General features: G+C 37.3%; 1 protein-coding gene across 1 annotated transcript; it reads right to left on the bottom strand.

The window, feature by feature from the left end:
- Positions 1-49534: 49534 nt before the first annotated feature.
- prr16.L (proline rich 16 L homeolog) lies at positions 49535-233850 on the bottom strand. Its single transcript, XM_041568270.1, has 3 exons — positions 233333-233850; positions 104927-105813; positions 49535-51284 (listed from the first exon to the last, which is right to left on the bottom strand). The coding sequence occupies exons 1-2, from the start codon at positions 233474-233476 to the stop codon at positions 105061-105063; spliced, it is 897 nt and encodes a 298-aa protein (XP_041424204.1). The 5' UTR covers positions 233477-233850; the 3' UTR covers positions 49535-51284; positions 104927-105060.
- Positions 233851-257611: the final 23761 nt, after the last annotated feature.

Consider the following 257611-nt stretch of genomic DNA (forward strand, 5'->3'; position numbering starts at 1 on the left):
TTTAGGTTAGGTAGCTTTGCTGGCTAGTAATCTACCTTCTACTGCAGTGCTCTGTATGTAGCTGCTGTGGGCACTGCTTCTGATCTCATCTGCTGACTGCTGTAATAACCCAATAGTCCTTGTAAGGACTGCTTTTATTTTCTTTTTTGTTTTTTTACTTTGCTACTATAAGAGCCCAGTGCTATTAGTCTAGCTGTGTTGGGGAGTGGGACTGGTGTGCTGCTCCTAGTAGTTCAGCACCAACCAGAGTAATTTTCTTTTTTTAATATACATATATATATTTTTTTATTTTACTTATCTTACTGTTCTTTAACGTGTCCAGTGCTGTTTGCTGTTCTTCATAGTAGTGCACCAATAGTAGTGCACTTGCAGGCATTGTTTGCCCAGTGTGTTCTTCAAACAACTGCCACCTAGCTGTGTGAGCTTGTTCACATTCTGTCTAAATATCAATAATAATACCGTCTCCAGAAACACCACCTGAGTGACGTTTTCCAAGCAGCAATAATATATTCCGTATCCACTGCTGTAGTGTATACGTTGACCTTGCAGACATTGTTTGCCCAGTGTGTTCTTCAAACAACTGCCACCTAGCTGTGTGAGCTTGTTCACATTCTGTCTAAATATCAATAATAATACCGTCTCCAGAAACACCACCTGAGTGACGTTTTTCAAGCAGCAATAATATATTCCGTATCCACTGCTGTAGTGTATACGTTGACCTTGCAGACATTGTTTGCCCAGTGTGTTCTTCAAACAACTGCCACCTAGCTGTGTGAGCTTGTTCACATTCTGTCTAAATATCAATAATAATACCGTCTCCAGAAACACCACCTGAGTGACGTTTTCCAAGCAGCAATAATATATTCCGTATCCACTGCTGTAGTGTATACGTTGCCCTTGCAGGCATTGTTTGCCCAGTCTTTAACCAAGTGCCACCTAGCTGTGTGAGCTTTTTCACATTCCGTGTCCAGAAACATCACCTGAGTGACGTAGTGTGATTTCTGCCCTTTACAGCACAAAACGCAGCGCTGTGTCAACAATGTATTTTCCAGATACATTTTTGCCCTTGATCCCCCTCTGGCATGCCACTGTCCAGGTCGTCGCACCCTTTAAACAACTTTAAAATCATTTTTCTGGCCAGAAATGTCTTTTCTAGCTTTTAAAATTCGCCTTCCCATTGAAGTCTATGGGGTTCGCGAACCGTTCGCATTTTTGACGCAAGTTCGCGAATATGTTCGCGAAAATTTTTTCCGACGTTCGCTACATCCCTACTTATAAGTCATTCTCCATCTACAGACCATACATTTATTAGATATTTGTTTTAGTATAATCTCAGTGCTCTACTTCATATCAGGCATCATGCTCTTTTCCATGATGGCTTTGACTTATTTCCTCAGTGAACATTCTGATGACAACTCAAATTCTGAATGAAAAATTGGACTATAAGAATTTAGATTCTTCTTTAATTAGTGTTGAGTCTTAGCTGTATTCTTCTTACTGAAAATGCATAAATCACTATCTGAAGCTTATGGAAGATTTATTATCTGTGAATAGATTCAATAACCTGTGACCTGCTCTCCTACCACTTTTTAGATGTACCTGCTGATATTAAAGATACAATACACATTCTAATTATATGGATGAATGATTATATCTGATATGTGATAGATGTATTATTGTTTTACTACATAGTCATGAATATCTTGTAAAATGATGTTGTACCTGGGAAAAATATTTTGTATATGTCATAGATATATAGACAGAATGAGAGATGCCTTTTTGAAACCTGTCTATTTCTCATTTCCACATTCTTCAATTTTTCAGTCTAATCATCTGCTTACAAGTAATAAGTATGGCTATGATTAATGATGAACTGGCCTGTTTCGCTTCAACAAAAATTAAAAAGGGTTCTGACAGTACACTTGGTCAATGAAGCAGGTTGTGGCAGTAGCTTATGGAATTATAAAAGCATTATTATGGTACTAGTACAGTATTATTACAGTAACTTATGAGTACTATAGCAAAGGCTCTAACATGTGTTTGAGCAATTAAAATATACAGTATATCCTATGTGAAACAATAAAGTATTGAATGATGGATGCCATCCAATGGGCACATTTATCTAGTTGCGATTTTGGAAAACTCTCAATCACATTATTTTCCCCAAAAACTTTTTTTTTTTTAAACACAAAAATGGTAATTTGCAGCTAAATTGTAACTCGAAATTTCATACATTTGTGCCATGATGCATGTAATATTACATAATGATATAATGATATTAAAACTAATATGCAAGACCACAAACATATATTACCAGCAAAATATTAGACACTTAGGGGCCCATTTACTAACAATCAAATTTAGTTTTTTTCCACCAATCTCTGAAAATTCATATTTTTTTGGAAATCTCTAAAAATCTGAGCTTTATTAAGTGTAAAAACCATGAAAGCCACTAATACAAAAATTTGTCAGGTAAATGTAAACGTTATCAAAGGGGGCTGCACTGATCTTATTGAACCAATTTAAATTCAGACTTTTAAAAGTTTTTGGATTTTTTTTCATTAGTAAAACTCACAATTTTTAGAGGTTTTCAAAGTATTGTATTTTTTAGTGCATTATTTTCCATTCATTCCATAATAAATAGGCCTCCACATACTTCCAGTGATTATTTAAATAGGTGCAATGACACCAAAGCACACAGAATATATGTTTGTTCGCTCTACCATATTTTATTCCTGGACCAACAAGTGTGTTTCTTTCAGAAAGAGCCAGTGCTTCACTATAGAACTGCTTTCAGATTAACTATTGTTTCTCCTACTCAATGTTACTGGAGGTGTCACAGTGGGACTTGGATTTTTACTATCGACTATTCTCATATCTACCAGGGAGTTGCTATTTAGTTGCCTTACCATTTTCTGCTGATAGGCTACTGGGGTGAACGGGAGAGGGTAATATCACTCCAACTTGCAGTGCAGTAGTAAATAGTGACTGAAGTTTGTCAGAGCACAAGTCACATGACTGAGGGTTCCGGGAAACTGTCAATATGTCTAGCCCCATGTAAAATTTTAAAATTAAACATAAACAATTCTGTTCTGCTGGAACAGCACTATTAACTGCATTTGCATTTTGCAAAAAAACATGTTTTCCCATTACAGAATCCTTTTAAAGGTGTTCTGATGCCAAAACCTCTGTTGATTATGTCATGGCATGTACCAGTGTGTTCAGTGTCACGTCACTGGCATCGTCTTGGGGCAAAATTGTGCGCTGATGAAATTGCTGTACTGAAAGGTGTGCTCAAGACCAAGAGACCAGCAAGTTTTCACCTGTAGTAAATTATTAATTTCAATTTGAGTTGAATTATTTTGCTTCTCTCTAGCTGTGAAATCTGTGGGTTTCCTCTTGGTACTATGTGCATGAAATAGGGACCTTTATAAACTCTATTGGTGAAGGGAGTGCACATAAGTGCTATTTAAATAAAGCATAATAATCGTAGACTAGAATGGATGAACATTCGGAAAAAATGCTGGTCTTGAAGTTGGTGGGATACAAACAGTCCCTAGGTTAGCACTGCTGCCTTACTGCACTGGGGTCCTTGATTTAATTCCTGCCAGTGCACTATATGATCTCTTTGTCCTTGCATGGGTTTTCTCACACAGACAGGTTAAGTGACTCCTTATAAAATTGACCTTAGAGTGTGGAAATGTGATAGGGACCCTAAACTCTAAACTCCACTGGGGCAGGCATTGAAGTGAATGATGTAAATTACTTTCAAACTGCTGCAAAATATGTTGGCTTAATATAAATAAAGGATAATAATACATGCCATTAAAGCAGTAGCTCCTTTCTCTATGTGCCTAAATCAAAATATTCATTGAAAATATCGTATAAGACAAAGCTTCAATTTTCATTGATATTTAATAAATAAACCCGCCACAGTATTCAGCATAAATGTGCTTTGAAAGGTGACAAATGATGCTTGACATTGGGCATTGCTTTTAATAACTCCTTTTCTAGTGACTGTAGAAACTTGATTTTGATGACATTAACAGATGAAGATAAAATGAATACAGTAGTGTGTGTTACAGTTATAGAAACAGTCAATTTATGCAGTATGAGGGTAAAATGTATTACGGTAGAATCACAAAAAATCGGTGTAAAATCCTGAAAAATGTAAAATCCAGGAAATAAAGAATGCCGCTTACATCATATGCCCTGCCAAGCTTTAGTCAATATACGTTTCTCATAACATTTTCAATTAAGTTTCTATTTTTTCAAATATCATTATGCAATTTCAAAGAAATTCCAACGTACAATATTTTATTTTAAAGACATTCTCACTAAAAGAAGAAAACTTTTCTAAATTTCTATGGAAATGTCTTAAATTACATTTCCATGCTTAATCATTTGCCAAAATCTATAGCTAGTGAGTTCTCATACATTAGTGGCAGTAGACCTCAATGGTGGTTAGCCTTCAAAACCTGCCAGATTCTCTTCTTATCTTTACAGTTGAAATGAAAATAATGGATTCCCAGTCACATTCATTTATCTTTTACCGTTGAAATTAAAATAATGGATTCCCAGTGACATTCATTTAAGTAATACTGTTGTTCATAGGTGATGTACAAGCAATGTAGAAATCTGGTATTGTGCCCACCAATTAGTAAAATATAAATGATGCCCTCTCACACACCCTTGCACACTTTTAAATGCATATTTTAAATGGACACATATTTGGAGTACAAATTTGACAAACTATAACTTTAAAGGGATTATTCATTAAAGTCCATATGCCAAAAACACGAAGAAAATATCTATTTTTTTACTATAAAATTCAATTTTTTTTAGAGGAAAAAAAATACTCCGATTTTTTTAAATTTATTATACCCCGTGGATGGAAAAAGTCCAAATCAAAAAATCTGGCATGTCAGACCTACCGAGAGGTCCCTATCCTATTTGGAAGGTTCTGCAATCTGCTCTGGAATTAGCCCAAAAATCCAACTATTTTGGAATTTTCAGGCAAAAATCCCAAAAATGTTTTCGTATTTGTCCCTGATTAAATCATGATATTTTTATAATAAATAAGGTCCAATCGTGGATTCTAGTTTGGTTGGACTTTTTTAATTAAAATAATTAGATTTTTTTTATTTTGATAAATAAGGCTCCCCATATTAGTTTGTCACTTTGGTTGCTTATAAATAAAATTTGCCTTGACAATATGGTAATTTTGAATCCTCTATGGAGATATATTTAAAAGTCCCATTTCCATTAATCTAGTGCAGGCATTTTATGCAATAAAAATTTCTTACGGGTGATGTTTAAAAGTGGGCAATGCGCAATTAAAATTCACAATCCACAATTAAAATTTGCAATGTAATAACAGTTTAAGGAAGAGTATTACATTGCAAAATGCTACTTTTAATTCTTATTTGTGCAAATTGTTTTGCTCTTTGGGACTTTTAATACATTCCCCCATATGAAAAGTATTAATTTTTTTATATGAAATGGTACCTTGTGTTTTAAAGCCAGGAATTGTTGTTGGTCAAGTATATCCTCTAAATGTTTGACACAAATGTATTCTTGCTTTATTGAAGGAACCAGCACACCCAGTTCATACATACTTCATATTTATTATTTGTTTAGCAAAGTGGAGTTCCTATTTGACTATGTGGGACACAATGTTTTCTTTGTGTATACAATTACCATTACTTATGAAGAGGTAGAACTATGTATGCAATATTAAGCTACAGGGCTGGTTATAACATGGTATTATTGTATTCAAACAGACTCTTTCCATCATGTATTACATACTGAAAATTAATACACACCAGAAAGTATTGAACCTTAGGCACAGTAATGGCAACATTGACTTAGTTCTGTAACCCATAGCAGCCAATCAGAAGTTAGGGTTTTCTGGTCATAGTTGCATAGTTAAGTTGGGTTGAAAAAAGACCAAAGTCCATCAACTTCAAGCCCTCCAAATGAAACCCAGCGAACATTCATTCACACTCACACTGACCCCTCCATACTCTGAAACTGTATATACCAATATCTATAATCAATGTAGATTTTAGTATCACAATAGCCTATTATATTATGTTTTTCCAAGAAATCATCCAAGCCATTCTTAAAGGCATTAACTGAATCAGCCATCACAACATCACCCGGCAGTTCATTCCACAACCTCACTGTCCTGACTGTGAAGAACCACCTACGTTGCTTCAAATGAAAGTTCTTTTCTAGTCTAAAGGGGTGGCCTCTAGTGAGTTGAAGCTTTTAATGGGGAAAAAAAGAATCTAACGATTTTTCTTTAACCACAAAATACTTAGGAAGCCTATGGGGACCTTCCCCATAGGCTAACATTGACTTCGGTAGCTTTTAGGTGGCGAACTAGGGTGTCAAAGTTTTTTCTTAAAGAGACAGTACTTCGACTATCGAAAGGTCGAATAGTCAAACGATTGAGTTCGAATCGTTCGATTTCAAAGGTCGAAGTAGCCCATTAGATGGTCGAAGTAGCCAAAAAAAACATTCGAAATTCGAATTGTTTTCTTCTTCTATTCCTTCACTTGAACTAAGTAAATGGGCCCCGAAGTCTTCCATCCCATTAAAGGAAAACTATACCCCCAAAATGAATACTTAAGCAACAGATAGTTTATATCAAATTGAATGACATATTAAAGAATCTTACCAAACTGGAATATATATTTACATAAATATTGCCCTTTTACATCTCTTGCCTTGAACCACCATTTCGTGACTCTATCTGTGCTGCCTCAGAGATCACCTGACCAGAAATACTACAACACTAACTGTAACAGGAAGAAGTGAGGAAGCAAAAGGCAGAACTCTGTCTGTTAATTGGCTCATGTGACCTTACATGTGGTTTGTATGTGTGCACAGTGAATCTTACGATCTCAGGGGGCGGCCCTTATTTTTTAAAATGGCAATTTTCTATTTATGATTACCCAATGGCACATACTACTAAAAAAGTATATTATTATGATAATGGTTCATTTACATGAAGCAGGGTTTTACACATGAGCTGTTTTATTCAGTATCTTTTAATAGAGACCTACATTGTTTGGGGGGTATAGTTTTCCTTTAACCAGTCTAGTTGCACATCTCTGCACTCTCTCCAGCTCATTTATATCCTTGTGGACTTGTGGAGTTAAACTACAGCAAGCAAACATGATTAATTGCCACGAGTTAAAGGACAATATTCCCATTTTTTGTAAATAATCCAAAGAATCTCTCTATTGCTGATCAGCTATAAATATCTAGTATGTTAAAACAAAAGCTGATCATGGCACAAGATTATGATGTTTAAAATAATCAAAGGACAGACCTGATGTAATACTCAGTGATCAGTATCTTAAAAGATAAGACACAAAAGAGAACATTTAGTTTTTCTCTTAAAACCTGATGTCTAACAGAGATAAATGGTAATCAATACTCACACTGAGAATTACAATTTCAACCTATTGAATTTCTCTGGCACAATAGGTAGGTGTCTATTACTGTCTTACATACAGCATTTGATATATATTTATTGATACGCAGTATTAAACATTCAACACTGTTATTCCAAAATTTCAAAAAAAAACATTGTACCCATGTATAATCATTTTCATATATATATATATATATATATATATATATATATATATATATATATATATATTTATATATATATATATATATATATTACTTCTAACTGCACGGCCTTCAATGGATTTCGTAGGGTTAAATGCAAAATTGAAAATCTATGGCTGCTCCTACTGCTCCTATGGCTATCCTATAAATTTATTTTGAGGAACATTGCAGTCTCCGTTGAGATGATTTTCCATTAACCCATTTATACTCTAGCAAAGAGACTAACTGAGGCATGATATAATGATCACTGAAGCATGATAAAATGATCACTGCAGCATTTAGATCCGAACAAATGTCTGAGGATTAAACATCATCTGGAAAGTCTCAACAGTGACGTTAAACATATGTTCTGAGTATATTCTTTGGGGAACAAATGAAATAGAAGCAAATTCCAACTCCTGACATTGACTAAATAAAATAGAAAAATATTTACAGCAATAGGCAGAATAAAAAGACATTTACTCCCATATGTAATAAAAGGCACTAAGTTTGCCCAAGAGCAGTAACCCTTAGCAACCAATAAGATGTTTGCTTTTAAACAGGTGACCAGTAAATGCTACCTGCTGATTGTTTGCTATGGGTTTAGTGTTCCCAGGCAAACATAGGTGGGCTCATTTATCAAGACTGGGCAAATTTGCCCATGAGCAGTTATCTATAGCAACCAATCAGCAATTAGCTTTTTAAAGCCATCTGCAAGTAGAACAATGAATGCAGCAATCTGATTGGTTGCCATTGGTTACTGCCCATGGGCAAATTTGCCCAGTGTTGATAAATGACCCACAGTGACTTTTATTACATAACCCCGTTAAAGAGAACACAATGGGGCAAATTTATCAAGGGGCAAATTTTGAGGGTTAAAAAACCCTCAAATTCAACCCTCAAAGTAAAATCTAAGGATTTTAGTGCAAAAGGTTCGATCGAATAAAAATCATTTGATCGAACGATGGAATCATTTGAATCGGACAATTCGAACGATTTTAAGCGATCGATCGAACATCTACAATGTCCCCATAGGCTAACATTCAATTCGGTAGTTTTTATTTGGCGAAGTATTGAGTCGAAGGATTTTTTAAAAAGATAGTACTTCGATTATCGAATGGTCGAACGATTTTTATTTCGAATTGTTCAAATCACTCGATTCGATCAAATTTGACCAATTAGATGGTCGAAGTACCCAAAAAATTACTTTGAAATTCTAATATTTTTGGATTCGAACTATTCACTGGAGCTTAGTAAATCTGCCCCTATGTGGCCTTTAATTACACAAAAGAAAATGATTCTGGTGATTGACAAAAGCATTCTAACATAGATACCATTCCAGTCCAATTTTAAAAAAGAACCCAAAAAATTACTTTGAAATTCTAACATTTTTGGATTCGAACTATTCACTCGAGCCTAGTAAATCTGCCCCTATGTGTCCTTTAATTACACAAAAGAAAATGATTCTGGTGAATAACAAAATCATTCTACCATAGATACCATTCCAGTCCCATTTTAAAAAAAGAATGTAAATGCAGATAACGACTACAAAAAATCCTGCAAAAATATATTTTCAAACAGGGCATACCAAAAATGACTAAATTCCTAACACGTAAACCAGTTGTAATCACTTAGAAATGTTCAAGTTTTTGGTTGAAACTGATACTTGTTCACTAAGGTAGCGTATTGGATCAGATATAGTTGGAGAATTCTCCATTTGCAGCATTTTCAACTTTACATTCTGTAAGTTTTAAAGATTTTCAGATCAAATATCAATCCACACCTTCTATAGCTCTTCCCAGAGGTACAACTGGCTTTCATGATACATATTTTTTTCTGTTACAGTAAAGCTCTTCCCACAAGATCTCTATAGGATTTATTTCTGATGACGATCCATTAAAGATAGTCCTGCAGCCTTCTTTTTCTTCCCCAAATAGGGTTTTGCATAGCTTAGAATTATGGTTTAGCTGCTTTTCCTGCTTTTCCTGCTGCATGATGAAATTTGCTCCAGTCAAGAGCTGGCTAAAAGCTTTGGTTATACATATCTTGCTCTCTCTAGTACATATCACAGGATAGCTTGCAACACCATCTGAAGATGATGCTGTTCAAAACCTACATGTTTCTTATTGTTTTTCAAGCCTTTGAACTCTAGTAAAGACTCATTCTCAATTGTTTGAATATTGAGAATGCAAGACCTCATAAATTTATGGGGGAAAAAAGTTGCTATGAAAAAACGCCCATAGAATCAAATGTATTCTGTGTGGGAAAAAAAGTCACAGAGAAAAAGACCCATAGATTCCAATATATTGTGCGCAGAAAAAGTTGCAGCAGAAAAAGTCATGTCAAAAAACATTCATTGACTTCAATGCACTTTGTGAATTTTCCTGGGATGGATTCGTTCATCGCTTCTCTTATTGTTTAAGAAGGTCATAGCAAGAGGGGCACCAACAGAAAAGCTCTAAAATAAATATTGCAGCAAAAAGAATTTGCTCATTCAGGTCCCTGAGTAATTCTCTGTACTTTCCAACCTGTGGCTTAGGAGTTTCATCATTGTCTGGGTTTAAACAAACTTGCCTTGTTCCATAGTATGTATTATTTTAAACTTGTGATTATTTTATTCTTCTGAAATTTCCCTAGAGTATTTTGTACAGAATTCAATTCTTAAATAAAGCAATGCATATTTAAAAGTCAGAAGCATGAAATTAATTTCATACAGAGGTGTGTTTGGCATGTTTATTTTATTTCTGTATCCAACACATCGGTCAGGACTCACCGCCCTGGTGGTCTAGTGGGCAGCGGGGTCCACCGTCGCTCCTTTGGCATGGACACCCGCTGCACTGCTCCTTCCTCCTCTGTGTATGGGGAATCTATGGCGTGCGCGCCAGCGCGCTTCCTAGCTTATGCAACGGCGTGATGACTTCATCACGCATGGTGCGAAATTTAAAATGTATATAAGGGGAATTCAGATATCTGCACACTGCCCATTGTTAGGTTCAATTAGCTTGTTCCTGGGTGTTATATTCCTTGTGAATCCTACTGATCTTTAGTGTATTGACCTTTGCCTGCCTGATTAACTACTCTGACCTCTCCAATCCTGATCCTGCCTGTCTGTGACTATTCTGACCTCTCCAATCCTGATCCTTTGCCTGTCCACTGACTATTCTACATTCTCCAATCCTGATTCCGGCCTGTCTGACGATTATCTCCTTGTGCTGGCCCGGCCTGCCTGTTCCTGGTGGTGTTCTTTCTTCCAGTATCCTGGTGAGACGATCGTGCCCCTTTGCTCGTCCCGAACCGTTAGCTTTGCTCCTCTCTCTGTTAAGACCTGGCGGCATCTCATTAGCCGAGGGCTCCTCCCGAGGTGAAAGGCGGCAGTTAAAGGCAGACGTGAGACCCGAGACCAGGGAGCTTATCTTGGGTTGTTGATATAGGGTGCCGAACGTGACAACATCTGGCAATTGACTCTCCTAACCTGTGTCTTGAATGTGTCGGAATATTTTAAGGTTTGTTCTGTAAATATAAAGTGATGGTAAATTCAATCCTTGAGGTGTCTCTAGCTGACCTTAATCATGGTCCCCACCAGGTTGTAGTTTTAAATAAAAATCAAGGTCAAGCAAGAAGGGGAAAACGTGATATAAATGCTAAATTACAAAGCAAGTCATGTGTGAATGTAATTTTCAAATGCAAATCACCATGTTTCTTTACTCACAATGCAGCTTTTCTCCAAGAATTCCAGCACAATAACAATTGTCTGCTAAGGTGCATCCACCACCACAATGTGCTTATACAGGTGAGTAGTTGGGCAAGTAGATAACATAATAACATTAGCACCAGAATCCTAGGAGAGCCCCGGAACTACCGCCCGTCTGGGACAGTTTCATGCAATATATCAGATAAAGAAGAACAGTGTAAGTTCATAGGATCTTGTATGGGTACAATAAGTCAATGCTAGCTCAGTTTTACATTCAAGCTAATACTTTGCAATTCTAAAATGCACAAGTAATAAACACAACTAAATAATACTAAATAATAGATTTTCAGGGTTCCAACAGTTTAATGAATGCCCAAAAAACTCAAATGTTTTTCAACAAGATCTTCCCATGTTTTGTTTTGTATTGTTTTTTTATAATCTTTTTTTTATTATTTTTAACGAACATATCAAAAACGAAAAACAAAAGAATTAAAATAAAGTTACAAATTAACAATTTGTGGGCATTCTTAATATAGCAGTTTTGCCTAACATCTTTGCAAAATTAACAGTCCATAGTGCAGTTACTTCAATCAGATGTAGTCTTCTAAGATCATGATGCATATTGGCAAAGTTAGGGGGTACAGTCCTTGTGAGTCCAGCCAGGGTTGCCATATAAGTTCACATTTGCCCGGATTGTCCCTTTGTATGTACACCAGTTGGGCTATGATAAGATGTTCCCGTAATACAGTACTACAGTAGTAGTCCCCTGCAAGCCATTTCAGATCAAAACATTTTTGTGCAAGGAACAATGTTTCCCTGATTAGTGTAAGCATATAATTTTTTTTTGATTTAGTAAGGTGTGATACAACCCCTCCCATGTTTTGTTTTTAAACATGGACACTTCTGTTACGTCTGTAGATCCCCAGTATATTTGAAAACAAATATTTCAGATGTACGGAAAATCTCTATTATAAATGTTACCCTATATTGGCCACCACCGGTATTATAGGATATATCTTCAATATCTTACCATCCACAGGTCCTGAATCCTCTTTATTAAATGAAAATGTACTGGGAATGTCTCTCCATGGCAGTGCCTCCACCTAGTCATGGGATCAGTGGGTACACCTACAGGTGGCCCCACTAGGAAACAATAATTACACACACAAGTACTGCAAACAAATATTGAACTTTATTAAGAAATAACAAAAAGGCAATAACAACCCTGCCCTGGGGAACATGTGTGGTAAGTCCAACCCTGCCACAGTCCTTACCAGGCAAAGTCCCATTCTTGCTGCACAAACACAGTCCCAGTCTCAAAAGCTCTTTACCCCAGGCAGTGCTACCTGCCCCCTATACCTCTCCTTTAAATAAGCACCCATGTAGTAGGTTTTGAACACAACCAGTCCTCACACAGGGAAAACATGCTGGGATCCTTCAGCACCCTTTCTTAGGGTTCACGGCTCACACAGAACTGGTACAGGCATCCACAGCACCTCACAGAAATCGTCAGGCCAGCTCCAACACTACTCCAAAGTGTGCCTCTTTCACAGGAATCCTTTTCCAGGCAGCACCTGTCACATTCTCTCCACTGCCTCCAAGCTCTAAACCTTCCATGGGCTTGTGGGCTCCACACCCCAAGCCCTCCATGTGCCTCTCAATTCATCAGGCCCCTACATCTTTGCTACAGTCCCTGCTCTCCTGACTGGAGTGAAACCAGGAAGTATACTGAGCACATTAAAGCTCAGCTATTTGAAGAAATGGCTTAACAGTGACACCTTCTGGTCAAATCAGGAATTTGCCAGGGCACACTACACAGGGACAAAGGACTCACCCCCTCCCTTATCCAATTTAGGTCCAACACTTAGCTGACCACAGCAGGAGATTTCCAACCATGTGGGATTTTCAGACCATAGGGGAAATTAACCCTATGAATCCCTACATAAATGTAGGGGATCAGACAAGTCTTTTCCCTGTTTTTTGTCTGTGACATCATCCTGCCAAGTTACAGGCTGGAGAGCCATCTGGTTGGCTTTGCACAACAGTGCATTCCTGGGAGAGAAGGAGGTCCCAGGGGAGTGCCTTCGTTTGGAGCCAAATGCACAGTGTTACAGATCTCATAAAGGAACCCATGCTGCTGCACCCAACCAGAGCCAGATCTGTGGAGTATGACAGTTCAGCTTGTGAGAAAAGGAGCTGCATTAACAGTGAGATACTGTTTGAGTGGTACTCAGCTGGACAGCTTTGAGTTTCCAGTCTAGAGTTAGAAGTTACCCTGCATCCAGTTCAGCTGCTGGATGTCTTTTAAAACCATAGTGTGTCCCCGGTGTGAGGACAGGTCTTGCTTGTGTACCTGCCACATGGGACCGGCTACCAAATCCAAAAGAAAAAGGTGCCTTGGGGGGGGTATCTCTACCTGGTGATATAAGAGCTCTTGGGGAAGGGAAATTTAACTTTGTTAGTCTCATTTATCCACCTGGAGAGGAGCATGGTCTTGCTTGTGTACCTGCCACATGGGAGCGGCTACCAAATCCAAAAGAAAAAGGTGCCTTGGGGGGGTATCTCTACCTGGTGATATAAGAGCTCTTGGGGAAGGGAAATTTAACTTTATTAGTCTCATTTATCCACCTGGAGAGGAGCATGGGTCTGGTTCATTGAAAGACTGTGCCACGGGTTTTATAGTCCATGCTGAATCCCCAGGGCAGAGTTAATTGTGTGATTTATATTTACAGTTACTACATTCATTTTTTTATATAAAGTTATATTGTTACTGCAAACTGTTTGATTTATTTTTCCTTGTGGGATCCTCCTGAGGTGTGCTCCTCATTGCCTACTAAGTGGAGGCACTGCACTGTTAATCCAAGTTCTCCCAGTATCTTTCATACACAAATAGAATTCAGGACCCTGGATTGCAAAGTATTAATCACTATTTAAAAGTGTGTAACCAAAATAGCGTTATGTAGGGACTGTAGGGACCCATAGTTAACGCTCCCCTATGGCTTTAAATGCCTATACTTCCTTGTTCTATAGTTGTTGGGCAAAAGCCCATGAGGCAAATTCACTAACCTGCGGAGTTTCGCTAGCGCAGCCTTCGCTTTGCCGTTGCGCTCAAGAAGACAAAGGGTAGCGAAGTTGTGCTAACGTTAATTTGTCAAGCAAAGAGAAGTTACACTAGTGATGCCTAATTTGCATACGGCGCCAGGTTAAAGTTGAATGGACGTATATGTAGCAGCTAATACATTACACTACACAAGCCTGGGAAAGCTTCATAAAATAAAATAGAGTTGTTATTTTGCCCTATACATGTGCCCACTGTATAGTTTAGGTGTCATATGTTAGGAAATATAGGGGGGAAAGAGGGTACCCCCAAAAAAATTTACTATCTTTTTCAGCCTATCACCCTTAAAAAAGGAAAAGACGCCAACTTTTTTTGAAGCAAGCCCTATCTACTCTATTGCACTTCGCCTGGTCTGAGGTGGCGAAGGCAAGTCTGGCGCAAGAGGTAACGTTCAGTAAAATCCGCAAATTAGTGAATTAGCATAGTTACGTCCCTTTGCCATATCGCAACTTCATCTGGCGTAAGGGTGCGAAGTAGTGCTAGAGTAGGTCCACTTCGCTAGTGAATTTACGCTAGCATTAGGCGCTTCGCTCAGGCAAGACTGGCCTGTAGTGGAGGGATCACAGCCTAATAGGGATTTAGGGTTAGTAATTTCCCTGATCCAATGTGTGGGAGTCACGATACAGAGATCCTGAGTGTACAACTATCCATGTGGTATGCTATCTCTACAGGGGTGTCACAAGGTGCTGACTCTGAAATACTGTGATGTTGCCTGACATATACTGTATGTGATGAACCTCAAACGATTGTGAGTATAAAATCCTGATTTGAATAAAGCCTGTTGCTATTTGCTGTTCTGGCTTCCAATTCTTTTATTTAGTCATGCAGCATAAGTAAGATGTAGTTGTACAACACCTTTCCTTCACCTTTTCATGTAGCAAAGACCCATCCTGTAAAGAGGGGGTCAAATGTAACCGGTGCTCTGCCAGTTAGCTAGCCGGACACGGTCAAGCGTAGCATAGATGGGGTTACAGTTATATAAATATAATTTTTAATCCTATTACTCTTTCTTGAAAAACTATTACATTAGATCAGACTGGAGCTTGGACTGAATTCACCAGCTGAGATGGTGTCTCTTTGCCATTCAATGTAGAATATGAGGATTCGACTTCGAGTATATTTTCTAAGTATTTGTGCCCATTCATGTAGGCTATTTAAGCCCATGTCCCTCTTTATGTATTGATGTATTCTATATTGTTGCTGCCATTATATTTACCATTACAATAAGCTGTTTCTGCTATGTTATCCTTAAACATAAGGTGAGTGTGGAGCATCTTAGATACTGTATATCCTGTTGAATAGTTTGTATTTTGTTCAGCTTTTATCCAACTGTATTTTCCTCTAAGTGCAAAGAACTTACTGTTTCCTTTGCTTCTTCTCAAAATCGCTATGCACTTATTGGTCCTTCCAGTGTGTAACTGAGGGATTTTCCTTATTACATTCTACACACTGCCTTCCTATTGAACTACTGTACTTTCCAGAATGTTTTAAGGATCTCATCAATTGTACTGTGGGGGAGCCTTTTTAGTCCCTATATCTTGATATCAGTAGTGTTGAGTAGTTATTTTCAAATTGCCAATAATTCCCTTACATAGGCATTTATCAGTTAAGGCAAAATAAATTAGTTAATGGGAAAATCTAATCTATTAACTGGCAAACCACAATTTAATGTATATGTATACACATCCAAATATCCATCTTTCTGTGCTTATATATTTATTCTAAGAATAAAACCTGTAAATGCTCTTATCATGTCTCTTGGCTGAAAAATTAGCACATAGTCAAACTCCTGTTTAGGACAATTTGCAATACATTTTCCAACCAAGCTTTTTTTCTGCACAGCCTTGGCATTCTTCTGTTTATGTGAAATCAGTGTAATTATTGCGAAACCACAAGCTCTGTAAGGTTTTAATGTAGCCTCAATATCCAACATTGCACAAGATACCTGTTAATTTTGCTTTTTCCCCCTAATAAGTCTTGAATGTTTGATTTATATACAAAGGACTCTGCTCCCAACTTGCATGAGATGCAATCTGTGGCTATCCAGCTGATCCTAGACTTCACATGCCAGCAGGCTGTCATGGCATGCTGAGAGTTCTAGTTCAGTAACAGTTGGTGTTTCACTGTTTTTACGTTCTGCTTTACTAAACCTCTTGGAAAAACCTGAAGCTGAAAGTTTTGACATGTGAGACTGTGTCAGTTTCTGACGATGAGTATATTATGTATGAGTTAAACAAGGAAGGTGCTGTTTATATGTTCTCTGTCGGCATTTTACGAAACAGTACAGCATACCTCCCAACATTTTGGAAATAAAAAGATAAAAACTTGGCAGGTTATAAAAGTTTGAACATATTTCTTTTTTTTTAATTACAGTTTTTCTAATGAAGGAGAATTGCCCTTTAAGCTGTGAGTCTAACTTTTCCCAAGGGACCTCCTTATCTAAATTGTTACAATTACTTATTATTATTATTTGCTTATCTCAAAATGGTTACAAAGTGTCTTAGCCAATTAAGTTAGAAATTGTGTTTCTTTTTCTGGTTGTCCAGTTGGGACTTTTCAGTACAAACTGAACTGTCCCACTGAAAACAGGACAGTTGGGAGGTATGGTACAGTTCAGTTTTATTTTTACCAACCACTGTAGAACCATCACATAATTTTTGGGCATGAAATCCCTATAATAATACCTCCCCACAAAAAAATAGTATTGATAATTTTGGATGCCAAGCCCCTAATCTTCAGCTAGATGGGTGACAGCCATGACACGCTGCGACAAAATGTGAAATCTCAATGGCTTCATCTGTATATAGAGAAGAGTAGGCACAAAGAAAACATAAGAGTATACTTGCATACTGATTGTCTGTAACCACTGGAGGGTTGGGAAGCAGTACAGGACATGATGGACCAATTCTTCTGAGCCATGATGAGCAAACAGAAAATCGCTTCAAGCACTCCAATCATTATACTGCAAACCTATCATAAATGTTACGTGCAAGGAAACAGTTTTACAGGGACCTGAACAATCACACTGTAATTAGTATCGCAAAGAATCAATACAGCATGAAATTTCTTTCTATAAACATACATACAGTAAACACAGCTACAGTTTTTTTGTATATGGCAAGTGCCATTTAAAGGAGAACTAAACCCTAAAAATGAATATGGCTAAAAATGCCATATTTCATATACTGCATTAGCCTAAAGTTTCAGCTTCTCAATAGCAGCAATGATCCAGGATTTCAAACTTTTAACAGGGTGTCACCATCTTCTGTGTCTGCAAGTTAGCCTGTAAAGAGGATCACCGTACCAGAGGCCACCCCTTCAGACTAGAAGAAAAGAACTTTCATTTGAAGCAACGTAGGGGGTTCTTCACAGTCAGGACAGTGAGGTTGTGGAATGCACTGCCGGGTGATGTTGTGATGCTGATTCAGTTAATGCCTTTAAGAATGGCTTGGATGATTTTTTGGACAGACATAATATCAAAGGCTATTGTGATACTAAACTCTATAGTTAATATAGGTATGGGTATATATAATATGAGTGAAAGTAGGGAGGGGTGTGTGTATGGATGCTGGGTTTTCATTTGGAGGGGTTTAACTTGATGGACTTTGTCTTTTTTCAACCCGATTTAACTATGTAACTATGTAACTATGTAACTTTGTAACTATGTAATATAAGCTGATGCTTCAAAGCTGATTATTAAACTCTTATACTAATTGCACTGGTTTCTGTACTGCAGTGTATTTCAATAATTGCACACACACACACCCGTGGCCTCTCCAAATGTTCAGTATACAGTGCTTAGGGTATAACAGGACAGCACCTCCATCACGAATCCAAAACTAATTACTTTAGCACATGTATAATGCAAAAAGGGGTAAACCAGTGTCAAACCAAAAAAATACAACATTTTGGGGGCTAGTCATTACAACCCACAATACACCTTAAATAGGTTAACCCATGAACCAGAGAATTCAATAATAAATTCATGAAAAGTCAAGGAAAGTGACCCAAGCATATCTTACCATTGGAAATAATAAAGGCTTCACATAATGTTTTTTCAAATTCAACTGAACGTCATGCAGAGCTCTACAGTTTAACCAAAGCTTAATGATTTTTAATAACGTAAAGCATATTTGTGCTGTGCAGTAGTTTGAACATAGAATACATTTTTTAGCAATATCTTTTCCCTTGCTTTAATATAGAAAAAGGGTTTTTTTTACCTTTCCCTAGAGCATTCAATAGTTTGGAGAATCTGTAATGAAATGGAACAGTAATTAGCAATTATTAACAAATAAATGTTATAAATAGCAAGCTAGACTGAATTCCTCATTTAACCCTCATGGTGTTTGGGTCTGTAAAAGCCAGTAACTTTCTCTCTGAGCCAATTTCAACCTGAGCTCATATCCAGAGGTTTGTCCCCTTTCAAGCACTTGCCATCGTAGTGGAAATTCTGTGCCCTTTCTCAAAAAAAATGTCTATATAAAATGTTTTTATGTTTCTTGGCTGTCTTCACTTCCTCCTTTTCTTGTTCTTTTGAAGGTGGTTTATAATTTCGAATGCTCGTTTTATGGTCATTAAGTCGTACCTTAACCTTCCTGCTGGTTTGTCCAATATAAGCAAGACCACATGGGCACTTAAGGCAGTAAACTACCCCTGTGAAGGAAATGTTTTGTGCCTTTTTGAGATTCCCCTTTAAAGTGTACCTGTCACCCAGACATAAAAACCTTTATAAGTAAAGTCATTATCAAATTAAACATGAAATCCAAATTTTTTGTTTATTAAAACATCCATACCTGTTGTAAACTCATTTAAAAAGCTCAGCTGTCAATTATATATTGCCTTCCCCTCCTCTATGCCTTAGGCATAGAGGTGGGGCAGGAAATTACTTTCACTTTCCATTCAGCACTTCCTAAATGTCACTGCTCTCCACATTGACTTCAATGGCCGATGTCGTCAACTTTGACGCCGGCTTAAGAATCGCTGTTTCACTAATTTTTCGCCAGTTTTGAGAATTTTGCAGGAAATTCGCAAAATTCATGGCAAAGCGAAATGGGACAAATGCGCCCATCACTAATATTTACTGCTAAAGACTGTGGTTGCCTTGGGAGTGTGTTTAGGGTCATTGTCTTGTTGGAATATCCAACCCCTGTGTAACTTCAACTTTGTGACTGATGCTTGAACATTATCCTGAAGAATTTGTTGATATTGGGTTGAATTCAACTGACCCTCGACTTTAACAAGGTCCCCAGTCCCTGAACTAGCGACACAGCCCCACAGCATGATGGAACCTCCACCAAATTTGACAGTAGGTAGCAGGTGTTTTTCTTGGAATGCGGTGTTCTTCTTCCGCCATGCAAAGTGCTTCTTGTTATGACCAAACTGTGTGAAGTGTTCTGAATCCTCCAGGGTGCAGATGTGAGAACAGGATTGTTTGTAGCAGACAGAACACTTCACACATCCATTCATGAAACTCTCATAATTAACACCTGATTGTAGGAGTTGCAGGACACATTGGATAATCCTATCACAGTAACTACACAGAATCTACACCTCTGTGAATTTTCAAATGTCACTTCTTTGAAGAGTTACAATGTGCCATTGTGATTGGATTAGTGGAAGAGTTTATATGCCTGAGAACTTCCCACACCAGTCAGTTGAACTGAAGAAGCTGCTCGGATGAGTAGTGAAATGTCTTCATTGATTACTCAGCAAGTCCAGTTGTTTTTAGATTTACCTATACTAGATATACCATGACCTGGATTAATAAAAATTTTCATACTCACAAAAGGTAAAACTTATTTTAATCAGCTTCTTTAACATAACTCTTGAAAAATTCAAACAAAGCAGTAATTCCCTTTAAAAAAAAAAAAAAAAAACAGTCTGTCAAGCTCTGGGTAATGACAGAATGAAAACATATTTTAAGAGATTGAGTAGTGAGGCACAACAAATTACAAATCCTACTCTGAAATTTTGCTCCCTGTGATATTTTTGTTTAAAATCATTGAAACTGTTAAAGAATAAAAACTGAATTATATTGTTTGCATCATCCTTCAACCCCACACTTTACCTCTGATGCAAAAGATTTGCAATTACAGACACATTATGCTTTTACAATGTAACATCTGGATTTAAGCCTTTTTAAGAGGTTTTCTATAACCAAAAATAATGAATAAAAACAAGGCAAAGGTAAACAATTAATCAGCATTATTGAATAAAAACATGTTCTATTGAATAAAAACATGTTCTATTGAATAAAAACATGTTCTATAATGAATAAAAATATAATTGATGTACAATGATGAATAAAGATGAAGCACTTGATGTAGACAGCAGTTCCAATCAGTGAGTCACATGCTGGATCAAGCACAGAAATAGAAGAATAAAGACTGGAACATTCTTACACATGAACCGGACAGTAGTGTAGGGGTAAATATTTTCAGCAAAATTCAGGCAAAGGAGGTAAAGTGTAAAATGTCAAATTTGCCTTTTGTGTAACCGATTTTTAGCTTTTGATTAAAAATGTAGTACGTTTGAAATACAGTAGAAATTGTTTGTATTTTTTTTTTACTAGTAAAATTCATTTTTGGAAAAAATACTGGGGTCCCTAAACATATTCAAGTGACTGGTGAGGAGCTGAGTGTAGACTTATATATCTCCTTTGAGAAAAGGCTGTATGGTAGAAGAAGTAAGGGGAAAGTTATAACTCGCTTGATCAGTGCTTTCCAACTGGTGGCCCCCTTGTGTGGCCCCCACATGAAAGTCTGTCTGCTGTAACTGCTTAGATTTGTGTAAGCTTTAACAGGTATCAGTACAGGGAGTCCTGGAGTTACATACACCTGACTTACATACAACTCGTACTTACAGACAGAGGCTATTACAATAACATACTGTGGCCTTTATTAGCATTTAGTTTTAATAAACCACCTGTACCAATCCCCTCTGGCATTTGTTGTCTATTGCAGAGCACAGAAATGTAAAAATAAATATGCACAGAAAGGTAAAAATAAATACTATGTCTTTTTGCATATAATATGTAAATCTATATGTTTAAACTTCCATACAAATTCAACTTAAGCACAAACCTACAGGTCCTATCTCGTAAGTATCCCCGGGACTGCGTGTACTGGCCCTGCATTGTTTACACCTCAAATTCAGACAGTAAGGTTCACACCTGTCAGGTACACATGTCATAATCTGACTGCCCTATGCTCCCTGTGCGTGCCATTCTCTGCTGTCCTATGCTCCCAGTGTGTGCTATACTCTGCCTGCCTTATGCTCCATGTGTGTGCCATACTCTGCTGTCCTATGCTCCCAGTGTGTGCCATACTGTGCCCTATGCTCCCTGTATGTGCCATACTCTGCTGTCCTATGCTCCCAGTGTGTGCCATACTCTGCCTTTCCTATGCTCCTTGTGTGTGCTATACTCTGCCTGCCTTATGCTCCATGTGTGTGCCATACTCTGCTGTCCTATGCTCCCAGTGTGTGCTATACTCTGCCTGCCTTATGCTCCATGTGTGTGCCATACTCTGCTGTCCTATGCTCACAGTGTGTGCCATACTGTGCCCTATGCTCCCTGTATGTGCCATATTCTGCTGTCCTATGCTCCCAGTGTGTGCCATACTCTGCCTTTCCTATGCTCCTTGTGTGTGCTATACTCTGCCTGCCTTATGCTCCATGTGTGTGCCATACTCTGCTGTCCTATGCTCCCAGTGTGTGCTATACTCTGCCTGCCTTATGCTCCATGTGTGTGCCATACTATGCTGTCCTATGCTCCCAGTGTGTGCCATACTCTGCCCTATGCTCCATGTGTGTGCCATCCTCTGCTGTCCTATGCTCCCAGTGTGTGCCATACTCTGCCTTTCCTATGCTCCTTGTGTGTGCCATACTCTGCCTGCCCTATGCTCCCTGTGTGTGCCATACTCTGCCTGCCCTATGCTCATTGTGTGTGCCATACTCTGCCTGCCCTATGCTCCTTGTATGTGCCATACTCTGCCTGCCATATGCTCCCTCTGTGTGCCATACAGTGCCTGTTCTATGTACCAATGTGTGCCATACTCTGCCCTATGCTCCCTGTGTGTGCCATACTCTGCCTTCCTTATGCTCCTTGTGTGTGCCATATTCTGCCTGCCCTATGCTCCCTGTGTGTGCCATACTCTGCCCCAGTTTAGTGTGAATGCAACAGGAAAGCAGGTTCTTTCTTGTTAACAGCCAGGAATCTCACTTCCCTCCCTATTTTTGCCATGTTCCTGCCTTCCCCTTGCACATTGACTGAAAACGCACCTGAATGCCCACATGCAAATCTTGTATCTCCCCAAAACACGGCCTTTAGGTTTAATATAGGGGCAGATGCCATGGACCCTGTATGTTTGCAGGGCTGCACTTATAGTAAAAAAGAAAATGAAGTGCAACAGTATTGCCAAACTAGACCCAATCACGACTGAAGATATCCCTGTTCTTATGCGTTGGTCTCTTAACCGTGAAGCTTTGGTCAGGAGCCTTTGGTGTCATGCACCTTGGGAAGGTGTACATATGCATTTCATTTATTACATAAATCTCCTTTTGGATTTCAGAAAGAGATCTGTATGCTCAGCAATTGCTTAAGTTTAACATGGTTTTCTATTTCACATATTAGATCATAGGTCAAATGTGTCACCAGTCCTTACTATTGGTACATGTTTTGTCCAAAAATCTCAAAGCTGTATCAGTGGATCTATCTATTTCTGCTTCTGGGGGAATATCTTTTAAATGATGTCTGTTGTGAGGCTTGAGGACAGGTGTGAAAGCCTTTGGGACTAGTGTCCACATTGTGTTTACTATTAGAATACAGTTTAGCTCAGTACATTTTTTTGGCATTATAAGAATCACAGGAAAGACAACAATGCTAAAACCACAGTTTTACCTTTAGCACATCTTGCTTTGTCCTATAATTAGGACTCCTGTATAGTTTTTCAGTTTCCCACAAAGACAAAAAAACATCTCATTATCTGAGATTTAGAATGTAAAAATGGTCTGTAAAAATGTGCTTTACTCCAACTAATGTGAAGCTGAATTCATTCAAAGTAGGAGAGGACTTAGACATAAATTGTGTGATATATTTATAGAATATTATGTTTTGAACTTGTTTATTATGCTTCTCAAGGATCTCTAGACATTTGCATTTCTGAATGTATTTATTTTATATAAATACATTTGTTTGATACAATATTTGTCAGTATTTTGCAACTTTGAGAAGGTTTGTATTACAAGGATCATGACAGTATATACTAATCTAGGCTGTATGTTTTTGACTACATGTTTACGGAATTTCATTGCTGGGCAGAGTTCATCAACACCTCAAGATTTAAAGAGGTACATTATGATAATATACCACTTATTGTGTGTCTATATGCTTTACTGTTATATGTTGTTATTATTGTAATCCTGTAAGATCCAGTAGAAGTCATATGCTATTCAATAGTTGTTTACACTTTCAAAGACCGTAAACAACTTTGACCATGTTCTTTTAAAAAAAATTGGAGAGATGGATTATGAATGGAAAAAATATGAAGCTAAGTGAAAGCAAGAGACTAGAGCATGGTTAATCAGGTGTGATCGGGCTGCCACTCCACTTCTTTTATACAAAAGTATTCTATAATGTACTGCCCAGGTCGGATCATTTTAAGGCTGTTTGGGGTGGCTAGAGAAGTCTAATATAAAGGAAGTCACAGTTTAGCATTTTAGATGCATTTGATCCAGGGTCGGACTGGAGGGCCCGGGGCCCACCAGGACCGATGTCCAGGGCGCCCTTCTGGCCTCCCTGCCCAGTGTCGGACTGGGCCGGCGGGACACCGGGAAAAACCCCGGTGGGCCCCGGGCTCTTGTGGGCCCCGCCGGCCCAGTTCCGCTACTTAGTGGGGCGGCGCGACCCCACTTTGTTTGGGGTCGCGGTAGACTAGAAGGGCTGCGCATGCGCACAAACGCGGCGCCGCGCGCATGCGCACAAACGCGGCGCTGCGCGCATGCGCACTAGCCGCCTGCAGCACTCCGGAGCGGCAGTGGCGGCTGGAGGGGGCCCTGGGGCAGTAGCCCCGGTGGGCCCCATGCCTCCCAGTCCGACCCTGTCCCTGCCTGCCCCCTACTGTGATGCGGCGCTCTGCTCTTACACTTGTTGGAGCGCTTGGCATGCACGCATGAAGGTGCGCTTTTTTTTGTTTTTTGGTGGAATCCCAATTTGGGGGAGGGGGCCTGGCCCGGCGGGGGCCCATGAGGGTTGGGGCCCACCGGGTTTTTTCCCGGGCCAGTCCAACACTGATTTCATCACATTATGCACAAACATTCATAACAATTTACAGAAAGCTGTAGAAATCCTTCCAACATTGAGTATAGGTAGGATTTATTATGACTCTCTATTTTTAGTCTTAGGTGTAATCAAAATAAAGAATGTTTATTTTCAGGGCTTAGCACAAAATTATTATATTTTTCAAATAAGATCTATGGTAGGCCTCTCATTTTCCATCTGCAAAAACCACATGTCTAAAAACTGTCTTAGGAAGACCAAGAGATATAGGGATGGAGTTGGGAAGGTTATTCTGCCTGATCTTTATTTCTTTCTGCCACACACAATACAAGTTCCTTATATGCACTCAAAAGAATTTTCAGCATATGGTTGTCAGCTTCTTTAAGTTTATGTGATAAAGGAGTCATACATTTTGGTGTTCATGCATGTCTTCATTTGAATGTGTGTTCCCATTTATTAAAAACTGGAAGAATTATCGGAGATCTTGGAAATCCAAATGAATGATTTTGAGCTGCCCTTATATTGGAGAAAGCATCTGGGAGTAAGCATGTCTGTAGCACATTGGGTTGCAGCTATTTAGAAGTTAAAAGCTCTCCAAATTACCTGCACACATTCAAGCTTGCAGATCCCAAAGTGTCTCTTAATGAAATAATCTTTTTAAAAGCATCTCCTTCAAGGACATAATAGTGCTCTCTTAACAGAGAAACAAACCCCTTATTAAAAAAACCCTACCCCCTACCCCACATAGACCCCCTCCTTCCTCCCCCAGGCCTAGCTGCTACCCTGAGCAAATGCCCCTAATCCATTTCCACTAGAATGCTAATGTTTCTCTCTTTAATGTTTGCAGAGAAATTTCACAGAGCTTTGGTAAAGAGTTTTCTAGCTTTTGAAGCTAGAAAGAATATCAAGGAAGCTCAAGTGTTACCATATAGATAATGGAATATGCCTTTCAGAGAAGTGAGAGAAATGAGAGTGTTTCAGTAGCACAACAGATGTATGGGGTTATTTATTGTAGCTTTGAGAACCACTTTACATCTAAGTACATTCCAGGAGAATCACACACTACTAAGGTTATCACTTTTACAATCCAAACGACCCATACTTTTGCTGAGAATGATAATTATTTTTTAGATTGGATTCAATTTTCAACAGAAAAAAAGTTCAATAAAGTGGAGACACATCACAAACTATGTTTGTGGCATAACAGAAAGTGCTAACATTTCTAAAATACATAAGACATTCTTTTGGAATTAGACAAACAATTGCATTTATTAAGGTAAAAATATAAATGCGTATTTCATACCAGGCACAGTTTGCACAGGACAGTTTTTGATGCAGCTGACCATGTTTTGTCTCACAATGCTGTTATTGTCCCATTATTCCTGTGTCATTACAGCCATGCACAGCGCATCCACTGAAACTGTATATGATGAACCAAAACAAACTCTACGGCGCATGAATATATTTGGAAATTGTTTACAGCATTTTTAGAGTGAGAATTTGGGAAGTGGAAATCAAACATTTCAGTAGTCCCCTGGCATTAATTCATGTTCAGGTTGTTTGATCTTGGTACATATGGATTTGTGGGAGATAAGATACTGTAAATTTGAAGCTTTTGGCAATTTTTACAGATTTCACCAAAACTGCTAACTCTAGGAAAGCTTTGCCCTTTGGGAGTTTGGAGTAGAATCCCATTTTGGATTTGTCAGAATGTGTACTTTTCTAAAAATATTTGGCTGCCTGGGGTGGACTTATTTTTTGAAGCTTCATCATTCATAAAATACTGTAAGTGTGTTGATTTTACAGAAATGATATACAGTATAATATGGGGTATTTTCATTTTGGGCCCCTACATGTCACATACTTAGAGGCCTATTTATTAAAGGTGGTTTTGAAACTATCACTAAATTCACTTTCTCTAAATGAAATCTTGAATGGCTTGAAATTTTTTACAAAATTCGAATTGAAAAAGCACAGAGTGGTTGGAAAAATGTCACATTTTTTGTATTGTTGCACAAAAGCCTGCGTCAGAAATACCTGAAAAAACACTAAAATCATGAATCAAAGAAAGATTTTCGAGTTGTAAAAGTGACATCTGCCACTATATTTTACATGATGTTGTAAGGCTTATGCACATTTGGCATCACACTGTCCAGTAGACCCTTGGCTTTCATATTTTGGATGTGTTATTTTGGTACCCAATGACCTGTAGGATAGAAGATGCTGTAAAGTGGAAGTTTTGAGATGATTTTTGAAATTTCATCAACATTAACACATTTATGAAAGCTTTGCCACTTGGTACTTTGGAGTTGATGTTGAAATAAGATATTGGATTCATCAGAAGTGGTAATTTCCAAAAATACATGGCTTTTTAGGGTGAACTTACATTTTGTAGCTTTATTCCACATAATATGCTGTGTTTTGTCAATGTCAGGTACTGCAAAGTCAACAATGATAAATCATATGGGGCATTTCTTTAATTTTGCCCTCCTACATGTCTCATAATTGGTAAACCTATGTGCACTGGGCATCAAACTGTTCAGTGGACCCCTGACTTTCAAAATGAGGATGTTTTATCTTGGATACCTAATGATCTGTTGAAGATAGGATGCTGCAGCTTGGAAGCTTTGGGTGGTTTTTGTGAATTTCATCACAATTAACACTAAGGGGGTTATTTATCAAGGTCCGAATTTATCTCAATATTGGCTGCAACAAACTCCAATCTAAGCCGCTCGGGTTTTTAACGCTTATTTATTACATTTTCCTGAAAATTACCTTTGTGGGAACAGCTCAGATTTTCACGATTTTTTCGTGAATTTTCCCTGAAAACTTGGAAATTGCTGGAAACCCCCAACACAACCAAAAATCAATGGGACTGTTCCTGTTACTTTTTTGTGGCCTTACTCCACATAAAATGCAATGTGAATGAAGTGTGTTTATTTTGCAGTAACTGAAATTCTAAAAATGATAGATCATATGGGGTATTTTTAATTTTGGGCCCCTAAATGCCACATACTTAGCCTACACAAAGGGATCATTGCACTGTTCATCGGACCCCCTGGCAATTATCATCTGATTCTTAGCATGCAGGTCAGATTCAAAAGCAAACTAAATGAACAGTTATGTCCTATATGTATATATTATTTACTTATGTCCTATATGTATCCTCGTGCCTGACAGTGGTCAGTACATTAATAAAGTGATGATCAACATGATGATATTTGCTGTTAATTTCCCCTTTGTTATATCTGAATGCTGTAGTCTAAGGGGCAGATTTATCAAGGGTCAAATTTCAATGTAATGGGAGTTTTTTCAAAATTCGAATAAAAAAATACTAACCTAAATTTATTTAAAAAATCTACGTTTTTTTTGCGGGTGAATAGGCTATATTTGATCATTTGAATCGGAGTATGATCAAATTCGTTCAAATTCAATCAATTGACTCCAAATAGGTTCTAGGAGGGCCCCCATAGGCTAAAACAGCAATTCGTCAGGTTTTAGATGGCGAATGGTCGAAGTCGAAGTTTTAAAGAGACAGTACATCGAATTTGGACTGTTTCCTAGTCAAAGTATACAAAATAGCTCGAAATTCTAATTTTTTTAATTCTAATTTTCAAATAGACCCTTGATAAATCTGCCCCATACTCGTGGGTCCATTCATAAAATGACTATTTTGGTTAATGAGTCAGTATATATATAAAAAGTCAAAATTTAAAGCTTTGATATATGCATCGATATTTTACTTTACGTTTTCATACGACAATTTAATAAAATGTATTAAGTAGCATTTATTATATAGAAAAGTATACTAGGGCACATATCCCCCCTTTTCACGCGTCATTCTCTTGCAGATTGCTATCGACAAATCCCCTCTAGAACAGAAACAGTTTGGCATGTAGATGTTATCCATCACGCACCAGGGCCCGCGCCCCTCTAGTTACGGTACTGATAAACAGGGAAGAGGGGAGATATAAACTGCTTTTCAAGTACAGGCAGGAAATGAAGATGTACATAGCTGTATATCATCCTTTAGGAAGGAGCCCTCTCATGTAATGAAAAAGATAAAAACACAGTGCAAGTTTCACAATTGTTTACCCTTTTTGGGGTTTGGTGCAGATAAAATAATTTGGTCAGGCAGGGATAAAATGTTGCACAATTTGGTAAATCATTTGATTTGCAATCGAGAAAAAAAACGGAATATCTAAGGGACTATGGAAGGGTCTGACAACTTCCTTTAATCAGAGAACTAATCAGTATTGCAGGTTCAGTTGACGTATATTTACACCATAATCTTGTGGTTGTGTGTATAACAATATCTGTAGTACACAATGCCACTGTATTGAGGATTTATCTTTACATTGCCATCACATTAAGGCCGATATTGAACACTTTTATAAAATGCATACGATCACAACGGAACAGATTGCACCAGACCTAATGTACATTCATTACTAATACACTTTGAGTAAAGTTCAGTTGCAGAGACAAGATCTTTGTAATATAAATGGAGATGCGGCTCCCTTGCTGTGTGGCTCCAAAACCAATTAGGTTGTTGCAGCCAGCATGTATAATTACTTCTGACAGCTTGTCAGCCTCAAGATTTAATGGAGCATGTATTTCTGATCAATATATGTCTAGCATCTCTGCATTGACCATTTCTACATATTTTACAGCTTTATATTTCTTTATTTGTCTGCAGATTGTGTTAGAGTGTTAGTTGTTTTGGTAGGAAGAAATGGAGAATCAAGTATAACCTAAACCCAGGACATAAACTGAACCACATGGGATCAAAGCTACAGTAAAAGAACAGATAATAGGAGCCACTGAGCAATCAGTAAGTTGTAGGTTATAGGTACACAACTCTATAGCATTTATATAGCATTTTAGTAATATATTTTAAATAATAAAAATACACATCAAAAGTACATTGCTTATGATATGGGTAAGAACAGCACAGAAAATTGAATATGAAATGTTTATTCAATTTCATTTGTCAAGTTTTTATTGTGGCTAATAATGGGACCCATAAGGCAATTCACAAGAGTATCTCAACCCGCAGTCCCTCATTTGTACTGGATTTGTCCCTCTTTTCTCTGCACTGAACAGCCAGAAAAAGAAACAAAGTTTCTCACTTAATTGGCTTTTAGCAGAGAGCCCAGAACAGCTAACAGGTTTAGATAAGGAGAAATATTTTCAAACTTTCATAACCTGCCAAATTTTGTAAAACAAACATGGTAATTAGGGTGTGTGGCCACAGAAAGGGGTGTGGTCAAAATTGCTGCGCTACATGCGGAAAAAATTTTTTTGTCCCTCTTTTTACTTCCAAAATGTTGGGAGGTATGCATTTGTAGCTCCATGGATTTCGGGGTTTCCATATACTGTAATATATCCTATACCTTTATTTGCCATATTTTAAAAAGAATGATTTCTGAAATGATCAATAGACTGCAGAGCAACAGTGATTTATGTACTGCCTGGGCTGGGGCACTATCGATCATTTATAAAGTTGTTTATGGGGCACATTTACTATTGGTCGAATATCGAGGGTTAATTAACCCTCAATATTCGAACTATCGATCATTTATAAAGTTGTTTATGGGGCACATTTACTATTGGTCGAATATCGAGGGTTAATTAACCCTCAATATTCGAACTATCGATCATTTATAAAGTTGTTTATGGGGCACATTTACTATTGGTCGAATATCGAGGGTTAATTAACCCTCAATATTCGAACTATCGATCATTTATAAAGTTGTTTATGGGGCACATTTACTATTGGTCGAATATCGAGGGTTAATTAACCCTCAATATTCGAACCTCGAAGTAAAATCCTTCGACTTCGAATATCGAAGTCGAAGGATTTACCGCATTTCGTTCAATCGAACAAGCGAACGAAAAATCATTCTATCGAGCGATTACATCCTTTCGAATCGTTCGATTCGAAGGATTTTAATCCAACGATCGAACGATTTTTCTTCGACCACAAAATACTTAGGAAAGCTTATGGGGACCTTCCCCATAGGCTAACATTGGTGCTCGGTAGGTTTTAGGTGGCGAAGTAGGTAGTCAAAGTTTTTTTTAAAGAGACAGTACTTCGACTATCGAATAGTCAAACGATTTTTAGTTTTAATCGTTCGATTCAAAGTTGTAGTCGAAGGTCGAAGTATCCAATTCGATGGTCGAAGTAAACTTCGAAAATTTGAAGTATTTTTCATTCTAATCCTTCTTTCGAGCTAAGTAAATGTGCCCCTAAATGTTATTGAAGTAAATCAATTTCAGTATCATTTAAACAAAGTCTCCACTCCGGAAATAAGTCTTTATCAACGTGAATTTTGAACACTAACAAAAACTGGCATTATTTCTCAAACAAATAAATATTTTGTCTCTCTCTCTCTCTCTCTCTCTCTCTCTCTCTCTCTCTCTCTCTCTCTCTCTCTCTCTCTCTCTCTCTCTCTCTCTCTCTCTCGTGTAAAATAAAAAGATGTGAGATTTCTTTTAATTACCACATAAAAGGCTCAAGAGGTAATATACAATTTCCCTGGACAGAAATGGAAGAGCACTAAGGGGCACAAGACAACAGCCTTCTGCTTAGTGCTGCTTCAGATAGCAGGGGAATGGCTGCACTGTGCAATGATCTGGCATGAGGGGTGCACAGTGCAGAATCAGAGGTGCAGGCATTATGGACAGGAATCCATTGCAGCCCTAACTTGCACATCCAAATGAAGTTAAGGGGTGGGAGAGGGGACACCACTGCATTACAACCTTTTTTGCACTTTCCACACTGCCAAGAAGGTCATAAATGACCCATATAGTCTGTATAATTTTATAATTAATGCTAAGCTACAGATTACAACTCATGTATTAAATATTAATATTAATGCATGCCATGTATTATTACCTAGTATAATGTTAAAGTAAAATTTATAAATGGAAAATTGAGTTGAAATTACTGATGTACAAGAAGCCTAATATAAAGAATGATTGTAACTTAGCAACAGGCGATTCTGCCTATGTTAATTAATATTCCATTCCACCAAAAGTGTATAAAATGTAACACCTTCTCTCCAATTTCTCTCATTAATGAATAAGAGGATCTGAATCTGAATGTTTTTGTTTGCCTACTAGTTATAGTTTATTTACAGCATTTAACATATTTGAGACTTGCCTGCCATCTCTTTACATGTGCGTTACATTTAATACCCCTGAATTGAAAGGATACAATTGTGCCAAGGTTTATTTTAAGTGCTTATTTTGTTACAATTAGTTTATCATATAATTAAAAAATCATTTCAAAAGATATGCATTTATTCAGCCCTCTTCCATATGACCAAGACCCTGGCATATAGTGGAGGGTGTGTGCACTAATGGTGTGGTGTTGATTTATTGAGACTCTTGACTCTTTCATGATTTATGGAATAGTTTTTATTACTAAATCATACAGTGTAAATTGCACATAATTCATTTTACCATATAAAATGTTACTCTTGAACTAATAAATTTATTTTTTAGTTGTAATATTGGTGTGCAGGCAGCCATGTCAGTTCATTTTGCCTGGGCATGTGCTTTCAGAAAGAGCTAGCATTTCATGATAAAAAGCTATTGCTTCTCCTACTTATGTAACTGAAAGAGTCGTGACTTGGATCAGCTGGACATGGAATTTTACTATTGACTGCTATTCTTATATTTACCACAAGGTGGGGCATGGGAGTGTTTTTAGCTGCATGACTGAGGGCACCTGAAAAACTAACAACATGTCCAGTCCCATGTCAGGTTTCAAAATGAAATCAATAAAAAAATCTGTTTCCTGTTTTGAAAAATGGATTTCACTGCAGATAGATTCTAATGGAGGAGTGCTATTAACTGATAGATTTTGTAAAAAAAATTGTTCTCCCATGGCAGAATCCCTTTAAATAGACTGTAATTAAATGGAATTGGGAAATACAGCATCATACTATAACTACTATATCGAAAGCAGCTCAATAACATTTGTCTGCTCTGATCAAAATTAAGTGATGATGAATTTCCCACACTACTGTGATTGGTCATTGCTTTAGTCTTCTAATTGATTTTATATTGTGAGTAGATAGTGGCATAAAAGCAAATTATTTAATAAAATCTTTATATTTTAGTCACCTTTTAGGGCCCCTAGCAGCAACGCTATATATTTGCCTTATCACTACAGGAAAAATAGATAAAATGTGATGTCAAAAACCACAATAATTGAAGTTGAAAGTTTGATGTTTTACAAGAAAAACATAAAAAGTAATGTTAGTGATATTACAGTACATGCCAAAATGTATTGCTCAAATCATTTTTATTCGGATATTTCTGACCAATATTATACTTTTTTTATTACTTGCCTAACTCTTTTGTGAATTTGTTGAACCAAATCAAATAGCAGATGTTCCTCAACACCTTGTATGCTATTTCATACTGTTAATAGCTGAGTAACACATCTCTAGGCTTCACTCTTGATAGAAAGGAATCTGTGCTAATAAGCCTAACCAATCACTGCATGTCAGGGCTTTATCATACACGTATGGGATCCATTATCTGGAAACCGATTATCCTGAAAACTCTGAATTAAGGAAAGGCTGTTTACCATAGACTCAATTTTATCCAAATAATCCAAAAATTTTCAAAACAATTTCCTTTTAAAATGATTTACTGTGTACTTGATCCAAACTAAGATATAATTAATACTTATTGGTATAGTTAATTATCCTTACGGTATAGAGATCCAAATTATGAAAATATCCCTTATCCAGAAAACCCCAGGTCCTGAGCATTCTGGATAACAGGTCTCTACAATGATGGAAGGAGCGCCATAGCTAATAACCGCAATAGAACAAGTATAGAACTAAATATTAAAAATTACTATTGTGATTACAGTGCTTAAAGGTAATTAAGGTGCTTAAATGAATAATGAAATGTATTTTATTATGGGTCCTAGTTAGGCATAGAACTATGAAAATTCTGATAAGTACAGAACTAGCTGAGTTGTTGGAATATTCATTTTTTCATAGTTGTGTCCCTACATTACATTACAATCAGTAGTTTTGTGATCTCTGCTTCCCTTTTACTGAGATATTCAATAGCCTGCAAATTAAAAACATTATGGGTAAGACAAATGTAAACACATTTACATTTCAACATAAGGGGGAGGTGTAATAAAATTCATCCATATAAAAATATTGACAATGGGAAAAATTATTCCTTAGCAGAATTTTGTTTTTCTTTGCGCAGATTTAATATTGTTTTAGTGATCCTGGTAGCTATTTAGCGACCTTATTGCAACTTTTTTAGTTTGCATCCGTGCACAATGTATGTAGTTAAACTTCATTAAAAGCCATTGGGCTTTTGCGTAATAGATCTTGCCAGACTAATGTAATTTGTTTTATGAGAAGGTGAGCAGGGACCTCAATTCTGGAATGGCAGTGAATGTGATCTACTTAGACTTTGTTAAAGCATTTGATACAGTGCCACAGAGAAGGTTGGATTCAACTGAGGAATGTTGGCCTGGGACATTTGTATTTGTACCTGGATAGGGAACTGGTTAAATTATAGATCAAAAAGAGTGGTGGTAATTGTGAAAAAAAAATTGTGAATCAACTGGACGGCTACATTTTTACATCAGTCTAGTAGCCTGAATATCATTACTATGTAAAAGTATATTTTTTAAACAAGTTTATTATTACCACCATGGTGGTGCAGTTTTTAACCCTACTGCCTTGCAGCACTGGGGTCCTAAGTAGTGATGGGCGAATTTGCGCTGTTTTGCGTAAAAATTTGCGAATTTCCCACGAAATTCGCAAAATGGTGAAAAATTTGCAAAACTGCGCCGGCGTCTCGATTTTTTTGACGCCGGCGAATTTTTACGAGCGAATTTTCGCAGCCGTTTTGCGAATTTATTAGCCAGCGGCGAAACGCGCAAATTCGCGCCTGGCGAATAAATGCGCCCATCACTAGTCCTGAGCTTTGATTCCAGCCAGGGCACTGTACATGGACTTTAAATGGTGGGGTATGGGACGTGTTATCCAGAATGCTCAGGACCTGGAGTTTTCCAGATAAGGGATGCTTCCATAATTTGGATCTCTGTACTTTGTCTACTAAATTCTTTTTAAACATTAAATAAACCCAATAGGCTGGTTTAGCCTCCAATAAGTAATAATTCTATCTAATTTAGGATGCAGTACACAAAACTGTTCTTATTACAAAGACAAAGGTAATATTTGTTCAAAATGTGGAATTATTTAAAAAAAAATGACAGATGGACTTCCCATAATTCAAACTTTTATGGATGAGTTTTTAGATAATAGATCCTATGCCTGTATAAAGAAAAGTCATCCTTTTTTTTCTGCATAGAGGGGTCATGAGCTCTTACAGAATAAATGACGAAACACACTGAAGACAAAATAAACTGTAGACAACAGAATATTAAGTTCCCTCATTAAAGTCACTAAATCATTTCTACTTGAAAGTGCTGTTAAATCTGTATTCTGTATGTTCCTATAGTTTATGTGCAGCAAAGACTAATACATTTATATTATCCACAGGACATATAACTGCCAGCTATAATATGAAGGTAATCAGTAAAACAGTTTACTTATATTCCATATGGTAATTGTTAGTTTGTTTATAGTCTATGGGGCAGATTCACTAACTTCGAGTGAAGGATTCGAATGAAAAAAATTCGAATTTCGAAGTATTTTTTGGGTACTTCGACCATCGAATTGGTTAAATTCGTTCGAATTCGAACGAAATCGAACGAATCGAAGTAAAAATCGTTTGACTATTCGACCATTCGATAGTCGAAGTACTTTCCCTTTAAAAAAAACTTCGACCCCCTACTTCGGCAGATAAAACCTACCGAAGTCAATGTTAGCCTATGGGGAAGGATTTTCCTTCGATCGTTGGATTAAAATCGTTCGAATCGTTCGATTCGAAGGATTTAATCGTTCGATCGAACGAAAAATCCTTCGATCGATCGATCGCAGGATTAGCGCTAAATCCTTCGACTTCGATATTCGAAGTCGAAGGATTTCAATTCGAGGGTCGAATTTCGAAGTATTTTTAACTTCGAAATTCGACCCTTAATGAATCTGCCCCTTTATATTAGGGATGCACCAAATCCACTATTTTGGATTCATCCGAACCCCCGAATCCTTCGTAAAAGATTCGGCCGAATATCGAACTGAATCCAAACCCTAATTTGCATATGCAAATTAGGGGTGGGAAGGGGAAAACATTTTTACTTCCTTGTTTTCTGACAAAAAGTCACGTGATTTCCCTCCCCACCCCTAATTTGCATATGCTAAATAGGGTTTGGAATTGGTTCGGCCTGGCAGAAGGATTCGGCCGAATCCTGCTGAAAAAGGCTGAATCCTGGCCGAATCCTGGATTCGGTGCTACTATATATAATTCAATTAAAGGGATACTGTCATGGGAAAAAAACATTTTTTCAAAATGAATCAGTTAATAGTGCTGCTCCAGCAGAATTCTCAAAAGAGCAAACAGATTTATATTCAATTTTGAAATCTGACATGGGGCTAGACATTTTGTCAATTTCCAAGCTGCTCCTGGTCATGTGACTTGTGCCTGCACTTTAGGAGAGAAATGCTTTCTGGCAGGCTGCTGTTTTTCCTTCTCAATGTAACTGAATGTGTCTCAGTGGGACATGGGTTTTTACTATTGAGTGCTGTTCTTAGATCTACCAGGCAGCTGTTATCTTGTATTAGGGAGCTGTTATCTGGTTACCTCCCCATTGTTCTTTTGTTTGGCTGCTGGGGGAAAAAGGAAGGGGCTGATATCACTCCAACTTGCAGTACAGCTGTAAAGAGTGATTGAAGTTTATCAGAGCACAAGTCACATGACTTGGGGCAGCTGGGAAATTGACAATATGTCTAGCCCCATGTCAGATTTCAAAATTGAATATAGAAAAATCTGTTTGCTCTTTTGAGAAATTGATTTCAATGCAGAATTTTGCTGGAGCAGCACTATTAACTGATTCATTCTGAAAAATTTTTTTTTCCCCATGACAGTATCCCTTTAATACAGGTATAGAATCAATTACAGGAAAGTTATCTCCCATAGACTACATTCTAATCAAATATTTAAAAATTTTAGAACACATTTTTTTTTTTCGCTGTAATAAAAAACAGTACCGTGTACTTGATCCCAACTAAGATATAATGAATCCTTATTGGACGCAAAACATTCTACTGTGTTTAATGAATGTTTAATTTATTTTTTAGACTTAATGGCAATCCAAATTACATGCAGACCCCTTATTCAGAAAGATCCAGGTCCGAAACATTCTGGATAACAGGTCCTATATACTGTATACTGTATTATGGAGAAATACTAGAATCAAATAGGAAACTGTAATCTGCAAAAACTTCATTTAACCTTTATATATGGAAACAGTGCATTTTCCGAATTCTGTTATAGGATATATTTATGCTGATTTCTATTGCTGCAGCAGATTACCTCTACAAATGCTCCCCTGTAGCAACCATTTAATCTTCTGATCAGTCTCACAGACCACCAACTGCTGCTAAATCCTTCACTTGCTGACTGTCAGTGTGAGAGAATGATGGGTTGGCAGAGACTCAATAAGGGGGCAATTCAACACTTGTAACTCATCAATCATGATACAACTCTACTTATCGTTCCCCCTCAGTTAAAGGAAAAAAAATATAGCACCAATCTAATGATAGCACACCTTTAATTTCAATTACAATCCCTACTAGGCTCAGCCAACACATCTCTACTTATTCATATTTACTGTGAATGAAATCCAAGGTCTGTCATATTAACTAGTCCATTAGTTCTTGTGAATTTATTACAAAAAAATTGTAATTTATTTCGGTTCCATTAAACATTAAAAAAGCTTTTTTTTACTGTGTTTTCATGCCCTTCTAAAAAGATATTGTCAGAAACCTAAAAGTATGAAGATTTCTTTAATTAACAAAACAATGTCAATGTGAACTGAATTGCAGAAATCGTGCCAGAGATAGACCTTTTCATCAGTAGCTCAAGCGTATTCATTAGAGACTGTACTTTATAGAAATTATGATCCATTTAAATGAGTTTAGGGATTTTTTTTCAGTTTTTGAAAAAGGCATTTGGCCTATTGAAGGAAATGTTCAAAGCAAACTCTTTGACTATTTTCGCGTTATTACTAAAGGTAAAGTATGTTGTTAATAATCACCTCATATACCCAACTTTCTACTGCACTTCCTGATTTAGTATCAATCCGGCCTGTCCCTGACCATGATCCTATTCTCGTTTCCTGTTTGTATGTACGGTTCCCTTGCTCACTCAGTACTCTCTCCTAGGTCCTCTCACATTAAGACCTGGCGTTATCCGAGTAGCGGAGGGCTCCTCCCGAAGTAAAAGCAGTTGTGAGAACAGTGAGCCGTGACCGGGACCTTGGGGTCTGTTCTGGGTTTGGGATACACTACCATTAGGTCCAGAGTGGCAGTAGGTCCAAGATGTATTAATATGGATGCTCCACTGTGTCCATTTTGAAACACCTGGGGGCATATTTATCAAGGGTCGAATTTCGAATTGAAAAAACTTCGAAATTCAAATTCAAAAATACCAACTGAAATTAAGTCAAAGTTTTTTTGGGTCAAATAGGTCCATTTTTGATCGAATAGGTCTGTATTCGGCCCAATTTAAATTGTTCTAATCGAAGGAATATCGAATTTGATTCGAAGTTTTTCTCCAAAAAAACTTTTTCAACATGATAGTACATGATCATTTTTTTCTTTATTTTTTTTTGCAAATTCAATTTGAATTTGGACTATTCCCTAGTCGCAGTACACAAAAATAGAAATTTTAATTTTTTCAATTAAAAAATTCACCTCAACCTTTGATTCGTTTGTACATAACCTTAAGGTTACAAAAAGCAGTGTGACTTTTATCAAATTTATATTTAAAGTTGATATCCCAAAATAAAGATGTGGGCATGTAAACTGTGTTTCCTAAATCCCATCTTCCAGGTGCTAAAAGTCTTCCCTTTTTTGTGCTCACATCTGCACAGATCTTTTGCCTATATTTAAAATGACATCATCTCAGGAACTGCTCCACAGGGATGGCCTAGTTAAGTTGACCCAGATGGATGCAAGATGCTAATAACTGAAAAATTGCTGCTGTCGATTTTCTGAATATCTCCATGTGTAACTCATCACTTTCTTGAGAGATAAGTAGTTCTAGAATGGTTTCTGGTTCACAGCTCCAGGTGTGTGTCAATTTCTAATTAAACAAAAGATTGATGTCTGACACTCCATGTTTCAGAAAGTGATCCATATACTATGTCCAACACACACTACACCCATGGCCTATATATGTAGAGGGGGTGGAGGCTGCAGTAGGATCCAAGACCCTAATAAATGGAGACACCTCTGTGGAAGTCAACAAAAGCAAATAGGAGCTTTAGGTATTGGCAGGATAGCTACTGTCAGCTAAAGAGCAGTGTAGGTGTTTCCCAATTAGGGGCTCAGGGTACAGATTATTCCCTTAGAGACATTACTGGAACTAAACACCTGTGTAGAGATAACTTGCAAAAAGCAACTGCAGTGATGTGATTTAGGGCAATGGTAGATGACACTGCACTCAACAGAAATACTTGTATTGATTCATTTTTTTTTTAGATTTTGAAAAAGTTTTGTAGTTTAGCCTGTAGCTAGACTCTTTACTCAGCTTCTTTTAAGGATACTGGTAATTGTTTTGGCCATTCAATCTGTCATATGACTCACTGAAACTTGTGTATTATAATAAATAAAGTACCCCCAGTTGAAAAATATGAGAATATTAGAAGTTACCTCGGAGTTCCATGACCTGTATAAAAACACTCGGCCTTCGGCTTTGTGTTTTTATATGTCATGAAACTCCTCGGTAACTTATAATATCCTTATCATTTACAAGAGGGGGTACTTTATTCACTATATCTCCTAGGTTGTTCCTTTGATTCCTACTTCTGCTTCCCCGCTCCTGTTCTCAGTGTGACTTCCTGGTTCTGACCCTGGCTTGTTCCTGACCTAGAACTTTTTTTCATGACTATGTCAAAAAGTATCTCATAATCTGCACTTGGTAATTTGACTTCAATTCATTGGTTTTACTCAATTACAATTGATCTCAAAGCCATCCCATTCATTAATTAGTGACACATAAATGAATACAAAATGTTCACCTTTAATTCTATAAGTAATGAATAAAGTTATAACAAGTTAATTAAACCACATAGATGATAGAGTTAAAAATTGCAAAGTTATACACACAACATTTCATTACAGTTAATCAGAATTTTATGAAATTCGCTGTTAGTTCGTATTTGATTAGTATGAACCAATGTTAATAAAATAAGCATTATTTGGATAATTCATTAATTTTTTCGGGACAATAATTTTTACATTAATTCATGAACTGACAATCAACTAACAGTGGTCCATACTAATCAAAGAACTAAACCAAGTACCCACTGCCCCCCCCTTCTATGTCCCCCCTCCCTGCCTCCCCCCTGCACAGTCTTACCCCTAAATTCTGTCACCTTTAGAAATAGTGACCACACATGCAGAGTGAGCGCATCTTCTTCTGTAATCTTTGTTTCTTCTTCCTCCCCTTCAGCAATTTCCATCACTCTTACAGCACATGCGCAATTGTCGCGAACTGTTAGAGTGCTCCAACTGCGCATGCCAAAAAAAAATAGGCAGAAGTATGTAGTACATTATACTATACTATATTAACTACTTAGCACTCTAGCAAATGATAATATAAGTTTAAATTGATGTTAACCAATAAATATTCTACTTGTTTATTCACTAATTTTACTAATTATCATGCTGTTAATTAGTGAATTGTATGTGATCAAGTATTGGTAATAGCCTCAGTAATATTTCTCTGTATTTTCCAATGTAATATAAAGATTTATTCAACATACTGCATTGATTAGATTTACCCTAAAACTATATTTTAATTAACATCTTGTGATCTTTCTATAGTGTTTTAGCATTTGTACAAGTAGTTTCTGTTCTTCAGTCCTGCCATCAATCCCAATGGCAGGACTGAAGTGCAGTTTTTGATGAGGATGAGCTATAGAAGTTCTCATTCAATGTTGTGGTAATTTTTAAAGGCATCATTTTGTGGTGTTTAGCGCCTGTACTATTTAAAGTGTGTTGATCCCTGTCAGTGAGCTTTAATTTTACCCACTAATTGCTGTTGGAGTATATTTGTGTTTGCGATATACTGTCATGATTTTCTAGACTACACTCCTTGACCCTGGTGGGGGATTTGTGATTCATATGCAGTGGGTATAAAACCTCATAAGTGAAGTGTGAAAAACTGTGGAATGTAAACATGCTGGGCCACTGACCAAAGTTTTGCCATCGAAGAGTTGCAAAGACCCTGATTCATTGGTGTCTCAAGAATCTGGTATATTGGCCTTATGATTTATATACAGTCAATAGAGATGCTTGAGTTGCTCTAAGTAATTTTGCTTATTGCAGTGCTGGAACTAGGGCTAGACAGAAAAGTCACATGCCTATGATGCAACAGTGGAGGGCACTAGGAACATACCTCTTCTACCTGCCTCCCTCTAGTCTGGGCCCATATCCCACCTCCAGCACTCGTCATACATGGGTCGATAAAAGCTGCCGACAGACCAAGTCGGCAGCTTATTGGCCCGTGTATGGGGCCTCCGACGGGCTTCCCCGATTGAGATCTGGCAGAAAGTCGGCCAGATCACGATCGGATGGGACAAAAAATCCCGTCGGAACGTGGCCGCATCTGTTCGTTGAAGCGGTCCCGCGATCCGACCCCCGTTTCCCATGTGTTAGGATCCAATCGTTGGGCCCTAGGGCCCATGATCGGATCGCCCCGATATTGCCCACCTCAAAGTGGGCATATCGGAGAGAGATCTGCTCGTTTGGCGACATCGCTAAACGATCGGATCCCTCCGTGTATGGCCACCTTTAGCTCCACAATCATGTCTTCACGGCATCTTGTTCTCATGGGGGCAGAGCGGTTGGTGCAAGCTGTCCGGCTGGGTTGCCGAGGGCCCAGCACTGGTTCATTGCAATAACAATTGCTATCAATATCCTCTGCAAGGATATTGCCTGTCTATTCAACTGCACCCTCTAATTGGGACAGGCAGAAGACACTCATACCTATGGTACAACAGTAGGGGGGATTGGCTAAAAACATAGCGCTTCTGTCTGCTTCCCCCTAACTGGGCCCTTGCCCCCCCTCCCAACAGACCACTCACCACTTAGCTCCACAAGCACAGCCACCACTGCTCATGATTTAAGTCAGATGATGTACTTTGGTATGATGTCCAACTCTGCTAATGTAAATGGCAGGGAGCTCTTTTTAGAGAATGCTAAATGTTTCCATAAAAATAAATGTCAACTTTGCATTCTTAGCCAGTGTGCTTTGGTGAGTTAAAGACATTATTTTACATTTCAAGAAGTTAAATTATGTTTTTTTCCCAAAATAATTTAATGTATTTTAGGATTTCATGTGTAAAACGATATCTTCCCTTTTCTATATTTTTACTTCACCTGATCCTCACTTTCTGTTTCTGACATAATTTTAATATTGATTGCAGTAAAACTGTCTCCAGACTTAATTTGTGATACAATGCACCTTATGACACTGGACAGATTGATCATGTTCTTGTTGCTTGTGACCTTGGGCAAATCACTTTAATTTCCTAAGGCTTAGGGCTGATGGCATATCTAATGTGAAAAATGTAGGAAAAGAAATTGGATAAGATGCTACAGTGTCACTTCTTGTAAAAGATGGCACATCCACTGCTGTCAGAGATTCCATTGTACAAAAATGTCGCCACTGAAATGTTCAAGTCTATAAATAACGTTTTGTCGGGAATTTTAGGTGACACAATAAAACAGACAAATGCTTATTGTGTATTATTCATTATCATAACTGTGATATCAAAAACAGCAGTTTGTTTGCAGTCCTTGCAAGATACCTTTGTATATAATCAGTCCTTGCAAGATACCTTTGTATATAATCAGTCCTTGCAAGATACCTTTGTATATAATCTTACCAATATAAATGATCGTATGTTATGTTTTCAAGTTGCATCATTGAGCCCTATTCCAGAAGTTGAAAAGTCATAATTATGAGTCCTAATTACCTAAGTATTGTCAGTATGAATCTGCAAAAAATTTGTAACAAATTTTTAATTGGAACCAAAGGTACTCTTTTTAAATCCATGGACTGGGTTGAATCTAAAGATTTATTTATTAGCTGAAATTGAATAATGTAATATTATCTATCTATCTATTTATCTGTCTATCTATCTCTCTATCTATCTCTCTATCTATCTATCTATCTCTCTATCTATCTCTCTCTCTATCTATCTATCTATCTATCTATCTATCTATCTATCTATCTATCTATCTATCTATCTATCTATCTATCTATCTAATAGGTTCAGCTGCCATTGTATGCCACTGTATTACAGGATGCCTCCCAAAGTCCTTCTGCAATGAAGGAGGTATAGCTCAGCACTCAGCAGTCCAACAGATATGGCTCCTCAACATTATTGGTGTGGTCATATGAACAGCACTGTAAATGGAAATCTCAATAGCAAGTGATGCCTCTATAAAATGAATGTCTAACAGAGCAATAGCTATTTTCTTGCTGAGCTCAATGACCCCCATTTGAGAGCTGGAAAAATCAGAAGCAAAAATCCAAACAATTTAATAAAAAAATAAGTAAAACCAATTGCTGAACCAAAATCTCCTGAGAACTGGCCACTGTATAACTTACTAAAAGTTAATTTATAGGTGAACTACTCCTTTAAGTCAGCATATGTATCCTTAATTTTTCAGAATCAAATTGTCTTCCTTTATGAACAACGTTGTTTTTCCCCCCGAATTCCAGCTTAAAGGGATACTGTCATGGGAAAAATTTTTCAAAATGAATCAGTTAATAGTGCTGCTCCAGCAGAATTCTGCACTGAAATCCAATTCCCAAAAGAGCAAACAGATTTTTTTATATTCAATTTTGAAATCTGACATGGGGCTAGACATTTTGTCAATTTGCCAGCTGCCCAATTCATGTGACTTGTGCTCTGATAAACTTCAATCACTCTTTACTGCTGTACTGCAAGTTGGAGTGATATCACCCCCTCCCTTTTCCCCTCAGCAGCCAAACAAAAGAACAATGGGAAGGTAACCAGATAACAGCTCCCTAACACAAGATAACAGCTGCCTGGTAGATCTAAGAACAGCACTCAATAGTAAAAACCCATGTCTCACTGAGACACATTCAGTTACATTGAGAAGGAAAAACAGCAGCCTGCCAGAAAGCATTTCTCTCCTAAAGTGCAGGCACAAGTCACATGACCAGGGGCAGCTGGCAAATTGACAAAATGTCTAGTCCCATGTCAGATTTCAAAATTGAATATAAAAAAATCTGTTTGCTCTTTTGAGAAATGGATTTCAGTGCAGAATTCTGCTGGAGTAGCGCTATTAACTGATGCGTTTTGAAAAAAACATGTTTTCCGATGACTTGGATGCAAGGAAACTTAGCACAGCTATACAAAAGAACAAGGAGTATGTTTGGATGCAGGTACCTATAATGAATACTTTAATATTTGTGCAACATTTTAAACTGTTTTACCATAATTTTACTTGCAGCTGAATTTATAAATGACCCTTATAAACTCAGGGCAAAAGCACATGGGACAAATCTGAGAGACCTAAAGATTCCCCTAGTGATTTCCAGAATTATTACAAAATCCCTGTATTATGAATGGCTGGTGATTCCAATTTTTTTTTATCACCCACACATTAAACTGGAAACTGTTTGGGTGAGATAATGTTGTGTCATTATCTTTACAACTAGAGATACTATTCTACCAAGCTACAGATTAATTAGTCTTTATCTGAAAAATTCATTAACTTTCACTAAAAATGCTGCTTGGAGATACCTGATTTAACAATGAGACTGAAAGGATAAATAAGAAAGCTTTGCAAAGGCAAAGTAAACATATGCATTTCACGAAATACATAACTATTCAAACTGTGGACCAACTGGTGTAATTAATAGTGGGATGACAGCATCTCTTTAATTTGCAAATGTTTGGTTTAAATAGCATATTGAGCAAACAATTTGCATTCTTGTATTGGTGAAACGTCGGCCAGTTTTTGCTGTCAAATTGTGCGATGAACAAACAGCAATCAGTGAGCATAAGAAAGTGCTCTAGCACAAAATGCAGTTAAATGGAAAATAGAATGGCTGACAAACTTAATGGAAAACAGAAGAAAACCAGTTTGCTTTATATATGAATGTTCCTTGATTACCATCTACCACCCTAAGTCAAACTTTCATTAAATTAAGCCAGCTTCTGACAGAGGAGATATCAGTAACATTGAATTAGGTAAAACTTGAATTGGATGACAGCATTCAGACATTATACAGAAAGGGAGTACAGCTTGATTTCCAAGGATTAATTGAGCAATACGTTTAGACTATGGAGAAGACTAGGAAAACTGAGGGGTAAAGAAAGTGTATTTTAATTACAAAAGAGATATTGACTTTTTTTTTTATTCAGAAGGATAAGGCAGGTTTGGTTACAAAAGAAAAACAAGGAGTTTCTATGGGGCTATCAAAATACTGTTACACTCTATGGTAATTGTAAAGCAATCATCACATTCAAGGACTGGTGAAAATAATGTTCTTCATCTTTACATTCAACGTTACATTCAAAAGTCTCTCTCTAGTCCTTGGGAAACAGTTGTAGTTTGAATCATGAGATTGTCAATAGCCCCTCAAGAGCTGTCAAAGTGCCACAAGAAGTAGGATGTTGGATCTCAGATGGAGTGCAAAGAAAAAGTGCAATTTAAAAGAATAAGCAAAGGTGCAAAAGGGCACACAGGTCTGGAGCAGCAGTGTAGCACACTGGGATAGGTTAGAGGCACTGTAATATAGTAACAAGGAACAAGCTGAGTATAAGAACAGCACCAAATATGAACATGAACCAACAAATAGTTAGAACTATGCTAGGCAGAGCCCATGAGACCAACAAGGAGAGAAACAAAACTTTGTAATAATGCCTTCAATTCAGTTATGAACAAAATACTATTTTGGCAAGACATTGTGGGTACCTCACCTTCATGTATTTTTTTCCAGAAGTTGTGCAAGGACCTTGTATAAACAAAGATAAAACTAAATAAAGACCCTCACGTATGATGTACTTAGATATGTACTCTACTGGCTCCAAGGGCAATCTACCCATTCCTGTTTTCTTTCTTCCTGTTCTTGTTTATTTTATAAAGTTAATACATAATGCACAAATGCTAACTGCCTATGTAAAGAACTCCCAGAGAGTCTGGGGTGCCATCTGCCACTGACAGTGACTGAACAATGAATTTGTGAAGTGAAGTGAGTACAGGGGTGACCCTTGGCAAGTGTCTGTGTTTTTACTGGTGGTCCACAAGGGGCCCAGTGGGAATGCTTCAAATGTATATATGTATCATGAAAGGATTCATCTCAATGATTTGTTCTAAATTGATCACCCCAGCTTACCAATAAACGGGATCTGTCTGTTGTAGATCCTGTAAGCTTACATATACCGTATATACTCGAGTATAAGCCGAGTTTTTCAGCCTCCAAAATATGCTGAAAATCTCTACCTCGGCTTATACTCGGGTCAAGCGCAAAAACGGTCTAAGAATAGTCGCCGGCGTCCAAGAATTGTCGCCGGAGTCCAAGAATAGTCGTCGCCGGCGTCCAAGAATAGTCACCGGCGTCCAAGAATAGTCTCCAAGAATATTCGCCGGCATCCAAAAACGAGACGCCGGCACCTCCAATGGGAGCAGAAACCCTCAATTTTTTGATTGAAACTTACCAGAAGCTGCTGCATTTCTCACCCTAGGCTTATACTCGAGTCAATAAGCTTTCCTAGTTTTTGGAGGTAAAATTAGGTACCTCGGCTTATACTCGAGTATATACGGTAGAAATTTTTGGCTGATACTTCAGTAGTCTCTCATATGTGTACAGTAGACTACTATACATTACCCCAGTGTGTTTCTCACACTCCTCATGGGGATGGTTCACTTGCACAACATTCCTTTGGTCTTACCTTTAAGAAGTCTGTGGTAGCAATCTACTCCAAGTTAGAGGTGATTGAAAAGGCTGCTGTGAGGACTTTCAGTGATGTATGGAGCCATTTTAAGAATGCCATCATCCAATGATTTTAATCCTGTTTGCCCTTTCCGTAACAAAGTATAGCCAAATATATATATATATCCTTCATTAAGATGAGTAGAAGTGTAAATTCCCAAATTTATATAAGGAAATGAGTAATAACACATTTTGTGAGGTTTAACTACAAATGTTCCATTTTCTATCACTCTTATCATTTGAATGATTAGGTTTATGTCCAGATATTTAATGGAAGGCTGGAAGGTCAAATAAGCTACTGATGTGGAATGCACATTTTATATAATTATAGAAACAATTTCAAACATTTCACATTGCTCCAAGGGGCATGTTTACTAACATTGGAGATAAATATATCCTGAGATCTCCAGAGATATTGCCCATGGCAACCAATCAGCAATTAGATTTAAAGAGTCACCTACAAGTTAGAAAACAAATGCAAAGCTCTATTATTATCAGTGTCGGACTGGGACACCAGGGGCCCACAATAAAACCTTAGACCAGGGGCCCACTCTCAGTACTTATATTCTTCATCTCCTCAATCAACCTCTATTCTCCTAGTTTGTTTTCTTTACATACTATAATATATTATTCCATCTATTTAGCCTCTTTGTTCTCATATAATAGGGAATGGCCATGAAATAGGCCAAAAGTTTAGCAGCATGAGGGCCCACTGACACTTTGGCCCACCGGGAGTTTTCCTAGTATTCCGGTGGGCCAGTCCGACACTGATTATTATTATTATTATTATTATTATATACATCTCTGGAGATCTCTGGAGATATCTATCTACAATGTTAGTAAACATACCTCTCCTAGGGGGGGGGGCCTTTTCACAGGAGGGTAAATGTTTTTTGCTTTGTTCTCAGGATCCAGATATGGATATAGGGTTACACTGTGTCTGAGAAGACAAATTCTTTAACAACAACATTAGAAAACAGATCTCCTAATATAAAACAATAGCACTTGTTTTTTATCACAAAGTTAAAATTCCATTTTATTGAAAAATAACTGCAAAATTATACATTTATTTATGTACCAGCATTTCATTTCATCATACATTAACTCTTTATAAAATGTCTGTGTTTGTGGAGATTTTGATCCTAAAGTCACACTTGGTGCATGGCTATTAAACCCGGCACGTCAACCATAGTGTCTAATATATTCAAAATCAACAGGCCCATCCCTTCAACAATATCATTATCTCTATATCGATGAACATGGGAAATAAACATCGAGGGGCCTATTTTCTAAAAGTTGAGAAGGATTGAAAAGACATATCAACAAGGCCAGGACGATGCAGAGAATGGGGGTAGTTTCTCATATGGGGATGATGAAAAATATATAACACAGAGGGTAGAAGCAGTAGAAAATTACCAAAACCTGGATTTACACCATTTTGACACTGTTCCTGGGAAATGTAATGTCAGGGTTCTACTGTAATCCTAATCAGAAATTAAGAATGCCAGGTATGGGGGGAGTACCTACAAGGTTTGCCTGGCACTGCCAAATTTTCAAAACTATTTTAAAAGCATTTATAAGTTTTTTATCAGTATGGCTTGAATGATGACATAGGCATGTTAATTTATGGCACAAAAGAAGAATTGATCAGTCATAAGTATTGTTTAAAGGGATTCTGTCATCGGAAAACATGTTTTTTTCAAAATGAATCAGTTAATAGTGCTACTCCAGCAGAATTCTGTACTGAAATCCATTTCTCAAAAGAGCAAACAGATTTTTTATATTCAATTTTGAAATCTGACATGGGGCTAGACATTTTGTCAATTTCCCAGCTGCCCCTGATCATGTGACTTGTGCCTGCACTTTAGGAGAGAAATGCTTTCTGGCAGGCTGCTGTTTTTCCTTCTCAATGTAACTGAATGTGCATACCTCCCAACATTTTGGAAGTAAAAAGAGGGACAAAAAATTTTTTCCGCACATAGCGCAGCAATTTTTGTGACCACATCCCTTTCTGTGGCCACAACCCCTAATTACCATGTTTGATTTACAAAATTTGGCAGGTTATGAAAGTTTGAAAATATTTCTCCTTATTCTCCTTATCTAAACTGTGTTTTTGTGTCTCAAAATTGTTACAAAGTATCTTATTTGCACCTGTTAGCTGTTCTGGGCTCTCTGCTAAAAGCCAATTAAGTGAGAAACTTTGTTTCTTTTTCTGGCTGTTCAGTGCAGAGAAAAGAGGGACTTTCCAGTACAAATGAGGGACTGCGGGTTGAGCTGTCAAAAGAGGGACTGTCCCTCCAAAAAAGGGACAGTTGGGAGGTATGGAATGTGTCTCAGTGGGACATGGGTTTTTACTATTGAGTTTTGTTCTTAGATCTACCAGGCAGCTGTTATCTTGTGTTAGGGAGCTGTTATCTGGTTACCTTCCCATTGTTCTTTTGTTTGGCTGCTGGGGGGAAAAGGGAGGGGGGTGATATCACTCCAACTTGCAGTACAGCAGTAAAGAGTGATTGAAGTTTATCGGAGCACAAGTCACATGACTTGGGGCAGCTGGGAAATTGACAAAATGTCTAGCCCATGTCAGATTTCAAAATTGAATATAAAAAAATCTGTTTGCTCTTTTGAGAAACGGATTTCAGTGCAGAATTCTGCTGGAGCAGCACTATTAACTGATTCATTTTGAAAAAAAAAAAAAATTTCTCATGACAGTATCCCTTTAAGCTACAGTTACAATACCTTTGCTACCAGAGAATGAAACTGTTTGTAGTTCCACTTAAAATTAATGAAATACTTTCTTTAGCTACACCTTTATGGAAATGTCCTATTCAGGGGGATTTTTTATTTAAAGAAATAAAAGGGTAAAGAAAACTAGAGAAAAACACCAACTATACAATGTGTTAAATGCAACATACATTTCAGTAACTTGTAAGTAAGACATTGAAGCTTTGTCCATTATCTCTTTACCTAAGTCAATAGATACAGTATTCTTTCATTCTTTAATTACCAGCAAACTTTCACCCATCATATTAAATTATCAAAATATTTTTTACTGAAGTTTATGTGAAAAATATTTATTTTCAATGTTTACATGTAGGCAAGTAGAAATATATTTTATAATTATACAATTTTATATAGTATTTATATTAAAGCTTTTAGCCTGAAAATTTAAATGACCTGACATGATTGGCTTTTTTTGCAATTTGAAAAAAAAAAAAAGCTCCTGAATTCATAGTAAAACATAAACTAAATGGGAAAAAAACTCAAAAAAGAACTTTTGTAGGAAAATAAAGATAAGTGCTACAGGAAACAAACATAAAATTCAATAAGTCACTTTTCCAACATATACTTTGATTGGTGTTGGATAAAGACTATAATATATTTTGCTGGTACTAATTTCTATCCAACTTTTCACTTCCCTCCTTGGCAATAACTGTTAAAATAACAATAATAATAATGTTAATTAAAACAAGCTCCTTGGGAGAATTTAATTAAGCCTGAAAGTGCCTAATGAACACTAACAAAAGGAGACATACGTTAAAATGAGATCCTGTAATTATAAGGCAGTATCAGACTTTATCAAATAAATATATTTCTGGAATCTGTTGATGACCTGTGTGTGTATATACATACAAGATTATTTTTTCCATAGTAACATGAAAAGAGGCAGGTTTCATACTACGATGAAGGGGGTGAGGCGTCCATGTTAGAACATTCTCAGATGTCTTGCAAGCCCCTAAATGATGCACTCTATGTAATTTTTCTTTTCCGACTTTGCAAACAATGGCACATAGCATTACCCTGAATGGAACTGACAGTGCAAATATTTTTTGACATGCATTGAAAGCAGTCTGCAACATTTGATCTTAAGCTGATAATGAATTTAAAGAAAGTGATAGAGATACGGCACTTTTCATTGTCAGCTCTACATCTTCCTCGATTCATCTATGGCTTTATATGGCACAGCAGAGACTTTCTCAACTGTTATCTCAGTCATTGACCATCCCGGCACCAATATCCTTTATACCAGGATTGTCTGGGTTATTCTCCAAACTGATAGGCTCAGTGATGTTTGAGAAGTTTGAATTATATCCATTTCATTGATTCCATCCACAAAGTGCTCCAGAACATTCCCCAATACTTGTGTAGTTGCTACTAACAGTTCTACATTGCTTTCTAGAGGTGATTTAAGGCTGTGATTCTAGATTCTAGGTCTTCCTAGTGGATCTGAGAGAAATCAAGCAGAGTACTTCATATCATTGTGCTGAAACTTCAATGACATATAAGGATGTCTCTTGTGGCTTTTCCTCCCATTTGTCACCCTGCTCAAGTCATCATGAAATATGTAAACTTAAAATGCATATAAATGAAAGAGCCACTTTTTGAAGATACTTCCCCGCCTCAATGATCTGAAATGAAAGAAAGTATACATTAAATTAGTATTTTTCATGTACTATTCATGTAGTATTTTTCATCTTCTGCCATCTTGATCCCTACTTCCCCTAAAACACAATCAGAAACAGCCTGCTGAAGGAAGTGGCGTGAATGACAAATTATCCAATCTTGAGAATGGATGGGAATGTTGAGAGGCTGGATTTTTTTTAAATTTACTTATATTAGATGCAGTTTAGACAGTTTCTATGCATTTTTTTTATCACCATGTCAAAATGGGTAGTATATTTTACTGAGACAGCTTAATTAGCGGAGTGACTGGGAAATCATGAAAACGCAAAGAAATGTATTTATTATAATAAAATATGTATATATTTGGTAACAAAAAAATCCCAAAACTAAGGGCCCGATTTAAGAATGTTCAAGCCTTCGGTCTCGGCCTTCAATTCCCAAAACTGCGCAATAGTGCCTAAACTCTTGAGTGATTTATTCCTTTGACTACCTAGGCTTCCTGATGAGCGGGGTTTTTTTTCCCCAAGCTGACATTCCAAAAATATAAAAAACTAGGCACCTAAAAACTGCTGAGCTGTTTGGCTGGGGGGAAGAATGCTCACAGGAAGACGAGGTTTTCAAAGGAAGAAACCACACGAGAGTTTAGAAACTCTTGCATGGTTTTGGGACCTGAAGGCTCAAGAATTCAGTCTGGCCCTTAGAGGCAAAACATGAGTGACTTTTCACATTTTTTTTTTCACAAGAAAAAGTTGCACGCTGGTGACAATCACATTATTCAATTCGTTTTCAGCGAGGCAAATAAAGTTGTTAGAGAATATTCCCACTGACTTTTTTGTCAATTTTTCATTTTATTCCCTTAATACAGTTCAGCTATTTGAGATTTCAGAAAATACTTGATCTTCATTCAGATTTTTTTTTTGCCACATTTTTCCCGATCTATAAAAAAAGTGCCAGCTTATTTGTAGGGCATAAACATTGAACACAAATATTGAAAAAGAGACATTTTGAGATGACAGCATTACTTTATACAGAACACTGTAACTGCAACATTTACGGTAACAAGTTTGAATAAATATTGTGGCTCTCCTGTCTAAGGAGTTAATAAAAGGGTTTTATCTAGATTTCCTATTTGACCAAGAAATGGTGAACTTATTAGTAGTGAATCTTTCATTATGAGCATATATTGACTGTAAACCAAAAATCTGCAATATATTTCTGCCATATATTGCCAAGGATAGGTATGGAACTTGTTATCCAGATTGCTCAGAACCTGGGGGTTTTCCCAGATATGACAGGTTTTTTCGTAATTTGGATCACTATATCTGAAGTCTACAAAAAATCCTTTAAACATTCAATAAACCCAAAAGGGTTGTTCTGACTCAAATAAGGATTAATTATATCTTAGATACGATCAAGTACAAGGTACTGTTTTATTATTACTAAAAAGAAAAGCATTTATAAAAATTTTATTTATTTTACAATTGAGTCTATAGGAGATGGCTTGTCACATATGGTTTGATCATGGCTCAGGCTTCCAACTATAACAGCCGCCTTTCACTTCGGAAGGAGCCCTCACTACTCTGATGGCACCAGGTCTTAAAGTGAGGGAACAGAGTTAGAGCAAAGTGTAGTAGTAGAACAGGCCAGGGCCAAAACAAAGCAGTCAGTGCAGTACAGTCAGGATCGGGAAGTCAGTAACAGGCAAAGGTCAGTTCAGGCAGTGATACAGTGGTGGTCAAGGACAGGCAAGGGTCAAGGAACAGAGAAACCAGACAAGAAGCACACACAGGAACTATAGACCTATGGTGGGTGATGGGAAGGAGGATGTGGCACTTTTAAATATTTGAATTTCACTCAAATCACGATGACGGCACACGTGTGCCAAAAAGTAAGGAAGCGTGTGTCAAACCCAAAAGTACTGCATGCACGACTATTAAAAATGCTGGGGCCGTCTACGATGCCTCCCAGGTACTCTAACATGGCCTTCCCATAATTTGGAGCTTTCTGAATGGGTTTGTGGATAACAGACCCCATACATGTATATGAAAAGTATAAGTATAATTTACATAATCCAGGAATTATTTAGAAAATCACTGCTAAAGTAGATCCATCCCTTTCCATAGGTTCTAGTACATGTAATCCCAACTATGTTAAACTTTCACCTTGAAAGCAATCATCTTCTTATTTGTAATCCTATTTGTAAACACCAGTTCACCCTACTGGTTCTTTTTTTTAACTTTAAAAAGATTTTTGGCTTTAACCATCCTCCTGTGATTTGTTTGCTGGTTAAACATCTCAGCGATTATTGTCTGATCCATCTAATTCAGGAAGCCAGTTCACACAATTTTAGATGTTGGTGTAAAATGGATATAATCTTCCTGTACTTCTGCCTTCAATTGGATTAACTGCAAAGCCAGTAAAGTGTGGATATATTTACATGTAGGCTTTCTAATTTAAAGAGCAAAAGTTAGTTTAGGGGCTGGAAACTTGAATAAACCTAGAACAAACAATACTGCATACAAATTGTTATTATTTCTACCCACAAGCCTGCCTTGTTAAAATTCTAAATGGAATTCATTGACATGCCCTGCACTTATTTTACAAGATTTACAAACTGGATGATTTAGTAGCTTGGCTATAGCATCAGTAGATACAAAAATGAAAGATTTAGAAGGTGATTTATGAGGAAATATAGGGATTTGCCTTCCCAAACTACAGCAGCCTTCAGTATTTCATAAGCAGACAAAGCAGATTAGAATTCTATGAAGCTGCCCATAAGTGGGACAATAATAGCTGCCGACTCTGCAAATGATTGATCCATGTATGAAGCCCACCAATATCTGGCCAAAAATTAGCCAGATTAATTGGGCAGATTTGAAAATTCTGTCGGCCAAGGAACATCGGCTCATTATGCATCCCTTGACAGGCCAATAGGCCCCACTGGATGACCTGATTGGCCAATGAACGGATCAGCCTGATACGGTGCAGCATATGGGTGGCCCAATAAGACCTAGATCCACTTATTTGATGACCTCACCAGACAAGCAGATCAAGTCAGAAAGGCTGAAAGAGCACAGAAATACAAACAAGTAATTAATTCATGGATAGAGAAAGTGTGCTCAGGAGAGCCCTTAGGATGCATACACAAAATCATTTTAGAGGTGTCATTTAACTCTCCAGCAGAATATATGAGTACTTTATAAATAGATGATAATCATCTTGTTTATTGGTCTGAGATTTCTGAAGCCCCTGCAGTGTTATACCCATATTTAGCAATGACCTTTATACTAAGCAATTTAAATTAACATTTTCCGTAGCTGAATTAAAGGCTTTTGAACTGCAGTGCATGTATTGCAACGTTTGCCTGAACAATCTTTTAAGAAATATTTATGTTGGCAACATTTCATTTTCTATTAGTTTCATAAATACTTAGTTGCATGTGTTATATAACAGCCCAGTAACATAATAATGCATAATTTCAATCTTCCAGTCACTACACACAGCACTACAGGGGAACTAAAATGATGCTTTAGGAAGAATTGGGTCCCTAAGGTCAAATTACGAAAACATTTTCTCTGTTAGTTGACATTGAGCCTCTTTAAGATGCTGATACATATCCATATAAAACCATAAGCAGCACGTTTGTATTCAATAAGCAGGTCTTGATGTTTTGTACCACAAGTCATTTCAAGTACATCAGTACCTTAATGTGGCAGTGATATACAGTTTGGATTATTCCTAGTATTTTGCAGCAAAATCCAGAAAACTAGAGATTTATTTTTTATTTTAAATGTGCCAGCCTTTATGCAAAAAATCTTAATACTTATTAAGAACCAGTGTCAACTGAACTATTAGACAAGGGAGCTGCTGCTCTAGGATTCATTACTTCAGTAGGCTGGGTCCTCCTGCAATGTAGTGGGGCAAAATTCAATTTGCTCTTTTCCTTTTTGTTGCTAAGCACTGCAATCAGAGAGCACTCTGTGAAATAGAAACAAAACCAACACCCAGCAGCTTGGTTTATGCCGTTATCAGTTCAAGCTGGAAAATAGGTCTAGGGACTATTAGGGCAATTCAGGGAGATTTAGTCACCTGGCAACTAATCGCCTCGTCTTTGCGGTGACCAATCTCCCCGAACGCCTTCCCTCTCTCTTGCGCTGGTTAAAATGAAAAATTGCCTGCGATTAAGCACACGCGGCGATTCGTTTTTAAAAGTGGCAGGCGATTTTTCATTCATCGGGGAGATTGGTCGCCGCAAAGACGCAAAAGAAGAGGCGATTAGTCGCCAGTCGACTAAATCTCCCCGAATCACCCAGTGTGCCCCTACCCTTAAAGCAGGGATCTCCAACCTTTTGAACCCATGAGCAACATTCAGAAGCAAAAGGAGTTGGGGAGCAACACAAGCATGAAAAATGTTCTTGGGGTGCCAAATAAGTATGGTGAGTGGCCATTTTTAGCCCCTATGTGGATTGTCAATCTACATTGAGGCTCTGGTTGGCAGTACACCTGGTTTTTATACAACCAAAACTTGCCTCCAAGCCTGAGATTAAAAAATAATCTCCTGCTTTGAGACCACTGGAAGCAACATCCAAGGGGTTGGAGAGCAATATGTTGCCCACGAGCTACTGGTTGGGGATCACTGCCTTAAAGTAACAGTAACACCAAGAAGATGGAAGAGTTTTAAACAAATGACAATATAATGTACTGTTATCCTGCATTGGTACAACCTTTGTCAGAAAACAACTACAGTTTATATAAACAAATTGCTCTGTAGCCATTGGGGCAGCTATTCAAGCTCAGGATAAACAGTAGATAGCAGATAAATTCTGAGGAATCCCATTGTACAGAACTTATCTGTTATCTGCTGTGTAACCTGTGCCCTTTCTCCTTTTTTGGCTTTGAATGGACACCCCCATGGCTAACAGCAGCTTGATAAGGAGTTGTTTACAATTGCAAGTGCAGTGAGTAAATTCTGAGTGTTTTTTTCCCATAATGCAATATTTCCCCCCTAGAATTCCAGCACCAATGCAGGTGCAATAGGGCATTGCACTGGATGCAGTTGCAGCAGAGGCACAAATATTAATGCAATTGCACTTATTGGATGCAATGACATTTTTCCAAGTCCACTTGATGTCATTACAAATGTTCAATGCCAATTCTTGAGATGCAAGTGCACTGCACCCACTGACACACAGTGCTGAGGGAACCTGGAGCTACCACCAGGTCTGGAGGTAGTCATAGCTCCAAGGTTCCTCTGTGTCAATAGATGCAACGTATTTGATTTGGAACGGGAGGCAGAAAAGAAAAGCAGCACCAAGCACAGCTATGCAGGAGTTCATTTTGCCACAAGTACCTTTATTGAATAGGGTTTAACGTGCAGCTGATTGTGGAGAAAATTACACAAGTGCAACTGTGCTTGCAGATATAAATGGTTCCTATCCTCCCTTAACAGTACTTGCTCTAAACTTTAGGGTACTGCATAGGTTCCCAGTGCTTTAGGTATGGACATTCTATTAGAATTATATCTTAAACCATGTAATGATCCGTTGAACATCATAAGGTGGCCATAGACGCAAAGATCTGCTCGTTTGTCAACGACCCTATCTTTCCCCGATATGCCATTAACAAGCATGGCTATATCGGGGGTAATCTGATTACGATGCGCAATGGGCTCCGGCGGGATTGGTCGGGTCAAAATCAAACCTGACTGATCGACCAAACGACCGATCTCCACCGGACAAAAGATGTCGGCACACGTCACACACGATCCGAAAATCGTACGAATCCTCGATTCGTACAATAGAATCTGTGTGTCTATGGCCACCTTTAGGGGCAAATTTACTAAAGGGCGAAGTGACCAACGTTATCGTAAATTCGCCAGTGAAAGAGATATACTCTAGCGCTACTTCGCACTCTTACGCCAGGCAAAGTTTTGCACTAGCAAAAGAGCGTTACTTCGCAAATTCACTAAGATGCACATTTTACTGAACGTTTCCTGTTCCGCCAGACTTGCCTTCGCCAGCTCAGACCAGGCGAAGTGCAATGGAATGTATAGGGCTTCTTCAATTTTTAGTTGAAAAATTTTCTAAGTCCCAAAAAATGCTAGTGTCTTAGCTTTTTCAGGATAATAGGCTGCATAATTCTGTAAAAAAAAATTTGGTTACCCGGGCTCCCCCATACATTTCATCACATAAACTATACACTGGGCACATGTGCAGGGCAATATAACAACTCTATTTTATTTTATTAAGGTTTCCCGGGCTTGTGTAGTGTAATGTATTTGCTGCAACATATTCGTCAATTCAACTTTAACTTCCCGCCGTATGCAAATTAGCCAACGCTAGCACAACTTCGCTTCACTTGGAGCAGTAACACTAGCGAAACTTTGCCAGAGTTTGGTGCCCTGGACGCAACTTCTGATTGCGTTGTCCTGGCGAATCTACACCTAAGTGTTGTGATGTGAGCAAAGCCGTCGCATTTATGGAGGTTAGTGAATTTCAAAGGTCTGCAGTTACTTACCTTTCAAATAAAAGGAGTAAACTCTGCCTATGGCAGATGTTGGCACTGTCTGGTTGGGATTTAACTGGAATACTGAAGTAAGCCTTCCTGACTTGATCCCTGTATGCCATTGCCAATGCCTGCCATAAGCAGTGCCCCCCATTCATTTGAAAGGCAAATCACAGCAGAGATTGAAGAGTGGGCAAATTTGTGCCATTTTGCTTCGCCAAAAAAATGCGTGAATTTACCGAAAGATTCGGGAAGCGGCAACATTTTTTCAAAGCGCATTGAAGTCAATGTGCAGCAAAATAATTTTGGCACACATCATTTTTGACACAAGCCACAATTTTTATACGTGCGCCTATTTTGTCAAAATGCATTAGTAAATGGGTGTCAGAATAATTTTCATGTGCGACAATTTTTGTGCACGTGACAATTTTGTCATGTGCCAATTTTTTCTTAACACGCCAGAATTTTCGCCACAGTTTTGCGAATTTATTTGCTGGTGGCGACAGGCAGAAATTTGCCGTAAACTCATACCTAGTGAATTTATGAGTTCCTAAGACTGTAGCAGATATATGTGTATGTCATATATCAAACAAGTTTTGCCCAAAGGCATTCAAATACAATGCAGTGCGTTAACCAGTCAGGTAATTTAATACAATAAATATATTATACTATTGGCTAAAAAGTGCCTGAATGTTTTTTTTTTCCTGCTTGTGTATGCTAAAGTGAAAAAACACATTAACTAGCTCAGCAGGAACTTTATGTTAAGTAATTTAAAAATCCTACTGCATGGTATTTCTTTTAGTTACCGCATTTACTTAATGGCCAGACATATATTTAATAATACTGCAATACTAATACAACAGAGGGAAATTTAGCAAATAAGTATTTGAGTGCTAAATATCAATTTCATTTGTGCAATATGTGGAAAATATAATAGAATCAGAATTGGGCAGATACTAGTTAATGTCTCAGTCAAGATACAATAAGGCTAGGTAACACTTGACCAAAATAACAGTTCTGATAATATATGAGTGGATGTGGAAGCGGGGGGGGGGGCGCCAGGCACGTTTGTTGCCTACCCCTACTCTGGGCCCTTGTTCCCCCTCCACCCACTAACAATGGCTGTCCCCCACTGCATTGTGTTCATGCATGCCATGCTCCCCCCCACTGTGCCATTACTGTGCTTGTTCACGTGGTGCAGAAGGGAGGGGAGAGGTGGCCCGGCACTGAGTGGAAAAACCCTATAACTAAAAATTTCATGAAATGAGGATGCAGCTCCCATGTGTTTTCAGTATTTGAAACAAAATAATACTGTCAGTATCATTTAGGAAGTGGCCAGCAGTATGTGTCACATGCATAGCATTTGTATTTCCAAATCTCATACAAAGGCACTGAAAAAAAGGTTGATATTTAAAGTCACTTGGCATAGCTGTTTTCCAAAATATTTGTTAATATTCTCTTATTGGTGAGATTAGTTGCAGTTTTATACTAGTGATGGGTAAATAAATTCGCCAGACACAAATCTATATCGAATTTCCGTGTTTCGCGCAAGCGAAACTGTGGCAACAATTCACCGGCGAAAAAACACAGCGTCAAAATAAAAGTTGTTGTGCATCAAAATTGTCGTGCACATAAAAATTGTTGCATGTCAAAATAATTTTGACGCCCATTGACTATTGACCAATCACTATTAATACTTATTTTAAGACTCAGATCCACTTTCCCTTAATATTGTTTATTTATTAGTGTTATGTCCTAGACTGGTAATTTTTCCAAATGCATCTGATAGCTCAAAGCTAATTGCTGTGAAGTATTTATCCAAACTTTTGCATCATTACTTCCAATCTCTGTAGCATTACTTGTGTTAAAATTTTCAACTTTTACGACAAAGAAATATAATTACTAAATCACATACTGTATATGCATTTTTCCCTTCATTCTCTCTAGTGCAAGCATTTAATTATTACTTACTGAGATTTGCATATACATGAGAAATGTAGGTTGCGCATTAAATAGGGATTATCTTTAATCTTACGAAATTGAAGGTTTATAAAATCACATTATTGTAGACATGAAATGGAAAATTTCAGCTGGCTCATTTGTCATTTAATCACTGAAACTTCATTAGATGCGCAAATCATGGTACCCCTCCTCCTCAGCCCTCTGCTTCAAGATTTAGCCACAAGTTTCCAGTGGCAAGCTGGGAGAATTTTCTTTCTTTAAATTGAATTATTCTATCTAGGCACCTTAGAGCTGCCGGTCCCCAAAGCTGTCACCATAGGCTCAGGCCCTCTGGAGTCTATATAGACAATACAGCCTTAAATATATAAATATGTTGGATTGCTGGATGTTATTGATATGGACATTGCATAGCTATTGTATGTGGAGCACCCAAATTATTTCATTGTTCTATGTTTAAAGATACATAAGGACCCTGTTAAACCCCCAAGAGGACCCATTGTCTCTCGCTTGTGTTCAGCATTCTACTCCATGGCAGAAATGCTTGAGAGAGCTCTTAATCCTCTTGTCCAGGAAGTCTTATCTAAGGGATACTAGTAATGTCCTAGAATGTCTTCAGACTGACCCCTTTAAAAAGAATGTTATACTGGCCATGCTAGACGTGTCCAGTTTGTATACTTCGATCCCCCATCAGGAAGGGGTGGGACATCTATTGAAGAAGCCAAAGAGTTTTTTTTTCTGTGAATTACTCATGTTCATTTTACCAATAATTATTTCCATATTGGGTCTGAGTTTTTTCTCCGTTAACAGGGTAGTGTGATGGGCTCGAACAACACCCCTCCATATGCCTATGCCTTTACGGATTGGTTTGAGAAAACCTTTCTCTACAAAACATATTATATACATATTGTGAGATGTGGATGAGGTACATTGACAATGTATTTCTCCTGTAAGGACAGAAAAAAAGCCATACAGGGAAGTGATTACCAATAGTGAGTTCAATGATTCAGTAGTCTGCATTGTAAAAAAACACTGGTGGATTAAGAAGTTTGCATTGTGTTTTTTCAAGAATCATATCAAGGAATGATTAATTCCAATGAAGAATATCACGTTAATAGTAAATTACATTTACATCTTTACAATTAAAGAGTGATATGCCTAAAGAGAACATTGGGTAAAATACAAACTTCCTTATTAATCCAGAAAAGAACATTTATTGTTTTGGGGTGCATAAAACATCTTTTGGGTTTTAATTTAACCAAAACACAGCTTTTTTACATGATGCAACATCACAGATGAAGTATTTCATGAGAGACACTATGGGAGGAATTTACAAAAGTGGTGATAAAAGTGGAGACAGAATTGTCTGATTTTCCACCCTATTCACATATCTCCACTTCTGTGAATTTGTCTTTAACAGTTTCCCGAGTTTGTCTTTTGCACAACATTTCAAACAACATTTTTCAGTTTGTCATTAGGTGACTCTCAGCCAGGGCTGGGCCAGGTTTGCCAGGCACCCCAGGCAATCTTGCTAGCCACTCCACCCCTCTCCCCTGCCGGTGTGCTCAAACCCAACTGGCACGATGGAAAGAGAGCAGATGGAGGGGAGAGAGGAAACAGAGGGGTGAGCAACAGAGAGGTGGGAGGGGACAGCGATAGAGGGGAGGGGTGAGTGAAGAAGGGGAGAGGAGGGAGGGGACAGTAGTGGAGGGGAGGGTAACAAGAGGGAGGGGAGAGCGACAGAGGGGTGGGTGACAGAAGGAAGGAAGGGGAGTAAGATTGAGGGGTGCGGAATAGGGGTAGGCAGAAGACAATTTTAGAGGTAGCTGCCCAGTGCCCCCCTATCATTGTGCCCTAGACAGCTGCCTCTTCTGCCTACCCCTAGTTCCGGGCCTGCTCTCAGCTGTACATTTGCCTCATACTAATGAATGTGCCCTTTAGAGAAAAAATTCCCTGCCACTTTAAAAGACCTCTGTAGTTCTGGGCATGATGGGGATGGGCTGTGTACTGGTACAAAAACTTAAATTTGACAGGATGGCTTTACTTCACCTTTAAATAAAGATCTATAAGATATATTCACTTAAAATGCATTGCCTCATTAATTTAGCAAAAATAAAATATTGCAATTGTAAGTTATAAACATGTTTTTGTAGATGGTTACAGCTTTGAGGAGCGGCAGCTCTAAAGTGCCTAGATATAATAATTCAATTTAAAGAAAGAAAATTCTCCCAGCTTGCCACTGGAAACTTGTGGCTAAATCTTGAAGCAGAGGGCTGAGGAGGAGGGGTACCCTATTCAACCATGATTTGCGCATCTAATGAAGTTTCAGTGATTAAATGACAAATGAGCCAGCTGAAATTTTCCATTTCATGTCTACAATAGTTTTTTGTCTACTTTTATTTATAAAATGTTAAAACACATACTGTTATTCTTGTTTATAAACGTATTGTTAAAGAAAGATGGATGGTTTACAGCAGGGATCCCCAACCTTTTGAACCCGTGAGCAACATTCTGAAGTAAAAGCAGTTTGGGAACAACACTAGCATGAAAAATGTTCCAGGGGTGCCAAATAAGTACTGTGATTGGCCATTTAGTTGCCCCTATGTGGATTGTCAACCTACATTGAGGCTCTGTTTGGCAGTGCACCTGTTTTTCATACAACCAAAACTTGCCTAGCCTGGAATTGAAAAATAATCAACTGCTTTGAGGCCACTGGGCAACATCCAAGGGGTTGGAGAGCAACATGTTGCTCATGAGCTACTGGTTGGGGATCACTAAACTGTCAAAGCATTGGCTCCCAAATATACCACCAACAGGAATCTGCACCTTTGTAACCCTAGGGGATAAACAAAACTCTTTTCTCTTACAAAGCAGCTGTTTGTTTTTTGGGTTCACTTTTTGTTTTTACACAAAAAACAACTGATCTAAAGTTCCTGTTTATACCCCTCAGGATTTTTAATCTGCATGGTTGCAATGTTATAATTATATATATGATACTATACTAGGAGGCCATGCATTTTTCTACTTACATGTTTATCTTTGTTCCATCACTAGACTATCTAGAAGCATGTACAGCAGTCACTGGACAATCCCTTAATGGGATAATTTAAATAACAAGAGCAAAGAAAAGTAAGAGATTAGTTATACCATATTGTATTCATTTATCAGAAGTAATAAGCCTGTCTCCTCCCCATAAACATCTCTAAACATAAAATACATATTGCAACCAGTCTCATTCTAGAAAGAAAATCTGTAGACAGTCAAGGAAATTCTGATCCCAAGAGAGTCAACAGAATAAGACAACTGGTGCTATGGAATGATTCATTCATTTAGTGTGTCAATGATCCCTGGCTAAATGCAAAGTGAGAATAAGTACAATACTTGTATAACTAATTACAGTGACACCTCGATTTTAAGTCCCCTGATTTTCAGTTTTCCCACATTTTACATTTTTTATTTGTGGTCCCACCAATTTATAATGCATTTCAATGGGTGCAGTTCCCTGATGTTAAGTAATTCTTCCTGGATTTTACATTTTGTTCCCAAAAATGGCTTTTTTTCCTCTATGAATGTTTTTATTTGTGAAATAAAGAGGTTTAAAATACTAATCAGATGTATATTTTGCCATGGTTCTGCCTGTAAATGATCAATTCCAATTCCCCATATACAGTCCTGCACCAATCACTTATTATTTTAGGTTGTACATGTGACTGACAGAGAGGCCTTGCATGCCCCCCATAGTGTAACAATTACGCTGCAAAGCTTAACCCTTGTTATTAACACAGTAAATATTGTATCTCAAAGTAAAACTGACTGTGCTTATATCCTTTCAGTACTTGAATAAAAAGTTACTTTAACACATTTCCTTGATTTTACATTTTCTCTGTTTTTATATAATTTTTTCCTGGTCCCCTGAAAAACGGAAATTCGGGGTTCTACTGTATATTCTTCAGCAAGCATGGTTTTGTTGATATGTTTACATACACATTAACTTAAGAACTATCTTCTCTACATGAGACTTTGTATCTAAAAGAAGTTCCTAATCAAGGAAAATATGTCTTCATGAATGTCTTTTTCTAACAATTGAGGGAAAAAACAAACATATTTTCTAATCTATCTTTAAGAATACTGCTTTTATGATCTTCACAGCTAATAAGCCGTGAATGTGGGAAGAGGTTTGGAGGTGATAAAGTCACAATGCCAGAAGGAATCACTTTTCTTTTCTTAAGAAAGGGCTCTATCAGTGATATTGTTTCAATCCAAACAGAACTAATACAAAGTCTGTACAGACAACAAATTTAAAAAGTCCAATTTAGAGACCTTAGGATTGTGAGGCCGGGGTCTTCATACTAAACCCAACAACATCTCATTTATAAAAGGAGAAAATTGCAAACTATCACAAGTAAATAACAATGTGGCAGACACTGTCATTAGCAAGAAATTGAATGTTTACAAGAAACCAACACTCACTGGAGATTAAGACAGCTAAAAATGTAGGGCAACAAAATGTCTAAAATGACCCAATTGAGTCTTTGCTGATGGAAGATCTAGGAGTATTTGTACATAGTTAACACTTATTAGAATAAAAATGGCACAGTGCTATTTCTCTAACATTTTCTATATTCAGATGGAATCTAAGTTCACAAAGATAATATACAGTAAAAACAGTTACTCAGAATATTGGATGTTCTAACCTCAGAAAATTTGCCAGGGACGGGTTCACTCACAGTGCAACACTTCGCCAGGCGTAGATTCGCCAGGACAACGCTAATTCACTCAAATCTGAAGTTGCGGCGAAGTTGCTGGCGAAGTTGCACTAATGTTACTGCGCCAAGCGAAGTGAAGTTGCGCTAGCGTTGCCTAATTTGCATACAGCGGGAAGTTAAAGTTGAATGGACGTATATGTTGCAGAAAAAACATTACACTACACAAGCCCAGGGAACCTTAATAAAATGAAAGAGTTGTTATATTTCCCTACACATGAGCCCAGTGTATAGTTTATGTGCCATATATTAGGAAATGTAGGGGGGAAGGCAGTTACTCCCAAAAAAATTGACGCTCATTTGCAACATATCACCCTAAAAAATGGAAAAGACGCTAGCGTTTTTTGGGACTCAGAACATTTTTCAACTATTTTGTTTAGGAACTCCTATCTACTCTATTGCACTTTGCCTGGTGTGGGGTGGCAAAGGCAAGTCTGGCGCAAGAGGTAATGTTCTGTAAAGTCCACATCTTAGTGAATTTGCATAGTTACGTCCATTCGCCAGATCGCAAAATCGGCTGACGTTAGGGAGCGAAGTACCGCTACAGTCTATCTCCTTCGCTAGTGAAGTTACGCCAGCGACCGTTAGTAAATTGGCGAAGTTCCAAAATGATGTCACACTGACGAATTTACGCCAGGGTTAGTCACTTCACCCTTTAGTGAGTTTGCCCCTTTGGAGGAAACCATTGTCTATGATTCAACTTAAGTGAAGACTTAATGGATATACTGTATCAGTATTAAAGCATTGTAAATGTCAGGGCACAGTCTGCTTGCATACAAGGAACTACTGTATGTATGAAAGTAAACAAAGGTCACAAAGATATTTTACAGTAAATGTGCTAATGACTATGGAGGAAGCCACTTTCTATGCTTAAACTTTAGTGAAGACTTAATGGATATATCATTATTAAAGCATTGTAAATGTCAGGGTACAGGGCACAGTCTGCTTGTCTAACTTTATCTAAAACACTGTAGTTTATAGATGGGAGTTATAATGAAATCTACAAATGTGTTTATTTACTCTGGTACAATATGCAAACACAGTAAATGGAAAATGTTGGTTCACTGGGATCTGATCCAGAGTTCAAAGCTTTCCATACAAAATGCTTTTAACTACCTGAGTTAAAACGGTTAGCTTTTCTAAAAGCAGTGCCTGAATGATTTTGCCAGCTTACTCAGCATTCGTATGATTCTTTATATAAACACAAAGGTGAACAAATATATAAAAGCCCTTAATCTTTTTTTGAAACTGTACTTCTATGAAGGGTACACTATAATTATTGAGGTAAAACAACAGACTGCTTGCTTCAGCCATACCAGTTTAGTGAAGTGATACTTCTGTATAACTAAAAAGTAGGGAAATAAATGATAGTATCCCTAAAATGTACTTCTGTTGTAGCCCCCAACAGCTCCACATCTTTGTGATTCTCCATCTGTGTCCATTTGATCAGTTAGTGAGAAAGAAAATCAACAATAAATCAAAGTCCTCTGAAATAAAACCACACCCCCATAACCCATGTAAACTGGCACTGCAGGGAATGGTGTTATATAAGATAGTACGAAATTCATGTTATTCATGTTTTAGTGGTGGTTCACTGTGTGCAAGTGTTTCATTCACCCTACTTTTCTTTTCTTTCAGTGACAATGATAATAGAAATTAAAGTTTTGCTTTAGCAGCCCCCCCCTTATTCTTTGGGCTGAAATAAATTCATAGTAGTAACTTCTGTAAAGGACAAAGTAGAAATTGTATGCACTCCCAGGCCTTCTCGTATTCAATAATCTGGTGCTCAGGTTATCACCTGACGAAGGGGCCTGCCCCCGAAACGTTGTGCTGTTTGACACAATAAATCCATAGGGGTATATCCCCTTTTGCATTTAATTCTGTGTGCCGTTTCCTCAATTCTTCGTAACTTCTGTAAAGGAACCATTGTTGTAATTATAATATTTATATGGGCATTATGGACTGTCACATCAGTACAAGCAACCCCCACTAGTAAGTGGCCAGAGTGGCAATAAGAAGATTCCCTCTCCTCCATCAGACAGTCAAAAATGTGGAACAAATCTGAATACTAATATGAAAACATCAAAATCCTTGGATTTCTCAAGCAAATACAAATGAAAAAAAAAAAAACCCGAAAACCTCTAATAGCTTAAATTAAATATAGGTTTTTACAATTGGAAATTTTAAATTCCATTGACTTCTACATGACCCCAACAGCTTTTAGATGGTGAAATGCTGTATTAGTGTTTTTGTGGGTTTTTTCTCATTTGTATTTCTCATAGCTTAGAGTAATAAGTGTAATCCATGATTTTTAGTGCTAAAAAATATTTGTGATTTGTGAAATGAACAAAATAAGAACAATAGTAAGTTGGCCCTGTAAAGTTTGGGGGTTCAGATCCCAAATAACTCTCTTCTACAAAATCAACACAACAGGTGCCTTGGTGTAAACATCCATCCCAGCAATGGTATTTGACTGCTATACCTCACTCATGCACAATTTTGTTGGAGGGGGTCTGTTAAGACGTTTGTTAACCCTCTACCCCAACCAGCAACATATTGCTCTCCACTCCCACTGATGTTGCTCCAAGCCTGCTAGCAGGCCACATGGGGCTATTTATTAGCCTATCACAGCCATTATTTGGCAACCCCAGAAGATGTTTTTCCTGCTTGTATGGCTCCCAAACAGTTTTTACATTTGAGTGTGGCCCATGGGTAAAAACATTTGGGAACCCTTGCTTTACTCCATTTGCATATTGTGGAGGGAATAATTCAAGCATTTGATCCAGCATTTAAGTTTCTCAGCACACGGTAGGAATGTCAGGTCTATATACAGTAACATAAGTGTTTTATTAACCGTTTCTCACATGAATGCTTCATCTAGCCCATCTTTTATCATCTAATGGGCCACTGAATTCTTAAAGTTGATATTGGCACCAAAACAGATGAATGAAGGCATCTGACATCTAAATGGAAATCTACAACCTTGTTTTTATATGAATTTCTAAGATTAACAGGTCATTGTTGCTTGACTCTGTTGCAACAGACTGGGCTACCTAATGTAATGGCAATACTAATACGGAGCTACATGGAGAGAGAAATCAAGAAAGAGAGAGAAGGGATTGAATGTATGCAGAAGTCCTGGTACATCTCTTGCTCAAGTGTCTGCCTACTGTGATGATTAATTATATGAACAGAGTGAATTCTGTAAAATTGCAAACATCACTTAACCTTTTACAAAGCCATCAAAGCCATCCATGTTTCATTATAATAGTTATTTATTAAGAATCTAGAAATATTCATCTTTGTCTGCTGAGTAATGCTTGACATTGTTCCAGTTATGTGCCATTTTATAAATGAAATATAATTGTAGAAATCTAACATTATAATCATTTTTGTAATGGTGAGAATTTCAAGCTATAATGTACTTGGGTAGTTAACAAATAGTTAACAATAGTATATATATATATATATATATATATATATATATATATATATATATATATATATATATATATATAAAAAGTCCATAAGGCTGCTGCACACACTTAAAAAAGAGATAATGCCCTAGTGCTAACAGAAGTATTATATATAGTTTACAAGGAATGCTGTTGCACTCTAGGGACTTTTGCAGTAAAAAAAACGTTATTAGAATCGACGTTTCGACCCTCAATGGGGTCTTCACAAAGACCATATTGAGGGTTGAAACGTATATATATATATATATATATATATATATATATGTATACTTTTTAGTTATACAGCTCAACAAAGTATCACTTCACTAAACTGGTATGGCTGAAGCAAGCAGTCAGTTGTTTTACCTAAAAACAAGAGAATGTCTACCTCAATGATTATAGTGTATCCTTCATAGAAGTACAGTTTCACAAAAAGATTAAAGGGTTTTATATATATAACTATAGCCATTAGTATTAATTGTTATGTATACTTTATAGTAATAGTAACAGTCATTTAGGTTAAAAAAAGACACACATCTATTAGGTTCAACCTAGGGATGCACCGAATCCACTATTTTGGATTCGGCCGAACCCCCGAATCCTTCGTGAATACCGAACCGAATCCGAATCCTAATTTCCATATGCAAATTAGGGATGGGAAGGTGAAAACATTTTTTACTTCCTTGTTTTGTGACAAAAAGTCGCATGATTTCCCTCCCCTCTCCTAATTTGCATATGCAAATTAGGATTTGGATTCAGTTCGGTCGGGCAGAAGGATTGGGCAGAATCCGAATCCTGCTGAAAAAGGCCAAATCCTGGCCGAATCCCGAACCGAATCCTGGATTCGGTGCATCCCTAGTTCAACCTTTTAGTTTAAGTGAAACCTGCATAACTGCTAGCCGATCCAGAGGAAGGCAAAAAAAAAACCAACATGCAATTTGCCTCAGAGGGGGATTCATTGCCTTCATGGAAATGGTAGGAGTCGTTGGGCCAACTTTGTTCTGAAAGCTTATTTCAGTAAGCCTGTATTTTATCTTTTAGGTAAAATCCATTCAACAATTCTATCTAATGTAATTATCAGCATATAAGGAGAGAGTTCTGCATCTTTACAGCTCTGTAAAAAAACCCTTTTCGCATATTATAATGGAACCTTTCTTTTTCTTCATATCTCAACTGGTGTTCTCCTGGTCAATAAAGCATCAGATTATATAGTTATATACTGTATTACCCATTGTCCACTTATATATTTATACATAGCTATCATGTCCACCCCTTAAACGCCTCTTCTTCAGCAAACACATTCTCAAATTAGTTGCCCTTCTTTGGATTTTCTCTATTTTAATAATATCCTGCTTGAGCACTGGAAACCAACACAGCACAGCATATTTAAGAAGATAAAGCCTTACCAGTCCTTTGATAAAGGCATATAAATATATACTTCACCACTAAGACTAGTTCAGCACAAACCATGCTCACTCTTGCACGACTATGTAGGGGAAGGTAAAAAGGTCTCATCTCGACACCAGTGAAAGGCTTGTCCCCTAAGTATCCCGGCATCACATTTTTGCCAATTGGCTAAAGAGGTCTTTGAAGTCTCTTCTCCCCCTTTGATTTTTTAAGAAAAATCCCTTCCTTCTAGGTTGTACTTGAAGGACAAGAGTTGTATTCCTGCATGATGTGTTATGATTGATTTAATTCATGTTCAGTTTAAACACTATGACACATATGATTTCTCTCTTTGTTCCAAGGTAATTAATTCAGAAACAATTAAAATGATGAAAATATAATCGATTTATGTTTTACAGACAAAAGAAAAACTGTCATTATGATGAACCTGAAAAAGCCCATGACAATTGCTCAGAATTTAAAGAAGTGCAAGTGCAAGACAAAATGTATGAACTTTTGTATCAGTTGTTGTCCAGTTTCATCTGAGTGGGCATTACATGTACTATTATGAGAACAAGTATGATAATGGTTGTACTTAAAAGATATTTGATTATTATGTTTATTTAAATAGCACTGTCACATAATGCAGCACTTTACAGAAATTGTTCATTATTCACATCAGTCCTTGCTCCAGTGACACTTACAATTTAATATCATTAGGTAGGCTGAATAAACCTTTAAAGTTTATGACATTGTAAAAATTTTAAAAAAATGTAAGCCTTATGCAATTTCCAGCACATGGAAAATGGAGAAAATGGAGATTGACCCCTGACATCTTAAAAAGGACACAAAAATGTAAATCTTTTTTTATATTCCAAAAAATATGGTGGCCAAATGCCATGAAATCTTCCCCATCTCCCCTAGGACTTGCATTCAATATGAAACACAATTAAGTCTTTTGATATAGTTACATAATTAAATCGGGTTGAAAAAAGACAAAGTCCATCAAGTTCAACCCCTCCAAATGAAATCCCAGCATCCATACACACACCACTGCCTACTCTCAGATAAATTATAGATACCCATATCTATACTAACTATAGTTCTAGAAAGTATGGATCATTCTGAACATGATTTATTTCAATGTCTTCTAACATTTTTTTCTCCTGACAAAGAATTCCAGAACTTCTTTAGTTAACATTCTCCCTAGGCTTATCTCTGTGCTCTGACTCCCCCTCTCACTCCAACGGTAATGTTCTGGATCTCATATTTACCAGACTCTGTTCAACCACCAATTTTACTAACTCACCATTTCCCCTCTCTGATCACAATATGCTCACATTGCAACTCTCACTAACTCCCTCCTCACCCCCTGCTATACCCCAAACACCGCATCTCTCTTCTTCCTTTGACTCTCTTCACTCTAATATCTCGGTCATCTCTTGTCCTAATGTGGCTACCTCTGTCTACTACAGCACACTCACCACTGCCCTTAATGAGCTTGCTTTCAGAATAAAATTCAAATCAATGACCCTGACATTCAAAGCACTTCATAACTCTGCCCCACCCTACATCTCTGATCTCATCTCTATATACTCACCCAACCGCTTACTACGCTCCTCTACTGACCTGCTACTCAACTCTTCTCTCATTACCTCTTCACATGCTCGCATTCAAGACTTTGCAAGGGCTGCACCCCTCCTCTGGAATTCTGGTCTGTCCGACTTTCTCCCAACCTTTCTGCTTTCAAAAGATCTCTTAAAGCGCACTTCTTTAGAGAAGCCTACACTCACTCTGCTTAGCTACCAAATGCAATACCACATACAGTACTACATTTCTCAGTCACTTAATTCTGATCTTGCCCACTCCCACACCTTGTGTCTTATTCCCTTCCCTTTAGATTGTAAGCTCTTTTACACAGGGCCTTCCTTGCCTTTTGTACTGTATTGGTTGTGATGTATGTAGCTCCATATATTCTATGTATGTAATTAATGTGATTTAGTTGTATAAACACATTTACTTTACAGCGCTGCGAAATATGCTGGTGCTATATAAATACATGTTAATAATAATAATAATAATAATAATAATAATAACTATTCTGCTTTTGTGATGTTCTGTATAAGTTGTCTCTTTTTACTCACTGGGTGAGTCTTTTGTACTTTCCAAGTCTTTCCCACCATAATGTCTAGAATTAGGAAAATGAAGTGTGATAGAACTGTCATTGGCAGGTGGAAAGTGGAGTTACATGACCACCAGGTGTCCCTAATCTTTTTTAGCTGTGAGTCACATTCAAATATAAAAAGAGTTGGGGAGCAACACAAGCATGAATAATGTTCCTGAGCAATGCAAAATAAGTGCTGTGATTGGTCATTTGTAAGCCCCTGTGTGGATTGCCAGCATACAGTAGGCTCTCTTTGGCAGTACATTTGTTTTTTATGCTTCCAAAGTAAGAATTCCAAAATAAGCACATACTTTGTGGTCACTGGTAGCAACATCCAGGGGTTTGGTGAGCAACATGTTGCTCACGAGCCATTGGATGGGGATCAGTGCTCTAAACTGTTCTGTTTTTCTCACATAAAAAAAGTTCTTTGACTTGTAGTGCTTCTGGTCACTCTCTCAACTAATTTTGCTAACAAAATAAAAAAAGTCAGGCAGGATGCTGCTGTTGTGTTTATTACAATGTAAGTTTATTGGGAGCTCACCGCAACACAATGGGGGGGGTGTTACCTGTCTTCCTTCCTCAGGTGCGGAGCAAAGTTGTATTGTGCTCTACGTGTCCCAATAAACCTTACACACAACAGCAGAATGCTCTCTGACTTCTTTGATTTTGTTTTCTGCTTTGCACACCATTTATACTCATTTATGAAGGCAAGTACACAAAAACCGACACAAATTGCCATGTATTTACCCACAATGTATTGTTTTTTCCCCAAATTCCAGTATAATAGTCTAATAATAGCCCAGCTAATTAGCCTGCACCACAAACTGTGCAAAATGTACCGATGTGTATGCAAATTATCGGCCAAGTTGTGGTACAAGTTTTTCTTATCACAATTACTGTCAATACTGATATGACAATGCATGTAACATTATTTGGATGTTATTCACTTGGAGAGTCAGTTTTGTAAGTACAGGGTTCAGTTGGTGCCTGAATGGCTGAAAGTAAGGGGACGTGTAGGAGCAGGAGGGGGAACACCACATGCCTCTTGCCCCTCATCAATATAGTTCTGCAGAACATATACAGCACTTTATTCCTCTGGGAATTCACATCTCTGCACTCTTTTTTAGAGTGTAGAGATCTGCAGGGTGCAATGTACAGAAAACATGGCAGATTTTTCTCTCGCCAACCTGCCCTGCACGTTATATTAGGAATGCTCCAAACCATTTTGGGATTTGGCTGAATCATTCATGAATGATTTGGGTGAATTCCTGAATCTGGACACTAATTTGCATATACAAATGGCATGGAATAAGACATCTGTTATTATTTTGATGACGACATCCCTTTTAATTGTAACATTTCTAAGGCATGGCCTAATTCAGTATACTATCTTCCAGACATTTCGCCGGTAAGTTGCACTATAATACCGTTTGGGGCTGATACTAATGATCCTGCTTTACGTGGATCAAACAAGATGTATTATTAAAGATCCCCTCAAAGCCAACCCCATTTATACCGGTAATAAGGAAGTGACACTTCATTATAAACACAACTCTGTCTATTTCCCTAAATTATTCAATTCTCTATGAATATTAGATATTCCTTCCTATTCAATTCACATTATTAATGTGAATCCATGAAGCATCATACAAGCTGTTCTGTACAACATGGCGTGTAGGTGTTTGTAAAGAAGGAGCCTGTGATTCATATGCAGTGAGCTCATGTATAGAAAAGCATTGGTTCATTTAATCATCAATTGAGGGAGTATCTTTGTATCATGATGTTTTGTTCTTATATGGCATCTTTTCATCATACAGTTAACATCAATAACATTTGCAAAAAATACCATGGCATACTTTTTGTGCAGAGATAAATTCCAAGCCCACTAACTAATCCTCTTCAAAGTGGGAAAAACACAGAAAAAAAGAATGTGTATAGATAAACATGCCCTTCAAATTTTAAGGTGGTTATTTACTAAAATGTATCTCTTTGTCCCGATAAAAAAAAGCTCAACCAAATTCCCATGTCTGATTTTGCCTTATTTAATAATAAATGTACTCTATTTAATCGGATTGGTAAAAAACTCCAAAATATGGATCAAAAATCTAGATTTTTTTTGCAGTTTTTGCCCGAAAACCCTCAAAAAGTCAGATTTTTGGGCAAAATCCAGGGCAGACCAAAATAACGCCAAATTGGGATAGGTGCCTCTCTCATTGACTTATACAGGACCTCGACAGGTTTGAGATGATGAATTTTCGAATTCAGGTTTTTTGCAGCATCAGGATATAATAAATCTCGAAAAATTCAAGTTTTTTTCACTATAAATTCAAGATTTTGTTTATTAAAAATGCAAGTTTTTTTTCACGAAAAATTCAAGTTTTTTTGTCAACAAAAGCTTGATCAGAAAAATTTGAGGTTTATTAAATAATAATGATATTTTTTTTTGGCAATCATTATCATAACAGGTACAGCATCCATTATCCAGAAAGCTCTGAATGATGGGAAGGTTGTTTCCTATAGACTCCATTTTAATTAAGTAATTCAAAATATGAAAACATGTTTCTTTGTACTTGATCCCAGCTAATATATAGCTAATCCTTATTGGTTGGAAAACAACCCTATTGGATTTATTTAATGTTTAAATGATTCTTATCAGACTTAAGGAATGAAGTTCCAAATTAAGGAAAGACAAACCTCATGTCCCAAGCATTCTGGATAACAGATCCCATATGTACTTAGACACATTTTTCTCCCATACAACAATTTTTTGTTTGAGAGAATGTTTGAAAGAGCAGCAGGAAAGTCCCAACAAAATTTTTAAAATGTAATAAAACATTTATGAACAAAATATTGACTATATTAGATTTATGTCCCTTTGATCTGTGTGAAACATATCCCTTGTTATACCAATACAACCTAGGGTTCATTAATTTTGGGACAAGGTACAGAGTGTAAAAAAAGTCATGTTTTTTTAACATAATTCATCTGCCTGTCCAGGAGATGTGCATTTTCAGTACCTTCAGTAACTTTTCTTGCTCCAAAAAAGGAGGGGAAATACATGGGGAGGACCTGGGCATATTCAGGTGTTGCAAGGAATGAGCACCAGGAACACAGGGCCACCAGAGCCTGGTACTTAATCCCCCTGCAAAGAGCATTTTATAAGTACACAGAGAAAATATCTGCATAAATGCATTCTTAGAGACATTATATATATATATATATATAATGCTGTGTTTTTGCTGTGGATTGTACCAAGGTGCTAAATGATCATCTTTGATGTACTAATATATTGTTAATCCCTACTGTCTTTTGCTTACAGATCATTTCGATTGTAAACTCTTGTGAGAACGACACCAGGAAACATTTGAATAGTCCTGTGAGAAAGGCCCTGTGATCCTTTTTTTATCCTGCAACCCTCATTATATTGTAGCACCTATTTGGCTGTATTTAGACAAATACCCACTTTCATGATAAAGCATTGGCTACATGCAACTTACACAACAGGGTCAGGGCCTTTGCCAAGTGAAAGCTATAACTACATAACACAGGCTACTGCATATAAAAATGGATTAATTGGACACTAGGAGGTTCTTGATGGTGAAATAACAGATGGTTTACAAGTGACCACAGGTTTACTCACGCAGGAGTTGATGCAGGTGTAGCATATCACAGAGGATGGAGGATAGCAGAAGATGATACAGCACAATGAAGACTGTCACTACCATAAGGCATAGTAGTCAAGTGTACATCAATTCCCAGAAGACAGATATACCTCTGTGGGGATCGGGATCACCAGTGGAGTAGTTAGGGAGTCTTAAGCCTAACACCCTATCCACTGAGTCCCTGCACTAATGACAAACAAGAAGCCTTTGGGAAGCTACTCCCTACTACTATCCATGATGGAGCACACAGCTGCTCATGCTATATAAAGCTGACTATCTCACTGTCCTAGAGAGTCTATTAAAGATCTGCCCTAATGATAGCTAACCTCGTTCACAGGGGTTCCTGGTCCCTGACTTAATCACCAAAGGTACAGGTCCCTTTGGGGCGAATGGCTTTATTGGCACCTTGGTGATCGCAGGCTCAATGGGAAACACCTAGCAGCACAGACACCAGGAGCCAAAGAGGAAGAGGCCACTCCCTAGGCACACTATATAGCAGTGTGGCAGGAAATGGTATTACACCCTTTGACCAATAACTAATGGTGTACTAAATGAACTGTTACAGGGGCTTAATACAATAACAATAGATATAAGAAAAGGGTAGGGATTTAACTCTATAGGAGCCTAACAGTCCCTACAACATGACCCCAGTTTGTTATAAATTATTGTAAAGTGCTGCACAATATGCTTGTGTTATATAAACACATGATGATAATGATGATGCAGGCACCTCTGTGACTGCAGAGATATCTTCTTTGCCTCCCACCTCTTTATATTGTATTCAGACATTCTCTAGAAAGGAGAAATAAGAATCCCTAATCCCATAAGTCTTTATATATACAAAAAAGGGAAAAAGCCCCTAAACTGTTGTCTTCTTCACGTCTTCTTTAGTCCTTCCTTTTACCACTTTTGTGTTCCTACACAATTTCAAAATATTAATTTACATAAAGTGGACCATGTATTGAAAGATACAATGAAAGCCAATTGTGCTGACAAAAAACAAACATCCCAACTACCACCCTTGTGTCGCCCCAAGGCCCTTCTGCCTCTCCAGTCACCGGCATCTTACTCTGTCTACCCAACTGATGGGCAGGCTATTAGCAAATATTTAATAGGTCAAGTCTTTTAGGTAATTGAGATATCTACTAAATCTACAGAGCGTTAAATGAATATGGATTATTATAATTATTGATCTGTACCATAGTTAAGCATTTTATTATTACCGTAAAAACTCATTATTAGCTGAGGAATTAGTTAATGATTTTCAATTTCCTCAAAAGACATTTATAGCATTTTCAATCGAGTGGCAGCTTTGCATGCTGTGCCCCCAACCATAATATTTAAATAAAACTGGTTGAGTGGTTACTGTGTAATTGCATGTAGTATACATTGCATAATAATTTGCTATTTATATCTCAGGGATTTAGCTACCTAATATTAATCAGCTGGTGTTGGGCATATTTGTATGAAATAAACTGCCGAACAAAGGTGGTACTGTTGTAGAAGCCCCTCATCTGTATTAAACAGTAAACACCAAAAAATGTACTATTTCCCTGCATTGGTGTGTTTGCTTCAGAAAAACTATTATAGTTTATTTAAATGTTGTGCTGTGTAGCCATGGGGGCAGCCATTCAAAGCTCAGGTCACATAGCAGAAAACAAATGCAGTGTGTAGAACACCATTGTATTATATTACAGAGCTTATCTATCTGCTATGCAACCTGTGCCATTTCTCCTTTTTCAGATTAAATGGCTGCCCACCATGGCTACACAGCAGCCTATTTATATAAATGTAGCAAACACATGCATTTTACCAATGCAGGGCAACAGTACATTATATTTTAAATTACTTTAAAATGCTTTCATTTTTGCTGTTACTGATCCTTTCAATGATGCAGAAAGTGTATATTATGTATAACATTTTTAGTTACATACATTTTTAGTGGAAAGTGCATTAAAAAAGAAAAGAACATTGTCTGAATGGACCATAAATAGTGAGTGTCGTCTGTTTTTAAGGTTTAAGATAATGCCAGCTTGGTTTTTACCCTGCATCTAATACATGATGTTGGTTTCCAAGTGGTGGGTACTGCCATTTAGATAAACAGCTGGGGCATTTTCTATCACTTTTCTTCTGCTTAACACTCCAAAAGTATATGCATATTCTGTGATGTTCCCCCAAGTCATCTCCATTCCGATGTAGTTCTACTTTATGTTCCATAATGAAATCACTAGACACATTAATGGATCCTAATAAACACACAAAAACTGGCGTGTGGCTCTGTCCAAAATCAAAGTAGATAAATAAATAGTCCAAAAATGAAATAAATGAAAAATGAATGAGAAATAGTGAAGCTAATGAAATGGATTCTCACCAAGACAACCTCCAGTCCAAGGGTTGACAATCAATTTATTCAGTATATGAAATACAAGTGAGTTGAGGGCCGTTTCCAAGTAAAGTAGTAGCTCAAGTTATAAGTTAAAACGGCTTTATTAGGACATGCTGAGACCTAAGCATGTCCAAATAAAGCTTTTAACTTATCATAACTTGAGCTACTACTTTACTTGGAAACGGCCCTCATCTCACTTGAATTTCATATACAGCCATGGATCCTCCTTGATATTATCTCTTGCAAGGCATGAACTGCTCTTCCAGTGTAAACCTTTAATGAACTAGCAAACCCTAATTCACTGGTGGTGCCAAGGCACTCCATTGAATTATAATGATTTTTCCCCAGGTAAGTACTAAATTTTTGGGGAAAAAAAGCACTTTCTAAACCAGCTCCCTCATATTTGATGTCTCTTCCAGGCATCCCTTGCAAAGAATTATACTTACATCTGTATAGTAGTGAAAAACTTTACTCTACTGTGCATTCACAAGGCTAAAAGGCCCCATTTCCATGAGTCTCTTTGCCAGAAGTTATGCGGTTCTATAGAAGTGAAATTGATGTGGACGTTTGTCTTTTTTTCCGCTTAACTTACTATGAAATAATTATGTTCTACAGAGCTTATCTGCTATCTGCTGTGTAACCTGAGCCTTTTCTCCTTTGAATGGCTGCCCCCATTGCTACACAGCAGCTTATTTATACTAACAATAGTAGTGTTTCTGAAGCAGACACAGCAGTTTAACTAGTGCAAGGCAACACTGCATTATATTTTTATTACTTTAAAACACTTTAATTTTTTGATATTACTGTTCCTTTAATTAGTGTGTATTTTAAATAAAATCATCTAATTACTCACAGCTGCTAATATTAACAACTTAATCATCTTACTTCCAATAAATGCTTGCTTTGAATGCACTATACAAAATGGCACGTTTCTATGCTTTATAACATTAAACCCAACAAACCCAACATTCTCAAATGTGATAAGCAATGCAAAGCACCATGTTTTTTACACTTTTGTGGTCCATTGCTCATTGTGCCCTGAGGCCCACCTTTTAGTGTTCCTAGCATTGAGACTTGTGCCTTGCTCGGTATGTAACTCCTCTGTTTTGTGCTTCTTAGCACTCCAGTGCTTGCGCCTGTACTCGTAAATGAGCCAGTGTAACCACTGAAAACGGTCAGCTCCAGTACACCATGCACAGCTGCATTTTTAAAGGGGAATGTTGTATTGTAGATTTGGTTTCCTTTCTGATTTGTTCAATTAGAAGTATTACTGCTCATGGAAGAGTTGTATTACCCAACAAGTTATTCTTAGGTCACGGTCAACATCGATGGACCCTAGCACTGTCTATCACTCTAATCTGTAATGTTTTTGGCAGTCTGAACCTTTGATTTTGTACCAACCCACTCATCACTATAAAATTGACAACAATGACTCTACTCTTCATTCCTTGATGCCTGCAACTGTCACGAACAAAGCTGAAGCAAATTCTCCTCCATCTGTTTTGTTTTGATACAAAGTGTTCCCATAGTCCCACTGGGGCAGGCATAAACATTTGCAGGGACTGCATAGCGTATCCACCCAATGTATTCCACAATGCAGATAGAACATTTGATAAGAGGAAGAATAAATGTGTATGCATAACTGAATAAACAGAAGTTGTTTATTCCATCAGAGATACAAATTCTTATCTGCAAAAAGCAGAACGTTGTTTAATCGCTTGTATCTTTTCTCCTGTTAAATGGATTTCCATTCTCAAGAGACTGATAACTGAGAAAAATTAATTACAGTAGCATCAAATACATTTTCCAGTAGAACAGGCAGACAACTGTATAGAACAAAGAAAGGTCAGACAAACACAAGCATTTCTTTTAAGAAGTGGCATTGGAAACAGTTGTTCCCCAAATCAGATTTTACCTTTTGCCTGCTGTAAATGGTAAAATCTACAGTGCTGGGTGTCAAGGAGCACTTATTGATCTACGCCATGCAAATAAAAGGCACTGGGGCACTTCCTTCACTTGTCAAAATCAAACCATTAAACTGTTCACAAAAGAAATGCAAATGCATGATAAGGTGCCCAGGAGACCCTGTCTTTGAGTGCTGGAGCCGCACCTTAAAGTGATACTGACATGTACCATACCTATAGTATAACAGTGCTGTGGTTCAATGCAAGTAATAATGACATGTTCCTAACTGAAAGCTGTCTTCAGCCAAGTGCTATTTTCCTCTCACCGTATTAACACTGGCTCTCTGCCTCACCAGTTCTGTCGAAGGGATCCGTCAATAGGCAGGGCCCGGGGTACTTTCTATATTTGTTCTCCAACCTGTTGAAGGATTGTACCTTCTGTATCTACTTAGAGGCAGTTTGGCTTAAAAAAATAAAAATAACTTGATTGATATCCTTCCTGTAATAAGAATGTGTCATTGTCACTTTAATCTGCCGGTGACTGCATTCATCCACAGTCGTCATACACAGGGTCGGACTTGAGCATTGGGGGCTCACCAGGACTGCCAACGTGCCGTGGCAGACAATCTTTTTTTTTTAGGGGACAGCCGATCGTGGGACCAGTTCAGACAAGGGTATGGCAAATTCTGTCTGATCTTTTTCAGGAACTTTCTATATTAGTTCAATATCATCTATATAGCTCTGGACAGGTAGGCATCCAGATCAAGTGTCATGCAAATATGACTCTTTCTCAAGCATCCCATATGTAGGTTTCCAAAGCTGGGTGCAAGCCTAGTCCCCATTAGGTTCCATATACCTGAAGGTAATGCTTATCCTCATACCAGAAAAAAACATGTTCTAGCATGAATTCAATCCCTTTTAGAATGAATCCTTTCTGGAAGGGGGTAATGTTTCCTCAGTTTTTAGGTAATGGGCTATTGCTGTTAAGCCCTGACTGTGTCTAATTGATATATATAACAATTGTATATCCAGGGGCACATTTACTAATGGTCGAATATCGAGTAAAATCCTTCGACTTCGAATATCGAAGTGCAAGGATTTACCGCATTTCCTATGATCGAATGATCAAAGGAAAAATCGTTCGATCGAACGATTCGAAGGAGTTTAATCCATTGATCGAACGATTTTACCTTCAATCAGAAATTTGTTAGAAAGCCTACGAGGACCTTCCCCATAGGCTAACATTGGTGCTCGGTAGGTTTTAGGTGGCAAAGTAGTTGGTCGAAGTTTTTTTTAAAGAGACAGTACTTCGACTATCGAATGGTTGAATGGTTGAATAGTCGAACGATTTTTAGTTCGAATCGTTTGATTCGAAGTCGTAGTTGAAGGTCGAAGTAGCCAATTCGATGGTGAAGTAGCCAAAAAAATACTTTGAAATTCGAAGTATTTTTTGTTCTTTTCCTTCACTCGAGCTAAGTAAATGTGCCCCCAGTGTTGCCAGTATTGTTCCTGGTTCCCATTTGTAATTTGTTTTAATAACTGTATAAATTGAGTCAAATCTCTAAATATGTAGGGATGTTAAATATTTTTGTAACATTACGGCTATATATTGTGACAAATTGATTGTTGGAGATGCCTAAGATTTGTGGCCTCCCTGGAGGGTTTTCCAAATCTTTATGTATTTTTGGGAGCCCTCCATTTTTTTTTTCATTTAATATTTCATTCTCTTTGGCTCTGTCTAGCATCTGTGCCAATACTAGGTACTATAATCATTTAAAGATTTTGACACATCTCTAAATACTTTCTGCATAAGAATTATGCCTCCCTCTTCTGCTACTTTAATGATTAGAGTGTCATCTTTCCTCAGCTTTACTAGAGCCAAATTTTATTTTATTGTTAGATTGGATTTATGGGGTTTTTTTGCTTCAATTTCAATTTTTTTTGTTATTCTTTGAGGTCTTTTTATATTAATTCCTCACAAATTTTTATATAATTTCCTTTCTGCTGAGAGGGAATAAATGTAGACTTCTTGTTATTAGAGAAGTGTGAATATATTGTGGACCTTCTTTACATAGTAAGTAAGGTTGAAAAAAGACACACGTCCATCAAGTTCAACCTCTTTTTTTTTTAAATCTGCCTTACTGCCAATTGATCGAGAGGAAGGCAAAAAACCCATCTGAAGCCTCTCCAATTTGCCTCAGAGGGGGAAAATTCCTTCCAGACTCCAAAATGGCAATTGGACTAGTCCCTGGATCAACTTGTACTATGAGCTATTTCCCATAACCCTGTATTCCCTCACTTGCTAAAAAGCTATCCAACCCCTTCTTAAAGCTATCTAATGTATCAGCCTGTACAACTGATTCAGGGAGAGAATTCCACATCTTCACAGCTCTCACTGTAAAAAAAACCCTTCCGAATATTTAAGCAGAACCTCTTTTCTTCTAATCGAAATGGGTGACCTCGTGTCAGATGGAAAGACCTACTGGTAAATAAAGCTTTAGAGAGATTATTATACGATCCCCATATATATTTATACATAGTTATCACATCACCCCTTAAGCACATCTTCTCCAGCGTGAACATCCCCAATTTGGCCAGTCTTTCCTCATAGCTAAGATTTTCAATACCTTTTACCAGCTTAGTTGCCCTTCTCTGTACCCTCTCTAATACAATAATGTCCTGTTTGAGTGATGGAGACAAAAACTGTACGGCATATTCTAGATGGGGCCTTACAAGTGCTCTATACAGTGGAAGAATGACCCCCTCCTCCCGTGACTCTATGCCCCTTTTAATACATCTCAAGACCTTATTTGCCCTTGATGCTGCTGACTGGCATTGCTTGCTACAGCCAAGTTTATCATCTACAAGGACTCCAAGGTCCTTTTCCATAATGGATTTGCCTAGTGCAGTCCCATTAAGGGTATAAGTGGCTTGGATATTTTTACATCCCAGGTGCATGAATTTACATTTATCAACATTGAATCTCATTTGCCACTTAGCTGCCCAGATTGCCAGTTTGTCAAGATCGTGTTGCAAGGATGCCACATCCTGGATGGAATTAATTTGCAAACACTAATACATTACTTACAACACCCTCCCCTAAGTCATTAATGAACAAGTTAAATAAAAGTGGAACTAATACTGAGTGTACCATTAACAAATACCCTCTGTACCCGATCCTGTAGCCTGTTTCCTATCCATGTGCAAACAACTTCATTAAGCCCAACAGACCTTAGTTTAGAAAGCAGACGTTTGTGGGGCACAGTATCAAACGATTTGGCAAAATCCAAATAGATCACATCTACTGCCCCCCCCCACTGTCCAGCATCTTATTTACCTCATCATAAAAAGCAATCAAATTCGTCTGACACGACCTATCCTTCATAAAGCCATGTTGATTGCTGCTCATAATGCCATTCACTAGGACAAAATTTTGAATGTGATCCCTTAACAAGCCTTCAAATAATTTGCCCACCACAGATGTCAATCTTACTGGCCTATAATTGCCAGGCTGAGATCGTAATCCCTTTTTAAATATTGGAATAACATCAGCTTTTCTCCAATCCATAGGCACCATACCAGATGTAAGTGAATCTGAGAAAATCAGAAATAGGGGCAGGTCTAAAACTGAACTAAGCTCTCTTAGAACCAGGGGGTGTATGCCATCAGGCCCTGGAGCCTTGTTTACATTAATTTGTATTAAAGCTTTATAAATCATATCCTGAGTCATCCACTGACTAGATTGAGCTGAGCCATTAGTGCAGTTATGAAGTGAGCCTGTGAACCCAGACTCCTCTATTGTATACACTGAAGAAAAGAACTGATTTAGCACATTTGCCTTTTCTGTATCTGTTACAACCATACTGGTACCATTATTTAATGGAGCAACACTCTCAACCTGCATCTTTTTAGTGGTGCTTGCGAAGCAAAGCATCACTACTGTTATCTTGCAAACTTATTTTTTTAGTGGTGCTTGCGAAGCAAAGCATCACTACTGTTATCTTGCAAACTTATTTTTTTTTTTTAGTGGTGCTTGCGAAGCAAAGCATCACTACTGTTATCTTGCAAACTTATTTTTATTCTTCTTCCGTATGAAAGTTTGGCGCGTAACTAGTCCCGCACCGTTTGTCCTAGACCCATGAATGAGGTGTCAAATCGTGCGGCTTAATCGGGAATGGGGTGGTATGACTTTTCTAAGGGGTGGGTGGTTAATTGCCCCTTGCGGGGGCAATTAACCACCCCGAAAAGTCCCATAGATTAACATTGAGGCCAACTTTTGACGGATTCTAGCGCAGAGAGGGAATCTTGTAGAAACGTTAAATTTACCACATTTGAAGAGGTTTGCGACCTGTGTCAGATCGTACCCCACACGAGGGTATAAGTTTTACCCCCGGGGCAGGAGAGGTCCCCAAATTTGCTCCATTGACTTATAATGGGGAATTTATCGAATAATTAGTTTGTCGCAGACCCATGAATGAGGTGTCAAACCGTTCAGCTTATTCGGGAATGGGGTGTTGTGACTTTTCTGTCCTATTTTGGGGACCCAAAAAAGTGAGCGGAGCCGCAAACAACCAATCAGATTTTCCCTATTGACTTCAATGAGAAAATGTAAACAGCTGTAATTCTCACAGTAATAAAGCCAGAGCTCCCAAACTTGGCACCGTGGGTCACTGGGTGACTGCGGCCAAAATTTACAAAAAGTGGGCGGAGTCTACAACAGCCAATCAAATTTCAGCCATTCAATTAAATAGGAAAATTTTAAACTGCTGCCGCTCTTAGACGGTTAATGGCAGCCTCCTCAAAGTTGGCACAGTTGGTCACTGGGGGACTGGGATTAAAATTAAGAAAAGTGGGTGGAGCCAAAACCAACCAATCAGATTTCTTTGATTGGTTTTAATGGGAAAAATTAAGAAGGCTGCCATTCTCTCAGTATTGATGTCAGGGACCTTGAATATCACAAATGTGGTCGCTGGGGGTTTCCACTTCAAGTTTAGAAAAAGTGGGCGGAGCCACCAACAACCAATCAAATTTCATTCATTGATTTTCAATAGAAAAAAATAGAAATGCTGCCATTTTTACACATTAAATGACAGCATTCCCAAACTTTGGTATGTTAGTCACTGAGTGACTGTGGTTCACAATTAGGAAAAAAAGGGGCGGGGCAACAACAGCCAATCAGATTTGGGCCTGAGTTTTGCCACGGCAAGCACCACTCACATTTTCTTCAGGAAATGTACCTCTCTAGTTACTATTAATATATTTAAAAAACTTTTTAGGGTTAGTTTTCACCTCCATCGCAATGAACTCTTCAATTCCTTTCTTTGCTTTCCGGATTGCTGACAACATTTATTACAGTGTTTATAAACATTAAATGCAGCTTCTGTCCCAACAGATTTGTAGTTTTTAAATGCCTTTCTCTTCTTTCCTATTAACTTCTTTCCTTCTGTATTAAGCCACATAGGATGATTCTTAGAGGTTCTACATTTACTCCTTAAGGGAATAAATTGAGAACAGTAATGATTTAATATAATTTTAAATGACAACCATTTCTGTTCTGTGTTTTTAGCTGAAAACTTAATAGTTACATAGTTAGTTAGTTACATACTGTAGTTAAATTGGGTTGAAAAAAGACAAAGTCCATCAAATTCAACCCCTCCAAGATACAGAATGCCCCAATCAATTCTCTGTAGGGCAGCCCTCAAGGCACTCAAATTAGCTTTTCCAAAATTCATGGTTTTTGTTGCCCCAGTATATATTTGTTTTTTGCACCAGACATTAAATGATATAACATTATGGTCACTATTACCCAGGGGTTCAATGACTTGCACATTTGCTATAAGTTCTGGGACATTTGAGATCAGTAGATCCAGAATAGCATTTTTTCTGGTAGGCTCCTCAACAACCTGTGCCATAAAATTGTCATGCAACAAGTTTATAAATTTGTTCCCATTAACTGATCTGGCAGTTCTGTTGCTCCAGTCAATAGCTGGGTAATTAAAATCTCCCATTATCATTACTTTACCCAAACTAGCAGCCTTTTCTATTTGCATGAGGAGCTTTGTCTCTTCCTCCTCACTTACATTAGGGGGTCTATAACATACTCCTACAATTAATTTGCTGGACCCTTTATATAAGCTTTTAAATCCTGCCTAACAAACAGACATTACTTGTTAGTTGAGTTTTTTTCAATATGTTCAATATGTTGTTTTTTTAAAGCCTTTCTTTAGCATTATTTTCCAAATAAATTTCTTTGTGTTGACAAACATTTCAAACTTGTTCAGGTTAGGGTCAGGATTGCAGAGGTTAGAACAGTCAGGCAGGCAAGGGTCAATACCAATATAACAAGCAGGATTCACAAGGAATAAGCACCCAGGAACTAAACAAGTTAGACCTACAACGGGCAATCATTTTTTATTCAAAGCCCCTTTAAATACCTTTAAATTTCACACCAATGTGCAATGATGTCATCACGCCAGCGCGCGAGATTGTCAATTCTCCTGCCTGCCTTGTTCCAAGTGTTCTGGGAACAAAGTGGCTGGGCGTGTTGCACTAGGCCCAGGTCTTTGTGACCTTCCTACAAATCCGGGCAGACAGCAAAGTGGTGCACCAGCCCTTTGAGACCTAAACCAATACAATCGTACTCCTATCAGGAGGTGCAATTTGCTATTTTTGCATGTATTTTACTTCCTAACAGGACTTCCCTTTGAACCCATTAGATATATGCACTGTGCAGTTAAATACTGCCTTTCCCAGTCTCTTCCACCAATACCGCAGAGCAACAGGTAGGAACAGGTAAGTGCCCTATGAAAGGTGAAGTATAATTTTGCTTTATTAAATATGATGTGCCTGTAAAGAGTTTCATATATAAAAACATCAAAACCTGTATATAATTTGCCATGCAAAGTGTCAGTTATGCTAGACAGGGAAGAATATTTTTCTCCAAAATGGAATGGTGTACGTTAATTATATACACATAAAATTAACTTTGTGAAGCTCATACACTAGCACATCTCATACAACTTCAGCCAGTCAAAACCTAATTATACTCTAAATGCTTAGGGACTTTTGATCTTCATTAAGAAAAGTAATATTAAAATACCACGCTCTGAGAATTAGGCACTTCACGAACATTACCCATAAAAGCTGAAAATGTGAGCAATTAATACTTTGCTCTCGTGGATTTCAGTTTTATTTGCTGCAAAGAAAGGTCTTCTTACATTTTCTTTAAATGTTCTTATGGAGCTAATTAATGTAACTTTAGGTAAAGCACCTTGCAGACCTGTGAATCTTTAGTTTAAGCCATGCGGTTTCACCTAAAGTTGGATTTAGCACTCTTACATATTGTATGTCTGTGTCACTTGGTGGTACAAGGCTGGTCTTCCTCCACTTTATTCTGCTGGGATAACACAGAGAAGAATATGTAATCACCCAGAGCAATAAGATATTCCACTTTTGTAGACGGAGAAAAACATCTGTAGATATAGTAATTGGGGAAATGAAATAAAATTTGCAAAGAGAACAAATTTGCACACAAATAAGAATAAATATTTGCATGTCTCAATTTAATATTCTTCATTATACTTTTATTGCATTGCGAATCTAATGGCAACCTCTTAACACGTGCTTTAAGGCAGCGTAAACTTTTGGAGCAAATGGAAGAAGCTTTATTATATACACTGCGCACAATCTCAAACTATAACATTTGCAATCGCTTTATTACTGTCGCGTGAAGGGCAAAGGGTTGGCAAACACAATATTGTTCACAATGTAAACATTTGTTAGCATTGTGAACAATTTTTCGGTAAGCGACCTATATGACTTCCCCCAATTTTGTTTAAAAATGAGGATCTACAAGGGTAATATACAAAGTGAAGTTGCAGCTGTGCAAATTTGCCCATAGCCTTTGTGTGAAAAAATGCCATTCATTAAAGGGCTTCTTGCACTTCTGTATAGTTGTGCTCCATCCCTCCTTCTTCCTGTTCTGGAATAAGCACAGTGCTCCTATTGAGGCAGGGGATCCCTGGAGGTACCAACATCTCCAGAATTCCCTCTAGGGTTGCCACCTTTTTTCAATGCTAGGTCTGGGTAGGGGGTGGGGATTGCATCACAGAATTATGTCACATGGGCGGAGTGATTTCACGTGGCTGGGGATATTATGTGGCAACCCTAATTCCCACAGCTCCCTGCACCAATCACCACAGTACTAAAAGAACACTTGCACTAAAGATTTGAATGCACATGCCATTTTGACAAGTGCCAGAAGTGATGCCATTTGGAAAATCTTTAGCACAATTGCATTCGATTGACCTCTAACTGTGTCAGTGGCATCGTCCCCTTACAACTACAATTACGCTTGAATTATGATGAAAAATCTGCATTGTGGGAGAAAAAACTCTGCATTTTGCACTGAAAATTGCCCACTGCATTTGTGGTGCAAACAACCACTGTAGTCTTCCTTCATCTGCTTGGGGCTTATGAATGCAACCACATAATATCTGCTGCCAAGATTTATCCTATATCCTTTCCTATCATAGGAGTCACACCAAAGCATTTTTGAAATTTTATTTTTTCAAATTTCAAAAACAAACATTCAACAATTCTATTTTTGATTAATCTGCTTTCCTGTAAATTGCTTTCATGGACTATATGCAAATATCAAGCAGTACAGTACAGCACCAATTTACTTTACTTTTTTTTTTTTAATTTTAACTGCAATAGAGCTCAGTGAGATGAGGTCCAAAATAACAAGATCTAGGCTGGAAACCCCAAGTTTCCAACCCCATCAAAGCTCTCTCTTGCAGTAATGTGCGGGTAGAACACAATTCTCATCCCAGAGATTGTTTCATTTCTTTGTGACTGTGGCCAATTTTCCACTGAAATTGCTTTAATAATTTACAGTATTTGTCTCAACAAGTCCAGCTGAACATTTGCTCCAAGCATTCTAAGACCTTTGTAACATTACACATCAGCTTTCCACCTTCAAGCTCCAGGGCTTGGTCTCCTGTTCTACTTTTCCTCATACTCTGAAGTATATTTCCTACTGATCTTTAATAAGCCCTTTAAAGTATGAGAATCTCTCTTCTCTTTCTATGCACTGTTGCACTTTACATTGACTAATGTCAAATCCAGTTTATGTGACAGTCTGGGTATATGAATTATAACACTATTAAAGGCTAAACTATAACTACAGAAGTTATCTGCATACAGGTCAGACAATATTTACTTTACACAATGAATGCCACAGTATTTCATAACAGGACTGCAAATTATATATATGCACACCTAATAAATGATAGGTACAATTACACTTTAATATTCTCACATCTAAACATGAAGATCTTTGGGTAAGTGTCTAAACAATATCACTGGTTATGTGCATGATGTTCAGAATGTTGAAAAGTAATCTTTGCGTTAGTTTCAAACAATGTACATAACTAGGAAGCAGGAAAACACAAACCATATTTGCACTTTCATGTCTGTGTAACTCCAGCCAGATACATGAGCAGCAAATTGATGGCTATTATTATTCTTTTGTGAATATTATTATGCTTTATTTATATAGTGATTCTAGGCAGTAATTTCCCATCCATCACTGTTACCCACACTAGTAAACATGAAGGGCCTGGGAGTTGTAAAGAACCAAAAACATTTTATTACTCATTCACACAGTCCATTACTACTTCACATCAGGACACATCTTCACAGTTCACACAATTCTCAGAATAATTCCAGTCAGGTTGGATAATTTACACACAGGTAATTACACAGTACACATGCCAGTCCCTCCCGTGTCCTCCCCAGTGGGACTCCAACACCTTTCGCCAGTTTCCTTCTTGTGCACTAACTATCCACTCCAACCCTAACCGGGTCCTGCCACCCACATACTACTACAGCAACAGCTACAGCTGTTCATTCTAACTATCCTATCTCAACTCACACTATTATAGAATGCTATTACACAAGCTCGGCCAGTCAGTAGCTAATGTCCTACCTCTTCCTGTTTGGGTTGCCTCTACAGGTCAGATGATCTCCTGCAGGAACCTTCTTCCCATGATGCATTTTACATTTCCTCCAAAAATGTACTTTTTATACCCTTTCTATTCTCCACCCCTGGGACTCTATGAAACTATTTCTACTCTCTATACTGCAATTACACCTATTAACTTTCGACATAACCTGGCGCTATTTAGTCACCCAAATTAACAGCCCCCTTACACTCTGACACATTACACAACACTGTAGAGCTATTGTTTATCATTCACATCAGTCCCTGCCCCAGTTAGGATTACAGTCTAAAGTCTCTATCGCATTCACACAACATACAAAATTGTGTAATCCAGAGCCAATTAAACTTTCAATATATGCAGACACGAGGAGAAAATACAAACTTATTACAGGTTGGAACTGATTTCAGGAACCTCATCCCTTTAAGGCAGCTGTGCTAACTATGCTGCTAGACAGACATGCAGATGCTTGTTAGAACAAGGGTCAAACCCCTTCTGATAGGCCCATCTTCTGGCATCCATGAAAACTAATGATTTTTCATGGTATTGTAGAAAAACAATGGTACTAATTCAGTACGCGTCTCAGTTGGGCCCACTAGAAGTATAGATGTGATTATTCTCTTGACTATACTATATTATAACTTGACTGGTCTGTCCAATTCGATACATACAGTGCTTTTGGCCAATCTTACCACTTCAAAATCCAGAGTCCAGGTTACATTCAATGTTTCAGTTACCATAAATGTTGTATAAGCATATACATTTGTATTTGTATAAGTTTAGGTCAGGCAAAAAAAATAGCACGGCCCTCATGTTTTGTAACAGCTGAGAAGCCCTATGGTTTCTAAAGTATGAGCTAAACTATAATGCCAATATTGACCTGTTGTATACTTAATCAGCTATTAGACATTTAACAGCACTTTGTCCCACCCATAAACAACTTCCTAACTTCTCCTAAATACATACTCTTACTGACTACTGTAAAGAATATCCAGGTAGCTATTATAGGAGAGACAAAAGCTGGCCCTACCATGCCCTTGCTCACATGGGATAATTACACAATATTGCTTTCTTTCAGACCTCCCCAGTGGCCTAGGTCCTTTCTTTTCTTTTTTTTGAATATTAAGCGTTTTCCATTTCCCATTTCAACTATAAAGTCATTATTACATAATTTGCCTTTTCAAAATTAAATAAAATTCTTGTTGTGATTTCATTCTCTCTGATTTCCAATTCTGTTAATCATACCACTGATTTTCTTATAACCATAGTAAATTGCATATTGCCTTAGGTGGCAATGCAACTGAGACATTTCCTTTCAGTCAGATACACAAGAATGTCTAAAAAATATACACTATCAGTTCTGCAGCTGGAGGTTGTCGAATGGATTATTACAAACAATGATATCTTCTGACTGCAAAGTGCAGACTGCTGTGTATTGCTGTCACAGATTTCAACAATTTAAAACACTGTATATATTTATTAAATGCAAAGCTTACGTTTATATACTGGTTTAGAGCACCCTGTAAGCAAAATGCCTGCAGTATAGAGCAACCTGCTGGATTTAAAAGCATTGGACTTCAGTAATAAATTGTGATAAAAATGTCAGCACAATCTGCCCAACATCATCAGACCAATGAAGCCAACTAATGGATTATTGGCTCTGTATTTTATTCAAGCAATGTAGCTTCAAGAAATAATGTGAAATTCTGTTAGTACTTTGGTAACTGAAAATAACAAAGCTCTTAAATTTGCAAAAAGAATCTCAAGCACAAATGATAGACAATTAACTGTCTAGTACACCAATAACCACAAGCATGTGTTATGTAATGGCTCATAATTGAACCCATGGGAGTGCCCTACACTGGTGCTTATGGAACATTGCACGCAGCACAGCGGGGCTGTAAGAATACCTGTGCGGTGGGGTCGTCCGCCGCGCCATCGGCAGGGACGCCCGCGGCACCGTTCTTCTCTCTAGCCACGCCATCGTGTTTTTGCTGGCGCCGGCTCCCCTCTAGAGCGCTAGTGGCACGCCTCCTTGTCATTTAAAGGCGCAGTCGCGCTGGCGTCAGCGCGCAAGGGCGCGAAATTCAAATACTATTTAAAGCCCAATCTGTCTGTTTGAAATTGCCCGTGATAGAACCTAGTTTCTAGTGGTTTCCTGAGCCTTATGCATCTGATCCTGAATCTGTTTGTCCTGATTATCTGGTTTTGACTCCTGCCTGTTTCCTGACTATTCTGCATTCTGTATCCTGACCCTTGCCTGCCTACGACAACTTTTCTAGCTTAACTCCTTGATTGACGATCCTTTGACCCTTGCCTGCCTGACGTTTCTGATATCCGCCTGCCTTGACCCAGCCTGTATGACCATCCGCCTGCCTAATCCTTTGTACCGTGACCTTTGGTCCAAAAGACTCTGCTAACAGCCGTGCACCCCTCGTTAAGTCCAGGTGGCACCCAAGTAAGCTGAGGGCTCCTCCCGAAGCCCAACGGTGGTCACACTACTGGTGAAGCCGAGCCGAGACCAGGGTACTTGCCACTTGTTCTGGTATTGGGTGCCGGTCGTGACAGGGGCCCTACAGTTAATGCATGCTGTGAGCATATGCACCTTGCATTCACAGAAACAGCACCTTGTGAATACAAACTAACACAATAAAGGGGTGTCCATTGTGACTGCTACACCCCACCCCTTGCATCATGGGTTGTCAACCTTTTTATTGCACAGTTCACCATTAGATGCCTAGCATTGCCAGGCCCTCCAGTCCATTTCACGCTTACAGACATTTACTATCCCTTTCCATTGCATAATATTGAGGGGGTTATTTATTAAAGTCTGAATGCCAAAAAACTCAAAAAATGTGAGTTTTATTTACTATCAAATCTGAATTTTAAGTGTAAAAAAACCTAAAATTTTTCGAGATTTATTAAATGCCGAGGATTCAAAAAGTCCAAATCCAAAAATCCGCCATCTCAGACCTGCTGAGGTTGTATTAAAGTCAATGGGAAAGGTCCCCATCCTATTTGGACGTTTCCTTTTGTCTGGAATTAGCCCGAAAAGCCAGAAATCGTTGGATTTTTGGGCTAATTCCAGACTAAAATCAAAAAATGTGGGCTTTTTCCTGAAAAAATATCAAGCGATTCGGGGGAAAAAAAATTATATGAATCAGGTTTTCGCTTGATTTCATCGAGTTTTCCACCAATTAGATTTAATTCTGCTTTTTTTAATAATAAATAAGGTCAAATAGTGGATTCTAGTTTGGTCAGACTTTTTTATTTTAAAAAATCAGAAAATGATGGTGAGAGAATATACCTGTATATGAAATAATGTGGGGTAATACAGAATAAGTAGGATTTGTGCTGCATTACAGAACACAATACACAGGCAAGCTCCTGTATTTGAAAAAGTCATATGCACAGTTTTCATTTGGGGTCCCAACAGGCCACAAACATAGGTACGTCTATGTATACTGGGCATCAAACTGTTCATTAGAAGGAAATACCAAACTGGAAATAACAAAATGGCTTTGTTAAATTGGGTGAAACCAGAAAGTATTGGGGGGTGAGACTTATTATAACAGTGGGCATGGCTTAATATTATGGGAGAGTCTTGTTGCCTGAATTGTACAACCTTCATTGGAACAATGGCATTTTCCCTTACATTATAGCTGTGAGCAACCTTTCTCCTGGGGTATTTCTGGAAGTTTCAACTACTGCTCTGTTTATGTAACAATTAAAACTACTGGAAACTACTGATTCATGAGTGATTTTTTGATTTATTACCATTTTATATTTAGAAAACCAGAAAAGATTCAAACTTTATATTTTACATGGCACATGCACGTAAACACAAATATTATACTCTTTTTATTCTTTTTTTTATTGCCATGTGATTATATTATCTGTTGAGGTCTCTGAGCAGTGCAGGTCAGCTCTGTGACAGCACTGACTAGATTATGTATTTAATGGTTCTGACTCAGTCAGTGTCCAGCTTAACAGACAACATAATGGTGCTCTGTGCTGTCAGTCATGTAGCCGACTTTGCGAAAGCTCAGGGGCAGTGCTGTATTTATGTCTGACTCTACCCTTGGCACTGGACCTAAGTGCACCCCCCATTTGCGTGCCAATGCACAAGCTCCTGGACGATACATGACGTCACATGCAATTGTGTGTGACATCACTTCCACCAGCTATGAGGCGCATGTACCTCTCACCCCCCCCCCCAGCTTTGCTGCCGGATTTGGACAATAAGCTTCTGGCGGCCACTGGTTAGGTTCATTTGTTTTCTAAAAAAAAATCGACTTCAGTATATAGGCACCTGAGGACCACCCCCTTAAAACTGCCGCCCTAGGCACAGGCCCTCTATATATATTGCGAGCTTCAGGTAGAGAAGATCATAGCCACGGCACAGTTTTCAGCACAGAGTATGGAGACTGACACCGCCTTTAAGTTTAAATGCAGCTTTGCTGACTTTTCTTTGGCACAAACACAAATCGTCAGCCCACTGGCTTCACATAAAGGATAACATTAGCTTCACATAAGCATTAACAGTCCCAATTCACACCCTCACTGGTCTCACATTTCCCTTAGCCCTCACTGGCTTTTGGCAGACCACAATTCCCAGAATCTTCTCTGGGGCACCCTCGAGACACACTTGTCTGCTGGGAAGGGTTTCTATTTTCCTCTCCAGTCCTTTGGCACTCTCTCTCCAACTCAGCGGGGAGTCACTCTCCTTCCCAGCTACACACAGGCACCTTCCTTCACTCAAGAAGGTCCTCACATGGCCCCTCACCCTCCTCCAGGAGATATCCAGGGGAAGAAGCCTTTGAGGTGTAGTCCCACACCTCCTTTTAACTCCTGCTCACCTATAGCTTAATTAATTAACTGCCTCTAGCTTGGCAGCTCAAAACCACCCAATGAAGCAAGGAATGAAAGCCCATCCTGCTCTCTTCCATTCACTCCAGGGACCCACTATCCAGCTTTTCCTAAGCCAGAATAGAACTAAACAGTATTACTTGCTGCAGCCACACAGACTTATCCCTGGCATTTACACTTCAACAGCCTAATTCTGGTGAAATACACACAATATTGGGCCCTTTTGACACACATATCTTACAATATATTAATACGACCCTGCTTGGAGCACTAAAAGTATAGCACATAATCATGCTGCTCTGCATTGCCACTGATCCACACTTAGGGACCAATTTAAAGTAGCTTGTGCTTTTTGCCATGAGCAAACTTTGAGGAAAGCCTCTATGAGTTTACTAATCACTCTGGGTTTCATGCAGAAAAAACTCAGCAATCTTCGTAACTTTACCCGAATGGACTTATGTAGCGAAGAAAACCTTCAGCAACTTGTTCCCACTTTCATTGCTGAAATAGCCTTTTTGTCTAGTTTCCATTTTTGACGGGCCACTCAGTGGATCACTTGAAAGAAGAGCAGGCCAGTGTTATTCTATTCCAGCCAATACCTCTGCATGTGCTTCATCAGGTCTTCTACTGAAACTGTGTTTTTCTTTGACTACCAAATCTCCAAAATGACATAAAAAGGGTAAGGTGCAACATAGCGGTATTAATGATAATACAAATCTCTAGAACAACGGAATCCAGCTAAACTCAAGGAAAGATCCACTAAAGCATTCATCATGATTACAGCATGTCCTGAAGAGTAATCGTCTTGTGTGCTGTTGCATAATGTGAATTACTTCATAAAATTCAATGCAGCTTTCCCACTGCAGCATATTATTTCCAGATTAAATAAAGTAGAACGAGTTCCTTGTGCTGTAATTACAAAAGACGCTCCTCTGCATGCTGATGCATGCTTGTGTGAAAAGCCTTACTGCTTGTAAATGACTCCCTTGCAGAGCCTGCTCCATTCATTCTTCCTTTAATGCTACAGCTGTATATGTTTTATTGAAATGAGCTTCCCAGTAGATTATATGAGATATGCTGGAAATAGACCGGTTACTAAAAACAGCAGGACTTTTAGCAGAAACCTCATTAACACATTAGACTGTGCAGATGTTATTTCCCATTGCGGCAGTTTTGCTGGGTTATGAATCTTGCAACCAACAGGAGAATACAATGTGATTTTGGAAATTAAATATTGATTTGATGCTAATCCAAAAAAGAAAAGTTATACCATCTTCATAAGTAGAGTTTGTCTTTCATTTAATTACATTTCAACAGAGTAACATCAGGCTATTGCTTATTGTGCACACCTGTCTACTTAACCCATGTTAGCACAAAACCTAAGACAACATATAAATACACAATTTAGAATCAGGCACACTTCTGACACGTTTTACATTTTCAGTCCCTCCCTAAATTGGCTGGATGGTTCCCATTATACTACAGGTACTGTATGGGATCCTTTATTTGCAAACCGGTTATCCAGAAAGCTCAGACTTAAGGAAAGGCCATCTCCCATGGACTCCATTTTATCCAAATAATCCAAATCTTTAAAAATGATTTCCTTTTTCTCTGTAATAATAAAACTGTACCTTGTACTTGATCCAAACTAAGATAGAATTAATCCTTTTTGATACAAAATCAGCTTATTGGGTTTTATTTAATGTTTACATGATTTTCAAGTAGACTTAAGGTATGCAGATCGACATTACAGAAAGATCTGTTATCTGGAAAACTCCAGGTCACGAGTATTCTGCATAATAGGCCTCATACCTGTACAGTATTTTTGTCATAATGCAGACATTTGCTATTTGTATACAGGTATAGGATCCCTCATCCGGAAACCAGATATCCAGAAAGCTCCGAATTACGGAATGGTTGTCTCCCATAGACTCCATTTTATCCAAATAATCCAAATTTTTTAAAATGATTTTGTTTTTCTCTGTAATAATAAAACAGTAGCTTGGACTTGATCCCAACTAAGATATAATTAATCCTTATTGGAAGGAAAACCAGCCTATTGGATTTATTTAATATTTAAATGAATTTCTAGTAGACTTAAGGCATGAAGACCCAAATTACGGAAAGATCCATTATCCGGAAAACCCCAGGTCCCGAGCATTCTGGATAACAGGTCCTATACCTGTATAACCATAAGTAGGATCCTCAGTACAACCAAACACAGCCCTTTTATGAGGCTAGACATTTCAATCACGCCCTTGCTCAAGCTGCTATACATTGTTTATCCTTCCACTAAATTGCCCACTTCCCAATTCACATTCATAGTCTTCCTTTGGAGCCCAGATAAGCACATTGTTAACACAAGTGTTTTCTATGTCACACAGACTGACTGATATGCCAGTTGCAGTGAACTAAAATCAGCTAGCATTGCCTTTTATAGGGCAAGTAGTTTATTATGCAATATCAGCATCTCCTGCTATTGCATAAACTGAACATATTTTGACATTTCAGCAATGGTTGGGAACTAGGGGTTATAGTATAGAGTTATTGTCGCTATAGATATAAATTCTTCCCAAGATAAAAACATGCGGGGGGGGTTTACTAAAAATCCAAATTTATCTCATTATTTAAAAAAAAAACTACAACCAAACTCTGACCATAACTGATTTTACCTTATTTATTATAAAAAAAAAAAGCAAAAACCAAATCAGAGAAACACAGACCACAGAAACTTCCAAATAGAATATGGACCTCTGTCATTGATTTATACAAAACCTCGGCATGTCTGAGATGGAGGATTTTCAGATTCTGTTTTTTTGCAGACGGGCTTTAATAAAATTCGAAAAATTTGAGTTTTGTTTTTAAAAAATTAAAAATTCAAGTTTTTCCCCAAAAGCCAATCAGATAAATTCAAAGTTTAGTAAATAACCCCCTAAATGTGGGTAATTAGTGATGAGTGAATTTTTTCATGGGTTTGTGGTGAAATTCAGCATTTCGTCATCTGCCAATTTTTTCACAAAACTGCGGAAAAAATTTGCCGAGGAAAAATTCACTGAGACAGAAAAGTCTTCAGAACAAAAATGTCGCAGAGACAAAAAAGTCGCCATAAGAATAAACGCCCATTCACTTTAATGCATTTGGACAAAAAAAGTCACAGAGAAATAAAAAAGTTGCCACAAGAAAAAACGTCCATTGACTTTAATGCATCTGGAGCGAGAAAAATTGTTGCGCACGTAAAAAATTGTTGTATGTAAAAAATTGTTACGGCTATTTTTCGGGACAGTTTCAGTCATCACTATTGCTGATTCATATTATGGAAGCAAGATGGATTTGAAAGCTGACACCATGAATTTGTCAATAATGACAAATTCATGGTAATTCTTATCAACAATCCTTTTTTTAAACATAGCGTCAAATTTAGAATGTGGGCTTTGCAAATGAAATATGTATCAGTGCAAGCCATTTAACATGACATTTCCTCAGTTGGAACACTAACTTCTGAGTTCCAAACTATCTCTGAAAGAAATAGCAAACTTAACATTGCGACCTGCAATGCCAAGTATCAGCTGGAGTGGTGAGAAAGGTCACCATTATTGGATTATGAAAATGTGATAAATGACATTTCCCAACCTAGGAGAAAAAGGCTGGGTCTGTTTAACAGATAAGTCTGGTTTTGGCAGATTCCAGCAGAACACAACCTGTCTGAATGCATAATTGCCATGACAACATTTGGTGGAGGAGACATAATGGTCTGGAGTTTTATTCCATGGTCTGAGCTAGCAGTGGTTCATTTAAAAGCAATCATTGAGGCTTAGGCATACAATTATATTGCTGACAATTTTGAGCCTCCTGGTATTCATTTGGGATGAGGTCAGGGCTCTTTGCAGTAAACATCTCAGTTTACTATACAGTTTGGACAAGTTTGCACAAAAATTCCCTTATGCACAAAGCAAGGTCGGTACAGAATGTGTTAACTGAGATGTTTACTTCACAGAGCCCTGACTTCATTCTAAATGAATACCTGCAGGATGAATTGGAATGTCAGCTGTCAGCCAGGCCTGATCTACAACATCAGTGCCACCAAGGCTAAAGGGAAGCAAATCCCAACAAAGTGAAGAATAAAGCTTAAACAGAAGGCTAGAGTTTGTTAAAGCAGCAAAGGGAGTACCAACTTCACATTAATGCCCTTTGTTTGGTAATGAGATGTTAAATTGATGGGTATCCCCATACCTTTGGCTATATAGTATATATTACTGTATTACTGTTTATTACTGTATGGCTCAGGTGCAAAGTTTGGCAATGATGTCTGGATATAGTCACTTTTTATCAAATATATTTTTCACATTGATCGATTCTTTTGTTCAGAAATACTATCTTTAATGGGAAAAGGTCCTTGAAAATGTATATATTTTCAATTACATTTATTTTATCTAGTTGTAGAATATCAATTACACCAGAGGTTATTTACATAATGACTGCAGAGTCTGGTCAGGGCCGTTCAAGTGAGAACCTTGCCACAACTTTAATAGCTGAATTTCCGTGTTTTATCCCGAAAATTGACTCCTCTATTGCACTCAATGCACTAGCGATGCGGCTACCCTTTGTCCCGCTCCGACGCTGCTCATTAAACGCAGATCGGAAGAGGTGGAGCTCCATCTGGGCTGTTCCCTCAGGCAGCAGCAGCCCCAAAAATCACCCCTGAGTCTGGTCAATATACAGTGACATCCATTGTGAGAGAGCAATTTATGATTGCTAATTAATGGATTAATAAATATTTTTGGTAAGCAAGAAATGCCCAAACTCCGTATAGCTCCCAAATGAGGCAGCTGCAGCTTGATTGCCCTTTGTGTTGGTTTTTACATCACCTATATATATTGTTAACTTTCAGTATGTTATAAAATGGACAATTCTAAGCATTATTTTTTAATAGTTTTTGTATTATTTGCCTTTTTCTTTTGAATGCTGAGCTTTCAAACAGGGGTGACTGACCCCATCTAAAAACAAATCCTCTGTAAGGCTACACATGTATTGTTATTGCTACTTTTTATTACTCATCTTTCGATCAAGGCTTCTCCTATTCATATTCCAGTCTCTTATTAATATTAGAGTATGGTTGTTAGGGTAGTTTGTATCATAGCAACCAAATTGCTGAAATTACAAACTGGAAAGCTGCTGAATAAGAAGCTAAATAGTTCAATACGTACAAATAATTAAAAATGAAAACTAATTGCAAATTGTCTCAGATTTTCACTCTCTACATCATACTAAAAGTTAATTTAAAGGTGAACCACCCTTTAAATACAACATAGACATGTTGAAAGGGGAACTCCAGCTTCCAAACCAAAATTTGCTAAAGAGGCCCACATAACACAGAAACCCCTAATATATCCATCACAGTTACCAGTTGAATAAATGCCATTTTCTATGCTGAAATCCAGCTATTTAACAGTTCTTCTCTTTCTGCATCATTTGAAATCCTGGCAGGGAAGGAGGGACTAAAACATTGATGTTACAAATTGTAACAACTTCTCCACAGTTTACAGACAGCATGCAGGAACTACATAACCCACAATGCACTGCACTATGATGTTCCGTTAGTTATTAAAATCAAGTGTGCAGCGAATTGTGGGGTTTGGAGAATGCAATCTAAGGACAGCTGGCTGTTGATACAAAGTAACAGTAGTCAGACAGCTCAACAAAGTAGTCAGACAGATTAGCAGAAGAGCAGGGGGCTAGGCTTAGGGAACTGTCGGAAACCATTCAAAATCATGAGAAGTCTGCATATTTTTAACTGATGTATATTGCAAAGTTGCTTAAAATTATGTTTACTTTTCAAAAAAGCTTAAGTTATGGTTTTTTTTGGAGTTCCCCTTTAAATAAAATGGGAAATGTAATACAAGATATATGGGGAAAAAAGTCATGTTTTGCAACATACTATTTTTCATTTGAATAGGGAATTTCATTACTACAACATTCTTAAAAATGCTTAAAAAATGTGTTTGATGCAAATATAGTGCCTTTTTCAGTTTTTTTACTTTTTATTGCACATACTGTGCACTGGTGGGAACTATGAAATGTGCAATCTCAGACAGGTCACTGAATACTTTCACGGGTCACAAAATGTATATTTAATAGGCACAGAGAAAAAAATTGTTCAAGGAAAGGAAAAAAAATGATTTGTGTTACACATATATTTTCCATTTCCATTACATTCCCCAAAAGTGTTTTGCTTGTTAACGGCATGCAAAGGCATTTTAACAATGAAATCTACTTAGATACTTAATTATCAACAACATATAGTGAATGCTATTTAAAGCTTTTTGATGAAACGTCAGTAAGAAAGTATGTGTTTGATTTGCAAAATTCTGGCATTTACATTGATGACACTTTTACATACAGATGCAGCCACTTTGGTTTGTCTGTTTGACACAGAATAACTAAACACAGATATCCCATTTATCTCATTTAACACAGAAAACTGTGACAACATCCCATCTAATTAAAGCATTCACCATTGTGAACAATGGTGCTTTTGTATGCTAATGAAAAGGTTAAATGCATTAAATGAGTTAAGATAACTTTATATAACACAGTTTCTTCAATTAACTCTGAGTCATGACGCATTTAACTCACAAATCCAAGTGGCTTCATCTGTACATGAAAGAGCACAACATAATTGTACACTACAAACAGCAGATACTAAAGAAAATCATTGGTTTTGGCAGGTATCACCACATGCTTTACCAACAGTAAAATCGAGAGAAATTTGCTACAATGGAAGCAAGCTGTGTCAGAAAAAGATCACCCTTGTGATTCAGCCACTAGTTACTTCTATAGTTCTTCTGAATACAAACTATAAGTGATTGATGCCTCCAAATAGATTGTTTCCATGGTTATTGTAATTGCCTACCACTGTTTCTGTGTGCTAGAATAGAATGGCAAGAACACTATAAAAGTGTATGAATTATGAAGAAAATAGGAGCTTCAGAAAATAGTTGTTTTTACTTGGAAGTCTGCATAAACATGATAAAAAACAGTGGGGTTTTATAACTTGTATAACTGATAAGAGATCAACCCACCTACAACTGTATTCTTGGGTTTCTTGGTATTAGGTTCCAAACCACCACCCTAGACCCTTATTTTTCAAACTCTCATTTGCTCTGATTTTCCAAAACAACAAGAATGCAAAATTTCAATCTACCAAGTTATTTTTCATTATTTAATACCAAGGCCAAATAGAATATTAGCCTAATTGAAGACCAGTACAGTTCGCAATTTTAATGCATACACTTAAAGGGGACTTGTCACCCAAAAAACGTATTCCAAATCCTATTTTATTACGTTAGTCATGCAAAATTAACTTTACTTACACTATATAAATTATTTGAATCTTGTTTCCTTCGGGCTGGGAATTAATTGTTATAACAAGCAGGCAGGAGCCATTTTGTGTTATTAAGGCAAGTCTTGCATCATCTCAGAATCTTGTTTTTGCACCAGAATGGGAGACCCAATGTCCATCCCCATGCACTGGCTACACAATTAAATGGGAAACTGCGGGAATGTGGGGAGTGTAATGACATCTAGGAAGTGCTGATTATAAAGTAAAAGTAATTGCCTGCCCTGCCTCTATGCCTAAAGGTGGCTATAGACACACAGATCCTATCGTACGAATTGAGGATTCGTACGATTTTCGGATCGTGTGTGGCATCTTTCGTCCGGCGGAGATCGGTCGTTTGGTCAATTGGTCAGGTGTGATTTTGACCCGACCGATCCCGCCGGAGCCCATGGCACATCGTAATCAGATCGTTCGGCCATACGGCCCCCCCCCGATATAGCCATGCTTGTTAATGGCATATCGGGGAAAGATCCGCTCGTATGGCGATGTTGCCAAACGAGCAGATCTTTGAGTCTATGGCCACCTTAAGGCATAGAGAATGGGCAGGTAATATTTGATTGACAACTGAGATTTTTAAATGAGTTTACAACTTTGAATGCTTTAATAAAAATAAGAATTTGGATTTCCTGTTAATTTGAAAATGACTTTTATTATATAGATTTTTATGTCTGGGTGACAGGTTAATTTTATCTGAATAATTGCAACATGCTCTCTAATTTAGCTTACCATACTTGCACTTGTGGGCGCAAATGTGGTCTTAAATAAGCCAGCATTCTTCTGAATTTGCCTCCATCATCTTCTAACTGTAAGATGGATGTACAGTATAAGTCAATGTTTAATACACATTTAATTCCAGAATATATATATGTTATAAATTGTTACTTATGGTTTTAAATGCAAATGCTCTGATGTAGAGCAGATTTTTGTTTTAACTTAAAATTTGAGACGTTACTTTACAGACTTGCATTCCAGGTTAATGTATTTTTTTGCAGGCTTCCCAAAACTAAAACAATGCAAAAAATTTTGTTTTGTTTTTTAAAACTGACTTTTGAGCAGAGAAGGGAAGAACTGCAGGCTGCTGAGTTTCTAAAGTTGGGTTTGGATTTTGAAAGAGAAACTGCAGGTATATTATTTGCAGGAAAATCAGACCTTTTTCATAGGTGAAGAGTGAAATTGTCAAGGCGTTTCCAAACATAAAAGCTGCATCAAAGAGAAACACCTCCATTATAAATCCTCACCAAAACCTCAGATTAATTTTTCTGAGGATGTACTTTTAAAATACAATAAAGCATAAGCAAATCACTTGTAGCTGTAGCAACGCAAACCCGCCCTTTTAATGATGGCCTTATGTTTTCATAAATTAGTTATTTGCCTACAAAAAGCTACAGAAATGCAATAAAGGAGGTAAGTGGAAGATATGAAAAATAGGGCCAGAACTGGATAGGTCCATAATTTGGGGGTTATGTTCACATGTAGTGGTGGCTTGGCAACTTTATCCTAAACATGTAACTTAAAAGTCCTGCATTTGAAAATGAATACACTTGTAAAAATTCAATAATAACATGCCTATTGGATTTGTATAGACACCATGTAGGAATCAAATGTATTACTACAGCCCAGATGCAGATTTCTCAAACCATTAATAGGGTGACAACAGTGTTGGGGGCTATAGGAAGGGTGGAGAGGAGTAAAAGGTAAAACAGTGAAATAATGTATATTGTAGATGTGGAATAAAGGAAAAAGAAAGAATTATTGCCAAACTATCTTATGCATGTTTGCATGTACCTTTGTGCTTTACTAAGAGCTTTCCCCTTCCAGATGTCCATTCTACCATTCTGCCAATCTAGGGCACGGTACAGATAAATGACAGAAAGCATGGCTATTCAATGGTCAGTATTGCAGCCTTTTGCCCCTCAAGCAGTTCATGAGGTCCAAAGTTGCAGCCCTCCCTCTATTCAATTACCTGCACCAATAGTGTTCATGAATATACATAAACTCCCAGAAATCTTGGACAGGATTTTAAATGAACTCTCTCTAATTACTACAGTATTTTATTTGCCCCCTATCCTAGTTTTATTTTCAAAGATGCCAAATTATGGAGCAAAAGTGCCTGAAGAAAATGTACTTTCCAACTGCATACTTTTCACAAATTAATATAAATGTATTTGAACTTGATGAACTTATGTATTTTTTCGACTGACTAACTCTGTTGTTACTATCTATCCATCTGCAGAAGGCAATACAATTTAAATGCAAATTTCTATGCATATTAATATACATACATACACTCAGGGTGTCTGATTCACATGGGATTTTATCTTGCTCCGCAACATCTCCATCCGATGAAAACTTAACTGACACACTGACAATCACAGCAAGGTGCCCCTAGTTTGTGTTCAGCAAAATGCCAAAGATAGATTTCAAATTCATCTTGCTAGGAAGAACAAGACTTTAAATATCAAAATAGATTGAATCATGCATAGTAATATATTCCCAATTGCCATGGCTTTTAGGTAAATCAAAGTCAATGTATGTAAACCCATTGTCTATTAATAATGTTAAGTATGAATATTTGTCTTATTTAGGCACTTACTCTCGAAGGTATCCCCTTTGCATTATTTAAGCAGCGCGCAAAAAGATATGATAATTTATAAACCTTAAATTAGTGATTTCTTATATTTTTACAACTCTCCATAACCTTCAGAAGATTGCATGAGACAAATAAAATGCTTCCAATTTTTGTTTCAATGTAAACCTTCAGACTATTCCCCAAAAATGCCATGTAAAGCTTGCCACACACTGCCAGATCTGCTCATTTGGCAACCACAGATCTGGGCTTGACTTGGCCACCTACAAACAGTGCCAATTGGGTTAGCTCTTGGATCATACACTGTGGTGTACAAAATGCCTGTCACACAAGGACTGAATCAATCCACTCAAGCACTCTTTGTCCAGGGGAATTTTCAAACCTGTTCGATTGATATTTAGGCAAGATATGAACTTTAGGCAAGATATGGGTCAGGCAGGAATCCATGCACAGGCCAGTAAGCTGCCAATCTGGTCTTGAGGGACCGATATTCACCGATATACTGATATTTATATGCTACTAAGAAGACAGAACAATTATTTCAATCAGAGGGTTAATAATGAAACCATGGTGAATGTATTTCTAATCATTGAAATAATGCAACTTACCAAATGATTGTTTTGACACTTGTTTAAGGATATCAGGATTCATTTGGACTTCTTATTGCTTTAAAGTGCTCATTGTCTAATTTTCTTTATATTCATATCAATAAAAAAAAAATGAAGATAAAAAAATAAAAATATCACACAGTCGTAGTGGTTGATTTCCTCAGTATAGTCTTTTGAGGTTTTGGCGCAGTCTGCGGAGGCTGAGTTCCTGTTTTTTGAAAATGATGGCTACTACTGCTGTTTTTTCCTAGTCCTCCATTTTCAATGGGAAAGGGAGCAAGAGAGGGCGATTGTAAAGTAGAACAATTATGTGGAAGTTTTCCTGCTATATGCACCGGCTCACTGTGTAGATGTAAATCTCTATTTTTTATATCCGATTGCACGTCACAGTCAGGACAGTAGCCATGATAGAGAACATTTTCACTAAAACGTACACGTTCCCTAGTTGAAGATTGTGCGCACCGTTCTTTCTCTGTCCTATGTGTCATGAGTGTATCTGGACTTTTTTCCACTTTAAAATTGTGAATGGCACATCTGTCCCCATTGGGAATGCTGACTGGCCCTCCAGGAAATCCACCATTGCGAAGTAAAATCCCATTATTCCTCCCATTGTTTGTTGAAGAATCTACCTTAAGAGTATCTTCAAATTTCACTGGTGTCAGCCGTGGTGGCGGTGGTGGTGGGTTGGGTTTTCGTAAAACTGTAAGAACAGCAGATGGATGGGCAGGGGGACTTATAAGTGGTGCATTGGCACGAACCTTGATCTTATCTAAACTGGAAGCTGTTGTGCTACTTGAGCTACTGTTCAGTGTGTCTGTTTTTGAGCTGTCTGTCATCTCATCCTCCAGCTGTAGATCTGATGTTAGTGTATCAATTTGATCAACCACCTGCATGCAAAAAAAACACTGCATTAGAGCTGAATACTTTTTCAGTTATAAAATACTGTACATATTTCTACTGCATTAGAAATACTACATTCGGTTAATTACCTTTTTAAGGGTAGTACAGTATAAGTCAGCTAAGACAATTTTTAAGTGTATAATGAAGAGTGTTCTTTTTGAAGCTGTTTAACAAGGGTGCACTTTCTAGTTCTCATTAAATATTAATAATATAATGCTCAGGACATGCATAATACAGTTTGTACTTTAATGTTGCCTGAGGAACTTCCAGACTAATTTAGTCTATAAACTGTTTGGTCTTTAGCTACACAAGTTGTTGATTATGATGAGGTTACAGGAATAACTATAAAAGAGAGAGGAAGCTGTGGAAGAGAGTTTAGACTGGAAAAGAAACATATTAAAATATAAGGCGTATAAAAAAACTGTGCCCTTCTGCCACTGCTAGCACAGAACTTAAATACAATACACATACTTATAATAAATGCTGTAAAATAAATTAAAAGTACAAACTATGGAGAAATTAAAGGAAAATGCTATTAAGCTCGCAGTTCTGGATGCCTATTTGGTTCCAGGGAAATAAAGATGTACTTTTCATGTCTCTGCCTATAATTCCCTTAGTGATTGGTAAAATATTTTTTATCATCTTTATGCAAAATAAGTACATGTGCATCTGGGCATACTCCATATTATAATGATTTTAAGATGATTGCATGTTAATATATATAGTATTACTTGTTAATTGAAAAGCAAAAAACTATACAATCCTCCTCGTACCAGTCCATGCAGTGAAACCTTACTACTAAACTGATCGTTCTCAGTTTCCTGAATTAAATGTATTAGGTCTCAATAAACTTGACGAATTAGTATTCTTTGTTGCATAATATAAGTTTACAGCATGCCTTTGATATGTTTAATACAAATGCTTCCTATCTTGTTTCTATAAATGTACACGTATAGAAAGAATTATACAAATCAATGTAAGATGAATGAATTCCAAAAATGTAAAGGAACCAATGATGCAAACCTCAGTAAAGCATGAATGATGTATAATAATACCTAGGAAATTATAAAACCCACTTATATGCCCAATGTTTGTCATATTATAATAATGGAATACATACAGTATATGGAATATAAATTCTGATCTACTTTTTTATTTGTAGCTGCAATATTATTACAGACTTTTTCCCATACACCCTAATAGGGAAATATAATTAAAATAGTAAAAGTCAACATAAGTATTTCTCATTAAACCTGTATGAAACTGTGCATGTGAATTGTGCAAAGGACATATTTTAAAACTTGCTTAAAGGTGGCATATTTTTTCAACAAAAATAACTTATTCAGTTTGTTAGTTCCATTACTTGGCCTTATATGTTCTTGAAAGACTCTAGGGAAGTGATTGTTTTGTACTTTTTTTTTAATTACCCTAACAACTAGGGAGAAGTTTGGAAATAAATGTCAAAGATGAACAGTAGAGGGCCTGAAAACCAAAATAGGCAATCAGAAGAGTTAAGGGTACTAAAGTATACTAAAATATACAGTTAAAGGAACAGTAACACCAAAAAATTTAAGTCATTAACATGTAATTAGCACATAATATACTGTTAGCATGCACTGGGAAAAGCTGTGTGTTGGCTTTAGAAAGAATACTATAAATAAGCTGCTGGGTAGCCATGGGGGCAGCCATTCAAACTGGAAAAAAAGGGAGAAAAGGCACAGGTTACATAGCAGATAACAGAAAAGCTCTGTCCAATACAATGGTGTTTTATCTGTTATCTGCTAAGTAACCTGTGTCTTTCCTTCTTTTTTCCAGCTTGAATGGCTGCCCCCATGGCTATAGTAGTCTTTTTTTTAATTACTTTGATACAATTTCTGTTTTTGCTGTTACTGTTCCTTTAACATAACGACATCCCAGATCTGAAACAATCTGGGGGCATCCTGGATGTGCATGTATGTATGTAAAACTTTGTTTTTAAAGTGTTGTTAAGGAGCCGCAGCACTGTACAGTGCATAAAATTACAATATATAAAAAAGAATACACGTGGAAGACAAATCACACAATAAATATACACAAAAAGAGTGCTATGTGGTAAGAGACATAGTAGGAATGAAATCCCTGCCCCGTAGAGCTTACAGTCTAAGTGGATGGGAAGCTAACATACAGGCATAAATTGGAGATGAAAAAGTGCACAAAGTAAGCCATAGTCAGTAGGCACCAGACTAGGCTAATGTTCTAGTGATCCAAAAGGTAGACTCTTATTTTTTTCTTGAAAAGATTGAGAGAGGATTCCTTATGGAGGAATTCAGGGATGGATAGAATGGTTTGAGATGAGAGGTGGCAGTGAATGTGGATGGTATGAAGAGAAAGTGGCTCTGAGAGTAGCGGAGAAGATGACAGGAAGTGAGGATCAGAGGACTGAAGGGCTTTGAATGTTAGTAGAACACCCCCTGGCCCCACAACTTTCCCTCCCACTTTTACTGCCCTGTATCCTTTCCTTCCCTACCCTGCACTTATTCTGCTCATTGTGGTTTTCCTTGCTCCACTGCTTGGATGATATTGGAGGACTTTGGTTGTCGATTCTATGCATTTCAATGGAGTAGTAAGTAGGTTTAGGGGGAAATTGCTGATAGCAGGAGATGGATCTGCTACTGAGGAAAGGGGCTTAAACCTGGGAGACTCCCAACAAATGGGGGGGGTGTACATATGTCTATAAAAATGAACCTGTACTGTAAGGAGAATAAGAAAGGCACTGATGGAAATGCACTATATCAGTTGAAATAACAGAGAGGTATTCACCCAGGAGCAGTGATTAGGGATTTTTTTGTAATTCTTAATACAGGAAACATGTAGGGGCAGATTTATCAAGGGTCAAAGTGAATTCAAGGGAATTTTCGAAATTAAAAAAATTCGAAGTAATTTTTTTGATACTTCGACCATCGAATAGGATACTACGAATATTCGTTCAAATATTCGACCATTCAATAATCAAAGGACTGTCTCTTTAAAAAAAATTCGACTTCAATACTTCGCAAAATTAAACCTGCCAAAGTGCTATATTAGCCTATGGGGACCTTCTACAGCATTTTTCTAAGTTTTTTGAAGTCGAAGTAAAATCGTACGATCGTTAGATTTGAAACAGCTTCAACTTCGACATTCGAAGTTGAAGTAAAGCCATTCGAGCCATAGAGTATTTACCACTTCGAAATTCGACCCTTGATAAATCTGCCCCGTAGTGGTTGCACGTGTTACAAAGCAGTTTATTTAAAGGAATTCAAATTTACAGTATAAAAGTAAACAGCACAATGACTTAAATTGGGGGGTGTGGAAGCACTCTAAAGGCTACGTTATAGTATATTTAAGTATAATGGAAGTGTTAGTTTTAATGCACCCTAGTCCCCTGTCTCAAAGTTTACAAAACAGGGGTTTTTAGTTACAAAGTTATGATCATAAAGTTGAAAAGCCACCATACCACATCAAGGTAAACCCCATATGGCGGTCCCTAACTTGTTTGCCTCTGGCCATAGTATAAAAAGTCTTACTTCTCTGCATAGTAGCATTATCTGTAATCAGTGTCTGTTGAACCTTGGTTTCAGAATGAGACAGGGGACTAGGGAATGTGCATTAAAACGAGCACTTCCATTATACTTAAATATACCATTTTGAGCACAATGACGTAAACAACCTACTTTCACACACACACTGTGCAGATCTTTGTTGAGTTTTCATATTTTCAACTAGAATTCTGGGTTACTGTTACTGCCCAGGAGATATTCACATTTGCCTGAAGCACAAATCAACATAAAAAGATATCCTGCTCATGGCAAATCTACCTGAGAGTTCATTTACCTTCACATGATGGCAACACAATATGCTGCGCTGTCCAATTATCCCAAACAGTGTGCACTGAGGACTTTAACCTTTTACTGTATATATGCTGTAAATAATTTAATCTAAGGCCTTTGAAAGAAGGACTACATCCCATTAAATATATTGAGGCAGCAACTGCTGTTTTTGTATGTAATCCTTTTATATTGCCTTAATATTTCATCACTTTTATTGCTAGATATTGTTATGGTGAAAATAAAAAAAGATGAACAAATACTAACAAATATTAAATTCAACTGTTTCTGAGAAACGCTCAACTCTTTCTGAGACATGCTTCATTTATTAAAGCTATACTGACACTAAAAAGCGATTCTTCAAAATATTAATGTACAGTAAAAGTTACCTATAGGTCATGTTAATGTTCTTCACTGATAGGTCTGTTTTTGTAAGTAATTGTTACATAAAGTTCCTAAAACTGACTTTCCAATCTGACTGTCTCTTCCTAACCTGTCAGATAGAGTTTCTCATGTTAATGGACAACTGCTGCACAAATATGGCAGCCCCCTCATAGAGAAACATGGGGGATCAGATAGGTAAAAACATTGGGCAATAATTTAAGGTAAAATTATAAATAGCTTGCAAAGACAATGTTATGATAGATGTAAAAAAAAATATTTAATTTTTGGTGCCAGTATCTCTTTAAACACAGGCTTCCTTGAAACATTTTTCATAACTACTGTATTTCTGTACCCAGAATCTATGAATTAGATTTCATAAATACTTGTCAGAGTAAACAGTATAAAAGAACAGAATGCAATCCTTACAGAATCTAGGCAGTAACCATTGTTAATAATTCACAAATTAAAATGTGAGAAATACATTATAAATGTATACAATGTACCTTTAAAACCACACCACAAAACATAGCAGTCAAAATATTTAAACTTGTTTCCAGAGAAAAACAAATCCTCATATATCCTATCAACCCTGTGTCCTTTCCGGCATTATGAACAGAATCCATCCAGCATCAAAATACTGTAGATCAATAGGCCTTTAAACTGCAGCTGATATAGCCGTGCAGACAACAGAATATGAAATACACATTGGACTGTAAATGTCTTTTTCAGATGCTCTCATAGTCATTCAAGTTTGTTTTCCTTTTTATAAAGCAAAGATATATAGCTCTAAGGGGCTTTGTTTTCGGTATTGATAGCTTTTACTACATACCACAAAACACTTGCAGCCTGCATAGAGATAAGATGACTAATATATTTAAAAAATGAATTATCAGTACACTGTTTGCTGTAAACTTCATTAAATTTCAAATAATTGTCCTGTTTAATTGAAGAAATCACTAAACAAAGCTGTGTTGCTCCCCACTCCCATTGATGCAGGGTCGGACTGGCCCGATGGGACACCGGGAAAAAACCCGGTGGGCCACGACCCCCTTGGGCCCCCACTGGGCCAGACCCCCCCTCTCACAATATTCGGATTGTACAAGAAAAAATTTTTTTTTGGCGCTGTGCAGCACCTTCTGCATGCGTGTCACAGTGGAGGGCAACTGGGGAGCCCTGGATAGTAGCCCCCTCCCGATGGGCCCTGGGCCCCCCAGTCTGACCCTGCATTGATGTTGCTCCCAGTAGCCTCATATTAAGTGCCCACCTCCTGACTTAAATTCAAGTATTGGAGGCATAAAGGCACAGGTTTACTCCAGCAGAGCCTCCTGTAAGCCAGCAGTTCACATGGTGCTACCAATTAGCCATTTGGCACTTCCAATTAATTTTTTCTTGCTTTTGTGGCTCTCAAACAGTATTTACATTTGCGTGCGGCTCACAGGTTAAAAAGGTTGGGGGCCCCTAAACTAGAGTATTCGGAAAAACTGGCTAATAAAGGAATTAATATAAAATGTCTTTTTTCCTGTTTCAAATATGGATAACATTGTCACAGCCCATAATGTCATTACTAGCAATAATAATTCAGTTATAACAAAGGTTCCTGTAACATATTGAAATATTATTAGTATTATGCAAATTTGCCCCATTCCTGTAACCTGTGTCTACCAGTTAGAATAAAGAAAATACAAATCTAATTGGTTACAGAACTTGAACTTGACCGTATTTGTATATGCCCAATGTAGTCAGTCCCATTAACAAGCATTAATTAGCCAAAAGAGCAGTAATAATAATAACATTTTAGAAGACAGATTATACTATAAATCAAGTTATTTATTATAAAAGACCATAAAGAAAGGGTAAAAAGTAAACTAATACTAGGAATTAACTCATAAATTTGTTGTCCATACTTAGTAAAATTTGTATTTACAAATTAAGAAGGATAACTGTGTACTTTTCAATGCATGCCGTCTAAAGATATTTAAACTGGAAAAGGCCAATGCAAACCTTAGTAATAAAAATGCTGTATACAGCTTTCAAGCCCATATGTAAAGATTTAGCTAAACTATAGCACTATAGTATTATTTATTTAAGCTAATAAAATAATGTATCTTACTGTATGTGGCTGACAAAAATTCAATTTGAAAGTAGAGCGAAACAAATACACTTTACATTAAAATAATGGAAGGGGTCGTCATTGACCTCAACAGCCTTTACTTTAAGCAGTCTGATATTGCAATTGCCACTAAATAACTACAGAACTGCATTACATAATGGGTAGCAGACAGTTTATTTATTTTTTTTTTTTAAGTTTTTTGCACCAAGAAATTTGTATTTGAGTAGAAGGGTAGAATGTGATTTCATAATTTTCATTAGATCTACCAACTCTCAAAAACATTAGAGAATCTCAAATTGAAAAAAAAACCTTACATTTTACCTAGGGCAACTCACATTGACTTCTACATGAACTCGCAAGCTTTGAAATGGACCTGACAAAGACATGTCAGAGATGGTTACCATAAAAACCTCTCTGCTGTCAAATTAAACCACACAGTATGCATAAGGTGCACTTTTTAAATTATTAAAGGAAACCAACTAATGAATAAATATTCACATATTTGAATAATACCATATTTTAGACAAGAAAAAAAATAACATCTGTTTTATCCCAATACCTGAATGTACAATGAAATATTAACAAGGCTAGTAGCAGAATGTGATTTTTACCTTGGTTAGTACAGCCTCAATTACAGAAAAAAACAATGTTTTACTAAATAGTCATCTCTGTTAGGAGGAGAGATACAAGGTGCTGTTTCTTTTACTGGCTGTTGACTTATGTTGGAAGATCTCACCCTAATGCCATGGGTCATCTCAGACAAATGAAGTCCCCTCAGTTCCCAGTATGTTGTATGGATAAGCGAAAAACACTTGGCTAGAAAGAATTTTTCAAAAAGTGACCTTGCCATTAATGAGGACAATATAAAGTAAAATAATACTCCCTAAATAACTGACTACACAAATAATACCAACTTCAGGTTTCATCTGTAAATATTTGCCTGCATAATTGGTCTGCTTTGTTCTGCAATCCTAAAATGCATTTTAAACTTGGCCTGCCAGAATCGATTTTCTAGTTTTCTCAAGTTGCAGAAAGATTCCTTGAGGTATTGCACTTGAGCCAAACTAGACCTGGCACTGGCCGAACTTCTGAGAAATAGTTACTTACACTATTCTGCCACTGAATTATTGATATTGTTAAACAAAGATACTTACTAATGTGACTCTGCCAGTTATAAATATTAGGGAACATCTGTTCTAAGCCTTATGTAGAGGTGCACTTTTCCTTTGAGAAGATCCCTCCAGGTTATAAGAGAGTGAAACAGCTGGATGGTGGTTATGCAAGGATATCAACAGTGTCAGATGCAATATAATACTGTATGTCCTAATGTTTCATATGGATAAAAAATTGCACAATCACATTCTAGTTTTTTGCACAATTGCCACATAATGTTCAATCACTAAAAAAGAACACAATCAATTACTCGTCTATTTATAATTAGATTAATGTGCTGGAGTTCAATAAATCACCCTGGGTTTTTTCATATTTCCAGAGATTACTTTGTTCTCCCAGGCTCGTAATTACAAAATACAATTGCTATAACAATGAACCTTGCAGAATTTTTAAATCTTCATTATAATTAGATCACTTTTATAACAAAATCATACTGTAAATGCATTGATTTTTATATAATAGGAAACGTTCCGTTCTTAAAGATAGGGGCTGGTTTATTAAAATGTAAACTTGGAAATTAAAATTTCCAAGTTCTAATTTTATCACAGCTACTAATTACTTTGTATGAATATATTCAATGATGGACACATTTATTAGATCGATGTGCCAGTTTATCAAAACGTCTAACACTTATCTGGGCAGTCAAACGCCAATCTGTTCAATGATAACAACACCCAACTCAGTTGTCAATCCCTCAAAAATGTACAAGCATTGCATTGAAATGCAAGAGGTTCAACAATTAGGTAAAACTCTTTTCCAAACAAACTTCTAATTTCTAACAGCAACAAAGCTAAATCAAGAACAATCCTTACATACCAATACATATACCAACAAAAAAAAAGTAGAGGCCAGGGCCTTTCAAATTATATAAGCCAGCCCTAAAATTTTCCTCCTGGTTTATAACATTTTTGTTTACCGTATTATATTTTTTTATACATACAAAATCCTCCCCTTTGGCTAAATATTTTTTATAAATCTGCCAGCTGGCGTCCACAATCACCCATTCAAGATATCACAGGTATGTGAAAAACATTTTATTGCTTTTTGACAAATATATTCATGAAGCATTCTGGACACCAACAATTTTGTAATTTTTTCTTCAATATTTCTTCATTAATTGCAATAATTCACCACTTCAGAAAGCACAAAGCCTTATATCTTGTGTAGCATAGACAGTAATAACCTTTCCAAAGATAACTGCAGGTTGACATATAATCGATTAGACAAAACTGTTCCAAGTGAATAGACGGATAGATTTGTTAGTACAGCAAGTGTTCAATGTGCTTATTCTGTGTCATTGTGTAAAGAAGCTCTGTAAATATCTTTTCCGTTGTCAAATATTGCATATCTTAGTTAAAAAACATTTTAACTGTCAAGGTTTCATCTTTTGATATTGTAAGTCTTACTGATATACAGTGGAACCTCAATTTTACATCCCCTGCTTTTAAGTTTTCCCTCATTTTATATTGTTGTTTTGTCGTCCCACCTATTTATTATGCATAATACATTTCCCGGATTTTACATTGTCCTGGATTTAACACTATTTTTTCTGGCCCCATGAAAAACATAAAATTGGGATTCTACTGTATATGGAATTTTCTTCTGTCCACAGAAGAACATGTTTAAATTAAGATATAAACCTTTTCTTCTGATTTTCTAAGAAAATTTGTTTATCACATTTCACCATGCACAGCTCAGTTTTATGTAATGCAAGGCATACAATATATGTTTATATATTGAGCAGCACTGCTCCTCTATTTTGTATACATGGGGCTTAACAATCACAGAGTATCCTAGCCCACAGGCTTCTTGATTAAATATGTCTCTTTAAAGGAGAAGGAACGTTGTTTACCACTTGGGGGTGCCAAATGTTAGGCATTCCAAGTGAATGTATTTACTTACCTGAAACCCCAGGCCAGTGCTCCTATCAGAGGTTATTCCAGCAAGCACCACGGAGCGCTTCACTTACGGCTTCTTCTTTCTTCAAATTTTCCAGGGCAGACACATGTGCAGTAGAATGAAAAAGCTGACTTTTTAGTTAAAGTTCGGCTTTTCACTCTAATGCGCATTCGCACCTGCGAGACAAAAAAGGGAGCCAGAAGAGGAGCGCTCCATGGTACTTGCTGGAAAAATCCCTGGCCGGTGCATTTTTCTGCTGATAGGAGCAATGGCCCAGGGTTTCAGATAAGTAAATACAATCACTTGAGGGTGCCTAACATTTGGCACCCCCAAGTGGTAAACAACTTTCCTTCTGCTTTAAGGAGTTTAGGCTGTTGAAACCAGCGCCGGGCCAGCCCGGGCAGGAGCCCCAGGCAACCCGGCCGGCCGCGTCGCCCCCTCCACTGAGCCACTTGTACCCACACAGGAGTAACATCACACACTCCTGTCACATAGAAGCGTGCGCATGCGCACATGGAGCAGGACTGAAGACCGGACGGGGGTAGGCAGCAGTTAAAGGTACGTGCCGGGCGCCCCCAAGCTTTGCGCCCTAGGCACGTGCCTACTCTGCCTACCCCTAGTTCTGGCCCTGACTGAAATATGTGACTTAAACATGTGATAGGCAGTACTGTTTGTGTTGAACTATACACACACACACATTCTTTTCCACCTTTCAAAATTAAAGTTACAGAGATTATATGAATTATTATAGACTCATTTAAACTTGTAAACTCTGCTGTATTTAGCATTTACAGCATACTGGAATATATATTTGCAATAGAAAAAAAATCGCTTATTTTGCCAACACATTGATTAGTTAACAACAAAGCCACAAAATTACTATATCTAGATTAGTAGAAAAGATCCTCAGAAGACTCACATGTATCTGAAAAAGTCCCGTTGCTCAGCTACCATAAGGAATGCATCACATCCCCAAATCATAGACCAATCTTGAAAGAACTGAATCAGCACTCAGTATTAAATTGCTGCAAAAAGTGTATTAAAAGAATCACATATGCAATGTTTTGGAACAAAATATATATCTTGAGTCAATTCGTATTTTCTTCTTGCTAATTTCTACTACATTACTGACCAGCTTTAGTTATTTTTGACAAAAGAAAACAATGTATAATTGCAAGTTGTACCAATTTTATATTTTAGTTTTCAAATTTCTGAGAAATATGTGTGCTATCCTCATGTTGTTCTTACTCAGCAGAGCATGACCAAGTAGCATTAGTGCCCAAACAAAATACTACTTGGCCCAGTACTGCTCCAGCACACTCGCAACGGTCTACCCGCCAACTCCTCCTCTGTTGCCTCTGCCATTACTGATGTTCCTTCCCGCACTTCATCTCTAATTTCTCCATACACCCATTGGAACTGTGCCTCCCAGCTACTGCACTCTAGGGGGGCAATTTTACTAAAGGGCAAAGTGGCTTACCCTGGCGTAAATCCGCTAGCGAAGTGGACCTATTCTAGCGCTACTTCGCACCCTTACGCCAGGCGAAGTTGCACTCTGGCGAAGGGATGTAACTACGCTGATTCACAAGTTGTTTCCTTTTGCACTAGACTTTACTTCGCCACCTCAGACCAGGCGAAGTGCAATAGAGTAGATATGACTTGCTTCAAAAAAAGTCCCAAAAAATGATGGCGTCTTTTACTTTTTATTAGGGTGATAGGCTGAAAAAGATCGTAAATTTTTTTGGGGGTACCTTCCTTCCCCACTACATTTCCTAACATATGGCACCTAAACTATACAGTGGGCACATGTATAGGGCAATATAACAACTTTATTTTATTTTATGAAGGTTTCCCAGGCTTGTGTAGTGTAATGTATTTGCTGCTACATATATGTCCATTGTACTTTAACTTGCGCCATATGCAAATTAGGCATCGCTAGCATAACTTTGAACCACTGATCGTAACATCGCTAGCGCAACTTCGCAAATGACCGGTAATTTGTGCACAACTTAGGATCTTCGTGAATTTGCGCAGCCCTGGCGAATCTACACCTGGCAAAGTGCGGCGAAGCCAACGCTGGCGCTACTTCGGAGGTAAGTAAATTTGCCCATAGGCACAAGCCATGCCTACCCCTTGTTCCAGCCCTGTTACTTTCCCGGTAATTTCTCTCATATGTTGGTCAGAATATACAGGCACTTTACCCTTGAATATCCCACCAGTCGGCTTGAATACTCTGAAGGCAGATTTTCATTTCAACTGGAGGACGTCTTCCATAACGTACTTAGGAACTCAGATAACTCCACATTATAAAGATTTATTTAAACATAATTATGCTCCTTTGATACTTCAGACAAAGAAATTGTTGACGAAATGGGCTGGTCACTCCCTATCCTGGTTTGGTAAAATTGCTTCTATTAAAATGAGTATCTTGCCCAAATTCTTGTATTTATTTGAGACCTTGCCAGTAGCAGTTCCCTATGGTGTTCTCAAGGAAATTCAGACTATCTGCCACCAATATATCTGGAATTACCGTAGACACCGGATATCGCAATCAGTAATGCTTTTGCCGACCGATAGGGGAGGCCTGGGAGTTCCATCTTTTGCCAAATACTATGAGGCCTCGCAACTAAGGCAACTCTTGGCATGGTCACATTGGGTACCCTATACCACCTGGGGGCAAATCGAAAACCAGTGGCATGATAGAGGACATTTAAATGCGTTTATATGGAACCCGACTGGGTCTACCCCATTCATGCAGGACTTCCTTTCCTCTACAAAGCTAACTCTGCAGATATGGGAAAGGCTTAGATGGAAATTTAAACTCTCCTCCGATCGGCCCCTAGGCACGATATATCTCAATAATGCCTTTTTTCCACCCAGCCGTTCAGTGGACTTTTGTTCTAGATGGTCTGAAACTCGTATACATACTGTCCATGATTTATTGGACTCAAAAACTAAACGGATTCTACCCTTGGCTGATCTCACTAGGAGAGCTCCCCACATTCGTTTGCATCTATTTGAATATTTCCAGGTCAGACATTTTGTTGCCCCGTATGGTACCAGTGCACAACATACCGCCCTGACCGAATTTGAGAAAATGGCCAGGGCCGGCCTCCCCCAAAAGGGTTTGATATCTAGGATATATAAAATGCTACAGATGAGCCCGACTCGCCACTCTTATGTGCTGAAATGGGACAATATATTACCTCAGCCATTGACTGAAGCAGAATGGTTCGCTATCTGGTAAATTGCTAAAAGTATGGTAACATGTGTTAAACAGAGAGAGAATATCTACAAGATATTGATGTTCTGGTACCATACCCCGCAACAACTAAACAAATTTTTCTCTGATCATCCGGATGTTTGCTGGAGAGGATGTGGGGAGGTAGGCTCGCTCCAACATATTTTTTGGTCTTGTCCTATTTTACAACATTTTTGGGAAGAGGTGATGAAGCTATTGAGCTTGGTATTAGGCCAACCAGTTGTGAAGGACATTTCTACTTTTATACTTGGGAAACCGCTCCCCAACATACGACGGAAGATTCAGAAATTAGTAAACCACATACTGACGGCAGCTCGCCAGGCAATTGCAGCGAAATGGAAGATGTTTCAACCACCTACCCTGGCTGAAGTGCTTACTAGAGTGGAATCAAATAGGACTTTCGAATCTAGGATTGCTTATATCCGGAACACTATGACACAATTCCTGGAAATATGGTCTCTTTGGGACCTGCGGAATGTAACTTAGTTGTAGAGTCAATTGTTCATTATTGAAAACCAAACCAGGCGAGGGAGTCCTGGTCTATGCCCCAGCCCTGTTTTGTACATTTTCTTGACTGGTCTGCTTCTTCAATTTGGTCATCGTGTTGGCTACCCTTTTGTACCCCATGTGTAAACACTGCCTGGCACGCTTATGTATATACTTATGTATGTATGTATTTCATATGTCTTTTCGTATATCTTATTTTATATATTGCTGACCCACTCATTTTCTTTTCTTTTTTTTGTTTTTCTTTTCTTTTCTTTGAATGTTTTTCTTCTTTGTTTTTTTTTATGTAAAATTTCAATAAAACTATAAGTTACTAAAAAAAAGAATATACAGGCAGCTCCCAGGTTAAGTATGAGATAGGGTCTGTAGGTTTGTTCTTATGTTGAATTTGTATGTAAGTTGGAACATGTACATCTACCTATTAAATGCAACTTAGACAGATGTTTGTCTTAACATAGTATTTATTTTTACATTTCTGTGCTCCACAACAGACAACACATGTCAGAGGTGGTTGGGGCAGGTGGTTTATTAAATCTAAATAAAGCCAAGTAAAGAAACGGTGCATTACTTTAATAGCCTCTATTTGTGAGTTGTATGTAAGTCTTATGTTTGTAACCAGAGGACTCCATCTATTACATTAAGGGGCAGATTTAACAAGGGTCGAATTTTGAAATAATGGGAGTTTTTTTGAACTCCCATAACTTCCCATAACTTTGAAATTCTAATTAAAAAAGACCAATCGAAATTTATAAAAAAACCTGTTTTTTTTCGGGGGGAATAGGACCGTTTCAATCAAATTAGAATACGAATCAAAGTAACAGCGCATTCGATCAAATTCGATTCAAAGTTTTCCCCAAAAAAAACCTTAAAACTTCACCAATTGACTCCAAATAGGTTCTAGGAGGTCCCACATAGCCTAAAACAGCAATTTGGCAGGTTTTAGATAGCGAATGGTAGAAGTCAAATTTTTAAGGAGACAGTACATGATAAATTTCGATATTCTCATTTTTTTCATATTCAAATCAAATTTGGACTATTCCCTATTCGAGTTACAGAAAAAACAGCTCGAAATTCAAATTTTTAATTCAAATTTTCACTTCGACCTTTGATAAATCTGCCCCAAAAATATGTTTTTATTTCTCATATATTGTACTATACTAAATTAATTTCACAAAATCCACAAAAAGAAGTTCCCTAGAAAATACAGGAATGTATAAAAAAAATAAGTATTTTGGTTTTATAATTATATTCGGTGGCTAGTGTTATTGTAATTATTATATACTGTATATTTATCTACATCTTCCAATACTTTATGCACACACTTTCATTGGAAAACATGCACTGGTGCCAACAGAACTTTTTGATATGAGCAAAAGATATGCTACACAAATTAGGGGGGAACATTTATAACGTTTGTGCAGCAAATATTTAGTTGCAAATGGTTGTATTGCCAATGTTTTTCCAGAAACATTGCAGTGCTGTACCAGTTTTTGTGAATTTGCATTGCACACAAATATTGGCAAATGGCTCGCAAATGAGATGAGTGTTGTTTGTGAAAGTAGCGCTGCCGGTAATTTAAAATTTGTTTTAATAATTGTTTTCCAAATATTTTCTCCTCCACTTAAGTCGTGGTGTAACTCAAACACAGATTTAGCACATAAAGATTCGCAATCTGCAATTATGCCATATTTAAAAAGCTCATATGGAAAAATTTGCAATTCTGTTTGCACATTAAGGGGCACATTTACTAAGCTCGATTGAAGGATTCGAAGTAAAAAAACTTTGAATTTCGAAAAATTTTTTGCCTACTTCGACCATCGAATTGGCTACTTCGACCTTCGACTTCGACTTTGAATCGAACGATTCGAACTAAAAATCGTTCGACTATTCGACCATTCGATAGTCGAAGTACTGTCTCTTTAAAAAAAACTTCGACTACTTCGGCACTTTTAACCTACCGAGCATCAATGTTAGCCTATGGGGACCTTCCCCATAAAGTTTCTAAGCTTTTTTTGATCGAAGGAAAATCCTTCGATCGATGGATTCAAATCCTTCGAATCGATTTCGGTAAATCGATTTGCGGTAAATCCTTCGACTTCGATATTCGAATTCGAAGGATTTTACTTCAATGGTCGAATATTGAGGGTTAATTAACCCTCGATATACAACCCTTAGTAAATGTGCCCCTGTATATATACTCTCATACAGCTTTATAAATATAACCATGGGCAGGACAAATATATTCTTGTTTTTTGCCTAAAAGCTTTTCTGGTTCATTATATGTACTATTTGCAGTATGTATATTTGGGGGGTTATTTACTAAAATTTGTGATTTTTTTTTATAAAATCTGACTCAAAAAATCACAAATTTTTCTGAATTTATTAAACCCAGAGGATGGAAAAGTCAGAATCTAAAAATCTGGCATCTAAGACCTGTCGAGGTTGCATATAAGTCAATGGGAAAAGTCCCAATGATTGTTTGATGTGCGCTGGGTTTTTGGAAGTTTTTGGGTGAAAATTACGTAAAAATCATGAAAATTTAGAAAATCGGATGAAAATAATAATAAGTAAACGTGAAAGACCCAAGTTGATTTGATCGGAGTTTATAGCAGAAAATATTGAGATAAATTTGGACTTTGATAAATAAACCCTTTAAAATTTGTAATCTGAAAAAAAATGTAGTTATAACATTTTGCCCCATTGCACAATTTTTGTAATGCATTTTCAATTATTGAAATCTGATACTTCACTGATTGCAGAACATTTTAATCACAGTAAAGTGACCATAAAGATATAATGCAGCATTAATGTCAATTATATTAAGTGGTAACATTCCAGTAAAATTCCCAGTGTTATGCTACATGTGCAAAAGGTTTAGCTGACTCCCTTTTTAATACATCATTCTAAGCGCATCTGAAGCTTTAGGTCACTTTCAGAATGACTTATTAAATGGCAGATTAAATGTATTCACTAGTAGTTATGCAATATTACTTTGTTCACAAAACATGTGGTTCTGACACCGTCCCTGACCTTGAATTGTATCCAGTACATTGAAAAATAGGTCACTTTATATGTTTGTTATAGGACTACTATAACCCTATAATATCCTCATTTTAATCTCCCCAGGAACTTTTTAATGCAGTATACATTAAGGGGCAGATTTATCAAAGGTCGAGGTGAATTTTTGAAAGAAAAAAATCTGAATTTCAAGCTATTTTTGTGTACTTTGACTAGGTAATAGTCCATATTCGATTCAAATTTGAAAAAAAAATTAAAAAATGTGAATATCAAAATTTATCATGTACTGTCTCTAAAAATTCGACTTCGACCATTCACCATCTAAAACCTGCCGAATTGCTGTTTTAGCCTATGGGGGACCTCCTAGAGCCTATTCGAAAAAACTTTGGATCAAATTTGATCGAATGCGCTATTCCTTCGATTCAACCGATTTGAATTCGGCCAAATACGGACCTATTCGACCAAAAAAAAACTTCAACTGAATTTCGGTTGGTCTTTTTGAATTTGAATTTGAAGTTTTTTTTATTCGAAATTCGACCCTTGATAAATATGCCCCTAACTAGTCCTGTGCAGTATTTTGTTATTTCTAATATCACTATACCTTATTTTTCAACTTTTTGGATTTGTCAAATAGAAATATAAGGAGATGTGCTATTACTTCAATTCGAACGATTCGAATTCGGCCGAATATGGACCTATTCAATCGAAAACGGACCTATTCGACTTAAAAAAAACTTAATTTCGGTTGGTCTTTATGAATTGAATTTTGAAGTTTTTTCAATTCGAAATTCGACCCTTGATAAATTAACTTTTATTTCTTTAAAATGACGAATGCCATGAGAGTTATTAAAAGATCCGAATTAAAAAAAGTACGAATGAAAATAGCTGTCGAAAAAACTAACAAAAAATGTGTACAACAATGAACGTTTGGAAGAAACGAAAGGGAACTCCCATTGGTTTCTGCATGACAAAAGCTTTTATTTGCTGTACTTTTGTATTCATAGATTTTATGGTTTTTACACTTGATAGACGACGAATACAACTTTTCATATATCCTATATTTATTTTTCTTTTGGTTTTGATTTGGCTTCCACAGTACAGGTTCAGGTTGAAGTTTTCAGGTTGGCTGGTCACAAGATTCCTTAGCAGTAGATGTGGTGTTGCAATCCAAGTGGGTATGTGTTGCCATTGTTGGGGTTATGTCAGACTAAACAAGGCTTAATAGAACCAAAAAGAAAAAAACATGGAAGCTCAACTGTGTTGTGGTAATGTGGGGGATGTATTATCATGCAAAAGACTGCAACATAGACAATTGCACAATTCTCCGCCCAAATAAAAATACACCAAAGCACAAAACTTACAATAACAATAATTACTTACTTATTTAATATGACTTGTTGGCTGAAGCTATTCAATAAGCAGAGCATAGTCCAAGTAAAAAAACAGCTTTAAGGAATACGCATACTATAGGAATACAATTTGACTAGACTATTATACTGCCAGTAAAGCTCAAAGATATGACAACGCTAAGGGGGTTATTTATCAAAGGTCGAATTTTAGACCTTTGTTGGCTTTTTTTACAATTCGAATGGTTTCTAATTTAAGAAAAAACTCGAATCAATATAGTTGAAGTGAAAAACTCGAATGCTCGAGCGTATCGTGTTTTCAAGCGAGTCCCACAGAAAAAAACTCTAACATCATGAAGGCTACAAATATCTTCAAATGCTTCATGGTACCTCTGCCATTGACTTCTACATGACCTTGACAGTTTTTAGATGGTGTATTTTTGGATCTGAGCTATTTCCTGTTTCGGGTATAATAAGCTAAAAATTCGAGTTTGACTAAAAAATACCCTTGAAACCTTGAATTTTTTGTGGAAAAACCAACTCGACCTTTAATAAATAACCCCCTTAAAATTATTGCTTACATGTGAAAGTGCCTATACAGTTTTACTGAGAACAGAGCAGTGTAACAATGATTGACTCAAACCTAGCACACACAACAAATAAATATTCTTGTGGATAATAAAACTAGAAAAGGAAAGCATACAGATAAAAAAGAAATTCGACTACGACCATTCACCATCTAAAACCTGCCGAATTGCTGTTTTAGCCTATGGGGGACCTCCTATTTGGAGTCAATTGGTGAAATTGGGAAAAACTTTGAATCGAATTCAATCAAATGCACTATTCCTTCGATTCAAATTGGGCCGAATACGGACCTATTTGATCGAAAACTGACCTATTCGGCCAAAAAACTTCGACTTAATTTGGGTTGGTCTTTTTGAATTAAAATTTTGAAGTTTTTTCAATGCAAAATTCGAACCTTGATAAACCTTGATAAATATGCCCCTTAATGTACAATGTTGATTATTAGAGATAATGAATAGCAATGCAACTCAAATAATCCCCCAAATATCTGTGGAATAATCACCAGAGTAAATCTGTAAAGCTTAAGGTAAAATGTTACGTACAAGCTGAAATTTCTTTATAACAAATGTTCTATTTGAGCTGTATCTGGCAATTAAGCAGTCCAGTGGGCTGAAATGATAAAAATTCACGTGTGCAAATACATATGACAGGTATTCCTTGAAAATGGAGCTTTCCACAAGCAAAATATGTCCTGACAATGCCTTAGTATCAGTGTTAGTGTAAGTTGCCAGAGGTAAAACATGAATTGTGTAACTGCTGAAAATTTCCCTTTCCTGCATTTTCCGGCAGTTACGCAATTCATATGTTTTACTGATGCCGATTCATGCTGACACCAATGTTATGGTATTTTCAGGAGAGTTCAAATGCAATTTTTGAAGTCAGCACTCACCCACTTATCCACCTCTTAATTGTTTAGGCAGTGCACGTTTCCAGTGGCCCACGGTCCAACCGGCTTCATAAATACTCCAATATATGACACAGTTCCGTTCAAGATATTAATTTAAAAAGCCTTTATTAGCATATGATGACTCAAAACAGGCAGACGGCACTTTCGTGAGTAAATCCCTTAATCATAGGTCATTTACTCCAGAAACACGTTAGGTTTTACAGCAGCAACCCCAATAAAACCTATTCCAGAAGTGCCGTCTGCCTGTTTTGAGTCATTGGATGTTGGCAGTGGGGACACTGTTTGACAGAGCACCTGGTTAGGATACGCGGTGAGCAGTAGCGGTCCCTTCTTTTTGTTCTCTATCCTCAGATTTATTAGCATATGGCTTTTAGATCTGCAACAATCAGGGATGCACCGAATCCACTATTTTGGATTCCTGCTGAATACCGAACCGAATCCGTACCCAAATTTGCATATGCAAATTAGGGGTGGGAAGGGGAAACCATGGTTTGCTTCCTTGTTTTCTGACAAAAAGTCACGCGATTTCCCTTCCTGCCCCTAATTTGCATATGTAAATTAGGATTCGGTTTGGCCGGGCAGAAGGATTTGGCCGAATCCGAATCCTGCTGACAAAGGCTGAATCCTGGCCGACTCCCAACCGAATCCTGGATTCGGTGCAACCCTAGCAACAGTCATGACGTTTCGTCATGATTGTTGCAGATCTAAAAGCCATTTGCTATAAAGGCTTTTTAAATTAATATCTTGAACGGAGCTGTGTCATATATTGGAGTATTTTCAGAAGAGTTGCCATCTGCAGGGTGTGCAGATTTCTCAAGGATGACAAATCTCATTATCTGCCTTTACCTTTAGGGAAATATATTTTATATGATGTATTGCAGGGTAACCTGGAAATATAGGGGGTTGGTTGTTAACAAAATATCATATTTTAAGTACTTAAGTACAATGGTTTTTCTGAGGTATAAACCATTTAATTCATCTAACAGTATTTCCTTAATAAAACTTGGGAACGTGTATTTTTGCACAGAAAAGTATTATAAACGTATACGAATGGCTTTCTAGTGACACTCAATACTAACTGACAGCAGCTATAGCCCACAAGACACAATCCTATATATATTTTCCTTTAGAAAATGCCAACAACATATTGCTCCCTATATATAAATTAAACACAAATTCCAGCCTTCTCCAGTGTACTATTCATTGAAAGGGTTTTCACACAGGCACAATGGATTCCCTTGCAAATGTTACCTTGAGGCACAAAGTAGAATGCAGTAACAGGATTTTACTGGCACTTGATCAGATACTAAGTAAACCCTTAGGAAAGATTTCACCCTCTTTCTAAGAGATAACACAGGTTCACATGTAACATTTTTTAAGAGAAAGAAAAATAGCATGCACTCACCCGCGAAGTGAAAAACGGAAATAACCTGGTGAAGAAACACAGAGACAGAAGTGTAACATAGAAACCACCAAGCTAAAACAGAGAATAATAACGCACAATGACTAATCCAAATTCTTTAAAAAATAAAAACTCCATAAACAGAAAGAGACGCAGGAAGCCAAAAATGTAGATTAAATGGAACATAATGTATAGAAAATAGCATATTAAAAAAAATGACTGTCAAGATGACCGAGAGAGGCTACAGGAGAACTACATGTTCCAAGCTGAAATTTTACCAACAGATAATTGGTATATACATATCAATAAATATTGCTCTTTTACTTCATTTCAGCAACTATTGTGTGATGTCCTGTGGTCTCACTCACTGATCACCTGAATAAAAATAAGGTTCCAACTGTAACAGCAAGATGACAAAGTAAAAGACCCAACTCTGTCCATTAAGTAGTTGATGAGAACATGCTCTTTGGTTGTGTAAAAAACAGAGCATCCTATTAGCCAGATGGATGGACGTAAAAGTTCTCAAAGTATCATTGTTTTAATATGGGATTATCCAATGGCAAAAAAAAGTACTCTTAGAGAATACTCTTAGAAATTGGGGTATATTTATCAAAGAGTGAAGTTAGAAATCGCCACAGTCCTCTAGAGTTTAATTCCACCACACTCCATTCATTTCTATCGGATTTTTAAAAAAAATATTTATCAATGGGTGAAAGTGAAATACGCCTTTCAAAATCCCATAGAAATGAACGGAGAGTGGCGGAATATCACTCTAGAGAACTGTGGCGATCTCTAACTTCACTCTTTGATAACTATACCCCTATATGTTTCATGAAAATGCTTCATTTATAAGTATTCTACTCATGACCAATGTTTGGACCAATGTCCAGTGGTATGGTTTCCCTATAAATATGATACGTTTTATTATTCCCTTGTTCTTCCATAGCCTTGAATCTAAGACTGTTCTTTAAAAATCTAATTTTGGAAACTGTACTTGGTAGTTTAAATATATTACAAGAATATGATAATGTTTACGAAGGAAACGTGAATTATTAATGACTCATTCAATCTTTGGGGATTTTCATAAGGTTCTAGTATCAAAGGTTATTTCAGTATACCACATTCAACAGGCAGAAGCAGGGGGTTCTATTGCAATAACTGTATTGCAATTCAATAAACAGCTAACATAGACCTATTGTTAAAGGCGAACTCCACAAAAACATAATGTAAGCTTTTTGAAAAGTAAACATAATTTCAAGCAACTTTGCAATATACATCAATTAAAAAATATGCAGACTTTTCATAATTTTGAAACCTTGCTCTTCTGCTAATCTGTCTGATTACTTTGCTGAGCTGGCTGACTACTGTTACTTTATATCAACATCCAGCTGTCCTTAGACTGCAACCTCCAATTCCCTGCACGCGTTATTTCAATAAGGAACATCCCAGTGCAATGCATCGTGGGTTATGTAGTTCCTGCATGCTGTCTGTAAGCTGTGGAGAAGTTGTTACAATTTGTAACATCAGTGTTTAGTCTCTCCTTCCCTGCCAGCATTTCAAATGATGCAGAAAGAGAAGAACTGCTAAACGGCTGGATTTCAGCATAGAAAATGGCATTTATTCATACTTTATGAAGAAACAGGTAACTGTGATGGATATATTAGGGTTTTTTGTGCTATGTGGGCCTCTTTATCAAATTTTGGTTTGGAAGCCGGAGTTCCCCTTTAAATAACACACACACACAGTTCTATACTGTTATCTCCTGTTCATATAATAAAGGCTGTATTGATCATCCAGTTTTTTTTCACCTAACAGAAACATTTATATTCCTGAATATTACATCAAAAAAAAATCAGCTTTGGTCAGTCCTCTTGACATGTTTTTCCCATGTTGATTGACCATTGTGTTCCAGGACTGGGTTATAACAGGCTGCAGGTCATAAATATCTCTTATAGCATCTGAACTAGCTGGAGATCCCTGTTTTAGAGGTAAAGTTAAATATTTCAGGGGTTTATACTGATTCACAGTTACAGACAATGTTAGAAAATTGCACCTTCGCATCACTATCAAAGACACTATTAATCTGACTCAAGACAGCTGTAAGTAAAAAATTTTCATGGCAAAACGTGGCGAAAAATTGTACTCATCACTATTGTGTACCAATGCAGGTCTCTGCAGCAGTTCATTTAGGATGGTGATATGCAATACAAATTTGTGCAGTAAATGGATGCATTGTTTAAATAAAAACCAAAGAAATCATAGAATAAGCTTTGTGGACTGTGGTTCTGCCCCCTTGGGACATATAGAGCAGTGGATGGAGAAGCAAAGCTTGATGGCTAATTAGGGAGCTGCTGGGGTTAATGTTTATTTGCCATTATATTGATAGTTTTATTGGAACTCTATCCTGACATTGGATGGACATTTACACTACCTTGCAAAAGTATTCACCCCCCTTGGCTTTTTACCTATTTTGTTACATTCCAACCTGTAATTTAAATGTTTCTTAATCTTATTTTATGAGACAAATCTGCACGTTGGCGAAGTGAAATGAGAAAAAGATATATAAAAAATAATTTAAAAAAATTAAAAAACCCTCAAAATTGGCATGTACATATGTATTCACCCTCTTTGCCATGAAGCCCCTAAAAAATCCTGGTGCAAACCATTACCTTCAAAAGTCACGTAATTAGTGAAATAAATGCACCTGTGTGCAATCTAAGGGGCACATTTACTTAGGGTCGAATATCGAGGGTTAATTATATTTTGCTTAATAGCCATGTTTCAAGATTATTTTGTTTTGCTTAATTTGAGCTGTATGCATCTGTTAAATTAGCATCTATCTTTGGTTTTTTTTTTTTGCTGCACTTTCGCATAGTTCTGAGAAGTGTAACCAAGTGATAATATACCTATCAATCAGATTTAATAGTTTTCAAAAACAAAGATTCTGATTGGGGTATAATCTAAAAAGTAGAGTCAGGCCACAGTATATGTTAAAATAATGAACATGAAAAATTATTATTATGAAAGATAATAGTCTATTATCTGACAGTTTGGCATAACAAGGCCAATGATTAGCATTTATTGAAATGTTTGCTTTAATAACAGCTTTCATAGCAGCATGAAACAAAGAGGAACTTCATACATAGAGAAATTTACTTTTGTGCAGCTGAAAAAAGTGAATTAGTCTTTTTTTAAACATAGATAAACATCATTGCAAAAGCAATAAACAGGCTGTCATCAGGGTCATCAAGTAGCAGATGAGATTCAATGTAAATTACAGCTAAGTTATACTTTAGCTCAGTGATTCCACCAGTGTTGCTACCAGGGACCTCAAAGCAGGTGCCTATTTTTAAATTCCTGTCTTGGAAGCAGGTTTTTGAGGCATAAATACAATGGGGCTAATTTACTTATGGTTGAATATCGAGGGTTAATTAACCCTCGATATTCGACTGCCGAAATTGAAATCCTTCGACTTCGAATATCGAAGTTCAAGGATTTACCGCAATTCGTTCGAAAAATCGTTCGATCGAATGATTAAATCCTTCGAATCGTTCGATACGAAGGATTTTAATCCATTGATCGAACAATTTTTCTTCGACCAAAAAAAAGCTTAGAAAGCCTATGGGGACCTTCCCCATAGGCTAACATTGACTTCGGTAGGTTTTAGGTGGCGAACTAGGGGGTCGAAGTTTTTTTTTAAAGAGACAGTACTTCGTCTATTGTCTAATAGTCGAACGATTTTTAGTTCGAATCGTTTGATTCGTAGTTGAAGTCGTAGTCGAAGGTCGAAGAAGCCCATTCGATGGTCGAAGTAGCCAAAAAAAACATTCGAAATTCAAAGTTTTTTTTCTTCTATTCCTTCACTCGAGCTAAGTTATTTGGAAGAGAGTATAATTTAATTTCATTATAGGCCTTCCTCTTTAATATGATATATACTTTCAAGATAAGAGGTCCCATGCCTATAATATTATAATTCAGTCCATACAAAGAACACTTTAGAATAAAAAAAAAGTCCAGAGAAGGTAGGATAGGAAGATATTAGCGAAAAAGACAAGCTGTCATTATTTACATTAGAATGTAATATAGAAGAATTTAGAGAATGATATTATTTTATTCTGATGTTGGCATTAATGAAAGGAAAGGAGCTGCAGGGATGTTTACAGTGAAAGTTTACAGTGTCATTGTTTTCTGTGCAGTTCTCTTTCTGTGTGATACCTCAGGCAGCCTTTTGTACCAGCAACACAATGTGTACATCTGACAGCTACAGCAGATCTCTAATTTTTAACAGAATTAGAAAAAGTAAGCCATGCCATAAAAACAATGGTATTTTCTCTCTCTTTTTCTATCTCTCAGCACATTCAAGGATTTGTATAAAGCAGCCATGAAAGACAAATTGCAGGTCAACATCTTTAGGGGCCCATTTACTTAGGGTCGTAGTGAATTAGAACTTTTGAATTTCAAAGTAATTTTTGGGTACTCGAATAGGCCAAAATTCGATTTGAATTGAAAAAACATTGAATATTCAACCATTCGAAAATCAAAGTACTGTCTCTTTAAAAAACTTCGACTTTAACACTTCGTTACCTTAAACCTGCCGAATTACTATGTCCTAGAACCTAAAGGAAAACCGTTTGGATCGATTAAATCGTTCCATTCAAACGATTTCAATGATTGAACGATTTGAATTTGATCGAAAACAGCTAAGTTCACTCAAAAAAAAACTTTGACATTTCTACAATTCGATGGTCGAATTTCAAGGTTTCACCACTTTGAAATTCGACCCTTAGTAAATGTGCTCCTTAGTGTCTAATGTTGAATGTAATATTAAATGATCAGCAACACCTAAGGTTATATACTTCCTAAGGTTATATACAGTATTACTGTTCTCATGATTATTTTCTTCTCCAAAGTCCCTGCACGACTCTCAAGTCAATGGGAGAAGCCCATGGATCAATTTGGAGTTGTTTGCAGCCTTCCTAACATTCAAGTTTTTTCCTGAGAAAAAAAATCAAATTGAGTTAAATTCGAATCTAATTCGATTCGAGTTTTCGGGTTGATTCTATTCATCCGACTTTTGAAAATTTGATTTTATTAATAAATGTCAATTGGTCAAATTACGAGTTCATGGGAGTTTATGAGAGTTTTAAAAAACTTACATGAATTCGAAATTCGACCCTTGATAAATCTGCCGCCCCATAAACCCAAAAAGTGTTAATGATATCTTAGTTGGAATCAAGTACAAGGTACTGTTTCATTTGAAATTTTTTTAATTATTTTATTAAAATGGAGTCTATGGGAGATGGCCTTCCAGTAATTCAGAGCTTTCTGGATAAGGGGTTTCTGGATAACGGATCCTATACCTGTACTATGAACCTCCTCTTTACAAACCTGTATTTATGTATAAATGTTGCAAATTCACATCTGAAGCATAGTCAACGAGCATTGACATGAGCAGTATTATGTTTAATTATTATGTTGCCTGTAAGTTGTTTTTGGATGTTAATCGAAATGTTTTGGAAGAACCAATCATATGTCTATTTGCAACATTTTGAAAACAGGCCCAACAGACTTCTGAACAATTCTAAATAAATGCAACCGAAGTACATGCAGAGGTTTCCCAGTCCGTGACTAAGGTGGTACTTTACGTAACACATAACCAAAGCTCCTGTGCTAAAAGGATTTTCTTTTTCTAATTAAATTGTTTTTTTTCAGAATTTGAAATGCCAGTTGATTACTAAGGATGCTTGCCATACAAACCAGGCAATGTGGGTGGCTGTCATTGGCAGAGGGGATCACACTGCTTTATTCACAAAATTTATTTGGGTTCCAGTGGAGTTTAGGCCACACAACAAACTGTATTTCTTCTGTTTAAATGTAATGTGGATCCTACATAATTACCAACTAAAGTAGTATTTACTCGAAGGTTCAATAAGAGTGCAATGCCAAAGGATTCTTCACTTCTCTGAATTTCTACACATTCAGGGTATTATCCCTCCAAACTTCTCAGGAGAGCTTATAGTAGTTGCTTGAAATAGGCCTTAAAGGGGTTATTCACATTTAAATTAACTTTTAGTATGATGTAGAGAGTGATATTTGGAGAATATCTGCAGTTCGTTGAGTAATAAAAAAAAAAGCAATGACAATACATGAAAACCAATTGTTGATTAGAATTAGCCATTCTATAACGTACTAAGGGGCAGATTTACTAAGGGTCGAATTTCGAAGTACAAAAAACTTCGAAATTCGACCATCGAAATAAAAAACTTTGAATTCGAAGTTTTTTCAACAAATTTGGCAATCCTGCGGTCGAATAAAAATCGTTTGATCAAACTATTAAATCGTTGGAATCGAACGATTCGAACTATTTTTATTCGATCACAAAAAACTTAGAAAAGTGCTGTGGAAGGTCCCCATAGGCTAACATTGCACTTCGGTAGCTTTAATTTGGCGAAGTATGAAGTTGAAGTTTTTTTTAAAGAGACAGTATTTCGATTATCAAATTCAACCCGCGCTCGAGCTTAGTAAATCTGCCCCTAAAAGTAAATCTGCCCCCTAAAACTTAAAGGTGAACCACCCCTTTAATTTCTAGCATCTAATATGCCAATAACACATACAATTCAGCAAGCTTTAAGTAGGATAAATCACTGCTCCCCTTTTCATAAGCATTTGCTGTACATAAATAAGTCATACAATTCAGCAAGCTTTAAAATTCAACAAGTCTCCACACTTGGCACATTCAAAATGTTTTGCAAATGTTGCATTCATCACAAGGGTAGGGACTTTCATATATAAGTCCAGTCTTTACTTATTAAACAACGACTTTAGAGATTTTGAAGCTGTGACATTTATTTAATTTTTTTTAAACTTAGTAGTCATTGTGAATTTCAGACCTATAGTATATGAGGAATCCAGGGACTTTTCTTCTGCCATTTAAAACAAAGTCCAATTTCATTAGAGATGTAAATGTTCCACAATAATTCATGTACATTTTGTTTAAATTCACTATTGCCCAGCTTAAACAATTATCTCCCGGGGATCAGAATAAACATTTGTTTTGTTTACCATTCTCCTCCATAAAATAAAACAGAAATTATCCACTAAGAACTTTTTTGCTAAATAGTTGCTGACATTTTCAATGCATTCTCACTGTGTCACGGTAACCATTAATTATATGCAAAGTACTAATTTCCTAACCAGCTAAGAGAATCGCATCTGAACCGTTACTTTATTTCTGGCTCATCACTCCCACTGCATATCTTGAAAGATGTTAAGAGGCAGAATTCTGCAAGCAATAAAAGCCACCTGTTTGCGTAAAATACAATTTATCTAATATTTTAAAAGCTCAAGCAGTTTGCATTTGTTATTCAGTGCCAGTAATGTTCATATTGTAACCAATGGAGAATTAGGATAAATGTTATTTTTTAAAATGTGAAATTACTAATCAAGATGGTCCATCTGAATAAAAAAAACAAAACATTGGCAGATTGCTGGAAACATTGTTTATTAACTCTGATTCAAAGACCCATATGCTTGAATGAATGGAGCACAAATAATATGCCCGTTTTAATGTGAAAACGTAGTGTAGCACAAACAGCGAAAGAAAATTCCCAGGCATATACTTTAGTGTTATTACCGTACGTTATGATGGCTATTCTGCTGCGGTCCACTTAACCTATGTTAAACTGCAAAATATCTCTTTAAAAGGGTATTTGGTTTGGTGCTCATGGAGATTTCTCTGGATTCCCTACTGTTGACCCCACTGATTTTTTTTTAATAAGGGCATTGCATTAATATTATATTAAATTAATGAATATTTGCCTATAAAAACATTACATTGTTTTGAGTTTTGTCAGTGTAACGAAGAATTAATTCTGCTTAAGAACAGATTTATCAATGTTTGTATTTGACTTTATACCGTGATTCGGGGTTTCTTGGACAAAAACTCACAAACTCAAATTAGAGTTTCCGAACTTTAATGTTTGAGATTTATTATACGCAAAAAACCTGAATGTAAAATTTGACATCTAAAAGCTGGTGAGTCCATGAAGAAGCCAATGTAGGTGATTTTTTTATCTTGAGTTCTTGAAATGTTTTTAAAAATTGGTATACTCCCTGAAAAAGATGAATAGAATGTGATTTCACTGCAATCACATTTCACATTTTAAATATACCAAGATTCAAAGGGGCAGATTCCCTAGAGGAAAAAATGGCCGTCGCTAGCGACGATTCGACGGAAATCTCATCCGCAGGGACATCGCCAATTCACTAACTGGTGTAGAGGACAATTCACTAGCGAACAAGACCATTGCTAGTGTTTGTTTGCACCTATCGCCAGGCGACTTTTCGCTCCGCAAATTCACTAAGATACTAATTTTACTGAACCTTACCTCTTTTGCCATAATTTACATCACCAGCTCAGACCAGGCGAATGAATAAAATAAAGCTACATCTTCCTCAATCTTATGTCAGTGATATCATATCCTGTATGCCGGAAATGCATTAAAGTTCTAAATAACGCTGGCGTTTTTTTAAAGCGGTATTGCCTTCAAAAGTCCAAACTATTAGGGGCAGATCAAGGGTCGAATTTCAAAGTTGAAAATACTTCGAAATTCGACCATCAAATTGAATTAATTCGACTTCGAATATCGAAGTCAAAGTTTTTTTTCATCAAATGTGGCCATTTGCGGTTGAAGTAAAATCTTTACGATTCGAAGGATTTCATCGATCGATCGAACGATTTTTCTTCGACTTAAAAAAAACGTATAAAACTGCTCTAGAAGGTCCCCATAGACTAACATAGCACTTTGGCAGGTTTAATCTGGCGAAGTATTGAAGTCGAAGTTTTTTTTAAAGAGACAGTACTTTGATTATCGAATGGTCAAACTATTTTTCTTCAAATCGAATTCGAAGTCGTAGTATCCAAAAAATTACTTTGAATTTTTTTACTTCAAAAATTCCCTCTAATTCACTTCAACCCTTGATAAATCTGTGTGAGGAATTTTTTAAAACTAATTTGAGGGGCATGCCACATTTGTTTAAGGGTGGGCTCATGCCTAGGGCATTAGAGGATCTCTTCTGTCTTTATTATGGCTCATTGGACATGTGTTCGAAAAAGGGGCCACTTAAAGCATTTGCACCAACATTACTTAAAAAAAAAAATGTCCATACGACTTTTAGGTACCTGCCCTATTCAAATTAACCTAAGTGCAAGAGTGCTGGCTAAGTTTTGCTAGGCAGAAATGAACACTAGCAAAAATTCGCTATGAAATGCTCGCCCAGACGAAGCAATGCTAGCAAAAATTCCTCATCGTTCGGCTGATCTTCCTTTAGAAGTGAATTATCGTAGTGGTAACGAATTTGCGCCTGGCAAAGTGGCGCAGAGTGTGGAGAAGCAGTCGCTGGCGAAAATTTGCCCTTTAGTGAATTTGCCCTAAGGCTTGTAATAAGTAAGACCATATTCGAGTTTGGTGAGCTTTCAAGGTTTTTCAATTTAGAAAAAAGAAGAAAACGTGAAATTTAAAAATACATTTTTGTTGATAAATATACAACTTCTCCTTTGATATATTTGATACTACACTATGTCATTAACTCATGCCTCTCTATTATTCATAAGAACACAGGCAGTGCAACCTTACATTCAACAATATTAAACTGTGACATTCAACTAAAACATTAATTTCTCCTATATGTGCCAAGTACAACCTGCAGATATTTTCCTACGTTACAAACATTTCTTAATGGTCCTTAAATGTAAAAACAAATGCCAAGTATCCTTTCCTACATTTACCAAACCATGCTGTAGGAGCACCTCCTAATTGTCCGTCTACAATAACCTGCACATCTACACTTTTATCTGTCAGTGTAATGAATGGTACTTGGCCAATCGTGTGTTTTCTTCACATAATTCCTAAAGCTAAAATGATCAGGCAAAACACAAAACTAGTCTGAGCAATGACCTAATTCTGTTTAGATTTAGGATTATCAGTTGATCCCCAATATGGACCCAAATTCTCTGTCCATCTTATCGACTAATTCAACTGACCTGCAGGTCAATCTGTTGCATTAGTGCAGTTTATGGTGCTTGTATGGCTAAATTGTCATGTGATTGCCCTTTGGGGGGTTAGATATTCTAAAATGTGTCCAATATAATTGGCTTCATAATCTGTGAATGTTCTAGCTCCCTTAATGGCTGCAGATTTGTTCCACCCCTGCCTGTACAGACAAAAATAGGAGGTCACACTACAATGTAAGCTCTTCAAACTCCATCACATTTGATAACAGACAAATTGTACCTTTTTCAAATTATTAATTTAGGTACCTATCTTCTGTAACATGAGAGAGTTAGCACAATGCTGTAATTTTCACTGCTAAAGTCCATTATATACTTAGAAAGCATGAAGAACTTGACCCTTATGACATTTGCTCCACCTCCATTTTCTTCTATGCCTCAGTCATCCCTGATCTGACGACTTGAACAATGATCCAAAGAGCATGAAAGTGCACACTGATTTTCCTGGAGTATGCAATCCACACACCATCAACAAAATCAATAATAAGCTGATTTAAATGGCTGTGCTATTGTTTAAGAATCACTAGTTCTATTTTGTATCATATTTAAAAGGTACATTTATATAGAACACTAGTTAACATATATTACATGTTTCTAACTTACAGTTAAAAAGAGCATATGTTTGGCAGAAAAAATACACTACAGATAAAAGCAGTTAGGTTTACCAAACAACCTTTATTCAGACAAATAGCAACTAGTCACTTGAGCTATTTTGTTTAGCGATTCATCAGTTTGGTCGTTTTTGTTAATTGCACTCCTTGTTCAGAAATCATTACTTTAGAACTGTTGCAGAATAGTTGCTGATGCTTTAAAATCTCATTATCACAGAAGATCCCTAGCAGTGGAGCATGTCTACTGTAGAAGTATCTACCAGACCAAGTCTTTATGTCCTGCCAGCCACAGAGTACTTTAAGGCCTAACCCAAAGGGAAAAATAGTAGCTATTATATGTAAAATGTGAGTGCGGATGTGAGATTTGTTTAAAATAACAACATCTCAAGCAAATCAAAAACCCCAATAAGCCCAAGTTATTTTTAGTTATCATGGTAAATGTACGCCCTCCTATTTAACCTGTAAGTTTTGGTGAAACCGTATAAGAGTTCCCAAAGACTTCCCAAATTATTTCTATCACTCCCATACTACAACACTAGAGGGCAGATTTATCAAGGGTCGAATTTCGAAGTTATGGGAGTTTTTTTTGAAGTTCCATAACTTCGAAATTCGAATAAAAAAAGACCAACTGAAATTTATTTAAAAATCTAAGTTTTTTTGCTGGTGAATAGGCTGTATTCAATCATTCGAATCAAAGTAAGATCGAATTCGATCGAATTTGATTCGAAGTATTTAAAAAAAATAAAAACTTTGATTTTTAAAAGTCCACCAAATGACTCCAAATTGGTTCTAGGAGGTCCCCCATAGGCTAAAACAGCAATTCGGCAGGTTTTAGATGACGAATAGTCAAAATCGATTATTTAAAGAGAAAGTACATGATAAATTTTGATTTTCACATTTTTTTCAAATTCAATTCGAATTTGGACTATTCCCTAGTCAAAGTACACTAAAATTACCTCGAAATTCGAATTTAAAAATTCAGTTTTTCAGTTTGACCCTTGATAAATCTGCCCCCAGGAGTATTCTGACATCCAATTGGTTTGTTATTTTTAACCTACTCCAGTTATCATACTAGACAGGATTAAGAGTGACCAGCGTTGGTGAATGTCTTGAGAGAAGAAATTTTTTATTATTATATAGTTTTTCTTGTACTTAAAAAAAAAGACAAGAAACATTGAAGCAGAGATGACTACTGATGGCGATACTAGTATGGCTGAAAAAGTGTTAAAAGTGTTAAAAAGTTAAGGTGGTAGTTCACATTTAAGTTATCTTCTATTATGTTATAGAATGGCTAATTCTAAGCAAATTTCTATTGGCCTGGGACCACCCCCTGGCATGAGGCCACGATGGGTCCACCAATGGGAATGCCTCCACGAGAGGAGGACCTATGGGAATGCTACCTCCAGGGATGAGACCCATTTGGCCATAAACCTGAATTTTGCGTTTCAACTCCGGACTTTTCTGTTGATTCACTGGACTGTTCTGGTTCTTGTTTGTTTTATATTGTAAATGAAGCAGTTTTTAAATATACACAATTTTGATGTAAAAAAACAAATGCTCTGTAATGGTGGCCATACATGGGCTGACAAAAGCTGCCGACAGACCGAGTCGGCAGCTTATTGGCCCGTGTATGGGGCCCCCCTGACGGGCTTCCCTGATCGAGATCTGGCCGAAAGTCGGGCAGATCTGGATCGGATGGGACTAAAAATCCCGTCGGATTGCGGCCGCATCTGTTCGTTGATGCCCACGATCCCACGATCGGATCAGCCCGATATTGCCCACCTCAAGGTGGGCATATCGGGGAGAGATACGCTTGTTTGGTGACATCGCCAAACAATCGGATCTCTCAGTGTATGGCCACCTTAAGGCTCTGTGAAGCTACAAATTATTCTTATTTCTACTTGTTATTAGTACTCATGTTACTATCTTGACCCTCTACTATTCATATTTCAGTCTCTTATTCAAATCGATGCATGGTTGCTAGAGTAATTTGGACCATAGCCACCCATTGAAGACGCAACCATGAAATCACTGGTGCCAGAACCTTTGAGAAGTCCTCAGGGATGAGGCCAGCCCAAATGGCAGGGCACGATATTGCGAATGGTTTCCCAATACTGCAAATCTGAGGAATCTTTGATGTGCCCCAAAGATGGGGACATGAAGATAAGCATCGCGTAAATCTATCTTCACCATCCAATCCAAAGGTTAAAGAGTTTGTGATATCCATTTTCCATTTTAAACCACCTTATAGTCAGGAACTGATTGAGGTACCTGAGGTCTAAAATAGCACGGAACTAAACGATAGCCTTGTGACACAACACTCGGGACCCACTCGTCTGCCGTTGTACGAGCCCACACAGCCCCAAACTGGAGAAGACATGCCCCCACTGGTGGCTGATGGGCTTAGACACCATCAAAACGATTTATTTTTATCTTGCTTAAAGTCCTTCTTGCCCTGATTTTGCCCTCGGTTATTCCAAAAGGGCTGTCTTCCATACGTTCTGCCGGGTCTATAAACTTTCGCCTCTCTGTACAAAGTCTTTTCATCCCTCAAGGGCTGGCGCCTCTCCCTTTTTTCCTGAGGCAAAAATGAGCTTCTCCCAGCAGAAGCTTTGGATATAATTGTATTCAACTTGGGCCCAAATAACAATTCACCTTCAAAAGGAAGGGCACACAGGTTAAATTTTGACGGCATATCTGCTTGCCAATGTTTCAGCCATAACATCCGTCTAGCCGCTACAGCATATCCCATGTTTCTGGCAGAGAGCTTCAACATATCCATAGATGCTTCAATAATATACTCCACTGCCACTCTTATGTCGTCCACTGTACTTGCGGTTCTTCTTGAATGTTCTTTTCTTATTCTTCGAACCAGACTATTATTGCTTTACCTACACAGGTTATACTTATGGCTGGTTTACAGACAAGACCAGAAACCGAATAAACTTTCTTAAGCACAGTGTCTTGTCTTCTCTCTACCGGATCCTTGAGCAACACCCCCTGGTCCACCGGTAAGGTTGTTTTACGTACCACCATAGTAATGTCCACATCTACTTTCGAGGACTAGTCCATCGTCCAACCTCCGCTTCAGCGAACGGGTACATTTTATTCAACCTTTTAGAAATAAAATGTTTTTATCGGGTGTACCCCATTCCTCAGTCATCATATTCTTCAGGGCTTCATGCACTGGGAATACCAGGGCTTTCTTAGAAGAAGCTTTAAACATCTTGTCTTGCTTCTTTTCCTGATCCACATCTTCCAAATCCAAAGCTTTACTCATCGCCTTAATTAATGGCTCCACTAAATCCGAATCAAATGTTGAATCCTCATCTACAACAGTGTATTCCACCTCTTCCGATGTATCCGAGACACTGCCTGTTGCCCCATCCTGGGGGTGAACTTTAGGTGTTGCTGCTACTTTAACTCCAGTTATTCCAGAAACAGACGGGGCCACTTTAAGGAGCACTGATTCTGTTACTCCCACTAGACCATCCATCGATTTAGCCATGGATTCTTTAAACCATTCCTTCATGGCATCCAACTGATCGTCAGCTTTCTTGCCTGACCTCGCTTCCAAGCACCCCTGGAATACTTTTTTGCATTGCTGGGTTATTGCAAACTGAGCATTCATATTCAGTTGCCTTCCTGGAGTGATAACTCTCTTTGCATCTCCTAGAGTGAGATATTCTGTAAAACAAACAGAGTGTTACCACATCACGCTATAAGCTGATCCAAATGCACTCTCTTTCTACTTACCCCCTAGAGGATGACCTGTGACTCCTAGAGCTCATCCTCAAAAAAGAATCCAGATAGGTGGCCCGTAACAAGCACAGCTCCATAGGATTACTGCCTCTGACTCCTACACTTACTTTAAACTCCTCCAAAATCAGCCTGCGGCTCATCTTGCAACTAGCATTCGGATGCACACGTTTGCACAAGACACGCTGGAGTTCAGTTTAAATCCTCCGCTCTCACTTTTGTGCGCACCTACAAAGCCAATCTACCCATAATGGCTTTCTACACAAACCTTCTGCTTAAGCAAACGACTTACATTGCACTGCAACTTACTGCATTATGGAGGCATACTTCACACGGGCTCTGCATGGCCGTATTGAACCAGCAGCTACAGCGGGACAGAGGGGCTGAGATTCCTACCGGTATCAGGGGTATCCTTTTCCAGTGAGGACAGGAAAAGAGAGGAAGTAAGAGGGGTTGGGAGGTCATTTAAATTGTCTTCCGGTCCTTTTGCAAGCGAGGGGGAATTAACCCATTAGTGCCTACTGCCATGCAGAAGGACAGGAAAATAAAACATATTTTCAAAGACGATCACTCTATACATCATACTAGAGTTAATATAAAGGCGAGCAACCGGACATTTAACCACAGAGAAGGTATTGAGCAACTATAGCAGTGGTTAGAAACCAGTTTGAATTAAAACCCCAAACAGTATTTTGGGAATTATTAAAAACTATTTGGCATGTAAAGCATCTCAATAAAGTTTAATAAATGCATAGTAGATTGGATACTATGCATCTTTAGTACATTGAAACTTAGAGAAGTAAATTGTTCTTAAAATGTAATTTCAACAAATCTCACAGACATACAATAGACATCCTACTCTAATTGCAACACAGCAAGTCACGTTATAAATGCAATAACCATTTTCTTTTATATTTGGACTTATCTGCAATGACAGAACCAAATAACAAAGTAATAAAATCAGCTTTCATATTTCTTTTAGTTTACTAAGCAGGCTCAAAGATAATTTCAGTTCAGTGTACTGTGAGATATATATGGTGCTGGTTATATTGTTAGTATTTTCATGTTTTGCCTTTTAGACTTTGCCTTTTTTAGATAATACATTTCAATATTTACTAGTTCTTTACAAGTGCAGAGCAAGGTCAAAATGCTCTTAGAATTGAGAGTAATTCATCAACCAACCCGTGACTCGTTTCTACAGATTAATGATACTTTTTTTGAGGACATCCTTAATCAAATTCTTTACTGGTTCACAAATGGTTCCAAAAGGTCAGCGCCATGGGAATAATAACTGTAACTGGGTTAAACAATTTTCACCTTAAAGTCAAAGATCATTTACAGACTGAGCATTGCAGTAGAATCAATTTGGATGAACAATGCATTTTGTAGTTAAGGAGTGGTTCAGTCAACTCTAGTCTTCATGAAGATTTTTTTAAACCCACCTCTGCAATATAAAAATATAGCTATTATATACAAGCTCTTTAGTGCAAGGACCTCACTTCTCCTGTGCCTCTTAACTCCTGCCACTTAATCTTTGTGATCTTTGTAATCATTGTGTATATTATTATTTGTTGCAAATTTGTACTATTATAATTTTGTAAAAATGAACAAATACATACATACATACATATATACATATATATATATATATATATATATACAAAAAGAAGTAGCAACAGCACTCACGCTTTACAGCAAGTTCAACGGTGCACGTTCACGGTCTCCTCCCCTGATTAATGGTGGCACATGTTCTAGTACCATGAACCGTAGTTGATCCACAGTATGGCCCTTTTCTTTGAAATGACGTGACAATGGTAAAGCAATGTTTCCCAATTTAATGGTAGACTTGTGTTGTGATATCCGTGATTTGACCTTTTGGATAGTTTCCCCAACATAGATCATACCACATGGGCAAACTATCGCATACACCACAAATTGTGATAAGCAGGTGTGGTATCCCCTAAATATACCGTGAATTTAGGCTCAAACAACGGGAAGTATGGTGGATTAAAAGATTAAATTCACTTCAACCAGCAGGTCTTAATAAGGATTACAATTTATATCTATTTTTGTAGCTTTATCTGCTTCTACATGTATCATGTATTTAATTCAGCCAGTGCTCAGTATAGATTGTATCAACCCTGTACAGAGGATAATGAATATGTTGCTATGTCACTTCCTTTGATGACCCTTAAATACTCACATGGATTGTGTTTGTTCTTGATACCATTGCTACACATGGCTTGATAAAGAGCCTATGTAGGCTCGAAACGTCGCGTTTTATATGTGCACACATATGTTGATGTAATTTTTTACGATTTAATATAAAGAAACCTTTGAGCATTACAAGCGAGTGCTGTCCGTTACTACGTTTCTATATATATATATATATATATATATATATATATATATATATATATATATATATATATATATATATATATATATATATATATATATACTCCAAGAAAGACCAGCAACACCAGGGTTTCTGTGTATCAAAGCAAAAGTGTATTCAAATAATGCATGAATAGCCTATAGGCTATTCATGCATTATTTGAATACACTTTTGCTTTGATACACAGAAACCCTGGTGTTGCTGGTCTTTCTTGGAGTATTCGCATTTCTTACCTTGCACCCAGGTAACACGACGTCAGCAGGGTGCTGTCCTAGTGAGGATATATATATATATATATATATATATATATATATATATATATATATATATATATATATATATATATATATATATATATATATATATATATATATATATATATATATATATATATATATATATATATATATATATATATATATATATATATATATAAAATCAAGACCACAACATCCCTTATTCCATCCAAAAACCAGGAGGATTTATGCACACCATAGTTTTTAAGGTCAAGGCTAAATGTTAGCTCTACTTAATTTAGTTTTGGTCTCCATCTTGGACCTTTGTCAAGACTGGTGCAAGGAGCAGTGGGGCAGAAGTCAACCCTCTTGTTATAACCTGTAAAACAAGTGCATTTTGGCCATTATTTGGACCTGCAGCAATTCTACTACAAGGAAAGGCAACATGCAAAGTGAAAACAACAGGTACACTGTGCCCATTTTATGCACAATGCCTTGGTGATCATAAAAGACTAGTGATGAGCAAAATTTTTTACCAAGTATAGCTGAGAAAATGACACCCATAGGGACAAATTTACTAAAGGGCGAAGTGACAAACATGGACGAAAATTCACCGCGTGACATAATTTCGGTACTTCGCCTACTTAGAGATAGACTCTAGCGGTCCTTCGATCCCTAAATCCTGGCGAATTTGTACTCTTGCGAATGGACGTAACTACGCAAATTCACCAAGATGCAGATTTTACTGAACGTTACCTCTTGCGCCAAACTTAGATTAGATAGGATTTCTTAAAAAAATTGTTGAAAAACTTTCTAAGTCCCAAAAAACGCTAGCGTCTTTTCCTTTTTCAGGGAGATGGGCTGAAAAAAAGCGACATTTTTTTTGGGGGTAACCAGCTTTCCCCCTACATTTCCTAACATATGGCACATAAACTATACACTGGGCTCATGTGTAGGGCAATGTAACAACTTTATTTTATTAAGGTTTCCTGGGCCTGTGTAGTGTAATGTATTTGCTGCAACATATACGTCCATTCAACTTTAACGTCCCGCCTTATGCAAATCACAACTTCGCTTCACTTGGCGCAGTAACGCTAGCGGAACAACGCCAGCGTTCGGCGACCTGGATGCAAGTTTGAATTTTAGTGAATTAGCGTTGTCCTGGCGAATCTACGCCTGGCGTCGCTGGAGAATTTAGTAGTAAATTCGCCCCAGAGACTCTAATGGGTGAAAAAATTTGTCGCGTGGCAAAAAAAGTTTTTGTCGCCCATAGACTTCAATGCATTTCGGCGAATTTTCACCATTTAGCAAATTTTTGGCATAGCGATTCGCTCATCACTATAAATTACCACTTCTGAAAAAGGTCTGCTAGTGACTTCCCAATATAATTCCCACTATATAAATATATATAGCAAAAATATTTGTCCTAATGTACTGTATATATCCTGCTGAGAACCTAATCAATAAAACATGGACTCAACAAAACATCTCTTTTAAGATCCTCTGCTTTTGAATGCAGCCATCAAGCACAAAGCTCTGAATGTATTACTGATATAAAATCTTGTAATGAATTGTTGCCAGCATTTCAAGGACTTCCTTTTTACTTATCCTAGGTATAAAAAGATTATAACTACATGTATATTTACGTAAAAGTACTGTGGAAAAAAGGTTAGAAAAGAGGTTACTGATTAGAATAGCTTTAGCCTCTTTTATACCTGTAATGCTCGATATAGAGAATTTTACTTACCTACTTGACGTAAATTCCTTTTCTTCTAGTCCCGACATGTCAGTACACATGGGCATTGCCCCTCCCAGACCTGGAGGTAGGACCTATAACATAGCCAATCAAAATGAATCATGACCTATAAGACCACATGACTTCCTCCTCACCGCAGTTATACTTTTGCCATAGCAGTACAGTAACCAAAATAAATAATTGGGATGGGAAACCCTGTACTGACATGTCGGGACTAGAAGAAAAGGAATTTACGTCAAGTAGGTAAGTAAAATTCTCTATTTCTTCTACGTCCCTCCATGTCAGTACACATGGGATCTACCAAGCCATGCACCGAAAACAAGGGGTGGGAATAACCAACATAATGCAAAAACCAAACTGATGCTAAGGAGGCCCTGAGAAAAGGCCAGCATCACATCCATCCAACAGGGGAGCTGATAAAATGTATATCTCCTGAAAAGGGTAGATAAAAGGCACAAGAACAACATGTCCTAGGACATGGTAAACGATTCTACAAAATCAACCACAAAATTACAGAGACCGGTACTTGAGGATCAAGCATTGCAGATTAAGAATAAACATATTCTGTTTAAAAAGGTTCCCTCAGTGACTAGAGGGATACCTGCAATATCGTTATCTGACAAAACCCCACCTGGGGAAGAACAAAAATCCTGCAACTGTTAAAACAAAAAAGGTGCCTTAGGACACAACCAAAATGATGGCAATAGCCATCTCAGAACTAAAACACCCTAGAAACCACCAGGAAATCAATCAGATCAGAAACTAAACACAACTTGAATGCATCTATCACCAGTGCTGGAGAAATACACGATCCTCCGCAATAGCAAGTGGCCCTAAAAAGACTTGGCCCACATTAGCCTGGTCCTGCATCTTAATGGAAGCAGCTCAAACCAGTGCTGACCGGAGTCACCTCTACACCAGAGATCAGTCCAAGATCCACTAACTCCATGCTAATAATACCTAATGAAGACTTAACTAAATGAACGCCAACTCTGGGTTATCATAAATCAGCATATCATTGTAACCATTGTAGAGCCATGCTGGTACAGCCCAGTAGCTCCAACCACCAAATCTAAACTGGGTATACAACAACACAAGGATAAGCTGCTGAACCAACCAATGTGACTTAAAGCCATCTACCAGTAAGTTATGCTGTTGCCCCAGCCAACTGCTACACAAGCAAGCAATGGGACCCAAGCCAATTACAGTTCTAGAAAACACCCACAAAAGCCGAGGCCACTACAGCTCAAGCTGCACAATGCTACAGTTTATGCAAAAACTGAACCAAACCTGTGACCATACATAGAAGCTACTGAACCAGCCAACAGCTGGGATCACAAGCCAAAATCAGGCATGCCAGAAGCTTATAGCCTACAAAAACTGGTACCAACCAGCAATGATGCACAATCCACTGGCAGAGAGCCAGCCACCATACATGCAACCAGTGGTGGACCAGCCAGCTATTATGTATTCCAACATAGATGTGCAAGACCATTGTCACACTAGCAGGCCAAGATGCCCGTCAGCTGAAGTGTTTGCAAAAAACCAGAGTGGAATTAGAATACACAAGCAATAGTAAATAAGCCAGCTATTGTGAATGCCACCCTTAGGGACAAGGTAACCAACTGCACTGGCACCTGACACAAAAGTCAATTTCCATACAAGCAACAACGGAGCACGTCAGTTGTTGAACTTGCAAAACCCTGGTCCACAAGCCAGCCTTATTGATAATAAGCAGTGGCATACAATACAAGACCAAAAACAATGCATGTAAGGCAGAAGAAAAGGTTAGCTGTAAGCCAACATATGACCAACATCAGCTGCTGAATACCAATCAGCAATAAAATTAGCTATGGGCTGTGAAACTCAGAGCAAACACCAGCTGATGGTACAACCCATGCTAGATCCAACAAAATAGTCAATCATGCCTACTGCTGGTGTAACCAGAACCATACCTGCAAGGATTGCAGACAAGACAAAACCAATGGCTGTTGTCCTGCCAAGGATTGCCGCAAGGCAAACAGACATGCCCACCAAGGGCCACAGCAAGAATAGTAACCATGCCTATCAGCCGCCACAGCCTGGCTGGTGACCTATGCACCATAGGTCACAGCCAAGACTGGCAGCCACAAGCCCACAAGGACTATAATAAAAACTAGCAGCCACCTTAGCCAGGGGCCACAGAAAAGGCCAACAGCCCAAGAACCCTGGTAAAAGGCAAGCAAGCACCTAAGTTAAGGGCCATGAAAACAGGCCCGCAGCCATAATAACCCAGGTAAAAGGACAACCAAACAAATGTGCCAAGGGTAAAAGACCACATGAGCCAAAGGCTCATGCAACAGGCCAGCAGAACAAGGGCCCTTGTAAAAGGCCAGCAGACCCAGGAGCAGAGGACCATGGTAAAAAGCCATGGACCAAAACAAGGGCTCTAACCCAAGCCAAGGGCCATAATGAAAGCCAGAGGCCACACAAACCCAGCTCCCTGGCGAGATGCCCGAGGCCACACAAAGGGCCATAGACTACAAGCTGGCTTCAAGCATGTTAAGGTGCCAATAGACATAACAGTATGTGCCCTTTAATCTACCAACAATTAAAGAAGGGAAACCTACAGTCACAAAAACTCAGTAGATGTAGTATAACTACAACTGAGCTCCCAACAAAAGCCACCAGATGGGAATAGAATATCTAAGAGAAGGCCTACATCACACAAAAAGACACCATATAACTCGGAACACTGCCTGTTAAGTGTGGAAACATCATAGGAAAAAATGGGGCACAATGCTGCTACAGCAGAACAAACCCCTAGCCGGTCCTGGAAATACCAGGTGTAATAAGAGCACACTTGCCTACTGTGTCTGCGCAGAGAACTCGGGCTCACAAACCTAAGACCTCAGATGACAACTATACAAGAAGTCAGAGGAATACAGGCACCTAACCAGATAATATGCGCTAGACAGTAGGAATAATCCAGACAGATCCTTGGTGGCAGACTGCTTCTAAGGAGCAGACTCAGGGGCGTAACTAAAGAGGAAGCAGACCCTGCGGCTGCAGGTGGGCCCAAAAGGTATAGGGACCCATGAGGCCCAAATAAAGAGCAATTCCAATACGTATTGGTAAAAAAGCACAACCTCTGCAAATGTTAGGGGCCCTAAAATGAATTTGCTGTGGGGCCCAATGACATCAGGTTACAGCACTGAGCAGACTCAATGTAAGGAAGGAAGGGGCTACCATACTGCTTCAGCAGTGCAAGCCTCCAGCAACCCTGCAAGCACCCAGTGTAATAAAAGGCAAATATAACCTCTGCACAGAGGACAATAGAAACAACAGTAGCAAACTGAGGAGTATCTGCACATTACCTGATAACAATGAAAAGTCCGCAGGTTGGAAACTTCAGCTAGAACTCGGATAGGTTTCAGCGGAGGGACATAATTAGCTTATAATACACAAAAGCCATGAATATCCTGTAAATTATATCCTTATAAACGGTGAGTAGTGATGTCATCAGTTATAAACGGTGAGTAGTGATGTAATTTCTGTCACATGACTCACTGAAACTTGTGTATTATAATAAATAAAGTACCCCCAGTTGCAAAATACGAGGACATCAGAAGCCACCTCGGAGCTCCATGACCTGTACAAAAACACTATGCCTTCGACCTCGTGTTCCTATATGGCCATGAAACTCCTCGGCAACCAACAACATCCTCACATTTTACAAGAGGGGGTACTCCATTCACCACATTAACATGCAGACTTAGTACCTTGTGTAACTGCATTTTGCACAGAGGACTCCAGCTCACAACATACGACTTCATATAATATAAGAAGGAACACAGGCAGCTTACCAGATAGCTCAGACTTGTCAGCAGGAATATCCAGTCCAGTGGAACACTGCTTGTTAAGAGCAGACTCATAAGAAAGGAAGGAGGTGCCATACTGCTTGAGCACATGAGCCAATATAACCACTGTGTCAGCCAAGAGTATGCAGGTTCACCCATACAAAACTTAAAATATTAAACAGCAATAGCAAAGGGGCCAAAGGAACACCTGCACCTTACCAGCTAGTGATTAGTTAGCTTGATGGAAACTCCAGCCAAAGCCCTGATAGCTTTCAGCTGAGGGACATATTAAGCATATTAACATGCAGACTTCCCAGTGAAATTAATGTTTCAAATACACAATGGATACTGATACCACACTGCTTAGGCAGAGGGATTCACCAGCCAGTACTTAAAGTGTAGCAAGAGCCAATACTGTATTTTGCACAGAGGACTTCAGATAATACAAGAAGTCAGGGGAACACAGGCACCTTACCAGATAGCTCAGGCTTGTCAGCAGGAATATCCAGGTGGAACACTGCTTGTTAAGAGCAGACTCATAAGAAGGAAGGAGGTGCCATATTGCTTGATCAGTGCAACCTCTAGCCCTTCCTGGAGGTGCCTTAGTAACATGAGCCAATATAACTTCTGTGTCTGCACAGAGGATGCAGGTTCACTCATACAAGGCTTAAAATATTAAACAGCAATAGCAATGGGGCGAAGGCACACCTGCACCTTATCAGAGTGGCTAATTAGCTGGATGGAAACTCCAGCCAAAGCCCCAATAGCTCTCAGCTGAGGGACATAATTAGCCAATTAGCATGCAGACTTCCCAGTGCACTACACACAGTAGATAATGAAGAATCATACTCACCAGCTTCAGGCAGTTATAACTAGCCCATATGCATACCCACGGCCCTTTTGCAGAAGTTCTGTAGAGTTCTGTAAAGTCTCACATAAATCAAAAGAAAAGGGGAGTCCAAAAAGCTCACAGGTAATGTGGGAAGCCCACACCTGTGTCTGTTCCCAAAAAAGCACTAGATTGAATCTTGTGCCTCGCTGGGCATATAGCAGGGGGGCTGTTTTAGCACAGGGCTAGGACCATAGGTATGCCCACACCTGCACTTCTTCCCAATAAGCGATAATTTACAGATTATGCGTCTTGAGGCATCAGGTAAATTCTTCTCCATTACCTGGGAATCATCCCTCTGTGTCCACACAGAGGTAAAAAATAAGCAAAAATAAATAAATAAATAAATAAATAAATAAAAATATAGAAGAAAAAAAAACAAAAGGCTCACAGGTAATAATGTGGGAAGCCCACAACTGTGTCTCTTCCCAAAAAGCACTAGATTGAATCTTGTGCCTCGCTGGGCATATAGCAGGGGGGCTATTTTAGCACAGGGCTAGGACCATGGATATGCCCACACCTGCATTTCTTCCCAATAAGCGATAATTTACAGATTATGCGTCTTGAGGCATCAGGTAAAATCTTCTCCATTACCTGGGAATCATCCCTCTGTGTCTACACAGAGGTAAAAAATAAATAAATAAATAAACAAAAAGAAAATACAAAAGAAAAACAAAAAAAAAAAACAAAAACTGTTTGATTTCTCTCAAAATTCAACAAAAAATAAAAAGTGAGGAGGGAGATCCTACCTCCCTGTCCAGTAGGACAAAAAATAACTGTGGTGAGGAGGAAGTCATGTGGTCTTATAGGTCATGATTCATTTTGATTGGCTATGTTATAGGTCCTACCTCCAGGTCTGGGAGGGGCAATGCCCATGTGTACTGACATGGAGGGACGTAGAAGAAATGTATGATTCTCTGACTGAATGCCTTTACTTCAGAAATAGAGTTGTTGAGAATAACAGACTTGTTGATAATAGCTATCTACAAAAATAGAGTCAACTATTTATTGCTAGACTACAAGTTGCAGCTATTTGATTTTGCCAGCATACCAGGCATATTCTATGGCAAATATTGGTAAATCGATTACTCAACTGGGTTGCAGGATAAACATTAACTAATATTAATGGTATCTGGTCAATGATTCTGAATCATAATTTGCACAATAAATATGTATTTTGTAGATCCATAGAAATAGTTGCTAAATGCCCAAACAGAAGGTAATGTACGTTCTCTAAAATAACTGGAATTTTCCAATTAATTAAGGACAAAGAAGTAATGGGCTTGGTATGAAAAGTATAATAATAATTCTTCAAGTTGATATACAGGAAGTACAATAAAGTAGCTCCAACAAGACGATCCAGTCTCAAAAACAGCCCTGCTTAATTATTTGCTGCTAGGATATATTTTCATGCAAACGAGAAAGCATCATTGGGTTTGAAGGCTCCTTCTCTGTTTTTAAGCTCTGAAATTGTGGGTCACAAGAATCCTACAGAGGTTTTTATGTGCCTTTAGTATTTGGGTAGCAATCCTCTACAGTACAAAGTAGACAACATACTCCCTTTGGTATTCTAAGGTATTCTATTCATTAAAGTGCATAGACAATTTTACATTTTTAAATGTCTTTACAGTAATAAAATAAGCATTTTTGTTGTTAGTGACATGGCCAAATGCTCCATAGTTCTCCTCCTATGGTACCACCATCCTCCACATTTGACATGCCTGTCCCTGCGTGTGCTTGGTCTATAAGTGCACGTATTCATACTTTTTTCATTAAGAAAAATTAACTAATGCATAGAAGGAAGGATCAGTTCACATGTATAATTTCACTTTATCCACATATGTTTTCTCTTCCCAACCACATACAAGAGCATACAAAAAGATAGGGGACACAATAAAGGGCGGAACAATGAGCATGGAGCTGGACATCCCTGTGCATTCTGCAAGGTTTATTATAGCGTGTGGGTGGGCCAAGTCCATGTAGAAATTAAAAGGAGTTGTCATAGGCAAATCTTTGGCTTTTTGAAAGTTTGTTGACCCATTAAAAATGATTAAAAGAATACATATTCACTGTATTTGAATTATTTCTCACATTTGTATTTGGTCAAGTTTTTTCAGTTTTTTTTTCAGAAATCAGCACAGACATGAGTTTATTTGAATGTAACAAAACTCTAAAATTTACAAATTCAAATTTTGATAAATAAGCACAGAACTGCTTAATCACGTGATTTTTCTGCAGTTATCATATTGCTGTCTTGTTGTATCATAGACAACCAAGGGGAGCGCATCTATCCTGTAGGGACAAACCTATTTTTGTGGTGATGATGTCACAGGCAAATGATGTGCCTTGCTTTTTCTTAATTATGTTAGCACTGGTGTTCAGCAGACTAAAAATAAGTCATCTTTGAACCGCTTGAGTCGCTTGATTATGGGCAGCACAAGTGTACAGCGCCCAGCAATTTTATATCTCTAAATTAATTTCCCAATGTGACAGAGTCTCCTGTTAACATTGCAGAAGAGATTAGTTAGCAGAAAAAGACAGTGGCGCAAAGTCATAGCATCTCTAACAATTTAATGGAAATCAAATATAATGATAATCCTCTGCAGCTAGAGACACATTAACCTTCACACTACAGATAAATTAGAGTGCACCATCATTCATCAACAATTATGTGGAGCCCTACTTATTGAACAACAGTTTATATGCCCTGCCTGGGACACTTTCTACCAGTATTTTAGTTACTGTCCCCTACTCTCTTCTTTAATTGCATTCTCGAGATTACATCTGCGTGAACATGAGTAAGAGGGGTCTGGAGGTGGCAGTAGTTACGGATTCTCCTGCATCAATAGGCGCAGCAGCTCTCAATTTGGAACGGAGGAGGACTGAGTTGTACAGAGCACAACTATACACACATATGCAAAGAGAGCATTTTGATGCAAGTACCTTTAAAAGTGATGGGCGATTTATTCGACAGCCGCGAATGTGCACCGGCGTAAAAAACGAGACGCTGGAGCCGTTTCACGAATTTTTCGCCATTTTGCGAATTTCGCTGGAAATTCTCAAATTTTTCAGCGAAGCAAAACGCCCCAAATTCGCCCATCATTAACCTTTAATGAAAGTGGTGTTACGCACAACTGACTGCAAAAGTCTATTGGCCACAACTGCACTTGCAGACAAACATGAGCCCTACTGTTTTTATTCGAACAGGTTTGGGAATGAACCAAAGCTATCAACTGCACTCACATTTTCTGCAATGGAACCCCAGCCTCAATGGTTCATACAGTAAATCTGCCCTTGAACTGCCCCATATCAAAGAGCACTTGGATACCCTGTTTTAACTTGCAAGGGTTTATACTGACATACAGCAGTATTATTTTGTGTTATTCATATGCCTTTACAGTTAGGGGCACATTTACTAAGCTCAAGTGAAGGATTCGAAGTAAAAAAACTTCGAATTTCAAAGGTTTTTTTTGGGGTACTTCGATCATCGAATAGGCTACTTCGACGTTTGACTACGACTTTGACTTCGAATCGAACGATTCGAACTAAAAATCGTTTCACTATTCGACCATTCGATAGTCGAAGTAAAGTCTCTTTAAAAAAAACTTCGACTACCTACTTCGGCACTTTAAACCTACCGAACTACAATGTTAGCCTATGGGGACCTTCCCCATAAACTTTCTAAGCTTTTTTTTTGATCGAAGGAAAATCGTTCGATCGATGGATTAAAATCCTTCGATTCGAAGGATTTAATCGAACAATTATTCCTTCGATCGTTCGATCGTAGTATTTGCGATGGTCGAATATCGAGGGTTAATTAACCCTCGATATTCGACCCTTAGTAAATGTACCCCTTATTGTAAGTTAGACAATTGATTCCTTTTTTTTAATTTATTTTATAAACTGGAGTCCAAATCTGTGAGCCTTACTCATGATGAAGTCTTACCAATAAGCATGTGTGTTTGTGTGAAAAGGGATGGTAAGAAAAATACTAAATACCCTAAAAGAGTATACTAATTTACGTTGTTTTATGCTCATACGAGATATAAATTAAAAATAATGCAGAGATATTGCTTTACATTTATTTATGATGGCAAAATGACATTAAACATTTTCACTGGGGATTTATTGCTCTATAGTTCCACTGAGATTTATGAAGCATACTGAATAAATGTCATATTATAGTATTATTATTAATTAAAATGGAATCATTGAGCTGGATGTATTGTTCACTTCAACCTGAGCTTTGAACTTTGTCACTGCTTCCCTCTGCCCTGTTCCTTCTCACTGCTCCACATTATGCCACCCTCTTTTCTCCTTGTCACTCTTCTAATAAATTGCTAACAAAATAAACCTGAGAAGCAAAGCTAAGCATGGCTAATGGTTTATGAAAGCTATAACCTTTTTCCAGTGTGCTTTATATTTCATTTAAAGATAGGGTGTGTTATGAGGTTATATTGTAACTTTGTACAGAGCACTGTTTCTTTGCACATAAGCAATGTCATAAAGATTGATATTCTGAATACCCTACAAATGATAAAGCTTCGATTGAAGCCTCTAGTACAAACATGACCTCCTCTAATCAACTTAGATTTTCAATTCAACCTGAAAAAAAAAAATAGGGCTTGATATACCAACCCAATGTGCAATGAATTTGATTTTTACTTTTACGTTGCTATATTTTACATACTGTAACTTGGGACTTTTGCACTTATGATGTAAGCCAACTCTATCACTAACAATAATCTAATGGATCAGTAATAACTGAGCTATCAATTCAAAGAGATATTTGTCTGACAAGCAGCATATTCAACAGGCATCTTCATGAAATCCATCAGTCAAACTCAGTGTGTTTCCTCAAACCTCCTTCAATTAGATAATATACCAGTAATCTGAACCTTTATTACTAGCATGGTGTTTTAGTAACTTTTTTTTAAAAACGAGGGCAAGCAAATATTAAATTCCTATATAACAAATAACTGAATTATCCCTCTGTACTATGAACTATTACTCTTTATTCAGTCAAACACCTAACCCAAATGTAAATCATATTTAATACACATTGCTCCCCATCAGTTATCATTCAGTTACCAGTATGGCCTCTCACCTCTTTGCAGGCCTCCATATATTCATAAGATCTCACATCATTGCTAGTGCTTCAGCATACCCCAAAGCAAACATTTTAGGTTTGTAAACATGTTTGTGGCCTGCAGCCAAATACAGTATTTACATTTGTCCTCTGTTCAAAGATACAAATTGATTGTGTATTTTTTGAAAATCTCATTCACTGAGTAAAAGTCGCTCCCGGCTAAACGGAACAATATCTACATCTTCCATCTGTATATCTATATCTGTATAATTAAATAGCATTTATGTCCTTTAGCAATGTATGAGATCAGGCGTACAACAAGCTTCCTGCATCCTAGATATGCCATGCAAAAATGTGATTTTAATAGTAAAAAAAAAATTGTGCTCTGTGAAATTGTTTATGCAGTAACTTGTAATCATAGACAATACTAACTGCAAAAACATTAGGCCCTTAAACACAAAAAAAATCAATCAAAGGCTTTATAAATGTAACGAAGGGCATTCCATTGATAATGTTTGACATGGGGGCCTATTTACTTAGCTCTAATGAAGGAATAGAAGAAAAAAACCGTCGAATTTCCAATGGGTTTTTTGGCTACTTCGACCATCAAATGGGCTACCTTCGACTTCGATTCGGACTATTCGAAACAAAAATCGTTTGACTATTCGACCATTCGATAGTCAAAGTACTGTCTCTTTAAGACAAAAATCGTTCGATCGATGGATTAAAATCCTTTGAATCGAAGTCGAAGGATTTAGCGCTATTTGTTCGATCGATATTCGAAGTCGAAGGATTTAACTTCGACAGTCGAATATCGAGGGTTAATTAACACTCGATATTCGACCTTAAGTAAATTTGCCCCTTAGTCTTCTGGAATGGCTTGTTTGTTTTTTATTGAAAAATACGGCTATGTTTTGTTTTTTTTATATATATTTTTCAGATTTGTATCCATGTCACGCAAGCAGGAGTAGAATTAATAAACTCATAGGGTCCCTCTAAAGCCAAAGTAGCAACAATTTTATATAATATATTAAATCTCTTAAAAATAGGTTGAAAACAGTGAAGTCAAATGTGGTCTTTAAAACAGTTTGAGAATGTCCCCTGTGAAAGTAGTTATTTTCTTTATTTATATGCAAGTCTTGTATTTTATCTCATCTATGTAGAACTGCATACAGAAAGGCATGGCACAATATTTCATAGCAAGCAAATGATGTCATATTGAGAATCAGGAATACAGTTCCCAATGCAAGATAAAAAAATAATAGAAAATTGAAATATGCTACCGTACTAAATACAGAATAGAATATCACAAGTTATTTGGTTGTTTCAGGAAAAAGCCTTTAAATTTGCATGTACAGGTATGGGACCTGTTATCCAGAATGCTCGGGACCTGGGGTTTTCCGGATAACGGATCTTTCAGTAATTTGGGTCTTCATGCCTTATGTCTACTAGAAATTCATTTAAACAGTAAATAAACCCAATAGGCTGGTTTTGCTTCCAATAAGGATTAATTATGTCTTAGTTGAGATCAAGTACAAGCTACTGTTTTATTATCACAGAGAAAAAGGAAATCGTTTTTAAAAATTTGGATTGTTTGGATAAAATGGAGTCTATGGGAGACTTTCTGGATATCAGGTTTCCGGATAAGGGTTCCTATACCTGTACTCATTTAGGGGTCAAGTTGTGTTTTCCAGAAGAATTCAAGTTTTTGTAGGGTAGTTTTCATTGAAAAACTTGAATTTTCGTGTTAAAAAAACTTGCATTTTTGTGAGTTTATGTAAAAAATTTGTTTTTTTGAGATTTATTATACCCAGAAGCTGAAAATAGCTAAAATACTTCAGATAAAACCTGTTGAAGTCATGTAGAAGTCAATAGCAGAGGTCCCTTGAAACATTTAAAGATGTTAATAGCCTTGATAATGTTCGCATTTTTCAGGGTGGGAGGGCTTCACTCGATAACTCAATTAATCAGTGCAATTTTTCACATGGAAAACTCGATTAATTTGAGTTTTCAGGTTGTTCACCCCAATTCACTGATTCCAGTTTTTTCCATTCCAGTTCCTTCTTAAATCTGAAAATATCCGAGTTGCGAGTTCATTTTATGTATGAAAAAACTCGAACTTTGATAAATCTGCCTTAATCTCTTAATGTATTACAGTATATAGACCGCCCTATTATGATTGGGAAATGTGTGAAAGGAAATGATCTATGACGAAAAAATTCATTACTCCTATCCACCAGGATGTGTTTCCTCTTCATCAACAACTTCTCACCATACTGTATATAGGGGTGGGATCTCTATCTTCTCTTAACACTCCGTGGTCTCTCTGAATAATTTCTAATGTTTATCATTTTCAATGGGTTAAAACTTTTAGAAAACTCGCATTCAAAAATGTCTTAAAATTGTCATAGATGTCATGAACTTGGCAGCTTTTACTGTATATGGCAAAGTTATTCATTTGAGCTCTACTACTTTTTTGCTCTTAAATATCATACATTTAGGGGCAGATTTACATATGGTCGAATATCGATATTCGATATTCGACTGCCGAATCTAAATCCTTCAACTTCGAAAGTCAAAGGATTTACCGCAAATAGTTCGATCGAACGATCTAACTAATTATCGTTCAATTTTAATCCATCGATCGAATGATTTTTCTTCAACCAAAAAATTGCTAGGAAGCCTATGTGGACCTTCCCCATAGGCTAACATTGCACCTCAGTAGGTTTTAGGTGGCGAAGTAGGGGGTCGAAGTTTTTTTAAAGAGACAGTACTTCGATTATCGAATGGTCGAATATTGAAACGATTTTTAGTTCGAATCATTCGATTCGAAGTCGAAGGTCGAGGTAGCCAATTCAAAGTTTTTTTTATTCTATTCCTTCACTCGAGCAAAGTAAATGGGCCCCTTAAGTTTTTCAGAGCATAATTCAAATTCACAAAGTTAAGCGCAAAAAAAAATGAATTTGTTAAAAAATGTTTCATTCAAGGTGGTTATTTACTAAACTCCGAATTCAAAAATAACAAAAATTCGTGAAAAATCAGAATTTTTAGGAATTTAATAAACCCCAAGGATGGAAAAGTTCAAAGCAGAAAATCCGGCATCTCAGACCTGTCAAGGTTGCATATAAGTCAATGGGAGAAGTCCCAATGATTTTTTTATGTGTGCTGGGTTTCGTGTTATCGGAGTTTATAGCAGAAAATATTGAGATAAATTCGGACTTTGATAAATAACACCCCAAATGTTAATAAATCACTCCTTAATCTTGTAATTTTTTTTCAATTTAAAATTCTATTTATATTCTAGCATTATAACCTTAATGAGCGTGCTGCTGCAGTCCACCCTAGGGCCTTCAAATGCAGCAGTGATAGATATATAGTAACAGGTACAGGAACAGGATCTATTATCCTGAATGTTTGGTGCCTAGGGTTTCCTTGTTTTTTCTGTAATTTGGATCACCGTACATTGATTGAACCAGATTCAATTCAGCAAGGAAAAGGTTTATCACATGGAAAGTCATGGATGAGTTTTCATGTGATAAAACATGAGATTTTTCTCACTCAATTTAATCTGGACCATAGCCTGCTAAAATAAATCGTAAACATTAAGTAGGATTAAACATTAAATAGGATTGTTTTGCCACAAATATGAATTCATACAGCTTAGTTACTGTCAAACAGAAGACGCTGTTTTATTTTTTAATATAATTATTTGAATAAAATGGACCTAAATAAAATAATAAAGTGGGCCTTCCTGATACTTCCCCATAGATCTCCATACCTGTAACACAAATGCAGTAAATTGTTGTATTAAAATGGGAACTGTTAAATGATAATGAGAGCAAATATATAGTGAATAAAGTACCCCCTCTTGTGAAATATAAGGATATTATAAGTTACCGAGGAGTTTCATGACCATATAAAAACACGAGGCCGAAGGCCGAGTGTTTTTATACAGGTCATGGAACTCCAAGGTAACTTCTAATATCCTCATATTTTGCAACTGGGGGTACTTTATTTATTATAATACACAAGTTTCAGTGAGTCATGTGACAGACATTACATCAGAACTCACCGTTTATAACTGATGACATCAGAACTCACCATTTATAAGAATATAATTTACAAGATATTCATGGCTTTTGTGTATTATAAAGAAGATATGTAATATGTTAGATACATATGACTATGGTAAAAATACTTATACATCTCATAAATCCAGTTATTTTGCTATTGATAGCTTTTAAACAGTGCAGTACAGAACATACTGTAAACTGTAAAAAAACAGTGTGGTTCATCTATGTGATAAAAGAATCTCTATTAATGTATAACATTAAGGGGCAGATTGGTAAATTAGAATTTTTGAGTTTCAAAATTCACACATTCAAATCTGATGTGATCATCCCCCTATTCAAATGTACATTTGAATGTGAGACCATGGAAACAGTTCTAATTCGAATATTCGCCACCTAAAACCTGCCGAGTTTATGTACAAGTCAATGACAGAGGTCCATTGAGCCATTTGGAGATGTTAATAGCATCCCTGACATTTGAGTTTTTATTTCAGGAGAATTATCGGGTCAGAATCATTCGATCGAATATTAGCCATTCACATTTTTTCTTAAAAAACCACCCAGTCGCATTGTGAGTATATTCGCATTGTAAAAAATTTACATGAATTCGAAATTTGACCATTGATAAATAAGCCTCCCAGAAAAGCTTTTTTTTATATTATTTTAGTGATGTGCTACATTGTTGATGGCAGACATCCCTCAGGTTAAATATGAATAAACTGTATATCATTCTTTTGTATCCTTGATTTAATAAGAAACAATGGATAAGCAAGTCCTCAGACAAATTACTTTCTCAACCAACTGCAATCATTCCCAGAGGTTTTGTCCCTTTTAATTAGCAGTTAATAGAATTTAACTTCCATGTTGTGAACGAAAAGACAAGACATTCAATTGTCCGGTACCTCCAGGAATGGCTGTACTTCTTCATACAGTGTGATTGATTTGCTATGCCCCTAGCCTACAGCCAAACTGGATTCATTCAATACATTCTAACTTATTAAACATCAATCATGATTCTATGGCTTTCTTCTGCTGTTTCAGCTTCAATCATCCCTTCTTTTGGGCTAAGCACTAAGCCTTAGGTTTATCAACAACAATTTGTCCAGTCTTGGACAGATGGCCAGGAACTTGTATTACTAATAGATTGGCAGGAAAGACAGAGCTTAAAAACACAGAAGCAAATAACAGACAATAAAACAGAAATGTTAACTGATGTATAGATACAAATTTTTTAATGTCTTTAATTGCAAGGTGTGTTTATCTGTTCCTGATTAGGAGGTTAAGATGATTTGCTTGGGCCTTGATGATTATGATTGATTGTAATAAGAATGTAATCAAATATGTGTTTTTCCATTTAATGCAGGTATTTCCCTATTTGCAAATCAGAATATATACAGTATATATATATATATATATATATATATATATATATATATATATATATATATTTTTTTTTTTTTTTTTTTTTTAAGGGGGTTATTTATCAAAGGTCAGTGTTTTTCAAGGGTAGTTTCAATAAAAACTTGAATTGTTTTAAGTTAAAAGATTTATTATGCCCCAATGCTGCAAAAAGCTTGAATCTGAAAGTAATCCAGCTAAAACCTGTAGATATCACATTGAAGTCAATGGCCGAAATCCCTTGAACCATTTGAAGATGTTTTTAGCCTTCATGATTTTCGTTTTTGTTTTCAGTTCTTTGCGCTCGGAAACTCAATCAATTTGAGCTATTCAAGTTTTTTTTTGCCGATAACTTGATCAATTAGAGTATTTGAGTTTTCCCCCTCTGATTGCATTCATTCTGTTTTTTTTTAAATTCAGGTTTTTCCATTAATAAGCAAACATTTGATTTGTAAGTTTATTCAAGGTAGAAAAAAACTCACAAACTCATCCTTTGAAAAATAACCCCCATAGCGTATATATGCATATATTCCTTTTCTACAAAATCGTGACTTTTTGGTCCTTTTTATGAACATACCATATTTTAGAATAAAAGAATACAGAGAATGCACTTTAAATTCAAACATTCAAGTGCATCCCTAAATGCCGTCAGCTCCCACACTCAGGTTACATACATATGCTGCGTTAAACCATCTGTTGTATGCCAGTCTGAAGGCACAGTGCAAAGGCAGCAAAGTATTACTTCATTTCCCCAAGTCTGTGTACACATTGCACAGACTTGGGCCTAAGGCTGGTCATGCACATACAGTAATATAGTGTTAAACATTTAATGATAATAATTATATTTTGAAAAGGTTACATTTACATCTGTACTGCTCTAAAGTTAAGCAGAACCAGTAATAAGTGGCAGAAGTGCTACAGAAGTGTATTGGAGCTGAATCCTTCACTATGTTAGTGAGGAATTACTGAAATTAAAAAGGCTGTAAACATGCATGACTGCTTTATCCGGTAAGGCCAAATAACCCTATTATATGGGTAGACCCATGCAATTTTAGACTTGCAAGTTCATTTTCTATAGTGATGTTTGCTCTGCTGTACTAGTCACTGGTTCAGACAAAAGAGTAGGGACTATCACTGTGCAACCTTGACCAACAGTTCTAACCCAACGCTAAACTATTAATTAGCAGAGCTGTCAACCCCATGAATTATTCAGGAGTTACTAGAATTTGTCGTCTGTGACCCTTGATAAATCTGTTTTACACTGTCCAGCACATTCAGCTTACAGGAACTGCAGCCAGACAGTTATACCTGCAGAATCAATGCATATGTTGGACAGTAGTTAATGCTGGATACAGATATAAAATTCACTATTTTATAAATGCCAACATTTTATATTCATATGATTACTAAAATAACTGTTTTATAATCTGAATTATGAAAACATTATTAGTATAGTATTAGGCTGTTACCTGTATATGAATTATTTGTTTAAAAGTATACGTTTAATAGTTCAGGAACTTTTACATGATGCACCAGTTCCCATGTGCAGGATTAAGAGAATGTTCCTGTTGTAGAAAATTAAAGCAAAGCCCAAAAGGACACACAAAAGGTTGGCTCTGATGCTTTTTGCACTTGTGACGATACCATACTCTAACTCCCCTATACCATAACTCCCCACCTACTATAGAGAGATAGTAGGGAGCAGAGATAATGTTTTAACAGGATCAAATGACAGGATATACCTAATATATTTAAAGATGGAATGCAAATTAATTTATTGTGACACAGAACCAATATTTTGCTAGTTAGCTAATTTTATAGCCTTTTACAGTATTATTATATCATGAATACAGTTATATGGTTCTTCAGTGGTCAGACGAATATTCAGCAGATGAAATAATAATTCTGGTTGGAAGAGAAAATGCATTTAGAATCAGCCATTAGAGGACTGTGGAAAAGAAAGATTAGTAAAGCTATTTTGAACTTAAAGGTCACTTATGTTAATGGGGCTTTTCAATAAAATCGCACAGGACTTAATGGAAAAGAAATGGTTTTAATAGCTGAAAAGAAAATATGCTCTTTCGTGCATAAAGTGTATATATATATATATATATATATATATATATATATATATATATATACAAATAACAATTTAAGTTATGTAACTAAGCATGTGCAAATTCATCCTTTTAAAGGGGTCGTATACCCCTTGTTCGACATGAATAGGGCTTGTGCTGAGCATACATTTTGCCTATTGTTTCTATTATTTCAAAACTTTGTCTTTTGTTATTTCTTGAGCTAAACAGGGAAGACTGAGGATACTCCATGTTTGTAAGGTAAATAATTAGATTAACAGTGTAGACAATATGCCCCTATATAATGTACTTTATAATATACCTTGCCACTCCTTTGGTGTTCATAATATTTTTTTGTTAAATAATGGTTGCAACAATTATGCAATGCTATAATTATAATTGCAAAATGTTGACTGGAAGATAGTTACAGCACTTGCAGTCAGGAAAAATGAAAGCTTAGGTCAGCTACAACAGTTCAATTGGTAGGAATTTCAATAAATTATTACAGAAGGTGGAAAATAAGTGATTACACTGAAACTGGTTATATTTAAATTAAGGGAACAGTGGTTTTAAGTAAATGCAAAACAATTTAGCATGTTTGTATTTAATAGTGGTCTGAATCGATCATTTCTTTGTAAATGCAACCTTTCAGAGTTAGCTTAAAAAACAAATTTTCCTCTATTGTGACATCCACTTTGCTACAGGAAGAATTTCTGCTTGTTTACTGTTGCAATTAGTTATTAGTTCATGCCAAATATATTTTTTTATGCTTTTGATTCTGGTTTACTAGATGGATAGAACTGTCTAACTCTGACAGTAGGTAGCCTGTGCTGCACATTGGATCCTTCTTCATCTCTACACTCACATTGGGGTGTAATGGAGATATATAAAAGGTTCAATACAGACATTAAAGTAGCATTTATGTATTTGTCGGTGGTTTTTCCTGTTTTTTTATTAACTATTTATTTATGCATTTTCAATTATAGAAGAAAAGAAGAGCACATGTAAACCAAAGGAAACATATTTAAATTAACAAATAATAAAAAGGAAAAAAACAAAGAAAACGTAAATGTCTGGCTTTTGTTATTTCAAACCGTTATATCAGGCATGTCTTAAGAATTGAACTCCGGTATAAAGGAAGCTAAATGGGCTTATAATGTACCTAGTGTAATTTGACAGACCATCTATAAACATTTCTTTGAAAGTCAAAAGCATGACAACCAAACTATCAAGACAGAGGGACTGATGTATCTTTTCAAAATGACTCCAAGGGTTTCCAAATTTGTTTATAGTGGTCTACTTTGTCGATATTGAACATACATCGTCAACTCTAGTTTTTACTTCAGACAAATGAAGTGAAGGCGATAACCAATTCAAGGCTATTGTCCACCTATTATTTAAATTCACAATTCAGTACAGATTTGTTCCTTCACTGACACTCTCAGTCCTGCATTAAGTTCAGCATCTTGCACACTAATAATACATGATATAAAGAGTCGGGTTGTCTGGGTATGCATGCCTGTTTGTGTCCCTTGCCATCACTCATCTGAACAGAATGGTGGGGAGAGAGTAAGATTGTAGGGCAGACAGACAATGGTGGTAAAGTTTGGAACACTGATCCGATTCTCACAATATGGGGCGGGAACGCGGGTTTGGGCTGACCTCGCCCCCCCTCTTGGCGGGTGGTGGGTGGGTCTGGGTTGAGCTCTTCTCCTGCTTTCCCCTCCCACCACCTTGCACTGCCAGCTTCTGGCTTTGTCTTTTATAGATGCTGCACCTGCTTACTCCACCCCTTTTGTGACATTATCAATGGGGCGGGTCTATAAAAGGAAACTGGTAGGCGGGCGTGGGTGAAGGGTGGGCTGGTTTCGGGCAAGTACGGGTCAGAAAAAAACCAACCTGCACATCACTAGATCCTTTAATGACCTACACATGAGCCAACTCTAAAATGAATGTTCCATGCCCCTCAAATGTCTGGGGAAAATGTTAACCCAAAAAAGTTTAGTAGTTAGGACTTTTGTCGTCATGTAATTTAAGTGCTGCATATGTAGCCCCCAGCCCAATTGCCAGGGATTGAAGGGCTAGAAGAGTCAATATTTAGGCCCTGTACATATAGACAGGATCGAGCACCAATACTAACTGCACCTTTGACCTTTTTTCATTTTATTCATTCTAGCATTAGATAAGCTATTAAAGGTTTATAGTAATGACCCTTCAGACACATGGTGGGCATAGGGCTCTGTAGTGTTATTAACCCCTTCCAACTAATTAGTATTCTAGCCTGTAGTGGCCCTTAGTAGGCAAAGGCTCACACAGATTTACCACCAGCCATAAGTCAAAGAGTAATCATACAGCCATGTGCATAACACATCAACCAATAGCACAAACACTAATTAATAAAGCTGCATCTCTGTCACTTGCTGTAATTACACAACAGGGACACACTCAGCATTTCTTAATAAAATAATCATCGTCTCAGTATGACAATATAGTTTATTAGAAAATCAATTCTTTTTGTAGTAATATCACAACTTATTTATCACAACTAAGCAATGAACTGCATGTTTAACACAGGTTCATTAAATGACTCAAACCTTCAAGGCATTATCAAATCCAGAAAAAAAAAATGCATTAAATAAAATATGGTGTGGCTTTTCTATGTTCACCATTCTGGACTGTGCGACGAGCCACAGGAGTCCTTTGGGTTAAATGAGCTGTTTTAATTCTCACCGTAATTACTTTTTATATTTGCTATACAGCTGGTAATTCTTTAATGTAGAGATGTTCTACACATAAGTAACAAGTTAAAGAAATGAGTACATTCAATTGGAAATAAAATTAGAAATAAAATAAATTGAATTATGTGGTAAACACTTTTAAATAATTTTTATTATGTACAGTAGAGATTATCCGCAATGAAAGATTATCATCCAACCTATGATTACGTGCCCCAACAGGCACGAAACGCTCTTGCTCTGATGTCCTAATAAATTTTTCAATTTTTTAATTGATTGATTCATTATTTCTGGGGATACTCACATTTTCCTTTTTTGAAATATTATAATCCAGCAGTCTAACTCCATACACAGAGAATTCCTTACATGTCATGTCTTAGCAAGCAATGCAAAAACAGTGAAGCATAAATAAACAGCAATTGTCAATTTTTCAACATGATAAGAAATATGTCTGTCTGTCCGTCCACCATGTCCAGCAGACATTTTTGAACTTAAATGGGTAGTTCAATTAGTTAACTTTTATTAACTTTTTCATTTATTAATGCTTTAAACATTACCTACACAAGTAACAGTTGACAATAAAGTTACATATACAGCAAATCGAATAGATGTACACAGGGGAAAGAAAAAAAACAAAACAACACGGAGCAGAACAAATATTCACAGCATTCAGTTAAGGAGGGTGGATACAGTCATACTATGGGGGGATTTACTGTATGTGGGGTTGATTTGGTAAGTGGGGGTAGAGAAAGCCCTTCCTAAAGCCTCACTGGGTGGTCATTTTCAGGGGCCTAATGGCTCCTAGCGGAGAAGTCCGGACTAAGGAGGAGGCCTCGTGCCAAAGTCCAAGTTTGCGGTGACCAGAAAGGGATCAGGAGTAAACTTAGTCAATTCCAGGCAATAGTTCAAAAGGCAGGCAGAGAAGGAGCAAAGTCAAGGTTCAGGCAGAGTCAAAATGTCAGGAAACAGGAAATGAAGAATTTAGGAACACCCAGGAATGCAACAAACAAATCCTATAATCGGGCAATGAACCAGTGACTTCAGCGTCCATTTATCTTCAAATTTAGCACCGATCTTTGGCGCGCTGACATCACGCGCCCAGTGCAATGGCGTCAGTGCGCTGCACTGGGTGTCGCCATCTTGGATAAAGCGCTCCTTACAGTCATTTAACAATGTCTTAGCTGCAAAATATGTGGTATATTGAAAATAATTTGAAATTAATTGTTGTTTGTTTTTGTCTAAAGTGTCAATAAAGCTCTCCTATACCTTAAAAAAGATTTTATTTTTGTAGTGAGACCTCCAGCCAGTCCATGTGAAACACATGGAATAGCTTAGTTTTGAAAAGAGAAAGTGAGGGAGGTTGTTTCTCTATCCACATCTGTAAGATAGTTTTAATATTTGTTATATTAGGGATGCTGAAAATTGCCCATTCGGGTGATTATGGTACATAATTAAGTACGTTTTCAGTAACATATTGAGTAAATGATACCCAAAACTTTTTAATGGATGAGGCATGATCAAAACCAATGGAGCAGGTCTGCTTCAGGAGCCACACATTTAGGACAGTTGGGCCTATCTGTCATGTTGCAGAGGTATTGACGATATGGAGAGAAGTATGCCCTGTGGAAAATCTTTAAATGCATTTCGCTATATGTCGGCATTGGCAGACACTTGTTTGCAAATTGCAATGCCTTAAAAATATCAGAAATTTGTAGTTGGGGGAAATGAGGTAACTGCAACGTCCTCTTCTTTGGTGGAGGTTTGCCCTATTTAAACCTCAGACATGTAGTTTGGTGTGCTCCTGACAGTTGAGATGCAAGTGAACACCCTGGTGAGATCAAAAGAGCTGTCTGAGGCCTTCAGAAAGAAGATTGTAGAAGCTTATCAGTCTGGTAAGGGATTTAAAAAGATCTCAAAAGAATTTGAAATCAGCCATTCCACTGTCCAGATAAAAGTCTACAGGTGGAGGACTTTCAAAACAACTTTCAAGTCAACATGCCCAGGTCTGGCTGTCCAAGCAAGTTCACCCCGAGAGCAGACCACAAGGTGCTAAAAGAAGTCTCCAAAAACCCTAAAATGTCATCATGGGACCTATAGCAGGCTGTTGCTACTGTGAAAGTACATGCATCTAAAATCAGCAAGAGACTGCTCAACTTGCATGGGAGCTGTGCAAGGAGGAAACCTTTGCTCTCTAAGAGAAATATCAAGGGCAGACTGAAGTTGCCAGTGAGAGAACATAGACAAAGACCAGGACATTTAGAATAATGTCCTTTGGACAGATGAGTCTAAAATGTAATTATTTGGACATCAGAACAGAGGACATGTTTGCATTAAACCCAACACAGCATTCCAGGAAAAGAACCTCATACCAATTGTGAAGCATGAAGGTGGAAGTGGGGGGATGCTTTGCTGCAGGAGGACCTGGCCACTTCACCATCATAGAATACACCACAAATTCTACTTTGTATCAGAGGGTGCTTGAGGAACATGTCAGACCATATGTAAGAAAATTAAGCTGAAGTGGAATTGAACCCTGCAACATGACGATTACCCAAAACATACCAGTGAATCCACCAAGAACTGGCTTAAAACTAAAAAATGGAGAGTCCTGGAGTGCCCAGATCTTAATCCCATTGAGATGCTGTGGGAAGCTGTTGCTGTTGAAAGCCCTCAAACATCTCACAGCTGAAAAAATTCTGCATTGAAGAGTGGGGCAAACTTTTCACAGACAATGTCAGAGACTGGTAGATGGCTACAAGAAGCATCTCACTGCAGTTATTTCAGCCAAAGTGGGTAACACTATCTATTAGGGGGTAGGGTTTCCTAACTTTTTCCTCAGTTAGAATACACATTTGTGTTATGTTTTTGCTAACTTTTGTTGTTTACCTGCAATTAAATCACTTTCTTTCCAGAGATAAATAAAAACAAGATTAAAACATTTCTTATTAAAGAACTGACTATTTAATGGGGTGTCCTAATTTTTTCACATGACTGTAAGGGGCAGATTTTCCAAGGATTGAAGATTAGAAAATGTTCCATTTGCCACCGTTGTTTTGTAGCCTGTCCTCTATTCAAGATCAAAAATTATGTTCCAGGCCAATATTCCTCAATTTGTGGCACTGTATCACGTGCTTTAGCAAAATCAAAGTAGATCATATCCACTGCCACCACTGATTTTAAGTTTTTTCTCACCTCATAGAAGCCAATTGACTGGCATGACTGGAAATTTACACATTAAACCATGCTGGCACAAACTTGCAGTATTATGACTTGCAATGTATTCAAGTTTTTCTTTATCTTATTGATCTTATCAAACCAACAGACCTATTTGAATAATAGCACCACCATGTTTGACGATTTAAAAAAAATATTAAAATATTGTTAAAGATAAATAATAAGTTATTCATTTTTATAAACCTTCAAAAAAACCCAGTGTAAAACAAATCACAAGTCACAGACAATTGTCATATAACCCATCTAAAAACTTTGTTAAAGCTGGCAGAAATGTATCCAATAAAATACAGAGAAGTTCTGATTTGGTTGTCACAATCATTCTTGTCCATTTTTCATCCAGTCTTCATATATTTCTCAAGTTGTGGTTGTATGCTACAGATTTCTTATTCCACATCACTATCATGCATATTCCTATGGTAAGCATAAATTGTGTTACTGCTATATTTATTGGCTATGTTAAGCCTCTGCACAAATTACAAGACATTTTTACAAAAATGTTTATACAGGTATGGGATTCATTATCCGGAAACCCATTATCCAGAAAGTTCCGAATTATGGAATGGCCATTTCCCATAGACTGCATTTTATCCAAATTTTTTAAAGATGATTTTCTTTTTCTCTGTAATTATAAAGCAGTGCCTTGTACTGGATCCAAACTAAGATATAATAAATTTAAATGATTTTCACGTACACTAAAGTATGAAGATCTAAATTACAGAAAGATACATAACCCAGAAAACCTCAGGTCCCGAGCATTCTGGATAACAGGTCTCACACCTGTATATTCCATATATAAAATAAAGAATACTTTCCATGTACAGCCTTATCAGATTGAGAACAATTTTAAACTCTTTATAATGTATTGTGGCTTTGTCTCCAGAAATGATATCCTATTGAGATGATGCAATAAACATTAGGGGAATACCCTTGTGGAGCCAACAGCTCTTTGAGCCAATAGCTTTGTATATGTAGGAATCGTATACCTCCCTTTAATGCTTGCTTTTAAATGAATTGCATTGCAAAAGTCCAATGACGTATTATTGAATATAAACAGCAGCTTACACATTTCAGTCTATCAGTAGCAGTCATTTCTGTTGAGCTTTTAGAAAAATTGCCAAAGACAGATATAGAATATGTTCTATACCAGGCAACTGAAATGAATGGGTTTGGCAAGTTTGTACTTTAATCAGTGAGTTTCCATAAAGAGATTCTAGTTGGCATGTACAATGTATATCTAGTGAAGCAGAAAGCAATTGGTCTATTCGTTAAGCATATTTGTATAGATTGTGATTATATCAGAAATGGGAGAATTTGGTTTTGATGAAGCATAACCATCTGCCAATATTTTTCCTCCAGCTGACAGCTACAGCTTCCTTTTGAAAGGCCTTCTGATCTTTTTAAACTATGTGGAAGCTATAAGGATATTGCACTGTGAACTGCATGGCAATGTTTGGAAACAGCAAATGAGTCAATAGCCAAGTACAAACATCTGACAATCTATGTACTGTATATAATCAATTCACATATGTTAGAGCTATGAGTCTGAAAACCCATTATTCTTAAAATTCTGACATTTGTAATGCATTTCCCACATTGCTCTGTTTAAATAATAATCATTAATGTTTTTCTGATTGTTTTGCAATAATAAGACAGTACCTTGTACTGAAAAACAGCTGCAGTTGCCCAAATATACATATCTGACTATTCTAGCAGCATGAAACATTAAGTTACTGTCATAGGGAAAAAATAAACAAATCCAGGCCTATACGCATGCTTAAGGTCATTTTTTATATATGCCAGTGAGTGTATTTATCATGGAACTACTTATATAAATCACATCACAAAAATAGCCAAATTAATGTTGTTGACAAGGAATTGTTGTTTGACATATTTGCTTTCCGTATGTCCCACAGAATTCATTTTGTAAAATATTAAATGAGACAAATATCCAGATTGATTTATGTTCCAGCTTTGTTTTTCAAGTCTGAATAGAGGATAGACTGGATAGACTAAGATCATAAACACACAAATATATTAACCCTTTTGTTATGTTTTGGTTGTTGAGGATGAGTAAAGTATAACAGTGCTTTATTAGCAGGTTCATGCAGCCATTACACTTCAACAGTAACTTCAACGCTAACACTTTTAAGCAGTATATAAAGTAGTATGTACATAGTATAACTCTTATGCACAGTGACAAGTACAGGCCCTTTGTATAAACATCACAAACAAGTGCCACAGATCATTGAATCTACTCTGTGGATAAAAGTCCGATCTGCAGCACTTCCAGCTAGGGGAGTGGAGGAGCGGCTTGTCCCTGGCCCCTAGGCAACAAGCAGAGTGCCTGATTTTGACTTATTATTTGGGAAAAAAACCTGATAAAATTGAATAAAAACATGAATCATATGATTTTTTTGGGACTTTTGTCCCGAATTGGAAATTGCTAAACCCATGATATCTTCAAATTGGGATAGGTGCCTCTCCCATTGACTTATACAGGACATCGACAGGTCTGAGATGAAGGATTTTCATATTCTGGCTTTTTGCAGCATCGCGGTATGATAAATCTCTCATGAAAAATTAAAGTTTTTGCCCAAAAAATCCTGACCAGAAAAATATTGAGGTTAGTAAGTAACCCCCCTCGATTTAAACTTATACACACTCACATACAGTGTGGGGGGATCGGTGGGTTTCACACACAGCACTCACTTACTCTTGCTCACGTGCAAACCCACACACATAACACGCAATTTGCCAAGTGTATTCGCACATACGCACGCACTTACACTGTTTTGTGGCTTTTTTTATTGTATCGTCTGTTTTTTTGGCATTAACAAAATGTTTTATTGCCATTGCAAATACTGTACCGTATTTACTAACTGCACAGCGCAATCCCTTTTGTATGCTATATAGGTGATTATATTGCAATTTTGCATTTTCAGCTCTGCATAGGTGTTCGCTTGTTTCTGTCAGTATAACCAGTTTAGCCAAGTAAATGGTTTTTATCTTTCTGTGTTTGTTCTTAATGTGCAAAATATGCAGTAAATGTGTTGATTATTCAGTAGCTGAATTGACTTCTGGGAAAGTCTGTGTGACCTAACTTCATTTTGGGGTCTCTAAACACCAGATACTTTAGTAATCCTATGCATAATGGTCATCAAATTGTTCAGTGGAACCCTGGCATTTATATTTAGGATGTTATCTATTGGTGCCTAAAGCTATGAGGGAGATATGATGCTAAAAAGTGGAAGCTTTGGGGCGATTTTCAGCTATTTCATGAAGACTGACAATTTTGGGATTGTATTGCCACTCAGTAGTTTGGAGTAGAAAGACATAGTTACCCATTTTGGATTTGTCTGAATGTGTAGTTTCCAAAAAATGTGTACATCATTTTGGGGTCTCTAAACACCAGATACGTTGGTAATCCTATGCACAATGGGCATCAAACTGTTCAGTGGATCCCTGACATTCATATTTAGGCTGTTTTTCCTTGGTACCTAATGCTATGTAGGATATACAGACTTGCAAAATGAAAGTTTTGAGATGATTTATCCAAATTTTTATAAATTTTTATAGAAACAACTAAGTTCAGAAAAGCTTTGATGTTTGGTAATTAGGAGCAGAAAGACATGGTTACCCATTTTGGATTTGACAGAATCTGTACTTTTCCAAAAATACAGTATACCGTTTCCTGGGGTAAACCTACTGTTCCAGGTTTTATTGCCTATGGAATGCAAAGTATGCCATATTCTACTGAAGTGCTTTGAAAGTCAGAAATTTTCATTAAACTATATTATATCTGTATTAGCATGTTTGTGACACTTGAGGCTTTCCAAATCAGTTGAATTTTTGTGCATAAAATAAAATGTTTTTCTGGTATAAATCCCAATATTGTAAAAATGGCAATTTTTCAAAATAGTTTTTTGGATTTAGAGTTCTAAATATTGTTCCAGAAGTAAAAATACAGTAAAGCTCAGGTTCTCCCCCCAAAAAAACAATGTACTGTTTCCCTAGGTTAACTAACCCCCCCCCCCAGAAAATACCCCTAAAATGAGAGATCACAAAAAATGTCTGGCACTGAGTGCAAACGGAAAGCAAAATTCTGCTGGCACTGAAAGGGTTAATAGCATGAGAAAGCATATACACATTTATCATGTTTGCCCTGTAATCGAATTGTTAAATATACCTTCCAACATTTTCTGATGTAAAAGGCTGACATTTTACATCTAACCCAAGTCCACCCACCTTTTATACATATGTTTTAGTTATGCCAGCAACTAAGCTTAGTACGAAGATAAATAAATGCCAATTCAAAAAGAACTTGCTGAAAAATTATGCAACACATTCCCTTTAATCAGTTACTCATTTCCTCCTCCTTTACCTACAAACAAGTGACTAAAATAACTGTGCATAAGTTGTGCCCATGGCAAGAACACAGAGATCTAAAGAAAATACAACTTACTGCTAATGGATGTTTTTTTAAGATGAAATCAACTTGCTAGAAAAATTGATGTGTATGTAGTGTAGAAAGGACTGTTTATTATATTTCATTGGATTATTGTATTATTATATTATTGTATTGAATTATTGTAATAGCTAGAATGAATTGATAATTACAATTTATGCCGGTGAATCATATTATTTTTAGCCTGAGAATCATACTGTATGAGTTGATAAAAGAAGTTATAGCCATGTAAGCTTAGAATGCAGGGGCAAAAGGGGTCAAGAAAAAAAGCTGGCCCTATAATTGCCAATTTCTAGCCTGCTTGGAGCCCTCTGTTTGCAGGAGGTTTCCTTTATACTCTTGTGTAAAGCGGTACATATCTATTTTTTTTCAGTAATAGATGCATAATTACTTTGTGTTTTTTTAATATCTTAACCATTCATTAATATATAAATGATTGTAAATGAGAAATGTGAAGGATGATCACACAGATAAAAGTCTACTTGTTACGGGCAGACTGCTGTTCCCATAATGCATTGTCTCAAATCACTTTATGTCTGAGGCTGCTGGCTGGATCACAAAACAAATGCTTGTCACAGAATACTAAGTTATTAACAAGACTTTTCATAAATTAAACATCTGTTGATTGCCATAAATATTAACGAGTGTTAAATACAGAGCTATAGAGTGTTCTATTTTTCTGATTTTTGTTTGTTTTTGCATGATTTTGATGGGGTATTCTTTTTGGAAATATAATGGCTTAAAGCCATGGTGCTCTGCTACACGGGCACATCCCTTGACCATAAAAATTGAAAAACAAAATCACAAAGTGGCATTTAGATTATTGCAAAAAAAAACAATATACAGAATTTGGATATTTGTCACATCATAGTCTATGCTGTTTCAGGCAAGCTATGTGCCATATTCAAAATAGTATTACATGTATGTGGAATTGAAAGAGATAAACAGGAAATTACCCCACACTGTTGCCATAATACGTAGTCCAAATATTCAAAGATAGATAAAAACTATTATATAAATACAGCAATAAATAGACTTCAGATACAAAAACAGAAGCAGGTCATAATCTTTGTTTAAGCCAAAAGGATGAAGTAATTTCAATTTATTGATCCACCAGACATCTCACCTATAAGTCCTGCTTTCCTCTACTTTTAAAGTGGGTCATATAGATTAAGGGGCAGATTTATCAAAATGTGAAATTAGAGCTTGCCACAGAAAAATATACCTACCCTCTATTCATTCATTTCCAGGGCCGCCATCAGAAAACACGGGGCCCGAAAAAGTTGAAATAAAATAGAGAAACACTTTTTATTTGGTATATAAAATTCTATAAGAGTAATATTTGTAATCTGACTCTATATGGTAATATAAATGTGTCCTTAAGCACTGGGGGTTGGTTTTGGTTTTGGAAATTGGCTTCCCCAAATATCAGCTTATAGACAATTCCAGTTCAACCAGTTGAATTCTCTTGGTGGTCCCCATCAGCTGTCCCAGTTCCATAATCGATTTATTTCACACCAATCCTTTTATCATGTTCTACTGTATATAAAATGGTGTTAAAGACGGCACTGGGTGTCAGGTTCTCTTGTGGGCACATGAAGGCCCAGTTTAATTAGTGTTTAAATTAGTTTTTGACATTAGCGCAACATTTACATTTTTGTCTGGGCTGGAATAATGTACACCCCATATGGGAGAAAATGATGTAGACTGCTTGATTCTAGGGAGTCATATATGTGGCCACTCTCCCTGGAGTTCTGCTACAGAGCCATTCAATTCTCCTAGAAGTACAGGTATGGCATCCATTATCCAGAAACACGTTATCCAGAAAGCTAAAAAGTAATTTCCTTTTTCTCTCTAATAATTGAACAGTACCTCGTATTTGATCCAAACTCATATATAATTAATGCTTAATGGAAGCAAAACCAGCCAATTGGTTTTATTTAATGTTTACATGATTTTCTAGTAGACTTAAGGTATGAAAATCCAAATTACAGAAAGATCCCTTATCCTGAAAAACCCCAGGTCCCGAGCATTCTGGATAACAGGTCCACACCTGTACTACATTTTCAGCAGGAATACAGTATTTGTACCATCAACCACCCCAGATTCACAAGTTGGACAGGCTTATTAATGACATGGTTGCTAGCAAACACAATAGTACAAAATTATTATTGCCTATGGTTTAATATAAGTGAGATATCCTGTGCACGCTATTATGGCACCTTCTGATAAAACGCTGCATGTGTAATTGGATTTTTATTAGCAGTTTCCTTTTTCATTTTTTTTTATTCTCAGCACTGGTCTGTCTCAATTAATGTAAATTACTATCCTGAAAGCTGGAGGCAATGGTTTAATCACTTTTCCACAAAGGGTCAGGCCCTACAAAATATATCTGGATTTGCAAAATTGAGAAGTTATTAAGAATTTGAAATTATCCAAATATATTCAATGCAGGAATAAAGATTACTGATATAACCTGACATTAGTTTAGCCAGCTCAGTCTTCAATGGCTAAGGAAAGGCTCTGACAGACAAGGGTATTTTTTGATGGGGACCTCCATATAAATTGCTTACTTTTACTATTCTGTCATTCTAATAGACAATGAGCAGCACAGATGGCAACTTTAACATGATAAGAGAAGTGGCTAAGAGAAGTGGCTAAGAGAAGTGTTATGTGAACAAAGCCTTAAAGGAGAAGGAAACCCCCTGGGCGCAAAACCCCTCCCCCTCCCCTGTGTTACCCCCCCTCCCTCCTCCCCCCTGGCCTACCTGTCCCCCTGGGCAAATGCCCCTAACTTGTTACTCACCCCTCTGCGCAGGTCCTGTCCACGGAGTTCACAGTCGCCATTTTCTCCCACGCGCGTCTTCATCCTGCTTTGACCGGCGTCTTCTGGCACATGTGCAGTAGGAACATTTACCGGTACGGATCTACTGCACATGCGCCGAATGTCACGAAGTTTTCTGACATTCATGACATTCGGCGCATGCGCAGTAGGTCCGTACCTACTGTGCATGCGCCCGAAGACGCCGGTCAAAGCAGGAAGAAGACGCGCGTGGGAGAAGATGGCGACTGTGAACTCCGTGGACAGGACCTGCGCAGAGGGGTGAGTAACAAGTTAGGGGCATTTGCCCAGGGGGACAAGTAGGCCAGGGGGGAGGAGGGAGGGGGGAGGGGTTTTGCGCCCAGGGGGTTTCCTTCTCCTTTAACATTTTGGTGGAAATGCCACAAAGTGTCTCAATCCAGGTGCTTCTGAGATTAGTGCGCACTAAATTGTAACTGCAACATTGTAATGTTTAAAGGACAAGGAAACATGGTTGAAACTTAAGAAAGACCAGTAATCTGCATGATACAGTAAATCTCTTGGGGTTTTCAGGAAAAAGACTCATAAAAAATGTTTGCTTATAGTAATCAAGTGAACGGCGTAACCACAAATGACATGCCCCCTGTGCAAAAAATCTGCAGTGGTTCTTGTTGAATATCCTATGTATAATTTTAAAATCGTTGTCCAAAACCCCTGCATTTATTAATACACAATGTAATTTGCCAATGTGCTGCCCAAATTACCAATATTTGAACAGATCCCTGTACAAGGCTTGTACATCCTGCACTCATTAAACATATACTGTACACTGCTGTTAAATGCGCTCTTTAAATTGTTATTTACAGATTAAATATAGGTGGGTCCAGTACAGAACCATGTGGCACACTACTTGAGAACCCATGTCAAATTAAACACTATACTATTAACAATATATTTCTGTACAGAATCCATTCTTTTATTAGTAACTCCAAAGCCAACAGACTTAAGGTTAGAAAGCAAAAGTTTAAGGGCTGTACTATCAAAAGCTTGGGAGAAGTACTTGTGGGTGTATTCCATCAGGCCCCATACGTTTGTTTACATTAACTTTGATCAAATGTTTACGTACCATACCATGTGTCTGAAAACTTCTTTGAACTAAGCCTCTTATACTGAAATATAATGCAGGTTCTGCACTGGCTCCTCTATTGTAGATACTGAGCAAAATAAATCATTAAGCATATACAGTATGCTTTGTCAGAGTTGCCGCTAACCAAATATCATCCCTGTCGATGCTGTGAAGCAATGAATGTAAAGTGCTGAAGTTTGCTTATATGAAGTTTTGTTTATTTTTTAGCCTTAAAGCCAGTTCCTACCTCAAGTGATTTTCAATGTCTAACATGCAGATGAACCCCTTTCCTTTTCTATTTATCTTGTTTCTTCAAGGTGTAGTCTTTTGTAATCAAAGACCAATCGTGTGCCAGCTATATATTTTAACAATACCACTGACATCATATTCCTCATATATTGCCATTAACTCAAGCACATCCATTTTGCTAGGTTTTCCACCAAGCAATATAATAAAAATACCTTTCATATATATCCCAGCAGGCACTATAATATGAATTTTACCTATATGTTAACCGAACTAACCTAGCAGACAAGGATTGAGCAATAAAAGTTAGTCCAAACTCAGCCAGAAACGATTTTAATTCAGCCCACAACCTGTCAGGATTCTAGGGGCGCCCTAGCATCAAATTGGGCCCAGCCAATCAGCGCAGTAACACTCAGAAGAACATGGCTTCCAACTTCTTGATTTGACTTACCCCAACACTCTCAGTCTCAAAACACCCAGTGCAATACCCGATACCTTCTGTTTTATAACACCTATATTCTTATGAACAACATATCCTTTCGAAAGAATTCATACACACTGCATATATTTAGCACATTATAATACAGGAAGGGTATTCTGGCAGTACCATTGTACATGGCAGTAGCAAAACACATTTGGGATTATTTTATAATAATACAGGCCTAAACATCTCTTGTAACCAATCAGCAAGTAACATTTACTGGTCACCAGCAAACATACATTGGTTGCTATGGTAATTGGTTGCAGCAGGATTTTTTTAGGGGCTTCATGTCAAAGGGAGTGAATACATATGCACATGCCAATTTTCAGTTTTTTATTTTTTTTTTATATATATATTTTTCTCATTTCACTTCACCAATTTAGAATATTTGGTGCAGATCCGTTGCATAAAATAAGATTAAGAAACATTTAAATGACAGCTTGGAATGTAACAAAATAGGTAAAAAGCCAGGGGGGGGGGGTGAATACTTTTGCAAGGCAGTGTATAGGTAAAGGAAAAAGAGATATGTCCAAATAAGTAGCTAAGCACATATTGCTTACAGCACATGTATATCACACCACAGAATAATCTGTGTTTCATTGCTAGACCCATTTCTATGCCACCTGCTGCTGAAACATGTATTGAGCTCATTGTAAATGTCAGTGGCTAGCCGCTCAGTCCTGTCATTCTGCTAATGATTTAAGCTGTTCCAGCAGAGCCATGAATCTGTTGGGGCAGATATGCTGGGGCACTAATGTGTTAAAATCATTTTTCCACAGTGACCCAGGAACCTTGGAAGTAATTATTTACTTTCTGTGTAGTGCTAAGCCTATCTGACATTTGCTGCACACTTTAAATCTCTGTGGTCGCAGTTACATAGTCATTTTGGGAGATCATCCTGCATAAGTACCCTGCATGGCCTTATTTAATAGGGTTTATGTCAATCATCGTGAAGCCGGATTATGCATAGGAAAGCTGCAGAGGACACAGATTAAAAAGCTTTTTTTTTTTCCCAGGTTATGTTTATAAGAAAGACTCTTTCATCTACACCTAACTTTAGTTACAGTTGCACTGACTCCTCAGCCCTTTTCATGCATGTATTACAGGCGTTTAATAGCATGACATGGGCAGGGACAAATACCTGCCTTTTCCCCCAAACTGGCCTAGGAATAACCAACTCGCTCACCATACATTTTATTTGTTGGAGTCTTTTGTCCACAGCTTTATTGCACAACAGATTATTTAACAATAGATAACACATATATCAATAACAGTTATATTAACAACATTATAAACATACAAATATGAACAGTGATATACCATTAACATTTTAATCCTCTGCAAGGCCCCTGGCAATGGACCCAATTAGGTGCATGCAATCGTTAAGCCACCAGCCGCTTGTGCCTTCTAGCATGATGGGTACGCAGGACTGCATGCTACCCCCAATACAACATACCCTCCCAGAGACCACCGCTCTTAGAGAGGAACACCACCAACCAAGTTCCATTAACCAACTTGGTACTTGGTAAAACTCCACTTAATTAACTCTCCCCATTGCCAGGGACCCGCCGCCCGGCTGTGACAACGGGCTATTCCCTCTCATCACCTCTTGGTTAGTCAGCCCAATACTCACCATTCCACATCAACTTATCCTGTGCCCCACTACCCAGGCCACAATTGTGACAACTAGCACAAAGGGTAATACAAGGGAGGGAGGGTGGGACTCCTTTTCTTCTTCCAAAATGGATGCCCTCCTTAGCAGTTAGTGCTACACATCCCTTTACAACTCCACCCCCCAACTACGTCACTAAACCCACTGCTAATCCCCTGCCAGGCAGCTTTGTCCCGCCCCTGTCATGCACCCTTTGCCAGCATGCACTGTCCTGGATTTCACTTTTTTGCAGTACATATATGGGACCTGTTATCAGAATGCTTGGGACCTGCAGTTTTCCAGATAAGGGATCTTTCCGTAGTTTGGATCATTTTATTAAATAAACTCAACTGGATCGTTTTGCCTCCAATAAGGTCTATTTAGATCTTACTATGGAGCAAGCACAAAGAACTGTTTTATTAAAAAAGAAGAAAAAGAGAATCATTTTTAAAAATTTGAATTATATGATTACAATAGAGTTTATGGGAGATGGTCCTGTAATTCAGAGGTTTCTGGATAACAGGCTTCCAGATAACAGATCCTATACCTGCCTTACATACACTTAAAGAGGAATTGTAACCGCCTGTATAGCGCAATGTAAATTGCTCTTCTGAGTTTTGCTGTTTTTAGATATCATAATATTAACAGTTCTTACACTGCTAATATCATGAACTGTAACCTGAATGGTTTCTGCTGTTCAGTCTTGGCAACAGCTCATTTTCCCAAAATGGTTCTCTTGATGCTTATCTGAGTTATAGTTGAGTAATAAAACTGATCACTGATCACTGAACAGGCTACATGTCCTCTTTAATTTACTGATGCAGGAAACATCTCCTGACATTCATCTGTTCAGTTCTATTCTTGTGACATGATTGATAGCATTGAGCCCTCTGAGTAATTTTACACTAAGGGGCAGATTTATCAAGGGTCGCATTTTGAAGTAAAAAATACTTCGAAATTCGACCATCGAATTTAAATACTTCAAATTCGAACTTTTTTCATCGAATTTGGGTATTCTGCGGTCGAAGTAAAATCGTTCGATCGAACAATTTAATCCTTCGAATCGAACGATTTTATTGTACGATCGTACGATTTTACTTCGACTTCAAAAAAAAGTATTGAAGTCAACGTTTTTTTTAAAGAGACAGTACTTAGATTATTGAATGGTCGAATATTCTCATTATTTTACTTCGAATCGAATTCGAAGTCGTAGTATCCTATTTGATGGTCGAAGTATCCAAAAAATTACTTTAAATTTCAAATTTTTTTACTTCGAAAATTCCCTCAAATTCACTTTGACCCTTCATAAATCTGCTTTAGGTATCATGTACATTTCTATTTTGTTTGCATGTTCAGATAACATCTGCTCAATCAGATTCAACTCTTTCCAAGAACAACAATCAAACACATCCACTGACGGCTACTGACTGCACATCACCCCAAAAACACCTATACCAACAGTTACGTTTGGAGGTGGGAACATCATGGTGTGGGGCTGTTTTCAGCATATGGTCCTGCAAACCTCATATGATTGAAGAAAGGATGAATGTAGAAATGTACTGGGACATTCTTGATAAGAATCTGTGCCATATACCAGGATTTGAAGATGTCCCTTTCCTAAAATAACTGTACACCACATTTATTTTGAAAAACTGGATTTGTAAGTAATGTAGTAGAATGAACAAAGAAATGTGTAAAAAGGTTGGTTTTGCCTTTAATTTCTCCCCAATAGGAAATGAACGCTGCAAGGGAGGTGTTACTAAACATGGAACAGTTTCTCTGTTTAAAGGATTTTTCTGGCTGACCCTGGAAGCTATAGTGTTCTGGAAGGATCCATTCCAGTGGTCCAGTTCACCTGGCAGGAACTGTATTCCTGCCACTTTTATGTTGGGAAGAGTTTGCCTGAATAAAGCTGTCCAAGAGTGCTTACATATTCATCAGAAACCTACACAAGGCTTCAATGTGTAAGAAAAATAAGGCATTGTGAATTGATCTTTCCGAAATGACTAATAATTCATTTACAGGATGAGGACATTTGAAAAACGAGTGTAAGGCAGTAGATATAGAATTATGCAAGTAGAACAATGGCTACAACTTTTCCACAATTACAGGAAATCATCTTGAACTTGCTAAACCCTCCTTTATAGTGATACCAATGTCAATTTATTGGGATATTTTGCATTACCCTAATCCCATATATTCTTGTTTATTGCAGACCTATTACAAATTCTTACACCTCACTTGACAATTATTGGAAATAAATGTGTTAAAATCAGACTTGGCACATCAATGACCTCAAACATTAGGAAGGTTAAAGCATAGATGTTGAACTTTTCGATTGGCAAATCTGAATGTCACATTTGCTTAATATTTGATGCAGCTACAAACAAAATGGCAAACGATAGAATGTTTCATTTGTATTAATGACAGGATTTGACTCCCAGTAATCTAAACGACTCCGACAGTAGCGTGACACTCTCCTATACCCTCACCCCACTTTTCATTTAGCATTAATGCTGTCTAACCAACTGGAAAAATATTCAGCATGTGAAAAATAAAAGTATTACTTTGTTTTAATGAAATTAATAATATCATAACAATAGTTTAATATTGTTCATGCTATGCACCATAAATAGTATTTGAAAGCCTTAGGGAGATTTATATAGAAAAATATTTCAAGTGTAATTTTAATGGTACAATATTTTTTGCTTATATATTGGTTCATGCCTTTCTATTAAGTATAAAGGGGGTGGGTTGATGACATTGGAGCGGGGCTATGGTGTTGGGGACAGGCATTCTGATATTGGGGTTGTGGCTATGATTTTAGAGGTGGATCTATTGCATCACAATTGGGTTGATTCCTGCCCTGTTTTCTGAATGCTGAAAACAAGGCAGAACATTTTGAACCGGGCTATCTGTTCTAAAACAGACAGATCGTAACCCTAAACACGACACAAGTTACCGATCATTTGCAAAGTTGCTCTAGCAATGTTACGATCAGCTGTTTGAATTTACGATAGTGATCGGAAATTTGCATATGGCGTACAGTTAGGGGCCCATTTACTTCGTTTGAGTGAAGGAATAGAATAAAAAAAACTTCGAATTTCAAATGATTTTTTTGGCTAATTTGACCATCGAATTGGCTACTTCGACCTTCGACTACGACTTTGAATCGAACGTTTCGAACTAAAAATCGTTTGAATATTCGACCATTCGATAGAAGTACTGTCTCTTTAAAAAAAAACTTCAACCCCCTACTTTGCCACCTAAAACCTACCGAAGTGCAATGTTAGCCTATGGGGAAGGTCCCCATAGGCTTTCTAATGTTTTTTTGGTCGAAGAAAAATCGTTTGATCGATGGATTAAAATCCTTCAAATCATTCGATTCGAAGGATTTAATCGTTCGATCGAACTATTTGCGGTAAATCCTTCGACTTCGATATTCAAAGTCGAAGGATATACATTTGGCAGTCGAATATCGAGGGTTAATTAACCCTTGATATTCGACCCTATGTACAATGGCCGTATATGCAGCAGAAAACACTACACAAGGCCAGGGAACCTTAATAAATGTTTTCTAATGCCCTACACATGTGCCCACAGTAAAGTTTAGGTGCCATATGTTTTCAAATGTAGGGGGGAAGGAGGGTATCCTAAAAAAAAAAGTGTTTCTATTCAGCCTATCACCCTTAAAAAAGTAAAAGACACCAGCGTTTTTTGGCACTTAGAAAAAATGTAAACTTTTTTTGGAGCAATACCTATCTACTCTATTGCACTTTGCCTGGTCTGAGGTGGCGAAGTTAAGTCTGGCGCAAGAGGTAACGTTCACGAAAATCCGAAACTTAGTGAATTAGCGTAGTTATGTCCCTTCGCCATAGCGCAACTTCGTCTGGTGTAAGGGTGCGTAGTAGAGTTCGGGTAGGTCCACTTCGCTAGCAAATTTACGCCAGCACCTGTCAGTAAATTGGCGAAGTGGCAAAATGAAGTCACGCTGGTGAAATTTCGCTAGCGTTAGCCACTTCGCCCTTTAGTAAATTTGCCCCTATAGGTGCAAGTGTTTCCTGTTTTGGCCTGTTAGGGTGCAAATTAGTACCTTGTTTTCATAAAAAAAATAGAAATACGCAAATCTCTGACAGTATTAATTTTATCATCAGAGCATTATAGAGCCAGTAAAAAATAAAAATGCCCCAATACATTTTTCTACCTATAATGTTGCATAGATGTTGGCAGCTATTAGCTGTACAGTATATAAGAGAACATTTTACAATGTAAATTCGCACCATTGCAATAACTAAACTATCATCAATTGGCAGTGAAATTCAGTCACAGCTAAAGAAGAATTGTATCTAAAAATCTGCATTATAAAGCTGTTTATCAGTGTGTAACAAAGTCTGTAACTCTGTACCTGAATAAATGCTAAAAGGTTATACAGCATGCATGTCATATTAAATTTATTACGGTCCCTGGGTCCATTTTTTGAGTAAGAAAATATCTTAAAGGTTTTTTTTCCCTCCTTTAGATAGACATCAAGTATGTGACAAGAACATACTGGGAAATCACCAGAGGGCCAGGGGAAGGTAATTCTGTGTTTATGGAAACTGTAAACAATCACTTTGTTTTCTGTGAATTCATGTTTTCTTGCATTCATAAATCATCCACATGGTGTAGGTAAGGAGAAGGTGCTTTTTGGAATGGTTGTGATTTTGTTGAGACATTAGGAAAGAGAGCATGGCTTGACATAAATGTCCTAGTGCCCCAGTTTTGAAGGAAATGGAATTATGTAATGAAAAAGTAATATGATTTACTTGCCAATCTTCTACTTGACTGCAAGAAATTGGTTGAAGCAGTTAGAACATTTCTTTTTTTAAGGGCTCTTGCTGTAGGTTTGAGATTTATGGTTTCTTTTTTGTACCTGAGATCATTGGTATAGTAGCACAGAAATTGGATCCGTTATCAGGAAACACAGTATCCAGAAAGCTCCAAATTATGGAAAGGAAATAGACTTCATTTTATCCAAATAATCCAATTTTTTTTAAATGTTTTCCCTTTTCTCTGTAATAATAAAACAGTACCTTGTACTTGATACAAACTATGATATAATTAATCTTCATCGGAAGAAAACACAGCCTATTGGGTTTATTTAATGTTTCCATTATTTGCTAGAAGACTTGAGGGGGCACATTTACTTAGCTCGAGTGAAGGATTAGAAGGAAAAATTTTTTTTTGGCTACTTCGACCATCGAATTGGCTACTTCGACCTTCGACTATGACTTTGAATCGAACGATTCGAACTAAAAATCATTCGAATATTCAACCATTCGATAGTCGAAGTACTGTCTCTTTAAAAAAAACTTCGACCACCTACTTTGCCACCTAAAACCTACCGAGCATCAATGTTAGCCTATGGGGAAGGTCCTCATAGGCTTTCTAGCCAATTTGGGATCGAAGGAAAATCGTTCAATCGAACGATTATTCTTTCGATCGTTCGAATTGCCTTCGATCGTACGAATTGCGCTAAATCCTTCGACTTCGATATTCGAAGTCGAAGGATTTAACTTTGAGGGTCGAATATCGAGGGTTAATAAAGATTCAAATTACGGAAAGATCCGTTATCTGGAAAACCACAGGTCCTGCGCATTCTGAATAACTGGTCACAAACGAGTATACAGTACAGTATATAGAACCTGAAGTTCTCTGAACAAGTGAGCCAAGAAAACTAAATGAAGGGTTGCAGTCAGGACTGCACTTATCTTCCCACATATCTTCTTGAAAAATGTATACGTTTAACACTTATATGTATAGCTAAGAATAAACAATCCCATAAAGTGATTACTTTCCATGTTTTATACAGTCCTCCCAGTAGCATCAAGTTTCAGTTTTTTCCCCTATTCTACATGTATTGTGTATTTACACCTACACCGGTCTTCTCAAGTCATTTCTTATTGGACTATCACTCTCAGCATCGTCCATGTTACAGTAACTCTATTGCATTGCACTTTCATCACATTTATCATTACTTAGTTACTGTATATTATATTACATATTAATTACATTACATAGTTTATTAATATACCTAAAACAATCATGCTCACTAAAATTTTTATCGTGCATTGGATTTTGGGATTGGGGAAATCCCGCCCCGCACATCACTAGTAGACATTACAATTACAAGAGATGAAACCTTTCTCTAGTGGGTAGAATGCGCTTGCATTACATTTGCATTTGACGTATGTAGCTCTTTCATCCCCCTGAACTCAAGAGGCCATTTCAATTTGGTCTTCAAAGGCCCTTGCAGATCTTTGGAAATATTCAGAAAAAAATGTTTCAACTTGTAGAATTTCGATGAGTTCCTCAGTTTCTCCTTCAGCTGCCAAAATGAGCAGAAATATGAGAGGAGCTGTTCCAGCCTACATGTCATATTGTTATAGTTCTGTTTAGATTGAATCAAATGTAATATATGTAGAATTGAATAGTAAAAAGTAAATAATGTATGTATGTGCTACAAATGAGCAAAGAAAAGGTATTTGAAATAATTTTAATTATGATGTAAAGAGTGATATTTGGAGACAATTTGCAACTGGTTTTATTTTTATTATTATTTGTGGTTTTTGAGTTATTTATCTTTTTATTCAGCAGCTCTCCAGTCTGCAATTTCAGCAATCTTGCTGCAAGTGTCCAAATGACCCTAGCAACCATGCATTGAGTTGAATAAGAGACTAAAATATGAATAGGAGAGGACCTGAAAATAAAGATGAGGAATAAAAAGTAGCAATAACAATACATTTGTAGCCTTACAGAGCAATTGTTTTAGATGGGGGTCGGTGACCCTGGTTTGAAAGCTGGAAAAAGTAAGAAAAAAAGAAAGAAATAATGTAGACCAATGAAAAGGTTGTTTAGAATTGGTCATTATATAACAAAAGTAACGTTACCACCCCTTTAACATTTTTTCCCAGTGTCAAAATTCCTACCAAGGGTATCTGGCACTGAGACAAATGCCTGTGGCTCAACCAGGGTTTGAATTTTGAAGGGATTGCCCAATAATATATACCTCTAATTTGTTATAGTTTTCTTCCAATTGCTTCCTTTGTTACTATCAAATATAAAAACTGTCAATATATACATACTGACTGTATCAAACCCCACAAGGAGAAAAGTGCTACAGTACGTGCACCTCTTCCTTAAAGGGGTTGTTCACCATTGCGTTTAGTACATTTAGTATGATATAGAGAGTCATATTCTGAGACAATTTGCAATTGGCTTTCATTTTTTATTATTTGTGGGTTTTGAGTTATTTACCTTTTTATCCAGCAGCTCTCCAGTTTTCAATTTAAGCAATGTTGTTACTAGATAACAAATGACCTTAGCAACCATGCATTGATTTGAATAACAGACTGAAATGACGAGGGCCTGAATAGAAAGTAATAGAAAAGTAATAAAAAGTAGCAATAACAATAAGGGGCAGATTTACTAAGCTCGAGTGAATAATTCGAATGGAAAAACATTCTAATTTTGAAGTATTTTTTTGGGTACTTTGACCATCGAATTGGTCAAATTTGAAGAGAATGATTCGAAGAAAAAATCGTTCGATTGTTTGATAATTTAAGTACTGTCTCTTTAAAAAATACTTTGACTTCATACTTCGTCACTTTAAACCTACCGAGGTGCAATGTTAGCCTATGGGGACCTTCGCCAGCACTTTTCTACGTTTTTTTGATCGAATAAAAATCCTTCGATCGATCGCTTAAAATCGTTCGATTGAATGATTTTTATTTGATTGTTCGATCGAAGCTTTGAGCTAAAATCCTTCAAATTCGATATTCGAAGGATTTTACTTTGAGGGTCGAATTTAAGGGTTTTTTAACCCTCAAAATTCGACCCTTGATAAATCTGCCCCTAAATGTGTAGCCTTGCAGAGCATTAACTAAAAGGTTAATGACCCCTTTAAGGTGACTATAAGGATTTTCATTCATCCAGGTCATGGTATTGGTATATCTAGTATAGGTAAATGTAAAAACAACTGGACTTGCTGAGTAATCAATGAAGACGTTTCACTACTCATCCGAGCAGCTTCTTCAGTTCAACTGACTGGTGTGGGAAATTCTCGGCATATAAACTCTTCCACTAATCCAATCACAATGGCACATTGTAACTCTTCAAAGAAGTGACATCTGAAAATTCAGAGGTATAGATTCTGTGTAGTTACTGTGATAGGATTATCCAATGTGTCATGCCCCTTTAATACCCCTTTAAGGTATTTGTGCAGAAGTGTGCAGATAATCCCTTTCTCTTAAAGGGATTCTGCCATGATATTTATGGTGTACTTTTTATTTCTAAATGACACCGTTTACACTGCAAATAATTCACTCTACCATATAAAGTTTCATTCCTGAACTAGCAAGTGTATTTTTTTTAGTTGTAATATTGGTGTGTAGGCTCCATCTCAGGTCATTTTGCCTGGTCATGTGTTTTCAGAAAAAGTCAGCACTTTAGGATTGAACTGCTTTCTGGCAGGCTGTTGTTTCTTCTACTCAATGTAACTGAATGCGGGACCTGGATTTTACTATTAAGTGCTGTTCTTAGATCTACCAGGCAGCTGTTATCTTGTGTTAGGGAGCTTCTATCTGGTTACCTTCCCATTGTTCTTTTGTTAGGCTGCTGAAGGAAGGGGGTGATATCACTCCAACTTGCAGTACAGCAGTAAAGAGTGACTGAAGTTTATCAGAGCACAAGTCACATGACTGAGGCAGCTGGGAAACTGACAATATGTCTAGCCCAGATTTCAAAATTAAATATAAAAAAAATCTGTTTGCTCTTTTGAGAAACTGATTTCAGTGCAGAATTCTGCTGAAGCAGCACTATTAACTGATGCATTTTGAAAAAAAACCTGTTTTCCCATGACAGTATCCCTTTAAGCATATTCAAAATATGTCGCTGTACATATCAGGCATTTGCACCTTGGTAAAAAAAATAACTTTAGCTACTGCTGAAACAAAAGAGTAATGTAATGCACCATTAGCACCGGTTACAAACTGAAGCAGAAAGTGGAATTGTGCTGAACCTATTACAGCATGAATACATAAATAGTTTTGTTTAAAATGTACAAGTATTAGTGACCCTTCTGGAATTGGAGGGAGAATACATATAATATTTCTGATTAAATTAAAAGACTGCACTTAGTGAATAAAATATTTCATCATTTTATTTCTTCCAGACGGAAGAAACAGAAAACCCATTTTCTATAATAACCCGTAATAAAATTCCCACTAACGTATTGTTAGAAACCTAAATAACTTATTTTTTTAACGTGTTTTGTACAATAAAATACCTGCAGTGCTATTTTTAATCTAAAAAACGCATAATCCAACAGAAAGAAATACATAAGCATGAACCAGTTTAAAATGTAAGTGCAATGCAGCACAACAGCATTTATCATTTATTGACATTTCATAATGGGTAGCAATTGGTGATGAGGAAAACATATATTTTTTATTCCATCAGTTTGTTACCAATGCAAAACTTTACCTAACAGCAAATATATGTTTGAAAAAAAAAGTTTTATGGAATTTTACAAATTCTTCTATGAATGAATAAGGAAGAATATAAGGAATCATATTGGTTTCACTTTGGTACATTTCCCCTCTGTCCTCCATGTCATTAAACTTTAGTGGGAAAGGAAAAACAAAACAGAGATAGGGATAGAGTAAAACACAGGGGCAAACTGATGATGGGACCAAGGGGCGCAGACAAGTGAAGGGTTCCGGGCCTCACAGAAGTAGTAATTGAAGTCAGTAATAGTTAGGTTCTTATATATATCCCTTCCTCTTTTCACCTTGTGCTTCACTTTGTGCTGCTGCGCACCATCAACTTAAAGGGATCCTGTCATCAGAAAACATGGTTTTTTTTCAAAACACATCAGTTAATAGTGCTAGTCCAGCAGAATTCTGCACTGAAATCCATTTCTCAAAAGAGCAAACAGATTTTTTTTATATTCAATTGTGAAATCTGACATGGGGCTAGACATTTTGTCAATTTCCCAGCTGCCCCTGGTCATGTGACTTGTGCCTGCACTTTAGGAGTGAAATGCTTTCTGGCAGGCTGCTGTTTTTCCTTCTCAATGTAACTGAATGTGTCTCAGTGAGACATGGGTTTTTACTATTGAGTGCTGTTCTTAGATCTACCAGGCAGCTGTTATCTTGTTTTAGGGAGCTGTTATCTGGTTACCTTCCCATTGTTCTGTTGTTTGGCTGCTGGGGGGGAAAGGGAGGGGGTGATATCACTCCAACTTGCAGTACAGCAGTAAAGAGTGATTGAAGTTTATCAGAGCACAAGTCACATGACTTGGGGCAGCTGGGAAATTGACAATTTGTCTAGCCCCATGTCAGATTTCAAAATTGAATATAAAAGAATCTGTTTGCTCTTTTGAGAAATGGATTTCAGTGCAGAATTTTGCTGGAGCAGCACTATTAACTGATGTGTTTTGAAAAAAAAAATTTCCCACGACAGTATCCCTTTAAGTGTAAGTTTAAGTTTTTATATTGGTGAAAGAAGATGTTAGCAGTTTGCGCATCTCCAGGGGCAGTTCCAAATGCGCAGTGTTATGATATGAAACTGTTTAGGGTTGTTGGAAGGGATTGGAGTCATGCAAATATTGGATCAGCTTAGCATTCATAAGATCTGTGCTGACTTAATGTGTTAATAAATAATTTGGTGGCGAGTTTATATGTATTTAAAACTAATCCGTTACTCAAATTGTGTATTCTAATGAAATAGTGATTTCAGTCTCAGTCCTTTCTGATGGCACAGATTTTAATATTGGATCCTGGTATGAGGAACAACATGTCGAATACTTTTTCCATTGAAGTGACCTTTTTCCTGTGTTATATTTTGTTGCACCCGGGTATATCAATAAAGCCTGCTCCACATGTGCGCACACTATTATGGCCATGCCATTCCTTGCACATATATTGATGTTGTTTGGAAAACATTTGGAAATCATATTAAAGATGACAAACAAAGTCTTCATCTTGTACAGTTTCCATGGTTTTCTCAAGGTTTATATAGAATCCGTAATGATCACTGTATCCTCTAGGGATATCAGACTCAGCACCCTCTGCTATAATAAGCAACATTCCTGCTCTATTTTTTGCAGGCATTTTTTCCCGATTCCCTTTTTAGTAAACTAATATATACTGTATTTGGATATCTGAATAGATGGGAATTAATCATGGCACTACAGTTCTCCAAGATTAGATACTAAGGAATGTCTTAGATGCTTGTACTTTACATTTATTTATTTATTTTACATTGCTAATAACAGTCATGCCTTTATTTGCCTTAACTTGACTACTCACTCATTTAAACAGGTTTCAGTTAGACTAAGGGGCAAATTCACTAACCGGCGGAAATTCACCATCGCTGGCTTTGCGCACATCGCAACACTTCGCCAGGCGGAAATTTGCCTGGACAACGCTAATTCTCGAAGATCCGAAATTGTGCACAGGGTACCGAACACTGGCGAAGTTGCGCTACCAAAAATTTGCTCAGCAGTTCGAAATTACACTAGCGTTGGCTAATTTGCATATGGCGTGCAGTTAAAGTACAATGGCCTTATATGCTGCAGCAAATACATCACACTACACAAGGCCAGGGAACCTTAAAATTATATTGCCCTACACATGTGCCCACAGTATAGTTTAGGTACCATATGTTATCAAATGTAGGGGGGAAGGAGGGTACCCCAAAAAAAAATTAGATCACCCTGTAAAAAAGGAAAAAACGCCAGCGTTTTTTGGGGACTTTGAAAAATTTTAAACTATTTTTTGAGGAACTCATATCTACTCTATTGCACTTCGCCTGGTCTGAGGTGGCGAAGGCAAGACTTGCGATAGAAGTAACGGTCAGTAAAATCAAAAACGTATTGAATTTGCGTAGTAACGCTCTTTCAACAGAGCCAAAATTCGCCTGGTGTTAGAGTGCGAAGTTGCGCCAGAGTCTCCTTGGCGAAATGACGCTGTTAATAAATTGGCAAAGTACCGAAATGACATCACGCTGGTGAATTTTCGCCAGCGTTAGCCACTTCGCCCTTTAGTAAATTTCCCCCTAGAGCTACTGCCACAAAGAACCCTATTGCGGTGAACTAGGAGCCTTGTTCTGATAGAGAGCAGAAAACACAGCTGCAGGAGCTATTTGCAGCCTTTAATACAACTGCCACTCATCAAAATACTGTTGATATGTCTTTCATTGGACCAAGAGTCCAGAGAGAGCTATATCCAGTTTGAGATTCCAAAACAAGGCTGTTGTGGAGCTTTATAAAGCTTTCTCTCCAAATACAGCAGGTTGAAACATAAATACCAGTTTTTATAGCCTTCCAGATGGATTGGGTACTTTTATCTTTGACTTTTTAAAATATTTGTAGTATTTTGACATTTTTGGAGATTTATTTTGTGGATGATTATGGGTCTTCTCTTGCTGCGATCTCAATAAATAAAGCTTTGTAAAGTTAGTACAAGGCACGTTTTTTAGAATAGCTCTGAGTCCTTCAGTAAAGGGCTAGGGTCTCTGCTTGGCAGGACTATCTATTTGCTACTAAAAGAGCTGGAATTGAGGCGCAGGCTGCTGCTGAAAGTAGCACAGGGAATCTCTAAGCACTGTAAATGCAAGTGACACTGTTGTTTCTGTTCGGGGCTCTAGTTTACTACCACATTGGTTGGCTCCCTCCCAGGGGTAATGTTCATGATTTATGAAAGCTGAAAATTGCTGAGCCTACTGTGAGGTCAGATGGGCAAACCTGCATGTGTTTTGTTGAAATGAACTTTAGTTTCTGTTTGCCTGCTTCAAAAATAAAACAAATACCCAGTGTCTCTATGCATCCCCTCCCCCGCAGTGGCGTAACTTTGGGGGCCTGGGTCTCAATGCAAAAAAAATGTCACCCCCCCCGAAATTGTGGGACACCTACAACATGGAAATAAATGTGTGTCATGGGTCACCCCATGGCTTTTTAACCTTTTACATCGGACTCCGGCTCTACTTCTTTGTGGGTCCAGACTTGTGCCGGCCTCTTTTGATGTCTCCTGATGTTTGCTCCCTTTGCTGATGGTCTGAAGAGTGTGCACCCCGGCCCTCCGTACTCAGTGGTAAGCTCATCTAACACACTCAATACACTGCATATACTGGTTCCATATATGTATACACCACTGATTTCCCTTGTATATATTTCTGTGTATATGCAGATTTGATTCATGTTTGATTTTAATTGACAGCTACAACTTTTACATTAAGCCAGAAACAATGAAGGCTTCGAGGCTTAAGGTGGCCATACACGGGCCGATAAAAGCTGCCGACAGACCGAAAGTCGGTCAGATCTTGATCGGATGGGATTAAAAATCCCGTCGGATCGCGGCCGCATCTGTTCGTTGATGCGGTCCCGCGATCCGACCACCCGTTTGCGTTCGATAGGATCCGGTCGTTGGGCCCTAGGGCCCACGATCGGATCAGCCCGATATTGCCCACCTCAAGGTGGGCATATCAGAGGGAGATCTGCTCGTTTGGCGACATCGCCAAACAAGCGGATCTCTCCATGTATGGCCACCTTAAAGAGATACTGACACCTGAAATTACATCTATTATAATATTGGCTTTGCAAGCTACTTCTAACTTTACCATAAAGTATTTGCATGATGCTTTTACATTACCTGTCTGATGCCCCATGTTCCTGTATGAGGGGGCTGCCATATTTGTGCAGCAGGAGTCCGTTAGCATTAGAAACTGTAACTAACAGGCTGAGATGGGACAGTCAGGTTGGCAAAGTCAGAGTGTCAGAGAGTCAGGTTTAGGAACTTCAACTAACAATTATATACAAAAACAAACCTCTCAGCAAAAAATGATCACCATGACCTATAGGTAACATTTAATGTACATTCATATGCTAAAATTAATTTTTTTACTGTCAGTATCACTTTAAGTCTGCTCAAGAGGCAATCAACTATATCTATCTATATATATAGGGTATAAAGTGATGGCACTCACAGGATTTTGTAAGGCAACAAATGGAGATAAAAATGAAAAAAGTTTATTGATCGTTGGATCAATAAACTTTTTTCTTTTTTATCTCTATTTGTTGCCTTACAAAATCCTGTGAGTGCCATCACTTTATACCCTATATGAACTTTCGATGCATGTGCACCCCGGTTTCGTCCATTTTTCTGGGTGTGCGGCCCATACATGCTGCTTTCTATATATATATATTCTATATATATATATATATATATACTTCATGTCCAGTGTATGCACTCTTACCGGATTGCAAGTAATGTCGGGTGTGTATATATATATATATATATATATGTGAATAAATGCTCTCCTGGAGAAAGAAGCCATTTATTAACATCCCTAAACTAAATAATTTTAATTATCGCACCATACGCAAGAATTAATGTGTTCACTGTGCTATAGTAATCTGTTATAGTAATCATGATATCACTTTAAAAGGAAAAATCTGTTCATGTTTATTTGTTTACATTTCTAGCCAAATAATTTGCTCTCTGTACTCTACATGAAATACAAATATCCAAACATAAATAGGTTTCTGATTGTAAGTAAACCATGGTTCTTTTCAGTGCTGTGTGCTGAATTCCTCTAGAAGAAATAAGGACGTGCAAAGAGAATTCATAATGATTATTGGAAAAATGACAATTACAATAGCTGCCCACTGATCAGAAAGGGTACAATGGCCCACGGTATGTAATACAAGTCAGCAATCATTATGTGGCTTTTATTTATTTTTAATTCAAGTAAAAGCTCTGTGTAGCTTTATCTTGCAATATGAAATACAGTATTCTACTATTTTCATGCTTTGTTCAACCAGTGCAAGACTTTTTTTTTCTGTCGTATGTAACTATTGTATCATATATACATGGCTTCTCTAAGTGGGATTATCTTTTACCAATTCCTTAGAGAGACAATAAGGTATTTTAATTAATGTTTGCAGTCTGTTGCGCTATATCAGTGAACATATATTCCAAATACTGAATGTTAGGGAAATACATTCTACTGGCATTACCTTAATGAGCCTATTTATTGAGGTGCCAAAATATAAAGATTAAGAGCAGCACGTAACATTTTTTTTACTGCAGTTATAGAAGCCATGCACCTCTATAACTGCTTGTCTGTCTGATAGGACGATATAGTGCCATGCTGTGTGGGTAAATATCCATCATTTCAGTAGTGGTGGGCAATATCCAAAACATACGGAATCTTTTTTAAACAGCAGAGAGACTTAACATCAAATGCATTTTACTATTTGTGAACTCATTGGGTTGGTTATAGCTATATTGTAAATATAGTACAGGTATGGGACCTGTTATACAGAATGCTCGAGACCTGGGGGTCGAAGTGAATTTTCAAATTTGAAAACTTCGAATTTCAAAGTAATTTTTGGGAACTTCGACCATCGAATAGGCCAAAATTCGATTTGAATTGAAAAAACTTTGACTTCGAAAATCGAAGTACTGCCTCTTTAAAAAACGTTGACACTTTGCCACCGTAAACCTGCCGAATTGCTGTTTAGCCTATGGGGGACCTCCTATAAACCTTGGCTAAGTTTTGAGTAGTCAAAGTATTTTTTTGTAAAATCGTTCGAATCGTTCGATTCGAACGATTTAATCAATCAAACGATTTTTTTCGATCAAAAAAACACTTCGACTATCGAAGTATCAAATTCGATGGTCGAATTTCGAAGTTTTTTCGAAATTCGACCCTTAGTAAATGTGCCCCCTGGTGTTTTCCAGATAAGGAATCTTTCTGTAATTTGGATCTCCGTACCTTAAGTCTCTTAAAATGTCATATAAACATTAAGGGGCAGATTTATCAAGGGTCGAATTTCGAAGTTAAAAATACTTCGAAATTCGACCATTGAACTAAAATACTTTGAATCCGAATATCGAATTTGAACTTTTTTTCATCGAATTTGGCTAGTCTGCTAGTTTGGCTAGCCGAAGTAAAATCGAACGATCGAACGATTAAATTGTTCGAATTGAATGATTCAAAGGATTTCAGAGATCGATCGAACGATTTTTCTTTGACTTCAAAAAACTGCTCTCTAAGGTCCCCCATAGGCTAACATAGCACTTCGGCAGGTTTAATTTGGCGAAGTATTGAAGTCAAAGTTTTTTTAAAGAGACAGTAGTTCGATTATCGAATGGTCGAATATTCAAACTTTTTTACTTCGAATCGAATTCGAAGTCGAAGTATCCTATTCGATGGTCGAAGTATCCAAAAAATTACTTAGAATTTCAATTTTTTTACTTCGAAAATTCCCTCGAATTCACTTCGACCCTTGATAAATCTGCCCTTAAATAAACCCAATAGGAATGCTTTGCCTCCAGTAAGGATTAATTATACCTTTGTTTGGATAAAGTTCAAGTTACTGTTTTATTATTACAAAAAAAAAGGGAATACGTTTTCAAATGTTAATTTTATTATAATGGAGTCTATGGAAGACGGCTTTCCCATAAATCAGAGCTTCTGTAAAATGGTTTTCAGTATAATGGATTGCATGCCTGTACTAAGCAAAGCCCAGGAAAATGCAGAAATGCTGATTAGGGCACTTTCCTAGCTTCATTCAAAAAACATGTCCTGTGTCATATAGCCAGTTTACATTGATTACATCTCCGTCAGTGTGTCCAAGCAGAAAACACAGGGGACAATCTTCATGTCTCAGTAACTGATTGGTAAAACATTATCACTCCTTTAAGAGTTCACATATTAGCTGATCAAAATGTATTGCTGATGAGTGTTAGTTAATGTGTTAATTAATGAGCCCTTGTTATGTGGCAATCCATAGCCTCAATCAGCAGGTAGAAATGTAGTAGTGGCTGTGGGTTGCTAGATCTAGAGCAAACTTTGTTTTAGGAACATTATTTTTATAGTTTAGCTTGGCCTTTTTAAAATTTGACTTATTTTGTGTCAAGCAAGGTCAGAGCTTCCATGAATCTGGAATATTCACTAAGACGTATAGATGCACTATATATAGGTCATAAAGACACTATCAGCAGTAAGTATAATGAATGTGTGATTTCAATAAACAAACCATTAAGTACCATGATTATTCAGAAAGTAAAGCAATTTCAAAAACATTTTGTTGTTAAAATCCATAACTGACTACTCTTATACATTTATATAAAACATATAGTCACAGAGTTATATTATTATATTATTACTTATGATCCTCACTATATTGATAAATATTGGCGAGAGGCTGCATAAAATAAAATTTTTCTGGATTACTGCACTAGTGCTTGGATCTGGGTGAACTGTTCAATTATTGCATTAGGTTTATCCAACCTGTACATTTATTGAATAGCTGGTATTCTGTAGCCCTCAATCACCCCTTATAGAGGTCCATAAGATAAGATCCTCAGAAATATATCTAAACTTTACCCTACATAAGGGTCAAGTTGCCCCCGAAGCTTCCGAAACTTCGGAAATCGAATCGCCGCGAGTGCATTGCCGCACCCAGGTTTTTAATTTTAGCAGGTGGAAGGCAGGGGGAAGGCAGTTTGGCGTGATTGTCGCCCCAAAGAAGAGGCGATTAGTCGCCAGGCGACTAAATCTCACCGAATCTGTCACATTCAGTCGAAATCATTTTGAGTCATGAATCTATAGTAACTCCCAGACTTAACCTCAACCCCCTAAGAAAAAGATTAGAAAAACTCAAGAGTGATATGCAGTCTGAGTATTAAACATTATAACAGAAATATTACATTCACTTGCTTTCAAATTAAAGAGATGGTATACTAGAATGCTTGGGGTATATTAAAACTTGTATTCTGCAGATCAGGCTTTTCTCCAGTATCCTGTTCTTTTTATTTAAATACAATGAATTTCTAAACACAATTTAAGTGAACAAAATAAATGCGAATCAAATACGGCTGTTGACTTGACATAGAAAACTATGAGCTTCTATTCACAATGCTCACATGCTGCTTGAATTACTCATAGAATGGTCATTTCTTTCATGAAACAGACTATTAGACCTTATGCTCTGCCATATAGAACACTATAAATAAGCAGTGCAGCAGGAGACTGCAATTTCTGCATACGATTATCTCTTCCAAACAAGGCAGTACATGAACTTGCCTGCACCTAATTTACATATCATGCCAATATTAAAATCATATGCAACTGTGTAAAAACTATTCAAATATGTTTCTAGGTTTTACACACCCACAGAGCCCATAGCAAATTAAATCAGACAGAGTGTTTATGCTCTGTAATATAGCTTTTTAGTGCACCCATTGATGGAACATGGGATTCTGGCAAGGAAATTGAAAATTAGAAAAAAGAAAATTATCCCTCATATAAAACAAGGCAGATCTGGGGCACAAGTGGATACTTCCGGCACCTTCTAACCAGTATATTATAGAAAAAGAAAAACGCTTATACACACTTGTGATGAAAAAAAAGTTTTGTGTGTTTATTCCTCATTCCTCAGCAAGGGATTGGGCTATACCCCCACCGAGATTCGTTATGTATGGTGTGAAATCCTGTCAAGCTGAAGAACATGGAATAAACACACAAAATAAATGTTTATGGGTATATGCTTTTTCTCTTTTTTACCAAAATTATCCCTGCATTGCAACAGTTTAATTTTTCCTATTTTACAAAACTAAATCCTAAAAAATTAAGCTGAAATAAGACATATAACATAACCAAGGCATTTTATCCTTTCTGTATTTAAAGGGGGAAGTAAAGTCTAAAATAGAATAAGGCTAGAAATGATTTATTTTGTTAACTAAACATAAACATGAACTTACTTCACCACAAGCCTAATCAAACAAATGATTTATGCTTTCTAAGTTGGCCACAGGGGGCTGTCATCTTGTAACTTTGTTAAACATCTTTGCAAGACCAAGACTGTGCACATGCTCAGTGTTGTCTGGGCTGATAGAGATCTTCATAAATTATCAAAAAAAGTCAAATAATATCAGAAGCCGATAAAGCAAGAAGGATTAATAATCAGAATATGCAGGCTGCACTGGGCCCTGTGTTGTCATGTAATCTGATGTGGACTTTATAGTTTTTTTTATAGTTTATGTATTGTTTAATACAAACTTTCTCCAACTCTGCAGAACCAGAGGCTGCAGCAAAATAATCCTCCAAATAGAATCCCAGTTTATCTGTTTAAATCTGGCTTCATGATCTTTGTCCCTGCAGCTGGAGTTGGAAACACAAGGATGTAAAGGTAAGAACAAAATCAAATACAAATCTCGACACAGTCACCAACTACGTTACAGGGAAAGAAACAAAGCTGCTTGAGTTCTGCATGGCTGATGAAGTAAGGCGGGGGCTCCCCCTGCTGCTCATAAGTATGATTGTTTTCCTGCAAAGCAGTTTGGGACCGTCTGACAATTCCTATCCACAGCAGTAAATGAAGGAAGAATTTCACTGCATACAGTCAGGTTTCTTATAAAAACCGTACACATTTTTGTAATTAAAGTATATTGGAGATAGGTTTCTTTTTCATTAAAGAAAGTAAAAATGGGATATTACTTTTTTGCCTGTACAAAAAAAAAAATCAGCCCTCCTAAAGGTACATGCAAAAAAAAGTCAGCAATGTGGTAGCTCAAATATTCATAGGTGGATCATCTGTACTCGAAAATTTCTGTACTTCCAGGGGCCGATTTACTAACGGGCCGAAACGGTGACCGCGTCCTTTTTTTTTACGCTGGCGATTTTTCGCAGCGGTTTCACAAATTTATTCGCCGATGGCGAATCGCCGCAAATTCACGCCTGGCGAATAAATTCACTAAAAATGAGTATATTTTGGCTTGTAAAGAAAAACTACATGATATCTGTTATACCCATGGAATGCAATCAAGAAACTAAAGGCACACATTATTTGTAAAAATCTGGAATAACAGGGCCAGTGTTTGCTCTGTACAATAAATTATAGAAAACCTTATGAATTTGAGCCAAGTAAAGTAAATGCTGAACAAGAAGAAGAACATAGTAGAAATTTTGCAATCCTATAGAACAGTGTCACCTGTTTTTTGTGTTTTAGATATGGATATATTGGTGGACAAAATATGTACCATAAAAGGCAGGACCCTTGATAAAATCAACTGAAACAGCTTTACAGCACATAGGTTTTTTTTTTAATTTTATATCCCCTTTACAACCTAACATTAAAGTGAGCTTATGGCATCAAACATCCTAAACATATGGTAATAGACATTAATTAACCCATTTAATTACTTAGATGTCCATCAAAACAGAGATCAGTTCGCAATATTCCAGCAACCACCATCATTTCTATAACCATTTACACAGAATAAAACTGATAAAGCCAGACTACCAGAAATAAATCCAGATACATTTTACAATTGAGTTAGACCAAATAGTAAGACTTGTTCTATTATTATCTAGATTACAAACTTAAGACTTAACAGTGGCTACTCATTATAGTATTTATCTTAAAAAGAACATTCTAAAATTCACAACTTTGAATATTCCAAATGAATAAACCGACAAGCAGATAGTTTATACAAGTTGTATTTATCGAAAATTCAACTTTGTGCAATTTTAGAGGTTGTTTCTATTTCAAATAAACTCTCTTTTTAATAAAACTTAAATGTTTGCTTATTTTTTTTTAAAAAAACTGAAAAATATCCAGTGTTTTGTATAGAATCATAATGATCACTGATGTATTTTCTCCAAGCCACTGATGCAGAGCCTTTTTATTCATCTAAAAAGAGATCCCCAGTCTTCTATCAATTACCAATGGTCTGGAAAGACCGACTCAAGAACAACTGAACACAGCAGATTCCAACACAGATGCATGTATATACACAAATACACTGCTTATAGTTTGCATGGACATAATGTCCTTATATATCCCACTTTTAACTTTAGCTTTTCTAAAAGAGAATGGAACCATATTACGCATGGTTAGAAAAACAACCTGATTTGTTTCTTTTTCAAGGCTAGGAGAAATGTTGTCAACATTTCCATTGTATAGTGCTCAGTACCATGCTTCCAGGAGCTAATTCAAGTCTGTGTAGAAATCTGCATTGCATTTCACATTGTAGGTATACTGTATATCATTTGGCAAACAGTTATACTTAAGTGCATTCCTATTAGAGGAAGTTTATCAACAAACATGAGCATATTGTGCCTTCACATACCAAGTGGTCCTTAAAGGGCACATAAAGGCAAAAAAAAAAAAAAAATCCCATTTTTACTTTCTTTAATGAAAAAGAAACCTATCTCCAATATACATTAATTAAAAAATGTGTACCGTTTTTATAAGAAACCTGACTGTATGCAGTGAAATTCTCCCTTCATTTACTGCTGTGGATAGGAATTGTCAGATGGTCCCTAACTGCTGAGCAGGGAAACAATCATACTTATGAACAGCAGGGGGAGCCCCCGCCTTACTTCCCAGCCATGCAGAACTCAAGAAGCTTTGTTTATGATGATCTCTAAGCAGCCCAGACCACACTGAGCACAGTCTTGGTCTTGCAAAGATGTATAACAATGTTACAAGATGGTGACCCCCTGTAGCCAACTTTGAAAGCATAAATTATTTGTTTGATTAGGATTGTGGTGCAGTAAGTTCATATTTATATTTAGTATAGAAAATACAGCATTTCTTACCTTATTCTATTTTAGACTTTACATGCCCTTTAATTCAACTAACACAATGGGTTTCACAACCAATCTTAATTCACTTCTTAATTCAACAGTCATTGCAGAGTAACACCTATAAGCACGTATTGAAAAGGGAAGTCCACCTTTAAATTAAGTACTATGCACTAGTACTTTGTGATATAACGTGCCAATTCACAATTCTACATTTTTAGTTTTGTTGTTTTTTTAATGTTTTTGGTTAGCAGCTCCCCAGTTAGGAATTTCAGCAGCTATCTGTCTAATTTACTCTAGCAACCAGACAGTAGTTTGAATAGGAGACAAAAAAATTAAGAGAAATAGAAAGTATACGATCTGAAAGAGTGTACAGATTAATTTGGCTTCTCGAGGTCTGTCCCTATTTGAAACTAGAAAGACGCATAAGAATAAGGCAACTAATTCAAAAACTAACCAAAAACAATGAGGACTAAACTAAAAGTTCCTAAGACATTCTATGAAAGTTCTAGGTGAGCAACCCCTTGTTTTTTACCCTTTATACAATTTTTGCTTTATATCCCTAAACGAATCCCCATTTTATACAGAGACTAGTCAGTGAATAGCTTGTTTACTGAGAAGTGATACACATACTTACTACTTTACTAAAAGTATATATACTGACATATTCAGCAATAACTAGTATAGCACATGGGCCAAACCCCTGCCTTATATCCATATTAACATTAATATCAGAGACATATAGGGGCATATTTATCAAAGGTTGAATTTCAAATGAAAAAACTTCGAAATTCAAATTCAAAAAGACCAACCGAACTAATTTGGTTTTTTTGGTCGAATAAGTCCGTATTCGGCCGAATTCGAATCGTACGAATCTAAGGAATAGCGCATTTGATTGAATTCTTTTCAAAGTTTTCCCACAAAAACATGATTTTTCAAAGTCCACCAATTGACTCCAAATAGGTCATAGGAGGTCTTCCATAGGCTAAAACAGCAATTCAGCAGGTTTTAGATGGTCGAAGTCAAATTTTTAAAGAGACAGTACATGATGAATTTCGATATTCAAATTTTTGGCAAATTAGAATCGAATTTGAACTATTCCCTAGTCGAAGTACACCAAAAATAGCTTGAAATTCTAATTTTTTCAATTTACAAATTCACCTCGACCTTTGATAAATCTGCCCCCTGCAAAAAAATGTATCAAACAGTGAAATACAAATGAATCTACAACATATAAAAAAACAAACAAAGTAATATTATTCAAAACACATGTTCCTGTCTAGTACATAACATTTTAAACATAAGCATAATATAATTCTGTAAAAAAAATATATATATATATGAAGGCATTAATCAGTATCTTAATTTCTAAATACATTTGGCCATGTTTGGTATTTGAGCAGTGTACATGCATTTTACTCAACTGGAGAACTGATAAGAACACTGGAGACAGTTTAGAAAGGGCAAGCAGCCCCCAAAGGGATTTTAGACTATGTATTACCTGACTGACGGACATGATGGACATTAGCCATGACAGGTGCTATCTGTGGCTTCTACGTATCAGAAGCAGCAAATTTCTACGTTCCTTCATGTAAATAAGTACAAAAGTAACACGAATAAACCTTTTGTTTGATATTTTAACTTGTTGTTTTATTGTTTAGGGCATCTAAAACTCTGTGGGAAGCATCAGTTGTTTTCCAACACGAAATAACCGCTTATTATCAAAGTAAATTGCAGGTAAATTATAGATTTTCTGAAAAGAGAAACATTTTTTAAACATACGCAAGAGGATGACATTTTAACGAGTACACAAGCTGAGCAGTGTTTGCCGCTAAAATGATTTAAAAACAGACTTTACGATTAAAATGACATTTTTATATAGTAAGAAAAAAAGGGCAGCGTATCTTTATAAAATTTCAGTTCGATGATTAAAATATGACATTTTAAGTAAAACACCGTTCTTAAGGTATCTTTTAAACAGCAGTGTGTTTAAGTAGGAGTATAACTGCATGAAAGTATATGTGTGTGTATATATATATATATATATATATATATATATATATATATATATATATATATATATATATATATATATATACTGTGTACTTTCTTGCATTTTTAGAAAAAGAAATACCCATTAACAGCACTAATTTAGGGGCTGATTTATCAATGTTTGAATATGGGTTTTTACAGTGAATCAAGATTTTTGCGCTAAAACTCACAAACTTCAAATCAAGTATTTATTAAGCTAAGAACACACTCAAATGTAAAACGTCAGCAACTAACTGCTGGTGAGGTCATCTAGAAGTCAATGGGAGCAGTCCTAGGCATAATTTAAACTATTTAGGTTTTTGTAAAAATTTCGTAGTTTGTAAACTCATAAATTTGAATCATGCAAGATTTTCGCCAAGATTCTATACAAAACTCAGGGTTTTTCCGATTTTTTAAAAAACAAGCAAACATTAAGGGGCAGATTTATCAAGGGTCAAAGTGAATTCGAGGGAATTTCGAAAAAAATTCGAAATTCAAAGTAATTTTTTGGATGCTTCGACCATCGAATAGGATACTACGACTTTGAGTTTGAATTCGATTCGAAGTAAAATAGTTCGAATATTCGACCATTCGATAATCAAAGTACTGTCTCTTTAAAAAAAACTTGGATTTCAATACTTCGCCAAATTAAACCTGCAGAAGTACTATGTTAGCCTATGGGGACCTATGGGGACCTTCTAGAGCAGTTTTTTGAAGTTGAGGAAAAATCGTTCAGTCGATGGATGAACTTCATCCAATTTTACTTCGACCGCAAATGGCCAAATTCGATGTAAAAAAACTTCGACTTTGATATTCAAAGTCGAAGTATTCCAATTCGATGGTCGAATTCCGAAGCTTTTTCTACTTCGAAATTCGACCTTTGATAAATCTGCCCCTTAAGTTTTACTAAAATGAGAGTTTATTTGAAATAGAAACAACCTCTTAAATTGCACAAATTCGAATTTCAATAAATAGGCTTCTATATAACAATTTGTATGAACTACAAAATCGGCTTATTCAATTGGAATGTTTGAAGTTGTGAATTTTAGAATGTTTTTTTCTAGATAAATACTGTAATGAGTGGCCACTGTTAAGATAGAACAAGTCTGACTATTGGGTCTAACTCAATTGTAAAATGTTGTATCTGGATTTATCTGGATTTTTTCAGGCAGTCTGGCTTCAGTATACAAGCAAGCTCTAAAACTGAATTCTACTGAAGAATTTGTATGTTCTCCCTGTAGCTGTACGAGTTTCCTCCAACAACATAGGCAGGATTAATGAAATTAAAACTAGTGTGTGCAGGGCCGGAACTAGGGGTAGGCAGAGTTGGCATGTGCCTAGGGCGCAAATCTTAGGGGACTGCCTAACCCCGTCCGGTCTTCATCCCTGCTCTGTGTGCACATGCGCACACTTCTATGTGACAGGAGCGTGGCATGCGATGCGTAAGCGATTGAGGGTGGCGGGCTGTTACGCTTTTATCAGCGTGCATGCACGCGCTCAGTGTAGGGGGCGATGCGGCAGGTTGGGTTGCCTGGGGCGTCTGCCCAGGCTGGCCCGGCCCTGAGTGTGTGTGTTTAGAAGGAAATTCAACAAATAGCACTGCGTTATTATAACCCAGTGACAGACAATTTTCAAGGGAAATGTACTATAGACTAGAATATAATGAGACTAGACTAGAATGAGCTTTATAGAAGATCACTTACTACAATCACAGATGACACAAATAGCCCACAGCCTGTGAGTATTGCTTGATAATGTACATAGGCTAGTTGAGCCATGGTAATGACTGGAAGTTGACTAATTAATACAATCTTATAGACAGTCCAAAGTGATCCAGAGATTTGTGACATTTCAATCGCCTCTACTAAGTAGCAGAATGTGCCATGGCCGTAGAGCTTCAGAATTCATCAGCAATTACAAATACATTAGCAAAACACCATAACTGCAATATAAGCAACACATTATGCAAAGGGAAGACAGTAGGTATTTATGCAGTAGAGATCTATACTATAGTAAAACGAGCAAAGTCATTTGTAAACATGACATACATAATATTAACTGATTTTATTTAAAGGGGATGTTCACCTTCCAAACACTTTTTTCAGTTCAGTTGTTTTCATATTGTTCACCACTAATAGAGACTTTTTTCAATTACTTTCGGGCTTTTATTTTTTATTTTTTTCCAAAAATCTAATTTTAAAGTTTAAAGTCCCTGTCTCTGATGTTTCAGTCTGGCAGCTCAGTAATTCAGGGGCAGAATAGTCCAAATTCGATTCAAATTTGAAAAAAATGCAAAAATCCGAATATCAAAATGTATCATTTACTGTCTCTTTAAAAATTTGACTTCAACCATTCACCATCTAAAACCTGCAGAATTGCTGTTTTAGCCTATGGGGGGCCTTCTAGAACCTATTTGGAGTCAATTGGTGGACTTTGAAAAATCAAATTTACTTTGAATCAAATTCGATCGAATGTGCTATTCCTTCGATTTGCACGATTCGAATACAGACCTATTCGATCGAAAACAGACCTACAGTATTCGACCAAAAACAACTTCAACTTAATTTCAGTTGGTCTTTTTGAATTCAAATTTCGAAGTTTTTTCAATTCGAAATTCGACCCTTGATAAATATGCCCCTTAATGTGGCATTATTTTAATTCGTTTTTACATGTAGACATTTAATTAGAGTGCAAGGCAAAATGCAAGGTTGACCTCAGATAAACGTCATGCCATTACGTTACAACTATACCAAATTCTCACTGCCATTCTGACCTGTTGCAGTTAATTTATTTAACCAAACATGAATACAGTTTGAGAATTGAGATACACAATTTGCTTTTTCTTGGAAGGAAGATGCAGTAAGGACTATAGACCTACTGACTAATAGGTCTTTTGTGAACAGTTACAACATAAACATAAGTAAGTAGCTTACTTATGGCTGAATGAAACAATACAAATATATATTTATATATATATTTATATATATATCTATATCTATATCTATATCTATATCTATATCTATATCTATTCCATTAGAGCCTTTTTAATTTCAGTGCTCTTATTGGTCCACCTTGTAGAAAAAATTGACACAAGCACAATTGCTGACCCAAGCACCACCAAAGACCTCTCCAGGACTAATTTTTTCTACAAGGTGGACCAATAAGAGCACTGAAATTAAAAAGGCTCTAATGCAACGTTGGGAAATTGTGGACTCGGATCACAGCTTGCCATTCACAGGACAGAGACCGACGGTGGCATTCCGTAGAGGCCGCAACCTGAGTGACCTATTGGAGGTGAAAGATATCACAGAATCACACGTAAAAGGATCCACATGGCTCAACATACCATTGAAGAAGGGATGTTATAAGTGTGCTAACTGTCTAACATGTGGGGGTATGCAACAAGGACCCTATTTTTCACATCCTAGAAGCGGTTCCAAATGCTACATTGATCATCGAGTTACGTGCACATCGGATCATGTGGTGTATATGATATGGTGTCCCTGCGGCCTATATTATGTGGGAAAAGCAACAACATCATACAGGGAACGGATGAACAATCATCGGAGTGCTATTAGGAGTGCCCTGGCCTCAGGTAAATCGGACCAACCGGTAGCTAGACATTGGTTGCAGCACAAACACTCCCTCCCACAACTCCGCCACATGGTAATTGACCATGTACCACCACTCCGCAGAGGTGGTAACAGAGATCTGATATTACTTCGCAAGGAATCCAGGTGGATATATAAACTAGAAACACTGGCACCCAAAGGCCTGAATGAGACCCTACCGATGTCCCCCTTTTACTGAGTCTGGATACAGCCAATGCTCGATAATGATCTCCCTATGACTGGGTATTTCTGCTTTTTGGGGGGACCAAAGGGAAGATATCTTGTTGCCCCCGGGGGATATATAACAATTTTCTGGTCTAATAATAATTTTGTAGTTATACAATATTTCTTATGTCTATACTTATGTTTCTTGGAGATTTTCTTGAAGGGACTCTTCCTGCTCCTCCAGTGATAGCACCCTTGTAGACATTTCTTCACAATGTTGTGAAGTTGAATGACAACAGGGGGCTTACCAATTCATATTATTTCATAATATTAGTGTTCTCTCCCTGAGATATTGTTGCAATGAATATACCCATTTAAGGGGTTATTTTGTAGATAATGATTATATTCGACAAATGAGTACATTTTGACTGTGCTGTTTTAATAATTGCCACTCATTCCCTGTCCATAGGAAGGATCTGGCCCCCGGGGGCTAAGAGGGGAAGCTGGAAAGAAACAAGAGCCCACAGCTGACTGCAGCCAGGCATAGCCCTTGGACTGATGCAGTAAGGTAATGTGACCGCATAAAAGTTGTAGGGTATACTGTGTATGAGCAACTGGGCTGGTATTGAGCGCAGTCTGAAAGCCACAAACAGGACCCGATCGAACAGGATCGTTTATCCAGCAGGCCAGCTTAGAATAGAGGGAGACACTGTGCTCTGATACTGTTACGACCAATGCGGGGGATTTCCCAGCGGAGGTTTGTATACAGGGAGTGGAAGACAGTGCTTCCGTGACAGGCTGGGCGATATGCATATAGGCTGCGATGACAGATGCGAACAATGGTGCTGGTGGCGTCCCGTTCCCCTGGACAACAGGGGCGGGGCTAAGGACATTTCAGACGTAATGCGTGATAAACCAGGAGGCATCCGCGGACCAATCAAGCAGTAGGGGGCGGAGCCTCATAGGCGTAATACGCACATGACACAGGCAACGGGCAGTCACATGGTAGGAAGCACCGTATGATCCTTGGAGCTTCTGTTGCTTGGCTCTGCAGACGACTATTAGGGCTACAAAGACCTTATCCGCTTCCGTCCTCTGACCCCCTGGGGTAAGTAACTGTTTTTAAGTTTGTCACATCACTATGGCACGATATTCACATGGCATATTGCCATCACTGTACACCTAGGGTGAATACAATACCTACTGGAGAGGTAGGACACGGATATAGTGTTTGTTTCACTTAGCAGCACGGATCATAAATACACAAAATGGTCTGCATATTATTCCAGACAACATGATGTTTTCTATGCACTTGGGGGTTTGTTTACCTTTGTGGTTACACCCAGAAATGATGTCACCCGACACGCCCACATGTGATGTCACTAGACACGCCCACTAATGAGGTCACTGCCTGAGTTGGCGCCATTTTTAAACTATTTAAGAGTGTGTTTGTTGTGCTGTGTTCACTTCCTGATGACGGCCCGAATTATGGAGCCGAAACGTTGAAATAAAGTCTCACCTTTTTGCACAGAGGACAAAGACCCTGGAGTGCGGTTTGTTAATATTTGTATATATATATATAGATATATATATATATATAGATATATATATATATATAGATATATATATATATATATATATATATGTATATATATATCTTAAACCACCACTTTTTTGCACAATATAAGTCCAGTGAGTGCGGTTCATTTTATATATATATATATATATATATATATATATATATATATATATATTATATATATATATATATATATATATATTACCAAAAAAAAAATGCACTCACTGGTCTCTCCTTCAAAAAAGCCGCAAAGGATGTGATTTATTTCTTCGACGTTTCAGCTACAAAACTCTAGTCGTCCTCAGGAAGAACAAACATTACACAAGTATGGTCATATTTAACATGCAGTGTTGGTGCCAAATCTGCCTGTGACATCATCAACAAGTGCCCACCACAACATAGAGTCATGTGATAAGAGAAGTGTCAGCCTAACTTAATTAAATCTTGTAGTGAACTTGTTGTCAACCTCTGTGACAAAACCCATATATCCAGCTTCTTGTTTCAGTGCCAGCAGATACTGACAACCCTGTGACAAAACTATTAAAAAAACTATTAAAAAATATGCATAACCAAGCCCGATGTCATGTAGTGAGAGTCATCAGGCTGGTTATATACTTACCACCAGCGGTCGCAGCCCCACCGCGCCCTTCAGTACCGATATGTCCCTCTATGCAGTTACCACCGCCTTCATATAAAGCAGGAGAACCCCTCACTCTTTCCCTGAGATGACATATCAAATACGCTCTGGTCCGCAACCCTCCAGGCATTGTGGGAGCTGTGGCTCCTCCCCTCATCACAGCCACAGCTCCCACAGTGCCTTGAGGGTTGCGGACCGGAGCAAAGGATCCAAAAGATCTGTGGCAACAACTGGGATGGGGTTTTTAATGAGGATTGACAAGCCCAGCTCAGCAAGCCCTCCTTCACACACCCGCCTTCACTATCATGCAAGAAAATTGCTGGCACTGACTCTGGCCCAGACTAGGGGCAGGCAGACAGAAAAGCAATGTGCCGAGTGTTGCACATATGCATGTATATATATGAATGTATATGCACATATGTCTGACGTAGGGTCTAATCACCCATTAAGCATACATATGGTACAAATTGCTACATTTTACTATAACACAGATCTGTCTTTCTAATGTGTCCACATGTCACATCTCCCAGACATTTTCTTCTGTGGGATATTTCACATTTAAGAGACTTGGCTGGTACTGAGACACCCAACACCACTTGGGGACAAGGTGCAGTGTATATACAATTTCTTTCCTTGCAGCTTCTGCACCATCTTTAAAAAGATCTGACAATGGAAGATGACGGATAACCACCTTTCCTCCCGCCTAAGTCCAGGCGGGGAGGCAGGAACGTGACGTAGCGGGAGGCGGGGCCATGACGGGACGTAGCGGGGTGGGATGAGATGTCAGGGACAGGGCTATGACATGGCAATTAGCCGATCAGCACATCAATCTCACAGGAATCCTGCCCGGTTTTCTTAACTTTTGAAAAACTGTGCAGGCAGTTTTGACCTGGGCAGCCCTTCAAAAAAACCAAACTGTCCGGGTCAAAACCAGACAGGTGGCAACCCTAGATAACTATGATGACTGCTATTCTATGGTTGTAGGGCTGTTAAATAAACTTTACTGCTGTGCACTTCAATTATTCCCAACACACAAACAATCCATTAAAAGATAAGCTTTTATTCAGTGAGCCCTTAAATTGGAGCAGAGCCAGTTAGAAATGTGTTATCCGCCATATTCCAGTACAGACATGTAAGGACTAGGAAAAAAGTTACTATTTGCAAGCACTCTATTTATTAACCTGCTTTATCACTCATGCTGTATGAAGGCTTACCAAATAAGACCTTGTTGAAAATACAATTTTAAAAATCTGAGTGAAAAGTATCTTTTGAGACAAAATTCAGAAGAAGAGTCATGCAATTGTTTGTGTGTCTATTGAATTTCATAAGGTAACATACCCTCTAATATTATTTCCTCAAACACATTCTAAGAACCATGTCACACCTTTATGTGTTATCTTTCACTCTTTAGATGCCACGTAGCATTGTGTCTATGCATTTTATCCAAGATTGCAATAGTCTTGGCACATTAACTTGGATAATCTCTATAATTACTAATTCTTAATGTTTTTTATTCTGTGCATTTTTAGTGAATGGTGATAAGTCATTTGCTATTTATTTCATGGCTACCAGTGTTGAAAAACTGTAAGAAGGATACAGAATTTAAATATGCAACATTAACCAAAAGTATTGGTTCTTTTGAGACACACTGCTGCTTTTGCCTATCCAACTGCTATCCACGTATTTGATGATATGCTGTCAGAATCTATTTCTTTATGTATATTCCCCTATGAAGAAATGAATCACTATGTGACTGACACCTGTGACATTATTCTAATAATAATATCTGAATCTTATGAAGCCTTGTAGGTGCACAATAAACCAAGGAATACTGTATTTATGAGGATTTAACCCAGTTTTTCAATTCAAAGACCAAATAATGTCAAACATTTTACCATGTGCAGGTAACTAGATAGCAGCTCTCGATAGTGAGCACGAAAATGATCTTATTAAGAAATATTATTCGTTAAAGGAGAAGGAAAGTTATAATGTTATGCACCCCATGTGATTAAAATTACTTGATACTCCTGAAAACTGCACAGGTCTGGGGGACTTCTGTAGAAGTAAAGTGTTGCAATCATCTTCTTCTTCTTAGATCTTCTCTTCAGCCCCAGGACAGTGTACATGGACAACAGAGTGAAAAGCTGGAATTTTGCTTTTAAGTTCAGGTTTTCTCTCTATTGAGCATCTGCAACTGGACAGGAACCGCAGATGAAGGTGTGGGGCTGCTGCAGAGCATTGAGTTGGGGTATCAGGTAAGTGATATACAGTATAATAAACCTCATCCATCTCTAGTTTGACTCTAAGCTGAATTAGTATCTGCCAGTCTTTGAACATACTAAAGATGATCTGCCTGTAGGTCATTCAGATGCCTGCACTAAGTCAACCCCCTGGAGACCCTCCTCCCCCCCAGCCTAACTGCCTCCCCGGGGAAATGCCCCATACTTTATACTTACCCCTCGGCACAGATTTTGGCATGGGAGTTCCACGCAGCCATCTTTCAGGATTTCGTGTCTTCTTCTGACGCTTCGCAATTTTCGTGGGTTTCGGAGCATGCAGAGTTGTTGCAAACCGGCAAATTGCAACAACTGCGCATGCACCAACATGCCGATCTCCCACTCAGCTTGCCGAAGACCCGAAAGATGGCTGCGTGGATCTCCGATGCTAGAATCTGCGCTAGAATCTGCGCCAAGGGGGTAAGTATAAATTATGGGGCATTTCCCCGGGTGGGCAGTTAGGCTGGGGGGAGGAGGGTCACTGTGGGGTGGGGGGTATGGTTTTTTTCTTAAAGGGATGACTTCTCCTTTAAGGGCTTTTTAACAGGGATCAACATTCATGTCATGTGACACATAAAAATGGGATGATTTGCAAACCATTTAAACCCTATTTTTAACTGCAAATAGTGCAAAGACAACATATCAAACATTGAGGGGGCTATTTACTAAAATCTGAATTAATCTCATATTTTATTTAAAAAAAAAACTACCAAATTCCCATGTCCGATTTTAGCTTTAAAAAAAACTTGATTTAATTAGCTCATGAAAACTCCAATCCTGAATTGCTCTAATTTTTCGGGCTTTTTCCCCGAAAGCTCAAATTTTTCGAGTATTTGCACAAAACCCCCAAAAAAGTTGGCTTTTCGGGCTAAACCCAGCTCGGACCACAAAAACCTCAAATTGAAATAGCTGCCTCTCCCACTGACTTATACAGGACCTTGAGATAGTGGATTTTCGTATTCAAGCTTTTTGCAACATCAAGGTAAAATAGATCTGCAAAAATTTTGTTTTTTTGCCGCAAAAAGCCAGACAAGAAAAATTTAGGTTTTTTTAATTAACCCCCTGAAAAAGAAAGTTCTTGTTTTCTGAAAAATATATGAACAATTAGATTTTGATACCAGAAACATGTTTCATTTGGTATAGGGGCAACAAAAGACAGGAAAAGTTGTGTAATGCTTAAAAGAGTGGACCCCAAAAGAGATGGGGTCTCTCATCACTAAAGATGGGGAGGGGTACACTATTCTGTGAAACACTGCATCAGCATATAGAGACAATTTAAGAGTAACTTTGCATTAAAAGTTTGAGAGAATCCAGATAAATCAATGTACACAAGTGACAAAGCTGAAAGCCAATATTGGATGGCACTACATTAGGAACAGACATGATTCTGAAGTGGAAATGTCTGTATGGGCTCAGGAATACATCCCCAAAACATCATCTGTGAACACAGTTCGTCACTGCATCAGTTATCTCTTAAAAGTAAAAGAACATGAGTGAAAACGGAACATGTAGATGCAATCTGCTGAAACATATGCTGCAAGAAAATATCAGAATGTATGTATTGTTTGTATACATACAATTATTCTTTGTTCAAAAACAAAGTACTCAACTTAATGAGTCAGATCTTGAGTGCCTGTATTCAATATGAGACTTCTCTTCTCTAAAGTGGTTCATTGATTTGTCCATGGTTGGTGATTGTGGGCCACAGTTGAATAAACAGGAAATAATGTACCCCCTGTTGTAAAATATAAGTATATCATAAGTCACCAAGGAGTGCATTTTTAGCCGTCATAGAACTCCAAGGTGATATGCTCATATTTTACAACAGAGGGTAAATTGATGTTTAAATTATAAAACAAGTGACATCACCAAGTACTGATGACATCAATAAACTTCAAGAAATAAACAAGAAGTTATACAGCCATTGCAGCCTTCTCAACTGGTCATGAACCATAACCTTTTGCCTTTTTTTTTAAATGGGACTATAAATTATAAGGGAATGGGATATGACAACAAATAAATTGGGATCATTTATTGTATGTATGAAATACTTATACCATAAAGAAAATGCTATGTGTATTTTATTCTCAGAATATTCTACTAGATGCTGGAACACTGTTGGCAGGAATTGCTTCCATTAATATGCAAGAGGTTGGTCACTGATGTTTGGCCATCAGGCCTGGCTCACATTGCCAGTACAATCTATCTGACTCAGAATATACAGTACACATAGAATATAAATGTCACAGTATAAGGCTGATTAGTAACTAATATGGATAATTACTACATGGCAGAACCGAAACCAGTGCAATTAGCATCAGAATTTAATAATCAGTCCTGTAGCATTAGCTACAGTCCAACCTAATTTTCTGCTTGATAATTTACGATGACGCCTAAGCTTAGCTTCTCAACAGCTGCTCAGAGCCCAATGAGTATGTGAGTGTCACAGACACTTTCCAAGAGGGATATATTTCATATATATCACATATACTCCCCTGTGACCCCCCCTGTGACAAGTTTGAAGTCCTGGATCATTGCTGCAATTGAGAAGCTGAAACTTTTGGCTGGTGCAATAAGTTCAGTATATAATATATGCCATTTTTCGTCCTATTCATTTTTAGGGTTTCCTTCTCCTTTAATGAGACATCGGTTTTCCACCACAGACTTCAAGTTTGACAAGGGTAAGCATGACTAATGGGGGATCCAGGAGTGTTGAAGGCCCAGAGAAAACGTAGTCGATAAGCAGTTTCATTAAATGTTTGCAATAACCGTGATTATACTATGATGAACAGCAACTTTTGGCTTTGTGACTCATACACAGATAAAAGATAAAAACTCGATGTCCTTCAAGCGTTTGCATTGTCTTTAACAGCTCTCGATGCAGAAAGCACAAAAAACATCAATTCAGTTGAAAACAAAATACAAACAATAAAGCTTGCAGTCAGTATCCAATTTAGCTATGTGCTGCCTCCCTTTTCTCATGTACATTGTTATTGCTGCTCTATAATAATCTCCAAATGAGTTAAAATATAGCAATTAAGAAAAAATACATGTTACTGTAGTGGCATTAACAAGAATAGTCTTACAGCTTCAAAACAAAGGTTTTAATTACAGATGAAGTTATCATTCGCAATTCAGTATTCTCAGGTTTGGGTGCTGACCCCCAATGTAGTTTGCATGGAAGTCCAAAAAATGTCTAATTATTTCAATGCGTTTCACACATTTTCCCATGGTTTTACAAATTTTTAGGCAAAGTAAAACAGGTTCACTATAAGCAAGTCCCCGTAGCAAAGTGGTGCCGGCACATTGCTTACAATATTACTACTATGTCCAAGAAAATATATGTAAATTATGACTTGCAAATGTCTGATATTTTGAGTCTGCATATTATGGTGCCATAAGCTAAATAATTGTAATAGTGTAAAGAGGTTGGCACAAGCATGCTAAGGTACCCTGGGATAAATATATTGGGTTTTTTTTCATGTTGAACAAATAACAAAATGTTCCATTAGGCATAATTTAATATTCTCTCTGCTCCATAAAACTAGCCTACTAATAGGCAAATATATTTCATCCACTACAGAAAGGCTCTCAGTGCTGCAATCAATATTAGCTGGATAAAGACAAGCAATCTTGTCTTAAATTCTGATACTACTTGTTTTTCCTTAAATTAAATTCCTCTAAATTCTCCCTGCTATCCACTGCTTCTCTCCCTTGTAAAGTCATCATTCTCAACTGAGTAACACAAGAATGCTTACAGGATTGCCACACAAACATAATGACATAAATTATTCATTCAAGCAAAAGATTAGTTAATTGGTAAAAGGGGGAATAAGAAATTAGATACAAAGTAGTTGATAGTTGGGGAAATCTCTTGATGGTACTGTATTTGTAAACCAACTTGACATTCTTGGTCAAATTTTATTTTTTGAATTATTTAACAACATAAACACAAAAAGTTAAATACACTTGCTCAAAGTGCACTTCTGAGCACTCTTGTTATGTTATCAGTAGGTTTCTCCCCTGTCTTCATCCCACTACAGATATCTAAGGTATTTTATATGTAATCAGGTCCAAACAAAGATGCTTTAAGGGTTTAATGTGAGCACAACTTTTCCTTTTTCAGCTCTCACCCTTCGCAGCTACAGTCAGGTGGTCCCAGAGGCAACCATCTGGGGGGTTTAACCATGAAAGCAAGTTGCAGGTAATATTTAGTTCTTGTGAAAAATGTATAATGAAGCAGAAGAATTCTTAAAGAATCTAATGAAAGCGAGTGTAGGACTAACCAGACCAGCGATGACTGACATAGTTGGCAAGCTTGAATATATTCCAATATATTGTTTAAAGGGGAAGGCTGAAACAATGCTATTAACTGGTGTGTTTTCCAGTGACAGAATCTCTTTAAAGCACAACATGTCTTAATGTCCTTAATATATTGATAATGGGTTGAATGCAAAGGATCCCTTATATTTGGAAGACATTTTGTGGTTACAGCCCCATTGCACAATAACCTAATGGTTTAAAAATTTATTGGCGATCATAACTTTCCCTTTTTTCTAAAGGGTTTAATGCCCCCTATACATGCTTTTGTTCTGCAGCATTTTAATTAAGACATATTGCCCCTTGGCAAGGAAAAGGTGCAGCGTAGAAAAGGGGATAATTTAAAAAATTATCAAACATTTTCAAAATTTCATAGAATACTGATGAAATATGTTTTCATCTGCCTCAAGTATAAATATATTATTATAGGGTCGTTTACAATTGCAAGTGCAGTTGTGGTAATTTGCCCACAGCCATTGCACAAAAGAATTGCATTCATTAAAGGGGTGGCTCACCATGAAGTTAACTTTTCAATTGGCCTTCATTTTTTCTTTTCTATAGTTTTTGAGTATTTGCCTTTTTCTTCTTCTGACTCTTTCAAGCTTTTAAATGACTCCATCTAAAACCAAATGCTTAGGGATGGGCGAATTTTTTCACCGAAAACATGACGCCCATAGATTTGTATGTCATTGTGCGTTAAAATAAAAAGTTTTTTTGGCGCCCACAGACTTTAATGGGCGTTGGCAACATTTTGCTGGCGGCGAATTTTTGCCGAAGCGAAACGGGTAAAATTCGCCCATCCCTACAAATGCTCTTTAAAGCTACAAATGTATTGTTATTGGTACTTTGTATTATTTATCTTTCTATTTAGGCCTCTCCTATTCATATTCCAGTCTCTTATTCAAATCAATGCAAGATTGCTCGTGTAATTTGGACCCTAACAACTAGCTGAAATTGCAAACTGGAGCTGCTGAAAAAAGGGCTAAATAACTCAAAAACCACAAATAATAAAAATGAAAACCAATTGCAAATTGTCTCAGAACTTCACGCTTTACATCATACTAAAAGTTAATTTAAAGGTCAACAACCTCTTTAAAGTACATGGACCAAAAAACACTTCTTGCATACTTGGGCTCTGCCCCCTTCAGTAAACCTTCCATCTTGTTTCAAATTGAACGCAGTGCACCTATTGACACTGACGAACCCTAGAACTTCCACCATCTCTGAAGGTTATGGGAGCTACAGGGTTTCCACAGTGGCCTGCATCTCTCGGAGCTGCGCACTTGCATCTAAAGAATTGCGTGCAGATGCCATTTTTATGACAAGGGGCAAAAGTATTTGAAACATCAAAATTGCATCTGATTAGCGTTGAAGTGCAAGGAGAAATGCAAATTTTAAAGCATTTCCTGCAATTGTGGCAGGAGCAACACCACTTGGCAACAATGACATTATGGAAAGATGCTGCATTTTAGGTATATAAATGTGGCAATTTTGTTCATATGTCCACATTGAACACTGCACCTGCAGGTTGTAAATGACTCCTTATGTCTAGTGATGGGAGAATCTGACCCGGAGAAAATTTGTCGAAATGCACTGAAGTCTATGGACAACAATTTTTTTTTGACACACAACAATTTTTTTCACCTATTGTAGTTTATGGGCATCTTTTTTGTTGCGAAACTTGGAGCTAAGTGTGAGCTAAGTGCCCTGTTCTGAGAAGTCTACAGAATTGAAAGCTCCTTTTATTGTGCAGTCAAAGGTCAGGAAAAAGAGGGAAATTTAAGTCTTTCTGGTAGAAAGCAGAAAGGGAAGGGGTAGCAAGGAACTCACGAGGAACATGCAGGTTAGTGTTGAAGATCAATAAACAGACTGTAGACAGATTTATAGAGATGCAGATCACCAGTTAACCCTAGTAAACAGAATTCCTGAGAGCAAATATTTGGGAGTGCAAGCTTCTCATTAAGAAACTGTAACATGTCATCCCAAAATCTCTGCATTGCTGAGCAGGACCAGAAGACATGAAACAGATTGCCTATTTCACCTCTGCACTTGGGACATACTGTAAGTTGGACACACCTGTCTGTGAAGGTAAGGGTAGTTTCGGCTAACCTTATAGGCCCTGTATATTGAAAGTATCACGCAGCTGCAGAACCTAAAAAGCATGTTCTTGTCGCAATAAGTCATAGGATACATTCACCACCCATAACAATGTCCCCTAAGGTTTTAACACCCAGCTGTGAACATCTGATGATATCTGAAAGACCATGGAAATGGGGGAGATGGCTACTGCCCCTGGCACAATTGTTTTTAATTGAACTCATATTCAACAGATTTTAAAATAAATCTTATCCCATCTCACATTCAAATTATTAGAAACCTTTAGACAGAGTGTATAAACATATACTGCAAAGTAGAATATATATATACTGTAATATAAATAAAGTAACATTTAAAAAGATAGATATAAACCATAGAAGCCAATTAATTTTGAGATTTAGAGCTCATCTGTGGCTGCTGGTTATTACTGAAGTATTTTAGAAATCTATATGCAAGTGTTTGCCAATAACATAGACGTTCATGCAGTTTCAGTAAAGGGAATATTAATATTTAATGATGTGCTGAGGTAAAGAAACTTGAGAGGACAAGTAAATAAGTTATTTTAATTTCCCCCAATGCTTCTGCTCTTGCCATTATTTGTAGACAGTTCTCCCGGTAAGTGTGGATTTAAAAGCAGCTGCCAAACAAGATTGGTTTTACTGTGATACTTGATCATTAATAAGTGGATTTCAAAATGATTTTGTGATTTCTTTTAATTATGATAGGTGAAGTGCTACTGCAGCAAATATCTTGGATATTCTGTCCCTAAAATGCAGTGATCCCTTGCACAAGAAAGGTGCCATTGAACCACTATTAGATATTAACCAAAATGGAAAGATTCAGTGGTCCCAAATTGAATATTCTCCTGTTCTGTTCAGTGGTGTCATTTTTCTAGGAAAGTCTAACTGCAATATAACAGAATATTTTGTCCACTTAGATGCAAAGCAGAATTCTCTTATAAGAATGCATTTTCATTGAAGGTATTTAGTCAAAATTTGTTTTTCACACTTCCGCATAGTTGCGCTTGGTGCAACTACGCAGTACACATGAACCCTGGAGTAAAAACCACCTCCTGAACAGGTAATAGCTCAAAGGTTCCTTTCATGCCCTGTGCCACACAACTATGCCAAAGCATATTTGCTCCTAAAGTATCAGGCCAGACGTTGCTCACACAACAAACTTCAGTAATGATGCAAGACAGGTGTTGGATAGAGTCAATGCAGCTGTGCTTGATTTACAAATGCATGTGCTGTTGCATCCATTTTGGTGCATTGCACAGCAAAATTGTGTGAACAGACTTGCCGGTTTGCATCCCCAATGATGCTAGAATTCTGAATAAAAATTCAGCATTGTGAAAAAAAATATGCGCCTGAAATTGCATTTTGCTCACTGCATCTAGGCAAGCTAATGCCTCCTAAAAAAAAAGTAGAGTCACATCTACAAGCAAAGAAACTCCAGTGTGCTTATCGCTAAAACTGTATCCACAATGTCCTGAAAAAGGCGATTTTCTCTCTTTAGTATGATCCTTAGTATGTGTGTGTATGTGCATCACCTCTGATGCATTTCTCAGGTTCTTCGAAGAGCAATGACATCTCTTGGTCACAACCAATTTTAAAGTCCCACATCAGTGAAAGGTAAAACTTTATTGTCGGTGACTGCTCTGCATAAAACATATCGTTCACATAAGAAAAATACATCTGCAATAAAAATCAACTTTATGTGAATGATTTCACATGGTTTTTCTACAAATCTGTGGAATCAGGTATTTCCATAAAAACTAAAAAATACAATTTCTGGAGGTTCAGTTCAGTGTTTATGTACCTTTTCTACCATTTCCAGAGTGAATGAATTCATGTCAAAAAAGGTATATTTTTTCCTATAATCACTTGATAATGCCAAATAAACATTAGTATTAAAACCATAGTTCTTGACATTTCTGTTTTTTTGGAATCTATAGATTCCACCAAAGGTTTTTTTTTTTATTTATGTGACTTTTTTTTGCTGACAAATACCACTAGGATTCTGTGCATGTCCCTGGATCCACTGTCAGAACAACAGCACTTAGAGGCACATTTATCAAAGGTCGAATTTCTAATTCATGTGAGTCTTTTTAAACTCCCTCAAATTCGATTGAATTAGAAATTCGACTGGGCAAAATTTTTTAATAAAATCGAATTTTTAAAACTAGGATGAACTTTACAGATGCAAAAATTTTAATTGAATGTCAGGAAGGGTACAAACATATCCAAATTGATCCCTGGACCTCTCCCATTGACTTATACATGAATTTGGCAGGTTTTAGGTGGCGAATAGTCGAATTTGAATTCTTAAAGGGTATGATAATTTTATAGAATTTTATAAAAAAAACTCGAAGTTTGGATAATTCCCTAGTCTAATTTGACAGTTTTGACCATAAAAAAATTTGAAAATTCGAATTGAAATTTTCAATTCGACCCTTAATAAATCTGCCCGTTAATGCTAAAGTCTTGTTTGATCACCATGATTTTCCTTGTTGAGAAACAAATACATGGCAAGCAGTTATTATTTGCTCCCTGTTTACAGCTGATGCAAAAAGTATTTGTACAATTTTAGGCGATAAACGCGCCTGTAGACGCTACAGTCAAATTAATAGACACTAAAGAACCTCAAGTACTAATAATCTTGAAATCAATGCCATGCCTATTAAACACCAGCCAAAAATGAATATAGGCACAGATCATTTTTCTCCCAAATTTTGGTAGAGAAATGCAGTGTAATCATTTTCTAATTTTTAGAATTGTTATATGTATTTTTTTTCTACTCTTTTAACCCACATAGCATGGTTAAAGAAATATTTTTATTCACATTTTACTAAATCATTTTCTATACTTAGATTTACTAGATTTAAGCCTGAAGAATCAGATGAAAAGATAGCAATTATTATAAATAGCAAGCACTAAAGCTGAATCTTAATATATTAAATTGGTGTAACAAAATTTAAATCCTTATAAGATCAGAGACTAGGTATAGTGGCATTTTTAACATCTTATACATTCTCCCAATAGACTTTAAAGGGTCAAATAAATTGCATTTGCTAAAAATTGCAAGTTTTGTGTTTTCATTCTAATGTATATGATATCAATGAGCATGGAATAATAATCTAAATGCTCCATTTTATCTGACAAAAGCAAATGCTGCAGTGAGCAACCTCTGTCAGAAACTATACCAGAGAAAATTGCTTTTTATTGTTTACTTTTATGTGCAGCAGAAGAATACTGTAATAAAATGTGATGTTCAAGTATCTCATTTATGCAAGTCCATTTTCTAAAGGTTTGCTAATATGCGTTCACATAGTGAGAGTTCTGTTCCAATTAATAGGCCTTAATTTTTAACAATTAATGTTTAGTAATTATAAATTAAAAACAAGACCAGTTGGAGAACTAAATGTATAAAAAACTGTATGGGTATTTTTTGTTGTTGTATAATATAATTTTAAATAATAGCTTAAAAGGTAGAGCAGCCAAAGGTGAGGAGCATCTACAGTTTATAAATACAAATAATGTAGATGAAACATAAGGTGGGAGGAAGCAGTTTGGAGTAGTGCTTAACTGCCTCCTATAAAAAACAACAAATAAGCCACAGTTTTGCCATACAATAGATTGTGTGTATACGAAAACAAAAAAATTGAATCATTAAGGGGCTGATTAATTTACATTCAAATTCAAATTTATATTGCAATTTGAGTTGTTTTGCACTAAAACGCTCAAATTCTAATAAGCATTTTAGAGATTTATTGAGCTGAAAAACTGTTTTTAAAACTTTCTTCACATTTTATGAGATCTGGTATCACCATTCAAAATGAGATTACAGATTTGCTGCATTTGAGTTTTACTTCACATTTTTATTTAGACAAGTATTTAATATTCAAGTTTTTGCATTTGAGTTTGGCAAGTTTAAGGGGCAGATTTATCAAGAAAAAAATAGATTTCTGTGTTATTTTTAGTGTACTTCAACTATCGAAGATTCGATTCGAATTGAAAAAACTGTGACTATTTGTATATTGAAATTTATCATGTACTGTCTCTTTAAAACTTCAACTTCGACCATTCGCCATCTTAAACCTGCAGAAATGCTGTTTTAGCCTATGTGGGGGACCTCCTAAAACCTATTTGGAGTCATTTGGTGGACTTTGAAAAATCGACGTTTTTTGGGGCAAATCCTTTAATTCGAATTCGATCGAATTCGGTAAAACTTCAATTCAAATGCAGCCTATACACCCAAAGTTAAAATCTTCGATTTTTTTAATAAATTCCAATTGGTCTTTTTTTATTTGAATTTCGAGTTAATGAGAGTTTAAAAAAAAAAGCCATCACTTCGAAATTTAACCCTTGATAAAACTGCCCCTAGGAGTTTATTCAAATTTAAAAAAAATAAACTCACAAATTTACAAATTCAAATTTTGATAAAGAGGCCTCCCCTTTTCCAGTAGTATTTACTACTTTAGAACACCTATGCAATTTCTATAGAAAGATGCAATCAGTGTTGGGGTGGCCATTTTGTTAAAGTTAGAAAATTATAAAAAAAAAATCAGTGATTTCTCCAAAGAAGTTCTTGACCTTCCCAAAGGAAATTAGGGGTTTTTGTCGCATCCAAACTCTCACAGAAATTTGTAATGTTTTGGGTGAAATTGAAGTATTTTTTGTTAATAATGTTAACTGAGAAGAATGTCAGTTTTCCTTAAGTTGTTGACGAAAGATGAAAATATTTAAAGATTTTGTTAAGGTGGGTTTGATATTCAGAAATAATACAATATAAAGCTAAAGGTTTCACTGATCAAGTTTTCTGCAAAAAAAACTCTAATCATTTGAATTTAAGTTTTTCGAGCACAAACCACCAAAAAAAAACCCCAAATACCATTCAAATGGTTCAAGGGACCTCTGCCGTTGACTTGTACATGACCTCGACAGGTTTTAGCTGGAGTATTTTCAGATTTGAGCTATTTGCAGCTTTGGCGCACAATAAATCTTGAAAAATGTGAGGTTTTTTTAACCTAAACAATTCGAGTTTTTACTGAAACTACCCTTGAAAAACTTGAATTTTTTGGGAAAACACAATTCGACCTTTGATACATCTGGCCCTAAATGTGTGATAGAGTCAGACTCCAAATATGCATTGTTGTACACATGCAACTGTAACACGAATTGTTGCAGACTTATCCAATTTCTCAACATTCTGAACCCTGGGATCCCGTAACATCATTTTGTTAACATCGAAATCAGACACATCAAATATTACAGTCGATTCTGCAATCACTGAAAATACAAATTGCTACCATGACGTTTCCTGTGATTTGTGGCTTTTTTAACTGCAATTTTGCCTATATTTATGAAAATGGGCCAATTACAATTTGCAATTAAAAAACTTTGGAAAAGTCGCAAATCACATTTTTTTGCATGCATTTTCAAGCAAGTTGGTAAATTGCAAATGACCTACGTTTTCCACTTGCTTGAATGCTGAATAAAGATATGCATAAACGTTTTAGGTGATATATAAGTATAAAATCATGACTTTTTGAGATTTTGTGAGGTTGCAGTTGCAACTGTTACTTTGCTGCAATTTGACAATGCTTGATTATGATTACATTGACCCCCCTGGGAAGTCCAATTTTTGCACACTGCCAATAGATTAAGGTAGAAATGTATCTCATATTGTAACAGGCTGCAATTCTTTAGGTTGGCAAGCCATTAAAATGAGAAATGCTATAAAAGTCACAAATACAAGAACAATGTGCACAAATAATAAAAAATTGCATTTCACAATGTAATATTCTTCATTAGACTGCTATTCCATTGCAAAATTTTAATTGTGCAATGTACACTTTTAAGAAGTGCTTGAAGGTGGCGTAATCTTTTGGAGCAAACATAACTTTTTCAGTAAGAATTTTTGTTAAACACACTTAACACTGGCGCAAAGTATAAAAAAGAAAAAAGAATGACAAATTCTTCCATTGACGGAAGTGGTTGCTAAACAGTTTCCAGGTTTGCAAAAGCTATATTAAATTTGCCCCAAACACATACATTTTTGCATTACAGATATTACAGACCATTACCAGCTATTGTTACCTTCCCCCAAAAGCCCTTCAAGAACAGCTGCATTAAATGAAAATTTGAATTAACACTGTCTCTGCTTAATATCCATTAAATGCCTGCAATTACTGTATGTTGCAATATCTTTTTTCTTAAACATTTAATATTGAAATTATATTTCACATATAGATATTTTTTGGTAACCCCATTATTTGGCCTCAAGATTTATTATAAGAACCAGTGTCATATAACACTACTTCAAACACTGTATTTCAAACGGGTCCTAAATATATAGATAGATAGATAGATAGATAGATAGATAGATAGATAGATAGATATAGATATATATATATATATAGTAACCACAAACCCACTTTTATTTTCAGCACACACTGACATTGTAATTGCACACATTAACAACAGCAGAGTAGCTGTAACCCAGAGAATGGAGCCTTGCAGAATGATCATGTCACTTGTAATGTCCCTATGCTGTTCATTTGTATATTCCATACACTAGAATGGGAAATGCTTAAACCTGTATAGCCAAAGGCAGTCATAAAGGAGTGTTATAGAGACAGATTGCACGTCTGTTCTGTTGCACAGACCCAACAGCTAATGACTGCATCAATGTAAGGAATATAATAACATTCCCTTGCAAAACTGCAGAACATTCTACAACACAATTAGCCCCTTTCTTACAGCTTGTTTTACTTTATCATACTCTTTTCTTTAGTGAGCTTCAAGTATTGGGTTATCCTAAATCATTATACCAGTATCTCAACCCCCCTTCCAGTGCCCAGTTGGAAGACTCATTTTAGTGCTCATATCGGTGGGTTGGAATTTTTATTGTGCTGCGGTTATAATTTCCACACATTTAATCATATAAGATAGAAATAAGCAAAGTTCAATTCTGAAACCCAATCAATATAGTAAATGTGCATTTAAAAACCACATCATCTATCATTATTTTCTAGCCTCGAAATTAAAAGCTGGTGTTTCCACAGTCTTCACTAAAAAAGTAGTGCCCTTTTCAAACAAATACTGCTAAAAGGTCTTCAAGCATCACACCTCATAACAGAATAATTGCACTTTCCATCCTGGTACTTTATTAGGGTTCTTGTTACAGTGGTCAGGGTGACCGTGACATTCTTAGTAATGGTGTTCATTTATTTTTTAGAGGAATGAGAGATGTCATTGTCTCATAAAAATGTAATTTAAAAACAAATGTGAAACTTGTCAGATTTATTGTGGCACAGTGGCAGGGAAAATTCATGGGGTAGGTATGTCCCTCCCAGAATACTCTAGACAGAGCAGATGTAGAGAATAACAGGGACTGTGTTCAGCCAGGTTAAAAAGAAAAGTTAGTGCAGGGTTGGAACAAATGTGCCACCACCCTCTAGTAAAGGGGAGAAGCTGTGACTTTTCTGCTCTGGAAGAAGAAAGAAGCAAATAGGGAATATGCTCTTGGGGCTAAGAGCAGTGTTGGGCTGGGGTGTCCAGGGCCCATTGGGGCTGCCACCCCAGGGGTCTCCAACACATTTCTCTTCCTGCCACCAACCTATCCCCACCCAGTTCCTTACATTTGTGGTGTACTCCATGGCGTGTTCCTTACACTTGTAGCTACACGCATGCATGCTGCATCATGTTACTTTTATTTGTTCCAGGTGGAGTACGCAAGTTCCAGGCAGGGAGCAGACCTGAGATGGTGAGCCCACAAGGAGGACAAAGAGGACAAAAATGGCTTGTGAGTAAAAAAAACTCTGAATATTCTGGATTTAACAGAATTCTGTTGTGAATAACACACAGGGGTATACCTGGTTAAAAATAATACACTATCTATCATCATATCAGTACTGTACATTCATGACAAAATTAACACAGATGGCATAACCATTTAAAAGCAGTATTTTCAGGTCAGATTCACTGGGGATGCCATTGAATTGCCCAAGGTTAAATGGAGGTGACACATGAATTGAACCCAGGCCACCTAACTTATTTAACAAGTTCTTTACAGTACACATCACATTAACCACAACTCAATCAAAACTCATGCAATAATTAAACGTTCTCTGCCTCCCCACCCCCCTCAACCCATATAAGTGCAGTCTTCTCTTTTCTTTGAAATACCGGTCAGTGACTGTGCTTTATGATTTCATTTAATTTTTAATGACCTGTTTGCAAATCTTTCTCCTGTGATGCAATATATTGTGAACGCAAACAGACAGCTTTAAATTAGTGAGCACTGGTTTTCTGAAAGAAGGAACAAAATTTGAAAATCGAGAGCACTCCGAATGTGAATTAAGCTTTATACACAGGAATGGTACTGTTAAAAATTGCTCTTTCATTAAAAGCATGCTTTAACCACTGATGCAATGTTAAAGATACATTCAGAGTGAGTAGAGGAATATAAACCATGTCTAATATCTACTTTTTTTAAGACTTAGAAATACATATTTAGAGGAACATGAATAAGTATTTATTTCAAGAAATTTATGGGAAGTACAATGCATTGGGGGGGTTTGTACATCTATTAATGTGCATCTCCTTATCTCAGCTTGTTGTCACATAAAGAGCGCAATGTCCCCAGAGGACAGCTGCTTAATAAATAATACATACCATCATATTGTATGGATTCCTGACTACAGACTTTGAGAAAAGTCCATTAGGCTATTAAGGGTGGTTGGAAAGACTACTTTAGCAATTTGCTTATAGCTGTTCTGTGTCCTCTGTGACCATATCTGACAAAGAGGTCTTTAAAGAGACATTATACAAATCAATAATGAATTTAGAAAACAGTAAGAGTTGTATACTGCTTCTATGCTGACTAAAACAAGCATACTTCCATGTCCCAGGTATACAAGCAAACGTTCTGCCACTTTTCAGGCCACAGATGCACAGATTTCAACTGTTTTTTAATAGGTTTGAAGTGCGACTTAACTTATGACCTAGATCAGTGCTGCCCAACTGGCGGCCCACATCTGGCCCATAACCCCCCGCCTTGTGTGGCCCCCACATGAAAGTCTGCCTGCTGTGATTGCCTACCTTGTGTAAGCTTTAAAAGGTATAAGTTATGCTCCCTGTGTGCCATACTCTGCCTGCCCTATGCTGCCTGTGTGTGTCATACTCTGTCTGCCTTATGCTCCCTGTGTGTTCCATATTCTGCCTGCCCTATGCTCCAGTTTGTGTCATACTCTGTCTGCCCTATGCTTCCTGTGTGTGCATTACTCTGCCTGTCCTATGCTCACTGTGTGTGCCATACTCTGCCTGCCCTATGCTCCAGTGTATGCCATACTCTGCCTGCCCTATGCTCCCTGTGTGTGTCATACTCTTCCTGCCCTATGCTCCCTGTGTGTGTGTGCCATTGCCTGTCCTATGCTCCCTATGTGTGCCATACTCTGCCTGCCCTACTATCATGGGTATGTGAGCCTGGTAGGGTTTGTTCTGGGGGTTTTGTTAGCATTTGGAAATTGTTGTTAGGGGCCCCTAAGGTGTTTAATCAAGTGCTGGGGTGTTGCTGTGTTATCCACAGGGGAGGAGGCTTATTTAAGGGTATGTTTTAATATGACTTTAAATTTTCACATATGATTGATTGATCAATGATATCCCTGCAGTGAGCACCAACCATTTGTTTTTTTTTGAAGGGCTACCACCATTAATGTGGACATGGTTCTTGTGGTAACATGGGTGTGGTTTAAAGTGGGTGTGGTTTAAAACTGAGTGGTCAACACTGGCAACTTACTGTATTTATTTATTATAAATATTATTTATACTTGTGTGCATCTCTACTCTCTTCCAGTTTCTAATCTAGCTTTATATTCATGTATAGAACAACATGAGGCTCCATGATTCTTATCTAAATCTAGATTGGATGAGTAGTTTCCAGTACTTTACAGTGTGGCAGCCTGGGGAGTTAAGAAAATGTAAAAGAATTTCATCACCATATGCAGTACTTTTCCTATACGAATCATACTGTTACATTCTGCATGGACTATTTTATAGTGCTGTGTGAATTTCTTTTATTTTGTTGATCCCAATTTCACAAAACCTTCTGCTGTATTCTCTCTGTGTTTATTGTCTCATCTCCCCCGTTTTCCTTTTGTAAACAAATCATTAGGCTGCAGAACTTTCATGCAAGAAAGCAAATGCATAAATATATTTTTATGTATATCAGTAGAAGGGTGTATACATGAACCAGAGATTACATAAAAATCCTAACAGATTTACAAGACAAAGAGGGCCCTGCTCATTAGATTTTATAATCTGAAAAAGTGAGGTATTGGGCAAGCTCAGCAAAATGACATGGCACAGAGTACAGCATTTAACAGGTGACATACATAGTGGCAAAATACCATCCCTGGTAACTTGCATATTTTAACTTTTTATAAAATAATGCAAACATTTAGCGGCATATTTATCAAGGGTCGAATTCTTTTAAACTCCCATAAGTTCGACTAGTTGAATTTTATTAATAAAATCAAATTTTTTAAACTCGAATTAATTTAAACGACCCAAAAACTTGAATTTCAATTGATTTGAATTATAAAAACTAGATTCCAGTTTTTTTTCCCTGAAAAAAACTTGAATATCAGGAAGGCTACAAACATTGACTTATACAGTAATTCGACAGGTTTTAGGTGGCGAATAGAATAATAGAATTAGAGTTCTTAAAGGGCCAGAGTATGATAAATCTCGAAATTCTATTTAAAACTCGAATCGAATTTGGATAATTCTAAAATTCAAATTTTCACTTCGTCCCAGTAGTGGCTCCAGAAATTTTCCTGCAGTCAAGTTTCACAAAACTCCATAAAAATATGTATCAACATGTGCTCCTTGTACTTCAATATAGTTTTGCTCAACACCACTGTCTTCCTCCTACCTTCTGTTCCAAATAGAGTGACGCTATGTCTATTAACAAAACGGAACACGTAAACTACCTCCAACTCCGAACCAGCTGGTAGCCCCCAGGTCCCACAGTTCCTGCGACGAAAGGAACAGTGCTAATGCACCAAAAGAATTGGGCAGACATGTCACTCAAACACTGAAATTGGTATCTACTGGACTTGAGTCTGGTGCAGTTCTCTCTTGCGACCACCATGATGCTGGAATGCTGGGGAAAATATGCATTGTGGGTAAAAAAAACATGCTGATTGCATCCTAAAGTATTCCATGCACACTGATATTTTGGTAGCTTATTAACCCCTGGTATGTTTTGGTTGTAGCATTACTTAAAAGGAGAACTAAACCATAAAAATGATGAAGACTAAAAATGCCATGTTTTTTATACTGAACCAGCCTAAAGTTTCAGCTTCTCGATAGCAGCAATGATCCAGGACTTCAAACTTGTCACAGGGGGGTCACCATCTTGGAACAGTGTCTGTGACACTCAGATGCTTAGTGGGCTCTGAGCAACTGTTGAGAAGCTAAGTTTAGGGGTTGTCACATATTATCAAGGAGAAAATTAGGTTTGTCTGTAATATAAGCTGATGCTACAGGACTGATTATTAAATTCTGATGCTAATTACACTGGTTTCTGTGCTGTCATGTAGTAATTATCTGTATTAATGACTAATCAGCCTTATACTGTGACATCTCTATTCTATGTGTAATGTATATTGTGAGTGGGCCCCTAAGCTCAGTAAGTGACAGCAGCACAGAGCATGTGCAGTGAATGAGCAGAAAAGAAGATGGGGAGCTACTGGGGCATCTTTGTAGACAGAGATCTTTACTGCTAAAGGGCAGTGGTTGCCTCGGGCTGGTACAGAAGCACAAACCATAATGTACAACAGTTCTAGCCTACTTTTTTAGCTAAGCTTTAGTTCTCCTTTAAGAATGAGTATCATAAAACTATATAAATATATAAATGACTATATAACTGCATTCTACAGGAGTGTGTAGATGCAGACATTGATTAAGATAATATGGAGTGTCTCCATGATCTTCTGCCAAGTTAGTTCCTCTTCCAGAGAAACATGCAAAGCTTCTTTATGGGTCTAAACACAAGTAAAGCCTTGTCATAGCAGGGCACTGCATAACACCAGTTGTTGTTAGGAAGAATCGGGGAAAGCATATGAAATATGGTAAGACGGACACAACAAAACTTATAGAAGTGTATCTAGCACTTAAGCTATTGTTTAAGTACCACTTTTAGCACCCACTAAAAGCTATAGGGTTGCACTATGATACCAGCTGAAAGGTTAAGAAGTTGAAACAGTTTTGGTCTGCAACCACTAAGGATGCCCTTTTCTTATACTGCTGTGCCTAGGATTCTAGCCCTCAGGAGGCCCATAGAACTGATTTGACCTTAGGCAAGTCTTGTAGATAATTTGAATCTGTGTATATTTGTCACTTTTCTTTCCTTTCTGACCTTTCTATCCCTGGCTACATCCAATAATAGATCACAGCCTCTGCTGTTGTATGACTGGCTACATTCACTCTATTGGAATTTGATTCATGATCCATGTCCAAGTGAACTAATGGATGATCTCATGTTTTTGTACACATAGATATCTATCATACATGTGTTTCTGCTTAAACACCTCTTTAAACATTGTGTTTTTGGCCCATTTAATCATACTGTATCCTGGATAGTTTTCTTTTGAAAACACAGTATTAAGCTGAAAAACAAAAAACATGTGCAAGTCATTAACTGTCCAAGCTGAATTGTGTTGTTCAAGCAGTGTATGTGTATGCAGTGTTTTTAGCCAGAAATCTCTTGTACTGTTCTACATGAGTACAATGAACAGGGCTTGTGTTGAGCATGCTTTTTGCCTATTGTTTTAATCATGAAACGTTTTTTGTTATTTCTTCAGCTAAATAGGACAAACAGGCAAATTTAATCTATTCTAAGTTTTGTCTTTGCAAGTTGGTTCATTAGATTACAGTATACGACCTCCCTTTGTCGTGACCATTTTGCTAGCTGGAGTCCATTATGCAGGTCGAATATAAATGCACTGGTAATCGAATTAACATGAAACAACCTAGAATAACCTAGAATGTTGCTAACCTAGAATGTTGAGCTACAAAAATGATGAAACAAAGAGGAATATGTAGCAACATAAACATATTCTAGCTTCTGAACTCTTACAAACACCCATCATTCTATGTTCAGGCAGTTGTGAATAGCTTCCCTTCATGAGCAAAAACAAGGTCTGATGAAAAGCAAGAATATAATTGTGGCCACAAAATGAACAGTATCCTCTGGATAACATTTAAGTACTTGTTCTGGTAATGAACAACATGGCAGCCACTACTTATATAAGTAAACAAAAATATAGAAACAGAAAAAACAAATTTTGCTGAGCCAGATAACCGATATGTACCAATATCTTCTGTTAAATGTTTTAGATTACATTTAAACCTTTTCCATGGCACATACAATAAATATATATATATATATATATATATATATATATATATATATATATATATATATATATATATATATATATATATATATATATATATATATATATCTTGCAATAAATGATATTAAGTGCATGACTTGTACCCCTTGTCAGAATATGACACAAGGTCCAAGAAGAATCTTATATAAATAGCTTAGAACTATTTAACCATATAAGTATATGTAATGCTGTCTTACACAGAGAGGGTAAATAATTACAAAAAGGATTAGTGATTCCAATCTGCCTTCCAAATGCAGGAATTCTCTGATGCTAATCCCAAATGAAAGTGATCCTCCAATCAGAAACAGGCTGCATCCTTTCCCGTTTCCTTTTTTTCCCTTTGTAAATGTTTCTTCCTTGATAAAGAATCAGACCTAATGGGACACAGTTGCTATTAATATTCAGAGGCAACTACCTTCTCTTTAATCATAACAGAAGATAAATATGGTTTATTTTGAAAAGGAAGTGACACATATGGGTCTGCAACAAGAAAAAAGGGGTAATTTGTCCAGGAGATTTGCACATTACAATGACATCATAAGGTAAAATGAAAACACATTTAGTTTTCCCAAAGTCAATTGCAATACAGTAATCCCGTGGGTGCATATACTGTGCATATACATAACTCACACACACAGCATTAGTCATCACTGCTTATCCTCCATGGATTTGTCAGTCTGTATATTCATTGTGTATATATATATATATATATATATATATATATATATATATATATATATTGCGTTATCTGATTGGTCACTTCAGTATCCCTTATTGTGTGATCACTAGTCTCTAATGTTCATACAGCTGAATTCCAACACACGACAACACTAAAGTCAGATAAAAACCTGTTGCAAGCAGCTCAGATAGAACACACAACGCTACTGGAAAAAAAAAATACGTATGGATATAGAATGGCAAACAAAAGGATTAAGAGGCAAAGTATTTGGAGTGGAATTTCGATGAATAATCCAACCATCTGTCGACCAGTTGTGTTACAAAATGATAACTCAAGGAATTGCTTAAAACAAACCACTGGCTGTACTGCTGTAGCTGTATTTTCTGCTGCTGCTGCTGCTGCCAGGATCCTCTGAGTTACATGATGTCTCCCTTTAAAGCAGAAGGAATGTGACACTTGCCATTGGCAAAAGAAAACATGTTTTTCCCCCACCAAGCCCAAGACAGACAACCCATTCCATTTATTCAGTCTAATCACTGCATGGAAATATTAAGAGGAAACCTATTATTTACTTTAGCACTTATATAATTACTTGTTGCAACCACTGGCAGCAAATCTACAAATGCAAGCGTCTCCAGCCTGATATTAGTATGCATTCATCCAAAAGATGGATCATTCTATTGACTGCTTCTTTTTATCAGGCTATAAAAGCCTGTGTTCTCTTGCAGGAGAGCTTTTCAAAGCAAAAACATTCCCTCTCTAAATGTGCCAGACTTGATGATTTACAGCCAGTGCAATATATGTCAATAGCATAGGTAATAAAAGAATAAATACAATCATGAAGCAGTCCAGTGCATTAAGCAGCACAACTGGCAGCACTCGGGGAACAAAATAGCTATTGATGCTCTGAAGGCACCGCAGGGCACATCCAGATTCCAAATTAGGGTGAGTTCTGCTAATTGTGGCTTTATAGCAGACACTGGAGATGGGCACAGCTCCTTCAGTTTGTACATGCTTGTTCCACAGCTCAGTGATTTACCAGTATGTAAGCACTATATAGAGATGCAACGAGGTGAACCACTAGTACACAGGGATGTCTGCAGGCACAATTTGCAATGTCTGAATCAATATCATTAACAGAAAGTCCAGTAGGCCAATTATGGAGACAATCTATTATGGGTTCTGCGCTTGGTCCAAACTGGCACCCCTTTCTTTTAAAATTATGACTTCAGAGCAAGACCCACAAAACTTGTATATGAAAAGCAACAACCATGGTCAAAGCCTGTGCATGCTGTACATCTGATCAGTAGTCTCATTTACAGCAAAGGAACATCTGTGGACAAACTCCAAGCATTGGTACAGTTTGCACTGGCAACTGCACATCGGGGCTCTGGCACAGGGAGCTGCTTGGCACTGAGTGGGTTATGGGGCAGAGTAGTGGAAATCTGCATTCTGCAAACTCCCTTCATCCCAGTCCCATTCAGAAAAGACGTCGCAGCACAGCACTACTCCCAGCAACAGCGCATCAATAATAGCACTGCCCCTGCGCAACCGAACCTCTTTTTATCCAGAGTTCCTCCGCTCCGCAACAAGAAGTCCCACAGTGCGGAGAGCAGCCCCCACCCACCCACTGACACCTTACCTCCTTAAGTTCCTTGGCTACATCCTTCAGGTCTCCCAGGACTAATTCCAAATCATCCACAATAGTCTTGATCTGCTCCTTCACCTTGGCTTTGGAAGCTGGCCCCTCTGATGGCGAGGATGTGCCCTTAGACTTGGCTGACATGCTGCAGCGGTGCAACTCAGGGGAGCTTCAGAAGAGGGTGTCTGAGTCCAGCCCTCCCTGAGCCGATCTTCCCCCACATTTTCTCAATCACATTTTCTCCCTTTTGCTCGTCTTTCTCGTCTCCCTGTTTGCACTGTAGTGCCATCAACTCCCGACAAACGCACAGGGAATGAGCTGCAGACTAGTGGCCAGCGATCTCCTGCGTCACCGCGTGCTCTTGACCCAAAGGAGGGAAAAGTGCAATCCTTGAAGTTGAGATGTGACATAGGGCGCCCTTCACCCACACCTCCACATGCACATTCACTTTCCCTGGCTCTCATTAACATTCACCACAGAGAAGTTCCATTGTCAAGCTCCCTGTCCTGCTCTCCTGTACAGACTGCTCACTGCCAGCTCCTCTCTGTCAGCTCCTCACATTCACACAGGCTGGCTGTGCTGCTCCTGCATTACCGTATTTCTTCTTGTACTGCAGCACTCACTGTGGAATGTATTACCAATGGGACCAGTGCTAACTGGCAGATTATATTTCTCTGATTGCATGTGAGGAGTGGGGAACTATTGATATGCAGCACACACAATATAGGTGATGTGTGTCTGAAAAAGAGCAGCAAGGTCTGGTTATAGGAGTAGGGATGGAGGAGTATCTGGAAGGGGCCCCAGCATTACAGGGACCCCTTTGCAGAGAAAGCTACATAAAAGTACAAGAAATCCTCATCCATGAGGCCTAGCAAGTACTTTTGGTTAAAAAAAAATATGGGGCCCCTTTGTGCAATTGTCCTGCATATATTCGGGCCCTGTCTCAACTCATTTATTAGGGCACAGATTATAACAATGATTTTTAGGGGTCAGCTATTATTTTTTGTTTGCAATGCTGCTGCCCCCCTATCCATAACAGTACTCTTTATTTGACCAATCAGATTTCAGCATTCCATATCACACAACCAATTACAACAAAACACGAACCCGGAGTTTCCATATGTGTCGAGCTTCAATCTGCCAATAGGTGCTCATATCACATGCCTTTTATCTGACCAATCAGATTGCCCTATTTCATACTATCAGGACCGGAACTAGGGGTAGGCAGAGTAGAGGCACATGCCTAGGTCACAGAGCTGGAAGCACCAGGCACGTACTTTGTCTGGCTCCTGCCCCAAGTCCGTTCCCTTCTTTGCCCGCTTACGTGCCCATCGATTCGCACATGCGTGCACCCAGGCGGAGCTGTGGCTGGCCAGATTGTCTAGGGCACCTGCCCAGGCTCTGCATACTATGATATCATGACGCTACTCAGCAAAGCATGGTGGTAAAGGAGAAAACATGAATCTACGGGTGATCAAAAGCGCTAAACATCAGTTTTCCATCTGTCTACTCAAAAATGGCATGTCCACACATCTGACTAATGAGATTGCGTTATTCTGTAGTATCAGAAAGCTATTCAACAGTACATTCTTGTAATGGGGAAACCAGATATAAACAGGTTACAATGGTGCTGAGCTTCTCTGTGAAGGTTCTCATTCATCCAGGTCATGGAATATCTATAATAATCAGTCAAATCAACAGGACTTGCTGTATTTTATTTTTCCGTTAACTCATTTCCCGCTTGTCAACAATATTTGTAGTAATATACCCTGGAATCTTACTCTAATTAGCATAAAATGTTTAGTAAAACCAGCATGGGGTCAGAGACCTCATGGATGCAAGGTGTTGATTGTATTAGTATGATTGGAGCTATGAGGTGTTATCAGGCCCGGACTGGCAATCGGTGAGTTCTGGCAAATGCCAGAGGGGCTGCTATAAAGTCCCATAGAAAGTCACTATTTAGTGGGCTGGTGGAGGCTGTTTGGGCCTCTATGTGGACTGATTGGGCCTCTGTGTACCTGAAATGCCAGGGCCTATTTTAATTCTCAGTCCGGACCTGGGTGTTATTAAACCGTCCAGGTAGAGGTGTTAAAAGAGCATTGTATTAGAGTAAGGGGTATAAAACCACAAATATTTTTGTACAGGACACTCTGAATTGAGAAAGCCAGTCAGATGACTAGCGAAATGTCCTCAAGGAAAAAGAAAATACAGCAAGTCTAATTGATTTGACTTATTACTATACATGTGCTGAACTTGGTTATGTAATCTGATTTGCCTGAAACCTGAGCCAATCTTGGGTACAGGTTTACAGCCCTGGATTTGAGGGCAGGACACAAAGGCCTGGGCCTAGGGCGGCAAATTGCTGGGGGCAGCATGCCGCCATCTAGACACATCTGAACAGGGGAACCTGGACCCCAGTTCTGCCAATCTAGGGAACTGTCTGCGAAGTAGGTGAGTGGTGGGACTGTGGAGAAGGTGGTTGCAAGTGATATTTGAGCAGGGGTAGTGAGGTGTGCAAACTGGTAGAGGGCGGTGGTGTGTGTGAACAGGTTGGGGGGAGCGGCCTAGGGACACACCATTTTTAAATCCGGCCATGCAGGCTCACCTACCTATATGACCAATGACATTGTGGCTTTTTATAGGGATTTCTTAGGAGTGCACACTTTTTGCAATAATAAGTGTTTTTATTTCAAAAACATGATTCTATTATTTAAAATATATACCATCACATTTGCTGGGCAATGCTTGCTACCTCAGCTAATACTTAGTACAGGTCTCCAACCTGCAGCTCTCTGGCTGTTGTTAAACAGCAGCCCACTGGGAATGAACTAGGAGTTGTATTTCAACAGCTGCAGGTTTATTAGACATCCCTGATTTGTGTGCTACATGCCAGGGGCCCCTTTTTGACAAAACATGCCAATAAATTTTGATACCGTGTAATGTTTTAGTTTTCCCCCGTGCAGTCTCCTGCTGTGCAATGTGTTGTGATAGTTAATCGTTGGATAAGGATATTAAACAAGCTTTCCTTTAATCATCTGTATACAATGAAAACACAGGAGGTAGGGATATGAGAGGAGACCCAGGAGAAAGGTGATGGGCCAAATATAGAAAATATCTGATACTTTGATTATTACCAAAGGATTTGAGTGAAAAAACATGAGTAGTGCATATCCACATAACAGAAAAGTGAGCTCTTGTAGTGTGGTATTTAAAAAAAAAGAAACCCCACTACCTTTAATTTGCCCCAAATACACATCACTTATAGCAGGGCCATGAGAACAATATGTTTCCAAGGAGCTTTGCAGGGCAAACAGAAGTGTTCCTACACATTTTAGATCATATTTCAGGATGAAAGATACTTCCTGTGACTATATTTTAGGTATTCACAGAATTCATCAATTTTTAATTCGTCTAAATACTCTACAATGATTTGGCCAAAGCTGCACCAAAGATTGTCCCATTGAGCTGCCCACAAGAGCATCAAAGTCATGTGACTTTAACTCACTCAACCTACAGTAACTAAATCTTAAAAGCATACTGTCATGGAAAAACATGTTTTTTTCAAAACGCATCAGTTAAGAGTGCTGCTTCAGCAGAATTCTGCACTGAAATCCATTTTTCAAAAGAGCAAACAGATTTTTCTATATTCAATTTTGAAATCTGACATGGGACTAGACATATTGTCAGTTTCCAGCTGCCCCCAGTCATGTGATGTGTGCTCTGATAAACTTCAGTCACCCTTTACTGCTGTACTGGAAGTTGGAGTGATATTAACCCCTCCCTTTCCCCCCAGCAGCCTAACAAAAGAACAATGGGAAGGAAGACAGATAGCAGCTCCCTAACACAAGATAACAGCTGCCTGGTAGATATAAGAACAACAATCAATAGTAAAAGCCAAGTCCCACTGAGACTGATTTAGTTACATTAAGTTGGAGAGATAACAGCCTGCCAGAAAGTAGTTCCATCCTAAAGTGCAGGCACAAGTCACATGACTGGGGCAGCTGGGAAACTGACAATATGTCTAGCCCCATGTCAGATTTCAAAATTGAATATAAAAAAAATCTGTTTGCTCTTTTAAGAATTGGATTTTAGTGCAGAAATCTGCTGGAGCAGCATAATTAACTAATGCATTTTGGGAAAAAACATGTTTTTCCATGGCAGTATCCCTTTAAGGATTGAACTGAATCCAAATCCCGCTGAAAGTGCTGGAATAAAGTTGAATCCTGGATTCCAAATTGAAGTGCAAATAATAGTCTGTGATAGCGCTGCATTTATGAGGGGCGGGTTGAAGGCAGCACAATGGGGGTTCCTATGCTGCCCATTATCCACCTAGCACTAGCAGCTGTAGATGCAGTGGGATCCTTTAGTTACCCCCTGCCATAGTTATGTGTTTTGCACTGAATTTAGCACAATGTGTAAAGCACAATCAAATTCCCTTGCCTAAAATGCTCTGTACCTGATCACTATGGAGAGTAATTTTGCACCCACTGTGGTCAAACACTTAGGGCAGGGGATTTAATAAATTATCAATATTGTTTTTAATTAGTACAAGGCAAATATTAACTGGTAAGATTTCAGCTATAGCAGCTTCAACCCCTTACTGAGCATGCTCCCCGAGCTTTGCTTAGGCCTGTAAAAAGCATCTGTTACTATCTGCTACATAAGTGTCTGGCCTTTCTCTTAAAAGTAACATTACCTTGTTTTGAAGCTCCTGCTACAGAACATGGAAGTGGTAAAACAAAACGACTTTAAATAAAAGCTTACATTTCAGAAAAAAACCTAACTGCAAGCAATATAAAAAAAAAAGTAATTATTTGTGTTGTACTGTTTGGAGTTTCATTTCTCCATCTAGAATGCTAAAATAATTTTATTTCAATGATTAAATTTGGTTACAAACACAGGAACATGTTTATCTTGTTTATAAACTTTATTATTTTGTGCCAATAAATGCCTATTTTCAATATCATTAAAGGGGTTGTTCACCTTTGGGTTAACTTGTAGTATGATTAGAGAGTGAGATTCTGAGACAATTTGCAATTGGTTTTCATTTTTTATTATTTGTGGTTTTTACGTTATTTAGCTTTTTATTCCACAGCTCCCCAGTTTGCATTTTTAGCAGTCTGGACCAAATTACCCTAGCAACCATGCATTGATTTGAGTAAGGACTGGAATTGAATAGGAGAGGGCCTGAATAGAAAGATGAGTAGTAAAAGCTAGGAATAACATTACATTTGTAGCCTTATAGAGCATTTGTTATTTGATGAGGTCAGTGACTCCCATTTGAAAGCTGGAAAAACTGAGAAGGAGATGGCAAATAATTGGAAAAACTTTGAAAAATAAACAATGAAGACCAATTGAAACACTGCTTAGAATTAGCCATTTTATAACATACTAAAAGTCAACTTTTAAACCACCCCTTCCACTGCCCTAGAACGTATCTCTGGAAGATAATCTACGGCTTCAATCACTTTACGGTGTAGCAAATACCCACAACCTGACAATGTAACAATACAGTTGCTCCCTGCAGTGATGGGGTGTCGCTTTGGCATGTAGGGTAGGTAATTAGCAGATCAGCACTGACAAGATAAAAGAGCAACAGATGAGTGAACAGCAATGAATTCAGAGAGGTTGCCTGAGGCATATTATTTGTGAGGGTGCAGTTGGGTATGTGTTTGTAGAATGAGTACAATCAAATGTGGGCAATGCTCAACTATAACTGACTGCTTGTTGTAGCGTCGGGTGCAAGCTGCTGGTCCCCCTGCCAGGGACCCACATATAACTCCAAGAAACACGTACTGCAAATCCTGTGAAAGTGGTTTATTGTGCCAACAAACTAGGCAACGTTTTGGGCCAACACCCTTTCTCAAGCTTGAGAAGTGGCATTGGCCCTAAACGTGGCCTAGTTTGTTGGCACAATAAACCACTTTCACAGGATTCGGAGTGCTGCAGTGTGTGTTTCTTGGATGTGTTTGTAGCATGAGATTACATCTAAACCAAGACAAGAAATTGGCTTTGGGTACTGCATATCTATCAATATAAATGTTGAAATATATCCAATTGTTTGGAAATATATTCATGTAGATCTCCTGTGCTACAGGCTAGAAGCCCTGATTTCCCTCCACCCAGGACCCCAGACTATGCTGTGACACCACCTGGACAAGACACAGTAGGATAACCTCTCTGTGTTTATGATATAACTCAATGATTTCCACAGCAATTGACTTAAAGCAGTTGTGCAAGAAGATGTTTGAAATTAGTTGTCTGATAATGGACTGCCACATTGGATTGCCACATTTCAAGCTCAGGTTTTCCATCTTCTGACGAGTTTTTCCAAGTCGACACAAATGCTTTTGGGTGTCTTGCCACTACATTTTTAGGCCACTTAAAAAGCACCTGAAAGATCCCCATGTGTCTTTGCTCTTAGAAAGCAAGTTACAAAATAGTAATAGTAGTAGATGGGGACATAATGAAAGGGACGCCTGTGTGATTTCAAATAAGCTTTTATTGCCAACTTGTTTCTACCTTTTTATTTAAATGAAAGCAGAATCTTCTCTCTTTTATTTGTACTAACTACTGTGGGGCTCAGAAGATTTATTGCAGTACATTCATCAGGTTCAAATTAAATCAATACAGAAACACAGCTACATTCTTGCTTTCAGTTGAGAACATCACCCATCCTTATAGCAAACAGCAGATCATAATCAGGGAAGGTGTAAATTAAGTTCTCTTTTTTTCTTCTCTTACTTGTTTTTGCAAAATTGGACTGGCTACATGGCCCGGAACCATTGTGCGTCCAAACTGCGTCCATTTTCCCAGGTATTCTGTCAGCTATTCCGTTATAATGTATATATACAAAAAGTCCTATACTGTATATACACACTAGTTTAGGTTGTAATCAGAGGCAGAGGTCTCCTGGTTAATGCCAACATCCTTAAGAGGCCACCTTTGCATACAGTAGGTGAGATAAAAATAGTAAATGTTTGAGCTGAAAAGGCATATCCATAGGAACTGTGACCATCTGCTGCATAAATTGAAAACATTTCCTTCCGTGCAGCCAAATAGAACTGAATGTTATATAAATATATTTATTCTAAAGCTGTACTTTATTATTTACACTAATGCTGTACGCTTTTTTTTTACACAATATGCCCTGCTGAATAATTCTCCAGTGCTATGGAAGGCCACAATGTTGTAGGTTTGCCTATACCCTGCATTGCCATGTACATGGACAGCATAACCAAGCTCAGCACCCTTGTTATCCAAGGTATATGCTTTTTCCTTTGCTACAACAAGCTTGCAAATGTCATTGGTAATATGGGCAGCCCTGTGATTTAGGGGTAAAGGCACCACAACTGAAGCTCTGCACCTTCAGTAACTCCAATTCTATGTGTAATTGGTTGGATAGACTTTTGTACTGCAGACGGAATCATCATTTTTCTCAACACAAAAATAGTCTTTAACTTCCACCTGGATAAAAGTATTGTCCCGGAAATGCCCTTCTTTAAAAAAAATGAAATCATACTCAAATTAACCTGATGTAATGGTAATATCTGATTGGTCAGATAGATTAGTGGGCCATTGTAGGTGGGATACTTCACAGCATCCATAGTTTAGGACTCCACAGCGTCAGTAGGTGCACTTTCACAAAGAACATGTTTGGACACAAGCACCTTTACTGAATAGAGTTAAAAATCATGATATAATATAATTAATGTTTTTATAATAGAAATATATTTTTTTCTAATGTTATTATTAGTGTTTACATCATGATACATATATATATAATAAATATATCACTTGTAGACATCGCAGGTTTAAGTGATGATCTGGCTTACGCTAACATTCCCATAAATAATATTCTCTTGAGAAATGTGCAGTGTGCTGAAAAACGATGTCCAGAACACTTTGATCTGTTTTTTTTCTACAACACTTTTAAAAATGATCAGTGAATGGCAGACTCCCTTTGCATTTTTAGTAGCAGTAACCCGTGTAGCATTGATTAGATAAACATACAACAGCTGGAATCCTGCTAGAGGATCACAACCGTAAAAATAAACATAACGCAATTCAGAGCAAAAAACAAGAAAATCAACAAGAATAAGAAAAGTAAATGAAATCACAGCTGCATTAGATATCCACAAAGTTCCATATGTTGAATGTGTTGTTGTACTTTTCTGTTCACTGAACATATTGTATATAACTGCCCTTTCCAGGTGTACTCAGACTTGTAGTAAAGGAATTGATGTAAATTGTGAGAATGGATTTGAAACTATTGGTTAAACTGCTACTTTATTTTATCTGTCTGTCTTGGCTGTGGGACACACGGTTGCTAAAAATGACAGGCATTCCCAGGGGGCAAAATTCCATCTTAGAATATTTTGTATTTGTAATGTAGGGTGGGGCATTTGAGTTTTGCCACCCAGTAATTCTAATATTTAGCCTTAAGTTCTTTTCATATTCCCTCCACTCCTTCTAATTTATTACCTGTTTCTTTTCTTGCTTGCTGGGATCTCACCTTAAATAAAAGAAACATCTCGGATTGTTTGCAGAAGCATTGAATTAAGTGTCCTTTGTTTCTATTTATGCCTGTCTCTTGTCTTGCCTTAACTCCTACATTATCTCCTTTATTCCCGTTTCATCTCCATGTCATGAACAAACAAACCCATCACCTTCCTGCAGACCATATGTTTTCCCTGCCCCATGTACATGTACTGTTTATACAATGAGCTTAAAGCATCCAGAATCAATTCCTTGTCTTAACCCACTCAGAACTGCAAGTTCCTGCATCATGTAACATGAGTGTTTCTATCATTAATGTGTCACATACGGGTCATTTACACCCATCAAGTGCATTTGCTGTTACATTAAATGGCCAGAGTCATTGTGTAAAAAACTCATTCATTAAAGGTACGTATTTTGAAAGGTGCTCCTTGCACTTGAATAGTTGCACTCAGTTCCAATTGGTCCATCCTGTATACATTAAACATACAGAAAAACACACAAGAAATCAATTGCTAATACAAAAGGCAAAGCTCACAAAAGAGCTTATTATCTAAAAGGAGAAGGGGTTGAGACATGGGGGCAAATTTATTAACCTCCTTCACCAGGCACAGATTCGCCAGGACAACGCTAATTCACTAAAATCCGAAGTTGCGTCCAGGGCACCGAATGCTGGCAAAGTTGTGCTAGCGATACTGCAGGTATGCGGTGCAAAGTTGTGCTAGCGTTGCCTCATTTGCATCTGACGGGGAGTTAAAGTTGAATGGCAAATCCATTATATTACACAAGCCCAGCGAAGCTTAATAAAATAAAATAGAGATGTTATATTGCCCTACACATGAGCCCAGTGTATAGATTATGTGCCATATGTTAGGAAATGTAGGAGGGAAGCCGGGTACCTAAGAAAACATTTACGATCTTTTGCAGCCTATCACCCTGAAAAATTAAAATTCGCCAGTGTTTTTTTGGGACTTAGAAAAATGTTCAACTATTTTTTGAGGAAGTCCTATCTACTCTATTGCACTTCGCCTGGTCTGACGTGATGAAGGCAGTAGAATCCGAATCTTAGTGAATTTGCGTAGTTACGTCTATTCGCCAGAGCACAAATTCACCAGGCATTAGGGAGCGAAGTAACGCTAGAGTCTATCTCCTTCACTAGCGAAGTTAAAGGAAAACTATACCCCCAAAATGAACACTTAAGCAACAGATAGTTCATATCATATTAAGTGGCATATTAAAGAATCTTACCAAACTGGAATATATAACTGGAACTGGAATATATATTTAAGTAAATCTTGCCCTTTTACATCTCTTGCCTTGAGCCACCATTTCGTGATGGTCTGTGTGCTGTCTCAGAAATCACCTGACCAGAAATACTACAACTCTAACTGTAACAGGAAGAAGTGTGGGAGCAAAAGACACAACTCTGTCTGTTAATTGGCTCATGTGACCTAACATGTATGGTTTGTTGGTATGTTTGTGAGTACAGTGAATCCTACGATCCCAGGGGGCGGCCTTTATTTTTTAAAATGGCAGTTTTCTATTTATGATTACCCAATGGCACATACTACTAGAAAAGTATATTATTATGAAAATGGTTTCTTTACATGAAGCAGGGTTTTACATGTGAGCTGTTTTATGCAATATCTTTTTATAGAGACCTACATTGTTTGGGGGGTATAGTTTTCCTTTAAGTTGACTACCGTTAGTAAATCAGCAAAGTACCAAAATGATGTCATGCTGGCGAATTTTTGCTAGCATTAGTCACTTCGCCCTTTAGTAAATCTGCCCCATAAGGTTTGGGAATGGCCAAGATCAGAAGTCAGCAAGGTGAGAGATATGAAATTGAGGATTGCAATTAGAAGTGTATAGTACATGCTGAAGCGATGCTAAGATAGATGAGGGTAAGCTTCTCTAAAGAAATGTGTTTCAAGAGATCTTTTGAAGACAGAGATGCTGGGAGAAAGTTGGACAGAACATGGAAAATTCCATGGAGTGTGTGAGGGTGTGAGGAAGTAATGAAAGAGGAGTGAAGGAGTAGGTCATTAGAGGAGTATAACAAGTGGTTTGGTCAATACCTGAAGATATGTTCAGAGATGTACGGTGGGGCAAAGTTATGAACTGTTTTGAATGTGAGGGTCATTGGTCTGAATTCATTCTAAATGCCATTGGAAGAAAGTGCAGAGTAACATGGCAGTGGAGGATCAGTTGCTGAGGTGTAGAAGAGTAGCTGCAACATTTAGATGAACTGGAAAGGTGAGTCTGTAGAGGGGAAAGCCAGATAATAGAGAGTTACAGTAGCTGATGCATGATATGGGGTTAACACCTTTTGCCTTCAGGGGGCGGGCTCGTTCATGTCAAGGGGTGGAACTTGTGACATTGGGGGTGGGTAGATGATGTCAGAGTTGTGGTTCACTGACAAATTTTAGTGGCATCTTGGGTAATAAATTATACCTTTAGAAATACTCCTTATGTGAAAGTGGTATCATTTAGTAAGTGACTGGGTATGAGAAAAGGATAGGCCACGCCAGAATCAAGAATAACCCTAAGGCACCGGGCCTGACGAGATGGGGTGATAATGGAGTTGTTAAATTACACTTCAGGGGTGTTATGGGTGTTGGATGGGGGAAAGAGAACAATTTCTGTCTTATAGAGGTTTCATTTAAGTAGGATTAAATTGGAACATCCAAGTAGAGATAGCAGACAGATATAAACAAAGTTGTTTTCTTGTTTCTCCAGTTTGTTCAGTGTTAGTTGCAGAAACCCAGTGCTTTGAGCCTTGTCATTACTTTGTCCAATTGATTAACTGCCATTTTCCTAGCACTGAGGAAATGTTAGTACTAGTGCCGTGCCCCTGAAGCTAGGGGTATTTCGAGTCACATATCCATTACCGAGGAGGAATTTCAGAAAAAAACTACTAAAATGTAAAAGTGTAGATTGTCTTAAATAATATTTTAAGTAAAATAGAAGTTCCCCCTGAAAATGCTCCCAACATGAAAAAGTACAAATTGTTGGATTTAATGCCAATAAAGTGATTGGTAGTATTTTTTACTAAAATGTGCAATAAAGGCATTTATTCTTAAAACGTTTTCCTATATTCTGACTTCTTTATCTTCTGTAAAGATATTAGGGGTGTCAAATCAGCTGCTGTAACATCATCATAAATGGCCCTGGTGGGAATATGTGATGACCCAAGGAGACCCAAGGATATTAGTGCAGCTCTCTGGTAGCAAACTGTACTTTAGGTTTAGTATACATCCATTATGATTGTAAAGTGTTCATTTTCTTATGCAAAGTCTATTCACAGAATAAACTGCATATTTATCAAGGTCAAAAGTGGCCCCTTTCTACAAAAGAACACACATAATTTGAGGAATTAAATTACACCGGCTCATAGCTATGAAAGCCTATTGAAGTCAGTGGGAGCTCAGCGGCTGCTCTTTTGCTGAAGAGAAACATATCAGCTCTGCATATAATGGAGGAAAAAAAGAATAAAGCAAAGAAGCTTATTATATTTTAGATTATGCAGCACATGAGTATTTTTATTGAATACAGTGGGCCAACCTATAATTTATTTGCTATGATATAAAGAATTACTGTTGGTACATTGTACTGCTGTTGTCCTCTTGCCTTTTCAACTGATTTGGACAGGAACAAGCCCTTGAATTTTGTTACTACAGCTGCAAATACGTGTACAACAAAACCACAAAAGAAGCCCTTCTAAATCGCATAGAACAGGATGGATTTGAATAGTAATAAAGTATATTTGTCAGAATTTACAATTTACACTTTGTCATACATTTACTCACTCTGCTCTCAAAGTATATCAGTGATGGTGGGTATAGTTATATCAAATATTGTATCCAATAACTTTGACTCAATCACACCTCAGCCACAGAGGCGAAACAGCAGAGGAAGCAGACCCTGCAGCTGCAGGGGGACCCATGAGGTATAGTGGGCCCCTTGATGCCAGAATTGATGAGCAATTTCAATATATATTGGTAAAACAGGACAACCTCTGCATATGTTTGGGGCCCTAAAAATAATTTGCTCTGGGGTCCGGTTACATCTAGTTACGCCACTGCTCAGCCGCCATGAATGTGCATAAAGTTTAATTAGTATCCACATAATTTATAGTGCAGGGTTCCATTAGCACCCATTATGAAGTTTAGGTGTCAAACAAGCAGAGAAAAATAATAGACATTAGTGATCGGATTAGTTTCTATTAACACCTGCATTGATGCAATTTAGTTCATCAGCCTCCACCCAAAACCAGTACATGCTGTGAATAGCTGCTCCTGGAAAGGAATATGGTTGCCGCAACGAGGGTTTTAAGTTAAGTTCCTGCAGTAAGAGATCAGTTAAAGTCACAACCATTGGCATGATCTCTTACTAGAAGTCCAACAAGAAGCTAAACATGGTAGGAAGCAATCACTAACCCTCATGCAGTAAGCAAAGTGCAATTTTGCAGTTTTCCAAAAGTTTCCAAAGTGCAAAATGTTTGTTTCCATGTTTGCACTTACACTGTGTATGCACTTTGCAAATGTCAAAGTCTTTCTGCCATCATTTTTAATGTTCATCATGCAAGTGGCGGCCATGCCTGATTCTTAAGGCATAACTGCACTGCAGCAATTGACAAAGGCGATGATGGAACCCTGGAACTTCCACCTTCATTAGGTGTTGGTAACTTCAGGGTTCCCCTGCATAAATAAGCTCTGCTGCACCCAATAAAGAATGGAACAACTGAGCGGCGCCAAGCGCAACTATACAAGAGGGCAAAGATGACATTTTGTACAAGTACCTTCAATGAAATTGGGGAAAAGTCTCCCTCTGTGTCTGCAGACATAAATAAGTCCTGGTATCAAGGTAGACCAGAAACCCAGTAGCAAATAAAAAAGAGAAACAAAAAAAATACCAGAAAAAGACAACCAGACACAGATACAAGAGAAAAAAAATAAAGTTTCCGAGTGGCAAGCAGTGTTTTCCTGAGCACATCAGCTTATAGAAAGAGCCAACCCCAGAACTCACAGAAGACCTGTTATGGGCTAATTTCTCTTTAATAATAAAACAGTACCTTGCTCATGATCCCAGCTAAGATATAAGTAAGTTATCCGTATTAGAGGCAAAACAATATGAGTTTATTTAGTGTTTAAATAATTTTTTTAGCAGACAAATTGTGGAGATCCAAATTTGGAAAGACTTTTTATCCAGAAAACCCCAGGTCTCAAGCATTCTGGATAATAGGTCCCATACTTATACCACAATGCATTACTTCCAGTAACATTTTCAGTGGTGTTATATGTTGGAATATTTTAACCATGCTACAAAAAGTCTACAAGTTATCCTGTGTATATTTCCAGTTGTCAAGTTTAATGGGGTACAGCCTGTGCCTACGTTATTTACATTTATAGTAAACATTGTTATTGAACAGATTTAAGGCATAGAAAACTATGCCCAAGAGTGCTTGATGAAATATACCAACTGTTTTATTTATCTATTAGTGAGTAACCATACTCGGTAAAAAAACAATTGAATATTTTACATCACATTGAAATATTTAACCTTTAATATGTAACCCGTAAAAAAAAACAATTTCCAGTTTTGCTGAATTAAATCTAATGCAATGGCAGAGTTTACTGTTCATGCTTGGCTTTCAAAATATGCAGTATTTATTTTGAGGTCTCAGATGGTGCGTCTAGAGAATGTCCTATAATTCCATTTATATTGACTAAACTTACCTAATGTGCACACAAGAACCTTGGAAATGCAATTTGAAAACACACTTGCCTTCGCATATGTTTTTAATAAGATCTTTTATAAATGGCTACATTGGAGCAGTTTTCGATTTTACTGGAAGAGAGCAGGATGAAATCATTTTAACCACATGTTTTTTACCAATCACATGGGACAGGAAATAGTGCATTAAATATGTAATACATTTCTTATTAATCTTCACTACAAATATGTACATTATATTAATTTAAGCCTTTAGTATCAGTTCACAGTAACATTGTATAGCCTTATTGCAAAGTTTAATCTCAAAGAGCATAGTTGTCCATTTGGGCTCAGGGCGTTTTCACTATTTTCGATTAATATTATCCTTGCAGGGAAAACTATGATGACCAAAATGGTGTTCAACAGCAACATCATCTACTGACCAAGTTATTGGGAATGACAGTTCTGTGGTACACAGTTTTGTCATAAACTAGTATCATTTGGGAATGAGTTAAATGAAATGGTTTTGCCCATAAAGAAGGAGTTTCCTATTCATCCAAATGCTGAGAGAACTGCGGTGATCAAAAACACAGTTTTAATGCCTCTCTTAACCGGCAGTCTCAAATGATGTCCTAGAATTTCTATTGACAAGGTTTCAGAACCTTGGAAATTCAATTTTAAAAATGACCTTGCATTTCCATTTTTTGTCATTAAGACCTTTTATAACTTGCTAAATTTTAGCGCTTCTCTCTCCCTCATACCAGTAAATTACCCAAAATACAGCTTTAAATTCTCCAATGTAGAAATCCCAAAAACAATACTTATAATTCTGTATCAACATTTGTGAATACAAAAAAAAGACACAAGCCCGTCAAAGCCATAGTACAAACACCCTTTTTTTCTTCCTGAATGGCTACATGGTCCTATTTACCATATATATATATATCTAAAAAACAAAACACACAAAAAAATATATATATATATATATATATATTATTTTTTTTTGTTTTTTTGTTTTTTGGATCAAATTCTATTTACATTTGTCCTCCAGCCTATCAGGACTTCCCCCTTTACTCAAGCTGTCAAATTGTATCATTCCTGCAAAGAAAAATATGGATGGAACAATTTTTGAATGCAGCTGAATTCAGATTCATTTTGGTATTCAGCCAAACTTTTTTTGGGGGGGGGCAAAAACATTAAAAATTGTATTCATACCTAAAAAAAATACAGGTTCAATATAATTTTCCTTTATCACTAAACACTTATACAAGTTACAATGCCTGTTTCTCAGTATTTATTAAATTAAAAAAAGGCATCCCACTAATAAATCTTGTATATGTATTTACTGTACATGATCCTTATTACTGTAAATATATATATATATATATATATATATATATATATATGTGTAAATTATGACACAATCATTTATAAACATGGGTAAAATTTGCACCTGGGCAATGTCCCATAGCAACCAATCAGTTATAAGCTTTTTGGTGAGCCAGCTGAAGGTAGAACATAGGAATAAAACATCTGATTAGCTGCCATGAGTAACAGCCCAAGTGCAAATTTGGCCAGTGTTTAAAAATGACCCACACTTGTTTCAAGGATCTTGCAACATCCATATCCCACTGTCAACTTATAGTATTATTTAATTATTTTTATCTATACATAGATATCACTCAGGAAAGCCATTTGTTTTTTGCAAAATAAAGGGCAAATATTTGACAATACCTACAAGTTTATGGTATTCAAAGGGGTGCATCTGTGGAAAGCAGTCATATATTGTATCCCATCAGCTGAATACATCTAAGGAAACTTTTTTCCAGCTGTTGGTTTTGCAGTCACCAGCTCATAGAAAGTGATCCTGCTGTGCATAGTACATTGTTTTCTGTTTTAACTTGGATATCTATAGGATAAGTACAATATATATAAAGTAGGCTAATGATGACAGAATCCTAGATTGTTCCCAGTCCTTTCTTCTTGCTGCTTTAGCAAACATAAATCATCTTCACAGCTACCTATGGATCCCAGCACTTTCATGTCCTATGTCGACTATTTCAATATTTGCTTTAGATTTTAATTCTAGGGAAAGTGGCCATTTTATCCTTCTTTACAAGAATGCCTTTGACACATGATTTGCATGGAAAATTAGTTGCCATTTTATATTAATATAAATCAGTGTTACTAAAACACCATATGTAACAGAGCGCAAAATCACCTAGGTATAGATTTTTCATGGTTACAATTTATAGGGGGCACATTTACTTAGGGTCGAATATCGAGGGTTAATCAACCCTCGATATTCGACTGTCGAAGTTAAATCTTTCAACTTCGAATATCGAAACCGAAGGATTTAGCGCTATTCGTTCGATCGAATGATTAAATCCTTCGAATTGAACGATTGGAAGGATTTTAAGCCATCGTTTGAACGATTTTCCTTCGATCACAAATTGGCTAGAAAGCCTATGGGGACCTTCCCCATACGCTAACATTGAGGTTCGGTAGGTTTTAGGTGGCAAAGTAGGTGGTCGAAGTTTTTTTAAAGAGACAGTACTTCGACTATCGAATGGTCGAATAGCCAAATGATTTTTAGTTTGAATCGTTTGATTCGAAGTCGAAGTAGCCAATTCGATGGTCGAAGTAGCCAGAAAAATACTTATAAATTCAAAGTATTTTTTATTCTATTCCTTCATTCGAGCTAAGTAAATGTGCCCCATAGTGTTATATTTCTAGTTAAACATAGTAAGGTGCTCAGATTGTAGCAACAGTTGGTTTACTTTTATGTAGCTGTCACATCAAGAGCCACTATCTTAAGTACATTAGTGCCAGAGAAAATGGAACCTAATTACACTGTACATTACACTGTAATAAAATGCATACTGTCAACCAGCCCAAGATCTTCTGCTAGATCAAGATCTGCCTTTTGGCAACATAGGATTAAGGTGTATTGTTCTTTTTGTTATATCATGAAAATAGAACTTTATGTAGGGAATATGATATCCTCTATTGTAAAATATAAGGATATTATAAGTCGAAAAGTGCCATAACCCTATGAAGGCACAAGGCTGAAAGCCAAATGCTTTTGTACAGGTCATGAAACTCCAAGGTGACTTTTAGAGGCCCATTTATCAACATTCTTTAGTGGCTTTAGAGGTTTTTTTGAAACCACAAATAAAACCACGAATGCCATTTAATTTAACAAAAGATCCAAATATAAAAAGCATGAACAAAAAAAACGCTGAATAATGTTTGTTTTTCAGACAATTACTAGTGAAAAAAATCTGAAAACCTCTAAAAGTCTTAATGCCTAAAATATAAGGTCCAATAGGATGAGCACAGCTCCCACTGACTTCGACAGCTATTACATGGCAGAGTTTTGTACAAAAACCATGTGATTCATGGAAAAAACTGCAATTTCAGATATTAGTAAATAGAGTAAAGTAGCCTCATATTTTACAATAGGGTGTCCATTATTTATTATATGCATGAATCATTGGACACACATTACATTTCCCAAGCACTGATTATAGCTGTTTATAAGGATATGATTTACAGGATACTTTTCAATAATCTTATTATTAGTACATCATGCATTTATAAAATACTGAAAGTACTTAGCACTTCACACAATATAATGCAAATTAAATCCTAGATTGTGAATGACAATAGCCAGGAATGAGAATTAAGATGATCAAATTGATAATTCTAGGGATGCACCAAATCCAGGATTCAGTTCAGAATTTGACCAGGGTTTGGTATTTTTCAGCAGGATTTAGCTGAATCCAAGTGCCTGGCCAAACCAAATCCAAATCCGTAATTATATGACATTTCATCACACAAACTAGAAAATAGCTTTTCTTTTTAACACTTCGTTTCATATTAAAAAATTGGGGCTTGGACTCGGTTCTGGATTTGGTCGAATGCTTCATGAAAGTTTGTGATTCAGCCAAATCCTAAAACTGTGGATTTTGTGCATCTCTAGATATTTCTTCTGTATAGCAGACTCTGCAATCTGCTTACATACATTAGCAACAAATGCACATTCATCTGGCAAATGGTCTTCATGCTGATCACTCAGTAACAGTATAGGGAACTGAGGGCCTGTGCAGTTCAGGATGAGCCTGTAACTAATGAGTAACGGAGTCATCAGTCAGCCCAGTTTTCTGTTCCAGCCAATTTAATATTATACAGAAGAGTTTGGCCAAATCACTTAGCAAGCACAGTTGGTCATGTATTGATGTTATGTATTGGAGGTACTTGCCTCAAACATGCTGTCTTGCCAAATAAGATGGTCTCCGTCAGCAGAAAAATAATTGGTCCAACATTGATACTTTGATACTAATTTTCACATGTTAGGAAGATGTTGTTTGGCCTCTCGCTTGTATCGCAAACAACCGAGGGTCGTTTTGGGGGTCATATTGAATACATTTGATCAAGGGTTGAAGGTGATACAAATGTGACATGGCAGGCCATGTATGAAAGTGAATGTGATCAAGTGTATCCAATATGGCTCCTGAGTCATTATATGGATGTATAAGCTTGTATCTCATTCACATGGTTAAATTTCATTTTCGTGGTCATTTTCATGGTCACAGTTCTGGGTATGTAGCCATCTATTACTTTGTTATTACTGTATATCAATATAAAAAGGAACTCAGCAGAGGGGTCTTTGGGACTTTATCTACAAGCAGATGTGTTGTTTAGAACTTTGCTGATTGATATGGCTTTGAGAGTTCGATGTACCTGGCCTGGGGTCCCACAGCTGATGTTCCTCTCAAAAGTCTGCCAAGGAAAACTTGGCTAGACGTTGTGTTGGGTTCAGTTGGTGATGTATTAATTTACAATATATTGTACAATATATTGTTCTTATCTGATACTGATCAGTGTGTGTGTGTGTTATTTCTATCCCTGCACTTGATAAGTCTGCCATGTAAAGCTTGGCAAGATGCATGCTCCTTGCAATTTCAAATAGTTGCACCAAGCCCAATTATATCTGTACCACCTCTTTTGCTGAATGGCAAGCAGGTAAACAATTGACACAAAGGAACCCTGGAGCCACCGAGAATATGGCAGATACTTTAAGCTGAGGAGCCTTGCAACCAAAAATGCATGAGCAACTATAATTTTAGTGCAGGCTGCTGGAAGCTATTCAATCTTCTGAAAATGTTGCATTGCGTTTGTTTTCACACATTGGACTCATGGGGTCACAATCTTGCTGGGATTGACCAAATCTAAAAAGTTACTTTCCAAATATGAAACATTTATTTTCAACAAAAATGTGCTGTCATAAAAGACTCTATTTTTAAAATTCTTTTCTACCGAAATTAAATTCGAGTAGTATATATGACAAACCGTAACACTGCCCAAATAATCTGGTATTTAACTAAACTTTATTTTTCTGACAAAACATTCACAATAAGAAAAGTGGAAGGGCCCTTAATAGAGTATAAATGTGTCTTCGTGAAATAATGATTGCTTAAGAGGAATTATGACTTTGTTCTGTATAATTGAGCACTGGTAAGTGATAATAAAGTAGTTGAACTGATACAAATGTTTCATCTTAAATTACATTCAAATGTATTCTATAAATAGTCCTTGAAAAAAGTTTGATTTAATATTCACAATTTGAAGCAAAATTCCATTTCAGATTCAGTAGATTTTGGCATACTTTTATGTGGGCAAAAAGCAATTACATTTGGTAATGTTTAATTAGCATGTTTTATGATAAAAAAAAAGTGAATTAGAGATACCAAATATTCATATTTTGGTAGGTGCCATACGACTTTCCTTCCTAGGTACATTTTCTGTGGAGGCCTATGTATCAGTCCCATTTTAGTGGTTTTAAAAAAGGTTTTTGAAACCGCAACTTAACTCTCTTTCTCTAAAAACACGTATGTCATGACATTTATTTAAAGAGCCAAACTGAACACGTACGAACGGGAAAAGTTCCAGAAAAGTTGCAACTTTTTCCGACTTGTCGCAATAACTATGACTTTTCCATATTGTTGCACAAAAACCAGTATCAAAAACACCTGAAATCCTCTAAAACCACAAAGCAAAGAAATATCTTCCAGTTGTAAAAGGGACATCTGCCATTGACTTCTACATAATATCCATGTTTTAGCTGGAGCATTTTCGGATTTGAAATTGTTGTCGTTTTGTCGTATAATAAATTCCAGAAATTTGCCCATTTCTTTCCTCAACTTTTGGATTTTTGGTGTCAAAAAGCCTGACTAATTCTCTAAAGAATATATGAGCCCCTTAGACCTCAATATAGCATAACCATCTAACATAGGGCTTTTATAAGTATCTGTGGATAATACCTCAGTCTGCCTGAAAATACATAAATAAATCTCTTTGTTTGTATGGCCTTTTGCCTTAATTTATCCAAGCATTGCGCTGAATATCTAAAAGTGCATTATAATATTTTTACATTATTTAATTATTTTTTTTTACCTATGGGTCAACGTCCAAAATAGCTTCCCCACACTGTATAGGATGGCTCTCCTTAATTCCCTTTCATGTGGACCTGTCATCCAGACATTAAAAAACTCAATAATAAATGTCCTTTTCAAATTAAACATAAAACCCAAATAATTTTTTTATTAAAACATTCATAGCTGTTGTGAACTAATTTAAGAATCTCAGCTGTCAATCAAATATTGTCTGCCCCTCCTCTATAACTTAGGCATAGAAGCGGGGCAAGCAATTACTTTTACTTTCCATTCAGCACTTACTAGATGTCACTGCTCTCCCCACATTCCCCCTCTCTCTTTACCATTTAATTGTGTAGTCAGGTCATGGGGATGGACATCAGGTCCCCCGTTCTGGTGCACAAACAAGATTCTGAGATGATAAAAGGCTTGTCTTAATAACAGTGTCCACAATATGGCTCCTGCCTGCTTGTTATCATTATGAATTCCCAGATGGAAGGAAACAAGATTCAAATATTTTTACAGTGTAATTAAAGTTCATTCTCATTGACTAACATGATAAAATAGGATTTGGAATTATTTTTTGGTAGATGGGTCCCTTTTAAGGCATTTAAAATTCCACAATAGAAAATAATAATTAAAAAGGGGCTTCATTCATGTTAAACCACTATTTGGATCACAACGTTGATTTCTATACATAGTACAATTTAATTAACCTCCAGTTGTAATTAATATTTGCATAATGGTTGCTAAGTTGGGTGCCTTTGGCAACAAGTCTAGCATTTAGGAGATTGCACTTTTTTTGGAGGGGTGGAGTGATTTGAAACTGGAAAGAAAAACCTTGCTATGCACCTGGTGTAACTTTTTCCCCATTACTATGGTCAGGGCAGCCATCAGGGGGGGACAGGGGGGAGAGTTGTAGGGGGCCCTGAGGGTAAGGGGGGCCCCGGCCACGCCACACTTATTGATTAGCCGGGCCCCCCCATCTTTCTGAGAGCTGCTGACTTCGGGAAGGCATGGACGTTTAAGGGGCTATGGCCACCAATTTTCTTATAATCTGGAGGGGGGGCCCTGGACCTGTAGGTGGGGCTTGCGGTGGGCGCATCCCAGGGGGCCCAGGAAATTTTGTTGTATGGGGCCCTGCGATTTCTGAAGGCGGTCCTGACTATGGTACAAGGCTGAGTATGCTAAAGCACACACATGGTGTATATTGTAATCCAAATTACTACATCACTTTCAATCAATGTTGCATGAAATATTTTCACAACTCTTCTGGTGTTAATGATCGCAAGGTAATGGTTACGGTTTATCAAAGATTAGGACATCTCCCTTAGCTCAATTCCAACATTCAAAAAGTAATTTCTCCTTCAAAAACAAGATTTTTCTTTAGTGGCAGCTCAGAGATAGTGAGAACTGCTCTATGCAGTGGGCACACCAGCCATTTTTAATGAGATAATTCTGCAAGTGGACTTACTGTTGAATGAGTTGGGTTAGTAAATCCATTTAGTAGACGCTTATAAATGCTGTATACATTTTTAAGGAAATGGTTCCTTAGTCCCCTGCTCTAACTGGTGCTCCCAAACGTATGTGTCTGAATTACACACAAGTTAGAGGATGGCATGGGGACACCTGCATGCCTCCCCCAACCCACCCCATGTAAATACAGTGCTGACAAACACCAGCATCGCTGTATTAATGGATTGCAGGTCTCAAATCTGGAGCACAAAGACCTGCACCCAACATGGCTCAAAGTGTGGGGCAAGGTGCAAATGTACAAAAAACATTGCATCTTCGTTATATTTTTCACACTTTTGTGCTCTGCTCTTCAGGGTTAACATACATTTTGAAGTCTAAATGTACTCAATAAAGGATATTTTTTACTTAACTTGATTGTTAAACTTTTGAATACTAATCAATATGTCTGCATAATTTCAAGTTTAACATAACCATTCATTTCCTTACAAACTGAGATGCACACAAGCCTAGCAACTGGAGAAAGAGATCATTGGAATGAATTACAATATGCATACATTTTAAGGTAGGGGTATTTAATATATATGTATTCCATGATTCCATGTATTCCATGATTCTAATACTATCTTTTTTTTTTTTTGCTAGTGCAGCATGCCTTCAAATCATCACTTTTGTTTAATCCTGCCACATTTCTTTTTATCTTTAATTACTTCTAAAATGTCAAAAAGATTTTAAACTGCAAATACCCAGTTATTACAGGAACTCAGCTTGTGTTTGTATAAACTCTTGATGGAAAAGCACATTTTGCCCAGAACATGTAATATGAAAGGCTGGACTTTAAAATCTATAAATACACTTCCATTTATATAAGAAAACGTTAAAAAAACAAAACCTAGTAACATATTTTGAATTTTCAAGATCTCTACAAAAATGTACTCTTTTTAGGTGTTGTCCCATGGTCTGCAGCTGTACACTTAGAGGGCAGATTTATCAAGGGTCGAATTTCGAAGTGATAAATACTTCGAAATTCGACGCTTGAATTGAAATACTTCAACTTCGTATATCGAAGTCAAAGTATTTTTCACCGAATTTGGCCATCGAACAGTCGTAGTAAAATATTTCAATCGAACAATTAAATCGTTACAATTGAACGATTTTAACAATTTTAGCGTACGATCGAACGATTTTACTTCAATGCGTGAAGACTTGGAAAATTGTCTGGAAGGTCCCCATAGGCCAACATAGCACTTCGGCAGGTTTAATTTGGCAAAGTATTGAAGTCAAAGTTTTTTTAAAGAGACAGTACTTCGATTATTGAATGGTCGAATATTCAAACTATTTTACTTCAAATTCGTAAATTCAAAGTCGTAGTATCCTATTCGATGGTCGAAGTAGCAAAAAAATTACTATGAATTTCAAATTTTTTTACTTCGAATTTCCTCAAAATTGTGTTTAGTACAGAGTATACCAATAATGACAGTAGCAAACTCACTTAATGCTATGCTGACCACACAGTCAAGATAGAGCATTATCATATTTCTGGTGTGTACAATATGTAAACATCCATAAAATGCCCCTAAAATGCCCCTCGAACAGCATAATCGTTCCAATAGACTAGCGTAGCCAAACTGTGAGGCAGTCTAATGTCATGAACAGGGGTAGCTGGAAGGCAAATAGAAAGGACATTACATTTTTAAAGTACAGACATGGAATCCTTTAATTGGAAACCCATTATTCAAAAGCTCCAAATTACGGGAAGGTCATCTCCCATATATTCCATTTTAATCAAATAATTCAAAATATAAAAAACATACCTACTTTTTCTCTGTAATAATAAAACAGATATATACATATATATATATATATATATATATATATATATATATATATATATATATATACTGTGCTAAGCAACCGCACTCTGTACACCGGACTTCTTGTTATTGTTTGCGGGTGCAGGGTCAATTGTTTTCATATGCAGAAGTAGTATACAGACCCGCACACCAATATTTCTTTCCAAAATGTTTATTTAGTGCATTAATGCGACGTTTCGGCCCACATTAGGGCCTTTTTCATCCTTGAAAAAGGCCCTAATGTGGGCCGAAACGTCGGATTAATGCACTAAATAAACATTTTGGAAAGAAATATTGGTGTG

This window comes from Xenopus laevis, chromosome 1L (genome assembly GCF_017654675.1).
Source record: "Xenopus laevis strain J_2021 chromosome 1L, Xenopus_laevis_v10.1, whole genome shotgun sequence".
Taxonomy (NCBI): Eukaryota; Metazoa; Chordata; class Amphibia; order Anura; family Pipidae; genus Xenopus; species Xenopus laevis.

What these genes read in the sequence shown, in the direction of transcription:
- prr16.L (XM_041568270.1), bottom strand. Translation starts at nt 233,476, where the DNA reads ATGTCAGCCAAGTCTAAGGGCACATCCTCGCCATCAGAGGGGCCAGCT. An exon ending in TAGCCAAGGAACTTAAGGAG is followed by an intron (nt 105,814 to 233,332) that starts GTAAGGTGTCAG and finishes TTTTGCATGCAG; the next exon opens with GTGGTTGATCAAATTGATAC.